The sequence below is a fragment of the Pelobates fuscus genome, chromosome 3 (assembly GCF_036172605.1).
Source record: "Pelobates fuscus isolate aPelFus1 chromosome 3, aPelFus1.pri, whole genome shotgun sequence".
Taxonomy (NCBI): Eukaryota; Metazoa; Chordata; class Amphibia; order Anura; family Pelobatidae; genus Pelobates; species Pelobates fuscus.
Window position 1 is genome coordinate 352,856,136 of NC_086319.1, and position 273,661 is coordinate 353,129,796.

At 43.3% G+C, this 273,661-nt stretch overlaps 2 protein-coding genes across 5 annotated transcripts; one reads left to right on the forward strand and one right to left on the reverse strand.

Moving 5' to 3' along the window:
- Positions 1–22,688: 22,688 nt before the first annotated feature.
- LOC134601259 (TRPM8 channel-associated factor homolog) lies at positions 22,689–117,793 on the forward strand. Of its 2 annotated transcripts, none has more exons than XM_063445725.1 (8): positions 22,689–22,721; positions 31,740–32,361; positions 42,963–43,924; positions 73,569–73,663; positions 87,651–87,864; positions 113,578–113,817; positions 114,721–115,058; positions 117,114–117,793. In XM_063445725.1, exons 2-8 carry the CDS (start codon positions 31,745–31,747, stop codon positions 117,369–117,371), a joined length of 2,724 nt encoding a protein of 907 aa, XP_063301795.1. In that variant the 5' UTR covers positions 22,689–22,721; positions 31,740–31,744; the 3' UTR covers positions 117,372–117,793. The 2 variants fall into 2 exon arrangements, with proteins under 2 accessions (XP_063301795.1, XP_063301796.1); XM_063445726.1 differs by lacking the exon at positions 22,689–22,721 and adding an exon at positions 29,237–29,275.
- A 35,848-nt stretch (positions 117,794–153,641) lies between these two features.
- LOC134601260 (lysozyme C-1-like) lies at positions 153,642–209,834 on the reverse strand. Of its 3 annotated transcripts, none has more exons than XM_063445727.1 (5): positions 209,759–209,834; positions 163,836–164,025; positions 154,644–154,802; positions 153,951–154,029; positions 153,642–153,773 (listed from the first exon to the last, which is right to left on the reverse strand). In XM_063445727.1, exons 2-5 carry the CDS (start codon positions 163,972–163,974, stop codon positions 153,713–153,715), a joined length of 438 nt encoding a protein of 145 aa, XP_063301797.1. In that variant the 5' UTR covers positions 163,975–164,025; positions 209,759–209,834; the 3' UTR covers positions 153,642–153,712. The 3 variants fall into 3 exon arrangements, with proteins under 3 accessions (XP_063301797.1, XP_063301800.1, XP_063301798.1); XM_063445730.1 differs by lacking the exon at positions 209,759–209,834 and adding an exon at positions 178,545–178,568; XM_063445728.1 differs by lacking the exon at positions 209,759–209,834 and adding an exon at positions 168,685–168,734.
- Positions 209,835–273,661: the final 63,827 nt, after the last annotated feature.

A 273,661-nucleotide genomic window follows, 5' to 3' on the forward strand; every position in this document is an offset into this window, starting at 1 on the left:
CTCTAATGTCTTACCAGTCTGCTGTGACTAATCCAAAGAATCATCCAATAGTCATTGATGAACTGAGATCTAACAAACATGAAAGGCTCATCAATGACTAATACTATTAGATGATTCTTTGGATTAGTCACAGCAGACTGGTAAGACATTAGAGCTGCAATGCTAATACAGCATTTATATAGAATTTAGTTCTCAAACTACCACGAGGCAAATATGTGGGACTACAGCCTTTAAGTTAAAATCTACTGCTTTTTAATTACCCTGCCCTTAATTAGTCTCAATACCGGAGACACTTTGATAAAACTTTTTATCAAGTTGGAATTACTATTGTAGGTCTTATTTAGTTTACCTTAATTCAATTTGTGAACATACTTTATATTAGGGCCCTTGCAAAATACATTGACTCAATCCAGTAAAAGCCTGACAATAGATCTTGAACAAACATATTATTTTGTATCAGCTCTACTTACTTACAACATTACTTTCATTTAACAACTGTAATTACTCCCTCTCCCTGTACTTTTGACATTCAATTATATCTAGCCTAACATGTATCCGATTCGCCTAAAGAGGCATATCATAACTCACTCAACTCAGTGAAAGACTGCATTTTCCATCCTGCAGTGAAACACCTACCACTCTCAGGCCTCACTCAACTCCGTGAAAGACTGCATTTTCCATCCTGCAGTGAAACACCTACCACTCTCAGGTACTGACTGAAGCTGGAAGATACTCCACCTCTATTACTGGATTGCTAACATTCTCATGTATTACTATAGATTTGTAACCATTTTACCTGTAGTTTGCCTGTAGTTTGTAATATGCTGTGCATGCAGTATGTACTATAGTCATTTAATGTTTCTGACCAATATTTCATGTAGACAGTTATTCATATTTTGGGTGATAGAATTTGGTTGCTAAACTTTTCAATAGTATAGAACACATTGATACTCTACCCCTCTCCCCTCCCCACCACTTCTTTTCTTCTCCCCCCCCCCACTTCTTTTCTCCTCTCCCCCACCCCCCCTCTTTTCTCTTCCCCAGTTGTAAATACCTCCATATAACTGTCCAATCCCATTCTCTGTTCTTCAGGCCTCACTCAACTCAGTGAAAGACTGCATTTTTTTTTCTCCCCCCACTTCCCACCCAGGCTCCCCCCACTTCCCACCCAGGCTCCCCCTAAATATATAGCATGCTCCTCCAGCTGTTTGAGATTCTCACCCAATTACCTCTTCATTCCCCTAACATCTTACCAATAGCTGCTTCTCTGTTAACTCGTTCAGCCGTCACCTCCAAACTTCCTCTGCTACCTCTTGTCTCAAATCCCCATGGTATCCTTTAGATTGTAAGCCCACGGGCCATCTAGCCAGGCACTGTGTATAAAAGAGCTCCAATGGCTAGATATCAGCTTACGGGCAGGGCTCTCTTACCTCTTGTATTTGTCTGTGTATATTGTACGTTTCTCTACTAATTGTACAGCACAGGAATCTGTTGGCGCTTTATCAATAGCAATAATAAATAATAAAAATAATAAAGCCTGATAAGATAGGGGAATTAGATCTGTGCTTATATTCTAATAGAGGCTTATCCTAAAAAGCTTTGGATTTTAAATCTGACCACAACCACAATTTGGTGAAGTGTCTGAATCCAAAGTATATACACTTTATTCTCTCCCCAGGTAACACCCACATACAGAGTTCCTTCTCTGGTGGGAGCTACAATTTTATTCTATGATCTAAATACTAGAACTGCTTCATTAAGCTAACGTTGTTTTGGTGACTATAGTGTTCCTTTAAGAAACCTTTTCTTAATTTTAACTCGTTAACCCTTTTTACTAGTTTTTTTTAAACCAGCATCAAAACACTTTTAAATTAATATACAAGCCAATTAAAGCAAGAAACTTTTGAAAAGTATGTCATAAACAAAAAGAGGACAAGAAATGAGCTTATTGAAATATAGCAAAAAAACACTCCTTCAAGGGGGTAACCCCGATGATTAGAATTAAATAAAGAAACATAGAAACATAGAATGTGACATCAAATAAGAACCATTCGGCCCATCTAGTCTGCCTAATATTTCAAAATACTTTTAATTAGTCCCTGGCCTTATCTTAAGTCTAGGATAACCTTATGCCTATCCCACGCATATTTAAACTCCCTCACTGTGTTAACCTCTGCCACTTCAGCTCAAAGGCTATTCCATGCATCCACTAACCTCTCAGTAAAGTAATACTTCCTGAAATTATTTTTAAACCTTTGCCCCTCTAATTTAAGACAATGTCCTCTTGTTGTGGTAGTTCTCCTTCTTTTAAATATAGTCTCCTCCTTTATTCTGTTGATTGCCTTTATGCATTTAAAGAAAAAGAGAGAGTGGAGTGTATTGAACACAGGATACAAGGAAGATAAAGTATTATTAGAATATTAAAACCTAATTTTAAAATATATTTAAACAATGCATATATACAAAAATACAAATAAAGAGGAGAAAGGAGATGAGCCTCTTGAACCGAATATCTAGAGAGCAGTAATGATCTGTATGGGAATATATTGGATAATAACCACAATTAATAGATATTAAAATATAATTCCTCTAAACTCCCAGCACTCTTATACAATCCCTATCTGTGCCTTCAAGGGCACCTAGAAAAAAAAGTGAAAAAAAGTGCTGAGACTCCCTTCCTCCTAAGAATCTAAAAATGCTAGCTGAAATAAACAAAAAAAAAAAGAAGAAAAATGATGATACCATCTGGCAAAGTCCGATAGTTCTGTTAGATATCTTTGCCTGGTCTCGTTAATAGATGGGTATCATAAGAGCCCCTGAGGCGCGCGTTTCGCCGACAGGCTCATCAGAGGGAAACCAGTCAAAGGTAGGAAACCAATATTTATAGGGAGAAAGTATTTCTGATTGGTGTAATTTAAATTTGCAAAGTCCAATCAGCTTCCTTGCATTTGACGTAATTCAATTATGGTTACTCGATAGAGATTAGCTTAACAGCTGATTTTCAGGGGATGATCGACTAAAATCCATTTTTGGAATACTACCAGATACACATTTACCAATATTTATACCATTTAACATGAAGAATATATCTAAAAATTAAACAGTGTTTGTTCATAAAGAACCCCTACTATCCATAGAAAGTCATGGACATTTGCAATAAGTCAAAAGTCAAAAGATTAATGATAATGATGGTGTAAGAAGTAAATGCAAAGAAAATAATATAATGCGCTGAATTGTGCATATTTCTCCCTCAAAACCTCTCGTATTACAATAATGTCTGGTTAGATGAGAGATAACATTTAAATCTGGTATATTGGACCAGATCTGTATTCATGTTACAAGTATCCCATTCTCGAGATACATAGAGTATAAAAATATTGCTGTTGCTGAGCGCTAGTTCCACATAGACTTTCTCCACTGGAATTCCAAGAGTTGCTCAGGAACAAGTAGTTAGCACAGGAAGAACAGCATCAGTAGCAAATAAAATAATCCACAAATATCCCATCACCTTTCCCAATAACTGGACGACACACAGTATCAGGAGCAGAACTGATGTTTAATACCACATACCCTGCTTTTATGCCCCTCTCCCATGCAAGGGAGACACCCACAGAAAATCATACATTAGCCAATCACAAACTGGTTACAGCCCACACATCCCCTCCCCTCAGCCTGAGAGATAACCCAATTAACAGTTCAGTTTAAACATAAATTTTTCCCCGTTTTCTGGATGTACCCCAAGACTATGACATATACCCCTAAATTACATATCCCCTGATAGCTCTGATCTGGGCGAGCAACATACTCAAAAATCACCAAGATCGGATCAGGGGTTCGGGAATTTCATGGAGGTCTTCCTTTTACCGACCGCACACGAGTTCCATGTATTTTGGCCTTGCGGTCGGTCTCCGTTCATGAGGTGGAAAACGCGAAAATAGTCAATATACTGGGTTCTGCCTGGGTTTGTATAAATCCCCTTGTTCGTGGGTATCTTTTTATCGAACGCCGGCCCATTTGTGTGTTTTCCCACAAATGGGTTGCAGTATGGAGCTTACTGCCGAATTCGCGTGGTCGAGTGCCCGATTTGGGTTCCAGACACTTGACAACCAAACATCGCTGGTGCGTTCGTATGGCAAGATGGCCGCCGCCATGTGTTCGCATGTCGAACAGCGCCCACCCAGGGAATACACATTGCGTTCACATGATTCTCAATCAATCTGGTGTGAAGAACAATGGGGAGGTAAATTAGAGCCACGTTCCTCTCCGGGGTGGTCTGGTTGTAGTAGTTTGTTCATCTGTTGAATGGAGATATTTAAGCCATTGTGTTCCTACCGAACCACCAAAGGAATGCTTCAGTGTTTCACTGATCACCTTTTGTCTTGAAAGTAACAAACCATAGGGAAAGGGACAAAATGTTGCAACAATAAACGTTATGGACAGCCAAAATTAAGAACAGTGGATAGTAGCCAAACGCAATCCGCTACAGTTGCATAACAACAAGATACATTGAATGTTGAAATGTAGCAAAGCAAAGATTTGTATAACTTCACTATTTATCTACATATAAATCTATCAAATTATAATGAAACATCTGATACGGCAAACTTCTGATTACCGTGGATATAAGATGGAAAGAACAAATTATGTTAACAACTATTCACATAAATTACATCTAACTAATTTCAACATATATCCTGTATATAATAGTAAGTAGTCTCAATGTAGATCAAAACATGAGACCCTATGCATCACCTGGATATAAATATAGCCACATAGGAACTAAATATACATATAGATAATAACGAAAAAATAAAGTATATACAAATATAAAAAGAAAGGGAAATAGATAGTGGAGAAATCCACCACCATTTCCCAAAAGGGTTACAGGAGGTATACGGGGCTTGACCCCAAATATAATAATCAAAAGAAGGAAGTGGAGTAGAGGATCCACTAGCATAAAGCAAGTGGGAACTCGAATCCACTGAGCTATACCTCCTAAAATAAACTTCACATAGATAGGGTAAATAAACCAAGAGCCTTGACAAAGGCGTTTGAACACGTCGAAACGCGTGTCGAGCTGCCAATAGCCGACGCTATGATTCTCTACTAAATCTACTCATTTTTTTCTCATTTAACTTGGGCTTTTATGACGCTATCCATGCGTCTTACTACTAAAGCTTGGAGGGATTTTGTTAGGCTGCCTTGAAGCAGCAGTCAGCAGTGGCTTCTCTAGATAGTTTAGGGCTGATTAGGTCCTGGTTTTGGAGGTTTATTTTCCTTATCATCTATATATACTCCATTTTGGTTCTAAATTTTATTTTTAAAGGGATTTTTTCACCCTCATTTATAGGGTTACTTTATTATTATTATGTATTTTGGTGTTTTTTACACTATAGGATAGCCTCCTTCTTGCCTGTTTAGGCTTATTAGGACCCAGTATACTTACTTATCCCTAATCTTCTTACCAAACTGTCTTTTTTCTACTTATGGTACCATAACTACTGCTAGACATTCATTATCCCGTTCATGCTTTTCTCCTAGAGACTCTACTATTTGGTTACTTCTATACCAATACTGTTTTTGTAGGGGCTCTCTACAGTGATTATCTCAAGTTTTATACTATATACTTTATACTATCACTTGCCCCCACCTTATACTTAGTTCAAGGTAATTTGTAGGTCTCACCCAAGTTTTTTACTTGGTGTTGGCTTTCACTTTTTCTACACAACATTTTGGTGTACACAATTCTCTATTACAATTTATAATAAAGGTTTATTTACCCTATCTATGTGACGTTTATTTTAGGAGGTATATACAAATATAACTAATACCACTATACCTCCAAGGTAAAGACAGGAAAAAGTCACTTCTAAATAGATAAAAGGATATGATATATAATACTGGAATAAGGCTTTATTAAGAAACAGGTTTCAACATAGGTATCAATCCCAATAGTGACCTCTATATCTGGTCTAACATTTACCAAGCCTCTGGATATAAACTTAAGGAGTACTGTGTCTCCAATCCCAACTGTCCAGGGTACATAAAAACCCAGAGTGGAACCCTCCAGATTCAGCTATCTAAGCAATAAAGGACCAGGTCCCTAAATACAAAGACAGTCTAGGGCTACTAGTAACCACAGCAAAGATACTTATAGATAGAATAGAGAGAGGGTAAATAGAATGAAAAAGTCAGTTTCAAATAAACTGGCAGTATAGTTTATAAAGCCTCTCACCCTGTAAAACTATCTAGACAGGTATAGTAGCAAAGAAAAAAATGAAAGAATATAATCAAAGCATATTTGAACTTAAGAGGGCTTAAATCAAAGAGTGCCCAGTGCCCATATTAAAAATAAAAGGAAACAATGCCTGATGCGCATTTCGGTGCTTGTATGCTGCACCTTCGTCAGGGGCCAACAGAATAATGATCAGGACTCACTTAAATACATTGGGTGCCACAAAAGGTTGGGTACCTGTAACCAATAGTGTCCGTGGGGAAATCGCCCCCAGGTGCGACTGCTGTCAACACTCACATGGTCTATTGCTGCAACACAGCTTACCCGTAGATACCCCACGTGGTCGCAACTAGAAAGTCTCTGATTGGCTCTATTCCAGAAATACACTGTGGGATACACCCCACAAGGGCGGGGCTATTCGTGTCCCAACATGAAACATGTTACGGCATCCAGCCCCCCTGGGCGTGATTAGACACTTGCTCCATATCGAACTAGGTCTATTCTCTTGTGGATTTAAACTCCCACAACTTCTAGGCATCCTATTAGCCATCAAGATGAATCCCTATTATGAACCAGGCTTAATTTTGTGTCTAGTAGTGTATATGAGGTGTGATCTTATGTATACACTCTATGTTGCATGATGATAGATCTAACATCCACAGAATGTGCAATCTAAATAGGAGCAATGTTTAACTAATATGCATCAACAGTATAACTAATTAAATTAATTATATACAAACACTCCAAATGGAAAGTGAGTCAAAATGAGAATTCAACATCTATCTATATGTTTCATAATTTGTTATATCAAATAGCCATACACCAATATGTATCCATATTCACTTAGAACTGTATAGAAGCAAAGGTAGTGTTCAAATGTGGACCATGTATCTTAAACTATATCATAGAGGTCATCTCTATAATATTACATATATAAGCTATCCGGACAATGCCGCGCATGCGCATTAGCGCTCGCCATAGGAAAGCATTGAAAAAGATTTTCAATGCTTTCCTATGGGGAAATGAGCGACGCTGGAGGTCCTCACACAGCGTGAGGACGTCCAGCGATGCTCTAGCAAAGAAAATCTTTGCTATAAATCAGGAAGTGACCTCTAGTGGCTGTCTAGTAGACAGCCACTAGATGGAGTTAACCCTGCAATGTAATTATAGCAGTTTATAAAAAATTGCAATAATTACACTTGTAGGGTTTGGAGTAGTGGGAGTTGGCACCCAGACGACTCCAATGGGCAGAAGTGGTCTGGGTGCCTGGAGTGTCCCTTTAATATAAGAACAGTCGTATATGTCATCATATGCCCTTGTGGTTTATTCTATGTGGGACGCACTATCCGTAACCTCAATGTACGTATACAGGAGCATATTAGAAATATTAAAAATGGATTTATAAAACACAGTTTATCAGCACATTTTCTGGAAAAACATAATAAAAATCCAAATAATATGAAATTCATGGGCATACACAAACTGGTACCCAACTGGAGAGGAGAGGATCTTATTAAACGTTTGGGGCAGTTAGAAATGAGGTGGATTTTTAATTTGAACACACTGACACCTCATGGTCTTAATAATGACTTCGAACTTTGTCATTTTTTATAATCTTTTTATGCACTTGTATCACTACCTCTACATGTGGTAGAGATTCCTTTCTACACATGTAGTTTTAATCTCTCTTTGCACTAAAAGTATGAGGGTGTCAGATTTTAATTGTTTTATTATCCACTCACTATGGTTTTAACTATTCTAATCGTTCTTAATAAATAGAATCTAGAACCCTTTATGCACTTTAAAAATACAGATGAAATACACCTGTCTAAGGATAAACATAAACATATATGTACCTGTATGTCTAAGAATAGAATGCACCTTTAAGATCGTCACAACATTTGGATACATTCAATATTTGTTAAATCTGTATCTAATAAGTTTTTATGTTGCCCTTATTCTCCTGCACTATATCCCTATGGGAGCATTACTTTCCTATTAGATCGCTGCCATCAAACAAAATGGCGCCAATGGACTTAACAGAAAATAGGACTTTACACTAGCGATACGTCACTTCCGGGCGACGAGACCAGCGTTACATCACTTCCGGTCGACGAAACCGGAATGAAAGGGAGATAATCACAGCAACAGCTGGTACGGAACCGGAGGGCGCGAAACCACCGACCAATGAAACCCACAGAAAGCATTTAAAAGAAGACAGGGAACCAAGAGAAAGACACCGATTGAAAAAGATGACCAGGCGAAACGCGTCTCGGATCATCTCAGAAGTTTGGACATTGTTTCTATATTTATACTATTTGTTGTTTTTCTAGTGCTATACGCATATTTTTTATCAATAAATATACTTTTATTATTTACTATCTGTCCACCTGAGATTTTGATTAGTCTACATCTACAGTTCCCGCTTCAACTAAAGAAGGGTATGTGTCCTCTTATAGACACATTTGCTGAATAACTTAGAGCCAAGTCTGAGGCTCTATGCAAGGTGAGCAGTTCCATTTATCTATCTGCACACACTGGTATCCGGAATTTATTGCACCAGATTTTGGTTTCTATCACATTTCACAGAGAGAAAACTTAGAGAACCATCCTTTAAAGGGTCCATGTCTCCTTAAGGACACGCCTGCTCGAGAGATCTGAGCCTGTCCTGTTTAGGCTCAGAACCACGTGAGTGAACCATTTTTTGGTTATTTCACTCAGATTGTATTAAACACTCTACACTATTGTATTCTATTCCCCCCTTAGGTTAACTGAGAGTCCCATGGGGGGTAAGTTATTATATAGCGCTCCACCTTACACTGGGTTTTGTCGTGTATAACACTCAGTAACTTCACAATATAAGAACAGTGACTGAGTCACACCACACAAAACTAAAGTTTTAGACTTTAGAAAAACAAACTTTTCTAAAATTAAAATATGTGTAAAGGGGTCATTATCAGACTGGAGTAATTTAAATGGAGTCCAAGAGAAATGGGATTATTTAAAAGTTGCACGGCTGAAGGCAACAGAAAATTGAATTAGGCTTGTCAGTAAAAGCAAAAAATTCAAGAAACCACTGTGGTATTCCACAGATGTGGCCAAAAATAGTAAAAAACAAAAAAGTTAGCATTTAGTAATTATAAAAAACCCCAGAGTGAGGAAGACCGAATGATCTATACGACTAGGCATAAAGAGGCTAAGCAAGTTATAAGAGCTTCCAAATCACACACAGAAGAAAAAATAGCACAGTCAGTAAAAAAGGGTACAGAACATTTTTTAGATACATAAATGAGAAAAAGAAAGTAAAACAAGGATTAGTTAGATTAAAAACAAAAGAAGGAAGATATGTAGAAGAGGATAAAGGTCTAGCTGACTGCCTCAATGAATATTTTTGTTCAGTATTTACAGATGAAAATTAAGGAAAGGGGCCTCAGTTAGGAAAAAGGACAAATGAGTCATTTGTGACATGTAAGTTTACAGAGGAAGAGGTTCTATCTCAACTGTCAAAAGTAAAGACAAATAAGTCAATGGGACCTGATAGAACACACCCAGAGTTATTAAGAGAGCTTAGTGGTGTACTAGCAAAACCATTAACAGATTTATTTAACCAATCATTGTTAATAGGACCCAGAAAACTGGAAGTAAGAAAATGGTGTTCCCATTCACAAGAAAGGTAGTAGGGAGGAGTCGGGCAACTATAGGTCAGTAAGCCTTACTTCAGTAGTGGGGATAGTAATGGAAACCATGTTAAAGGATAGGATTGTTGAACATTTAAAACACATGGATTTCAAGATCAGAAACAACATGGGTTTACTTCAGGGAGATCGTGCCAAACTAATCTTATTGATTTTTTTGATTGGGTAACTAAAATAATAGATCAGGGTGGTGCAGTAGACATTGCTTACCTAGATTTCAGTAAGGCTTTTGATACTGTTGCACATATAAGGCTTATCATTAAACTGCAATCTTTAAGTTTCGATTCTAATATTGTTGAATGGGTGAGGCAGTGGCTGAGTGACAGGCAACAGAGGGTTGTAGTCAATGGAGTATATTCAAAGCATGGGATTGTCACCAGTGGGGTACCTCAGGGATTTGTACTTGGACCCATTCTCTTATTTTTATTAGTGATATTGCAGAAGGTCTTGATGGTAAGGTATGTCTTTTTGCTGATGATACTAAGATATGTAACAGGGTTGATGGATAAGACAAATGGCAAATGATTTAGGTAAACTAGAAAAATGATCAGAGTTGTGGCAACTGACATTTAATGTGGATAAGTGCAATATAATGCATATTGGATGTAAAAACCCATGGGCAGAGTACAGAATATTTGATAGAGTCCTAACCTCAACATCTGAGGAAAAGGATTTAGGGGTGATTATTTCTGATGACTTAAAGGTAGGCAGACAATGTAATAGAGCAGCAGGAAATGCTAGCAGAATGCTTGGTTGTAAAGGGAGAGGTATTAGCAGTAGAAAGAGGGAAGTGCTCATGCCATTGTACAAAACACTGGCTAGACCTCACTTGGAGTATTGTACGCAGTACTGGAGACCGTATCTCCAGAAGGATATTGATACTTTAGAGAGATTTTAGAGAAGGGCTACTAAACTGGTTAATGGATTGCAGGATACAACTTACAAGGAAAGGTTAAAGAACTTAACATTGTTGTATAATCCTTCTCTCACCATCAATACTTCCAATTGGTATCCTTTTGAGAGAAATACACTCTGCATTGTGTTTTAATAGTGAATGTAATATCCCTGTGTCACCTCTTCCAAGAACTAACATATATCTTTATCCCCTTGTCCAGATAAATATATGACTAGCACTACTAAGGTATTCTACCCGATATTACAAATAAACAGCCAACACCATAGTTCTTACCAGAGAGAAATCTTTACTTAGAATCTGCCCAGTTAAATATTACAGAAGAAGAATGGTACAGAGTTATAGTTAAAATACATTCATAACACTCATACATTCCATCTATCTAATAATATTGGATACATAGTGTATGTGCTGTGAGATGTTATGTGCAGCATGTGTGTCTTACCAAACCTAATTTAATGTGATGTGTGTATATTCTATTTTTAAAGGAATTGGTTCCCATGTTGTAAATAGCTCCTCAGCTCAATTGATATGTAAAATGTGATTTACTTTCCCAAGGCCCAAAGTGTTGTCTATCCTGTTATTTTATTTAAGTGTTAACTCTCCCAGCCATCCCTTTGCCTCTAACCTAAGGTGTGATTTCCTAGATATAGACTCCTTTGAAGACCAGTTGATATGTAAATGTGATCGATGCCTTTCAGGTGCTGTATCTTTCCAACTATCTAAACAGAAACTCCCTTTGAAGATAATTTCTGACCTCCTATACACACAGACTTAATCAAGCACATATTAAACAGATCTATATAATCATAATATTTTCCCCAACAAATATGTATAGCTTGGAGGAAAGACGAGAGAGGGGGGATATGATAGAAAAATGTTAATACGTAAAGGGAATCAACACAGTAAAGGAGTAGACTATATTTAAAAGAAGAAAAACTACCACAACAAGAGGACATAGTCTTAAATTAGAGGGGCAAAGGTTTAAACATAATATCCAGAAGTATTACTTTACTGAGAGGGTAGTGGATGCATGGAATAGCCTTCCAGCTGAAGTGGTAGAGGTTAACACAGTAAAGTAGTTTAAGCATGCATGGGAGATGCATAAGGCTATCCTAACTATAAGATAAGGCCAGGGACTAATGAAAGTATTTTAAAAAATTGGGCAGACTAGATGGGCGAATGGTTCTTATCTGCCGTCACATTCTATGTTTTTATGTTTCTATTACTATAGTCATATAACCAGGAACTCGTCAGATTTATGCGGTTAATCTTTTATTGATGCTGTTATCATAATAAAGTATTTTGGGGACTTCATCAATGGATAAAAGGTGTAAAATTAAATTGTTCATTGAGTCCCCCAGGGAACTGATGGATCCATCTTGATTCTTTTTTTTAGTTATATTGTATTAAAGTGACCTTTTCTCGAGTTGAGTGTAATCAATTCTAACGCTTAGAAAGAGAGATGTGAGGGATTGCCATCATGAAAGTTTGTTATGTGATTGACCACAGGGGTAATGATATTATTATTATGAACATAATTGACATGCTGTAATACTCAACTGCGAAATTGTTGATAAGTCGTACCTACATATTGGAGTCTGCAGCTGCATGTAATTACATAAATGGAGATGAAATTTATAAAATTATTAATTTCAAATATTTTAGATGTCCTAGTGCCTTTTATTGTTTTGGAAGGTGTTATAAAACTGCAAGCTTTACAATGTCCACTCTTGAATACACCCTTAGTTCTAGTCAACCACATTTGGGAGCATGTCTTTGTTTTATCATGACTTTCAAAATGGTTATGTACCAAAACGTCTCTTAAATTCTTGGATCGTCTGGCTGTGATGTTAGGATAAGGCATACTATCTGGTTCGATGTCTATGTCATGTATAAGATGGGTCAATTACGAGAGAAATTCTCTTTTATAGATTGCCATTGTGGTTCCTATACATCATATCATTCGATTTGTGGATTTGGATTTTGTAGTTCGCAGACATGTTGCACTGTCTAGTGTCATAACTTTTTGAAATGCCCTCTTAAGAACTTTATTTGCATAGTCTTTGCACCTGAATCTGTTTCTCAGTGCTTTTACCTCCTTTAGAAAATATTCATCATTGGAGCAGTTCCTTCTAGCCTGTAGATATTGGCCATACAATATGGCAGCTTTCAGTCTAAATGGGTGATAGCTTTTCCAGTCCAGTAAGTTGGTCGAAGCTGTGGCTTTTCTAAATAATTCCATTTCCTCAGATCCATCCATTTCCAGCAGAATTTTTAGATTGAGAAATTCCAAGTTTTCAACATCAATTATATGGATAAATTGTAGTCCAATTGTGTTATCATTAAGATCTTTCACCATGTTTTCAAAAATCTTTAATACTAGGATGTCGTCAATGTATCTAAGCCACTTGTGAATAAAGCAATTATAATTGTTGTAAATTCTTTCTATTAATATGGTCTATTCCCACCAGCCCAGATATAGGTTGGCATGACTGGGGGCACAGGCTGTACCCATTGCTGTGGACCTCAGTTGAAGGAAGTATTTCTCATCAAACGCAAAAAAAAAAATGTGTGAGGATAAATTCCAACAACTGTGATATGAATTCTATCTGGGCTGGTATAAATCTTTTTTTATTTTTCCAGAAAATAAGAGGTGGCCTTCAGTCCTATATTGTGAGGAATGTTATTGTAAAGGGATACCACATACAAAATTGCCAACAAAGTGTATGGGGATACTGACAGATTTTCAAAAGTTAAAAGAGTTTCTTTTGTGTCCTGTAAATAAGAATCAAGATCCGTGACAAAAGGGTGCGATGTATTTTTTATGTATTTTACTAGCTTTTTCAGTAATGAAATTTTTACCCGAAATTATGGGTCTCTTGGGGGGGGGGGGGTCTCTTTTGCATTTGTGAACTTTAGGGAGGCAATAAAAAGTAGCTATAGTTGGTGTAGAGTCTGACATTATACATTTATATTCTTCTCTTGTTATTATCTCTCTCTATATTCCCATGTCCAAAAGTGTCTTAAGTTAATTGAAAAATGGTTTAGTGGGATCTCCTGGTAGTTATATTGAGTATTGTCATCCAAATGTTTCAAACACATTTTCCTATAGTTATCAGTGTCTAATATTACAATATTTCCTCCTTTGTTGGAAGACTTAATAACTAGGCCTTTGTTTTGACAAAGTTATCTTATAGCCCTTCTCTCTACTGATATCAAATTGTCATGAGGATTTTCTATAGGGGACAGTGATTCTAGTCTCTTCTAGTAACGACAGCATTGTTTTAAAATTACCTACATCTTTTTTGTGCTATGCCTAATTCTTTGGCCATTTTTATTTATTTTCTTTTGTGTACAGCACTCAGTGCCAGCTTGTGTCCAAATGAATTGGTATCTTTGATCCAATTTGTATCTTTGCAATGGAAAACTAGAGAGATTAATGATCTGATTGTTTTCAGAACTCTGATCATAAATTAACCCTTTAAGGACACATGATGGACATATTCCGTCATGATTCCCTTTTATTTCAGAAGTTGTGTGTGGCGAAACCAACCTCGCCACTGGGCCCTGGAGAAGCCTGTTTGCTAGCCTCCTACCTACTGACTATGACCCCTGGGTTATTTGGGGCATATTGTACTGTATATTGCTGCTACTGGCCCTTTTAACAGCATCTATGGACATATTGGGACTTTTGGGACTACTGTCCCTTTAAGATTGTGAAGCATATTCAAGTGTACTGCCTGTAATATTATATATGTATTTATAGATGTGTTAAGTTTATCCTGGGTGATTTGTATGCAGCATTCTGATTGTTCGGTAGAATCACTCCATTCAGTATATTGAGTGAAACTACCGAACAACCAGACCACCCAGGAATGAGTGTGCCTCCAATTACCGTTTGCAACAATGTTGCAAACAGGTAATTGGCAATCAGTGCAGTGTGGTCTTTGTCCTCTGGGTGGCCGCCATTCGGGAAACAAACACGTGGCGGCGGCCATCTTAAACTACCGAACAGCGGTGTTTTGCCGTCGAGTGTCTGGAACTAAAATCGGACACTTGACTAGGCAAACACCGCTGAGACCTCCATACTTCCAGAAATTCGTATGGAAACTACCGAATGACCCGCCGTTCGGTAGAAAGAGCCCCATAAACAAGGGAATTCATTCAAACCCTCTCCAGGCTCTATAACACAGGCAATTCGCCTGTTTTCATTCCCTTGTTTGTGACCGACCGCAGGGCCAAAATGCATGGAACTGTTTTCGGATACTTTACCCATGCGGTCGGTCAAATCTTTGGAACCCCATATCTCACGAACCATTCATCCGAATTACTTGAATTTTGAATATGTTGTCCCCCTGAATAAGGGCTATCCAGCGATGCTGGATTTAAAGGTGTACCCCCGGGTTTTGGGGTACATCCAGAACTTGGCTGAAAAAGTGTACCGGATAATTGAGTTTAATGTTATCTGAGGGGAGGGGATGTGTGGGCTGAACCATGTATGTGATTGGTTATTTTATGCCTCCCCCTGGGTGTGGCCTGTATGTGGATTATTGTAATAAAAGCCAGGCTGGATGAGCCAGTCCAGAGTTCCTGTTTTACCCTCAAAGTGATGTGTCGTCTCATTATTGGGGGGAAGGATTTATTGTATGCTGTTCCAGTTGACTGCTAGGAGTACAAGCCTATTCGTATGGTTCCTATTCAATGGTCTACAGCATTCATATGCTTGGGAGAATTTAAAGGTTTCTCGGATTCGGTGATTGTGGTGTCTGCCAGAGTGCTTGGAGTCCTCAGGAAGCACTAGGAGCATCCATTAACGGAGGTACCAAGTCGGGGTGCCAGGCGATCCGTTACATTGTGTCCTTAAGGGGTTAATCCCTGTAGTTTTCTTTTTGTGGTTTGTATCCCTACTTCTGTCTCTTAGGGGTAGCAGCCACTCCTGATCTAAAAAAAGGCTGGGGAACAGATTCAGATGTTTGTGCAGTATTGCTTACATTTAAAGTGGTCCCTAGGGTCCCTTGTTGTGTATTATATACAGGACGTGGGATATGAAGTGACTTTGAAGTGAGCCTGAGTCAGAATATAGCAACTCTGTTTCTTCTGATGTGGAATGTTGTAATTTTTATCATTAAAGTTTCTCTTTCTATATAATCTTCTCTGTCTAAAAATGATTCCCTCCTTGAAATCCCTCTGATCTCGTTGGAATTTTAGGTGCTTTTTTTTTTCCTTTATATGTTTCCTAAATTCTTCTCAGTTATTTTGCGATTTTGTTTCCATTTGATTGAAATTTGAATTAGATTGAAAATCTTTTATTTTTTTTTATCTTTTTAATTCTTTAATTTTTCAGTGAATGAGATGAAGACAAGCTTTTTATTTAGTCTGGCAACCCACTCAAAAGTGTTTAGTTACCCTTATAGCCTCCTGACCCAAGATACATTCTGTAATTTCATTGTCAGGCTGGAGGGGGGGGGGGTCACTATACTCTATTCTGGATTAAACAAGTTGTCGCTGGAGAGGGGAAACAAAGCTCTAATTTCTCGGTGGTACATACCGCCCTTTGGGAAAGTGACTGACTGTCTCCTGTCCCTGTAACACACACTGCTGCTGGTTGCCCCGGCTGCTGCTGGGGACGCAGACCATTGCCAGGCTGGAGGGGAGGCCCATAATACTCTATTCTGGAAGAAACAAGTTGTCGCTGGGCTGCTGCTGGGGACACAGACCAGCTGTCTCCACTACCAGTAAGTCCTTCCACTTGGGAGAGAGACCGACCATCTCCTCTCCCTGTAGCACACACCATCTCAGACAGACCGCCTATCTCCTCTCCCTGTAAAATACACTGCCACTGGGGAAGTTGGACAAAACTCTCCTCTCCCTGAGAAACATGCTCCCGCTGGAGAGAGAGACCAACCAGCTCCTCTTCTTTGTAACACACACTGCCGCTGGGAAAGGAGACCAGCTGTCCTTACTCCTGGTTGCTCCGGTTGGTGTTAGGGAGGGGGACCGGCTGTCCCTACTCCCGGTAACTCCTGCCACAGGTGAGAGAGATTGACACTGCCGCTGGGGAGGGGGACCGGCTGCCTCCACTCTCAGTAACTGTTGCCGCTGGGGAAGGAGACCAGCTGTCCCAACTCCCAGTTGCTATGGTTGGTGTTAGGGAGGAGGACCGGCTGTCCCTACTCCCGGTAACTCCTGCCACAGATGAGAGAGATTAACCGCACCCTCTCCCTGGAACACACACTGCCGCTGGGGAGGGGGCCGGCTGTCTCCATTCCCTGTAACTCATTCCACTTGGGAGGGAGGACGATACTCTCCTCTCCCTGGTATACATACTCCTGCTAAGGAGAGAAACCAACTGTCTGCTCTCCTGGTAACTTCTGCTGTTGGGGAGACCAACCTCTTGTTGTGGTAGATTATCTTCTTTTAAATATAATCTCTGTGAAAGAACACTCCGTCACTTATTAAACTTTCCATTTTGGTTATAACCCTGGTTGTTCGATTACTGAACAAAGACCTGTTTTTCCTTTTATACCTCCTGAACCCAGACCACCCACTGGCTCATTAACTTCAAAGAACCCATTAGCTTAAGTGCTCTTCTGGGTGGCCACCAGTCGTATGAATGAACGCATGTGTTATGTGGAACGGCTGCCATTGTGTTTCGCGAATGTAGGCAGTGGTAATCAGACGTTGAACGCATGGAAATGAAATCGGACACACTAACTAGTGAACACCGCTGAATTTGTACTGCTGCCTTCTTCCTCCCCAAAGAAGCAAGGAGAGCGCTTTTTGGAAAACTGACTTATACGAACATGAGCACCCTAGCGCCAGGGGTGAGCATTTGGTTCCCTGTAACTGAGAGATAGTTGAGTTACCGGTCTTTGATTCAATTATCTCCCAGACACAGGGACGCCTGGGAGGGGTTTGTATTTCAATGTATGAAGATCCCATGTTGGGGGTCTGTGTATAGATTGAGTGTACCTTGCCCTGAATAAACCAGTCTACTCCCAGCATTAAGTATCGGCTAATGTCTGGGGCAAACAGCTATATCAGTCTGTCCTGCTATAATCACTGAAGACAGCATTGATGGAGATCTTGGAAAGGAGAGAGGACATCCTTGGCGGCAAAACTCCTCCTTTACTGTTTTGATTCCCTTTATGTATTAAAATGTTTCTATCATATTCCCCCTGTCTCGTCTTTCTTCCAAGCTATACATGTTAAGATCCTTTAACATTTCCTAGTAAGTTTTATCCTGCAATCCATGAAATAGTTTAGTAGCCTTTCTCTAAATTCTCTCCAAAGTATCAATATCCTTCTGGAGTTACAGTCTCCAGTACTGCGTACAATACTTTAAGTGAGGTCTCACCAGTGTTCTGTACAAGGGCATGAGCAATTCCTTCTTGCTACTGCTAATTCATCTCCCTATATAACAAAGCATTCTGTATACATTCATACACCAACACATTATAAACACCCTACACCTAGAATGGGTACAGGGTGACTTATACATAGGAACAACTTAGGAATATTTGTCAAGTGTCCTTCTGCTCACAGTGACTGTGTTTAGTTAAATAAAGTTTTCACTATTTTTAAACTTCATCAAGTGTTGGCTAATGTTCAGGTGAGGGCTATAATCTCCAACTATTTTGCAGGATCAGGGAAAAGTTCTTAGTAGAGGCACTCGGCCAAAATACCGGAGCTCCACTACAGTATGACCATCTCATCTCGTATGCATGTGCTCTGAAGGGGAGAGCATAGGGAGTGTAAGTCTTAGGCCTTCAGGCTCTCTGTGTGACTTCTCTGGTCACACTTGCTTATCCATGTATAGTGTGTGCATAGGGGTGAATAGGGGCTTTAATAAAATTAATAATTATTAAAGAATCAAAAAATTAATTTGTAGTGGAGTTCTAATACTCCATGCGAGCATCTCCGCTGAAGTCCTCTCAGGTTGGAAGAAATGCTTCTGTAAGGATTATAGCCCACCTCCCCAAGCACTAGATGACACTTAGTGAAGGGGAGAGCAATAACCTTTATTAAAACAGAAAATCTATTTATACCCCCAACAGCCTCATTTACTTACAATAGGGTATCCAATGGCCGTATTAACTTTAGACAGAACCAATCACACTGCATATTCCAAGCCAACCAATAACAGTATGAATTTGGGACAGCAACCAATTACACTACAACACCTACAAACAGTGTGAATGGAGCCTTGAAATTACCAGAAAGGGTGGGGTCAGACGATAACAAGGGCTGAGGACCACATAATAGGTTTAAAGGAGTGACAGGGCAATCAGTTTGAACTGATCTATAAATGATGCTTGGAACAATGAGACAATGCCCTGCTGGTAGAACAATAAGACAGGAAAGGGGGAGAGGGAAAAAAACATACAACCTGGACAATCAATACATGCAATTTAGTACATAGGACCAAATCATATGGGGACACATTTAGTTCATTTAGTCACATTTAGTCACAACAACACAACATAAAACAGCAGACCATGGGTTACAGAGGTTACAGACAGTCACTCACACACACACACACACACACACACAGTTACAGTCACATACACACACACACACACACACACACACACAGAGGTAAACCGAGACAATCACTGCATAGACAGACAGTCACACACACACACACACACACTCACAGCCACACAGTCACAGACAGATAGTTACATACACACACAGTTAAAGGCAGACAGTCACATTCACAGGCAGACAGTCACATACATACACATACATAGACAGTCACACATACAGTTACACAGTCACGCACATAGTTACAAGGAGACAGTCACAGTTACAGACAGTCAAACACACAGATACAGTCGGACAGTCACACACAAAATCACAGGCAGTCACATACACACATACCTTTTTCAATTATAGGCACTCGCTGGAGGGGGAGGTGTGTAGGCAGTGCAGTTTTTCTGTTCTCTAGTAGTTAGGTAAGTAGGGACTCCTTCCTAATTCCCCCTCAGACTGCAGTAGTTACCATGGTCAGTGGGTTCAGGCTGCATTTAGCCGCTGACAATTTACCTTCCCCCGACACATGTTTAGCACCACCTCTGGCCAAATTGTAATATTCTGCACTGCCATTTGTGTGTGAGCTTTACTGACTGCCTATTGCTATGGTGCCCTGTATGGCCTAGGTCTTGTGCTATATACATAAACTTTGTTTGAAGTGTTTATTAGCATGGGTTGGGAGGGGGAACGGACATTTCCACTGGAATGTCCAGGGTTATTATGTTTTATAATAAGAACAAAGGACGGCTGGGGAAATAAGCTCAACCTAATCTCCATCCCAGTTCATATTCTCCTTGGTGTACCTAATTGCAAATACATTTACTCTGTGTACTGTGTTTTTTAAGAAATCTGGGGGCTTGAGAACAAAGTGTGATTCAAAAAGCTGCCAGCAAGAAGCGTGTCTTGTCTCTTTCTGAGGTCTTGGTTAGAATAGATGCAAGTGTAAGTCATGCTAAGGAATCATATCCATTCAAGTGTATTGCCAGTGGAAAAAGCTAGTTAGTATAATCTGTAACAGCCAGAACATACATCCACAGTATATCTTGGTTGCTGGTGAATCAGCTACCAAGAAAATGTAACCTTGGGGCTTAGTTGACCAGTCAGAGCTGCAGGTTACATGGACACTAGAACCACTGAACTGGTACACCTTTGAGCCAGAGATGCTAGGGCCCAGGGCCATATCGTCACAATAGTGAAATATGTAATTTAATAATGGAAATTGCCTATTGAGTTCATAGTCAAGCAACTTAAAAATGTATTTGACATTATCCCTAAATGTATCTAAATGGTTTTAAATCAACTGCTGTCACATACAATAAATAGTGTGGTTTGAATGAAATCAAGCTCCAATGTTATCTTGATATCAGGCAGCTGGAAAGTTCCTATTGAAAGCCATCAAGCATATATTTTCTTCATTAGCCATAGGGATGAAATTATTCACAAGCTTGTATATAGTAGAAATATTACATTAATTACAGCAGTGACCCTTGGAGTAACTCTTTAAAGTATCAATTACAGGATTATTATTATTGTGAGGGAGTTTCTGTACTCCGACCGAGTACCTCCGCCCAATCCGCTTCCTAGCCTTTGGGGGGAGAGCCTGGAACACTTAAACCCCAGTCACCAAGGGTTGCCTGGAGTCCCTGCGGAACTCTCCCCCCTGATCAGACTCTTCTTCCAGGCAGATATCATCTCCTCTGTAACTTTCCTTCCAGGCAGGTATGCACCTCTGGCAGTAATGTGATAGCTATTGCCTTTAAAAAGACACTTGCAGCTCTCAGATCTAGCTCTCTTGATTGCCTCTGTAGTCACAGGTATCAAGCATCCATCCAACAGGTCGAAAGACTCTGTTACTGGAATCCCTGAATGAACAAACACAGTACGCAGAGTTCCAACATGAACTAATTTATAAAATTTTACCTGGGACTAGCCCATATACTTATTACATCAACCTTGCTGTGGCAACTTAATAAAAATACAAATAACTCAAAACGTGTCGTAAAACATACAGGAACTTATAACAAAATAATATCATATTTAAAAAGGGGAGGAGAATACAATAACTAACACCAAATATCCCCCCTGCTTGCAGAATTCATAATATGCAAATCTACCTGAATATGCAAATTAACAAGCCTTGCCATTCAGGTAGTGCATATAGCTGTTTCAAGATCCTTTCAACCAACAGGTGGCAAGGTACAGGCTCCACAGCCAAATCCACCTAGTTGATTGCAAATATCAGCAGGACAGGATAGAACACAAACAATTAACCCCAAACAACCACATAACATCCATCCTGCACCGCAATGGGCAAAGAGTAACTTAAACATAGGAGTCATACTAAGACCTAATTGAATTGTCCATCTTAAGCTCCCGGTGATGGTGACTACCGTCACACTATATACAAATAAACATATAAGTTTACAGATCATGGTACCACACACAACCATTCTATTCAATAACTACATTTTCACACGAAGACGTTGCACATAAACATATTTCAATGTTGTTGTACATACAGGAATAGGAGGTAGTGAGGACAGTCATGGAGTTAATGGAGATTGGGGAATGTGGAGACTCATATTTGAACTTTTCCTACCCACTTATAAAATGTATAGGTGTCTCTGTCTGTTATGCTATATATAGATCTCATACAGCAGAGTTCTCTTGCTTGTTAAAACAGTTGCAAAATACATATACAAAGATTATTCCAATCAAACCACTATGAAAAAAATCTCCCTTTATACATGTTTATCTGTTTAATCTTAATGGCTTCTGATACCCAGCTATTTTAAAATAGTTATTTAAAAATAAATGCAACTAAGATGCAACGGTACTCCTAATACATGTATACACTGCTAATGCACACATACAAATAGGAATTTACTTTACTAGTCCAGATATAATTTCAAACTTTCACAAGGATGGGTTCACTAAACTCTGAATTGGGCTGAAAAGAAAATTTAATTGCCTAACTGAGACTAAGATAGCCAAACAGTGAGCTATCGTTGAGTTGGAGAATTTTTACAGATGAGCTATTCTTGACTCAATTTTGCTGCTTAGTTTTTTTTTTTTTTACAGTTTAGAGCTCAGTGAATACGCCCCACAGTGTCACAACTCCTGCTCTTTGCGACAATTCTACTCTGTATTTTGTCTGTCCCTTGTAAAAATGAACTATCTCTCAAATGCTCTCCTTCTCCAATTACAGTATCGGAATTTTCTTCTGGAGGCTAGCTGTCACACCCCTCTCACAAAATATAAATATGGCCCATCCAGCTGCATTTAGTATCTTTGCAGCTGCATCCTTCGCTCAGTCTTTATCGATCTGTGTGGACAACAGGTACGTTTCGTACACCATGTACTGCTCTGTCATCATTATATCTTTATCATAGGTTGTTTTTTTTTTGTTGCTAAATTCTAAAATGTGGCAAATTGTAGCTAACATAGCTGAGACTATAGCAGATTTCTAGAATTATTTCTCGTTAACTTGCCAAAATGATACCATTCATCTGTAGGATTTTATTTATTTTAAATGGTAAATAAGTATTTATTAATAAATGTACATAATGTCAATCAACAAACCAACTGTCTGGTAAAAACATTCCGATAGCAATCTCTGTGACTCCCTACATTATTGCTGAATGGTTATTACCATCTGTATTTAATTAGAGGTATCAGAGTTTAAAAAAAAAAAAAAAACATGTTGTAAGAGAGGATAACAATCTCTATGATTCCCTAAGATTAAAGGGACAATCTAAGCAAGCAACAGAACAGCTTTATCTTAAAGGAACATTACAGGCACCATAACCACTATAGCTCACTGCCCCCCTTTTATAATCATGAGGAGTTAAATTGTTCTTGAATGCCAGATACCACTCACTCTTCCAATATAATCTGCCTGAAGTTTCTCAACAGAAACCTACATTAGCTTTCGAGAGATAAGACTTGCTGCGCAGGGTTCTCAGGAGGGGAAGGAAGGATTCAAAAACAGTTTGACTCCTGAAAATGGGAAGAAATGAGGGGAATCCTGGAATCATAAACCCTACAGTAAGACGTAGTGGTTATGTTGCCTGGATGTTCAGTTAATGAAGCAGCTTTGATGCAAAGATCATGCCCTTGAAGTACGAGTTAAATCATTTTTGCTTCTATTTATGTAGCCCGATCAACACAGCCAGTAGCTGTAACTCACACAGGGTCCAGAAAAAAAAAATGTTTTTTTTTTTTGTTTCAATCAGATCTTACAGCACAGTAGGGGTGAAAATGAATTAAACATTTTAGGCCACAGTAGCCAAACTGAAAGTACAGCTGACTACGAGTGCAATGAGTATGGCCTCATTGTTTCAAAATGTGTTATTGAGCTAGACCAGTGATGGCGAACCTATGGCACGCGTGCCACAGGTGGCACGCCGGGCCCTCTCTGTGGGCACGCGGCCATAGGTTTGCCATCACTGCAGAGTAGGCGCCTGCCTGCCCGAAACGGCAGGCGCCTACTCTGCTTCCGTGTCGGCAGGACCGGAAGCAGGGGGGAGGGATCGAGGAAGCAGCTCTCCTGTCCTCCCTCGAGCTGTGTGGAGCGTTGCCGCGCGTTACCATGGCAACGCTCCACACAGCATCGCGCGGGAGGACAGGAGAGCTGCAGGACCTGTCCTGTCCTGCATAACACCACCGGACCACCAGGGATGACTGTGTTCCCCCCCTCCCCTTCACCAAAGGTAACAAGAAGGGAAGGGGGGGATACTGATTTAATTACCTACCCCCCTTACCTACAGCACCCCCTACTCCCCTTACCAACAGACCCCTACCATAGCACCCCTACTCCCACCACCCCTACCCCCAGCACCCCTACTCCCACTACCCACAGCACCCATACCCCCCTTACCCACAGCATCCCTACCCCCAGCACCCCTACTCCCACTACCCACAGCACCCTTACCCACAGCACCCTTACCCACAGCACCCTTACTCCCAGCACCCCTACTCCCAGCACCCCTACTCCCAGCACCCTTACTCCCAGCACCCCTACTCCCAGCACCCCTACTCCCAGCACCCCTACTCCCAGCACCCCTACTCCCAGCACCCCTACTCCCACCACCCACAGCACCCCTACCCCAGCACCCCTACTCCCACTACCCACAGCACCCATACCCCCCTTACCAAGAGCATCCCTACCCCCAGCACCCCTACTCCCACTACCCACAGCACCCCTACCTCCCTTACCCCCAGCACCCCTACCCCCTTACCCACAGCACCCCTACCCCCTTACCAACAGCACCCCTACTTCCACTACCCACAGCACCCATACCCCCCTTACCCACAGCATCCCTACCCCCAGCACCCCTACTTCCACTACCCACAGCACCCCTACCCCCAGCACCCCTACTCCCACTACCCCCAGCACCCCTATCCCCAGCACCCCTACCCCCAGCACCCCTACTCCCACTACCCCCAGCACCCCTACCCCCAGCACCCCTACCCCCAGCACCCCTACTCCCACTACCCACAGCACCCCTACTCCCACTACCCACACAGCACCCATACCCCCCTTACCCACAGCATCCCTACCCCCAGCACCCCTACTCCCACTACCCACAGCACCCCTACCTCCCTTACCCCCAGCACCCCTACTCCCCCTACACACAGCACCCCTACCCCCAGCACCCCTACCCCCCTTACCCACAGCACCCCTACCCCCAGCACCCCTACCCCCTTACCCACAGCACCACTACCCCCAGCACCCCTACTCCCACTACCCACAGCACCCCTACCCCTAGCACCCCTACCCCACTTACCCACAGCACCCCTACCCCCAGCACCCCTACCCCACTTACCCACAGCACCCCTACCCCCAGCACCCCTACCCCACTTGCCCACAGCAACCATACCCCCAGCACCCCTACCCCAGCACCCCTACCCCAGCACCCCTACCCCAGCACCCCTACCCCAGCACCCCTACCCACAGCACCCGTACCCCCGCACCCACAGCACCCCTATCCACAGCACCCCTACACACAGCACCCCTACCCACAGCACCCCCACCCCCTACACACAGCACCCCTACCCACAGCACCCCTACCGCCCCACAAACACAGCACCCCCCACACACACAGCACCCTTTCCTCCCCCCACACACAGCACCCTTTCCTCCCCCCACACACAGCACCCTTTCCTCCCCCCCCACACAGCACCCTTTCCCCCCCCCACACAGCACCCTTCCCCCCACACACACAGCACCCTTCCCCCCACACACACAGCACCCTTCCCCCCCACACAAAGCACCCTTTCCCCCCCACACAGCACCCTCCCCCCCCACACAGCACCCTCCCCCCCACACAGCACCCTCCCCCCCCACACAGCACCCTTTCCCCCCCACACAGCACCCTTTCCCCCCCACACAGCACCCTTTCCCCCCCACACAGCACCCTTTCCCCCCCCACACAGCACCCTTTCCCCCCCACACACAGCACCCTTCCCCCCCACACACAGCGCACCCTTTCCGCCCCCCCACACACAGAGCACCCTTTCCGCCCCCCCACACACAGCGCACCCTTTCCGCCCCCCCACACACAGCACCCTTTCCGCCCCCCCACACACAGCACCCTTTCCGCCCCCCCCCACACAGCACCCTTTCCGCCCCCCCACACACAGCACCCTTTCCGCCCCCCCACACACAGCACCCTTTCCGCCCCCCCACACACTGCACCCTTTCTCCCCCCCACACAGCACCTTTCCCCTCCCACACACACACCGCACCTTTCCCCCCCCCGACACACAGCACCTTTCCCCCGCCACACAGCACCCTTTCCCCCCCCACACAGCACCCTTTCCCCCCCCCACACACAGCACCCTTCCCCCCCCACACACAGCACCCTTCCCCCCCCACACACAGCACCCTTCCCCCCCCACACACAGCACCCTTCCCCCCCCACACACAGGACCCTTCCCCCCCCACACAAAGCACCCTTTCCCCCCCACACACAGCACCCTTTCCCCCCCACACACAGCACCTTTCCCCCCCCCCACACAGCACCCTTTCCCCCCCACACACAGCACCCTTCCCCCCACACACAGCACCCTTCCCCCCCCACACAAAGCACCCTTTCCCCCCACACACAGCACCCTTTCCCCCCCACACACAGCACCCTTTCCCCCCCACACACAGCACCCTTTCCCCCCCACACACAGCACCCTTTGCCCCCCCCACACACAGCACCCTTTCCCCCCCACACACACAGCACCCTTTGCCCCCCCACACACACAGCACCCTTTGCCCCCCCCACACACAGCACCCTTCCCCCCCCACACAGCACCCTTCCCCCCCCCACAGCACCCTTCCCCCCCCACAGCACCCTTCCCCCCCCCCCACAGCACCCTTCCCCCCCACACAGCACCCTTTCCCCCACCCTTTCCCCCACCCTTTCCCCCAAACACACACAGCACCCCAATCCCCCACACACAGCACCCCAACCCCCCCCACACAGCACCCCAACCCCCCACACACAGCACCCCAACCCCCCACACACAACATTACACACAGACACATACACTGCACCCCTCAATGCAGTATATGTGTGTGTTCAGCAGTCTTTATGTATTCAGCAGTGTGTGTGTGTGCGCACCTTTCCCCCCCACACACAGCACCTTTCCCCCCCCACACAGCACCCTTTCCCCCACCCTTTCCCCCAAACACACACAGCACCCCAATCCCCCACACACAGCACCCCAACCCCCCACACACAGCACCCCAACCCCCCACACACAGCACCCCAACCCCCCACACACAGCACCCCACCCCCCCACACACAGCACCCCACCCCCCACACACAACATTACACACAGACACATACACTGCACCCCTCAATGCAGTATATGTGTGTGTTCAGCAGTCTTTATGTATTCAGCAGTGTGTGTGTGTGTGTGTGTGTGTGTGTATTCAGCAGACTGCGTGCGTGTATTCAGCAGACTGCGTACTCAGCAGTGTGCGTGTATTTAGCGGACTGTGTGTGTATTTAGCAGTCTGTCTATGTCTCGGTGTGTGAATGTGTTCAGCAGTCTGTGTGTATGTATTGCATTTGTTGGAGATACTAATATAAGCTTAATTTATATCATTATTTAAAATTTGTATAATTTAACTCTATGTTGTGTTCTTCTTTTAAAACAAAAGTTGTTAACTGTACGAGTAGTTTTTTCTAAACGTAAACCTCAGTATTCAGGTTTAATTGTCGTGTTGGCACTTTGAGGGAAAAAAAGTTGGCATGTATTGCAGTTTGGGCACTCGGGCTCAAAAAGGTTCGCCATCACTGAGCTAGACTATATGGCAAAATGCCAAAAGTATGCAAACTTTGACATAGCAGTAATTAAAAACAAATGTCTCAATTATGTTCTCGATGTTACATTGCAAATTCATCCTGGTGAATTGTTATTGTTTATTTTATGGTGATGAGAGACACTTTGCAATGCCAGACTTATTGTAAACTAGACATATTTTAACCGCATAAGGACCAATTGCCATTACTACATCCAAAAGTAAAATAATAGGGGTCTAGGCACTCCTTGGTTCAAGACAGGCACTTTATTGAGAACCACAACAGCAACGTTTCGACCCCAAAAGGTCTTTGTCAAGCTGATACATACATCAATTTTACAATATATATAACAAACTTTAAACAATCACAATTATAAAATACACATGTGAATCAGTATCATAAGCAAGTAGTTTAACAGGGGGAAATAGTGTATCACTTATCAACAATACTTTGTTAATTATATTAATTAGAAAGACAGTCTAATAATTAATTGCCAATAATGAACAAGCTTTAAAAAAGAAACGTATACATTATTTTTATATGGATACTGACATAACATCCAAGTGTATATAGGACATAAAATACACATATACAACATAAATACAGTACAAAGATAAGACCAGAGTATACGAGTACAGAAATTTCCATTATCGATTAGAAATCCTTGATCAAAATCACAAAGTATTAATATTAAGTATCCTTACAACATAAAGCGCTTCAAGTTCAAAGAGTTTTCATATATAGAAGAAAGTGTGTATAAAGAGATGCCCTTAAGTAGGTTATTTCCATTATCAATTAAAGATCCTTGATCAAGATTACAGAGTATTAATATAAATTATCCTTAACACATAAAGCACATCAAATTCACAGAGTTTTTATATGTAAGGCAAAATGTATAAATAGACTAGAACGACTCATTTGGAGTCGAAGTGTATATAATATCTGCATAATCTAAAACTTTGAAAGAGACAAAGATTCGACTGTAATCACTGTAAGTGATAGAAAAGTGAAAAATGTATAGGATTCAAACCAGTGTTCAACTGTGTTTGAATTAGATAAATGGCTATATATGGCTTAATACATCCAAGACAATCTACTCGAAAGGTGCACTTTAGGTACTATAACCACTACACAGTGTCGGAGTTGCCACCGGTGCGGCTAGTGTAACTGCACCGGGGCCCGCTGGCTCAGGGAGACCATAGGGTGGCCACTGCACTTAGGGCCACCTGATGGATATTATTTTTTATTCCTGAGCAGGAGCACGGTTGGATGCCGAGGCCCTTTAACCCCTTAAGGATCAAACTTCTGGAATAAAAGGGAATCATGACATGTCACACATGTCATGTGTCCTTAAGGGGTTAAGAGCCTGATCGTGCCTGTGCAGTATCTGCCGGCTGGGAATAAGTGATAAACAGCCTGTCACTTCCTCCCAGCTTCGCACACAGAGACCACAGGAGGGAGAGAGGAGGAGGAGATAGCATAGGCAGCATGGGGTGAGAGGAGCAACAAGAGAGCTGCTCCACAAGTTCAACCCACTACCATCAAAATCAGGCAGTAGGACCACAAGCAACCACCCTCCTGGATATAAACGGTAAGCTAACAGGAGGGTGGCTGCAAATATTATAGTTATAACATGCATGTGTGTCAGATTGTGTGCGTGTGTGTGTGCATCTGTGTGTCAGGGTGTGTGCATGTGTCAGTGTGTGCATGTGCATTTGTCAGTCAGGGTGTGTGTGTGTGTGTGTATCTCTGTGTCAGGATGTGTGCATGTATCAGCATGTGTGTCTTTGTGTGTGCATCAATGTGTCAGGGTGGGCATCTGTGTGTGTGTGTGTGTGTGTTTATGTCAGTGTGTGTATCTCTGAATCAGGATTTGTGAGCGTGTGTGTGTTTGTGTCTTATGCATCTGTGTGTGCGTGTTTATGTCAATGTGTGTATCTGTGTGTCAGGATGTGTGCATGTGTCTGTTTATGTGTGTATTTGTCAGTGTGTGTCCGTGTATGTGTGTATGTGTATATGTGTGTCAGGGTATGCTTTTGTGTGTGTATCTGTGTGTCAGGCTGTGTATATATCAGTGTGTGTATCTCTGTGTCAGTGTTTGTGAAATGTGTCAGTGTGTGTATCTTTGTGTGTATGTGTCAGGGTGTATATGAATTTGTGTGTATATGTCAGTGTCTTTATATGTGTGTATCTGTGTGTTAATGTGTATGTGTATCTGTGTATGTATGTATGTATGTATGTATGTATGTATGTATGTATGTATGTATGTGGCAGTGTATGTGCATACATCAAAGCAATCACGAACCAACATATCATGAAAAAACACCCCTGCAATCAAAGAACATATATTACATACAAACGCACATTCACTACACACAATACAACCCAAATGTACATTCACATTTAAAAGCCACCATCACATCCAAACACACCCCTACAATCACACGCAAACGTTGCATACAAACACACCCCAGTATTAAAACACTAAAATTTAATACAAAGAGTCCCTTTACTCAAACAAAAACACTACACACAAAAGGACACCTGCATTTAAAAGCCAACACATCGTACAAACACACTTCTGCATTCACACAAGTACACCACTGAATTCCAATGGCAACAGTATATACAAATACACCCCTACATGCACACATGTACTCTATACAAAAACATCCTTACATTGAAATGCACAAACACTGCTCACAAATACAACCCTGCAAGAATAGGCAAATGGTAGATCCCCACCTGGTATAACATTGATGGAGTTGTATGACAGATAGGGATCTACCTATTGACCACTCTTGCAGAAGGGGGGAGGGGAGAAATCACTTTCTGCACTAGGATCCTCCCTGCATTAGTTCCACCACTGCCACTACATCCCATTTGAGTGGATATGGTACTATCCAATATTAGCATTATTCCTGGACCTGATTCAAATTATTTTTGAAAGGATTAACACAACAAAAGGGTGTCTCAGTGTCTGGTTCCTTGGTCATTATGTTGCTAATTTTGAAGTTACACTTGTATGTTAGTAGTGTCAATTTCGTCCAAATTTGGACAGTACTGATTGGCTGAATGGTTTTATAGGGGATGGCTCCAGTAGTCTGCTAGCACCATTACCACTACACTACTATTATTTGATGAAGAGTGTGTGGTAGTGTGTGTGTATATATGTGTGTGTGTGCAGGTATATGTGCCTCTGAATGCATTATGATAAGGAAAATTGTGAAGCTGTGTGTGTTTCTGGAATTGTGTATCAGTATGTGTGTGTGTGCTTGTATGGCATTGCTTATCTGTGTTTATGGAAGTGAATATCCTTGTGTGTATGTCTGTATGGCACTGTGTATGGCTGAGGGATTTTGTCCCAAATAGGGACTGTCTCTCCTAAATAGTAATACATGAGAGGTATGAAATTCAAATTACAGTACTGTTCACCTTTTAAAATTTGACAATTCATCTTACATGAATAAGCACCATAATCACTAAAGCTCACTGTAGTAGTTACAGTACCGGGAGTTCCCTGGCATCCCTTTCCGCATTGTAAGATGTAAAACCATTTTAGAATGGTTTGACTTCTTATCTGGGGTCCATTAGGTACAGCTACCCAATTCCGCTACCATCTAAGCCGGACCTTCTGTTATCTCTCTGGAGCTAAGCCCTAGCTAACATACTTAAAGAAGTAGTGGAGGCGGGAAGTGGTACTCGACAGAACAAACTATAGTTGTTATGGGACTTGGCGTGTACCTTTAATTTGTACACTGGAGCCATGATAAAGTGTGTTCATTATCCTAAACCAATGCTATTTTGTTTAATTCATTTATAAAAAATATTGTCCTACCTTTCTATGCATTTGAGTTTTGTTTTGTTTTCATGTAATTATTTTATGTGTATTGAAATAACCGTATACATTTACTTTTCACTCTTGATGGATAACTTAATACGTTTTTTTTTTTTTTTACTTTAAGCATTTACTTTGTATTGACGTTATCTCATATGTGCTATTTTTGTTGTTTCTATTTTCCTGTTCATCATATTATTCTGTTTTTCTAAAGCAGGCACAATGATGTTTAATGAAGATTACCAATCATTGGTTCGGGGTCTTTCTGAAGTAGATTTCACAGGAACTTCCATACCTTGCAAACTGATCCTTATTGGAGACTCTGCATTTCCTGTGCTGGTGTCCCCTGCAGGAGATGTACTCATTGCCGCATCTCACTATGGGAAGGGTCGAGTGGTAGTTATGGCCCATGAGAGTTACCTGAACAGCCCAAGCCTCTTGGGCTTCATGCAGAATGCAGTGTCATGGCTGAAAGCATCTGCAGAAGCTGTTATTGGAGTACACAGCAGTCTGGACCTTCTTACAAAAACACTCCAAGACTCTGGTTGCACAGTTAATAAAATCTCTGGACTTACCCAAGGTCTGGGTGTTATGTGCATTGATGGCTATGACGACAGCCAGGCTAAAGACATCATCTCCTTTCTGTATGAAGGTGGTGGTCTATTAATTGCAGCCCAGGCATGGTACTGGTCTTACAGCCATAAAAATGAGAATGTTCTGCTAGATTTTCCTGGAAACAAAATAATATCGGTTTCTGGCATTTACTTTCATGACACATATGGTGAAAGAGGGACATTTACCGTGAGTCCAGACATCCCTCACATCCCAATGTTCTCTGAGTGAGTATTTACAGACTATTCACATCAAAACTTACTTTTATGAAATGTAAACCAAAACATTTTGTACTACAAGTATACCTCACTTAAAGGGACTCTATAGTCACCATATAAAAGCAAGAAAGACAGGTCCCCCAGCCTTCCTTCTTGCTTTTATATGAACTTTCATTAATAAAAAAAAAAAAATCGGTGTTTTTATATTAAAAACTTACCTCCGTTCCAGCGCCGAGCTCCCCGCTAGGCCGCGCCCCCTTTTTCGTCAAAATGACGAAATCGCGGGGCCCAATGGGACGGCTTCGCGCTGGACCAATCGCGTTCTTCATAGAGCGGCATTGAATGCCGCCCTATGAAGAACCTGAGCGCTTTACCGCGCATGTGCGCGGAATGCGCGTTCGCGAGCTGAGCTGTCTGACTGACAGCTCAGCTCGCTTTCTAAAATTATCAATAAGGGGGGGGACCTACTGTCCCCCCCCAGCCCCCACCCCTGTGCGGCGGGTGGGGGCCCTAAAATGATCAATGAGGGGGGGGACCTACTGCCCCCCCCGGCCCCCACCCCTGAGCGGCGGGTGGGGGCCCTAAAATTATCAATAAGGGGGGGGACCTACTGTCCCCCCCCGGCCCCCACCCCTGTGCGGCGGGTGGGGGCCCTAAAATTATCAATGAGGGGGGGGGACCTACTGTCCCCCCCCGGCCCCCACCCCTGTGCGGCGGGTGGGGGCCCTACAATTATCAATAAGGGGGGGACCTACTGTCCCCCCCCGGCCCCCACCCCTGTGCGGCGGGTGGGGGCCCTAAAATTATCAATAAGGGGGGGACCTACTGTCCCCCCCCGGCCCCCACCCCTGTGCGGCGGGTGGGGGCCCTAAAATTATCAATAAGGGGGGGACCTATTGTCCCCCCCCCGGCCCCCACCCCTGAGCGGTGGGTGGGGGCCCTAAAATGATCAATAAGGGGGGGACCTACTGTCCCCCCCGGCCCCCACCCCTGAGCGGTGGGTGGGGGCCCTAAATACAAAGGGGGGGGACCCTAGTTAACCCTCCCCCCCCAAAAAAAAAATATCTCCCTACCTACCCCCCTCACCCTAAAAATAATGAGGGGGGACCATTAACTAAAAACCTGTAAAAAAGAAAAAATGAGATAAAATCAACTTACCATTCGATGTTTTCTTTCTTCTAAAATCTTCTTTCTTCAGCCCCAAAAAAGGCCAAATAAAAATCCATAATAACCGACGCAATTAAAAAAAACAAAAAAAAAACGAGCGCACATAAAAATAATCCATCTTCACCCATGGAGGGCTCCGCGCAGACTGAGCTCCGCAGGGTGGGGAAGGCTTATAAAGCCTTGCCCCGCCCTGCAATTAGGCTAAGAACACTCTGATTGGTGGGTTTGAGCCAATCAGAGTGCTCTTTGTCATTTTACAAGCGTGGGAAAGTTTTTTGGAATTTTCCCACGCTTGTAAAATGACACAGAGCACTGTGATTGGATGGATTTCAAGCCATCCAATAACAGTGCTCTGTGTCATTTTACAAGCGTGGGAAAATTCCAAAGAACTTTCCCACGCTTGTAAAATGACACAGAGCACTGTGATTGGATGGCTTGAAATCCATCCAATCACAGTGCTCTGTGTCATTTTACAAGCGTGGGAAAATTCCAAAGAACTTTCCCACGCTTGTAAAATGACAAAGAGCACTCTGATTGGTTTAAACCCACCAATCAGAGTGTTCTTAGCCTAATTGCAGGGCGGGGCAAGGCTTTATAAGCCTTGCCCACCCTGCGGAGCTCAGTCTGCGCGGAGCCCTCCATGGGTGAAGATGGATTATTTTTTTTGCGCTCGTTTTTTTTTTTTTTTTTTTTTAATTGCGTCGGTTATTATGGATTTTTATTTGGCCTTTTTTGGGCTGAAGAAAGAAGATTTTAGAAGAAAGAAAACATCGAATGGTAAGTTTTTTTTATCTCTTTTTATTTTTTTACAGGTTTTTAGTTAATGTTCCCCCCCTCATTATTTTTAGGGTGAGGGGGGTAGGTAGGGAGATAATTTTTTTTTGGGGGGGGGGGAGGGTTAACTAGGGTCCCCCCCCCCCTTTGTATTTAGGGCCCCCACCCACCGCTCAGGGGTGGGGGCCGGGGGGGACAGTAGGTCCCCCCCTTATTGATCATTTTAGGGCCCCCACCCACCGCTCAGGGGTGGGGGCCGGGGGGGACAATAGGTCCCCCCCTTATTGATAATTTTAGGGCCCCCACCCGCCGCACAGGGGTGGGGGCCGGGGGGGGACAGTAGGTCCCCCCCTTATTGATAATTTTAGGGCCCCCACCCGCCGCACAGGGGTAGGGGCCGGGGGGGACAGTAGGTCCCCCCCTTATTGATAATTTTAGGGCCCCCACCCGCCGCACAGGGGTGGGGGCCGGGGGGGACTGTAGGCCCCCCCCCTTATCGATAATTTTAGGGCCCCCACCCACCGCTCAGGGGTGGGGGCCGGGGGGGGACAATAGGTCCCCCCCTTATTGATAATTTTAATTTTAGGGCCCCCACCCGCCGCACAGGGGTGGGGGCCGGGGGGGGGGGGGACAGTAGGTCCCCCTTATTGATAATTTCAGGGCCCCCACCCGCCGCACAGGGGTGGGGGCCGGGGGGGGACAGTAGGTCCCCCCCTTATTGATAATTTTAATTTTAGGGCCCCCACCCGCCGCACAGGGGTGGGGGCCGGGGGGGGGGGACAGTAGGTCCCCCCCCTTATTGATAATTTTAGGGCCCCCACCCGCCGCACAGCGGTGGGGGCCGGGGGGGGGGAAGGAGAGTAGGTCTCCCCCCCCCCCCCCCTTCAACCACTATTGTGGACAGTCAGCTCCCTGTGGGTTCGGGCTTCAGCTGTCAGCTGAAGCTGAAGCTGAAGCTGTCAGCTGAAGCCACGCCCACAGCAGTGCTGACAGGCTGTCAGCACACAAAGCGCGTTCACAGTGCTTTGTGTGCTGATAGCCCGTCTGATGCAATCACCCAGAATGCATCGGACGAGAGGCCTTTTTAGGGCCTCTGAACTCGGAAGTCCCTCTGGTGGCCGTCTGATTGACTGCAACAAGAGGTGTTCCAAGCTTCCAATGTAAACACTGCATTTTCTCAGAAAATACAGTGCTTACAAGAAAAAGGCTCCGGGTAGCTGTAGCACTCACCTGAACAACCTCATTAAGCTGAAGTTGTTCAGGTGACTATAGTGTCCCTTTAAAGTAATACTCAAGTGAGTTATAGTGGCTCACAAACAGAAACTTGCAAGGACCAGCAAATATTAAATCTTTAGGTGGCAAAACATTTGACAGATGGGGATCTACCTTTTGGCCACCTTTGTGCTAGAGGGGGCCCAAACAATTTCTTGCACCAGGTCCCTCTCTACATTAGTCCTACCACTGCCCTAAACCCAATTAATAAATTCAATAATCCAATAATAAACCAACAATCCTAAACATCCCATACACTACAATTGTAACCGCCCTAAAGATTATAATTCTCTAACACTAAGCACTTTATGTAATCTAACTCTGACCCCCTTTACCCTACCTACTCAGTTTTAACATTATCTTTTACCTTGCATGCATTTACATAACTGCATGAACTCACTATACTCACTATACTCACAGCTTCAAAGACAATACATTACAAACAGAAATACATGCATATGCATTTCTCAGATACCAATATATGATTTTTTTTCATGCAATGTCCAGCTAATAAATTCATTAAACTCACTTATTTGCCATTTATTTGGGAGGTTGGGATGTTGGGAGGGGTGAGGAGTAGAAGGTACCTTAGTATTCTTTGGCTACAGACATTTAACATGTAAATCCTGCCCTCTTTTTAAATTATATATTAATATATAATTATAAAAAAATGTATTTTAGCAATATATGTATACAGGGCCCACCTTAGGCCATTAGGTGCCCTGTGTGAAAAGTCTTCACGGCACACCCCCACTAAGTTGCAGGTATACAGTCACACACACTGGCACAGGCTGTCACACAAACAGTTGCAAGCCGACAGTCAGACACGCTCAGTTACAGGCATTCAGACACTCACGCTGCTGATAGGCACACACTCAGTTAAAGGCAGATAGTACATACAGGCACTGGCACACACAACGGCACAGCTACAGCGACACACACAATTGGAGTCACACACAGTTACAGTCACACACAGGCAGAAAGTCACACACACACACACACAGGCAGAAAGTCACACACACACACAGGCAGACAGTCACACGCACACACACACACACACACACACACATAGCAGACAGTCACACACACAAACACACAGGGAGACAGTCACACACAGGCAGACAGTCACACAGACAGACAGTTACACACACACAGGCAAGCAGACAGTCACACAGACAGACAGTCACACACGTACACACAGGCAGGCAGTCACAGGCAGACAGTCATACACACACACACACACAGGCAGACAGTCACACACACAGGGAGGCAGTCACACAGACAGTCACACACACAGGCAGGCAGACAGTCACACAGACAGACAGTCACACACACACAGGGAGAAAGTCACACACAGGCAGACAGTCACACACGCACACACACACACACACAGGCAGACAGTCACACACACATGGAGACAGTCACACAGACAATCACACACACACCGGCAGGCAGACAGTCTCTCTCTCTCACACACACACACACACACACACACACACACACACACACACACACACAGGCAAACAGTCACACACAGGCAGTCAGACAGTCAGACACACACACAGGCAGCAGTCTCACACACACACACACACAGTCACACACAGGCACACAGGTCAAAAGTCACACACAGGCAGACAGTCACACAGACAGTCACACACAGGCAGGCAGGTAGGCAGACAGTCACACACACACACACACACCACAGGGGCAGGCAGTCACACAAACAGGCAAACAGTCACACACAGGCAGGCAGACAGTCACACACACACACACACAGAGGCAGGCAGTTACACAAACAGGCAAACACACACACACATACTTACCTCTTTCCATTATGGCTGGAAGTGGATGCAGTTGGTTGTTGGGGAAGCAGGGACTCCTTCCTTCTTCCCTCTTCCTGTGCAGCAATTACTAGGGGCTTCTGGTATTTATTAGCTCCGCCTCTGCTTTGCGATAAGCCCCGCCCTGCCGCTTGTTAAGCCGCGCCCCCACTGCCTCTATTTTTTTTTTTTTCATAGACCCGGGTGGAGAATAATTAATCCTCCACCCGGATACCTGTTTTAGCTCCCCTGACACCGGCCATGTGTGAGCTGTGTCGGCCACAGGGTGCCCCGTGCAGTGGCGTACTAATACCCCCGCCCCCGCCATATACACCCCTGCCTTGTCATAATATCCTCCCTGCTATAAACCCACTACCTGGTCATAATTCCCACCCTGGCATATACCCCTTTAACATGTCATATAATACCCACACTGCCATAATCCCCTCCCTGCTATATACCTCCACCGCATCATAATACAAACCCTGCCATACACCCTGGCCCTGCCTTGACATAATATCCTCTCTTCCATATAACACCCAATCCCATTGTTCCCACCCATGACATAAAACACCATATACTCACCACCTGACCTGCAGTCACCTCCTTCAATCCACTGTGTGCAATGGCACACACTGTCATAGTATCCACCACACTGTCCCACCCTGCCATATACCTTTCTCCTGATAGTAATACTCACCCACTTACATATACATCCACGTTGTCACATTCCCCCAGACAGATAGGACAGATATATACTGGAAGGCAGTGAGATTAAACATTTTTATGGACCATATAGGAGTTTGTGTACGCCCTGCAGTAAGCCGGCAGCCGGGGTATGACATCATCCTGGCATCGGCATCACTACTGGTCGTGCAAGTGAGCTGTGAAGGAAGAGCACAGAGATCCCAGCCCAGCAGCAACCGCTTGTCACTCCCAGAGTAAGGTAGGGAGGTTGGTTGGACCTCTTAATAACTAAATGCGTTTGTATATATGTGGTTGTGTATATGTTTAGTAGATAGCTCCCTAATTTGGTGTCCTTAAATATGTCAATCCCACATAAGGATAACAAATAAGTGAGTTATCTACTAAACAACCTAAAGATTAAAAGTAAGAAAAAGGCTTTTTAAATTTTGATCTTTTAGCTATTTAGTAGAGAATTCCCTAAATTGGTGCCCTTATGTGAGATTCCATATGTAAAGATACCAAATTAGGGTGCTGTTTAGCAGATAGCTCCCTTATTTGGTGTCCTTAAATATGGCAATCCCACATCTCAGCATCTTGCCAACACTACACACAAATACATCCCTGCATTCCAGTGCAAACACTACATACAAACACACCTCTGTATTAAAACATCACCATTATATATAACCACACCACTGCATCTCGCCAACACTACACACAAAAGCATGCCTACATTAAAATGCCAACACTACATACAAACACACGCATTCATTCACTCATACTTACTCCATACAAAAGCATGCTTACATTGAAACATGCAAGCACGGCTCAATGCTACATACATTAAATTTTTTTGGGGTGTTTTGTACATTTTAAAGTGCGGGGGAGGAGGGGGGGTGCCAAAACTAGGACCCGCCCCGGGTGCCATATGCTCTAGGTACGCCCCTGGCCCCGTGGTCCATGGCACCCTCTGCGGCCGCACAGCTCGCACACCCCTAAGGCCGGCCCTATATGATAGTTACAGTGCTGCAGTTACAGTTTTCTGCACCCTGTTGATATATACACTTGTTAAGATGAATATTTTTTTTTTTTTAGGGTTTTTGTCTTTCTGTCTTTGGATAGAAATGTAATGAATACATTGTGAAAAAGAGATAATACTTACACTGCCTGGTACAGTGCTATGGGATCTCCTTCAAAATAGGATTTGGCCATGGAGATAGACAAAAAGGCCGAAGACCAACAGATGAATACACAGACTTATGTGCTATGTTTTAACCCCTTCAGGACCGGCCTGTTTTTGCGATGTTTGTACGTTAAGGACCAGAGCAGTTTTAACACTTTTGTGGTGTTTGTGTTTAGCTGTAATTTTCCGCTCTCTCATTTACGGTTCCCATACAAGTTATATATTGTTTTTTTCACGACAAGAAGGGCTTTCTTTACATACCAGTATTTATATTATGTCATATATTGTATTTAAAAAAAATAATAAAATATGGTGAAAAAAAAAAAAAAAAAACATGTTTTGGGACTTTTACTTGAAAAATCTTTTACTTATCTACAAAAGCTAATGAAAAAAACTGCTAAATAGATTCAAAATTTTGTCCCGAGTTTAAAAACACCCAGTGTTTACATGCTTTATTGCTTTTTTTTGCAAGTTATAGGCCTATAAATACAAGTAGGAAATTGCTGTTTCAATATATATATATTTTAAATGTATCAATAGTGACATTGTTACACCGTTATCTGTTATAAATCCCCGAAACACACCTAACATGTACATATTTTTTAAAGTAGACAACCCAGGGTATTTAAAATGGGGTATGTCCAGTCTTTTTTAGTAGCCACCTAGTCACAAACACTGGCCAAAGTTAGCATTTATATTTGTTTGTGTGTTAAAAATGCAAAAAACGCTAACTTTGGCCGGTGTTTGTGACTAAGTGGCTACTAAAAAAGGCTGAACATACCCCATTTGCAATACCTTGGGTTGTCTTCTTTTGCAAATGGTATGCCATCATGGGGCTAATTCTCATTCCTTGGCTACCATACGCTCTCAAAGGCAACCTAACCAATCTGACAAATTTCAATAAAAAAAAAAAAAAGTAAAATCAAGCCTTATATTTGACCCTGTAACTTTCACAAACACTATAAAACCTCTACATGTGGGGTACTGTTATACTCAGGAGACTTCGCTGAACACAAATATTAGTGTATCAGAACAGTAAAATATATCACAGCAATAATATCCTCAGTGAAAGAGCTGTTTGTGTGTGAAAAATGCAAAAAACTTCACTTTCACTGACAATATCATCGCTGTGATATGTTTTACTGTTTTGAAACACTAATATTTGTGTTCAGCGAAGTCTCCCGAGTAAAACAGTACCCCCATGTACAGGATTTAGGGTGTCATAGAAAGTTACAGGGTTAAGCACAGTGCTAGCAAATTAAATTATCTGGACTTTTGGCCTGGGTTGGCAGGCAGGTCCCTCAAATTGCAATCATTAAAATGACTTAATTAGGTAAAAATATTACATAAATATGCACGTAGAAATTTAATATATATACATATTTATATATTTGACGTCTACGTGTATATTTATGAAATTATTAATGTAATTTTGTATGTGGACATATGTATATTTCGTATTATTTTTATTTATTTATTTATACATAGATATATATATCATTACATTCTAAGTGTATTTTGATATAAATATATATATATCAATATCAAAATACTGTTAGAATAAAATTGAATATATATATAATTTTTTTTTAATTATTAAAAATTATTTTTATTTTTTGTTATTTATTTTTATTAACATATTATTTGTATTTTATAATAATATATATATACCATATATATAGTTATTATATATATTGTATATATTCGTGTGTAATTTAAATATAAGTGTATTTTTATATTAATATACGTATATATAATATAAAAATACACTTAGTGTGACATTATATATATTATATATATACATATATTATATATAGGTATATATAGATATAATACATGTATATATATCATATATATATACACATATTTTTTTTTTTTACACTGATTTCTTTTTTTTACACTTTATTTTATGATTTTTTACTTGCAGGGAGACTGCCTGTCAGCACAGACAGTCCCCCTGCAGGCAGATACAAAGACCCCTATTGCGGTCATGTGATCGAGTGATCACATGGCCGTGGGGTCCTGATCTGCCTAGGGGGGACTGCCCGGGCAGACAGGCAGTCCCCCTGGACCGGGAGGAGAGCTGATCGCGATCAGGTAAGTAGCCCAAAACCGTTATGACGGTTCAGGACCGTCAGCGGTCCAAACGCACGTTTTACCGCTGACGGTCCTGAACCGTCAGCGGTCCTTAAGGGGTTAATTAAGAGCTGCATTTACCATGGATGTGTGCTCAAAATATTTTATTAGAAAATAATTTCTAGCATATCTTGCATGTTTTGTTAAACGGAACTTAACGATCTCCTGCAAATAGGTCAAGCATTTCCACCATGACCTCTTCAATGATTTGAAGTGGTCATGGCGTTAGGAGTCTGGATGTCAGTGTTTCTGCTTGAAATTATTTTTAATTGTGTCTGCAGAATTCATAAAATGCAAATCTACCAGAATATACAAATTAACAAGCCTTGTTATTTAGTTAGTGCATATAGCTGTTTCATGATCCCTGCAACCAACAGATGGTGTTGTACAGGCTCCACAGCCAAATCAACCTAGTTGGTTAAAAGATTCAGCAAGACAGGGGAGCACACAAAACATTTAACACAAAACAACCATATTAAACACAGCCTGCACCCAAAATGGGCACAGGGTGATTTAAACATAGGAGTAATCTAAGGACATAATCAAAGAGTCCAACTTATGCTTCCAGTGATGGTGGCTACTTTCACATCCCTTTAGCTCATTTCAGCTTAAAGGGAAACTCCAGTGCCAGAAAAACGATCCGTTTTTCTGGCACTGGAGGGTCCCTCGCCCTCCCACCCACCAATCCCCGGTTACTGAAGGGGTGAAAACCCCTTCAGTCACTTACCTGGGACAGCGGCGATGTCCCTCGCCGCTGTCTCCGCCTCCGCGACGCTCCTCCTAGTGATTACGTCGGCCGGTGGGCGAGACTAATCTCGCTCACCGGCCGAGGAGACCTAATGCGCATGCGCGGAAATTCCGCGCATGCGCATTACGTCTCCCCATAGGAAAGCATTGAAAAATCATTTCAATGCTTTCCTATGGGGTTTTGAGCGACGCTGGAGGTCCTCACACAGCGTGAGGACGTCCAGCGACGCTCTAGCACAGGAAACCTGTGCTAGAACCCAGGAAGTGACCTCTAGTGGCTGTCTAATAGACAGCCACTAGAGGTGGAGTTAACCCTGCAATGTAAATATTGCAGTTTATGAAAAACTGCAATAATTACACTTGCAGGGTTAAGGGTAGTGGGAGTTGGCACCCAGACCACTCCAATGAGCAGAAGTAGTCTGGGTGCCTGGAGTGTCCCTTTAAATATGTATGCAGATATAAACAAATCAGATTAGCTACCAAAGTCAAAACTTGAAGATAATTGAGGGTAGTCTGTTTTTTGAAGTAGCTTGAAGGACATGATAGGTGGACACATCTTTAGTAGAACTGGAACACAAGAGGGACATAGATGTTGCAGACTTGGTAAACAGCAAGTTGGTACTTAGGTTTTACTTGTTAATTGCTTCCCCTGATAACAATTCTTAAATGATTTTAAATGTATTTGTTGTCTTATTATTGATGTCTTATTATTTATGTCTTATCTGTCTTAATATTGTGTTTCTTCCATGCAAAAAATATATTCTCTTTAATACAAGCTTGAGTATTGCACTGAATTAACATAATTTAATGCCCTTTTATTACAGTATCAGCTTCTTGTTGGATCTGAATATTCTTCTAAAAGACGTAGCCCTTCTAGACATCAGTGGGTCAAGTACCCCTTCACAACTTCTTCTTCATGGCCCTCTAACATTTCCAGTTGGACTGAATGATGAAAAGAAATGCTTCCTTGCTGCTGCAATCTATGGACGAGGACGAATTGTTGTGGGAGCACATGAAACCCTGTTCACTAAACCAGAGCTCAAAACAGTTATACTAAATTCTATATTATGGCTTGGCTCAGGCAGAAAACAAAAAATTGGTGTTAATAAAGCAGTGGAAGGCTTCACTGAATTGTTGATGCAAGAAGGCTTTGATTCTAGCACATCAAGCCTAGAACCTGGGCTCAGTGTGTACTGCTGTGATTCCTATAGTGACAGTGAGGCAGAAAGTATCAAGCGGTTTGTGGCTGAAGGAGGTGGACTGCTTATTGCTGGACAATCATGGTACTGGTCCTATAAGAATCCAGAAAAACATGTGGTTTGCCAATACCCAGGAAATAAAATCCTGAACACGTTTGGGATTAGCATACTTGGTAAATCAATAACTAAGGGTGCGTATAAGCCTGCAGACCCTGCAGCAGTGACAAACTATTATCATTTTCCAAGAGCATTCTCAGAGCTTTTGAAGAACCTACAAGATGGAGTGGAGATTCAACCTCCTCTCAGTTCCTGGCTGACCAATATAAGAGAAGATGTCTCCAATTTTATGAGGCTGCCAGCCTCCCCACTTACTTATTCAATACAGCAAGAATGTGTGTGCTTAGTGAAGAGATGTGGGATTCCTAATGTCAGCCAGGATTGCCCAGTGAAAAACAACTCTAAAGATGCTTTAATCCTTAGTCTTGCACATGATGTCTGCTGTTTTAACCAAAACAGCCAGAGTATTAATAACTTTCCTTTTAAAGAAAAGCCTTCAGTGACTGTGGAGATTGATGGAACAAATCCAGGTACTGCCCATGCATATGGTTTAATTGCACTGGTAATCCTAGTAAAATTTATATATGGCAACAGGATATATTTTTAAAAATCTAATGCTTATAAAGAGCTAATGCAACTTTAAGTATAAACATTTTTGGTAATGCTTGTAGTGTAGTTTGAGATACAACCAGTAATTTATATTTCATTCAGTAATAGGCACAAAATCAGTTCAGACCATAAAATCAATCCAGACCAAGTAAATTAAATTCCTACCCAATAGACATGCAGTCGTAATTTTTCCCCTACTACTTTCCTTTTTCAGACACCAAAATCCCTTCTGTCCCTTTCCTGATGTCATGACCTCTTTCTCCCTCTCCAGCTATTACAAGTATTTCCTTCCCTCTTTTACAGTCTTGTTACTTGCTTACCTCTTCTTCACCTGTAGTTGTTGTCTCTTTAATTTTCTACATTGATGATTGTAACGGAGCTCCCTGAACCCCGGCTGGGTACCTCCACCAAAAGACCACTTCCTAGCTGCAACAGGGGACAAACCGAAGCACTTCTGCCCACAGTCGTCATGGCTTGACTGGGGTCCTGGATCGGCTCCCTGACCGCACACGAGGCTCCTGCCCAAAGCAGTTCCATAAAATCAGGGCTAGCGGTTGGTCTCGTTCGGTAGTTGGTCTCGTTTGGTCGTTCGGTAGTTTAAAACCGAACAAACTACCGAACATAGTCAATATTCTTACCCTGGAGCTTGTTCCCTTTGTTCGTGGGAACGTTTCCACTGAACAGTGTCTTCCCAAGTGTTATAAAACTGAACACAAGCGATCATGGAAGTCCAGCGGTTCGGGAGTTTCAGTATCCAAAAATAGTTCCTTGAACTCGATGACCAAACACCACTGTCTGTGTTCATGTGAACAAGATGGCCACCACCCAGATGAACAATTAGAACACTGCAGTGAAACTAGTAACAAGGTGTCAATTGGGCTTAACAAGTTTCCGGGTGGTCTCTGGTTCGTGCTGGTGTTCGGTTCCCGAACAACATAATTCTAAATCACACGAACAAAGTAGTTTGCAGGGTATTTTGTAGGGCCCATAATCCTGGGGCAGGAGGTTGGCAAGTAGGCTCCTCCAGGTGCTCATGGCAAACGACCAGACCCAAGTGCGTTTGTCACAATCATATTCTGTTAATTTCCTGGCAATGATGTCGCCCTACTCTCATGCTCCTCTCATAAAGTCAATTTTTTCCATACTCAACTATGATGCCCCTTTTAATTCTTCCCAACTTAGTATATTCTCTTTCTCTAGCTATTTTACTAGCCTTCATTTACCTCCTTCCCAACTATGATGTTTCATTCTACTTAATCACTTAACCCAATGTGCCATGCTGACTCTTTCCCTAGCCATGATGTCAGATTCTGTCATTTATTTTGCTTTAAACTACTGTAAAACATTGTGATTAAATGTTTATTTAGCTCTATTTTAGATGGGTCTAAATATTTATACAATTGCTGGTTCATTTACCAGATTGTGATTATATGAAATCTGTTGCCCTTTTTAATTTTTTGGGTAGGATAACCGGGTATATAAGAATAATCTTATATCAAATGGAGGAAAAAAAATCACACAACTACTTCTTGCTTCTGTGTCTTTATTTTAACTAACTCTCCTGCCTCCTGTTTCAGGAGGAAAAGGAGGAGTAACAACAAACTTTATTTACACTCCGTTTAACCATACAATGTATAACATAAGTTACAGCACTATGAGAGCACTTTTAATTTGTATATCTCAATACCCCCACTTGCTCTCGAGTGTGTAATATTTGTTTTTTGCATATTCATATATTACATGACTTATATTCCAAACATATAATTCAAAAACTTTTCTAACTTGGACTTTGTTGAAGGCTTAGTCATAAAGGCTTGTTGAAGGCTTAGTCATCTGCTACCATCTTGTCAGTTGGACAATAGTCAAAAAATATATTACTTGATATCAGTATGTTTGCATCTCTGATGGCAAACAGGATTCTTTGAAAGAGCTATTAAACCTTGATTGTCCCCAAAGATTTGTATTGGTTCACATCAGAGGCCCAGTCAGTATCACTATATGCCTCGAGTTTCAAGTTTTCACTACACTTTCTGTAGCACAACTCATAGTCAATAGTATGTTTTAAGTATCTCATCACATGCTTAGCTGTGGTTAAATGTCGTTCTGTTGGCTCGGACAAGCATTGTAACAGTTTACTGATCACCCAGCTTAAATCATGGTCCAGTTTTTGTTCACATGGTGTTTATCTGGGTTTACAATCTGTCTTTACAAACTTCTCCAGAATTTTTTATATGCATCTCTTTTTATTCATTTCTACCAAACCATCACTTTGTTCAAAATTAGTACCTAGGAAATGTTTGATCCTCCCAAGATCTTTTATCTTAAATTTTGCTGTAAGCATTTTCTTCACGTCATTGATTACTGTTTCTTCTCTGAGCCGATAATGAGATGATCAACCCATATTGACAGTATTACTCTCTCATTTCAAGATTGTTTAACATATTGGTCCACACAGTGGTCGGCTGGATTTTGTTCAAACCCATTGTCGCTTAAATGATCATGCAGCATCTTGTTCCAATTTCTACCTGATTGTTTTAGACCATACTATGACTTGTTCAATTTTAAAACTAGTTTCTCATTTTGCTTGGACTTTACCTTAAATCCATCTGGTTGTTCCACATAAACCTCACAATCAATTGGAGCATGTAAACAGGCTGTTTTCATATCCATCTGGTGAAGAAGTAAATCATAATGTCCTGTCATTTGCATAAAAATCCATACTGATGTAATGTTTGCAGTTGGTGAAAAAATGTCCTTGTAATCAATTCCCTTTACTTGACTATAACCTTTAGCAACATATCTGGCTTTGTACGTTTCTAGCCCATCAACATTGTTTTTCACTCCATACACACATCTACCCCCCTTCTGGTAAAGTAGTCAAAGTGAATGTGTCATTTTCCTTCAGCGAATCTATGCCCTCTCTCATAACATTAAGCAGATTTTGTGACTGAGGTGAACTTATAGCATCTTTAAATGTTTGTGGTACATCAAACACCTTGTCACATTATTTAATGTTTGTTAGTAACTGATCATCTCAAAATCTGAAACATAGTCCTCCAAGTAGTGAGGCGTTTTTCTGTCTCTTTTAGGGTAACGTGTACTATGGTCATTACCTGCCTGACCATTTGTCATGCCTTAATTATGATATCCTCTTACTTCCTGGTTCCACGGAGCTTAGCCACACCTCTTTATGACACGGTCTTCCTATTTAATCTGACCGCACCAGCTGATCGACGCTGGATTATTGAACTACGTTCCGTACTCACGAACCGGCTGCAACATCGTTGTGAAAGCCCTCTGTTACCGGACCGGACTGGAAGACTTCAAGTTCCCTTCACCTTCCCTCATCCACGACTAAAGCTGAACTCAGTCCATTCAGAATAAACTGCCTCTGAGGAAATCTCGGGAACCAGTGTTCTATGTGCCGGAAGCTAAGTAAAACCTCTGTGATAAGCGTTGCATCTCAAAGCTGTTATTTCCTGTCTCCAAAGTCCTTCGTTAAAACAAACCCGATACAGCTAACTTCAACTCATACTTTGTCTCAGTTAGCTGCATCTATCTTACTTCAGTTAAAGTCTATGGAACAGTTAACGTAACTTCTTATCACCTAATTAATTACTACTTCTAAAAGACTCTATCTGATTCAATTATCGTTTACTACTTAAAGCTACAGTGCCTATAATTGTGGACTTCAGTCATCGTTTATTACTTAAAGCTACAGTGCATATAATTGTGGACTTCAGTTATCGTTTACTACTTAAAGCTACAGTGCCTATAATTGTGGACTTCAGTTATCGTTTATTACTTAAGGCTACAGTACCTGTAAATTGGAATTAAAGTCAATACCTTTTACTTTTTATAATAAATATTCAAACTATAAGAAATCTGCAGTTGTGTTCCTTCATAACAAATGTTTAGACGTGACAGAATAATCCAGCCATTGTAATGGATCCAGCAGATTTCGATTCTACTATAACTACGCTGAATCAAAGAGTTGATACACTAGCCCAAGGTGTGCAAGACCTGCAAGTTACTAACGAAAGAATTCTCACTTATGTCAGAGATCTACAAACTCATACTCCTCATACTGTTCTGCACTCGGCTAGTGATCCTGCTGTATGTAACCCAGAAAAGTTCTCTGGAGATCGTTCAAAATACAGGGAGTTCCTCAACACCTGCAAACTATTAATTGCTTTGAAACCTCGATCTTATCCTACAGAAAGAACTAAAGTTTGTTCGGTTATTTCCTTTCTAAGAGATGAACCTATGTCATGGGCCCATTCCTTTCTGGAAAACGACGACCCCATCTTAGACTCACTGGATGAATTTTTTGAAGCCATGTCTCTTCTCTATGAAGATCCTAACAAACAAGCTACAGCTGATTTAACAATCAGAACACTACAGCAAAGAAATAGACCTGTTGAAGATTACATTGCTGAATTTAAAAGATGGGCTGTAGAAACGCAATGGAATGACATCACATTGCGCAACCAATTTCGAATTGGTTTATCTGAAGCTGTAAAAGATGAACTATCTAGAACAGAACTTCCTACTACTTTGAACGCTCTAATTCACTTATCAATCAGCATTGACAGAAGATTAAGAGAAAGAAAGGCAGAAAAAGCCCTTTTTCATTCTAAAGACCGAAGACCTTTTACTCCCTCAAAAGCTCCAGAAAAGACTTCCTTACCAAGTGAGCCTATGGAAATAGGGGTAATAAGAAGTCCTCTCACTCCTGCAGAAAAGAACCGAAGACGTCAATTAACCCTATGCATGTATTGTGCCTCTCAAGATCATCTGGTCTCTGATTGTCCCTTATTAAAACGGACAAAGGCCGGTAGACAAGCCTATACCTCTGCTATCTTCAGTGCACTCCCCTCAACATCGGCCACTCCGTTCACACCAATATCCCTTGTAATACAGTGGGATAAGGTGAGAATTGTTACTGAAGCTATCATCGATTCAGGTGCAAATGGAGTATTCATCGATTCAACCTTTGTAACAAAGAATAAAATTCCTTGTGTTCAAAAAAACATTTCTGTTCCTATTAAAGTGATTGACGGCTCCCTTATCTCCTCGGGACCGATTCTTCATGAAACCATCCCTCTAAAGGTAACCACCAATCATATTCATACTGAAATTCTAGTATTTGATGTTATTCCATCACCTCTCTATCCCGTTATATTAGGGATCAACTGGTTAAGGAACCACAACCCTCAAATGTCATGGTCTCCTTTCTCTATCACCTTTAACTCACATCATTGTAAAGAAACATGTTTACAGCAAATTCCTATTCTTCAGATCTCCAAAGAACCAACGATACCTTCTTTTTATTCAGACTTTTCAGATGTCTTCAGTAAAAAAGAAGCTGAAACGCTCCCACCTCATCGTTCCTACGATTGTCCTATAGACCTCATACCTGGTGCCCCTATGGATAATTCAAAAGTCGATTGTATCATCAACTGGCCTGTTCCCTCTACAGTAAAAGAATTACAGCGATTTCTAGGGTTCGCCAACTTCTACAGAAAATTTATTAAAAACTACTCTGAGATAGCTTACCCTCTCAATCAACTTAACAGTAAAAAACATCCCTTCAATTGGAACGAGAAGGCTCAAACTGCCTTCACTGAATTAAAGAGAAAGTTTACAACAGCTCCTATTCTTCAACTTCCAAATCCTTCATATCCTTATGTCCTTGAAACGGATGCTTCGGAAGTTGCAATTGGAGCTGTCCTCTCTCAACATAAAACTCCTCAAGAACCTCCTTCGCCTAAAGTCATTGGAATCTTATCTTCTCTTATTGATGACATTAAAGATCTCAGTGAAGATGCTCTCGAACTTCCTAAATCAATGAAATTATCCAAGAAAAACGGTCTCTACTATTTCAAAGACCGGATTTACGTATCTCCCTCTTTCAGAATTAAAGTACTCGAATTTATTCATGATTCTCCTCTGGCAGGTCATACAGGTATAAAAAAGACCCTTGAATTGTCTAAAAGATACTATTGGTGGCCTCATCAAGACCAAACTATTGAATCTTATATCAAATCTTGTTCTGAAGGCCAAAGATCCAATCATATGTCCTCTTTATTCAAGAATTTACATGAAAATCTGGAATTGGCCTCCTCCAATCACAAGAAGTTTTTTGATACAAAAAGACAACCTTCACCTTCTTATAAAATCGGTGATCTTGTCTGGCTTTCCTCAAAGAACATCTCTACAAATCGTCCATCAAAGAAGTTAAGTTCTCTTTTCCTTGGTCCTTTTCCAATCATATCGGTTATCAACCGTAATGTTGTTAAATTGAAACTTCCACCAACTTTAAAGCTACATCCTGTTTTTCATGTGTCCTTGTTGAAGCCTCATCATCCTGACCCTTTCCAAAGAAATGTCACTACTTCTCCTGATCCCATATTGGTCCAGGGTGAAGAAGAATACGAAATTCAAAGTATACTGGATTCAAGGATCCATCGTGGCTCCTTACAATACCTCATCAGATGGAAAGGATATGGAATTGATGAAGATACATGGGAAAACTCCTCTGTCGTTCATGCTGACAAATTAATTAACAAATTTCACAAACGTTACCCTTCTAAGACAAGTCAATAGCACCCAGAGGTTGCTCATTAAGGAGGGGATACTGTCATGCCTTAATTATGATATCCTCTTACTTCCTGGTTCCACGGAGCTTAGCCACACCTCTTTATGACACGGTCTTCCTATTTAATCTGACCGCACCAGCTGATCGACGCTGGATTATTGAACTACGTTCCGTACTCATGAACCGGCTGCAACATCGTTGTGAAAGCCCTCTGTTACCGGACCGGACTGGAAGACTTCAAGTTCCCTTCACCTTTCCTCATCCACGACTAAAGCTGAACTCAGTCCATTCAGGATAAACCGCCTCTGAGGAAATCTCGGGAACCAGTGTTCTATGTGCCGGAAGCTAAGTAAAACCTCTGTGATAAGCGTTGCATCTCAAAGCTGTTATTTCCTGTCTCCAAAGTCCTTTGTTAAAACAAACCCGATACAGCTAACTTCAACTCATACTTTGTCTCAGTTAGCTGCATCTATCTTACTTCAGTTAAAGTCTATGGAACAGCTAACGTAACTTCTTATCACCTAATTAATTACTACTTCTAAAAGACTCTATCTGATTCAATTATCGTTTACTACTTAAAGCTACAGTGCCTATAATTGTGGACTTCAGTCATCGTTTATTACTTAAAGCTACAGTGCATATAATTGTGGACTTCAGTCATCGTTTATTACTTAAAGCTACAGTGCATATAATTGTGGACTTCAGTTATCGTTTACTACTTAAAGCTACAGTGCCTATAATTGTGGACTTCAGTTATCGTTTATTACTTAAGGCTACAGTACCTGTAAATTGGAATTAAAGTCAATACCTTTTACTTTTTATAATAAATATTCAAACTATAAGAAATCTGCAGTTGTGTTCCTTCATAACAAATGTTTAGACGTGACACCATTGTTCTCATTTCCTAGTTTCTAGTTCAGAAATGTGGATCATCTCTGGACACTCAATTCCAGTCTCATTTGTTTTTGGTATGGGGGGGGGAGGGCATAGCTCTCTCTATAGCAATCCTCATCATCATCTAACAAATCAGTTTGAGTCTGTCTTTCAAAAACTCTAGGTAAGAAGGACTTTTCTTGTCATATCCAATAAAAATCCCTCTCTCACATTTTGAGTCTAGTTTCTTTCTGTTATTTCTGTCATACTTGTTTGCAAAACATTCTGACTCAAAAACTTTCATCTTAGAAAGAAAATGCTTTCTGCCTGTCAAAAGGTAATATGGAGTTTGTGCTAAACGGTTGTTAAAACACCTGTTTATGATATGAGCGGCAGTCATTACTGCATATGTCCACAATTCTTTTGGTAATTTACTCTCAATTAACAGACATCTGGCCATTCAAATAGTTTTCTCCAATTTCTCTCAGCAGTCCCATTCTGATGGGGTGAGTAAGGTGCTGAGGTTTCATGTCTTATGCCTCGCTTACTTAACAGTGACTTAAAATAGTTTGTCTGATCTTATACATTTTATGACTCCATATAGAGCTGTGTCAGCATTAAACCTTTTAGTGGCAAACACTGCATCACTCTTGTTTTTCAGAAAATATACAAATACTGCACCAGTAATAATCAGACTATTTCACACATTTAACTTCTTCGCCCTGCAGTTCCTCCTCCACCTACTAACTTGACCGCCTCAGACTTTGCAACTCACTTCACTGACAAGATCTCTACAATCAGAGAAGAGATCTCTTATCTTTCTTCTTCCCCTTACAATACTTCCCCTAACTATACTCCCTCTGCTGTTCTATGTTCATTCGCACCCGCTACATTGGAAGAGGTTTCTGCTCTGCTCCAGTCCTCCCGCCCCATAACCTGCTCCCTAGATCCAATTCCCTAGCATCTCATCCGTACTCTGTCTTCTTCTCTTCCTCCACCTCTCACTAAAATTCTCAATCTCTCTCTCTCCTCTGGTATATTTCCATTGTCCTTCAAACATGCAACTGTAACCCCATTTCTAAAGAAGCCCAAACTTGACCCTAACTCCCCATCCAACTATCGTCCAATCTCGCTACTGCCTTTTTCATCCAAGATCCTTGAAAGAATTGTGTATGCGAGATTGACAGACTTCCTCGAGTCCAACCCTCTGCTAGACCCGCTTCAGTCTGGTTTCCGCGCTAAGCACTCTGTGGAAACGGCACTGACCAGTATCCAATGATCTACTCGCTGCAAAATCTCGTGGTCACTACTCTATCCTAATTCTCCTTGACCTTTCTGCGACTTTTGACACTGTTGGTCATCAACAGCTTCTTCTCATCCTCCGCAATATCGGTCTACAAGATATTGCTCTCTCCTGGTGCTCCTCCTACCTCTCCCAGCGCTCTTTCAGTGTTTCTTTCTCTGGCTCTGCTTCTTCTCCCCAACTCCTCTCTGTTGGTGTCCCCCAAGGTTCAGTCCTAAACTCATTGCTCCTTTGGCTTCCAATATAATTTCTATGCAGATGACATGCAAATCTACCTGTCCTCTCCTGATCTCTCCCTGTCCCTCTTGACTAGTGTCTCTGACTGCCTCTCTGCTATTTCTAACTGGATGGCTGCCCACTTCCTTAAACTAAACTTGACCAAAACTGAAATTCTGGTCTTTCCTCCCTCAAGTGTTGTTACTCCTGTGTCTGTCTCCCTCCAAGTCAACGGTGCTACCATCAGCTCCACCACGCAGGCTCGCTGCCTAGGTGTTCTCTTTGACTCCGACCTCTCCTTCAAGCCTCATGTTCAGTCTATCGCCAAATCCTGTCATTTCCATCTCAAAAACATTGCGCGTATCCGCCCCTACTTAACGCCAGATGCGACTAAGGTGTTGGTCCATTTCACTGTCCTTTCTCGCCTTGACTACTGTAATCCGCTTCTCAGTGGTCTTAAGTGCTCCCAACTTGCGCCGTTACAGTCTATAATGAGTGCAGCAGCGAGGCTCATCTTCCTGTCCGCCCGCACCTCCCATGCCTCACCCTTCTGTCAGTCCCTACATTGACTTCCTATAAAATATAGAGCTCAGTTTAAAATTCTGGTTCTTGCTTTCAAATCGTTACATAATGCTGCTCCCACCTATCTATCCTCCCTTATACACAAGTATGTCCCGTCTAGGCCCTTACAATCTGCTGAAGACTTACGTCTATCTTCTGTCCGTACTTCCACCTCTGATGCTCGCCTTCAAGATTTCTCGAGGGCTGCACTGTTCCTGTGGAACTCGCTTCCCTCCTCTGTTAGATGCTCACCCAGTCTCCACTCCTTTAAAAAAGTCGTTAAAAACCCACTTCTTCTTAAAAGCGTATCAATTAAACTGTTAATAGCGCCTGACTGATTCCTCTTCTGCAACTGTCACTAGTCTAATACTATCCTTACCATTTTGTGTCATTTTACCCCACTCCCTCTAGCATGTAAGTTCATTGAGCAGGGCCCTCAACCCCTCTGTTCCTGTTGTCCAACTTGTCTGGTTACAACTACATGTCTGTTCGTCCACCCATTGTAAAGCGTTGCGGAATTCGATGGCGCTATATAAATAACATAATAATAATAATAATAATAATAATAATTATCAGTGAATGCTATTGTATATCTGAAACCCTCTTTAGCTTGTGGGTCTATAGGACCTTGCCATATCAGTGTGTACTAGCTCTAATCTAGCTGTGACTCTGGTATCAGGTTCTCTGTTCCAGACTGTTATTCAAAGGCGTTTGATAGCAGATCCTGTGGCACTTACGGTTGGCATTCTTTCAAGGTGATTAAAGTCTTCTCCTGCCCGAGTGCACAGGATCGGACCGCAGCATCTCACCGACGGAGTGGTAAAACAGCTTGACACCTCGTGCACTGTACTGCACTAATGCCTTATCGTGGTTCTTAGAGATAAATTCCACCATCATATTTTGTAAGAATTTCCACAAAGGGTTTTTAAAGGGGATATTAAAATATTTTACAGTGTTATGCTATGATCGTGTTCTCTCTGACTTAAGGTGGATACGTTGTTACACCTGGATTGGATTAATTTAAACTACAAGAGCATATAGAACACTGTATTCCTACTATATTTTATATATATTTTTTACAAACTAGTTGTATATATTTTAACTCTACTATTCTGGACTTATAATACAGAAAGAAACCCCCCCCCCCCATTTTCTGTTACATAGGGCAATGTCTGCTAAGCGCTGATACTAGTTTGTGTTTTTTTTCTTGTTTTCTATCTGAAACTTGGGAAGGTTTCTTGGTATCTAGCACCTTTACAAATGATTTATTCTATACTATTAACCCCTTAACGCCGTTACGGCGTTTTATGCCGTCGCGGCTTTGAAGGGCTTTAAAGCCGTTGCGGCGGCATAGAACGCCGTAACGGCTTGCAGCCCCTGGAGGAGAGATCTACTCACCTCCTCCCCGATCCTCTTCTGGAGGGCTGCCTGACAGCCCAGGCAGCCTCCCCCGGCAAATCAGGCCCCCAGGGGCCATGTGATCGCTCTCAAAGAGCGATCACATGGCCCCCTATAGCTGGCTGTGGATCTGACAGCAGGGGGACTGTCTAAAATATTAGACAGTCCCCCTGCTGGTAGGTAGTGTAAAAAAAAATATTAGACATGTGTAAAATTAAAATAAAAGTATTTTTATATATATAAAATATGTATATATATTATATATATATATAATATATATATACATATTATATATATGTAACGTCATCCGTAATGTATTTTAATATTTGTATTAGTATATATATTAGTATTAAAATACACTTAGAATGACGTTACATATATATAATATGTATATATTTATATATAATAGATATACACATATATTATATATATATATACGTATAATTACAATAATAAATAAATAAAATCATTAAATAAATAAAATATTGAAAGAAAATTTAAAATAAATTATATATTCATATGTAATTTCATTCTAACTGTATTTTGTTATTAATATATATATATTGGTAACAAAATACACTTAGAATGACATTCTATATATATCTATCTATATATAAAATACAAATAACCGAAAATATATATATATATAGATAAATACATATAATTACATAAAATATTACATTAGTATACACGTAGAATTTAAATACCTATAAATGCATTTATATTAAAATTCTACGTGTATATTTAAATATTTTTTAACATAATTATGTGATTTGATTCATTAAAATTTGATTGACATGCCTGACAACACAGGGAGAAAGTGCAGAGAATTTAATTCGCAAGCACTATATTTGACCCTGTAACTCTCCACCATAAAACCTGTACATAGGGGGTACTGTTTTACTCGGGAGACTTCGCTGAACTCAAATATTAGTGTTTAAAACTGGTAAATTGTATTACAACGATGATATTTTAAGTAAAAGTGACGTTTTTTGCATTTTTTACAAACAAACGGCACTTTTATGGACTATATTATTGATGTAATATGTTTTACTGTTTTAAAACACTAATATTTGTGTTTAGTGAAGTCTCCCGAGAATAACAGTACCCCCCATGTACAGGTTTTATGGTGTTTTGGAAAGTTAGAGAGTCACTTATAAGGCTTGCATTTCATTTTTTTGACATTGAAATTTGCCAGATTAGTTATGTTGCCTTTGAGACCGTATGGTAGCCCAGGAATAAGAATTATCCCCATGATGGCATACCATTTGCAAAAGTAGACAACCCAAGGTATTGCAAATGGGGTATGTCCAGTCATTTTTAGTAGCCACTTAGTCACAAACACTGGCCAAATATTAGTTTTTTGCTTTTTTCAAACAAAAACAAATATGAACGCTAAATTTGGCCAGTGTTTGTGACTAAGTGGCTACTAAAAAAGACTAAACATACCCCACGTTTAATACCTTGGGTTGTCTACTTTTTCAAATGGTATGCCATTATGGGGGTAATTCTCATTCCTTGGCTACCACACCGTCTCAAAGGTAACATTACTAATCTGGCAAATTTCAATTTGAAAATGGAACGTTCTATATTTGACCCTTTAACTTTCCAAACCACCATAAAACCTGTTAATGGGGGGTACTGTTGTACTCGTGAGACATCGCTGATTACAAATATTTGCATTTTATTTGCAGTAAAACCGTAAAAACAGTATTATGACATTTACAGCTAAAATGTGAGGCGGAACTACAATTTTTTTTAAAAAAAATTAAATTTCTCACAGTTTTTTTAATTTCATTCATAATAAATTATGTTTCATATATAAATATTTGATATGAAATGAAAGCCCTGTTTCTCCTGAACAAAATTATATATAATAAGTGTGGGTGCATTTAATATGAAAGAGGTGAATTACGGTTGAACAGACATATAGCGCAAATTCCAGTTTTTGTTTACATTTTGTTTTGATCAGAACGTGCACTATTGACCCCGTCCTGAAGGGGTTAAGTATTGATTTTCTCATTTACTCTGTTTGTTTTTGGGCTCTGTTATATTGACTATTCTTATCATCATAATTACAGTGACCTAGGATTTCATGGCACGTTTGAATATCATAACATCCATGACAACTGTCATTATTTCCAACAAAAGTATTCAGATAGTAAAGTCTATTGTACTTCTGAAGTGTGAATTTGGTACTGTTCTTATGTGTGAGTTCATCCCTTCCTTGCTGGAAGCTGACTGATGCTCCACTGATTGTTGCTTTATCTACAGAGAAGATTTCTTGAGGGTATGAAGGTATGTACAACATTCTTCAGTGTCATAATCACTCGGTTCCCATCGCTGTCTAGTAGACAAACCTCTGCATTGCCTCTTCTCAGTGCCACACCAGTTGTCTTTTTTTCATATGTAAGCTCCATGGAATGTTCCTCCATTTTAAAGGAGTCATCAAAGCTCCTAAACTTTCCAATGTCAGTAATTATATGGGATGTTGCACCTGTATCAACCATTAATCCTTTTGGTTTTAACTCATTTAGTTGGTCATCTCTAATTTTAAAGTAAATGAGTGTCCGTCGTCGGCATCATCTGTTACTTGTCTGACATTGTCTTTCTTTTAAGTCTGCAAATTGCATCTTTGTGTGTTGAGCTCTTGCAATAGCTACGCCAGGGGTTCCCAATTCATTTTTCCAGTCGAACCCTTTCACATAGTGTATCAACATCGTGAAATACCTTCCCCATTAACCCCCCCGAAAAAAAATTTGCGCCATTTTTTGTATGTGCCGGTGTTTGTCTGTGTGTCAAGGTGTGTGTATCTATGTTTGTATGTGACACACAGATACACACACACACACACACACACACACACTGGCACATACAAACACAGATACACACACCTTGACACAGTGTAAATCTGTGTGTGTGTGTGTGTGTATGTATCTGTGTGTCAAGGTGTGTGTATCTGTGTGTCAAAGTGTGTGTATCTGTATTTGTATGTGTCTGTGTATCAAGGTGGAACATAGTGGCATACAGATACACACAGTGACACAGATACACACACCTTGACACAAAGTGTGTATCTGTGTGTGTGTATGTATCTGTGTGTCAAGATGTGTGTATCTATGTGTCAAAGTGTGTGTATTTGTGTTTGTATGTGCCGTTGTGTTTCAAGGTGTGTATATCTGTGTTTGTATGTGCCAGTGTGTGTATCTCTGTGTCAGTGTGTATCTGTGTGTGTATCTGACACACAGATACACACACACTGGCACATAGTGGCACACAAATACACACTGACACACAGACACATCTTGAAACACACACAGTTACATATACTCTTTGCCACACACACTGACAAACACACATACTCTGTGACAGACACACATACACTCTCACCTACAAACACACATACTCTTTACAGACACACATACAAACACATATACACTATCACTGACAAGCACACATACATTCTCACTGACAAACACATACACACTCACACACTCAATGACAAGCACACATACACTCTCCCTGACAAACACACTTATACTCTTTGACAGACATACAAACACATACAAACTTCCTAACAGACACACATACAATTTTTTTTTTTTTTAATTTTACTCCACCCAGCCCCCTTAATTTGGGAGTGCTGGCATGTAGTCTCTATGTGGTCCAGTGGGGCTGCTGGGCTGAGCGTACGGTCCCTGGGGTCCAGTGGGACTGCTGGGCAGCTGGTGTGTGGTCCCAGGGGTCCAGTGGGGCTGCTGAGTGGCTGACGTGCCGGCGCACAAGGGAGCAGTGATCTCCCTGCTCAGCTCCCTCTTAGTAATGCCGGAGCGGGAGTGATGTCATATTCCGTTTCCGGCATCACTGCTGTGCGCACGAGCGAGCTGAGCAGGGAGATCACTGTCCACTGCTCCCTCGCCGCCCGCGGCCATTTTATTTTTATAATTTTTGGCTGAACCCCAATTGTGTTCCCACGGAACCCCAATTGTGTTCCCGCGGAACCCCAATTGTGTTCTCACGGAACACAAATTGGGAAACGCCGAGCTACATCACTTTAATTGACCTTTATTTTGAATGTTTGAACACGCTCTGGCCCTGTGTCCTTTTTGGCTGCAATTGTAACTAACAATATTAGAGTTGTCTCTCACTTTAAACCTTGGAGTCGTGTTACTCACTTTTAATACATTATCATCATTTGCACTAGTGGAGTATTTTTCAGTATCCTCAAAACTTCTCAGCTGTGTTTTAAACTGTGCAAAAGTAACTTTCCCATGTCCCTGTGTAATGTGGATGGCAAACCGTTTAAATGATTCAGGAAAATCTTTCAAAATTATTGCAATCAACATCGCTTAATGTTTCTCCAGCATTTCTCAGTGCTGTAATAGCTGTCTCTGTACGTATAATGTAGTCACACTCTCATTTACAGACTTCTGAAGAGATGTTAGTTCGGTGTATAAACTAATTATACAGGGCTTTCCTTTACCTGCGTAATAGTCTCTTGATATTTTAAGAGCTTTTCTTCCATCATCAGCTGCTTCTCTCATAATCAGAGACAAACTTTTATCATCTAAACATTTCATTAATTCAGCATATGCTTCTTCAGTCTTACCGTGATCTTCATCCTCACCTTCAGTGTCTGCAGACAAACTCAGGATGGTTTCTTTGAGTTTCAGCAACCTCAGATATCCCAATAATTTTGTCTCCCAAAGTTCATAATTCTTTTAATCTCCATCAAAGCATGCCTAGTCGGTTTCCTGTGTTCCTCCTGGGCCCATAACTGGTTGCCATTTTTATTATTTTGGGTAGGATAACTGGGTATATAAGAATTACCTTATATGAAATGGAGGGGAAAAAAATCACACAGGTACTTCTTGCTTCTGTGTCTTTATTTTAACTAACTCTGCTTCTGCTTCCTGTTTCAGGAGGAAAAGGAGTAACAACAAACTTTATTTACACTCCTTTTAACCATACAATGTATAACATAAGAGCATTTTTAGTTTATATATCTCAACAAAAACTAACTCTGACGCAAAGTTCTAAAAGTGCAGGAACTAACAGGGTTCTATTGGTTTTCATGGTGATTGCCCTATTTTTAGAATAAACGCCATAATTACTCTTGAAACATAACTCTATACATAACATGCTTTTATGAAAATAATTCCTGGCATAGATGTTGCTACATGGGATGTGGGAGGGCAATTGCCCCCCTAGATCATCCCCCTTGTCTGTCCCTGAAATTGTAACCTCTGCAGGGCCGAGGATGCCAGTTTCCTCGGGTCACACACAGGCTGCTGGTGTCTCTGGGATTGTCTGAGTGACTGGGCTGTCCAGGGAGACACAGTGAGGAAAGGTTAAACTGGCCAGAATGCTAGAATGCTCAGTGGTGCTGCCTGTCATAACATTCACAGGAAAACCATTTCCATGTGTATGCCCCTGTCCCTGGTTTGTACATGGGGACATTACAAGGAACAAATAAGGAAGTGGGGCCGCAATGATAGTGCAAAGCAGAGGACAGACATGCAGGAAGGGACAAGTGGGGCTGTGGAAGAGTGAACCATCACACCCAAACATAGGCTTCTTCCAGTGGTGACCCCAGGCATCATCTCCCAGCCACTGATACCGGAGAAACTGACGGAAGCGAAGCTCAGAGAGATGGACACAGGTTTCTTCAGGAAGGAAGAGATTCTTTATTGGATCACCGATCGGGACTCAGAGGGACTAACGTCACCAAAATACAGCAAGTTCTGAGCCCCGGACAATAGTGCAGGCTCCTTATATAGGCACATAACTCCTCCCATATTAAGCTCCACCCGCACATTCTCTTGACCAATCAATACAAATAAGAATTAACTTCCTGCTTGACCGCATGGCCTGTCCAGCACAATGGAGGAGGGGAATACTACATCCTGTATTCTTGCACATGCTCCGTACACTACTGATCGTATCTTGCCTCGTGCAACCAACTGATCGATACGTCAGCATATGCACGTACACATGCCACGTGGTAATCTCGGCCTACTAAATTTATTTTTACCGAGATTCCACCACATTCCCCCCTTTGATGCCTCTTGATATTTCACAATTACTTGAGGCATCACTTAACCTTAGTTTGCATACACCGCAAGTTACCTTGAACCAAACCAGACTTATCTTATGATGTGAATCTTCAACACTCATCTTCCTGCATTGGTTCTCCCTGATCTAGAGCCTTATATTTATAAATTGCCATTATCTGTGCAGCAGCCTTCCTCTCTGCTATATTTTCTATCAGACTTTGCACAGACCTAACTACTAAGGGTATTAGACACGGCAGGAGTAGACACAACATTAAAATCAGTAGGACTCCACCTACCACTGCCTTAAGCCCTCCAAACCACTCATACCAGCTACCAAACCAACTACTTGGATTATACCCTTTCCATACCTGAGTAGGTACATGCGCTAGTTTAACCATATGGCTAGTAAGCTCAGCTATTGCTTGCCCTTCGTCATCTATTTGAAGACAGCAATTGCTCAGGTTAAACTTCCCACATACACCTCCCTCTACTGCCAAAAGGTAATCCAAGGCTAATCTATTTTGGTAGACTGCTGTCCTCATCCTGGTATTATGCTTCGCTAGAAGATTGAGCGCTTGTGATGTCTCGTTAGTAATAATCTCAACCACCGCCTGTAATCTTATAATACGGTTGAGCATATAAATAGGGGTTCTATAACCAAAGGTACCATCTTCTGCCCACGTGGCTGGCCCATAATAATCTATAATACGCTGGGGAGGCCATTCATTATCTTCCCAGGCGCCTATCTCTATGGGTCCCCTTTTCTTCCTATGATTCACATCATATACTTTAACACCTAAAGTCTCACCTGTTTCAATAGGTAACAAGAAGAAGGATGGTTTGAGCATACCCAACACACATGCCCCTTCCCAGTCCTGTGGCAACTCCGAATAGGCTTTCTTACCACAGATCCAGTACAAATTTGCTGGGGCTCTCCAGGTAGATGTGATGGATAGATCAAACCACACATCCTTTAAATTGGCGTATCTAGCAAACGGGTTAGATGGTTCTGAGACATTTGAAGCCGACCACCAAGTTGTATTCTTTGTATCATCATCATAAGCTTTTTGCCCTAGACAAGTTAATTCTCCTACAGAAGTATTATACATCATTCCTTTCCTTGCTATGCAAACATAACCTATGATGGAGGTCTTTAATCTCCACTCAGATTTACCTCTAACACTCATATGATAATCGGCTTGTGTAGATATTAATTGGTCAACTGCCTCAGAACCGGACATTACCTCCTTTGCTTCCCAAGGCCATTGGTCTCCCATGTTAGTACCTCCACACACATAGCAGTTGGTAACATTAAGACTACCGGCAATACTTTCGGCTAAATCGATGAACAGGTTTTTAGCATTATGGGGGATCTTATTATCTATACTCATCTCTTCATAAAAGGAATGGTATACTTGATGAGTCTGGGAGGATACCGTATCAGTCTCTATCCCTATAAACAATACTGTCCCAGGATCTAAACCCGTCCCATATATTTGAAACCCAAATAAATTACCATACTTGTCTAAGAACTTGTCGGGGTTATTTATAAGTATATGGACTGGATTGCATTCCATAGACTTACAATATGGGCTGGTAGGCAACTTAGTCACTATCATGTCCTTGTCTACTGTCTGTCCCCAAGTTGCCCACCCCACACAAGACCAATATGGGCAAAAGTTATAATCTCTATTTGGGCATCTAGGACTCACATATTTATTTTTACTACTGGGACAAATATATTTATCGTTAGACCCATACGTCTTCTCCCATCTAAGATCCCCACATACATTCCACGGCTTTCTACCACTTGATATCGCCTTACATGCATCAAATAGCAGAACACCCGAAGAATATACGGATTCTAATACTGTCTTGTTAATTAGGGTCCCCTGAGGATCTCCATTCCTGAGAGTCAACCAAATTGTACGAGGTTGATACTCCGGACTGAAGCACTTAGGTTCTCCTACTCCTAAATGGCACACACTATATTCTATATTAAGGTATCTACATCTTGATACATCTCCTTTACACTCGTATTGTGAATGCCAAATTAGGGTTTGGGAAATATGGTTACCTGTTCTTGTAGTCTTAATGCATACCTCACAGCTAGGAGTGTCGGTACCTCTACCTTCCTGAATATAAAAATACACATAAATAAACATTATCAAGAACAAATCTTTCGCCGTCATCCTCAGTCTTCGTCCGTGCGACGGCACCTCAGCTTCCAGGATGTAAGGGCTGCAGGGAATGGAGTTCTGCTCGTCTTCACAGGAGTCCCTTCGAGACTTTCCCTGACTTATACACTATACGTCGGTGGGCGGACAGGCTTTATTATGGCCGTCTAAACACTCACTTCACCAAATCTCTGTAACAATAAAATTTTGTAATCCACAAAGTTCCTCGTTACTCCGACTGAGTCGTGCGTTTTAACCGGATCTTGCAGGGATTCTCTGGATCTGCTGTAACTTGCCAAGAATCGACTGCTGCTGGTTTAACCCTGGAGTGATGTATCCACGGAGTCACTTCGGCTACTTTTATCGCTGTAGGGGTAGACAAAAGAACAACATAAGGACCTCTCCACTTGGGCCCTAACGGTACATTATTCCACTCTTTAATCCACACTTGGTCTCCTGGATGGTAACTATGAACTGGGGGATAAATATTCACAGGTAATCTATCTTGTATCCATTTCTGTACCTCCTCCATAGTCTTACCCAACTCTACAACCTGCTGCCGGGTAATTCCTTCTCCCAACTGACTCAAGTCCCCCCTTAAGTTACCAAGTACGGGAGGTGGTCGCCCATACATGATTTCAAAAGGAGAGAGGCCCATCCTTCTGGTAGGGGTACTGCGGATTCGCAATAGAGCTATGGGTAAGAGAACGTTCCACTTAAGTTGGGTTTCCTGACACATTTTAGCCAACTGATTCTTAATAGTTCTATTCATTCTCTCTACCTTACCAGAACTCTGGGGTCTATATGCAGTATGAAGCCTCCACTTTATACCAAGCATATGAGTCAGTTGTTGTAGGCACTGATGAACAAAAGCTGGACCATTGTCCGATCCTATAGAGCAGGGTAGTCCATATCGGGGTATTATTTCTCGTAACAGGAATCTCACAACTTCTCCTGCTTTCTCTGTACGAGTAGGACATGCTTCTACCCAGCCTGAATAGGTACACACAATTACCAACAGGTAACGATGTCCACCCGATTTAGGCATCACTGTATAGTCAATTTGTAAATCGGACATGGGGAGTCCCCCCATAAACTGGACTCCTGGTGGCTTTACTGGTCCTTGCCTTGCATTATTTTTAGCACACGTTACACATCTTCGTACAATGGCCTGAGTCAAGTTGGACAATCTTGGTATGTAGAAATGTTTTCTGAGAGATTCTTCTGTGCTATCTCTCCCAGAATGTGTCCCGTTGTGATAGTTTTGGACAATTTCTACCGCTAGTGATGCTGGAATGACTATTCTTCCATCTTCTAACTGATACCATTTGTTCTCCAAATACTTTCCAGATTCAGTCTTTAACCACTCCTCTTCTTGAGCTGTATAAACTGGAGTCCATTGAGACAGTGGAGTTGGTATAAGGGCAGCTATATGCCCCACATATTCCTGTCTTCCCGATTCAGCGGCACGCTTAGCTGTACTGTCTGCCATCCGATTTCCTTTTGTTACATCACCATCTCCTCTCAGATGCGCTCGACAATGTATAATACCGACTTCTTTCGGTTCCCACACTGCTTCCAATAGTTGTAGGATTTCAGCTGCATATTTGATTTCTTTGCCTTCTGAATTCAATAGTCCTCTTTCTTTATACAAAGCTCCGTGGGCATGAGTGGTTAAAAACGCATACTTGGAGTCCGTGTAGATGTTCACTCTTAAACCTTCAGCCAATTGTAACGCTCGTGTCAGTGCTATCAATTCTGCCTTTTGTGCTGATGTTCCTTTCGCCAGTGGCCGAGCTTCTATCACCTTGTCTATTGTTGTTACTGCATATCCTGCATAGCGGATCCCTTCTTTCACATAACTACTGCCGTCGGTATAATATTGAACATCGGGGTTCTGGATGGGAAAATCACGAAGATCTGGTCTACTTGAAAATACTTCATCCATTACTTCCAAACAATCATGTTGACTTTCAGTAGGTTGTGGCAAAAGGGTAGCTGGATTTAAGGTGTTTACAGTCTCTAAATGCACTCTTGGGTTTTCACACAACATTGCTTGATACTTGGTCATACGGCTGTTACTAAACCAATGATTTCCTTTGTAATCCAACAACGTCTGTACTGCATGTGGGACTCGTACATAAAGTTCTTGACCCAGAGTGAGTTTATCAGCTTCAGCTACTAGCAGGGCGGCTGAAGCTACAGCTCTTAGACAAGGTGGAAGTCCGCTGGCCACTGCATCCAGTTGCATAGACATGTAGGCAACAGGTCTTTGCCATGATCCCAAGTACTGTGTCAATACTCCCACAGCCATTCTTCTTTGCTCATGTACATACAGGTAGAATGGTCGTGTGTGATCAGGTAGACCTAATGCTGGGGCACTCATCAAAGCCTTCTTCACATCTTCAAATGCCGTTTGCTGTTCTTGAGTCCATAAGAAGGGGTCGTGCTCTGTACCTTTGATAGCTGCATACAGAGGTTTTGCCAGTATCGCGTAACTGGGAATCCATATCCTACAGAAGCCTGCTGCCCCCAAGAATTCTCGCACTTGTCTTCTATTCTTGGGTATCGGTATTTGGCACACAGCTTCTTTTCTCTCTGGCCCCATAATTCTTTGACCTTCAGAGATATGGAATCCCAGATATTTGACAGTTGGCAAACACAACTGAGCCTTCTTTCTAGACACCTTGTATCCTGCCTTCCAGAGAATGTGTAGTAGATCGTGCGTTGCTTGCTGACATATTTCCTTTGTAACTGCTGCTATCAACAAGTCATCTACATACTGTAACAATACACACTCTCCTGGGATGGACTCGAAATCCAGTAGATCTTGACTTAGAGCTGAACCAAATAAGGTAGGTGAATTTTTAAACCCTTGGGGCAGTCTTGTCCAGGTCATTTGGCGTTTTGAGCCCGTTACAGCGTTCTCCCATTGGAAAGCGAAAATACATTGACTTTCTGCGGCAATTCGGAGGCAAAAGAAGGCATCTTTGAGGTCTAAGACTGTAAAGTAAGTAGCCCTGCCCGGAATTAAAGCAAGCAGGTTATATGGATTGGGTACAACTGGATGTATACTAACAACCGCATCATTGACTGCTCTCAAGTCCTGCACAGGTCGATACTCATCTGTACCGGGCTTTTGAACAGGCAGCAATGGGGTGTTCCAGGGGGAAGTACAGAATTTTAGGATACCATACCGTATGAACTTATCCAGATAAGATTGTATGTTCTTCTTAGCCTTCTGCGGGATGTGATATTGTCTTAGGCTCACTGGATAAACCCCAAGTTTTAGTTCAATTTTAATAGGTGGAATATTGCGGGCCAGTCCTGGTGGGTTGTTCTCTGCCCAAACTCCTGGTATGTTGAATAAAGACTCATCACTCCTAGGGTTTTGGCTAGTCAACGCTGTATAACATAAAGTTCTTGACCCAGAGTGAGTTTATCAGCTTCAGCTACTAGCAGGGCGGCTGAAGCTACAGCTCTTAGACAAGGTGGAAGTCCGCTGGCCACTGCATCCAGTTGCATAGACATGTAGGCAACAGGTCTTTGCCATGATCCCAAGTACTGTGTCAATACTCCCACAGCCATTCTTCTTTGCTCATGTACATACAGGTAGAATGGTCGTGTGTGATCAGGTAGACCTAATGCTGGGGCACTCATCAAAGCCTTCTTCACATCTTCAAATGCCGTTTGCTGTTCTTGAGTCCATAAGAAGGGGTCGTGCTCTGTACCTTTGATAGCTGCATACAGAGGTTTTGCCAGTATCGCGTAACTGGGAATCCATATCCTACAGAAGCCTGCTGCCCCCAAGAATTCTCGCATTCTCTTTCATGCCAGCAATTATAGCGTCTCTATAGGCTCTGAGTTGAACCATATCAGCACCATTTACATTCCAATCGGGATCGGTGTTAGGATAATGTGTTGCGGCCCATGCTGCTGGATTGGCTTGATTCAAAGCACGGGCCCTATCCTCTAGCGCTTTAATGGCCGCTTGATTAATTCTTGTCCTTTCCTCATTGTTAAACAAAGTCATTAATAACTGCTGGCAATCAGCCCATGTCGGGTTATGTGTCTGAACTATCGAGGTGAACAGATCAGTCATAGCTTGTGGTTTCTCAGTATACGAGGAATTGTGGGTCTTCCAATTCAGGAGATCGGTTGTCGTGAACGGGACATATACGAAGACTGGGTCAGCATGTGCCATTTGACCTGCGGCATCAATATAGGCTGACCCGGGATTCAGACGAAGAGGCATCTGATAATGTTTTAATTGTTGGGTACCGGTCAGTTGTCGGGTTTGTATGGGGCTACGTGGAGGGGCGTCAGTTATGGGTTCCAGTCGGGGAGAAATAGGGCATGAGGATGTGGGAGCTTGGTTTTGGGAAAAGGTAGTAAATAAAACACTTCGAGCCGAGCTAGAAGAAGCTTGACCGGAAGTCTGAAGTGGCGCCAAATCAGGATATTCAGATCTAATGGGGGTTGGCTCTGATTCCGGAAGGGGAGATTTAGTACGAGAGGGGGTGGATTCTGTACTGGAGGAGGAAGCGGAAGTGGATGAGGGCAATGAGGGAAGGGTTGCAGGACTTCCTGCATTTGCGTCACTTCCTCTTAAAGGAAAGTAAGGGGGCGGCAAAGGGATCTCGGACTCAGGGGGCGTGTCCAAAATGGGCCTAACACCAGTCCTAGTGGACAAACAAGTCCTAGCCACCATGAGGCGACATTGCTCCTCGTGGCACGTCTGGATCCATTTTGGCGAGTCATTTACGGCCTGTCTCCAACAATCAATATAAGGAAACTGCCCGTAAAGTTCAGGCCTACCTGATACAGCCACGTGTAAGCGCTGTACCAGAGTTGGATCCAAACTGCCACGTGGCGGCCATGCCGCAACCAAAGTAGGCCACTCCTTAGTACACAAAGTGACCAAACGTACAGGAGACATTTTAACCCCAAAATCACATGTTTTGAATCCCTTTTTAAAATTCTTCACCATACAACCTAAGGGATCCGGAATCGTTGACTGCGACGCGCCCATACTTATCAATGGAATGTCGTTGACAACGAATACTATGCACGCGTACTATTCAACAGTCACACCCGTTTCCTCTGGCAACAGCACCACGTGGTACGGTTACCAAGTGAAACGTACACTATAACACAATAAACACTCAGGGAATTCCCGTACACACACAGCTGTTACACCAGTCACTAGATAATCAATATTATGCCCTTTGGCGAAACTATACAGTCACCCACGCTATAATTCTCTATATACGAATTACCCGTCTATAACACACCCCAGTAACATCGTCTTTTACAAATAGCGGTTACAGTACGGTTAGCATAGGTCAAAGCACAATTTAAGGTCACAATACAATTATTAGTGGTTATGGTGTTAAACATGCAATGGACGACAATGATTAGTACTTATATACAGTGTCAGTAAATATACAGGGTTATGGTACCGTGCACTATAATACAGCAACACACTATTAACACTCTCGCTAGACGGCTGAGCTCGCGCTATCTAACAAGATATACACTTTACTAAACAATCTTTATCACATTTACAATTCCCAACTAAACTATTGGCCAGTACCTTGAATGGACTACCTAAAACTATGTACACCCGTTTTGGTTAGCCACACTGCCCAAGCACCACATATAGCGAGCTAGAGGACCGAATTTACACAGGCGCCTCTTAGTCGATTACTATCAAAAATCTAGTGGGTTCCAAATTTACACGCCTTCCCACTTAGCCAAGATAGGTTGAGAGCTAGCGAACCGAATTTACACAGGCGCCGCTTAGTCTCCCGGTCCCTCCGACCTAGCGAACGTAATATACACCCTAGAACGCTAGTCTAGACAAGACACCGATGTCCGGCTAGGGCTATTTACACAGGACCCCGCCTGACTAACCAAATCAAACGGTCTGACTAAAGAGCGTTCGATTGAGCGATGCGCCTTCGCTCCTTCCCTCCGACAGAGGGGGCAGATTCCATACACAAATAACCCCTTATGGGCCTACCGCACAATCGGTATACCCCTAGTGGGTCTGCCGTCTAAAACAGCAGTTGTCTTACCTCCTCGTTCCTGAACCTGAGTTCACACTCATCGACGGGGACACCCCAGCACTTCTTACGTAGAGGCCGATGATCTCCTGGACAACAGACCAGTGGCGCCGAGACGAAGGGAGGTCCACGCAGAAGTTCAGGGGTGCAGCCGTAGAGAACGTGGGCAAAGATAGACCGTCTCACGCCTCTGCCTCTCAGCTACCGTTGAACGATGAGCTTCCCGGCCAATGCACCAAATGATACCGGAGAAAGTGACGGAAGCGAAGCACAGAGAGATGGACACAGGTTTCTTCAGGAAGGAAGAGATTCTTTATTGGATCACCGATCGGGACTCAGAGGGACTAACGTCACCAAAATACAGCAAGTTCTGAGCCCCGGACAATAGTGCAGGCTCCTTATATAGGCACATAACTCCTCCCATATTAAGCTCCACCCGCACATTCTCTTGACCAATCAATACAAATAAGAATTAACTTCCTGCTTGACCGCATGGCCTGTCCAGCACAATGGAGGAGGGGAATACTACATCCTGTATTCTTGCACATGCTCCGTACACTACTGATCGTATCTTGCCTCGTGCAACCAACTGATCGATACGTCAGCATATGCACGTACACATGCCACGTGGTAATCTCGGCCTACTAAATTTATTTTTACCGAGATTCCACCACACCACCACCTGTGCACATGTTGAAGATGATAACCTGCTGTAAGAGAGCTGCAGCTGAAAAACTTTTTACATGAACTGTTCTTCATCACTGGATTATATTGTTGCCAAAAAAAAAAACATTAGCAGAGACACTTTGCAGAGATCTAGAGGTTTACTCACATCCACACCAAATTAACCACAAAAAAAATCCAGTGGTAAATCTATTTCACATAATCAAAAAGGTATCATGCGGCCTAACCACGGTAGCAGAAGGTCGCAGGATTACTGAGCTCCGGGCCAGACAACGGTGAAAAACCACAAAAAACCCTTACAAATCGGGCCAAACCCGACCCAAATAGCCTCAGCTACTCCTCTTAACGAGATGGGGCGTAAAACGAAGAAATTGAAGCCTGAAAAAACCAACCCGGGCACACACATTGGTGAGCTGTGGCGGAGGGCCCAAGAAGCCTCTACCGCCAACATGGCGTCCCTCCATGGGGGTTGTACGGACTTCTATAGCGACTCATCGGATGATGCGGAAGGGGAGCTTATACAGGCCGCCCTTAAGTCGCCACCGACCCGACAGCAACCTACAACTCCTGCCGCAGCCCTTACGCCGGTGAGCATGGAGGCCATCAGAGCCTTAATGGCGGACCACCATAAAAAAATATCGGAGGATGTGGCCTCGATTCGGGACGCCCTGACTGGCCTCAATGGACGACTCGGGGCTGTGGAGCACACCACGCAAACCCAAGACACACAACTCAAAGAATTACAGCAGGAGGTTCAGGAGCTGAGGAACCTATCTAAGCAGCATGAACTGCGGCTGGCTGAGATGGAGGACAAGCGTCGGCTGAAACACCTCAAGATCAGAGGCATTGCTGAAACTATAACGGACTCTGAACTACCTCACTTTGTGAGACGGCTCCTCACGGTAATGCTCCCTCCAAAGCATGCTAAAGCGGCGATGCTGGACGAAATGTTCCGCATCCCAAAACCAGCTAAGGCTCCAGAATCGGCCACCCGGGACGTCATCCTGCAATTTCAAGCCCAGAGAGATAGAACCGCAGTCCTGACAGCGGCCAGGGCCCAGCCGACATACTCCTTCGAGGGCATGACTCTAATATTCTATGCGGACCTTTCGGGGGCAACGTTGGCCTGGAGAAGATCCCTGCAACAGCTCACATCACTCCTAAGGGAGCAGCATATTGCATACCGCTGGGGCTCAGCTCACACCCTGTTGGTAACGAAGGGCAACGACACGCACAAACTGCACAGCATGCAGGAGGCACCGACGATTCTGGGGAAGCTCGGCCTTCCACAGACCATACTACCCCAGCCAGCACCCAAGGGGAGACGCCCGAACCCTCCAAGCTGGGAAAATGCTAGCAGCGTTGAATTTGTACCCAGACAACAAGCCGGCACATCCACCGTCCCTGCCACAACCTGAAGATCTACGTGAGTTTTTGGGGACTTTACCACACCATGAGGGTCTTCATTTACGGAGACTGTCACACGCTACCATATTGTACAGCGGACTAACCTAATGGCTTACACCCCCCCACTAAGTTTATGTTCGCAGAGTCGCAGGTGGGGATAGTGCGGCCTCACACCAACCAAGTCTATACAATGAGCCTGTCGATGTGATCGGCTCACACCCCCCTCGGATACTTGACGAACTCACTCACCCCAGGGCACCAGTGACGCCATCCCGCTGAACTGATATGATACACTCGGCCCTCGTAAGCCCCGTTACAGTTTATGTTCTTTCAGCGTCAGCAAATCTAACATTGTTTTAAGCACATTAGATCCGGCAGTCTGCATATTTTCTAGACTATAGTTTAAGTTTACGTTAACCTGTTAATTTTTATGTTGTCTACTTGGTAAATGTATGGGGTACGGACTGCCAAGACCTGCAATGTTCTACAAACTACTGGCGACTACTGTTCTGTACTGCCGTACATCGCACAGGCGACCTCTGCTTACATTAATTTGTGTCTTACTGTATCCTCTCTACTTCGTAGGGGGGGTCTCCATGCCCTACCTTGATCTTAGGCGAATCACCACCACCACATGGATAACTAAAATCCAGCCCAGTTCACCTAGTATCTACGATGCCGCATACATTAGGCACACCGCAGAGAGAGCAGACGCAGTACACTCCGGACCCCAGTGGCTACTCATGCACGGTCTGACTAGCTTGACACAGCATCTTACTTTACTACACAGCATCTTACCTACTACATCGAACACAATATGATGGTTACTCCATTAGTTGTTAAAGTTTTTATTAGTTCATGTTATTACAAGCCCCCCGGGGAACACTACACGCGAGCACAATACTCGCATACGTATACTCCCGTGGGTCAGCATACCTGCACAAGGAACACAATCCCACATGGCCCTCACTAGCCTATAGGTACGACGCTCTCCAAGAAAACTATAGATGCCTTCCACACACGCACCATCATCAGGTTGTTGGGTAGGACGACCCGGCTACTGGGGCAGAGCAGGTACACTGTCATTACATACACACCACAATGCAATGAATGGTAACATTTATTAAACTTTACGCATATCAGATACCTGTCAGTCTACGCAAAATGTCCATATATATATACCTTCAGAAAATCTGGAAAATTAACCTTGTTACTGTTTAGATATCGTGGCATCCTATAGCTCTAGCTAGCGACTACCAAGCATACGAACGCCCTACTGTATGTAAAGCTGTATAGTATTCATCATATTCTCTAAAAATGTGCATTGATATACCTGCCATGTTGTAAAAACTAATGACAAATGTGAACGAGAGCTGTTGTGGCTCAGTCGACATCGTTGTTAACCATCCGCACGCAAAAATAAAGAATTCAAAAAAAAAAAAAAAAAAAAAAAAGGTATCATGCTCCTGTTACCTACCCTGTTATAAGGATTTGACTTTAAAATATTTTATAGACATTTAGCTTGTAGCTTCTCTAATCCAATATACATACACAAATCACAAGTTATTCCATAACATTGAGATTATATTGTGGGTATAAACTTTAGGCAATGTGGCATGTATTGTGGGCAATGTGACATGGATGTGGGCATAATAAAATGGAAGTAAACTAAAATACATGGAGGCATCATGGCACGTGGGCAATCTGGAAAGTAGACATAATAAAATGGAGGCAAATTGAAATATATGCAGGCACTGTGGCATGTGGGCATAATAAAATGGAAGTAAACTGAAATATATGTAAGCAGTGTGGCATGAGGGCAATGTGTCATGGTGTGGGCATAATTTAATGCACCTTTGGCAAACACTGGCACTTTTTGAACACCCCCATAATACAATTTTTACTCTGATTTGTAAACTATAGATATGGCATTTGCCACCCCTGTCTGTGTTTGTGTGTATATTTATGGAATTTTTTAATATTTTACCAGTGGTATGATATAATAGTGAAAATAATTAGTGCTCCCACCTGAGTTTTGACTGTGATATCTTATGTGCCCTCTCCATATATTGTTTCTAGAGTCACCACTGATTACTGACAAAATAATTGTATAATATTTATAAGATTATGAACATGTTAACGCTCAGATTATGACCAAAGATGTTCAAGGCCCACTGTTACCATAGCTGACTCACACATGTTAAATTGTATTCTGTCCCAGGTGAAGATGCATGGAGAAGCACTGGGCTTTACCTGCCTCCTGGAAAAACAGCAGCACTTGTTTTTCCAGAGTCTGTCGTTGGGAAACATCTGCAGGTAACAATCCAAAATGTCTACAAATGCATGCTTCTAATACTCGTGTTTTTTTTATTTTTTTATTTATATATTTTTTTAATTCTTTCTTTTTGTTGTGCATAGGAGATTACAACATTGCTTGTATAGCCACAACAGCTCTAACAAGCGCGGTGTTCATAGAGTGATAAACATATTTGTGGCATAAAAATTACTTGCAAATTTTTTGGTTAATTAGACGTTTCATAGTATTGCTAACAAGTTTAGCGTGAGAATAGTGAAAGTAGAGAAACATAAGCTTAATATCGAGCAGAATTTTAGCAAGTATGTGCCATGAGGAACAGTGCACTTTTTGCGTAATTTTTACATACATCAGTGAAGGTAAATATGTGCATCAAGGATAATATGTAGCTTTACAGTTTCATGGTATAGCGTATTATTTAAATACATAGCAGAAAATAACATAAGCCTACAGCACACAGTTTAGTCAAATTATGTCACCATGTATGTCAGTCTCAAAACGTTATATTAATTGAAGTCTGAATATCACAACAGTGTCAAGACATTACACTGATTTGATAGCCATTTATGTCAGGTGGTTCTAGTTGTGATGAATAGTGATGTACCGAACTGTCCGCCGGCGGACAGTTCCCGGCGAAATTAGCTTGTTCGCGTTCGCCGCGGCGGGCGGACACATGCGCAGTTCGATCCGCCCCCTATTCGTCATCATTGGGCAAACTTTGACCCTGTGCCTCTCGGTCAGCAGACACATTACAGCCAATCAGCAGCACTCCCTCCCTTCCACACCCTCCAACCTCCCTCCCAGCATCCATTTTCGATTCATTCGGAAGATGCATGCTTAGTGAGAGGAGGGAAAGTTTAGATGCTGCTGATTACATAGGGAAATTGATAGCTAGGCTAGGGTATTCAGTGTCCACTACAATCCTGAAGGACTCATCTGATCTCTGCTGTAAGGACAGCACCCCAAAAAGCCCTTTTTAGGGCTATAACATCAGGCTGCTTTTTTTTTTTTCCTGTGTAATGTAATTGCAGGTGCCTGCCTGCCAGCCTGTGTGTCAGGCTCACAGCATATACTGTGCCCACTTGCCCAGTGCCACCACTCATATCTGTTTTAACAATCGGTTAAGCTTTAGATTTAAAAGAAATATTTTTTTTTCACTGTAATAGAAGAGCAGTTGCCTGCCTGCCAGCTTCTGTGTGAGGTTGGATGCCTTGCCCATTTGCACAGTCAGTGCCACCACTCATATCTGTTTTAACAATCGGTTAAGCTTTCGATTTAAAAGAAATATATTTTTTTCACTGTAATAGAAGAGCAGTTGCCTGCCTGCCAGCTTCTGTGTGAGGTTGGATGCCTTGCCCATTTGCACAGTCAGTGCCACCACTCATATCTGTTTTAACAATTGGTTAAGCTTTCGATTTAACAGAAATATTTTTTTTCACTGTAATAGAAGAGCAGTTGCCTGCCTGCCAGCTTCTGTGTGAGGTTGGATGCCTTGCCCATTTGCACAGTCAGTGCCACCACTCATATCTGTTTTAACAATTGGTTAAGCTTTCGATTTAAAATAAATAATTTTTTTTCACTGTAATAGAAGAGCAGTTAGTTGTCTGCAAGCGTCTGTGTTTCAGGCCTACTTCAGCGTGTGCTCTGCAGACCTGTGCCAGCGTGCTTTGACAGTTGCCAATCATATCTGGTGTCTCTTTAGCGTGCTTTTACAACCAAAATTTTGTTTCCACTGTAATAGAAGAGCAGTTGCCTGCCTGCCAGCTTCTGTGTGAGGTTCACATTGGATACTGTGCCTATTAGCCCAGTGCCACCACTCATATCTGTTTTAACAATTGGTTAAGCTTTAGATTTAAAATAAATAATTTTTTTTCACTGTAATAGAAGAGCAGTTGCCTGCCTGCCAGCTTCTGTGTGAGGTTGGATGCCTTGCCCATTTGCACAGTCAGTGCCACCACTCATATCTGTTTTAACAATTGGTTAAGCTTTCGATTTAAAAGAAATAATTTTTTTTCACTGTAATAGAAGAGCAGTTGCCTGCCTGCCAGCTTCTGTGTGAGGTTCACATTGGATACTGTGCCTATTAGCCCAGTGCCACCACTCATATCTGTTTTAACAATTGGTTAAGCTTTCGATTTAAAATAAATATTTTTTTTTCACTGTAATAGAAGAGCAGTTAGTTGTCTGCAAGCGTCTGTGTTTCAGGCCTACTTCAGCGTGTGCTCTGCAGACCTGTGCCAGCGTGCTTTGACAGTTGCCAATCATATCTGGTGTCTCTTTAGCGTGCTTTTACAACCAAAATTTTGTTTCCACTGTAATAGAAGAGCAGTTGCCTGCCTGCCAGCTTCTGTGTGAGGTTCACATTGGATACTGTGCCTATTAGCCCAGTGCCACCACTCATATCTGTTTTAACAATTGGTTAAGCTTTAGATTTAAAATAAAAAAATTTTTTCACTGTAATAGAAGAGCAGTTGCCTGCCTGCCAGCTTCTGTGTGAGGTTGGATGCCTTGCCCATTTGCACAGTCAGTGCCACCACTCATATCTGTTTTAACAATCGGTTAAGCTTTAGATTTAAAAGAAATAATTTTTTTTCACTGTAATAGAAGAGCAGTTGCCTGCCTGCCAGCTTCTGTGTGAGGTTGGATGCCTTGCCCATTTGCACAGTCAGTGCCACCACTCATATCTGTTTTAACAATTGGTTAAGCTTTCGATTTAAAAGAAATATTTTTTTTTCACTGTAATAGAAGAGCAGTTGCCTGCCTGCCAGCTTCTGTGTGAGGTTCACATTGGATACTGTGCCTATTAGCCCAGTGCCACCACTCATATCTGTTTTAACAATTGGTTAAGCTTTAGATTTAAAATAAAAAAAATTTTTCACTGTAATAGAAGAGCAGTTGCCTGCCTGCCAGCTTCTGTGTGAGGTTGGATGCCTTGCCCATTTGCAGAGTCAGTGCCACCACTCATATCTGTTTTAACAATCGGTTAAGCTTTAGATTTAAAAGAAATATTTTTTTTTCACTGTAATAGAAGAGCAGTTGCCTGCCTGCCAGCTTCTGTGTGAGGTTGGATGCCTTGCCCATTTGCACAGTCAGTGCCACCACTCATATCTGTTTTAACAATTGGTTAAGCTTTCGATTTAAAATAAATAATTTTTTTTCACTGTAATAGAAGAGCAGTTAGTTGTCTGCAAGCGTCTGTGTTTCAGGCCTACTTCAGCGTGTGCTCTGCAGACCTGTGCCAGCGTGCTTTGACAGTTGCCAATCATATCTGGTGTCTCTTTAGCGTGCTTTTACAACCAAAATTTTGTTTCCACTGTAATAGAAGAGCAGTTGCCTTCCTGCCAGCTTCTGTGTGAGGTTCACATTGGATACTGTGCCTATTAGCCCAGTGCCACCACTCATATCTGTTTTAACAATCGGTTAAGCTTTAGATTTAAAAGAAATAATTTTTTTTCACTGTAATAGAAGAGCAGTTGCCTGCCTGCCAGCTTCTGTGTGAGGTTGGATGCCTTGCCCATTTGCACAGTCAGTGCCACCACTCATATCTGTTTTAACAATTGGTTAAGCTTTCGATTTAAAAGAAATAATTTTGTGTTTCAGGCCTACTTCAGCGTGTGCTCTGCAGACCTGTGCCAGTGTGCTTTGACAGTTGCCACTCATATCTTGTGTCTCTATAGCGTGCTTTTACAACCAAAATTTGTTTTTCACTGTTATAGATTGAATAGCAGTTACTTGTCTTCAAGCGGGTGTCTCAGGCCTACTTCAGCGTGTGCTCTGCAGACCTGTGCCAGTGTGCTTTGACAGTTGCCACTCATATCTCGTGTCTCTATAGCGTGCTTTTACAACCAAAATGTGTTTTTCACTGTTATAGATTGAATAGCAGTTACTTGTCTTCAAGCGGGTGTCTCAGGCCTACAGTGTGTGCTCTGCAGCACTGTTCCAGTGCACATTGCCAATCATCAATGGTCTCACAGTAGCTTGCACGCATAGTACCACAAATCCCCCAAAAAATGACAGGCAGAGGCAGGCCACCCCGCAGGGGCCGTCGTGGTCGTGGCGCTGTGATTCCCTTTTGCCCTAGAATAATGCCCAGTTTTCAGAAGCCACGTACCCTGAACTTGAAAAGTTCTGAGGACTTAGTTGACTGGCTAGCACAGGACACCCAATCTTGTACATGTACAGCCTCCGCTCGGAACCTTGACGCACCATCCTCCTCCAGCTTAGCTTCAGGCACCTCTCAAGATAGCACTCACCCGCCTGCCGCCACCACCAAAACTAGCACCACAGCCGCTTTACTTGGTATGTCAGAGGAGTTATTCACACACCCGTTTGAAGAAATGAGTGATGCGCAACCATAATTGCTAGAGGATGTAGATAACAGGGATATGTCTCAGGCAGGCAGCATTAAACACATGGAGGTACGGTGTGATGATGATGATGTTGTACCCGCTGCTGCTTCCTTTTCTGAGTTGTCAGATACAAGCGAAGCGGTTGATGATGACGATGCATCCATGGATGTCACGTGGGTGCCCGCTAGAAGAGAAGAAGAACAGGGCGAAAGTTCAGATGGGGAGACAGAGAGGAGGAGGAGGAGACCAGTTGGAAGCAGGGGGGGGTCGTCGCAAGGAGCTAGTGGCACAGTCAGACAGCATGCATCGGCACCCGGGGTCAGCCCGACAGCACGCCAATCAACGCATGCTGTGTCCACCACCAGAATGCCGTCATTGCAGAGCTCAGCAGTGTGGCATTTTTTTTGTGTGTCTGCCTCTGACAACAGCGATGCCATTTGCAACCTGTGCCAAAGGAAACTGAGTCGTGGGAGGTCCAACACCCACCTAGGTACAACTGCTTTGCGTAGGCACATGATCTCACATCACAAACGCCTATGGGATCAACACATGAGTACAAGCAGCACGCCTACTCTAAGCCGCCATCCTCCTCCTGGTCCAGCATCTTCAGCCACGTCAACCACTGCTGTCCTTCTTGCCCCCTCTCAACCATCCGCCACTCCGTCTCCCGCCTTGAGCAGTTCCCGCTCATCTGCCCACAGTCATGTGTCTGTCAAGGACATGTTTGAGCGTAAGAAGCCAATGTCACCAAGTCACCCCCTTGCCCAGCGTCTGACAGCTGGCTTGTCCGAACTATTAGCCCGCCAGCTTTTACCATACAATCTGGTTGAGTCTGAGGCGTTCAAAAAATTTGTAGCTATTGGGACACCGCAGTGGAAGGTACCCGGCCGGAATTTCTTTTCACAAAAGGCAATCCCCAACTTGTACTCGATTGTGCAAAAGGAAGTCATGGCATGTCTGGCACACAGTGTTGGGGCAAGGGTCCATCTGACCACTGATACCTGGTCTGCAAAGCATGGTCAGGGCAGGTATATCACCTACACTGTGCATTGGGTAAACCTGCTGACGGCTGACAAGCAAGGAATGTGTGGCATTGCAGAGGAGTTGGTGACACCGCCACGAATTGCAGGCAGTCCTGCTGCCACCTCCTCTACTCCTCCTACTCCATCCTCTTCCATAACCTCCTCGGCTGAGTCCTCTTGTGCCGCTGCGTCTTGCTCCACATCAACGGCACCCCCCCAGCTCCCCAGGTACTATTCCACATCCCGGATACGGCAGTGTCACGCCGTCTTGGGTTTGACTTGCTTGAAAGCAGAGAGTCACACCGGACAAGCACTCCTGTCCGCCCTGAACGCACAGGTGGAAAAGTGGCTGACTCCGCAGCAACTGGATATCGGCAAAGTGGTGTGTGACAACGGAAAAAATTTGATAGCGGCATTGAAGTTGGGCAAGTTGACACATGTGCCGTGCATGGCACATGTGTGTAATCTGATCGTACAACGCTTTGTGCATAAGTACACAGGCTTACAGGACGTCCTGAAGCAGGCCAGGAAGGTGTGTGGCCATTTCAGGTGTTCCTACACGGCCATGGCTCACTTTGCCGATATCCAGCGGCGAAACAACGTGCCAGTGAGGCGCTTGATTTGCGACAGCCCTACACGTTGGAATTCAACACTCCTAATGTTCGACCGCCTGCTCCAACAAGAAAAAGCTGTTAATGAATATTTGTATGACCAGGGTGCTAGGACAGCCTCTGGGGAGCTGGGAATTTTTTTGCCACGTTACTGGACGCTCATGCGCAATGCCTGTAGGCTCATGCGTCCTTTTGAGGAGGTGACAAACCTAGTCAGTCGCAACGAAGGCACCATCAGCGACATCATACCATTTGTTTTCTTCATGGAGCGTGCCCTGCGAAGAGTGCTGGATCAGGCTGTAGATGAGCGTGAAGAGGAAGAGGAAGAATTGTGGTCACCATCACCACCAGAAACAGCCTTATCAGCATCGCTTGCTGGACCTGCGGCAACGCTGGAAGAGGATTGTGAGGAAGAGGAGTCAGAGGAGGATTGTAGCTTTGAGGAGGAGGAGGAGCAAGACCAAACACAACAGGCATCCCAGGGTGCTTGTTGTTACCTATCTGGTACCCGTGGTGTTGTACGTGGCTGGGGGGAAGAACATACCTTCAATGACATCAGTGAGGAGGAGGAACGGGAAATGAGTAGCTCGGCATCCAACCTTGTGCAAATGGGGTCTTTCATGCTGTCCTGCCTGTTGAGGGACCCTCGTATAAAAAGGCTGAAGGAGAACGACCTGTACTGGGTGTCCACGCTACTAGACCCCCGGTATAAGTAGAAAGTGGCGGAAATGTTACCCAATTACAACAAGTCGGAAAGGATGCAGCATTTGCAAAATAAATTAAAAAGTATGCTTTACACAGCGTATAAGGGTGATGTAACAGCACAACGGGAATCTAACAGGGGGAGAGGTGGAAGTCATCCTCCTCCTCCCACGACCACGTTGGCAAGGACAGGACGCTTTAAAGACGTGTTGTTGATGGAGGACATGCGGACCTTTTTAAGTCCTATGCATCGCCACAGCCCTTCGGGATCCACCCTCAGAGAGCGACTCGACCGACAGGTAGCAGACTACCTCGCCTTAACTGCAGATATCGACACTCTGAGGAGCGATGAACCCCTTGACTACTGGGTGTGCAGGCTTGACCTGTGGCCTGAGCTATCCCAATTTGCGATAGAACTTCTGGCCTGCCCCGCTTCAAGTGTCCTGTCAGAAAGGACCTTCAGTGCAGCAGGAGGTATTGTCACTGAGAAGAGAAGTCGCCTAGGTCAAAAAAGTCTAGATTACCTCACCTTTATTAAAATGAATGAGGGATGGATCCCGAAGGGACTGACACTGGGCGATACATTTGATTAAAAAAGGCCTGATGAGATGAGCTGCCTTGGGCTAAAAATGGTCCACACGCTGCTGTATTTTAGCTCTGAATGACGTTTGACTTGCGTGACTTATCCGCCACCAACTAGGGTTCAAGCCGCCATGTTTTAGGGCACTTTCTGCCTGTGAAACAAACATCAATTTTTCTGGACGCTGCTACAGCAGCGGCTGCAACAATACCAAATTTTTCAGGCATGTGTACATGCCTAATTTTTAGGCCCACTGGTGCAAGTGGACTGATTACAATTACAGGGCCTCTAAAGAGTCCTGTATTGTTATTTGTCGTCACTACCTTCCCGCGTCGGGAGTGGGTCATTTGCGCCCCTGCTGCCTTCCTTGCATGTGGTAGCTGTTTGTCAGGGATTTGTCAATCCATATCTGCCAAGTGACCCTATGTAGGGGTAACAGTCCCTATTCTGCTGTGTGTCAGTGTGTATCATGGTCTCTGTGGACAAGGAACAGTCTCTATTCTGCTCTGTGTCAGTGTGTATCAGGGGTTTTGAGGACAGGTGTCAATCCATATCTGCCAAGTGACCCTATGTATATCTGCTGTCAGTACACAGGAAAAGTTTAAATATTTCTTGTTCTACGTTCTCTGCAACTCCACGCACCGACTCATCCAATACGTGAAGATCTGGGGTTTCTCTGACTCTCCTCAGTAGTGTATCAAACAGAGTCTGCACTGTGGTAACACGGACATCTTCAGGACATAACTCAACTATTTGCAGATAGGCAGTCTGCAGCTTCTCTTTTTCACCTGTTCTCTTCTTTCTCTTATGCGTATTCTTGTCTATATGCAGGTGGTCTCTTGCCTTTCTTTTAACCAATTCGTTCCTTCAAAAGATCTCTGGCATCATTACTTTCAACGCAAATAACGTCATCATAGTTAGTCTCCTCATTATTCACCGGGAAGAGAGTGTTTGCACTGACTACCCACAGCATGCTCTTGCTATTGCCTACTCCACCTTCAACGACAGGGTGCAAGTCCCAAGGAGAAGGATCATTCACTTTATTATCTGTCTTTATTTCACAAGTAGTGCCTGGAACATCCTCATGGGTCACAAGATGTAAATCTGGACTAATGTCAACCCCAGGGTCTGGAAAATCTAAAGAGTCCTGTATTGTTATTTGTCGTCACTACCTTCCCGCGTCGGGAAGATTTCTTGCACAGGGCGCCCAAAGGCCTAAGGCTGGCCCTGCGCATGGGTCAGTGGCTCTGCACCAGACTTCCCTCCAATTGATCAAAGTTAAAGGATTTCAAGTGGACTGATTACAATCACAGGGCCTCTAAAGAGTCCTGTATTGTTATTTGTCGTCACTACCTTCCCGCGTCGGGAAGATTTCTTGCACAGGGCGCCCAAAGGCCTAAGGCTGGCCCTGCGCATGGGTCAGTGGCTCTGCACCAGACTTCCCTCCAATTGATCAAAGTTAAAGGATTTCAAGTGGACTGATTACAATCACAGGGCCTCTAAAGAGTCCTGTATTGTTATTTGTCGTCACTACCTTCCCGCGTCGGGAAGATTTCTTGCACAGGGCGCCCAAAGGCCTAAGGCTGGCCCTGCGCATGGGTCAGTGGCTCTGCACCAGACTTCCCTCCAATTGATCAAAGTTAAAGGATTTTAAGTGGACTGATTACAATCACAGGGCCTCTAAAGAGTCCTGTATTGTTATTTGTCGTCACTACCTTCCCGCGTCGGGAAGATTTCTTGCACAGGGCGCCCAAAGGCCTAAGGCTGGCCCTGCGCATGGGTCAGTGGCTCTGCACCAGACTTCCCTCCAATTGATCAAAGTTAAAGGATTTCAAGTGGACTGATTACAATCACAGGGCCTCTAAAGAGTCCTGTATTGTTATTTGTCGTCACTACCTTCCCGCGTCGGGAAGATTTCTTGCACAGGGCGCCCAAAGGCCTAAGGCTGGCCCTGCGCATGGGTCAGTGGCTCTGCACCAGACTTCCCTCCAATTGATCAAAGTTAAAGGATTTCAAGTGGACTGATTACAATTACAGGGCCTCTAAAGAGTCCTGTATTGTTATTTGTCGTCACTACCTACCCGCGTCGGGAGTGGGTCATTTGCGCCCCTGCTGCCTTCCTTGCATGTGGTAGCTGTTTGTCAGGGATTTGTCAATCCATATCTGCCAAGTGACCCTATGTAGCGGTAACAGTCCCTATTCTGCTCTGTGTCAGTGTGTATCATGGTCTCTGTGGACAGGGAACAGTCTCTATTCTGCTCTGTCAGTGTGTATCAGGGATCATTAGGATAGGTGTCAATCCATATCTGCCAAGTGACCCTATGTAGGGGGAACAGTCCCTATTCTGCTCTGTGTCAGTGTGTATCAGGGGTTTTGAGGACAGGTGTCAATCCATATCTGCCAAGTGACCCTATGTAGGGGGAATAGTCTCTATTCTGCTCTGTGTCAGTGTGTATCAGGGCTGGGCTTTGAGGACAGGTGTCAATGTTAGGTGATTTCTGCCCTTTATGGATTAAAAGCAGACTCTGCATCAACTGTGAAATTTTCCATGGGAGTTTTGCCATGGATCCCCCTCCGGCATGCCACAGTCCAGGTGTTAGTCCCCTTGAAACAACTTTTCCATCACTTTTGTGGCCAGAAAGAGTCCCTGTTGGTTTTAAAATTCGCCTGCCCATTGAAGTCAATGGCGGTTCGCGCGGTTCGCCGGTTCGGGGTTCGCGACAACACTAGTGATGAAGTTATAAGTTCCGTCACACTCTGTCACTTTAGGTCAAAGTTTAATTATGGTGCGAGGCGATAATTGTTTCTAATGATAAGACAGTACGAGATTTGTTTTGAATATTTTTATTGGTTGCGCAAAAGAACATGAGCAGGCACAATTTAAAGCGATAAATGTAGTATGTGGTTGCCTGCGCAGAGGCATATAAATCAGAATGAACAAGCATTTCTGAGAATTTAATACAACGTGCAGTACGGTAATCATATATAAAAACAGTATTATAAAAGGCAGGCGTCTCAATGTAATGTATAATCCTATCTATAAGCATTATGGCAGCGGCCAGTTAAACGCAAAATAACCATGTCGCAGATTGAGTGCAATATCATCAGAGCTGTTAGTTTACAAATATATGCCGCAATGAGCATAGTTATATCTATAATTAGGATGAGGCGTAATGGTTTACGTTGTACATTGCAATTGTCTGGCCATTTTAATAAGCGACCATAGATGACGTATGCATACTGGGGCTAATGCGGAGAGTCACTCAAGTATGTCAATGTAGCAGTGACGTATAAGGCTGAGTGACTAAACTGTTAACAGTATAATTTAGCCCCTGTAAGGGCATTTTAGCCATTCTAAGCCATACAAATATGCAATTATTGCCGGTTACTAAGCAGCTTAAACTGTGTCTAAATGACCGAGTGAGAAAATGTTCGCATCAATCGTGAATTTAAAAAAGCGTAAAGACTAAAAACCTTAATATGCATCAAGAACTTATAGTAGGTGCGTTGGTCGCGCATTGCGCGTCTCAACTCTAGGTTTACTATATTAAGGAATGCATAAACAAATAACTATAAGAATAACAACAATATTAAGGCAGAGCTGTCCATAATGTCAGTCCGATGAGGGCCTCCCATGGCTTGGCCGTGGTGCGTCCCCCGTGACGCCGAGTCCCCGACGGTCCCCCCCGGGACGGTCCCAGCCCAGCACCTGAGTCCTCCGCGGCACTGTGGGCACTCGGGAGCAGGGACGGCCCGCTGGGCCCCCACACCTACAGTCCGCGGGCCGCCCGCGCCCTGCACCTCCCCAACACCACCCCAGTCCCAGTGAAGGTTGTGTCCCAGTGTCTCTCCCGGTGCCGGCCTCATACTTGGGACCGGTGCGCGCAGCCCCCGGCCACCGGTTCGCCGGAAAGGCCTCGCAGACCCACCCCACAGGGCTCTCAGCATCAGGGACATGGCTCTCCAGGGACCTCCCAGACCCGGAGGCCCGGACACTCACTTCTCCTGCGGGTCGGCAGGCATCGCGGGGGGTCCATCAGGGACCCGGCAGCGCCGGGGTCCGCCCAGGCCGTCAAGGTCGTTGCCCCAAAATGGGTTGTCTCCTTTGGTGTCTCTGCACTCCTATTTCAATAATGCCTTTACAGAGAGGCCATGTTAGTAATATGGCGCGGTTGCGTCGGATCACCGGCCTCCTGGGCTTCTGTGTCAACGTATATCACCTCTGTTCCTGCCAGGTTACGTTCCCAGTTTAATATATTGCTCCTCAGTGTTAATGTCCATTACATCTGGCTGGCTATCTCTTTGCCATTGCCAGTTTAGGTGGTCGGCACAGTGTCCACGCGGGGGCTCCCGCCGTAGTACATGTCGCCACCATATGGTCGGGATTTCCCCCGCCGGCCGGGGGGGGGAAACGGGGCCGTGCCCCGGGCCAAAGGTCTCTCCACGCCAGGAATACTTATGTTACAGCGGGTTGGCTCTGTGTTGCGCCATTTCACGGCGCCATGCTGCATGCAATGGCGGCCGATGCCCAGAAGCCGCGTGCAGGCCAGACCCAGTCTTCTCTGCCCGCTTGCCACTCGGTCGACTTCTTGCAGGTATGAGGTGGGTGCCGGAGCTTTCCCCCTCTTAAATGCAGCATGCTTTGCTTTTTTAAGCGGTTTTGGGCCATGTTTGGTGCTATTTCAGGCGATTTGCCGCTGGAGCCCATCCAGATGGCATCCAGTCGGCCCGGCGGCCCGGCCCGGCCCCCCCCAGTACGAGATTTGATGCATCAAGGGCATTTGGCAAGCATATTAACTCATTGTGTAGGCTGTTTAGTCATCTGAGTAATACCTATGTCTAACTGCTCTTTCAGCATGTGTAGCTTTATACGTAGTTAAAAGAAAAACAAGCAGTGAGGTAAAGTAAATGTACATAAACGTTGCGGGATATGTTATATCATGGATGTTTACCGAGCATAAGAACGCATCGTGCAGGCTGTATACTCATCTGAGCAATACCTAAGCTTATGAGACTCATATTGCATAAGAGTTATGTCGGCCTGGTAGCATGGGTCAATTCACGAAATCTAGCGTGGGTGCAGTGCAACAGTGCCTCATTAATTCTAGGCTGATGCGTCAGTAGAATATTATGGATAACAAATGGCTTAACTATAACATAAAAAAACAGACCAACACTAGTGCAGCATGTGTAGGAAAATAAACGCAGTATCATATGAGGCTAGTGTCTTGGGGAAGTGTTGGATCATAACTATTTTGTAACGGCACCTAGAAAATTATGGCGCTGGAATGCAATTATATATTAAGAAATGCGGAAAGGATAAGAACCAGTACTAAAAATATCAACAATATATGAGCATGGCAGATAGTAACTTGTGTGGCGGGTGTGTGGCAGTCTAGTGGAGGCCTCACATGTCTCCGCTGCGGTACAGTCCTCGGGTCTCCGAGCCATCGCCCGTTCTCTCCACACCATCCCCCGCCCATCGGCTGGGTCCTCCGCGGTGCCGTGGGCACTCAGGGGCAGAGATTGTCCACTAGACCCCACCACAAAGTCCGTGGTCCTCCCGCCCCTTGCACCTCCCCAGCATCACTTTGTGCCCTATGGAGCGAGCACCCCCATGTCTCTCCCCCTGCCGGCCTCACTCTTAAAGCTGGTACACAGTCCCAACGGCCACCGGTCCGCCGGTAGGTCCGCGCACTCCCGCCTCACAGGGCTCACGGCAGCGGGGACATTGGTCTCCGGTGACCCCCTACCCAGAGATCGGGGTACTCACTGCTCCGGTCGGCATGTGGGCAGTGTGGTTTTTGTTTTTTTTATCATAATTTTTAACTAAGTTGTTGTATTTATTATATAGACTGATACCAACATTATTAGGCATCTGAGGGAAACTCTGAACTCTTCTGAAAAACATGAACCACATACTTCTTGGGTGTAATTAAAACTTATAAGGAGATGAAGTATGCATTTTATAGATGTCCCTAATTCATATGTGGATCTGGCAATTCTACAATTCCATTATCTAACAAGAGTATGCAGTATCTTAAAATAGGTCATTCATACAATGGAAATAATTTGATGAGACTACTCCTTTTAGAATTCTGCAGTTGAACAGCTGTCAATAATTAGCTTGCAGAGGAAGAATAAAAGGGGTAAATTGTCTGCTTGTTTGGTCAAGTATCATATGGTGGTTATGGTTGATTATATATTTCATACATGTTCTGTGTTAAATTTTGTATATATTATGTATTAATATTGGGTTTGTATTTTATTGTACCCTAATGTATGAATGCAATGTTTTGTGGACCCAGGACATACTTGAAAACAAGAGAAATCTCAATGTATCTTTCCTGGTAAAATATTTTATAAATAAATAAATAATATTTATAAGCATTTTTTTTTTCAAACAAGTACCACTAATAACCCATATTGTAGGTCATCTACACCTAATATCATCTGTTATCCATTAAATGTATCCACATGGCTTCTGGAATTGCAATTAAACGTGTCCTGGTTTACCCCTTGTTCTGTTTAAGGGCGCCATACAGAGTACATGTGTAAGTACAGATACCTTGGAGTCCCAGTATATACCTTGGGGTCCCATTTTATAAGAAATGTCAGAATTCATGTCATGGATTCCTTTCATTGGTAGCTATGTAGGGTAATGTTAAACACAAATCATTCAGGTTAATACAGACTTGTAATAATCATATGAATGTGTATCACAGGTTCAAGTTGGCTGTCAGTCAGATGACCTATCATCTGTAGAGTCATTGTGTCGAGCCCCAGTTGTTGTAAACCAAACCTCTGTTCATGGTGAGAAGGTGTTAATATCCTATGTTTGGGGTGGACTCATTTACATCATTGTGCCGAAAAACAGCCACTTAGGAACCATCTCAGTTATGATTTATGGGGCAGAACCAGCGCCAATCTACATAAAAGGTAGGTTGTTTTTTAGTATTTTAACGTAATTTTCCCCTGCTTATAACCTTTCCGATATGTCATCCAACCAGCTCTACAATACAAAAAAATAAAATGAAAAAAATAGTTTAACATGGTTGTATGGTTGGTGTTTTGTTTATGTAAACCTTAAACAAGTTGTCAGATATAGTCTACCTAAATACAGGTTCTTGCCCTTCCAATTAGAAGTCACTGGGTACCAGGATATTGTATGCCTATACCTATTTGAAAAAGATATAGCGGTAAAAATGTGCTATCACCTCAGAGATAAGTGTGAATAGTGTGTTAAGTATAATATATACTTATCTAATTGTAAACAGGACAGCCTCCCACTGATCACCTCCCAGATGGTGATCTTACATCAAATAGGAATAGAAACAACAAAACATGGGAAATGGCTGTATAATCTAAAAGGAATTGTTGCGGTCACCGGCCTGCCGAGCCTCACGGTCGTGCCCGACCGGCACGACCGCTCCGACTACACGAGCTTACCTGCTCGTCGGCGAGCCGGGAACCGCGCGTGTAGTTCTTCCGGGCATCACGCCCGAATCCAATATGGCGCCGACCACGTGGTCGCGTCTATGGATAGCCCCGCCCCCGAGAATTATACTAACGTGTGCGTGACGTCACGACGTCAACGCACACGCACGTTCTGGGGTCAGAGGTCGCCCTCTGACCAATCATAGCCTAGAGAGGGGTATTTAAACCCCTAATTCACCCTAGTACTTTGCCATGTCGTGGTTTCAGTTTCCTGGTTTCCTGAAAGTGCTAGTTTCGTGTTTCTGATTTCCTGGTATCCTGATCCTTGGCGTTTCCCTGGTTATTCTGATCTCTGGTTTCCCTGACTTGGCTTGTTTTATCGGTATTGAGTATTTTCTGGCTTCCTTGACCTCGGCTTTCCCTTTGACCATTCTCTGTCTCTAGCGTATTAGTCCGGCCATTCTAAGGTCCGGTTTACGCTCTGTCCTGTTATTTTTCCTTTTCTGACTTATGTATATGTTTACATAGTTTCTGCGTGCTGGACCACATTACTAGTCGTGACATTACGACATGGCCATGGATCCTGCAGAACTATGCAAACATATGATCGCCTGTGAGAATAGGGTGGAGGATATGGACCACAGGTTAGACCAATTTGCTCAGGCATTTCAGACCTTGCTCCAGAGGACGCCTATTTAGAGGTCTCTCCTGTACCACCTGTGGTTCCGCCACCTGTAGTGGTTCCCGTACCACATAAACCACCGTCCATAACTTTGTCACCGCCCCCTCGTTATGGAGGTGATTCTAAGGAATTTAGAGGTTTTTTAAACCAAATAGAATACCACTTTGAGGCCTCCCCAGGTTCATTCCCAACAGATAGATCTAAAATAGGCTATCTGATGAACCAATTAACTGGAAAAGCCTTGACTTGGGCTAACCCCTTATGGGAAAGTGGTGACGCAATAGCCCGTGATTACAGTACCTTTCTTACGGCCTTTAAGGCTACATTTGAACCTAAAGGCAGGGAGAAGAACGCTGCCAAAGCCCTTATGAGAATCAGGCAAGGCAGTCGTTCTGTAGCCGATTATGCAATAGAGTTCAGGACATTAGCGTCTGAGGTTGATTGGACCAATAGCGGTCTGGTGGCTGCTTTCTCTGAAGGTTTAGCTGAGAATATACAAGATGAAACTGCAGCTAGAGACCTTCCGGTTAGTCTTAATGAGTTTATTGCCTACATGATAAACATTGATAACCGGCTCAGAGAGAGAGAGAAAAACAAACAACGTAACAGACGTTCTGTGGTGGAATCTCGGTAAAAATAAATTTAGTAGGCCGAGATTACCACGTGGCATGTGTACGTGCATATGCTGACGTATCGATCAGTTGGTTGCACGAGGCAAGATACGATCAGTAGTGTACGGAGCATGTGCAAGAATACAGGATGTAGTATTCCCCCTCCTCCATTGTGCTGGACAAGCCATGCGGTCAAACAGGAAGTTAATTCTTATTTGTGTTGATTGGTTAAGAGAATGTGCGGGTGGAGCTTAATATGGGAGGAGTTATGTGCCTATATAAGGAGCTTGCACTATTGTCCGGGGCTCAGAATTTGCTGTATTTTGGTGACGTTAGTCCCTCTGAGTCCCGATCGGTGATCCAATAAAGAATCTCTTCCTTCCTGAAGAAACCTGTGTCCATCTCTCTGTGCTTCGCTTCCGTCAGTTTCTCCGGTATCATTTGGTGCATTGGCCGGGAAGCTCATCGTTCAACGGTAGCTGAGAGGCAGAGGCGTGAGACGGTCTATCTTTGCCCACGTTCTCTACGGCTGCACCCCTGAACTTCTGCGTGGACCTCCCTTCGTCTCGGCGCCACTGGTCTGTTGTCCAGGAGATCATCGGCCTCTACGTGAGAAGTGCTGGGGTGTCCCCGTCGATGAGTGTGAACTCAGGTTCAGGAACGAGGAGGTAAGACAACTGCTGTTTTAGACGGCAGGACCCACTAGGGGTATACCGATTGTGCGGTAGGCCCAAAGGGGTTTGAATCTGTGTATCTGCCCCCTCTGTCGGAGGGAAGGAGCGAAGGCGCACCGCTCGATCGAACGCTCTTTAGTCAGACCGTTTGATTTTGTTAGTCAGGCGGGGTCCTGGTGTAAATAGCCCTAGCCGGACACCGGTGTCTTGTCTAGACTAGCGTTCTAGGGTGTATATTACGTTCGCTAGGTCGGAGGGACCGGGAGACTAAGCGGCGCCTGTGTAAATTCGGTTCGCTAGCTCTCAACCTATCTGGGCTAAGTGGGAAGGCGTGTAAATTTGGAACCCACTAGACTTTTGATAGTGCGACTAAGAGGCGCCTGTGTAAATTCGGTTCTCTAGCTCGCTATATGTGGTGATTGGGCAGTGTGGCTAACCAAAACGGGTGTATATAGTTTTAGGTAGTCCATTCAAGGTACTGGCCAATAGTTTAGTTGGGAATTGTAAATGTGTTAACGATTGTTTAGTAAAGTGTATATCTTGTTAGATAGCGCGAGCTCAGCCGTCTAGCGAGAGTGTTAATAGTGTGTTGCTGTATTATAGTGCACGGTACCATAACCCTGTATATTTACTGACACTGTATATAAGTACTAATCATTGTCGTCCATTGCATGTTTAACACCATAACCACTAATAATTGTATTGTGACCTTAACTTGTGCTTTGACCTATGCTAACCGTACTGTAACCGCTATTTGTAAAAGACGATGTTACTGGGGTGTGTTATAGACGGGTAATTCGTATATAGAGAATTATAGCGTGGGTGACTGTATAGTTACGCCAAAGGGCATAATATTGATTATCTAGTGACTGGTGTAACAGCTGTGTGTGTACGGGAATTCCTTGAGTGTTTATTGTGTTATTGTGTACGTTTCACTTGGTAACTGTACCACGTGGTGCTGTTGCCAGAGGAAACGGGTGTGACTGTTGAATAGTACGCGTGTATAGTATTCGTTGTCGACGACGTTCCATTGTTAAGTATGGGTGCGTCGCAGTCAACGATTCCGGATCCCTTAGGTTGTATGGTGAAGAATTTTAAAAAGGGATTCAAAACTTGTGATTTTGGGGTTAAAATGTCTCCTGTACGTTTGGTCACTTTGTGTACTAGGGAGTGGCCTACTTTGGTTGCGGCATGGCCGCCACGTGGCAGTTTGGATCCAACTCTGGTACAGCGCTTACACGTGGCTGTATCAGGTAGGCCTGAACTTTACGGCCAGTTTCCTTATATTGATTGTTGGAGACAGGCCATAAATGACTCGCCAAAATGGCTCCGGACATGCCACGAGGAGCAATGTCGCCTCATGGTAGCTAGGACTTGTTCGTCCACTAGGACTGGTGTTAGGCCCATTTTGGACACGCCCCCTGAGTCCGAGATCCCTTTGCCGCCCCCTTACTTTCCGTTAAGAGGAAGTGACGCAAATGCAGGAAGTCCTGCAGCCCTCCCCTCATTACCCCCATCCACTTCCGCTTCCTCCTCCAGTACAGGATCCACCCCCCCTCGTACTAAATCTCCCCTTCCGGAATCAGAACCAACCCCCATTAAAAACGAATATCCTGATTTGGCGCCACTTCAGACTTCCGGTCAAGCTTCATCTAGCTCGGCTCGAAGTGTTTTATTTACAACCTTTTCCCAAAACCAAGCTCCCATATCCCCATACCCTATTTCTCCCCGACTGGAACCTATGACTGACGCCCCTCCACGTAGCCCCATACAGACCCGACAGTTGACCGGTGCCCAACAATTAAAACACTATCAGATGCCTCTTCGTCTGAATCCTGGGTCAGCCTATATCGATGCCGCAGGCCAAATGGCACATGCTGACCCAGTTTTTGTATATGTCCCATTCACGACAACCGATCTTTTAAATTGGAAGACCCACAATTCCTCGTATACTGAGAAACCACAAGCTATGACTGATCTGTTCACCTCAATAGTACAGACACATAACCCGACATGGGCTGATTGCCAGCAGTTATTAATGACTTTGTTTAACAATGAGGAAAGGACAAGAATAAATCAAGCAGCCATTAAGGCACTAGAGGATAAAGCCCGTACTTTAAACCAAGCTAATCCAGCAGCATGGGCCGCAACACACTATCCCAACACCGATCCCGATTGGAACGTAAACGGTGCTGATATGGTCCAACTCAGAGCCTATAGAGACGCTATAATTGCTGGCATGAAAGCCGGAGGAAAGAAAGCTATTAACATGTCCAAGACAGTTGAGGTGATTCAGAAAAGCGATGAAGCGCCCAGTGTCTTTTATGACCGATTATTGGAGGCATACCGCTTGTATACCCCCTTTAATCCGGAAGACGCAGATAATTCCCGAATGGTGAACTCCGCCTTTGTCAGCCAAGCTTACGGAGATATTAAGCGCAAGCTACAAAAGTTAGAAGGGTTTGCAGGTATGTCAATCACCCAACTAATGGAGGTAGCAAATAAGGTTTATAGGGAAACAGAAAGCAAGAAAGAGGAAGAGCGCAAGATGCGTAAAAAGGCTGATATGCTAGCGGTAGCGATCGCAGGCGTAGATAGACGGGGTCCAGATAGAGGCGATAGTAGATGGAGTAGGGAGCCTTTGAGTAGGAATCAGTGCGCGTATTGCAAGGAAGAAGGGCATTGGAGGAACGAATGTCCACAAAGAGAGCAGTACGAGAGAGACCTACCCAGGGCAGGCTACGGAAACTTTAGAGGCAGAGCGAGAGGTAGAGGAGGCCCCGGAGGGAGTAATGGTAATAGAGGGAGCAATGGGAACAGAGGAAGTGTTAGGGAAGACAGGTATATTCCAGCAGCGCAAAGGTCCCGCGATAGAGAAGGCAGGGACTTTGTAGGATTGGCTGACACGGTCATGGAAGACTATTGATACCGACCGGGCTCCATCCCCCTTGGTCGAGCGGAGCCTATGGTCGAGGTATCAATAGGGGGAAAAAGGAGTGCGTTCATGATCGACACTGGTGCTGAACATTCAGTGGTGACTAATCTAGTTGCTCCTCCATCTGGAAGGACTATTACTGTGATAGGAGCAACTGGAAGAAGTGCTGAAAAACCGGTTCTTAAAAGTCGACTCTGTACATTGGGAGGCCACGTAATAAAACATCAATTCCTTTATATGCCTGAATGTCCAGTCCAATTGCTGGGACGTGATATGCTATCAAAATTACAAGCGCAGATTACGTTCCTACCAAATGGAACAACATCTTTAAAGTTTAATGGACCTTCAGGTATCATGACATTATCCGTACCAAAGGAAGAAGAGTGGCGACTTTATACAGTGTTGACTAGCCAAAACCCTAGGAGTGATGAGACATTATTTAACATACCAGGAGTTTGGGCAGAGAACAACCCACCAGGACTGGCCCGCAATATTCCACCTATAAAAATTGAACTAAAACTTGGGGTTTATCCAGTGAGCCTAAGACAATACCACATCCCGCAGAAGGCTAAGAAGAACATCCAATCCTATCTGGATAAGTTCATACGGTATGGTATCCTAAAATTCTGTACTTCCCCCTGGAACACCCCATTGCTGCCTGTTCAAAAGCCCGGTACAGATGAGTATCGACCTGTGCAGGACTTGAGAGCAGTCAATGATGCGGTTGTTAGTATACATCCAGTTGTACCCAATCCATATAACCTGCTTGCTTTAATTCCGGGCGGGGCTACTTACTTCACAGTCTTAGATCTCAAAGATGCCTTCTTTTGCCTCCGAATTGCCGCAGAAAGTCAATGTATTTTCGCTTTCCAATGGGAGAACGCTGTAACGGGCTCAAAACGCCAGATGACTTGGACAAGACTGCCCCAAGGGTTTAAAAATTCACCTACCCTATTTGGTTCAGCCCTAAGTCAAGATCTACTGGATTTCGAGTCCATCCCAGGAGAGTGTGTATTGTTACAATATGTAGATGACTTGTTGATAGCAGCAGTTACAAAAGAAATCTGTCAGCAAGCAACGCACGATCTACTACACATTCTCTGGAAGGCAGGATACAAGGTGTCTAGAAAGAAGGCTCAGTGTCACGGTAATATACCCCAACACGCAGGAATAGTTCACAGTCAAGAGACAAGAAACGGTGTTCGTCTTACCGGACCTTAGAATGGCCGGACTAGGACGAGAGAAAGACAGAGTCAGAACAAGCCGAGGTCAAGGGAACTGAGAGACAGCGTAACGTAGAACAAGCCGAGGACTGGTACACAGAGGACAAAACAGCGGATAAGCAAGCAAGGATAAGGAGAGAGCGGAGTCAGGAACAAAGCCAAGGTCAAGCACCAAAAAACCAACTGAACGATACAAGCACTAAAGGGAACTGGACAGAAACCACGATAGGGCAAGGAGCAAGGGGAAACAGGTGAGTATAAAAACCCTAAGGTTCACTTTGATTGGCTCCTGTCATATCCACGCCCCCAAAACGTGAGTGAATGGGGAATGTGGCCTGACAGGGGCCAATGGGAGACTGATTCTAATTTAGTCTCCCACTGTCCCTTTAAGAGCGCGCCCGAGACGCGCGGCGCGCTCTTAGTGTCGGGCGGGACATGTGACCGCTTCTCGCGGTCACTGCCCGCCTGACTGATCCCATCGTTGGCTGAGCCGCGCGCGGCTCGTGCGGGAGCAGGACCGCGCGCGGCGAGAAGGGAGGACCCCGGCCGGCCCCTGGAGAGGGTAAGTACCGCTACAATACCCCCCCCTGAAGACACGCCCACCGGGCGGGGAGGAGCAGGCCTGGCAGGAAAACGAGCGTGGAAAGAACGCACAAGGCGAGGAGCGTGAACAGCGTCAGCGGAAATCCAACTGCGTTCCTCAGGCCCATAGCCCTTCCAATGTACCAGATATTGGAGGCGACCCCGAAGCAAGCGAGAGTCAATTACAGCCGCCACTTCAAACTCCTCATGGCCCTCCACCGAAACCGGAGGAGGAGGAGGGACATGCCGAGTAAAACGGTTGCACAGGAGGGGTTTTAACAAGGAGGTATGAAACACGTTAGGAATGCGTAGATTTTTTGGAAGATCCAATGCATACGAGACAGGATTAACCACATGCAAGATACGAAAAGGACCAATAAAACGAGGGGCCAACTTCATAGAAGGCACACGAAGACGAATATTGCGAGTAGAAAGCCAAACCCGGTCTCCCACCGCATAGGATGGAGCCGCCCTGCGATGCTTGTCAGCGTGAACCTTCTGGCGAGCAGCTGAGGCCACCAAAGAACACTGAACCTGCTCCCAAGTATTACGTAGACTAGCCAAATGTTCGTCCAGAGCTGGCATGCCCTGTAAGGAGAATGCAGCTGGAAGAACCACGGGATGCCGGCCATAAACAACGTAAAAAGGGCTGTTACCGGAGGATTCATGAGCAGCATTATTACGAGCAAACTCAGCCCAAGGAAGCAGGTCAGCCCAATTGTTCTGATGGTGGGACACGAAACAGCGAAGATACTGCTCCAGAGATTGGTTGGCACGTTCAGCAGCTCCATTAGACTGGGGGTGGTAGGCTGAAGAAAACGAGAGGGAGATACCCATCTCTGCACAAAACGCTCTCCAGAATCTGGAAATAAACTGGCTACCCCTATCGGACACGATCGAAGTGGGAATACCATGCAACCGAAACACCTCCCCGGCAAAGATAGAGGCTAGTTCCTTGGATGATGGCAATTTGACAAGAGACACAAAATGAGCCATCTTAGAAAAACGATCCACAATCATCAGGATGACAGTTTTACCATTAGAGGGAGGTAATTCAACAATAAAATCCATGGATATATTGGACCATGGCCTCTCGGGTATGGGCAACGGATGCAACAACCCACAAGGAACTCTGTGGGAGGACTTCATACTGGCACAAGTGCTACAGGCATTAACGTAATCGGTGACGTCCTTGCGCAAGGAAGCCCACCAGAAATATCTAGAAACTGCTGAGACTGTCTTAGAAATACCAGGGTGTCCAGCAGTTCTAGTGTCATGATATAATGACAAGATGTCTCGTCTCTCTGGTATATCAACGAATAGCTTATCAGCAGGCCTCTCCTCAGGAGCCAAGTTTTGTTTGGCCTGAATAGTCTGTAAGAGAGAAGACGAAATAGAAAGAACAGTAGTCGCTATTATTCTGTCAGGCGGAATGACAGGGGTAACATCGACCTCGAGTTTGTCAGTAGTCTCGAATTGTCTGGACAGAGCGTCAGCTTTAGTATTACGATCACCCGGTCTGTAAGTGATTATGTAATTAAAACGAGACAAAAACAGAGACCACCTGGCCTGCCTAGAAGACAATCTTTTTGCTTCACTAAGGTATGAGAGGTTTTTGTGATCCGTTAAAATGAGGATAGGATCCCTGGTACCCTCTAGCAGATGTCTCCATTCCTTGAGCGCCAAAATGATAGCAAGGAGTTCACGATTGCCTACATCATAATTCCTCTCTGCTTTGGACATCTGTCTGGAAAAGAAGCCACAAGGGTGTAACGGCTTTTCAGGTGAATCTCTTTGAGACAAGATAGCACCTACCCCTATCTCAGAAGCATCAACCTCAAGAATAAAGGGCAGTGAAGGGACAGGATGCTGTAAAACAGGAGCAGAGGCAAATGTAGCTTTCAAGAATTCAAAGGCCTCGAGTGCTTCTGGTTTCCAGACATGAGTATTACCATCCTTCTTGGTCATTCTGGTTATAGGCGCTACAATGGCAGAAAACCCTTTAATAAAACGCCTATAATAATTAGAGAACCCCAGAAAACGCTGAATGGCTTTCAAACCCTGGGGCAGAGGCCATTCCATAATGGCAGACAGTTTCTTGGGATCCATACGAAAACCCTTGGCAGAGATTATATAACCCAAGAATTGGACTTCAGATTGATCAAATGAACATTTTTCAAGTTTGCAATAGAGACCGTTAACCAGAAGAGTTCTCAACACTAATTTAACATGCATGTGATGAGTCTGTAAATCATTAGAATAAATTAATATGTCCTCCAAGTATACTATAACGAATGTATGTATAAATTGACGTAGGACATCATTAATAAATTCTTGAAAAACTGCTGGGGCGTTACAAAGACCAAAGGGCATCACAGTGTACTCGTAGTGGCCACTCCTGGTATTGAAAGCAGTCTTCCACTCGTGATCCTTTTTGATACGTATGAGGTTGTAAGCACCCCTAAGGTCCAATTTAGTAAAAACTGTGGCCTGTTTAAGCCTATCAAAAAGTTCTGTGATCAAAGGTATGGGGTACGCATTTTTGACGGTGATTTTATTAAGGCCCCTATAGTCAATACAAGGCCTTAATTCGCCATCTTTCTTAGACACAAAGAAGAACCCAGCCCCTGCCGGGGAAGAGGATCTTCTTATAAATCCCTTCTCTAGAGATTCCTTGATATATTCCTCCATAACCAGATTCTCCTGAGGAGATAAAGGATATATTCTCCCTTTGGGAGGCATCGTACCAGGTAATAAATTAATTGCACAATCGTAAGGCCTGTGAGGTGGCAATCTTTCAGCCTCCCTTTTATCAAAAACAGATTTAAGAGACAGGTACTGAGAGGGTATGACCGTAGGCACGGGAGGAATATGAGTAGAATTCAAAGGGGTGACTTTAACAACACAAGACTCTTGGCAAGAATCACTCCAAGAAACTATTTGTCCTGACTCCCAATCAATGGTGGGATTATGAGTACGTAACCAAGGATACCCTAACACGAGGTGAGAGGAAGGAGAAGTAATGATCTGAAACCGAATGGTCTCAGAGTGTAACACCCCTGTAGACATATGTAGGGGAACAGTCTCATGTGTGATAATAGGAGAGCATAATGGTCTACCATCTATGGCCTCAACGGCCAAGGGTGTCTCCTTCTCTCTGGTGGGTATGTTATTCTCCTTGACAAAACTGGAATCAATAAAGTTTTCGGCCGCTCCGGAATCAACCAGGGCTAGTATATTCCCTGCTATGCAGTTACTATCAAGGTGCAGGGAAACAGGAAGAAGTAACTTATTAAGAGGCGAATGTGAGGACTGTGATGTCACACCCAAGGCCAGTCCTCTATACGGTCTTAGGTGCGATAGTTTCCCGGACGCACGGGACATTCTTGTCTCATATGACCCCTCCTACCACAATAAAGACAAAGTCCCTCCTTTCTCCTATAAAGCTTTTCAGCGTCGGTAAGTTTAGCAACCCCTAACTGCATAGGTTCCTCCTCAGAACCTTTAGATCCCTCGGGAGTCTCAGCTCTAGGGGAGTTAAAGGGAACAAAATGTCTATTTCTGGACCTGGTATATAACCTGTCACGGATCCTGTTATCTATATCGATAAGATAGTCAATCAGGTCCTCCAGGGGTACAGGGAGGTCCTTAGCTGCTACCTCATCTAAGATAGTATCAGACAGACCTTCCATAAAGGCAGTAGTAAGGCCATTATTAGTCCAATCTACCTGTGAGGCAAGGGTCCGGAACTGAATAGCATAATCGGCTACCGATTTAGATCCTTGCTTTATTCTCATTAATGCCCTGGCGGCGTTTTTTGACCTTTTGGTCGTGTCAAATGTTCTACGGAACGCTGTGAGGAAGCTATTGAAGTCGTGTACCATAGGCCCATTAGCCTCCCAAATAGTATTTGCCCATTCTAGTGCCTTATCCGTAAGCTGGTGCATAAGAAAACCCACCTTAGATCTGTCAGTGGGAAATGAACGTGGGTACATTTCGAAGTGGAATTCCACTTGATTAAGGAATCCCCTACATGTCTTAGCGTCCCCTCCATACCTAGGTGGCGGGGTTAGATGTGCAGAAGCATTAGACATATTAGCTGTGTCCGGTATAGGGTTTACAGGAGGCGTAGGTACAGGTACCGGAACAGATCTGGATAACAGTGTCTGGATGGCTTGAGCCATTTGATCCATACGGTGATCCTGTTCTGCGAATCTAGCCTCATGAGTGGCCATCTGTTGACCTAAACCTGCGGGGTCCATGGCCCTATCGTAATGTCACGGTAATATACAACAACACGCAGGAATAGTTCACAGTCAAGAGACAAGAAACGGTGTTCGTCTTACCGGACCTTAGAATGGCCGGACTAGGACGAGAGAAAGACAGAGTCAGAACAAGCCGAGGTCAAGGGAACTGAGAGACAGCGTAACGTAGAACAAGCCGAGGACTGGTACACAGAGGACAAAACAGCGGATAAGCAAGCAAGGATAAGGAGAGAGCGGAGTCAGGAACAAAGCCAAGGTCAAGCACCAAAAAACCAACTGAACGATACAAGCACTAAAGGGAACTGGACAGAAACCACGATAGGGCAAGGAGCAAGGGGAAACAGGTGAGTATAAAAACCCTAAGGTTCACTTTGATTGGCTCCTGTCATATCCACGCCCCCAAAACGTGAGTGAATGGGGAATGTGGCCTGACAGGGGCCAATGGGAGACTGATTCTAATTTAGTCTCCCACTGTCCCTTTAAGAGCGCGCCCGAGACGCGCGGCGCGCTCTTAGTGTCGGGCGGGACATGTGACCGCTTCTCGCGGTCACTGCCCGCCTGACTGATCCCATCGTTGGCTGAGCCGCGCGCGGCTCGTGCGGGAGCAGGACCGCGCGCGGCGAGAAGGGAGGACCCCGGCCGGCCCCTGGAGAGGGTAAGTACCGCTACACTCAGTTGTGTTTGCCAACTGTCAAATATCTGGGATTCCATATCTCTGAAGGTCAAAGAATTATGGGGCCAGAGAGAAAAGAAGCTGTCTGCCAAATACCAATACCCAAGAATAGAAGACAAGTGCGAGAATTCTTGGGGGCAGCAGGCTTCTGTAGGATATGGATTCCCAGCTATGCGATACTGACAAAACCTCTGTACGCAGCTATCAAAGGTATAGAGCACGACCCCTTCTTATGGACCCAAGAACAGCAAACGGCATTTGAAGATGTGAAGAAGGCTTTGATGAGTGCCCCAGCATTAGGTCTACCTGATCACACACGACCATTCTACCTGTATGTACACGAGCAAAGAAGAATGGCTGTGGGAGTATTGACACAGTACTTGGGATCATGGCAAAGACCTGTTGCCTACATGTCTAAGCAATTGGATGCAGTGGCCAGCTGACTTCCACCTTGTCTAAGAGCAGTAGCTGCAGCCGCCCTGCTAGTAGCTGAAGCCGATAAACTCACTCTGGGTCAAGAACTTTATGTACGAGTCCCACATGCAGTACAGACGTTGTTGGATTACAAAGGAAATCATTGGTTTAGTAACAGCCGTATGACCAAGTATCAAGCAATGTTGTGTGAAAACCCAAGAGTACATTTAGAGACTGTAAACACCTTAAATCCAGCTACCCTTTTGCCACAACCTACTGAAAGTCAACATGATTGTTTGGAAGTAATGGATGAAGTATTCTCAAGTAGACCAGATCTTCGTGATTTTCCCATCCAGAACCCCGATGTTCAATATTATACCGACGGCAGTAGTTATGTGAAAGAAGGGATCCGCTATGCAGGATATGCAGTAACAACAATAGACAAGGTGATAGAAGCTCGGCCACTGGCGAAAGGAACATCAGCACAAAAGGCAGAATTAATAGCACTAACACGAGCGTTACAATTGGCTGAAGGTTTAAGAGTGAATATCTATACGGACTCTAAGTATGCGTTTTTAACCACTCATGCCCATGGAGCTTTGTATAAAGAAAGAGGACTACTGAATTCAGAAGGCAAAGAAATCAAATACGCAGCTGAAATCCTACAACTATTGGAAGCAGTGTGGGAGCCAAAAGAAGTCGGTATCATACATTGTCGAGCGCATCTGAGAGGAGATGGTGATGTAACCAAGGGAAATCGGATGGCAGATAGTGCAGCTAAGCATGCTGCTGAATCAGGAAGACAGGAATATGTGGGGCATATAGCTGCTCTTATACCAACTCCACTGTCCCAATGGACTCCAGTTTATACAGCTCAAGAAGAGGAGTGGTTAAAGACTGAACCGGGAAAGTATTTGGAGAACAAGTGGTATTAGCTAGAAGATGGAAGAATAGTCATACCAGCATCACTAGCGGTAGAAATTGTCCAAAATTATCATAACGGGACACATTCTGGGAGAGACAGTACAGAAGAATCTCTCAGGAAACATTTCTACATACCAAGATTGTCCAACTTGACTCAGGCCATTGTACGCAGATGTGTAACGTGTGCTAAAAATAATGCAAGACAAGGACCAGTAAAGCCACCAGGAGTCCAGTTTATGGGGGGACTCCCCATGTCCGATCTACAAATAGACTTTACAGTGATGCCTAAATCGGGTGGACATCGTTACCTGTTGGTAATTGTGTGCACCTATTCAGGCTGGGTAGAAGCATGTCCTACTCGTACAGAGAAAGCAGGAGAAGTTGTGAGATTCCTGCTACGAGAAATAATACCCCGATATGGACTACCCTGTTCTATAGGATCGGACAATGGTCCAGCTTTTGTTCATCAGTGCCTACAACAACTGACTCATATGCTTGGTATAAAGTGGAGGCTTCATACTGCATATAGACCCCAGAGTTCTGGTAAGGTAGAGAGAATGAATAGAACTATTAAGAACCAGTTGGCTAAAATGTGTCAGGAAACCCAACTTAAGTGGAACGTTCTCTTACCCATAGCTTTATTGCGAATCCGCAGTACCCCTACCAGAAGGATGGGCCTCTCTCCTTTTGAAATTATGTATGGGCGACCACCTCCCGTACTTGGTAACTTAAGGGGGGATTTGAGTCAGTTGGGAGAAGGAATTACCCAGCAGCAGGTTGTAGAGTTGGGTAAGACTATGGAGGAGGTACAGAAATGGGTACAAGATAGATTACCTGTGAATATTTATCCCCCTGTTCATAGTTATCATCCAGGAGATCAAGTGTGGATTAAAGAGTGGAATAATGTACCGTTAGGGCCCAAGTGGAGAGGTCCTTATGTTGTTCTTTTGTCTACCCCTACAGCGATAAAAGTAGCCGAAGTGACTCCGTGGATACATCACTCCAGGGTTAAACCAGCAGCAGTCGATTCCTGGCAAGTTACAGCAGATCCAGAGAATCCCTGCAAGATCCGGTTAAAACGCACTACTCAGTCGGAGTAACGAGGAACTATTGTGGATTACAAATTTTAATATTTTTGGGATTTGGTGCGTGAGTGAGAAGGCCATAATAAAGCCTGTCCGCTTACCAACACATAGTATATAAGCCAGGGAAAGTCTCGAAGGGACTCCTGTGAAGACGAGCAGAACTCCATTCCCTGCAGCCCTCACATCCTGGAAGCTGAGGTGCCTTCGCACGGACGAAGACTGAGGATGACGGCGAAAGATGTGCTTTTGATAGTGTTTATTTATATGTGTTTTTATATTCAGGAAGGTAGAGGTACCGACACTCCTAGCTGTGAGGTATGCATTAAGACTACAAGAACAGGTAACCATATTTCCCAAGCCCTAATTTGGCATTCACAATACGAGTGTAAAGGAGATGTATCGAGATGTAGATACTTAAATATAGACTATAGTGTGTGCCATTTAGGAGTAGGAGAACCTAAGTGCTTCAGTCCGGAGTATCAACCTCGTACAATTTGGTTGACTCTCAGGAATGGAGATCCTCAGGGGACCCTAATTAATAAGACGGTGTTAGAATCCGTACATTCTTCGGGTGTTCTGCTATTTGATGCGTGTAAAGCGATATCGAGTGGTAGAAAGCCGTGGAATGTATGTGGGGATCTTAGATGGGAGAGGACGTATGGGTCTAATGATAAATATATTTGTCCCAGTAGTAAAAATAAATATGTGAGTCCTAGATGCCCAAATAAAGACTATAACTTTTGCCCATATTGGTCTTGTGTGGGGTGGGCGACTTGGGGACAGACAGTAGATAAAGACATGATAGTGACTAAGTTGGCGACTAGCCCATATTGTAAGTCTATGGAATGTAATCCCATCCATATACTTATAAATAACCCCGATAAGTTCTTAGACAAATATGGCAATTTATTTGGGTTTCAGATATACGGGACGGGTTTAGATCCTGGGACATTATTGTTTATAGGGATAGAGACTGATACGGTATCCTCCCAAACTCATCAAGTATACCATTCCTTTTATGAAGAGATGAGTATAGATAATAAGATCCCCCATAATGCTAAAAACCTGTTCATCGATTTAGCCGAAAGTATTGCCGGTAGTCTTAATGTTACCAACTGCTATGTGTGTGGAGGTACTAACATGGGAGACCAATGGCCTTGGGAAGCAAAGGAGGTAATGTCCGGTTCTGAGGCAGTTGACCAACTAATATCTACACAAGCCGATTATCATATGAGTGTTAGAGGTAAATCTGAGTGGAGATTAAAGACCTCCATCATAGGTTATGTTTGCATAGCAAGGAAAGGAATAATGTATAATACTTCTGTAGGAGAATTAACTTGTCTAGGGCAAAAAGCTTATGATGATGATACAAAGAATACAACTTGGTGGTCGGCTTCAAATGTCTCAGAACCATCTAACCCGTTTGCTAGATACGCCAATTTAAAGGATGTGTGGTTTGATCTATCCATCACATCTACCTGGAGAGCCCCAGCAAATTTGTACTGGATCTGTGGTAAGAAAGCCTATTCGGAGTTGCCACAGGACTGGGAAGGGGCATGTGTGTTGGGTATGCTCAAACCATCCTTCTTCTTGTTACCAATTGAAACAGGTGAGACTTTAGGTGTTAAAGTGTATGATGTGAATCATAGGAAGAAAAGGGGACCCATAGAGATAGGCACCTGGGAAGATAATGAATGGCCTCCCCAGCGTATTATAGATTATTATGGGCCAGCCACGTGGGCTGAGGATGGTACCTTTGGTTACAGAACCCCTATTTATATGCTCAACCGTATTGTAAGATTACAGGCGGTGGTTGAGATTATTACTAACGAAACATCACAAGCGCTCAATCTTCTAGCGAAGCATAATACCAGGATGAGGACGGCAGTCTACCAAAATAGATTAGCCTTGGATTACCTTTTGGCAGTAGAGGGAGGTGTATGTGGGAAGTTTAACTTGAGCAATTGCTGTCTTCAAATAGATGACGAAGGGCAAGCAATAGCTGAGCTTACTAGCCATATGGTTAAACTAGCGCATGTGCCTACTCAGGTATGGAAAGGGTATAATCCAAGTGGTTGGTTCGGTAGCTGGTGTGAGTGGTTTGGAGGGCTTAAGGCAGTGGTAGGTGGAGTCCTACTAATTTTAATGTTGTGTCTACTCCTGCCGTGTCTTATACCCTTAGTAGTTAGGTCTGTGCAAAGCCTGATAGGAAATATAGCAGAGAGGAAGGCTGCTGCACAGATAATGGCGATTTATAAGTATAAGGCTCTAGATCAGGGAGAACCAATGCAGGAAGATGAGTGTTAAAAGATTCACATCATAAGATAAGTCTGGTCTGGTTCAAGGTAACTTGCGGTGTAAGCAAACCAAGGTTAAGTGATGCCTCAAGTAATTGTGAAATATCAAGAGGCATCAAAGGGGGGAATGTGGTGGAATCTCGGTAAAAATAAATTTAGTAGGCCGAGATTACCACGTGGCATGTGTACGTGCATATGCTGACGTATCGATCAGTTGGTTGCACGAGGCAAGATACGATCAGTAGTGTACGGAGCATGTGCAAGAATACAGGATGTAGTATTCCCCCTCCTCCATTGTGCTGGACAAGCCATGCGGTCAAACAGGAAGTTAATTCTTATTTGTGTTGATTGGTTAAGAGAATGTGCGGGTGGAGCTTAATATGGGAGGAGTTATGTGCCTATATAAGGAGCTTGCACTATTGTCCGGGGCTCAGAATTTGCTGTATTTTGGTGACGTTAGTCCCTCTGAGTCCCGATCGGTGATCCAATAAAGAATCTCTTCCTTCCTGAAGAAACCTGTGTCCATCTCTCTGTGCTTCGCTTCCGTCAGTTTCTCCGGTATCAGTTCTAATTTGTCCATAGCTCCTCGTTTCTCTAACCCAGTGGTGAGTAGCCAAACGCCTCTTCCAGAACCTGAACCCATGCAATTGGGTAGTGCTAAACTCACTGAGGCAGAGAGACAACATAGACGTAACGAGGGGTTATTTATGTATTGTGGCAAGAAGGGACATCTAAGATCGTCATGCCCGGTTCGGCCGGAAAACTTGCACACCTAAGGCACGTACGGGGACCGACCTTAGGTGTGATGTATATGTCCCCTAAATTGACTAAGAACCGTTTCCTGGTCAAAGTATCCTTATCTTTCGAGAACACTACTGTTCAGTGTGAGGCTATGATTGACTCTGGGGCAGCGGAGAATTTCCTAGACAAAGAGTTCTCTGCTAAACATCTCCTGCCCTTAAGACATAAAGAGAAACCTATAGCAGTCGAGGCCATTGATGGAAGGCCTCTTACCCAGCCTTTCATCACACACGAAACTCTGCCAATCACTGTTTCAGTGGGTATTCTCCACTCTGAAGAAATTACCTTTCAAATCATATCTTCACCTACAGTTCCGATAATACTCGGTTTCCCTTGGCTCCTGAATCACAATCCACGTTTGGATTGGATTGAAGGAGAGATTGTGAGTTGGGGTGAGAGATGCAAAGGTGTTTGCTTTAAGCAAATCCCACAACCTATTGGCACCATTAATGTTCCTGTTACACCTCCCTTGACCACACAAATTCCACAGCGGTATATGGATTTGAAAGAGGTATTTAACAAGGTCCAGTCAGAAGGGTTACCTCCTCATAGACCTTATGACTGTACTATAAACTTATTATCAGGGACTATGCCTCCCAAGGGAGGAGTCTATGCCTTGTCCCCCCAGGAAAATCTTTGTTTGGAGGAATATATTAAGGATGCTCTCAGAAAGGGTCATATCCGTAGGTCCTCCTCACCAGCCGGGGCTGGATTCTTCTTTGTCTCTAAAAAAGAAGGAGACCTACGCCCTTGTATTGATTATAGGGGTTTGAATAGGATTACCATAAAAAACGCCTACCCTATTCCCCTTATATCAGAGCTATTCGACAGATTAAAGGGAGCTCGAGTCTTTACCAAGCTCGATCTCCGAAGTGCCTACAATCTAGTCAGAATTAAGGACGGTCACGAATGGAAGACCGCATTTAACACCAGAATGGGACATTACGAATACCTGGTTATGCCGTTTGGATTATGTAACGCTCCAGCGGTATTCCAGGATTTTATCAACGATGTCCTAAGAGAGTACCTTCACATGTTCGTTCTAGTGTATTTGGACGACATTCTCATCTATTCCCCAGACCTAGAGACACATCACGAACATGTGAGAATTGTACTGAAAACCCTGTTACAGAACGGCCTTTACTGTAAACTGGAGAAATGCCAGTTTGACCAAACGGAGATACAATTCCTTGGATACGTTATATCTCCGTCTGGTTTCCAGATGGATCCTCGTAAACTGGAGGCAGTCTTACAGTGGCCACTACCCAAGGGCCTTAAAGCTACTCAACGCTTTATAGGTTTTGCGAATTACTACCGCAAATTCATAAGGGGATTTTCCTCCGTGATTTCCCCTATAACCAATTTAACAAAAAAAGGAGCAAATTGTATATCTTGGCCCAAAGAAGCAAGAGAGGCATTTGAACGATTAAAATCTTTATTTTCCTCAGCACCTGTCCTGACCCATCCTGATCCATCCAAACCATTTATCCTAGAGGTGGATGCATCAGAGACAGGAGTTGGAGCCATTCTGTCTCAAAGAGAGAGTCCTGATACGCCTTTACATCCCTGTGGATTTTACTCTCGCAAACTCACACCTGCAGAGAGGAATTACGACATAGGGAATAGGGAACTTTTGCCCATTGTACTTGCCCTTAAAGAATGGAGGCATCTCTTGGAAGGTTCCAAAGAGCCACTTTTGATCTTTACTGATCATAAGAATTTGGCTTATATTGGGGACGCTAAGAGACTGTCCTCTCGTCAGGCTAGGTGGTCATTGTTCCTCTCCCGATTCAATTTCGTAATTACATACAGACCTGGTACTAAAAACACCAAGGCAGATGCACTTTCTCGGCAGTTTGAGACAGATGAAGTTCCGGAACAGGTGATATATCCTATTGTACCTCCTGAATGCCTCATTGCCACTACAGTTTCCGAAGTGTCTTCTCCACTCTTCTGTGCCATAATAGCAGATCAAACTCAGGCACCTGTGGGAAAACCTCCGGACAAATTGTATGTGTCACCTCAGTTTCAAAAGAAGGTACTAGATTTGTTCCATGACAGCCTCACAGCGGGCCATCCTGGAGTCCATAAAACTCTCTCTGCCATCTCCAGGAGATTTTGGTGGCCTGCTCTTAGAAACGTTGTCAAAGATTATGTTGGGGCATGTCAAATATGTGCTGTTTCTAAAGTTCCTCCCAGGTCACCTCCTGGACTATTACAACCACTGCCCATACCTAGTGCTCCATGGACCCACTTGGCCATGGATTTCATTGTGGATCTACCCAGTTCAAACGGGTTTAATACAGTCCTTATGGTCATTGATAGATTCACGAAGATGGCACATTTCGTCCCACTTAAAAAATTACCATCTGCTCAAGATCTAGTTCAAATATTCTTGAGAGAGATCTTTCGGTTGCACGGTGTACCCAAAAGCATAGTATCTGACAGAGGTACCCAGTTTGTTTCTAGGTTTTGGCGTTCCTTTTGCAAACAATTGGGCGTCGAACTCTCCTTTTCGTCAGCATATCACCCTCAAACAAATGGAGCAGCAGAGAGGGCGAATCAGTCTTTAGAAGCCTATTTACGTTGCTTTATAAATGCCAATCAATCGAACTGGTACGAGCTCTTACCCATGGCTGAGTTCGCCAGAAACAACGCCACTCATGAATCTTCTAATCACAGTCCATTCTTTGTTAATCAGGGTTATCACCCCACTGTTTTTCCTTCTGCATTCTCAGACACAGAAATCCCCGCTTTGAACACCCGTTTAGATTCGATTCATGATACTTGGGATTCCGTCCATTCAGCTCTGCAAAAAGCCTCATTACGAGCGAAGGTCCAAGCTGACAAGAAACGGGGCGCTAATCCTGTCTATATTCCAGGTGACAGGGTGTGGCTCTCCACAAGACATATCAAGCTTAAGGTCCCGTCCATGAAATTTGCCCCTCGGTACATTGGTCCCTTTCGAGTTACCCAACGTATTAATCCAGTGACCTATACTTTGGCACTACCGGCTCATATGAGAATAGCTAATACTTTCCATGTGTCTCTGCTCAAGCCCCTTACTTGCAATCGCTACACAAGGGTATCCACTCCTCCTCCGCCCTTGGTAGTGGGTGATCAAGAGGAATACGAAGTCCGTTCTATCATGGACTCCAAATTATCCAGAGGTGTCTTGTCCTATCTCGTTGACTGGAAGGGTTATGGTCCCGAGGAACGTTGTTGGGTTCCTGCTGACCGGGTCCATGCGCCCCGTCTTATCCGGTCATTTCACAACCGCTTTCCTCTTAAGCCGGGTCCTTCCCGCTCGGTGCGCGGTCTTCGAGTGGGGGGTACTGTTGCGGTCACCGGCCCGCCGAGCCTCACGGTCGTGCCCGACCGGCACGACCGCTCCGACTACACGAGCTTACCTGCTCGTCGGCGAGCCGGGAACCGCGCGTGTAGTTCTTCCGGGCATCACGCCCGAATCCAATATGGCGCCGACCACGTGGTCGCGTCTATGGATAGCCCCGCCCCCGAGAATTATACTAACGTGTGCGTGACGTCACGACGTCAACGCACACGCACGTTCTGGGGTCAGAGGTCGCCCTCTGACCAATCATAGCCTAGAGAGGGGTATTTAAACCCCTAATTCACCCTAGTACTTTGCCATGTCGTGGTTTCAGTTTCCTGGTTTCCTGAAAGTGCTAGTTTCGTGTTTCTGATTTCCTGGTATCCTGATCCTTGGCGTTTCCCTGGTTATTCTGATCTCTGGTTTCCCTGACTTGGCTTGTTTTATCGGTATTGAGTATTTTCTGGCTTCCTTGACCTCGGCTTTCCCTTTGACCATTCTCTGTCTCTAGCGTATTAGTCCGGCCATTCTAAGGTCCGGTTTACGCTCTGTCCTGTTATTTTTCCTTTTCTGACTTATGTATATGTTTACATAGTTTCTGCGTGCTGGACCAAATTACTAGTCGTGACAGGAATACACTATGTTTTGTTTTTGTGTTCTCTTTTAGATTATACAGCCATTTCTAATGTTTTGTTGTTTCTATTCCTGAAAAAGATATAGAACAGACCACTTTCAGTGTTTAATCTTAGACCAAGCATTGTTTAATAATGTAGACCACCAAGGTATGACATATACTGGCACATTGTTTCTTTAAGTGCCATGATATACTTAAGGGAGCATGCAATGGGAAATCCATAGGCTTCTTCTATGTCACAAGCTAGGTATACCAAAAGGGAGAATTATTTGTCAAATGTGCTTGCCAAACAGTATTTCGACCTTCACATGAAGACAAATAATAATAATAATAGGCATAATTTAGCAACATTTGTCTCTAAATTACGCTAAACATTCTAGATATTAACCACTAAATTACATTAAGTGATATAATATAGCATATAGAGTCTGCCATAAGCATAGGAACCCTCACGATAACTGGGTCAAAAACAGCTTTAAAAAAAAATCTGGTCCTTCTTTTGTACACCTCTTGAATACATATAACTAAACAATTATTCACGAAAATCAAAACTGTAACAGTTATTTTTTTCAAAAGGTAAAAAAAATGCTGACTATATTAGTATATATATATATTACTTCATACATTGTACTCTAATTCCATTGTCACAAATCATCTTAGTACCCATGAGTGTGTATGTATGTGTGTATATATACATATACCTGTGCGTAGGTAGAGGATATTGTGTATGGGCATACCAAAATGGAAACACCTTACTGTTCCCCCCCATTCTCCCCCATCACTTTACTTCCTGAAATAACCAAACCACAAACTTACTTGGTGAAAATAGGCCACAGCTTTATTATAGATTATATATATCTTTTTTCAACATCAACTTTATAACCTATTAACATAATAGCAAAACTAAACGTCGCTGAGAAACCACATTGCCAACCAAACACAATCACTTGGGCAACTGCCCTCCCCCTTTGTCCCAACCAGTATCAAAGCCTTTCTTGAGCCTTTCATTATCGTAAGGCTAACCACTAACCGATCATTGACTCAGTGGGCACGTTTGTTATCCATACCTGTACCCGAAGTTAGGGGAGGGATCAGTCCCGACCATGCATCTTTCCACGGACCGCTGGTCCAATCCCCGGTTGGCAAGGGCCATTTAACGCAACACTGTGACAATCAAACAAGAACAAATGACCAACAAACACAGGGGAGGGAGGGCAAGACGCTGTTACCAATCTGGGTAATTAAGATGGCTGCTTGGCATGCAAAATGCCCTCCAATTTATACTGGAAACACCACTTTGCCCTAAACCTACACCCACCATTCTAAGACCTCCTTAATATTTCTTACTATTGCCTCCCCTCACTCTCACATGTCCCAGTTCTGTCTAGGCCTTGCCTGACTCCTCAGGGTCTTAAATACAATTATATATATGTGGCACCACTGGGGGGGGGGGGGGGTACGTCACCTTCATATGTAAGGGGTCCGAGCTATACACAATACAGTTACTTGCTTCTCTTTCTGGATCTGATCTTAGCCCTGTCATTCTCAACTACCCTTTGTGGCATCTCCCATCTGTCCCCTATGAATCCAACTTGTTAATTTTTTATCAAATAGGGCAGCAAAGGGAAGTTCTAACTGCCATACTTTTTCCATAGATCTTATAGTCTGTATTTAAAGGAAACAAATTCTCTGGTTTTGGCAGTGCAACAATGTGCGCTACCAACATCTCCTTTGGAATTTTTCTCATAGACATACATGAGTTAAAAAGCGTTAAAAAGTTAGATTTTAAACTCTTAAAATGTTGTTCATAATATAAAGCTCTAAACCCATCTGGTCCGGTGATTTTCCCTGTGGCATAGTTTTAATAGCTTGTAACTGCTCTTCTTCTGTTATAGGCTCTTGTAAAGCTTAAGCCTAACTTTTATCAATACTAGGAATTTGGATATTAGAAAGATAATTAGAAATTCCCTTAGAAGTTGATTGGTATGTTTCAGGACAGCATTTTATATTGTACATAGAATAATAGCATTGTGAACATAATTTGACATAGTTTGAGGATCATACATTTTTTCACCATGTTCATTTATCAAAAAGGGTATAGAAGTGGCAGCGTGTTTTTCTTTAATTTATTTGCTGAGAGGCAACTAGTTTTGTTTTCATTTGTATAGAATTGTGACTTTAGGTGTCTCATATACTATTCTTTTTTTTCAGATCTTGTTGATCTATCTTTGTTTTTATTGATTGTATTTTTAATATTAGGCTTTCAAAATGTATAATTTTATGAGCTCTTTCAAGTTCTACTAATATAATTTTTAAATCTATCAACTATTTCCTTTTTTGTATAGCTACATATGGTGCATTAGATATGAATTTACCTCTAATTACTGCTTTGTGAGTTAATCACAGGCACTCCGAACTAATATCAGGAGTATCATTCATAGTAAAATAGTCATTCAATACAGAATCTATAAAATCTTTAGTCTCTGACCATTGAAGTATTCTATAAGTCATATTCCAACTTACAACGTGTCTTAATGTCAATGATAATTTTAGCAAAATTTTGCTGTGGTCAGACCACGTTATTGGTCCTATTGCTATACTTTTCAAATTATAAAGTAAGAGTTGATTAACAAACAAATAATCTTTGTGGTGGTAAATAAACATTAACTATTATTAAATCTCCTCCATTATTAGTACCGGTATATGAAACAATATTAAAGTGAGCAGAAGGGTCTTCAAAATGAGATAAAATCTGAGAATCTAAATTGTTTTTAAAGATCATTGTTGTGCTACATTTTTGGACCCATTTAATGAGTAAAAATGTTTAATTTTTAAAATAAGGGCCTTCCCCTTTTTGCGAATTGGGTCTCTTGTATACAGATTGTGATATTCCTCTGCTGTTTCCCATAGTAGTCTACGTTTATGCGGAGTGTTAAGTCCACGTGCATTAATAGATAATATATTTAAAGTAATTAATTATGTATTATCTCTTTTTGGGTTTCTTACATCATAAAAAGTTATAATTAATGTTGTAGCTTTCTGCATTACCTCCCTAAGATTACATTGTACCATCGTCCTTAATTTATATACTCTTACACCAATATTATAGTTATTGCCAAAAGGTATTAATTTATAACGGGATGCAAAACAGAAAGAAAAGAATAAACAAATATAATAAAAATAAAACTAATAAGCACACAAAAAAATATGTAAATCTGTACTCTAGTATCATTTGTGAGTACACACAATTCCCACTGTTGTAAACTTTGGTAATACCATCTGTTTCCTTGAGGCAATTGGGGAAACATAATATAATCTTCCCCTATAAATTAAATCTGTCTTATTTTGTTTTAGCCAGCCTAGTGTTATTATTATATATTTTTCTCATCTATTGCCAACCAGTTATATTCTCTGGGTTTATTATATGTAGACAAAGCTAACTCCCATTCACAATGCTAGAATAACCCTTAAAATTTACATGAACTTAAAGGGGAAAGGATCCATTTATTTCTCCTTTTTGTTTTCCTTTCCTTTCTTTTATTTTAATTCTTTTTTTTTTCCTTTTTCATCTTTTTTCTTCCCTCTCCCTTTACCTTTCTTCTTTCCCTTTTTGTTTTTTTCTTCTCCCTTTTTTCTTCTGTTTTCCCTTCCCTTTTTATTTTTCCTCTTTTTCCATTTTCCTTTTCTTTTTATCCTTTCCTTCCCCCTTTCCCCTTACCTTTCTTTTCTCTTCATTCCTTTCCTCTTCCCTTTTTTTCTTATTTTTCTCTTTCCCTTCCTTTGGCTTTTCCCCTTTTCTTCTTTGTTCTCTCTTTTTCTTATTCTTTTTTCCCCTTTTCCCTCTCCCCATCAATAAACATTACAACAAAAAAACCAATTTATTTTATGTGCAGAGCTGAAAAAAACTGCTAATCGCAGCAGATCACATTGGATCTTTGGTGCAATTAATTAAAAGGACAGCATACACTGTATTTAACATTACTCATTAACTCCTTAAAGGGACAACAATTATACAACATGTTTGAAAACAGAATGATAATAAAATATTCAGTTTACTCCATCTGTTTATTTTTATTTTATTTAGGGAAGACCAGTGTCTCATCCTGGGTGGAAAACCTCCGTACTCTTCCAGCTCCATGGGCAGAGCTAGTTACAGAGAACATCATACTGACTGTGCCCTCAAGTGCAATTCGCTCCCTCGATGACCCAGAAGAGTTACTGACTCTGTGGGACACATTCATGGAGGCAGTTGCCGAGCTAGCAGCAATTCCAAAGAAATTTCTAAGGCCAGAGAGGATCGTTACAGATGTACAAATTTCAGCTGGTTTGTAGATCTGCTTGAGAAATGTTGTGCTATCCCTAAAATAAACCTAAAATAAAAAAACATTTAAAATTCTACTATGCAATAACAGCTAATGTTGAGATTATTTTCAAGTACTTCTGACATATTAAACTATACAGTTCATGATGACTGCACAATCATAATGTATGTCAATATAATTAATTCCAAAACCCCACAGTATTTCCTCCACTCTCCATGTACTCAGAAATAGGTTAAAAAATGTAACTTTAATATAGTTACGCTATTATGATAAACTGTGAACAAAATCTGCATTGTAAATTTAAATTGGACAATAACATTAATAAAAATAAATGCACCAACATACTAAAATATTTCCAACCTCTGTTTTTGATTACCGGTACTAAATTATTAATACTGCAAAAACATATTTAAAAAAAATGAATAATTTTTGAAATTCCAGATCTATTTTGCATTTAGTACTTCCATACTTCCCTTTGTCTTTGGATTTACAAGCATATTGGACTAAGGCCTCATATTTCAAGCAACAATTTGTAAATTGTATTTATAACAAAATATTCTCATATCAACTTTCAAAGAGTCTCCATGAAACTTACAGCACCGTGTGCTTACTTTAGAAGTTATGGTCTCCTGATCTGCCAATTGGACTTTAATCACACACAGGAGGCCACTGCAGGCCTTAACAGGCTAATGAAAGAGCATGAGATAACAAATTCTAGATTAAACACACTGGAAGTGATTAACTCCTAAATGGCAGATAACTAAGCAGTAAGACTGCAGGGGTATTTCTTCACACCAAAACCACTCCATTAAGCTAAAGCTGTTTTTGGGCTTAGAGGGTCCCTTTAAAACAAGATCGTTGTCATTGGAATGTTTGACAGGTTCATCTCTCTCTTCTTTTTTTAGGTTGGATGCATGCTGGATACCCAATTATGTGCCACTTTGCATCAACACCAGATCTGGTAGACATTCAGCATATAAAGAAAATTGGTTTTTGGGGACCCATACATGAGCTTGGTCACAATCAACAGAAATGGTATTGGGAGTTCCCCTCACATACCACAGAGGCCACTTGCAACTTATGGAGTGTGTATGTTCATGAAAACGTTTTGAAAATTCCACGTAACATAGCTCATGGATCATTACAGCCAGAAACCAGGAAGAGTGCAATCGAAACATATTTAAAAAGTGAAGCCAAACTAGAGAATTGGAGTGTATGGACAGCATTGGAGACTTATTTACAGGTAATAGAAAGACGTATGAACACAAGTCATTTTAATTAATTTGGCTGAAGTTCAATATATTATTGGCCATAATATAGAAACAAAAAAAAAAAGAGAAATTGTCAACATTTTGATGGTGATAGTTCTGTTTTACCACACAGTATTTATATGTGTATACCATCATGTGAAAAAGAATATACACCCTCTTTTAATTCAATGGTTTTACATAACAGGACATAATAACAATCTTCTGGTCCTTATAAGATCTTAAAATTAGGCAAATACAACCTCAGATGAACAACAACACATGGCATATTACACTGTGACATAATGTATTTAACAAAAATAAAGCCAAAACGGAGAAGTCATGTATGAAATATTAACACAACCTTGCTGCGAGTCAAAGTCAGGACCTCAACCCGATTGCAATGCTGTGGTGGGACCTTAAGAGAACTGTGTATTAATAAATGCAATTAAACCTCGATTAACTGAGGCAACGTTGTAAAGAAGAGTGGGACAAAATTCCACCACAATGACGTGAGAGACTGATAAAGTCATGTAGAAGATTATTACTTCAAGTCATGCTAAAGTTGGTTGTAGCGGAGCTCCAATAAACCGCCGAGTATCTCTGCTAAAGTATCCCTCTGGCTGGAAGAAAGGTCGCTCAAGTCTTTGTAGCCCACCTCCCCAAGCACTAGATGACACTTAGTGTAGGGGAGAATAACATCCTGTTTTGTCACGAAGGCAGGTTTATATAGGCACAACAACAAGAACAATGGGTTACCATTCTGGAGTCTCTGAGTCTGGAAGATAAATTAATTACTGAGTGTTAATTGTATTAAGTCCTCAGGCTCGAGGCCACCAGAATAATACAATAATATAAATAATATAAAATGAAACACAAGCCTTATATTTGACGCTGTAATTTTTGAAAACACCATAAAACCTGTACATGAGGGGTACTGTTGTACTCGGGAGACTTTGCTGAACACAAATATTAGTGTTTCAAAACAGTAAAATGCATTACAACAATGATATCGCCAGTAAAAGTGACGTTTTTTGCATTTTTCACGCACAAACAGCACTTACACGGACGATATTATTGCTGCAATACTTTTTACTGTTTTGAAACACAAATATTTGTGTTCAGCGAAGTCTCCCGAGTACAACAGTACCCCTCATGTACAGGTTTTATGGTGTTTTCAAAAATTACAGCGTCAAATATAAGGCTTGTGTTTCATTTTTTTCACATTAAAATTCGCCAGATTGCTTATGTTGCCTTTATGACCCTATGGTAGCCCAAGAATGAAAATTACCCCTATGATGGCATACTATTTGCAATAGTAGACAACCCAAGGTATTGCTAATGGGGTATGTCCAGTATTTTTTGTAGCCACTTAGTCACAAACACTGGCCAAAATTGGCGTTTTTTGCATTTTTCACACACAAACAAATACTAACGCTAACTTTGGCCAGTGTTTGTGACCAAGTGGCTACTAAAAAAGACTGGACATACCCCATTTGCAATACCTTGGGTCGTCTGCTATTGCAAATGGTATGCCATTATGGGTGTAAATTTATTTCCTGGGCTACTATACAGTCTCAAAGGCAACGTAACCAATCTGTCGAATTTCAATTTCAAATGTAACACGCTATATTTGACCCTGTAACTTCCCAAAACACCATAAAACCTGTACATAGGGGGTACTATTTTACACGTGAGACTTTGCTGAATACAAATATGTGTATTTTATTGCAGTAAACGCAAACAGTATTATGACATTGACAGTTAAAATGTCATGTAGAACTAAAAAAATAAAATAAAATCTTATTTTCTCCCATTTTTTTCATATTAAATTATGTTCCATAGCTAAATATTTGATATTAAATGAAAGCCCTGTTTCCCCTGAATACAATGATATATAATAAGGGGGTGCATTTAATATGAAAGAGGTGAATTACGGTTGGACAGACATATAGCTCAAATGCCAGGTTTTGTTTACATTTTGTTTTGTTCACAACTTGTACATTTGGCTCAGTCCTTAAGGGGTTAATATGTATTTTGTTTACTTTCAGCTGCAAGAAGGCTTTGGCTGGGAACCTTTCAAACGTTTATTTGCGGAGTACCAGACTATGTCAGGTATTAGTAACAATAACAAGGACAAGATGAATCTGTGGGCGGTGAAGTTCTCCGAAGCTGTAAATAGAAACTTAGTTCCATTCTTCAAGGCATGGGGATGGCCTATTGATGACAACACCAACACCGCATTATCTGGCTTACCTGAATGGGAGGAGAATCCAATGATAGCACATCTCAAAGAGATTAAAGCATAATCAGATAAACATACCTATACTGTGTTAGCATAAACTGAATCTTTGTAGTTCTCTGAATTCCTGTTGAAACGACTTTGTACAGTAATGCTAGTACTTAGTGTTCTAAAACCTATAATTAAACAAGTCATTAGAGTATGACATCATATCCTGCACTTTTAGAGCTTTTAAAAATATATATTTTCTTTAATTGTTACCGACAAGCCACTAATCATTAAAATGACTATTGCTTATGTTAGTGACTAGCCACAGTTTTGAAAGTAGAACATCTTACCAATTGCTACTGGTATTTCCTGACTGATAAAAGCTCTCAAAGAAAAGTGTAATTGTTGTAATTTCAACATGACACATTTTGCAAAGTTTTACCTTTAAAAACTTAATTCACTCCTTGCAATATTTTTTGTTTGACTTCTAAAATATAATTAGAATTATAGACATATTGGACATTTTAAAAACTTGAATCTATTTTGAGTTTGTTTTCTTTATTTATGCATGGCGTGTAGAAATAATTGTAAAACTGAGAAAAACATTTTTTTTCATTTTATTTCAATTGTTTTATATTTTATTCCTATTTAGTATTGTGTTATGTATACACATAGGGTATCAAAAGAAAGCCCAATTTCTCCTTTTAACAAATTACATATAATAAGTATCGGTGCACTTAAACAAAAAGGGTGAAATTGGGGTAGAATTAACAAAGTGCCAAAAAGGCCTTGGTCACAAATGTGTTGCATTTGAAAATAGTTTGGGTCCTTAAGAGGTTAAAGCTTTCAAATAATTGTTTTCATGAAGATGGCTATCATGAGGCAGCATTGATGGTGGCATTGTTGATCACATCGGCGGTGGCATTACAGGTTGCTGTGGGTGAGGGAGGTTGCCACATTCTAAGGTTCTAAATACAATGGTCCATGGAGGAGGATGAAGGCACAATAATGCCTGTAACTCAGTTTGGTGTATTTGTGATAGGCTCTTCACCCAGCAAGTTGAGGAAGAATTAAGTGTAGCACTTTAGTTCATCCTCGTTGGCTGCAAGGATCTCCTGATCCTCCTGGGCTGTTTTATATAATCAAATTTTTTTAGAAAAACTATCTGGGTGATAAGACCCCACACATGATTTCCCAGGTATGAGTGCAGTGCTAAAAAACAAATAACTCACTACTCATGTTTAGTTTAGGAGTTAAAATTGGACATAGAAGATATAAAAATATAGAAATAAAAAAAAAAAGGAAAAAACAATAGTCTAATATTAAAACCATTTGGCCCATCTAGTCTGCCCAATTTTCAAAATACTTTAATTAGTCCCTGGCCTTTTCTAAGTCTAGGACAGCCTTATGTCTATCCCACGCATGTTTAAACTCCCTCACTGTGTTAACCTCTACCACTTCAGCTGGAAGGCTATTCCATGCATCCACTACCCTCTCAGTAAAGTAATACTTCCTGATATTATTTTTAAACCTTTGCCCCTCTAATTTGCGGTAGTATTTCTTCTTTTAAATATAGTCTCCTCCTTTACTGTGTTGATTCCCTTTATGTATTTAAATGTTTCTATCATATCCCTCCTGTCTCGTCTTTCCCCTAAGCTATGCATGTTAAGATCCTTGAAAGTTTTATCCTGCAATCCATGAACCAGTTTAGTAGCCCTTCTCTAAACTCTTTATAAAGTATCAATATCCTTCTGAAGATACGGTCTCCAGTACTGCGTACAATATTCCAAGTGAGGTCTCAACAGTGTTCTGTACAATGGCATGAGCACTTCCCTCTTTCTACTGCTAATACCTCTCCCTATACAACCAAGCATGCTGCTAGCATTTCCTGCTGCTCTATTACATTGTCTGCCTACCTTTAAGTCCTCAGAAATAATCACCCCTAAATCCCTTTCCTCAGATGTTGAGGTTAGGACTCTATCAAATTATTCTATACTCTTCCCTTGAGTTTTTACGTCCAAGATGCATTATCTTGCACTTATCCACATTAAATGTCAGTTGCCACAGCTCTGACCATTTTTCTAATTTCCATTCACATGCTTTATTAATGAAAATAAAAGAAAGAAAACAGTATAGACATTAGGACTTACAGTTCCTCACTAACAATGTTCCTTAGTAAACGAGTAATTTTGTTAAATTCAGGAGGTAAGTGCTCTAAGGAAATCACAACTTGTTTATTGGTTTAATCATCTCAATAGAAATCTATATATAGGACACCTCTGGTTACTATAACTGACCTGTAGGTATACAGCTCAGTGAGCATTTAGCAACCTTACCCTTAGGTGAAGCTATTTGGATACATATATTCATAGACCTAAATCTCCTGCCAGTTAATATTGTTAAATATTCTCTTTGCATTAGTTACAGTTGACAGTGTGAGCATACTGCACCATTTCTCGTTATAAGTGACTACAAGTCACTATGAATACGTTCTATAGCATTCCAGAATGATCTCCTCTCGGTAAAATAGAAGACACACCAGTCACTTTATTGCCTAACAAGGTTTGTAAAAGGCTAATATAGCCCTGCACTATCGCTTGCCTAGTGTTTAATTTAGTTTAATAATAATCATACACTTAATGAATTATGCTTGTATTAGTTTTATTTACGTTTCACCCGCTTACAAGGGGTTCATTTTTTGTTTCTACACGTCACTTTCCCTTCCCTCCAATCAGGCTGGTGGTAATTGTACCCAATCAGCATGGAGGGCGGGATATTTAAACTGCCACTTTATCTAGACCCGGTTCCCTTGGAAGAGCCGATATTCGGCGAAACGCGCGTCAGGACTTCAGTAGCAGAGGGAGGCAGGGAGACAGGGGATCTAGCTGCAGCCTTAACTTCCTTCCCAGATTAGCCACCCTACTTAATTATTTTAAGAGAAGATTATTGTAGCAAATAGGTAGTTCTAGCTACATAGTTCATGAGGGGGAGAAGGAGATTATGCTATCATGTTGGCACTGGGTGATGGGAGTTGGCGGGATACATTACCACTATTGAGTTTCTTGGAAGATTAAACCTACGATTTTCATATTATCTATTTATTCTAAATCCCTGTGCCACAGGTGCTATTACTAGATAAGGGTAGCACCTTTTAAGCATATATTTTCTTTTGTTTTTTGTTTTCTCTTCTCCCCCACCCCCCTGTTTACTTGTATTGTTAAATGATATGTAGGGATATATATATATGTATTTTAATTTAAGCTAATTAAAAGTTATATTTGATCAGCCTTTACAACTTATATGGGGTTGCTCTAACAATCAAAAGCTCTAAGCGGAACAGTTTAGACCTATCTCTTCCTTTCCTAGCCTTTTTTCTCTCTTCTTTTGTTTATGTACTATTTAGGGGTTACCCCCCATTAAAGAATAGCAACCTGACACATTCTCTCTACTCAGTCTCTAACTTCACAAAAATTTTGTATGACCAGCAAAAAAAAACATACATTACCATCAAGACCTTCTGAAATATCACTAATAAAAATATTAAAGCGAATGGGTCCAAGTACAGATCTCTGAGGTACCCCACTGGTAACTAGACCTTGCTTCGACTATACTTCATTGACTACAACCCTTTGTTGCCTGTCACTCAGCCACTGCCGAACCCATTCAACAATATTGGAATCCAAACTTAAAGGATCACTATAGTGTCAGTAAAACCAAATGGTTTTCCTGACACTATAGTGCCCTGAGGGTGCTGAAGGGTTTAAAACCCCTTCAGCAGCTTACCTTATACAGCACCGGGCTCCCTCGGCGCTGGTGACCTCTCCTCCCCCGCTGACATCAGCTCCGGACTGGACTACGGATTGGACTTCGATAACATCGGAAGGACGAATCAGGAAGGTAGCCAGCATTTAAAAGAAAGGAGGTAGCAAAGAGAGGATCACTTCGATTGAAAAAGCCCCATATAGCGGCGAAACACGTCTCTAAGATCATCCCAGCGGAGAGGACTTTAAGTTATTTTGTTATTTTGTAATTGATATGTTTGATTACTTTTTAATACTTTTAAATTGATCAACTGAATCGTCAATACAGTCCAGAGTCTGCTGCTGTCTACCTCCTAAAGAAGGTGAACCCATTTATGTGGGTTACAGTTATCCAAACCAGAGCCAGGTACATCATATTGGCTCTAAATAAGGTGAGCAAAATACCACCTGATATCTATGCATATGTGTCCAAATTTATATTCATACATACTACACTAGATAGAGATTTTTTCCTGTCTCTGCATATCTTCCAAACGAGAATCTAAGGAAGAGGCTAAAGAAGAAAGGTGTCTCCTGATGTACACCAAAGTGAACAAGATGTGAGCCAGTCTCTTTTTGGCTCTCCACTTGTGAGTTGATCCTTATATATTTTTCATCAACTAGATTTTAGATTTGATATACTCCACCATTGGATTATTTTCTCTCTCGCCCCTCCCTTTCTGTTTTTTTCCCTGCATATGTTGAGTCCCAACACGCGATACCCCTATAGCTAGGGGTAAGTAAATACAGGGAGTGAAGAATTATTAGGCAAATGAGTATTTTGACCACATCATCCTCTTTATGCATGTTGTCTTACTCCAAACTGTATAGGCTTGAAAGCCTACTACCAATTAAGCATATTAGGTGATGTGCATCTCTGTAATGAGAAGGGGTGTGGTCTAATGACATCAACACCCTATATCAGGTGTGCATAATTATTAGGCAACTTCCTTTCCTTTGGCAAAATGGGTCAAAAGAAGGACTTGACAGGCTCAGAAAAGTCAAAAATAGTGAGATATCTTGCAGAGGGATGCAGCACACTTAAAATTGCAAAGCTTCTGAAGCGTGATCATCGAACAATCAAGCGTTTCATTCAAAATAGTCAACAGGGTCGCAAGAAGCGTGTGGAAAAACCAAGGCGCAAAATAACTGCCCATGAACTGAGAAAAGTCAAGCGTGCAGCTGCCAAGATGCCACTTGCCATCAGTTTGGCAATATTTCAGAGCTGCAACATCACTGGAGTGCCCAAAAGCACAAGGTGTGCAATACTCAGAGACATGGCCAAGGTAAGAAAGGCTGAAAGACGACCACCACTGAACAAGACACACAAGCTGAAACGTCAAGACTGGGCCAAGAAATATCGCAAGACTCAAGACTGATTTTTCTAAGGTTTTATGGACTGATGAAATGAGAGTGAGTCTTGATGGGCCAGATGGATGGGCCCGTGGCTGGATTGGTAAAGGGCAGAGAGCTCCAGTCCGACTCAGACGCCAGCAAGGTGGAGGTGGAGTACTGGTTTGGGCTGGTATCATCAAAGATGAGCTTGTGGGGCCTTTTCGGGTTGAGGATGGAGTCAAGTTTAACTCCCAGTCCTACTGCCAGTTTCTGGAAGACACCTTCTTCAAGCAGTGGTACAGGAAGAAGTCTGCATCCTTCAAGCGTCCAAGTACTCCACAGCGTGGCTGGCAAGAAATGGTATAAAAGAAGAAAATCTAATGGCATGGCCTCCTTGTTCACCTGATCTGAACCCCATTGAGAACCTAGGGGATGTGAGATTTACAAGGAGGGAAAACAGTACACCTCTCTGAACAGTGTCTGGGAGGCTGTGGTTGCTTCTGCACGCAATGTTGATGGGGAACAGATCAAAACACTGATAGAATCCATGGATGGCAGGCTTTTGAGTGTCCTTGCAAAGAAAGGTGGCTATATTGGTCACTGATTTGTTTTTGTTTTGTTTTTGAATGTCAGAAATGTATATTTGTGAATGTTGAGATGTTATATTGGTTTCACTGGTAAAAATAAATAATTGAAATGGGTATATATTTGTTTTTTGTTAAGTTGCCTAATAATTATGCACAGTAATAGTCACCTGCACACACAGATATCCCCCTAAAATAGCTAAAACTAAAAACAAACTAAAAACTACTTCCAAAAATATTCAGCTTTGATATTAATCAAAGTTTTTTGGGTTCATTGAGAACATGGTTGTTGTTCAATAATAAAATTAATCCTCAAAAATACAACTTGCCTGGGGGCGTGGCCTAACTGCTCGAGGAGATGGACGTGTGAGCGATCGGCTCCGAGAGGAAATCCCCTAAAACAGCGATTATAGCAGCATTGACCGGGAGACTACCCGTTAACGAGAACAAATATTGATACCTGAGAGACACCCCGTCAACATGTCTCAGCGTTCCACGAAAAAACAGAAGCTAAAAGAAGCATCGTCCCTGCAAATCTCGGCTCTGTCATCTCCGCCGCGTCGTGCGCAAGATGGCGCCGACAGGCCTACTTCACCGGCCTCGAGTTCGGACAGAAGCGACGTCACCTATATCTCAAATAGGGAGCTGCCGGCCACAGACTCCTCAATCCAGAGAATGCTAAACGGCTTACAATCATCGATACAAGCGGACTTTGCTAAACTTGCAAAAGAGATCAGAGCCGACGTTAAAGCATTGGGAGACCGCACCGACTACCTCGAAAACAAAACAGAGGAGATCATTGCGGCACATAACAACGTGGTTGCGGCCTATGACAAGGTAGAAACAAAAATGGCCTCTATCATTGCTAAGCTTGCCGACCATGAAGATCGGGATCGGCGGAACAATGTCCGTTTACGCGGCATACCAGAAGAAATCAGCATCACCAACTTAGGCGAGTATGTCCGGACCCTGTTCCACCTACTGGTCCCAGATCTCCCAGACGCAGCACTGTTACTAGACAGAACCCACAGGCTGCCTAGGCCTAGACACCTCCCGCCATCTACCCCGAGGGATACCATAACGAGAATCCACTACTATACCACCAAGGAAGCTATAATGACGGCTTCAAGGAGACGACCAGTACTGCCTGAATCCTATAATAAGATCCAACTGTACACAGACTTATCAGCAACCACACTTGCTGCCAGGAAAAGCTTCATGCCTATAACCAAAGCATTACGTGCGGCGGACATACCCTATAAATGGGGGTTCCCAGCACGTATTATTATCAAACGGAATGGCATTGAAAAACACCTCCTAAACGTGGAAGATGGGAAGAAAGTCTTATTAGAATGGAAAGTACCCCTAGTCGAAGACACATCAGAACCTCCCCTCGCACAAGCTGCAATCAAATCGCCACAGAAACTTACCCATGACTGGGAAAGACAGGACACAGCTAAGTGACTCTCTCTACCCTCTAAGCCCTGTGTAAACTAAGTCTGATCAATGGACATTTTGGTATTTTACATGCTGTTATGAATTACCTATTAGACAAGAATGCTTCCACAATCACCCCTAGCAATAGATGTTTAGGTTTAAAAAGCCATCACTTGCTTCTAATATCCTTGCATAAGATGTGTAATGCCCCCACATGTCCGGGTAGCCATGCTAGGGTAACAGATGCTAACACACAAGCAATCTGAATAGTTGCATCATTGATAGTACGATACCCGCAATAGGTATCCCCTCAGATACAAAATATTAAGGAAAAAAAAAAAAAAAAAAAAAAGAAAAAAAGAAAAAAAAAAAGAAAAATTATACATGTTAAAACACCCAACACAAAGTTCTGCAGGACAGCAGCTACACCTACTATAGAAACATCAAGACGGTCTAAAAATAGACCTCTATACATGCACAGCTTAATGTTTATAATCCACTGACACCGTCAAACAATGCCGGACCTCACACGGGGTCTAGGTGATATAGAGAAGAATCTCATACCCAGACCGCGTAGATTAGCCAGATTACACTATCCTCCCAATGTCCTGGCTTCCCAACATTTAGATTTATGGGTTACACCACACTCTCTTTTAACAGGAGTCTGCTCAAAGGTCTTTACCTTAAATATGGGAGCAGTACAAGAGGCGAATCCAATAACAGCACTAAAGATTTTGGTATAACGCTTAATGTATTATACGTGATGATGGCTACTGTTCTATTCACCACAAGTGATGTAATTAGAAATTGTGTAATAACATACAAACACACAATGATTTATATTGTAATTAGTCAGACATGAAAGTTGGAATGACTCCAATCAGGGATCTTAGCTAGAAGCCCTGGCTAACGGCAACACTTCTGCACCACAAATACATTAACAAATGCTCTCCCCCTGGTCACAGGGGATTTCCTGCCCCCACGAGGGCTTTAGTGCCCAATGAGCACTAAGATATTTAGGTCTCATTTCGGAGACCCTTCATTTGTATATAGTTGGTTATATGCTTTATGTTACCCCCCTCCTTTTGACACCTTCCCTTACTGGGCGACAACAGACCGACACGACATGGCACTACTCCACCCACAAAAGTATCTTGTAGAGTCAGACAAGAAGGCAACCTTAACTCAACATGACACACTAATATTTCAACACGATATAGTGTGTTGGCCATCCACTGAGAGGCAGGGTACTACCTCTATCTCTAGATGGACCCAGTCTACCAAAGTAGCCCTGGAGATACATATCCCCCATATAATATCTTCTCATGGCACTTAATATTATCTCATTAAACACTAAAGGACTTAATTCACCTCATAAGCGCCGCATGGCCCTACTGGAAGCAAAACAACACAAGGCGCACATAGCGTTCTACCAAGAAACCCACTTCCAAACGAATCACCAACCTAAATTCTCCTCCAAACACTTCCCACTAGGCTATCACAGCACATATAAGAAAAAAAAAAGAGGGGTCACGATATTAATCAGCAATGAAGTATCCTTCCAATTTATAAAAAAAATAAGCGACAAAACAGGCCGATACCTCCTTTTGCAATGCATAATCAACAACACTCAATACACACTGGTTAACATTTACGGCCCACATAGTAACCACCACATCTTCTTGGACCACGTTCTCACTCTAACGGAAGCCCATAAATTTGGAGAGGTCATTGTTGGAGGTGATACTAACTTTATTGTCGATCCGGGCTCAGATATCACTTCTTCAACCAAGATATCACACCAGACAACGAAACAAAGGGCGCGCACAACCTCACTCATAGAACACACCCTAACCATGCATGGCTACATCGATATCTGGAGGGCCATTTACCCCTTAGGAAGAGACTATATCTACCATTCTCTAGTACACAACACTTACTCCCGAATCGACCGCTTTTTAATCCCTTCATCGCAGTTCTCCACAATTGCTAAAACTCAGATAGGTATTATTTCATGGTCCGACCATGCGCCGATCACAATCTCAATCAACACACAATATCCCACGAATGGGAACCGCACTTGGCGATTAAACGATTCGCTGCTTACTGATCATACACTAGTATCACAAATATCCAAAGAGTTGGAAACATACTTTTCCATAAACAACACAAAAGATATAGGGGTAGAGTCTTTGTGGCAAGCCCATAAAGCAGTCCTTCGAGGACAATTTATTAAACATGCTAGCTACAACAGAAAACAACGCATGAAAACACACATAGACACACTTACTGAGCTAACCGCACTTTCCAGTACAAACAAAAAAACACCATCGCATGATACCACAAAACGAATCCTCCAACTCCAGTCCAAATTGAGAGATATGGAGTTGGCCAAAACCACATACTTGCTTACTAAGATGAAACACAGATTTTTTAAAGAGGGAAATAGGGCGGGGAAAGTATTAGCAGCCCAACTTAAAACACGAGCTCTGTCCTCCAAAATAGCATTTGTTCATACCAAAGAGGGGGAAAAACTCACCAACCCGCAAGAAATAACTGAAGAGTTCGGCAAATACTATAGTGAGCTATACAATCTAACAAAATCGAATGACTGCCATACACCCAGACAAGAGGAGATAGATGCCTTCCTGACAGACATTCACCTACCTACCCTCAATCCAGAAGAATGCCAGAAACTAACACAACCATTCACACCTCGGGAAATTGTAGATACTATCAAACAACTACCGAAACACAAGTCGCCTGGACCCGATGGGTTCACAAACCTGTACTACTATACCTATAAAGACATCCTGGCACCACACATGTCTACAATGTTTAATCACTGCTTTAGCACCGGGACTATGCCAGCTGCAATGCTTCAAGCCCACATAACAACCCTGCCGAAACCCGGGAAACCCCCGACCCATTGCCCTAATTTTCGCCCAATATCCCTCTTGAATTGCGACACCAAAATTTATGCCAAACTATTGGCGAATAGAATAAACCCCATTTTAACCCGCATTGTACAATATGACCAATCAGGATTCGTTAAGGGAAGACAAGGTTCTGATAATACTAGAAAACTTCTCAATATACTATCCCATATCACATCGGAAAAGACTGAGAGCCTCATGCTGGCTCTTGATGCAGAAAAAGCCTTCGATCGGCTTAATTGGGCATATATGACATCAGTCCTAAGTAAATATGGCTTCCCGCAAGAGGTGATTCGAGGAATAATGACACTTTATAATAACCCCACAGCCCAAGTGTACCAATCAGGATTCATTTCGTCCCCTATTAGCCTTACCAATGGCACTAGACAGGGCTGCCCTCTCTCTCCGCTCCTCTTTATACTTGCCCTAGAACCCCTAGCCCACAAGATTAGACACGATCCACTTATCACAGGAATACCTATAGGAAATACCGACTATCGATTATCGATGTTTGCCGATGATATTCTAATCACCATTAGCAATCCAGAGACGTCCCTACCACGCATCATAAGCCTTCTACAAGATTATGGTAAAATCTCACACTATAAGCTTAACAAATCTAAAACACAAGCACTTCCACTACACTTAACCACACAGCGAGTTAATACTCTCCGCCAAACCTACCTATTCGACTGGAGACAGACATACATTACGTACTTGGGAGTAAAACTAGCGCTTCATACTCACAAAACAGTAGCCCTCAATTACGGCCCACTGCAACATCTATGTACATCCCACTTTCAGACCTGGAAACGTGTCCACCTATCGTGGCTAGGCCGCATCCATTCCATCAAAATGACACTACTACCCAAAATTTTATACATTTTCCGAATGTTGCCAATACATATTGAACCCCGGCTCCTCAAAAACCTCCAATCTGCCTTAACCAGATTTATCTGGAACAAAGCACGACCACGGTTGCCCATCTCCCTACTCCAACAAACGCAACAATCAGGGGGTCTAGGGGTCCCAAAACTAGCCGCCTACTATGAAGCCGCCAACCTTGAAGCTGCCATTCGCCTACATGCCCCCAGACACACACTCCAATGGGTGGACATGGAATGTGACAAAACACACCCACACTCCATGCTTCATATAATGTGGTCCCCGAAACTGTACAGACCTCCCAAGATGACGTTATATCCCACCACCATGTTAACGCTTAAATTTTGGGACAGACTACTTGCCAACATAGCTGAGAAAGGAAAATTTAGCACACAAGCCCCAATAGAGGCGCTAGAAAGGCTTACACCATGGTTATCCCTAAAAGCTTGGCCTGCACATAGTATTCACCGCATCAAAGACTTATGCCAACAAAAAGAAATCATAGCATTCCCAGACCTACAGGCAAAATATAAATTACCTAACTCTCTTATCTTTCATTACCTACAATTGAAAAGCATTATTCAAACTAAGGTGACAACACAACCCAAACTCGCACCGCGACAGGCGACCCATATACTAAATATTATCTCCCGCTGCCACTCGGCACCGACTAGACCCAAATCGCTATCACTCTGCTATAAAACGACAATGGGGGAAATACCACCCCATTCTTTCAAATATGTAACACAATGGGAAAAAGAGGGACTACCCAATCTCACAGCAGAACAATGGCTTCTAGCGCTCAATGCCCTCCAAGGCCTCACGCCCTGCTCTTCCCATTCGGAAGCCCACAAAAAGGTAATTTATAGATGGTACCTTACTCCACAGAGACTCCATCAAATATACCCCACCGTGACCCCGGAGTGCTGGAGGTGCGGGGCGAGAGATGGCACCATGACTCATATATGGTGGAGCTGTGATGAGATTAAACCTTTATGGTCACTGGTTCAACAATTTCTAAAAAAAACACTTGATTACACAACGCCTCTGACCCCCTCACTAACCCTCCTGCTGCTATTCCCGGCACACTGGAAGAAGGAAGCGAAAAAAATTGCCTCCCTTACCATACTAGCTGCAAGGCACCTGGTGGCCAAAAATTGGAAAAGCACTAAATGCCCAACACGCAAAGAACTGATGAGCAACATACACCAATTTTATAAACACGAGGTATTCGCCTCAGAATCTTATACACAAAAAACACAGACGGAACTGATATGGAAACCCTGGCTCCCCATACTAGATGACTAGACCCCTTTACAGTGTGAGATGTGAGCTCAACAAAGTATCGCATACGAACATTGTCAGGTTATACCGCATAACGCTTGATAACGGGATTTAACATGAGAATCAAGGTTCACGGGAGCTTCATACTAATGTGGTGTGATGTTTAACACATGTTTAACACCTGTTAACTGACCATATAAGATGTCATGTACAAAATAGTTTAATACGCACGAGGAGGAAAATAACTTGTCAAATCGCCCCTATTCCTCCCCCCCCCCTCCACTTCGTTTTGAATTTTGTAACCCTCTCTGTTACCCTTCCCTTTTTGAAAATGTAAAAAAAATGTGCCTAAAGAATATATGTCACAATATGTATTGAAAATGGACATCATATATACCTTGTTACGCTGTTGTGGCGAACCAAGGCTGTTTGTTATCTTATGTGCACAAGAAAAATAAAGAATTTAAAAAAAAAAAAAAAAAAATACAACTTGCCTAATAATTCTGCACTCCCTGTACTACTTTAGTACTCCACTTTAGGGATTTTTTTCAGGTAGTTTATATTTTTACTAACCTTCTCTAAAACTCCCAACCTTGACCACTTGACCGTTATGTTGCCTACAAGGCCTGCCCTTAAGCCTGATGCCTACAAGGCCCACCCATGAGGTCGCTCACAGAGAGTGGAGTTTATGTTTGTAGGGAATGTGTTCTGTGGTTTTGTAGAGGATGTAATGTGTGTGTGTTCTTATGGAATATAATGTATTGGGTGTGTGTATAAAGGATGCATTGTGTGAATCTGTGTTTGTATTATGTAATGTAATGCAGTGTGTGTGCCTGTAATGGGTGCATTGAGTGTGGGGAAGAGATGCATTAAGAGAAGCATTGTATATGTATGTATATGTGTGTGTGTGTGTGTGTGTATGTATGTGTGTGTTTGTAAGGATGCATTGTGTGCTTCTGTGTATGTGTGCAAAGGCTGCATTGTGTGTGTGTGTGTTTTTGAGATATGCATTGTGTGTGTGTAATGGATGCATTGTGTGTTTCTTTTTGTGCAAGGGAAGAATGGCGTGTTTCTGTGTGAGTATAGGATGCATTGTATGTTTTAGTGTGTGTGTGTGTGTGTGTGTGTGTGTTTGAGTAGGGATACATTATGTGCATGTGTGTTTCTGTGTATGTGTAAGGATGCATTGTGTATGGGTTTAGTGTGAAATAGGGGATTTGTGGGGTAGGATAGGGGCTGAGAGGGGAGCAGCTCTTTATTTTTATTATTGTATTTATTTTGTTAATATAATTTTTGTATATTTTCTTTAAGTTTTGTATCTTACACTCCCCTTTAGTGTATTTCTTACAAACCACTTGTGTGTCTCTTATCCCCCCTCTTTGTATGTCTCCTACACCCTCCCAACACCTTTGTGTGTCTTACTCCCCTAAGCCCCTTTGTGTCTTACTATTCTCAGCTCCTTGGTGTGTCTCTTTTCACCCCAGGCATCCGTGTGTCTCTCTCACAAGTGACTCTGTGTGTCTCTCTCCTGAGCCCTTCTGTGTGTCTCTGTCTACCATACTTTCTGTGCTTCTCTTTCACCCCTTCCTCAGCCTTTCTGTGTGTCTTACACTCCCCCTGTTACTTAATGATCTCTTCCACTTCCCCTGTCCCTTAGCGGTCTCAACTCAACTTCTCCCCCTGTCCCTTAGTGTTCTCCCCTCCCCTCCTGTCCCTTATTGTTGTCCCCTTCCCTCCTGTCCCTTAGTGCTCTCCCCTCCTGTCCCTTAGTGTTGTCCCCTTCCCTCCTGTCCCTTAGTGCTCTCTCTTCCCCCCGTGCCTTAGTGCTCTACCCTGCCCCCTACCCCCTGCACCCCCCCTTTGCATAGTGCTCTCCCTCCCTTCCCCCATCTTTCCCTTAGTGGTCTACCCCCCCCCACATCTTTCCCTTAGTGGTCTCTCTCCTACCACCCCAGTGTCCCTAAGTTGCCTCTGCTCCCCACCCCAGTGTCCATTAGTGGTCTCTCCTCCACCCCCCATTGTCCCTTAGTGATCTCTCCTCCCCATCTTTCCCTTAGTTCCCCCCTCGCACCCTTAGTAGTCTCCCCTTCCCACCAGTGTCCCTTAGTGTTCCTTAGTGGTCTGTCCTCCCCCCAGTGTCCCTTAGTGGTCTCTCCTCCTCTCCCTCCCCTCCAGTGTCCTTAGTGGTCTCTCCTCCCCACCAGTGTCCCTTAGTGGTCTCTCCTCCTCTCCCTCCCCCCAGGTCCCGTAGTGGTCTGCCCTCCCCCCCCCAGTGTCCCTTAGTGGTCTGTACTCCTCCCCCCAGTATCCCTTAGTGCAATCTCCCACCCCTTCACTGTTGTGCCTCCTACCTCTGTGTAGCGTGGCCAGGCGGTGCAGACCATGATACAGGAGCTTTTGTTTCCTATACCCGGCCGGACTGACAGGAAGTGCTCACTGAAACTTGCACCCCACGGGCCGGTCCACCCTAGGTGACTACCTAAGTCGCCAATAGGACGTGCAGGCCCTTGGTCTGGGGGGGACTGCCTGACAGCCCAGACAGTGCCCCCTCGGCAAATTAGGCCCCCACGGGCCATACGATCACTCTGAAAGAGCGATCACATGGCCTGCAGTAGGCGTCCATAGTGCTGCCTGCAGGGGGACTGCCTGAAAAAAAAAAAAAAAAAATATATATATATATATATATATATATATAATTTTTATTCTATCTGTATTTTGATAATATATATATATATATATATATATATATAATCACAATACACTTAGAATTAATATATATATATATATATATATATATAAATAAAATGATATAAATATATATATATATATATATATATATATATATATATATATATATATATATATATATATCCAAATACATAATTACATAAATTATTTCATAAATATACATGTAGACTTCAAATATATAAATATGTATATATATATAAATAGAAAAGAAAAATATACTGGCGCTTTTGACAGAACCTTGATATATCTAGTAGCCGCTGTATCACCAAATGTACCTTCCCATATACACAAATTACAAATACCAAAAAAGAAAGGTGAAGCGCTACATACAATACTCAATTTAGTCCACACTTTTAGGAGTATTCCCTTCCCAAAAGGTCGTAGGGTAGATGAAAATTGACACCCAAATGTTCTGAAAAACAAATTAAATCTTCATAGTGCAACTCTGTGATTCAGCATATAGATTGTAAACTTGTATATAGAACCACTCACATTTAGTTGAGCTTATAGCCAAGCTCAGGAGTACACGCTTTCAGGTCCGTAAAGGCGACCTTTACCCTTCTTCAGTCCTTTTTTTCGGATGTGGCTAGAGCTCAAGCGAGAAAATATATAGTACAATATCGTCTATAATCAGTATTCAGTATAAAATGAATATAGGGATTATACTCACAAGTCGAGAGCCAACTTTTAGGCTCAATTGCTGCACAATGTGTAGTTAAGGACTACACTCCTTTAAGAGCAGGAACCAGTAGCCCAGATGGTTTTAAAAAATATATTTATTATGTAGTATTAAGATTTAAAATTGTAATGGCCAATTACAATGTATAAGAACCAATATACTTAAACAGGTAAATAACATAAAATAACTGTGTATACAAATACACTGGGCATAAAGGTGATACTATTTTGCAATTTCCCAGGACGCGTTTCGCCAACACAATGTCGGCTTCCTCAGCTAGGTGCAAAAGTTTTCCAAACCTTTTGGAAAACTTTTGCACCTAGCTGAGGAAGCCGACATTGTGTTGGCGAAACGCGTCCTGGGAAATTGCAAAATAGTATCACCTTTATGCCCAGTGTATTTGTATACACAGTTATTTTATGTTATTTACCTGTTTAAGTATATTGGTTCTTATACATTGTAATTGGCCATTACAATTTTAAATCTTAATACTACATAATAAATATATTTTTTAAAACCATCTGGGCTACTGGTTCCTGCTCTTAAAGGAGTGTAGTCCTTAACTACACATTGTGCAGCAATTGAGCCTAAAAGTTGGCTCTCGACTTGTGAGTATAATCCCTATATTCATTTTATACTGAATACTGATTATAGACGATATTGTACTATATATTTTCTCGCTTGAGCTCTAGCCACATCCGAAAAAAAGGACTGAAGAAGGGTAAAGGTCGCCTTTACGGACCTGAAAGCGTGTACTCCTGAGCTTGGCTATAAGCTCAACTAAATGTGAGTGGTTCTATATACAAGTTTACAATCTATATGCTGAATCACAGAGTTGCACTATGAAGATTTAATTTGTTTTTCAGAACATTTGGGTGTCAATTTTCATCTACCCTACGACCTTTTGGGAAGGGAATACTCCTAAAAGTGTGGACTAAATTGAGTATTGTATGTAGCGCTTCACCTTTCTTTTTTGGTATATGTATATATATATATATTTAAATTCTACGTGCATATGTATGTAATATTTTTACATAATTAAGTAATTTTATTGATGGCAACTTGAGGGACCCGCCTGACAACCCAGATCGAAAGTCCAGAGGATTTAATTTGCTAGCACTATATTTAACCCTGTAACTTTCCATGACATGGGGTTACGGTTTTACTCACTGAGACTTCACTGAACACAAATATTAGTGTTTCAATACAGTAAAACATAGCATATTGATGATATTGTCAGTGAAAGTGACTTTTTTTCAATTTTTCACACACAAACAGCACTTTTACTGATGATATCATCGGTGTGATACATTTTACGGTTTTGAAACACTAATAGTTGTGAAGTTTCCCCAGTATAACAGTACCCCCATGTACAGGTTTTATAGTGTTTTTGAAAGTTGCAGGGCCAAATATAAGGCTTGATTTTCCGTTTCTTCACATTGAAATTTGCCAAATTGGTTATGTTGCCTTTGAGAGCGTATGGTAGCCCCGGAATGAGAACTACCCCGATGATGGCATACTATTTGCAAAAGAAGACCACCCAAGGTATTGCAAATGGGGTATGTTCAGTCTTTTTTAGTAGCCACTTAGTCACAAACACTGGCCAAAGTTAGTGTTTATAAATGTTTTTTGCATTTTAAACACACAAACAAATATAAATGCTAACTTTGGCCAGTGTTTGTGACTAAGTGGCTACTAAAAAAGACTGGACATACCCTGGGTTGTCTACATTAAAAAATATGTACATGTCAGGTGTGATTCAGAGATTTATGACAGATAGCAGTGTTACAATGTCACTATTGATACATTTTAAAAATATATATTTTTAAACTGCAATGTCCTACTTGTACTTATAGCCCTTTAGCTTGCAAAATAAGCTAAGAACATGTTAACATTGGGTATTTCTAAGTTCAGGATAACATTTAGAAACTATTTAGGATGAGTGTTGTTTGGCAGTTGTAGATGCATAACAGATTTTGGGGGACGAAGTTAGAAAAGGCATGTTTTTTAAAAAATGTTCAACTTATTTTGTAATTTTTTTATAGTAAATGATATGATGAAAATAATGGTATCTTCAGAAAGACCATTTGGTGAGTAAAAACTGTATAGAATACGTGTGGGTACAATAAATGAGTAAGAGGAAAATTAATGCTCAACAAAAACACAGCAGAAATGTAAAAACAGCCCTGGTCCTTAACGGTAAGAAAATTTAAAAACTGTCTGGTTTAGGGGTTAAAGAATCTACAATTTCCTCTTCTTGTGACTTCTCCCCAGGAGATTCAGATGAGAACGAGGGTCCATCACAGTAGCTCACCAGAGCTACCTTTATTTCACAACAAGCTTCAGAAACAGCAAGAAAAGTCTCCAACCTTCTCAAACCCATCTTCGAAACCCAATTCAAGGATATCAAAGAGTCCATCGATAGCACTCTCAATCTTCTTCAAACCGATTCTTCTCAACTCATGTTACTGAAAAAAGGACAGTGTAGGGGCCTTCACGGGACATATTGTGTTAGGGAGGATAGGAAACTTGGAGCAGCATTATGAATATGTAGGAACTTCTAAGCAAACACTAGAATCTTACATTGGGACAAGGTGGTGTTTTATACACAGACCCCCAGCAGGGTGTCTCCATTGTTCACATAAGTAGTCACTCCCTGGCGTCTCTGTGTCTGGAAGATCTAAATCAATTATCTCCCGAATACAGAACATTTAAAAAAAAAAAAAAACCATTAATAAAACAGCCCCGAAGAAAAATACCATTGGAAAGGTCTGATCTGAGCGCCCATTCTGGAAAAAGAGTGCTCAGTTCCACATGGAATTGTGAAAATGCCACAGGTTAAAGTTCTGCCTGGCCATTCATTAATCATGGCTGAGCAGGAGTTCCAGGAGATTTGTACCTTTGTCTCACTGAAGTCTTAATGGCTCCCCCGACTCTCTGGAACGGTTGAGGGTAGGATGAGGGTGAGCACTCTCAGTATAAATCCAGAAAGGAAGGTAGTGAAAGCCAGGGAACAATATTTCCATGCAACTCTTTTAATATAAACCTAGTTTAGTTGATATGTTTGCTAGTTCTAGTAGATTGTCATAAGCATTTGCTACTTCCTATCACATTATTATTTCATTTGTAAATGTTGTTTTGCAGCTCAAATGCATCAGAACTTTTTTGGGATTTGGTCTGAGTTTGTTTAGTGTGGCTACTCTGACTCGCCGTTAAATAATGAACCTGCTAGCTAGATAATGTTATATATTTCCACTGGTCGGGGCTTTGGAAAAATGGTCTGTGCACACGCAACACTGCTGAGCGATCTCCTCCAGCTCCAAGTCAGCACCAAGTCTGTACTAAGCCACGCTCTGCATCTGATGATAATCCATTTGTGGAATATATTTCTAGATAGGCTACACACAATATCTCTATGATCATCCATATTTATGAGGTAGATGGATCATTACTGGATAATTAGAGGAGAATTTACTAAGCTATCTTTAAAGGGAAAGATCAGATATGAAAGATTCACAGGCAGATCCATTATTAGCCCGGCTAAGTAGTAATTATATGAAAAGCTTGTTCTGCAAAATAGATTGCAATCAGTTTTGTGTTGCAAATGATGCAACAGATAGCAGTGTCTTGGTGACTTTGTATGTTTAATTCAAAGAGAAGAAACAGTTTTGCTCAAAAAAATAAATAAATTATAGAAACATAGAAACATAGAATGTGACGGCAGATAAGAACCATTCGGCCCATCTAGTCTGCCCAGTTTTCTAAATACTTTCATTAGTCCCTGGCATTATCTTATAGTTAGGATAGCCTTATGCCTATCCCACGCATGCTTAAACTCCTTTACTGTGTTAACCTCTACCACTTCAGCTGGAAGGCTATTCCATGCATCCACTACCCTCTCAGTAAAGTAATACTTCCTGATATTATTTTTAAACCTTTGTCCCTCTAATTTAAGACTATGTCCTCTGGTTGTGGTAGTTTTTCTTCTTTTAAATATAGTCTCCTCCTTTACTGTGTTGATTCCCTTTATGTATTTAAATGTTTCTATCATATCCCCCCTGTCTCGTCTTTCCTCCAAGCTATACATGTTAAGATCCTTTAACCTTTCCTGGTAAGTTTTATCCTGCAATCCATGAACCAGTTTAGTAGCCCTTCTTTGAACTCTCTCTAAGGTATCAATATCCTTCTGAAGATATGGTCTCCAGTACTGTGTACAGTACTCCAAGTGAGGTCTCACCAGTGTTCTGTACAATGGCATGAGCACTTCCCTCTTTCAACTGCTAATACCTCTCCCTATACAACCAAACATTCTGCTAGCATTTCCTGCTGCTCTATTACATTGTCTGCCTACCTTTAAGTCCTCAGAAATAATCACCCCTAAATCCCTTTCCTCAGATGTTGAGGTTAGGACTCTATCAAATATTCTGTACTCTGCCCTTGGGTTTTTACGTCCAAGATGCATTATCTTGCACTTATCCACATTAAATGTCAGTTGCCACAACTCTGACCATTTTTCTAGTTTACCTAAATCATTTGCCATTTGGCTTATCCCTCCTGGAACATCAACCCTGTTACATATCTTAGCATCATCCGCAAAAAGACACACCTTACCATCAAGACCTTCTGCAATATCACTAATAAAAATATTAAAGAGAATGGGTCCAAGTACAGATCCCTGAGGTACCCCACTGGTGACAAGCCCAAGCTTCGAATATACTCCATTGACTACAACCCTCTGTTGCCTGTCACTCAGCCACTGCCTTACCCATTCAACAATATTGGAATCCAAACTCAAAGATTGCAGTTTATTGATAAGCCTTCTATGTGCAACAGTGTCAAAAGCCTTACTGAAATCTAGGTAAGCAATGTCTACTGCACCACCCTGATCTATAATTTTAGTTACAAATTAATACATTTAATATAAATATATATATATATATCTAAAGAAAATATGCATGCAACTGGTCTGCATTAGAGATGTCCCGAACAGTTCGCCCGGAACTGTACGCCGGCAAACATAGCTTGTTCGCGGTCGCCGCGGCGGGCGAACATATGCGATGTTCGGTCCGCCCCTATTCGTCATCATTGAGTAAACTTTGACCCTGTGCCTCACAGTCAGCAGACACATTCCAGCCAATAAGCAGCAGACCCTCCCTCCCAGACCCTCCCACCTCCATGACGAATAGGGGGCGGACCGAACATCGCATATGTTCGCCCGCCGTGGCGACCGCGAACAAGCTATGTTCGCCGGCGAACTGTTCGGGACATCTCTAGTCTGCATGTTTCTTTGGATATTATGTAATCTTGTCTTTTTTTTATTTTTTTATTCTTTATTTTAATTGTGCACAAGCGAACAACTTTTCCTGCATCGTCACAATAACGAGTGCAAGAACATGCAAATATTACAATGAAACAGGTTACGTAAGGCATGAATCTGCTAGAGTTAATATTTTGCTTCATTTTGCTAAGTCAGCACATTTTTATATTAAAGGAAAATACAAGAAGCTTCCACACATTTCTTTAGTGAGACAGTCAGTGCTCTAATGTAACATGTATGTTTAGGCGTGTGAGTGTAGCGCTGACTATGAGTCGCTCAGATGTGTGTGGTGACATGAATACTTTGCTGTGGTACATGCTTATTAGACAGGATTATACTTTCAGATTGAGATTATGCTAGACTAGTAAACGTCTGGGTTGAAAGGAACATGAAAATAACATGGGATGTGAAGACAAATCTAGCTAAAGCATATAAAACTTTTTAAATGCAATGTTTCAACCACTGGGCATCAGATAATAGTGGGGAGACTACCCCTATATGTAATCTTGTTTTACATTACCTGCAGCTGTTATTTCAAGTCCTCTCCCTCTTCGCCACAGATTTTCTGTGGCTGTTCAATCACAGACTTTTCATTGAGAAGCACATTGAGATATTTTTGCAAGGCAGATGCTGTGAGCCATTCTACATTTTGAGTTGTGCTCTGTGGCGGCCACTCGGTTAGGGACTCAAGTCTTGCCACCAAAGTCATCCTTTCCTCTTTCCAGTATCTCCGTCAGCTGTGAATGAGTCTCTCATTTGTGCTAGATACTTTACTGCCATTAAAAATGGTGTTACAATTTGCTGAATTTTCAAAAGGTTTATGTTTAGAGAATGAAATGCAACATGTGAAAGTTATGTCCTTATCGAATGACCAAACATATATACCCCTATTGCTTGCATCTTCATGTGTGTTTCATTCTTTTAAATATGTTAGTAGCGCAACCTTGAACTTTGAGCAAGATACAATTACTAAAGAAAAACGCAGTTACCTGCGCTCTCTCCTTAATCCCTATGTATTTTTAAACAAATTGAGTTTTTTTAGTTACCTCCAATGGCCATGAGAGGATGAGCCCACCTGCCAACGTCAAGGCAGACCCCCTTAGGTGGGTCCTAACTCTAACCATTCACCTTGCTTCCTTGAGCCTCTGGCAAAAATCTCTAATGAGACAGAAAGGGGTATTTTTTATAAACACCCCTATACATTATTAACCCTTAATAGGGAACACATGGGATGGGCGGCTGCATTGTAACAAGGTTGAGCAATACAAAAAATTGATACAAATGCAGAAAGAAAAGTCCTGCGCTCACTCCCATCACTGGGCGGCTGCAATGACTACAGTACACATCAGCCCCAATATATAGTAAAAACCAAAGAAAAACAAGTTACCTGCGCTCTCTCCTTAATCCCTATGTATTTTTAAACAAATGGAGGTCTTTTAGTTACCTTCAATGGCCATGAGAGGATGAGCCCACCTGACAACGTCAAGGCAGACCCCCCTAGGTAGGTCCTAACTCTAACCATTCACCTTGCTTCCTTGAGCCTCTGGCAAAAATCTCTAATGAGACAGAAAGGGGTATTTTTTATATACACCACTATACATTATTAACCCTTAATAGGGAACACATGGGATGGGTGGCTGCATTGTAACAAGGCTGAGTAATACAAAAAATGGATACAAATGCAGAAAGAAAAGTCCTGCGCTCACTCCCATCACTGGGCGGCTGCAATGACTACAGTACACATCAGCCCCAATATATAGTAAAAACCAAAGAAAAACAAGTTACCTCCGCTCTCTCCTTAATCCATATGTATTTTTAAACAAATGGAGATTTTTTAGTTACCTCCAATGGCCATGAGAGGATGAGCCCACCTGCCAACGTCAAGGCAGACCCCTCATGGTGGGTTTTTTTGGTCTGCACCATTTGTGGTCCTTTCTGATTTTATTTTGTAGGTTGTTTATTTCTCTTTGTATATGAATCAGATGACAACTCGGGCTACAGTTTGCCCAGTCAAACAGTCCACATCAGCCATTACATATCTCAAGAGGGTCACTGCAGGATATTTAACTCTGACTATACAATGTTGCTGAACCTTATTAAGGGTACTAATGATACAGATTGAAAAACTGTAACCAAGAATTGATTAGATCCCAGTCAGGAAGGCTCACATAAGGACCATATACCAAGTAGTATGGACCTTGAGGACAAGTGGAAGGCCTTGCAAGATTTTTTTTTTAGTGGAGAAAAGGGTGATAAGCAAAGCATGGCACCAGCCCTGGCTTGCAAACAAAAGCCAGGTAAGTGTCCCAGCACTTTTGCCAGAAGGTTTCGGAAGTGCTTGAGAGAGGGATGTTTCCTCCCAGTCTCTGATGGCATTAGAGGAATGTGTTCTTCAATTTGCTACTAGATAGTCTTATCCCAGATGCCTCACAGACCTGTTAGGGGGCCCATCCCAAATGGTATGGTCTCAGTGTTAAGGAGCTGGTTGATAGCATCATTGAATTTAATGCTGCAGAAGGGTTTGATCCCCCCCCCCCCCCCTCCCAAGGTATTTAAAGCTGTCTCAGTGCCCAATAAACCTGTGCCTAATGGCGCAGCCCCAAGGGTATGTTGGTACTGTAATAATATAGGGAATTGGAAACAACAGTGTCCACAATTAAGGGGACAAAGTCACTCATAGCTGGACACAGTAGAGAAACACCAATTTGCTACAGTTGTGGCAAGTTTGGTCATGTAATCTGCCATTTTCAGGCCCCAAGAGAGCCTAGGTCAACCACACCCGATACTGGCTTTAACAGGGTCTCTGTACCCTGGAAATCCCAGATATCATGAGGAGGCCTGAGGTTGGATTCCCTTTCTTGTGCATTGTTGCGGGCTAAACTTTTGAATTCTTATGCGATACTGGATGATTGCTGAGATTTTTATTCCTTGTGACCACAACTGTACACTCAATGTGCATTGGCTCTGAGGTTTTGGTCTCAGGAGCTTAATTGGATCAGAAAATCACGGACAGCGGTCAAATCTGCATTTGTATGGCCCTTGGACATACAACCTGACCATTTAACTCAAAGGTTCGCCATACATAAAAAAAAATGGCACTAGTGTAAAAAAAGTATTAAATGTCTAAGAGTCCAGAAGAATGCATATGACACCAGTTCTGTGTAATCTGGTCCAACTATTTTTTTCATATGTATATTGTTAGGATTGGCTAATTATAACATCATTGGAACAATCTAAATGTATGGCCAAAAGTGCAGATTCCTTTAACATATCAAGCTTGACTAGTGTAAGAAAAAAACTAAAATGATTATTTTTGACAGATTATGCATGACCAGAGTGGCTTGCATTTATATAAAAAATGAGATATCACATGAAATTGTACACCTTATAAGTCGCTATCCATGTTTTCTTTGTGTAACGGTGACAGTGTTAATGTGTGTGGTTTGGATACCCATTATGAAGTGTGCAGCCTAACTGGCAAATAGAGCATTTGATATTGAATATTCCTGTTACTGTTCTGTTTTTAAAACATATTTGAATTAAGTTATCTCAAATCTATAGTTATTATTATTATTATTATTATTATTATTTTATTATTTATATAGCGCCAACAAATTCCGTAGCGCTGTACAATGGGTGGACTAACAGACACATAATGGAGATCAGACCACTGGACGTACAGGAACAGAGGGGGTTGAGGGCCCTGCTCAAGGGAGTCGGTTAGAAATCTCAGCCTAATAACTTGCTCAGAGCAATGGTAGTTGAAGTCATTCTTACATCTCTGTGGTCCAATTTACAGAAGGCAGCAGATGTTGTCGTTTATTTGCACATGCATGAATGTGGTGTTTTGCCATCTCTACTGGGTATCCTTTCTATGTATCTACTACATCTTTTGTTTTGTGGGATGACAACAAGAGTTATATATATACATATATATGTTGCACACCTAAATATTTGAAAGTTTTTTATTACAAAACATGCTCTTATCTGGAGCATGTTTTGTAATGAAACTTTGAAATATTAATGTGTGCAACATATATATATGTATATATTGTGTTATGAATTGTGTATTTTAGGCACTTTTTTCTGTCCTTGTATCAGTGCCATCCCTATTTCATAATCATATAACACATGCGTCGGGTGAAACGCATGTATTGATTGAAATGCACTTTAAAAAAACTTTGTGCCGCAAGGACATTTTCCGGATACACCCCTTTCCATCCGAGTAATAATGACGTCAAAGGAAAACGACGGAGAAACCAAAGGGAGGATTGGACAGCTGACGCGTGCACGGATCCGGATGCACCCAATTACGCCAATAAGGCGTGAAAAATCGTTTCTGCTGGAGGAATTTAAAACCAAGACGGCAACAGAGTTTATTTCATGCACTTGAGATAGACATTCGTTAAAACGCGTTGTGCTTTTATTTCCTGTGTATATTTCTATTTTATGGCTGTGACCCAATAAATAGTTTTTTCTGCTTACCAGAAATCATCTCCTGCCTGTTTCCTGAGATTGATGACCAGACTATCTGACGGGACACCAGCTATTTTATCTACATGCTGCAAAAGCCAGAGTCTGCTATATGAGGCTCAGATTCATGTGAGTGGTTCCATTGAAGATTACACTCATTTGATACATATTTCTTACAATATTGCCCTATGTATGTCTTTTTATTGTATTTTATATACAGATATACACAGAATCATTGAATCTACGCTATAATAAATATTTATTGTTATTACCTATATTGCACTCTCCTGGTATTTCTTGTGATTTACAGTTATACTGTTATACTGTTCTCTTTTTTGGTGCTCCAGCGGGTGATCGGTGGCACTGGGTATTGTTGTTTCTAAATCATTGGAACTCTTGAAAAAGGCGGATAGCCGAAACGCGTCAAGTTTTATTTACTTATGTCCAGAGGACTTTCTTTATAAAAGTGTATACTTTTATTTTACTTGCTTTTAATTGTAATTTGGCACCCATTTTGTGTCCAATAAAAGTTTTTCGTTTGCAATATATTTTGTATCCTGAGTATATTGGAACGAAGAGAACCTTAAGGACTACAGAGAGGAGACAATTCCAAGCACTACATCCAGATATTGATGTTACATGCTGTTAGTCTGAGCCAGCTTGTATAAGTGGCTCAAGACCATGTGAGTTGAACCAGTCACAGACTGCACACTTTTTATCTGTTGCGTTATTACCCTATATGCGCTTTATTCTTGGTTTCAGATTTACAAGAATGCTGTGCTCTCACCTTTCACTGTGTTTTGATATACTGGGTATTGTTGCATATACTTTGAAGCGCCAAGTCATACCTCATTGACACCTGTATTTACTTATTGGAAGATATTTCAGCAAAATAACCCAAAAGAGGATAGCTAGATCAAAATTAAAGGGGGGAGTGTATTGTTTTGGTAATCTCTTCTTAGCAATGTTTATCACTGTGGACTAAGGCCAGATTGTTTTGGCCAAAGAAACTGAGATTTTTATTTACGAGGACATGCACACAAGTACCTGGAAAGTGTCAAGATCGGGACAGGGATCCAACACGCAGAGTACAAACAGTAGCCAGATACGTATACCGGACCTTAGAATGGCCGGACTAACGTAAGTAGTACAGTATAGAATGGTCAAAGACAAGCCGAGGTCGAGGGTAACAGAAGACAGGTAAGCGAGAGACAAGCCGAATCAAGGGTAACAGAGATAAGCAGAGTAAGGTAAACAAGCCGGGTCAAAACCAAAAGGGATAATAGAATACACAAGCACTGAGTGACTAGAACAAGCTAGAACCACGACAGGGCAATGAGCTAATGAAAGAAGCTCTGTTAAATACCCTGTTCAGAGCAGTAACCACGCCTCCGAGGCGTCTTGATTGGTCCTGCAGCAATTGACTGACAGGTCGTTCCGGGGGAGTGTCCTGATGACTACTTCCTGCCTAGATGCTGTAAAAGGCAGTCACTCCCTCGCGGCTGGCCTAGCATGACCGGATAGACCGCGGGGAAGGGAGCCATCAGACCGTCTGGATGGAGGAACAGCTAAGTCTCTACCTCTTTCGGAGGTAGAGACCACAGGTACCCTGACAGTACCCCCCCTCTCAGATACGCCCACCGGGCGGAATGAACCGGGACGAGATGGGAAGCGAGAGTGATACGCCCTGCGGAGACGGGGAGCATGAACATCCTCCTGAGGTACCCAACTCCTCTCCTCAGGACCATATCCCTTCCAATCAACCAGATATTGTACTCTCCCCCGGGAGATTCGAGAATCAATAATAGAGTTAACCTCATACTCCTCCTGACCCTCCACCTGAACGGAGCGAGGAGGGGCTATTGTGGAGGAAAATCTGTTACATATGAGTGGTTTCAGCAATGAAACGTGAAACGAGTTCGGGATGCGTAAGGTATTAGGAAGAGCTAAACGATACGCAACTGGATTGATACGGGTCAGCACCCTGTAGGGTCCAATATAACGAGGAGCGATCTTCATGGATGGCACTTTTAAACTGATGTTCCTCGTGCTCAGCCATACCCTATCACCTGGAACAAAGACCGGAGCCGCCCTTCTACGTTTATCAACGTGTTTCTTAACCAACATAGAGTTGTGCACAAGGATTTGTCGAGTTTGATCCCACAACTTCCTCAAATTGGCAACATGAACATCAACCGACGGCACCCCCTGGGAAGGAGAATCCGAAGGAAGAATAGACGGATGAAAACCATAATTCATGAAGAAGGGGCTTGAATGAGTAGAATCGCAAACGAGATTGTTGTGTGCAAACTCCGCCCAAGGAATCAAACTGACCCAATCGTCCTGGTGTTCTGAAACGAAACAACGTAGATATTGTTCAACTTTTTGGTTAGTGCGTTCAGCAGCTCCATTGGACTGAGGATGATAGGCAGAGGAGAAATTCAATTTGATGCCTAGTTGGGAGCAGAATGATCTCCAAAAACGGGAAACAAATTGGGAGCCTCTGTCAGAGACAATTTGGGAAGGTATCCAATGCAACCGGAAAATCTCCCTGGCGAATATCTCCGCTAATTCGGGCGAAGATGGGAGTTTAGGTAAGGGAATGAAGTGAGCCATTTTAGTAAATCTGTCTACCACAGTGAGGATGACAGTCTGCTTTTTAGAGATAGGCAAATCAACAATGAAGTCCATTGCCAGACAGGACCAAGGCTTTTCAGGAACCTCTAAAGGGTGCAGAAATCCGCATGGAAGCGAATGGGGTAGCTTGGTCTTGGTACAAGCTTCACATGCCCCGATGAATTCTTTAATATCCTTGCGTAAGTCAGGCCACCAAAAATCTTTAGAGACCAGCGCATAAGTCTTGCGGATACCAGGATGCCCAGCCACCTTGCTGTTATGGAGACAGCGTAGCACCTCCAGTTGGAGAGCGGCAGGAACGAAGTGTCGATCCCCAGGAGTCTGTTTGGGTGCCAAATGCTGAAACGTCATGATCTCAGAAAGCAATGGAGAGTGAATCCTGAGATTCGTGTTCGCGATGATATTCCCCTTAGGAACTGTGGAGGACAGAAGTGGTTCAGTTATAGTGGATGGTTCATATTGACGAGACAAAGCATCGGCTTTAGAATTCTTACAACCAGGTCTATACGTAAGTACATAATTAAAGTGAGTGAGGAACAAAGCCCAGCGAGCCTGCCTGGCGGACAAGCGCTTAGCCTCCCCAATATAAGACAAGTTCTTATGATCCGTTAGGATAGTAACAGGGTGTAGTGTCCCTTCCAGTAAATGTCTCCACTCCTTTAAAGCCTTAATGACCGCTAACAGTTCCCTCTCCCCGATGTCATATCTGCTCTCAGGCCCAGAATTTTTTTTAGAGAAGAAACCACAAGGGTGTAACGGTTTATCCACCCCTAACCTTTGAGACAGAACAGCCCCAACTCCTGTCTCAGAAGCATCGACCTCGAGCAGGAAAGGCAGAGTCGTATCAGGATGAACTAGAATGGGAGCTGAGGCAAAAAGTTCCTTGAGAGTCTTAAAAGCACCAAGAGCTTCCTCAGACCAGAACTTAGTATCAGCCCCTTGTTTCGTCATATTGGTAATAGGCGCAATGATAGAGGAGTAACCCTTAATGAAGCGCCTATAGTAGTTGGAAAAACCAATAAACCTTTGGATAGCCTTGAGTCCTTTGGGCAAAGGCCAGTCTAAAATAGATTGGAGTTTACCAGGATCCATTTTAAAACCTTCCCCAGAAATCACGTACCCAAGAAAGTCTACCTGAGACTGATCAAAACTGCACTTCTCCAATTTGCAGTATAGACCATGTTGCAGAAGTTTGTGTAACACCTTTCTGACCTGTCTATGGTGAGTCTGAATCTCCTTAGAGTGTATTAGTATGTCGTCCAGGTAAACAATAACACAATCATGCTGAAACTCCCTAAGTACCTCATTAATCAACTCTTGAAATACTGCAGGAGCATTGCATAGTCCAAATGGCATAACAGTGTACTCGTAATGGCCATACCGGGTATTGAATTTCGTCATCCACTCGTGACCTTGCTGGATTCTCACCAAATTGTAAGCCCCTCTGAGATCTAACTTGGTGAAGATTTTGGAGCCCTTAAGACGATCAAATAACTCGGTAATCAGTGGGATGGGATAGGCATTTCTGACAGTTATTTTATTTAAGCCTCGGTAATCGATACAAGGTCTCAGCGTGCCATCTTTCTTTTTAATGAAAAAGAACCCCGCCCCGGCCGGAGAAGAAGACCTCCTGATGAATCCCTTTTCTAAATTCTCCTGAATATACTCCTCTAGAACCGAGTTCTCCTGAACAGACAAAGGATATACATGGCCCCTCGGAGGCATAGTCCCGGGTAGAAGCTTAATTTTACAGTCAAATGACCTGTGTGGCGGCAAAGAATCGGCATTCTTCTTGTCAAACACTGCCCTTAAGTCTAGGTAAAGGTCTGGTATTTGTCTTTCTGTGGACTGAGTAGGATTCTCCTGTATGTTAATATTAGCTAATGGAGAAACCTTGCACAAACACCGATCCTGGCAGCCCTGGCCCCACAAGAGTATCTCCCCTAACTCCCAATCAATAATAGGGTTATGTTCTTTCAACCATGGGTACCCCAGAACTATGGGAACGGAAGGAGACGAAATGAGCAGAAGAGATAAATTCTCCACGTGTAGGATGCCAACATTTAACTCAATGGGTATGGTTTCACGAAAGATAACAGGGTCTAGTAGTGGTCTACCATCTATGGCCTCAACGGCCAAGGGTGTCTCCCTTAGCTGGGATGGGAAATTGTTTTTACTGGCAAAGGCTTGGTCGATAAAATTCTCAGCAGCACCGGAATCTATCAAAGCCATAGCCTTTACTACTTCCCTCCCGCAAGTTAAGGAAACTGGTAGCAGAAGCCTGTGATCTTTATAATTAGGAGTAGAGGACAAAATAGAAACACCCAAGGCCTGTCCTCTAGAGAGACTTAGGTGCGAGCGTTTCCCGGGCGGTTAGAACAGTTTGAGAGTAAATGACCCTTAGCTCCACAATACATACACAAACCCTCTCTTCTCCTGTACTGTCTTTCCTCCTCAGAGAGGCGGGTATACCCTATCTGCATAGGTTCAGGAAGCAAAGATACCGTGGAGTCAGGATTTGGAAAAGCGGGGGCTAACCTAAAAGAAGGTCTCCGGTTCTTCTCTCGAGTGTTCTGTCTCTCTCTTAAACGTTCATCTATATGAGAGATGAACGAAATTAAATCCTCTAAATTCTCAGGGAGTTCTCTGGTAGCAACCTCATCAAGGATTACTTCAGATAAGCCATTCAAAAATACATCCATATACGCCTGCTCATTCCACTTGACCTCTGACGCCAGAGACCTGAACTCTAGTGCATAATCCACCAGTGTTCGGTTCTCCTGTTTCAGACGCAACAGTAATCTGGCTGCATTAACCTTTCTACCTGGAGGGTCAAATGTTCTTCTAAAAGCAACTACAAAGGCGTTATAGTTATAAACTAATGGGTTATCGTTCTCCCATAATGGGTTGGCCCATCTCAGAGCTTTCTCAATAAGTAGGGTGATAATAAATCCTACCTTTGCCCTATCTGTAGGGTAAGAGCGAGGTTGCAATTCAAAATGGATACTAATTTGGTTTAAGAAACCACGACACTTCTCAGGAGCCCCACCATAGCGTACTGGGGGGGTAATGCGAGAAGAAGCACCCACTGTGGCTACCTCTAGACCTGATCCGACAGGAGAAACAGGGGTATTATGTATCTCCTCTGGTGGGTTATTGGCACGAGATAATAGAGCCTGTAGCGCAAGCGCCATCTGATCCATTCTGTGATCCATGGCTTCAAACCTAGGATCAGGAGAGGCAAGCTGACTGTTTGTACTCGCAGGATCCATTGGCCCTGTCGTAATGTCAGGATCGGGACAGGGATCCAACACGCAGAGTACAAACAGTAGCCAGATACGTATACCGGACCTTAGAATGGCCGGACTAATGTAAGTAGTACAGTATAGAATGGTCAAAGACAAGCCGAGGTCGAGGGTAACAGAAGACAGGTAAGCGAGACACAACCCGAATCAAGGGTAACAGAGATAAGCAGAGTAAGGTAAACAAGCCGGGTCAAAACCAAAAGGGATAATAGAATACACAAGCACTGAGTGACTAGAACAAGCTAGAACCACGACAGGGCAATGAGCTAATGAAAGAAGCTCTGTTAAATACCCTGTTCAGAGCAGTAACCACGCCTCCGAGGCGTCTTGATTGGTCCTGCAGCAATTGACTGACAGGTCGTTCCGGGGGAGTGTCCTGATGACTACTTCCTGCCTAGATGCTGTAAAAGGCAGTCACTCCCTCGCGGCTGGCCTAGCATGACCGGATAGACCGCAGGGAAGGGAGCCATCAGACCGTCTGGATGGAGGAACAGCTAAGTCTCTACCTCTTTCGGAGGTAGAGACCACAGGTACCCTGACAGAAAGTCCTGAAAGTGAAGTATTGTCTAATGCTGTAAGTTTTCAAATAGCCCTCTCGACAATTGGGGTGGTGAAGGAGCATTGTGGCCAAAATCCAGCAACACATACAAGTACTAATAACTATATGAAACTAGTACATTCACTTTGAATTCACTATGAATTCTTACTAGTGATGTCGCGAACCCGAAATTTTCGGTTCGCGAACGGCGAACGGGAACTTCCGCAAACGTTTGTGAACCGGCGAACCGGGCGAACCGCCATTGACTTCAATGGGCAGGCAAATTTTAAAACCCACAGGGACTCTTTCTGGCCACAAAAGTGATGGAAAAGTTGTTTCAAGTGGACTAACACCTTGACTGTGGCATGCCGGAGGGGGATCCATGGCAAAACTCCCATGGAAAATTACACAGTTGATGCAGAGTCTGGTTTTAATCCATAAAGGGCAGAAATCACCTAACATTCCTAAATCGCAATGAATATGGATTGACACCTGACATAAGACATATTGACACCTTGACATATGGATTGACACCTGTCCTCAGAGCCCCTGATGCACACGGACACAGAGCAGAATAGGGACTGTACCCCTTACATAGGGTCACTTGGCAGGTATGGATTGACACCGGTCCTCAAAGCCCCTGATACACACTGACACAGAGCAGAATAGAGACTGTTCCCCGTCCTCAGAGACCATGATACACACTGACAAAGAGCAGAATAGAGACCGGGGGTCTAGTAGCGTGGACACCCAGCACAGGTCGTTCTCCTTCAGCCTTTTTATACGAGGGTCCCTCAACAGGCACGACAGCATGAAAGACCACATTTGCACAAGGTTGGATGCCGAGCTACTCATTTCCCGTTCCTCCTCCTCACACAGAGCAGAATAGAGACTGTTCCCCGTCCTCAAAGCCCCTGATACACACTGACAAAGAGCGGAATAGAGACTGTTCCCCGTCCTCAAAGCCCCTGATACACACTGACAAAGAGCGGAATAGAGACTGTTCCCCCTAATAGGGTCACTTGGCAGGTATGGATTGACACCGGTCCTCAAAGCCCCTAATACACACTGACACAGAGCAGAATAGAGACTGTTCCCCGTCCTCAGAGACCATGATACACACTGACACAGAGCCGAATAGAGACTGTTCCCCGTCCTCAAAGCCCCTGATACACACTGACAAAGAGCGGAATAGAGACTGTTCCCCCTACATAGGGTCACTTGACAGGTATGGATTGACACCGTTCCTCAAAGCCCCTGATACATTCTGACACAGAGCAGAATAGAGACTGTTCCCCGTCCTCAGAGACCATGATACACACTGACACAGAGCAGAATAGAGACTGTTCCGCATCCTCAAAGCCCCTGATACACACTGACAAAGAGCAGAATAGAGACTGTTCCCCCTACATAGGGTCACTTGGCAGATATGGATTGACACCTGTCCTCAAATCCCCTGATACACACTGACACAGAGCAGAATAGAGACTGTTCCCCGTCCTCAAAGCCCCTGATACACACTTACACAGAGCAGAATAGAGACTGTTCCCTGTCCTCAGAGACCATGATACACACTGACAAAGAGCAGAATAGAGACTGATCCCCATCCTCAAAGCCCCTGATACACACTGACAAAGAGCGTAATAGAGACTGTTCCCCGTCCTCAGAGACCATGATACACACTGACAAAGAGCAGAATAGAGACTGATCCCCATCCTCAAAGCCCCTGATACACACTGACAAAGAGCGTAATAGAGACTGTTCCCCGTCCTCAGAGACCATGATACACACTGACAAAGAGCAGAATAGAGACTGTTCCCCGTCCTCAAAGCCCCTGATACACACTGACACAGAGCAGAATAGAGACTGTTCCCCGTCCTCAAAGCCCCTGATACACACTGACACAGAGCAGAATAGGGACTGTTCCCCCTACATAGGGTCACTTGGCAGATCTGGATTGACACCTGTCCTCAGAGACCCTGATACACACTGACACAGAGCAGAATGGGGAATATTCACTAAATGCCAAACATTGTTATACAGGGGAATATTCAGTAAATAAGGATAAGGTGGGGGACCTACTGTTCTTCCCCCCGGCCCCCACCCCTGCGCGGTGGGTGGGGGGCATAAATCACAATGGGGGGACCTACTGTCCTCCTCCCTTCCCCCACCCGAGAGCGGTGGGTGGGGGCCATAAAAATAATGAGGGGGGACCTACTGTATGATGTTGTATCGATCAGGTAGTGTAAGGGTTACGCCCGCTTCACAGTGACAGACCAAACTCCCCGTTTAACGCACCGCAAACAACCGCAAACAGTCCATTTGCACAAGGTTGGATACCAAGCTAGCCATGTCCCGTTCCTTGTTCTCACTGATGTCATTGAAGGTCTCTTCCTCCACCCAGCCACATACAACACCAAGGGTCCCCGAAAGATGACAACAAGCCCCCTGGGACGCCTGCTGTGTTTGGTCTTCCACCTCCTCAAAGCCACCTTCCTCATCTGACTCCTCTTCTTCAGACTCCTCTCTCTGCGTTGCCTCTCTCTGCGTTATTATAAGGTGTGTTAACTTAGTAGTACTATTCTTATCAGTTTAATACCTGTTGCGTCTCCTATCAGTGGACGTGTATATGGCAGCGATTTTTGGAACAGGGAGATGGAAGAAGATGCTTGGTCGGTCCTCCTACTTCAAATTTGGGGCACTGCGCGTGCAATCTAATATGCCACCAGATATGAGTGGCAACTGTCAAAGTACGCTAGCAGGGTTCTGCAGGGCACACACTGAAGGCCTGAAACACCCGCTTTAAGGACACTGACTGCTATTAGCTTACACTGGGGACCTTTTTTTCTTTGTAAAAGCACGCTACAGAGACACCAGATATCAGTGGCAACTGTCAAAGTACGCTGGCAGGGTTCTCCAGGGCACACGCTGAAGGCCTGAAACACCCGCTTTAAGGACACTGACTGCTATTAGCTTACACTGGAAACCTTTTTTTCTTTGTAAAAGCACACTACAGAGACACCAGATATGAGTGGCAACTGTCAAAGTACGCTGACAGGGTTCTGCAGGGCACACGCTGAAGGAAGGCCTGACACACCCGCTTTAAGGACACTGACTGCTATTAGCTTACACTGGAAAACTGTTTTTCTTTGTAAAAGCACGCTACAGAGACACCAGATATGAGTGGTGGCACTGGGCAAATGGGCACAGTATCCACTGAGCCTGACACAGAAGCTGGCAGACAACTAACTGCTCTTCTTCAATCTATTACAGTGAAAAACTTTTTTTGGTTTTAAATGCAAGCTTCAGCTATTGTGACACCAGCAGTGAGTGAGTGGTGGCACTGGGCAAATGGGCACACTATGCACTGTGAGCCTGACACAGAAGCTGGCAGGCAGGCAACTGCAATTACATTACACAGAAGAAAAAAAAAAGCAGACTGATGTTCTAGCCCTAAAAAGGGCTTTTTGGGGTGCTGTCCTTACAGCAGAGATCAGATGAGTCCTTCAGGACTGTAGTGGACACTGAATAACCTAGCCTAGCTATCAATTTCCCTATCTAATGAACAGCAGCTACACGTTCCCTCCTCTCACTAAGCATGCAGCTTCAGAATGAATCTAAAATGGATGCTGGGAGGGAGGTGGGAGGGTGTGGAAGGGAGGGTCTGCTGCTGATTTGCTGGAATGTGTCTGCTGACCGTGAGGCACAGGGTCAAAGTTTGCTCAATGATGACAAATAGGGGGCGGATCGAACCGCCCATGTGTTCGCCCGCGGCGGCGAACGCGAACACGCTATGTTCGCCGGGAACTATTCGCCAGCGAACAGTTCGGTACATCACTAATTCTTACATTATTAAATAACGTTGTAAATGTAGGGTTTAATTAAAAAGAATTAGGTAGCACAACACCTATAAAACTCTTTATGTAATAGACACTCTTGTAGCACTGATATAACAGGAATTATTTTGTTGCCAGTCCTTGAAAAAATATATAAATAAAATGACAAGATAAAGTGTAATAAAGCTTGATTTTATTTTTAGCAAAAAGAGAGAGAGAGTATGATCAAGTAGGCAATTTTTTTCCCAGAAACAATCTAGCTGAGGAAGGGAGCAGCACCCAATGTAGGTAAGAACTCAAACAGTTCTAAAACAGTTTAACAACTTACAATGATGGATTCCAGGGCACTGTAGTGATTATGGTGTTTGACTTAATCGTTTAAGAAACAGTTGTATGACATAAGCAAAGTTTGTACCCCCTCTTTCCCCCCACCACCTTTTTTCTGAGTTTCTATGGCTAAATTTTTGTATTTATTAATAAATGCTGAACTTTGCTAGCACCCATTAATTGAAGCTCTTTGTGTGGCTTTCCAGTCATTCTGGACAAACTACAAGGTGAATGATAATAAGCATGAGTAAATTATAAGCAGATTATATGCTCTTTTGAACTTCTTGACAGTCTTGACTTTAGCATCCAGCAGTAAATTGACTCAAATCTTTTCCCTTGCAGTGATTTCTCCAAGCAACCCTAAAAATTAAAAGAATCACAATTTGGATCAAAGTATTTCCTTTTACGAATAGTCCTCCCAATATCATATACACAAAGAGGGACACAAATTTTAGTGGTAATAGAGGTAACTATTTTTTTTTTCTTGAAAACACTTTTTTATTGAAAATAAAGAACAAGAATAAAACAAGGTCTTACCAAGCTGATATGCCATTGGGATCTCTCACAACTCTCTTAGCACATTCAATGTCATCAGAGATGTCATCATCCAAAAATTCTAGTTGATAGAACAAAATATTTGATTGTTTTAAAAACAAAAATAAAGAATTAAAATAAATCTTTCATTACTGTAAGAAAATAAAATAGAGTTTGCAGACCTTAATCTCATTAAGTGATTTATTAACAGAACACTGAATCTGCTGGGCCAGTGGGCCAAAGACACATTTGTAACAAACTGCTCCTCCAATCCTACCATGCAGGAATGCCTCCATTCCTGAAGCTCGAGGAGTGACCTTTCCCAGAGCTCCAGGAATGGAGGCGATATCAGCCCCCTTACAACTCCCCTGCCCAGCAAGATAACGTTTTTTTTTGTTTACCTAGTAGATTAACATAATAAGAGAGCGTATATACAAATATGTTAATCAATTTTAGTAAGAAAATAGTGAGACTATTTTAGTAAGAAAAGTGAAAGTAATCCAAGACTGCAAATTCCTCTTAAAAACAACATAAAAAGCTTCTAAACATACATGTGTGTATAATAATATGGTTAATAGAGGGAGACATAGTAAACATATTACTGTAATCCAAATGTAAAAAAAATACTGCTCATTGAAATTAATCGTATTCTCAATTCAAAATTAAATATGGTATATAAGATATCAGAATACCCACTTTTACAACTTATACGACATGCGTTTTTGCTCCCTGACGTCTTGCCATCGTTACACCACCATTTGCTGTTGATCTGAAAGATTCCATAATCACGACTTGGGCCATTGTTGTTTATTGCTTTAGTATTGTAGCCACTTTCATACTTGGCAAGGCATAGCCCTGATTGGAAAAAACAAACCTCACAGTCAAGAAAATATATTTTAAAATAAACACAAAGACAATAAGTTCCACAAGGAATTATCATTCTTTAACCCCTTAAGACCGCAGCCAAATGTACAAGTTGTGAACCAAAAAAAATGTAAACAAACCACAGATTTTGACTATATGTCTGTTCAACAATAATTTACCTCTTTCGTATTAAATGCACCCACACTTATTATATATCATTTTGTTCATGGGAAACAGGGCTTTCATTTAACATCAAATATTTAGGTATGGAACATAACGTAATATGAATAAAATATAAAAAAATGAGAGAAAATATGATTTTTTTAAATTTTCTTAGTTCTATGTGACATTCTAACTGTGAATGTCATAATACTGTTTGCTTTTACTGCAATAAAATACACATATTTGTATTCAGCGATGTCTCACGTGTAAAACAGTACCTCCTATGTACAGGTTTTATGGTGTTTTGGGAAGTTACAGGGTCAAATATAGCATGTTACACTTTTCAGTTTTTTCACATTGAAATTTGCCAGTTTGGTTACGTTGCCTTTGAGACTGTATGGTAGCCCAGGAATGAAAATTACCCCCATGATGGCATACCATTTGCAAAAGTAGACAACCCAAGCTATTGCAAATGGGGTATGTCCAGTCTTTTTTAGTAGCCACTTGGTCACAAACACTAGCCAAAGTTAACGTTAATATTTGTTTGTGTGTGAAAAATGCAAAAAACTAATTTGAAAGCCAATTTTGGCCAGTGTTTGTGACTAAGTGGCTACTAAAAAAGACTGAACATACCCCATTTGCAATACCTTGGGTTGTCTACTTTTGCAAATGGTATGCCATTATGGAGGTAATTCTTATTTCTGGGCTACTATACGGTCTCAAAGCCAACGTAACCAATCTGGCGAATTTCATTGTGAAAAAACTGAAATGCAAGCCTTATATTTGACTCTGTAACTTTTGAAAACACCATAAAACGTGTACATGAGGGGTACTGTTATACTCGGGAGACTTTGCTGAACACAAATATTTGTGTTTCAAAACAGTAAAAAGTATGACAGCAAAAATATCGTCAGTGTAAGTGCCGTTTGTGTGCGAAAAATGCAATAAATTTCACTTTCCCTGACGATATCATTGTTGTAATAAATTTTACGGTTTTGAAACACAAATATTTGTATTCAGCGATGTCTCCCGAGTAAAACAGTACCCCCCATGTACAGGTTTTATAGTGTCTTGGAAAGTTATAGGGTTAAATATAGTGCTAGCAAATTAAATTCTCTATACTTTCGGCCTGGGTTGTTAGGCAGGTCCTGCAAATTGTAATTAATAAAAGGACCTAATTATGTAAAATTATTACATAAATATATATGTAAAATTATTATATATACACGTGTGTGTATATATATATATATGTATATATATGTATATAATTTTTTTACTATTATTTTTATTTATATATAGGTATACATATAGTGATGTATACGTATATACTTGGGTATATACATATATATATTATTTCGTTCTACGTGTATTTTGATATCTATATCTATATGTATATATATATATATATATATATATATATATATATATTATCAAAATACAGTTAGAACGAAATTACACACATATATATATTTAATTATTTATTTTTTTATTTTAATTTTTTTTATGTATTTACATATTTTTTTATTATAATATATATATTATATATATCCAGCCCCTCCATGTGTCTCATTTTCCTTCAGCAGACTAATGCTGTCACGGCCAATGGCCAATGGTTCCAGCAAGATGGTGCCTCAGATTCCCACTATATAACTGCTCTGGAGAAATGGGCAAAGGATAGGATCAATGATCTCTCTAGCTCACAGACCTAACTCAAAATAAGAGTCCATAGAAAGATTCTTTGTCAGATTACATCTGGGATGGAAGAACCTGGGATATAGTGACAACACCTGCTCTTTAATTGCTTTATGGAGGAATTGCTGCCCTTCCTAGCTGCAGGTCTAAAATCAGCACAACCCCAATGACGTAGTCACCTTTATGGAGATTTGGTAAAGGTGGCAAAGGGAGTTGAAGCTAACCACCCTCAGAAAGAAAGGAACACCCATATAATGACCTTCCAGGGGAGGAGATGAACCAGTAGAGGTAGGGGAAGAGATGGCTATCAGACAGGTGCCCAATAATCGGGACCCACCTGCTTCAATCGCAGCAGGATGGGTCATACTGAGAAGGCTTGCAGATGCCCACCACAACAGCAGACTAACTGAACCCCAACTGCCCTCCCCCTCCCCCGGCAAATGAGACCCCTCTAGAATAGGAAGTTAGCAGCCCGGTAACTGTGCACAACCTTAAAGTACCTGATTATATGGGTCCATCACAACTATTATGGTTACTCTACCTAGCAACAGGACTAAGTCATTTCTGATAGATACTGAGGCAGCCAGATCTGTTGTGCATGACAAATATGTGTTTACCGTTAAAAAAATCCAATTAAATGTTTACTTGTGTGGGTGTAGATGGGTCCCCCGTGAATGTCCCACTCTCCCACGAGATAAAATTAAGGTTTCATGACTCCAAAGAATTGGTTGCCCGATTGTGAATTAGTCACACTGCCCCAGATAACCTTTTAGGCAATGATGTATTGTCAACAATCAACGCTAACCTGGTTTAAACCCAGATGGTACAATCTCCTTGACTTCTGCATTTAAACTGTTTGTTTCAGCTTTCCGGGGCATTGGCAAATACCTCCCTTAATGTTTTAACTCCTGCTCTAGATGAAGTTTCATCCACATTATGGGCAACAGGTAAAACAGATACAGGTAGGTTATCTGTTTCCCCAGTGCAATTAAAACTAATACCATATGCATCACCTCCTTGCTTGGAGCAATACACCCTGAGCCTGGTACATGAAGACGCCATAAGCCAAACCTTCAATAAGTTCCTACAAGCAAGTATAGTGGTCCCTACAATTTCTACATGTAACACACTACTGTACCCCATTAAAAAGAAGCAGGAACAGGGGATGCCTGTTGCATATTGCATGGTACATGATCGCATGGAAGTTAATGCTGTTACCAAACTCATAGCCCCAAATGTTCCTAACCCCCACACCCTGCTCTCACAGATACCTCCCTCTTCCAAAATGTTCACAGTAATTGACTTGGCCAATGCCTTCTTTTCTGTCTGATTACACCCAGACAGCCATTATTTGTTTGCCTTTACACACAAACATAAGCAGTATACATGGACAGTTTTATCCCAATGGGCCCAGAACTCACCCACCATGTATAGCATGGCCATGGTACAGATTTAAGAGTCTTAGCCATGGGCCGACAATGTTGTATTTCTGCAATATGTTGATAACTTGCTTCTCTGTTGCCCTTATGAACACTCCTGCAGGCAAAACGTTTCTGGCTCAGGCAGGATGTGAAGCTATAAAAGCTAAATTACAGTTTTGCCAACCTAGTGTTATTTTCCTAGGTCACTGCACCTCCTAAAGTACTAGACATCTCACCAAAGATAGAAAGTCTGCTGTGCATCAGATACCACTTCCCTGGAGCCTCGCCCAACTATGTACCTTTTTGGGTCTTGTTTCATGCTGCAGGCCATGGGTCTGCTCTGCTGCCATCTATATGCAGCCTCTGTATGACTGTTTAAGCTCTGACCCATTTCAGTTAACCCCTGAAGCTGAAGAAGCATTTTACACTTTAAAGTTGTTGGTTACATCTGCTCCAGCTTTAGGTGTTTCTGACTATAATAAAACTTTGTCCATGTTCTGCACAGAATAGTCAGGATATGCCACTGCTTTGGTCACACAAGACCAAGGCCAGAAACAAAGACCTGTCGCTTAATACTTGGTTCGGCTGGAACCCGTAGCAAGAGGGGCGCCCTTATGTGTTAGGGCAGTGGCGGCTGTCACTGCCCTCTTAGATAAAGCAACTGATATTGTATTGGACAAACCTATCATAATCTATACCACTCATGAAATTAACAGCATATTGAAAAAAGTAAAGCCAAAACATATCCACACTGCTAGACATTTCAGGATGCAATGTGCTTTGCTAATGCCCTCTGTCAACTTAAAGAGGTGTACTGTTTTAAATCCATCTACATTACTTCCGCTAGATTTAAAAGATGGAAGTGGTAATACAGACTTATTTAAGAACTCAAAAACTAATTTGGTACAGCTCCCTCTGGTATACTGGAAAAGAAGGGGGTAACCCTTGGTGGAATAAACAAGAGAGAAGAATGGGTAGTATACCAATATTGGGGTATTGGAAACGTATAGGAGGTATTATGAATTATAATACCAATGGAGGCTAGAGGTACCAATCAAGAATAATAATCAGAAAATAAAAAATAATTTATTGAAAAATTATATATATATATGTTAAAAATTGCCATACAACTTGGCAATCACCCAGAGTGTCACACACTAACTAAATATAGTGGGGAAAAAAGTAAAATAAATTGAGTAGAGTAAATAAAATGAAAATGAAAAAAGGCATGATAACCCGAGATTCTAAAGTTGCACTCCAATTTATTGTCTGTGGAGCACACGTCTGTGCTTCAAACAAATAATGAGAAACATAAAGTATTGGGGGGGAGGATAAGATGCCTTGAAAAGTGTGGAAAATGTAAAAAAAAAACTGTGTATATACTGTAAGGGAAATAGCCTGAGTAGGCAGAGAGCCTTGATACAAAGTCTGCAAACAGCAGGCTCAATAAGTTGTCATACGTGTTAATATGTAACAATTCATCAGTAAATGTTACCAATATTTAGCACTGTCTGTTCGCTGTATGTGTAGGCTGGCAGTAAATCTCAGTAAAACACCAAGCACTATAAGGCTATCGCAATTCCCAATAAGGTTAGATATACATAGAGACAATTCATCAATACGTGTTGACAATTATGCTGTCCGTTCGTTATATGTATAGACTAGCAATAGGTTTATACAGAGCAATAAAAGGCTGTCACATTACCTCATACGATTAGAATGATACTGGATAGTGTTACTCACTGCTCTGCACAAGAAGCTGAGTAGAAGGCTCTCATTGAAGCTTGTAAATTGGCCTCAGGTAAGACCACTAATGTTTATTCCAATTCCCACAACACCTATGGCATTGCCCAAGATTTTGGGCCCATTTGGAGGGCCAGAGACTCTCTCACTTCGCAGGTACACCTATCAGGAATTCAGAAGCCATGAGTGCCCTAATGGACTCTATCCTGTTACCTAAACAAGTGGGAATTATCAAAGTGGCAGCTCACGTGAAAATAACGGACAATGTTTCCCATGGAAACCACAGAGCTGTTGAAGCATCTACACATGCAGCTAAACAGGTAAAATTCCTTTACAAACTCTGACTGTGACACAACCTGTATCATATGCCATACTGCAAAGTCTCCAGATGCAGGCCAGCAAGGAAGAACAGGAACAATAGAAGACGTTGGGAGTAGTGTATAAGGCAGCGCTGTATCTACAGCAAGGTTAACAAGGCCATTGCCTTGGGCGGCACTTTCCAACCATCCCCAAATAACTGTTCAGACAGCCCTGAAACTGTAATAAATGGCTTGTTAGCCTCATGTTATGGGTGGCCTAAGAGCTGGCCACCTTAAGGCGCCCCAAGGAATGGAGGCAACGGCAAGCGAGCTGTAATCTTCCTTCTCTTCTTGCTCTGCTCCCTCACGCACCATGCTGTGATGCCAGGAGTCAGTCTGGGATCATAGGAGCTCCACTGTACCCCAGGAAAAGGATCCATTTCAGACCCCCTAGAGGTAGAGAGGCTGGATGTGCTTAAATTAAAATAAAGAATTATAATAATAACTTGTAAAGTGTATGATAAAATGTGTGTGAGTATCAGTATTAGTGTGTGTGTGTGTGTGTGTGTCTGTCAGTGAGTGTGTCTGCAAATGTGTGTCAAATTAGTGAGAGTGTATGTCTGTCAGTGGCAGTATGTGTATTTAAGAGTGTGTGCCTTTCAGTGAAAGTGTGTGTTGAATAAACGGTGTGTGTGCCATTGACTGTGTGTCTGTTAGTGAGTGTATATCAGTGTATGTGTAACAGTGAGCGCGTGTGTATGTCAGCCAAAATGTGTGTTGGTCTTAAATAGGAAGGGGTGTGGCCTTGACAGGAAAGGGTGGGGCAAATTTAGATTAGTGGGTGCCAGAATTCAGTCATGCCTAGGGCAGCACAAAACCAAAGTACACCACTGGGCATACCACCACACAATTTACATTATTTTACATACTAAAGCAAATTTCATGGATTTGCATCATGCTATTTTATTAGCTATGCTGTGAAGAGAGAAATTCTCTTTAGACTGTGTTCTCATTAAACTCAGAAAATCATTACTATTCATAAAGAAAAACAACTATGTTGTGTAGCACTATGTGCATTATGGATACGCTTTGATTTTTGGGTGTTGGACTGGAACAATGGATGTCTGCAAGTATTAAAATTTGGCTGGGCATTAAACTGTCCCTTAACTTATATTCAAAATTTTCTGTCTATCCATCATGAACCACCACATTATGACATCACAGGGTTGTAATAGCTTTAGCCAATGTTTTTACTTTTTTAATAGCTTTGCTGGGCAATTCTTGAATGAAAGTTAAACCTCAATCCCTGCCTCCCGACCTCTGTCTCTCCCCCCCCCATGTGCAAGCTTACTGGTTATCCAGATCTCCAGCATAATCTATATGCAGCAACTCCTCTTTTGATGAGAAGCCTTAGGGCAGTGTTTCCCAACCCAGTCCTCAAGGCACACCTACCAGTCCAGGATTTAAGGATTACCCAGTTTTGTCTAAGGTGTTTTTAGAAAAAAAAAGAAAAAACACCTTAGACAAAACTGGGTAATCCTTAAATCCTGGACTGGTAGGTGTGCCTTGAGGACTGGGTTGGGAAACACTGCCTTAGGGACCTACTGGGCATGCATGACATTAACTGTGTTCAGGCAACTGCATGCTTCTCATAGAGAAACTTTGAATATAATGCTTCTCTATGAGAAGTATTCCAAAAGATTGTAACTTGTTGAAAGTCACCACATAGAAGTACCTCTAGTGATTATCTGATTGACAACAACTAGAGGCATCCTTAGTGACAAATGTAAAAATTGCCATTTCTCACAAAAAGCTATGCTTACATGTATCAAAATGCTAGTTTGAGGGGTTTGCACCAGAACCACAACATTAGGTAGTAGTAATAGAGTCGCCTTTTAACGTGATTAAATTCAAGCATATAGCAATATGGAAGAAATGTTGCCTGTTTTTTTTCCCTACAGATACTGACACAACCAGGGGAGTGTCTGGAATATGTATTTATTTATAATATATTTTACCAGGAAGGATTACATTAAGATTTCTCTTACTATGTCCTGGGTGATCACTGGAGGATGTCATCAGCATAGACATAAAAGTGCTACATAGCCTAATGTTTATTTTTTTATTTTTTTTATTTTTTTCTCTTCTCTACTTATCTGAGGTGAGGAAGTGTAATTAGCACTTTTTAAAAACTGACAGTTTCATTTTAAATTTACAATTTGTTTTGTGCTGTGGAAAATGTAGACGTTATTTAATTATTATTATTATTACATTAATAATAATAATAATAATAATAACAATTTGAATTTACTTATATAAAGGTGAATGCTGTAAAAAATGAATTTCTTTACTTGTATCATAAAATTCCTTGTAATAAGTTTATGTCTTACCAATAGACATTTTAAACACCTGGCTTTAGCTGTCAAATTTGGGTTAAATTCTAAAACGATGTCAAACTGCAACAGTATATATTCAGTGAATTCTCTATTTCTCATGTTCACCAAATAACTGTCAAACTCTCCTAAATTAATCTCAAAGAGACATAATAAGATTTTTTTTTTTTTTTTTTTTACAGAAGAAGGAACTCAACAGCAGTCTGGAAATTGCCAGCTATTGCTGAGCTCTAGTAGATAATAAAAGTTCCTATTATTGATAACCTAATAGAATAATATCAGATGAGAAACTGTGCATGGACCCTTTGTGAGCTAACCCAATCCCCTAAATGTTTTGTTTGGCATTAACAATTTTTAGCATAAAGTTAATGGTCAAAATGGAATTTAATAGCATTCATATTTAATCAGAAAACTCTCAGTAAGAACTTTAAAATTCCTATTGAGTAACATAGAATAAGAAAGGGAAATTATATATATTTATCAGATAGGCCTAAAAATCCTAGGTCTGACCTAGGCAGACATAGGGCTGACATGTCTCGATACCTGTCCCTCATTTTTTTTATAAGCCAGCCACTACTGGCTTGCTAAGGTATCTTTCACTACTTTTAGCAAGTAGTGATAGGTAGTTTAGCAAGCAGCTGCTGGCTAATAAACAGTTTTACACCTATCAAAGTAGCAACACAAGCAGCGTGCACTAGCAAATTGAGCTGTGTGTGTTATTCTTTATGAGCTGGAAAGACATTTTATTTAGAATACATACAATCACCCCCGACCTGTTTCTCTCTCCCTCCCCCCCCCTCCCCCCCCCATAGGGGGACAGACAGAGACCGACTAGGGACAATATAGTTGCGCAGTTGCGCCTGTTCAGGGCATCTCCAATTAGGGTTTCAGTAGGGTGACAGTTCCAACATTGACCTAAGTGATTAGTCAACCAAGCTAACATACACCTGGGCTTAAGTTTGAAATTATGTAACAAAGCTGAGTTGGGTGGCATATAAGACCTATCAGGCAATCTCCGTGTTATAAGCACGACCCCCTAAGCAGAAAAAGGTCCTATGTATCCCACCTGACTCTGGGTGACTAAGCTGAGCCTCCCCTTTACAAGACGGGGCTGAAAATCCCTGGTTGAGACTCCTGTTCCCTCAATGTAGAGGAGAACACCCAACCCGCTTTGTTCACCTATGTCGATATACTACTCCCACTATGTATGTTTACTCATTTTCCCTTATAACTGCTTATATGTTTGTTATGTTATAATGTCTTGATAAAATCTAAATAAACACTCAGATTGTCAAAAAAAAAAAGAATACATACAATCACCAGCACTGTGTCCATAGTAACCAATCAACCCGGAATTTTTCATCTTTTTCAATAGTTCACATTTTTTGTATACTTTTCCTTGTGCCAATCCAATAAGGCAAATAAGGAGACCCACGAACACAGTCAGCTTCATGATTCAGTTCTTGAAAGAACAATGTTCAGAATCCAAATGATTTACAAAAATCTATTTATCAAGAGAAAAAAAAGAAAGAAAGTAATTTTCTTTTTTTATATATATATATATATATATATATATCACAAAATAACAAGTGTATTGCAGTATAAAGTGGTTAGATTTTATTGGACTAACAATATATATTAAATGAGCAGATAAATTAGCAGATTCTTCTTCAGGTTATAAGCATTAGTGATCAATATAATTGAATTTAACATTTGTTCAGAGCAGGGCCGGATTAAGAGCACAGTGGGCCTGGTGCTGACAATTATGATGGGCCTAATTACGGAATCTTATCGACCAAAAACACTAAAACAGTCATACCTCCCAAGCGTCATGTATCTGATGAAGATGGTGCTGGAGGGGAACTCATAGGATGCAGCTATAAGAAAACACATACTCTATTCTAATCTATCTCTAATTTATGCTTTCATCTTTCAAGTAAATCCATAACCCCTAACAGCAGTGTCCAGTGAAGCAGGAAGTCAATGGGCGGGGTAAAAGGGTGTGCCACTGGCGCGAATCACGTGACCAGACCTGCCAAAAGAGGAGAATATGCCCAAAAAGGGGTCATGTCTGTCCAAAGAATTGGAAGGTCAGCCTGGCATGAATGCATGTCAGGCGGCCTGACAATCCTGCAGGCTGTCTGTCAGGGCTTACCTGAGTTGGGAGTCCGGCAGACAGAGATATATGCTCACCCTTGCAAGTAAACACAGGCTGAGGTGGTCAGGTAAGAATTCACCTGACCTGTGAGTCGGTGCACGGGGGCTGTGCAGGATAATTCTCCAAGTCGCAGTACAGGAATGGATAAAGCAGGAGAATCGTCGTGGGTAAGCCAGAGGTCAGAGGGTGCCAGAAATCAGGATTAATGAGAAGAAAGCCGAGGTCAGAGGATGCCAGAAGTCAGGATATATGGAATAACAAGCCAAGGTCAGGAATCAACAGGAGCACACTGGAACACAAACAGCAATACGGAACTAGAGTCAAGGAACTGACCATATGAAGTCCGCAGAGATGTGCTCACCCCTGTCCCAGCAAGTGTCCAGCCTGGCTCAGATTGTTTCGGAGCTGCAGCGAGAAATTTTATTTCTTAAAGGCACAGTACACCCAGCCCCGGAACCTGCTTATCCAGAACCCTATGTTATACTGCCTGACAGGTTCGACGGTTCCCATTACACTTTCTCGATCTTCAAGATGGACTGTGAACTCCTGTTTGCCTTGAAAACCAGAACCTACGTCACCGACTTTATCAAGGTCCGTTCTGCTATCAATGTACTTTCTGGACATATTAAAGCGTGGGCATATCAGAAGCTGCAAGAGAATAGTACTGTCTTGGACACTTGGGAGTCATTTATGTCTGCAATTAACTCACAGTGCTTGGCTTCTAAGAAGGAAACTCCCAAAACTGGCTCAAAGTACCCGCAGATCTCGGAATCCTAAAGAAGACTTTGTATAAACTTATCAAGTTCCCATATCGTTCCAGCATGAACCCACTCCCAGGAACGTGTCCTGTTACCCTGATTGTATTCCAGCTAACAATAGAACCTCAGTGGACAGGGAAGAATCGATGGAGATTGGATTTAGCAGGACTAGGTTGCCTCTAAAGGAGAAAGACCGTAGGAGAGTCCATGGCCTGTGTCTATACTGTGGAGAAAGAGGGCATTTCATCTCTCTCTGCCCAATTCGTCCACCTAGGCAAAGACCTCTTCTATTGGGTGCCCTACGGACTTATCCAGTCATCTCAGAAACTCAGTCTAGAAGCTGCCAAGGTTGCTGCCAGCCATGTCCCCATTCTGTAATACTGAAGGGTACTCAGACTGTAATGAATAACCTACTCAGTACCCCTGAGAGATCTGAACCTCCGCCAGAAAATATTCATGTTAGAGTTAGTACCATCACCACTTCCTGTCAACCTAAAGAGGAGGTACCTACGGACTGTACCTATGCCTCCAATGGTACTATGGTTCGCAAAACAGATTTGGTGATGTTTGAAAAGGCTTTGAAAGCCACAAACTCTGCTCCTGGTAATGTACCTAAGGAAAAAGGTTCAGAGAATAAGACTCCTGGGATCGAGGTACTTGCCGCTTGCACCAAATCCATTGCCAACCCTAAACTCTCTCCAGTAGTACCTGAAAATGCAAATTGTTCTGTGAAGAAAGATCCACAGGCCAGGTGAATTCTTACCTGACCACCTTGGCCTGTGGCTATTTGCAAGGGTGAGCAACATATCTGCGCTACAGACTCCCAACTCAGACCCTGACACTGTCCAACTAAGGGCATACTATGCAGGCAGCACCCTGAGCTTGACATAAATGCGTCTAATGATGCGCTCACTCCATGCTTTCTAAGGTCTGTCCCCTAGCACTCGCTGGTCCACTTGTCTCCTTACCTTCTTACTAGTATGCAAAAGTTCCTGGTATTTAGTCTGAGACAGAAAAAAGGTGTATGTAGTGAGTGTAGAAGAAAGGGGACATGCCACAGTGTTAGAGAGACCAATGTCTGCATTACATAAACTAATTTTATTGTCAGCCAGTCCTCACAAGTTGTGTTCCCATATATCCTTCTTAAGCTTCCAAACTTAAAGGGACACTATAGCCACCAGAACAACTACAGCTTATTGTATTTGTTCTGGTAAGTAGAATCATTAAATTCAGGCTTTTTGCAGTAATCACTGTCTTTTCAGAGAAAATAACTCCACTGGCCGCTCCTTAGATGGCTGCTAGAGGTGCTTCCTAGAGCAGTACTGCCTAGTGTGCAGCACTGCCATTCAGTGTCTCCACCCTCTGCATGCAGACACTGAACTTTCCTCATAGAGATGCATTGATTCAATTTATCTTTATGAGGAGATGCTGATTGGCCAGGGCTATGTTGGACTTGTGCTGGCTCTGCCCCTGATCTGCCTAGTTGACAGTCTCAGCCAATCCCATGGGGAAGTAATGTAATTTGCTCAGACCACCACTTCTGATGATGTCAGCAGACAGTCAGTTCAGAGGCAGAGCCAGCAGCTGCAGACTTGAATACAAGTGATATTTTACTATATTTAGCGAGGCAAGAAGGGGCCCGGGTGGTGGTTTTAACATAATAGGGTCAGAAACACATGATTGTGGTCCTGACCCTATAGTGCTTCTTTAAGCAAGAGGATGTGAAGAGTAGTTAAGGTTGCCACCTTTCTTGGAAAAAAATACCAGCCTTAATCATTTGTATAATTAATTAGTAATGCGTGACATCACATGATGTAAATCACAAGGAGTAACATCAGAGAAAATTCTGTAAAATCACCAACAATCTACTCACAGTTTGATTCTGCTGTATAGATGGATTGCTCTCAGTGTCTCCCTCTCAGTGTCTCCCTGTCTCCCAGTGTCTCAGTCTCGCAAGTCACCCCGTGTCTTAGTGTCCCTATGTACCACAGTGTCAGTGTCCCCATGTCGCCCAGTCCCCTAGTCTCCCAGTGTCTCAGTTTCCCCATTTCTCCCAGTGTCCCAATGTCTCAGTGTGTCCCCATGTCACTAGGATACTGGGGACACTGAGAGACCCGGGGACACTGAGAGACATGGGGACACTGAGAAACATGGGAACACTGAGAGATCCAGGGACACAGAGACATGGGGACACTGGGAGACATGAGGACACTGAGCCATGTAAGGAAACTGGGAGAAATGGGGACACTGAGACACTAGGGACACAGACACTGGGAGACATGGGGACACTAAACATTTGGGGACATTAAGACACTAGGGACACAGAGACATGGGAACACTGGGACACTAGGGACACTAGGGAACACTGGGAGACTAGGGGACACTGTGAGACTAGGGGACACTGGGGAATGGCTGGGAGACAGACACTTGGGGACAATGGAAGACATGGGGACAGTTGTGAACATAGACATGGGGACACTGGGACATATAGGGACACTGGGAGACATGGGGACACTAGGCACACTGAAACACTAGGAACACAGACACTGGGGACACTGAAACATTTGGGGACACTAAGACACTAGGGACACAGAGACATGGGAACACAGACACTGGGAGACTAGGGGTCACTGGGAGACTAGGGGACACTGGCTGGGAGACAGACACTTGGGGACACTGGGAGACATGGGGACAGTTGTGGACATATACATGGGGACACTGGGACATATAGGGACACTGGGACACGTGGGGACACTAGGCACACTGAGAGGCATGGGACACAGACACTGGGAGACTTTGGGACACTGACTGGGGGACATGGGGACACTGGGAGACATGGAGACCTAGTGTCTCCGTGTCCCAATGTCTCAGTGTCTCCCAATGTCCCTATGTCTCACAGCATCCCCATGTGTCTCAGCATCCCCATGTTTCCCAGTGTCCCCTAGTGTCTCAGTGTCCCCATGTTTTCCAGTGTCCCCAAGTGTCTCCATGTTCTCAGGTCTCCCAGTGTCTGTGTCCCCATGTGTCCTAGTGTCCCCTAGTGTCTGTGTCCCCATGTGTCCCCTAGTGTCTGTGTCCCCCAGTGTCTCAGTGTCCCCATATGTCCCCTAGTGTCTCAGTGTCCCCTAGTGTCCCCATATGTCCCCTAGTGTCTCAGTGTCCCCTAGTGTCGCAGTGTCCCCATGTGTCCCCTAGTGTCTCAGTGTCCCATGTGTCACTGCTGCCTTTCCCCCCATCCCTCACTTACCTGAGCTGTAGAGCTGCTGTCTGGACTCTGTGCTGTGTTGCTGCTCCCCCACAGATCAGTGAGTAGTAGAGAGAGGCAGGGATATGCTGTAACTTCCTATCCCTGCCTCTCTCCACACACAGTGACCCCTACTGGCCGGTGCTGGTATTGCAGAGTAATCTCCATTTATTCTGAGAAAAATACCTGCATTTGTATTGCCGGTATTACTGCAATACCGGCACAGCCAGGCAGCCTCAAATACCGGCTGTGCCAGTAAAATACCAGTCAGGTGGCAAACCTAAGAGTAGTTGGTCTATTCCATGGGCCTGGAGCTGCAGCTCCATCAGCCCCTATGTTAATCTGGCCCTGGTTCAGAGAGAGGGGAGTAGGAGATATTGAGGGTTTATTAGAAAAGCCAGGCTTTTCTAATAACTGGAGGAGATTAAGCACGCAGAATAAAATCAGCAACTCAGTTTTAAGTACACATCTCATAGCAAATCTATATAATTTAGACTTGTGCATCGTAAGAGAATATGTGATATGGTCGAATCCTCTTTCCAGAAAACTGAGTTTTTGGAGGGACACCCGAATTATGGCCGAATGTCGGCTCAGATCAGCAGAATTTCAATACCAGTAAATCTATTTGGGAATTGATTCAGACAAACCAAAGGAACGTGAAAATTTTCTTCCAAAATGTCTTGCCTCAAAGGGACTCTTGTGTCAAAGGGACTAAGTGAGCTGGTAGTGCTGCAAGTGGTTGCTGCCAGCTGACCATTTGCTTAAGTATTATCTTGGTCACCACTCTCTAAAAAGGGGGTTGGTGGAGTGACATCGGGGACAGAAGACGGCCTTAGCATTAGCCAATTCCAAGACCTCTATCCTATTATTAATAGCATTAATCGAATTAGATATAGTAACCATCATGGTATGTAAGTCAACCAGACTGCGATGGACTTTCCCCTTGTCATTGGGACTAGGTGTGGCCACGTCAGAATGAGACCTCATCAATTTAAAAAACTCAGCCTTCCTTGCTGTGGCAGGGTAAACTATGTTCTCCTGTCTTAACTCAGTCATAATCTTCGGGATAGTCCAAGATCCTATAGGACATGGACTCGCAGAGTCTCCCTGTCTGTTGGGTAAATCATTCATGGGCGGTGTGCTAGGCAATGAACCTTGAATAGATTTGTTGGACATTTTAGGTAGCAGAAATAGTGAAAGAAGCATAAGCCATATGAGGTAAATTATAACTCTTTGAACTGGCAGATACCAGTGCAGAATGGCAAAATTTCATTATCCGATGGTGATAGGCGAGACCTAACTAAATGCCAAGTGACGAGAGAGGATCTAACTATCGATGTTCTTGGAACATGGGTGTGAAAGCCACTGTCATAGAGGCAGGGAGGTGGCCTCTCGGTGACAAGTAATGAGATACAAGACAGAGCAGGCATGACTGGTGAGGCCCCAACTATACCAAAAGCTAGGTGCTACCTATGCGTTGGGTCGATGGGTGAAAGAACCTCCATGTATGAAGAAGGGAGTTGACCTCACATGATTACTATGTAAGGCAGAAAAGTCAAACAAATTATTAGTCTTAATGGGTTCTGATTGATACGATCAGAGCACTATTTGGATTAATTGAGCGCTCCACCGAGAGCTATCCAGGGATATACGACTTGTGAGAGTTCATAACTGTTTTGGTGTTTTTTATGTATTCACCTCTCTGTATTCAAGAGATAATTACCAAGCTTTGACTTAATTATCTCCCAGACACAGAGATGCCTAAGCATAATCTATGGGTAAAAGAATGGAGACTCCATGCTGGGCACCTGGACATAAAAGGCTGTATTCTGAGCAATAAAGACAGATCACTCCCAGAACTATGTGTAGTCCGGTAACTGGAGGAAAAGAGCTATATTCACCAACGGTTACAGTCTAGCTGAGATGAGAGTTTAGCGGAGGTAGCGAGTGGGGTTAGTGTATAATATAATATACACTACATATCAAAATAGCTTTACTGTAATTTAGTGTACTTTATTCTCCCCTGGCATAGTGTGTGTGTGAAGGAAAAAACAAACAAATAAAATTGGTGATTTTGCTTGTGCATACTAATGTATTCTCAATTCAGTAAACAGACAGATAGCATGACAAAATAATAACATGGAACAATAAACAAATAATTATACATTCTTGCAATGTAACAAATAGATGTAGCAACTTTAATTAGAAAGAAATGCATTTATAGATGAGGCCACTGGGTGGAACTCATGTGCCATTCATAATGGCAGTACAAATAGTCTGCAGTAAGCAAGCCTGATTTCAAAACTATCAAGCCCCAATACTGCTGTAAGAAAGTCAGCGCTCCATCAGCTGATCATCTGCAATGAGCACAGCCTGATCTCAGAACTATCAAGCTCCAATACTGCTGTAAGAAAGTCTGTGCTCCATCAGCCGATCGTCTGCAATGAGCACAGCCTGATCTCAGAACTATCAAGCTCCAATACTGCTGTAAGAAAGTCAGAGCTCCATCAGCCAATCGTCTGCAATAAGCAAAGGTAGCCTTCTGAAAGATCACAATAAGACTCTATCCTGCACAGCATCATTTATATTTAATTTAACCACCCTGTACATTCATTTTATTTTATATATCCTGTGTGCATTGTACGTTTTCTTGCCTTTATATATTGTCTGTCATGCTAAAGTGTAGTTTTGCTAGCCCTATATGTAATTGTTTTATTCACCTATATGCATTCCTCTATTTCCCCTCTGATTTCTGACTGACCTCTGACCCCTCCCTTCTTTTATTGATATGTTTGTTTTTATATGAATAACCATCCCTTCATCTCTGTGCCTAGATACATATCCCCTCCTTCAGATTTATTGCAAGCCTATCTGACCCTTACATGTCTTTATTCAACAGCCTGATTTCAAAACTATCAAGCCCCAATACTACTGTAAGAAAGTCTGATACCCGCCCTCCTCACCCCACGCTTATTATTTTATTTATAGATTGTCCTTTCCTCTTGCTTCTAGCAGCTGGTGATGTCTTTCCCAATCTAGGGCCCTTCACCTTCTCTATACACACTAAGACAACCAGAAACCCCACAAACCTCATCACAATACCCTGCCCTTTAATTATAGATTGTCCTTTCCTCTTGCTTCTAGCAGCACCCGCTCCATCTGCAGTAATTTAAAATCAACAGCCATGCACGACTTTTTTTTTTTTTTATCTCAAACTCACTCACACTACTCACACTTAGAGTGACCTGGCTGTCCCCCTCTGATAGCGCTACTCCTGCTTCTTTATGTTTTGAGGGGGCTACAATTCTCTCACACTCCCAGACTCAACTGTAGAGGAGATGGTGTAGGCATCCTTCTCTCCCCTCAACCAATCATAACTGCCCCTGCCCTATCCTTTTCTTCTTTTGAAGTTCACCCTGTCCACCTATTTAAACCCACTCCCTTAAGAATTGCTATTATGTACTGCCCCCCCCCCCCCCCCCCCGGTCATCCTAGGTAATTCATTGAGCACTTTTCTTCCTGGCTTCCCCACTTTCTCTCATCTAGCACTCCTTCCCTTATACTTGGGGATTTCAATATCCCAACCAACAGCACCAACTGCACTGATGTCTCTTATCTGCTCTCTGTAACCTCCTCCTTTGGCCTCACGCAATGGTCCAATTTAGCAACCAATACAGCGGGAAACACTCTTGATCTCGCCTTCACCAATCTCACTCCCTCTGCTGTTCATTCGCACCTGCTACAGCGGAAGAAGTTTCTGCTCTGCTCCAATCCTCCCACCCCACCACATTCTCCCTAGATCCAATTCCCTCACATCTCATCCATACTCTGTCTTCTTCTCTTTCTCTACCTCTCACTAAAATTCTCAATCTCTTTCTCTCCTCTGGCATATTTTCATCACCCTGTAGCCCCAATTATGAAGAAGGCCAACCTTGACCCTACCCCTGGGTGTTCTCTTTGACTCCGATCTCTCCTTCACGACCTCATGTTCAGTCTATCGCCAAATCCTGCCGCTTCCATCTCAAAAACATTGCCCGCATCTGACCCTACTTAACACCAGATGCGACTAAGGGGCTTGTCCATTTCACTGTCTTTTCTCGCCTTGACTACTGTAATCCACTTCTCAGTGGTTTTACGTGCTCCCAACTTGCGCCGTTGCAGTCCATAATGAATGTGGCGGCGAGGTTCATCTTCCTGTCCGCCCGCACCTCCCATGCCTCACACTTCTGTCAGTCCCTACATTAGTTTGCTGTTAGATATAGGGCTCAATTTAAAATTCTGGTTCTTGCTTTCAAATCTCTACATAATGCTGCTCCCACCTATCTATCCTCCCTAATACACAAGTATGTCCCGTCTAGGCCCTTACGCTCTGCTGAAGACTTACGTCTATCTTCTGTCTGTACTCCCACCTCTGATGCTAACCTTCAAGACTTCTCGAGGGCTGCACCATTCCTTTGAAACTCACTTCCCTACTCCATTAGATGCTCATCCAGTCTCCACTCCTTCAAAAAAATCATTAAAAACCCACTTAAAAGCGTATCAATTAAACTGTTAATAGCTCCCGACTGATTCCTCTCTTGCAACTGTCATTAGTCTAGTACTTTTAGTCCTTACTTTTTGTGTCACTTTACCTCACTCCTTCTAGCATGTAAGCTCATTGAGCTGGGCCCTCAACCCCTCTGTTCCTGTGTGTCCAACCTGTTACAACTACATGTTTGTTCGTCCACCCACTGTAAAGCGCTGCGGAATTTGTTGACGCTATATAAATAATAACATAATAATAAATGATTGTAGGGAGAATTTCGGATGACTGAACAGGCGAGTATATTAACAGATGCTATGTAAGAACTGAGATAGCCCAAGTAAGCCAAAAAAGTAGATGATCAAAAAACGTAAAAGGCCTCCTTTTTTTCAGTAGCCAGTGCAGAGAATACACATAACCGAGGGCTATGCAACTATAAGCACTACCTATCTAAATTCGTCAGGATTGATGAAGACCATGAGAATTTAAATTAATTATACAGGTGAAATAGTGATTTATACGACTAGTGAACAGACCCAACGTGGTCAAAATAATATTTAGCCCCATATGTATGTGCCAATGCAATCCAAAGAACAAGAGAGATGTCGAGCTACAGCTTAGAAACCCGATAACGTTGCCATACATAGTATAGCCTGAAATGACAACAATATGAATGTAAAAAGTAGCATGCTGGAGGCCAGGCGGACTGTCACGATTCGGGGAACCCAACACGCTAACACACACACACACAGAAAAGGTGCAGTACCGGACCTTAGAGTGACCGGGCTAAGCACACACTGAATAGTCAGGAGACAAGCCGAGTAAGGGGAACCAGAAGACAGAATAACGAGAAACAAGCCGAGGTCAAAGGATAGGAGAAAGTCACAAAGTCAGATTAACAAGCCAGGGAGTACGTAACCAGAAACACAAGTTCAGTTGCAAAGCTAGAAAGCAAAGACCACAATAGGGCAGGGAGGAACAGGAAAGGTAAGTATTTAAACCATAAGGTTAATTCTGATTGGATAATTTCCAATCAGAATTAACAATCACACGTGGGAGGTATCTAGACCTCCCACTGTGACTGAGGCACTGTGCCTTTAACGCCGGGTCAGGTGGCTGACCCCGGCGTGTAATAAATTGTGCGGTCTCCCAGCGTGCAGCGTCATGCATGCTGCCGCTGGAGGACGTGGAGGAAGACGCGGGCGGCATCCGTGGCTGGGAGGATGCCGCCCGCCGAGCGCATGGCAGGAGGGGGACCGTGGACGGCTGGAGGGTGAGTGCCGCGAGCGGACTGCAGCCTCCCCTCGCAGCCGCCCGCGGGACCCTGACACAGACTGCCTATCTTACTCTGTTGGGAGGGAGTCAGAACGTAACCTGATTATTCGTACAGCGTGGGGGTACACCGAAGTTTTGGCAGTATTAACCTGCCACTTGTCTGTAATTGAGGACTTTGCTTAGTTGAATCAATATGAAAGACCAAGAGAACCTGGCCTTGGTGTCGTAGTGGAGTGATGGGAGATAAGTGATGCTGCCAAATTGAAATGGAAACTGGATACCTTCTCCAACACTGAAGCATCGACTGCAGGTAAGGGCAGGGGAATCCGGCGTTATAAAGGCCGCATAACCCCTCCAACAACTACAAGCTTATGTCTTTATATATATATATGATATGTAGTTTTTTGTTTTTACTGCTTTTTCTTTTTACCCTCTCTTGCTCACTTCTCTCCTGATATGTGAATAAAATCAACATTTAATGACTGTCCCCTAGCCACAAGTCATGTTTTTTTTTTGCCATCAGTCAACTATTTTTAGCTCCATGAGCAGAATTCAGAAACATGAAATTAAACAGACATACTTTGCCATTATGCATTTCAGTTAGTTTTAACTTTCGGGCACATATCAACTAAGATTTAGAGAATTCGACCGATCACTTGATCAGCCCAAATTTGAACAAACTGCAGTTTGGACCAAAACAAATCTAAGTCTAATATAATTCAACATTCAATCCTGTTCTCCACCTTGGCACTTAAAGGTTTTTGTTCCATTGCTAGTCTAGTGTCTCATTAAATTTGGTCTCTCTACGCATAGGCATATACAGTATCTCACAAAAGCAAGTACACCCCTCACATTTTTGTAAATATTTTAGTAATATCTTTTCATGTGACAACACTGAATAAATGACACTCTGTTACAATGTAAAGTAGTAAGTGTATGGCCTGTATAACAGTGTACATTTGCTGTACCCTCAAAAAAAACTCAACACACAGCCATTAATGTCTAAACCGTTGGCAACAAAAGTGAATACATCCCTAAGTGGAAATGTCCAAATTAGGCCCAATTAGTCATTTTCCCTAAACGGTGTCATGTGACTTGTTAGTGTTACAAGGTCTCAGGTGTGAATGGGGAGCAGGTGTGTTAAATTTGGTGTTATCGCTCTCACACTTTCTCATACCAGTCACTGGAAGTTCAACATGGCACCTCATGGCAAAGAACTCTCTGAGGATTTGAAAAAAAAAATTGCTGTTCTAAGTAAAAATGGCCTAGGCTATAAAAAGATTGCCAAGACCCTGAAACTAAGCTGCAGCACGGTGGGGAAGACCATGCAGCGGTTTCACATGACAGGTTTCACTAAGAACAGGCCTCGCCATGGTCGACCAAAAAAGTTGAGTGCATGTGTTCGGCATCATATCCAGAGGTTGTCTTTGAGAAATAGATGTATGAGTGCTGCCATCATTGCTACAAAGGTTGAAGGGGTGGGGGACCAGCCTGTCAGTGCTCAGACCATATGCCGCACACTGCATCAAATTGGTCTGCATGGCTGTTGTCCCAGAAGGAAGCCTCTTCTAAAGATGATGCACAAGAAATCCTGCAAACAGTTTGCTGAAGACAAGCAGACTAAGGACATGGATAACTGGAACCATGTCCTGTGGTCCGATGGGTCCAAGATAAACTTATTTGGTTCAGATGGTGCAAGCGTGTGTTTTTGTGTGGCAACCAGGTGAGGAGTACAAAGACAAGTGTGTCTTGCCTACAGTCAAGCATGGTGGTGGGAGTGTCATGGTCTGGGCCTGCATGAGTGCTGACAGCACTGAGGAGCTACAGTTCATTGAAGGAACCATGAATGCCAACATGTACTGTGACATACTGAAGCAGAGCATCCCCTCCCATCAGAGACTGGGCCGCAGTGCAGTATTCTAACATGATAACGATCCCAAACACACCTACAAGACGACCACTGCCTTGCTAAAGAAGCTGAAGGTAAAGGTGATGGACTAGCCAAGCATGTCTCCATACCTAAACCCTATTGAGCATCTGTGGGGCATCCTAAAATAGAAGGTGGGGGAGCGCAAGGTCTCTAACATCCACCAGCTCCGTGATGTCATCGTGGAGGAGTGAAAGAGGACTCCAGTGGCAACCTGTGAACCTCATGAGGGTTAAGGCAGTGCTGGAAAATAATGGTGGCTATACAAAATATTGACAGATTTGGCCAGGTTTGGACATTTCCACTTAGAGGTGTACTCACTTTTGTTGCCAACTGTTTAGACATTAATGGCTGTCTGTTGAGTTATTTTGAGGGGACGTCAAATTTACACTGTTTTACAGGCTGTACACTTACTACTTTACATTGTAGCAGATTGTCATTTGTTCAGTGTTGTCACATGAAAATATATAATAAAATATTTACAAAAATGTGAGGGGTGTACTCACTTTTGTGAGATACTGTATGTGCCAAAAAATGCTATTTTAAGCATGTAAACTTTGACTCTGTTTAGTAAATTTGCAAACTTTATAAAAATTTGTGTTGCAGCAAAGTTATGCCAGTTAGCAAATAACTATTTGGGGAAAAAACTAACTTTTTGCTCTAGTGAATTCACAAGATAATATCAAAATGTGAGTCTAAATCTCTATACTATAACTATGTTTCAATTGCAACACCATGAAATAATACATGTTCTGGGCATGACTCCCAATATTTTTATTTTTTTAATATTTCTTATTAATCCCTTAAGGACACATGATGGAAATATTCCGTCATGATTACCTTTTATTCCAGAAGTTGTGTCCTTAAGGGGTTAATATATAGCCAGTAAAGAACTATTAGATAGCTATGAAATATTCTACCGCGCTGTACAAAAGATAAACAATACATACTAACAAACAGTACTTTGTAAAGTACAATTAAGATTTGTGGAGATATTTTCTTGCAAAAATCTTTAAAATCTTTTAAGCTGCTTACTCTTTAAAGGGATACTGTAGTGCCAGGAATACAAAGCTGTATTCCTGGTACTACCGATCCCTCTGCCTCCCCCCTCCCTTGCACCTTCCCTCCCCGGTAAATGAAGGGTTAAAAACCATTTATTTACTTACCTCTTCCCAGCGCCAATGTCCCTTGGTGCTGGGTTGAAGCTCCACCCCTTCTCCATCCCGCGACAAGCGGGGTCTAATGCGCATGCGCTGCAAATGGTGCACCTGCATTAGACCTCCTTATAGGAAAGCATTGAACCAATGTTTTCTTATGTCGAAAAATCTGATGCTGGAGGCCCTCATGCAGAGCGCGAGGACGTCCAGCGTCAGATAATGGACCAAAAGTCTGTTAAGATTCCGGAAGCCCTCTAGTGGCTGTCTGATAGATATCCACTGAGGGCAGACTTAGAGCTGCAATGTAAACAGTGCATTTTTCTGGAACTGCAATGTTTAACATTGCAGCACTAGGTTCAAACGGGACATAGCATCCAGACCACTTCAATTGGTTGAAGTGGTCTGGGTGCCTACAGTGTCCCTTTATTAAAAAGATAACAATAAAAAAAAAAACATTTTTATCACTTATGCGAGATTGGATTTAAAATGTAATTGGTGAGTTATAACACGTATTTCTTTAAATTATCTATTTTTATCACTTCTTCAAACATATGTCCAAACCTATGTCCCAACCTACCAGGAGAAAATAGTATTTACAGATCTGAGACTCAATTGGAATCTGGTAAAATTTTATGTTGGGATTCTACTATGCACCTTCTGTTTCCATAAATCTTTACTCATGAATTGGAATATGAATCTGTAGAAAAACCATGTTGGCTGATATTCACGTTCATAAGTAAAGGTACTGAGACATGTACTTGTGAGGTAAAACGTTCTATGTCACATGTACATTGTGTTATACAGAGTTAAGCCACAAGATATTGCTAAAGAGTAACTTTTAATTGCCTATAAATCAGTACAATAGGTTATACTGAAGAAGGTTTGTAAAATGTCTTGCTTAGTAGCTCTGCAACTGTAAATTATATTATTGTGAAGTGGAAGATACAGCATTGCCACAGGGTTGTAGAACATGTATACTCACAGATCAGATGCACTGAGTGCTGGAGTGTGTAACAATCGCCTGTCACCAGTTGCGTCACTCAATACAGTTCTAGACTAGCTTTGGCAGCAACGTCAGCAAAAATCGGGAACTCCATAACATGTGTTTACATGGCTGAGCATCTGTATACCAATCTCATATCAACTTGCATAATGCCAAGCATTAAGTAGAGTGCCGTAAAGCATGCTGCCTTCGAACTCTGAATGAATGGAAAAGATTTCTCTGAAGGGATGAATCACACTTCGTTATAATGCAGTCTGATGGAAGAATCTGGGTTTGGTGGATGCCAAGAGAACATCGCCAACTTGGAAAGAAAGGGCAAGTGGTCAGTGAGCTATGTGGCTATAATGAAAATTAATTCACAAGTATGCTACCAGAATTACTGGCATTATAGCACCTCTGCCCAAATGGACCCTGTGATCTTGAGTTGATAAGCTAGTTTATAGTGATTATCAGAGGGAAATTCAAGGACAAGCAAAAAAAAAATAACAGTTTTACAACAACCACAAATTTGGAGGGGACCATACGCAAGTGCTTAGGAGGAGATGTGTGGAGATCGTGTCTTTGGAACTTCTTACCAGTAGCAGGAGGTGTACCAGGGAACCAGTGTAGGCAGCACCCCTTCCCTGAGAACGAATAAGTTCCAGGGAGAAGCTGCAGCTTTCACTCCTTCCCATTGGTTTGGGGCTTGGATTTTGGAACTGATGCAGGAGGCACCACTTCCTAAAGTTATAATAATGTACAATATGATGGCGGGGTTGTCACCTCTTTCCAGCAGCAGTGTGTTAAGGAGGTAGCCAGTGCCCAGTGCCAGACTGTCTTTTGGAGTGGGTGTAAATGGCACTCCTTCTGAGTGGCTGAATGATAGCCAAGGTGAGGGAGCAGTTGGCATGTACCCTTAGTGGCAGAGTGTAATTACAAGAACCAGTATGGATAGTACCTCACACCTGCAGCTGGACATGGTTCTGGGAAACAACATAGTTGGTGCTTCTCCCCAACAGAAGATGGAGATAACACCCCACACAAACAGTAGGTCTCAATAGCCTTTGAGTATATGGGGTTAAATGGAGCAAAGTCACATTCCAGAGTTTACCATTCCACCATCTATAAACTTTACCCGTTGTCAATGTGTATATGTGTGTGTGTAATTATATATGAAAAATTATCTTTACAATTCTGGTGGATCCTATTTTTATAAGAAAATAACAAAAAGGTACCACTAGGGAACCAAATAACCATACCTAGTATGCTGCAAGTGTGGGTAACCCACAACAATTCAATTGGATTACAAAATAGATATATAGATCAAAAAATGGTATATGAGTAAAAATATGTGACAATTAGAAAATTTAGAGTAAGAGACAATGCATATGCACATTAGAAAGTCATGAGGTTGTGGTGTATGATGGGGTTAAACACTGTGGGTTTAGATTTAAGAACTAGGCATATCACAAAAGGAGCAATTTACCAAGGTCTTAGACAAGGATAAGCCCTGATCTTTACCCTAAGGGAGTAAAGTCTCTTTTCCTTAAGAAGCTTCAGGATATGACCCTGTGCAAAGGTGTCCCCTTTTAGTGTTTGAGGGCAACTTGCTGTGACCCTAGAGGTAGCAAGTAATATATACACTGGGACTACACCCTCCTGCCTGGATATATATAGAGCTTCCTGGTGATCTAGTGGTGCCTGGAATCCATTATGCACTCTGACTGTATTTGGACTAGAGTGTTCACCTCCCATCTCCTTCATTCACAATTTTTAAATTGTAATTTTGAAATTTCTTCATGATTCATGGTTAGTTTTCTATCCAGATTCAGGACAAAAAGGTCATTGAATTTGCACTAAATTAACCCAAAATCATTGCTACTGGATGTTCAGAGTTAAGGTCTATCCGTTAACCGCTTTTTGTAACCTCCAAACATTTGCACTAAATTTCAGCATTCAGTCCATGCTTCTGCTCACGTGTGGACCGAACGAGGGACACATGATGTATAACGCATACGTAAAAGTTCTGGTTCAGCCAAAGATTGGCTGTCAATGTGGCTATAGCAGAGAACATCATGAGTCTTCTGGGTCAATGTCTTCCCCCACAGGGCTGACAGGATGGGCTCAGTGGAGGATGAGGCCTTTGCAGGAGAATTTCATGAAACAATTCAAGTCAGGCAGCCTTCTCCAACCTATCAGGAATCCTTCCAAAGTTCATAATTCCTTCCTATGGTGGCTGATCAGCATGAACATTTACAGGGGATTTCCTTTAGGAGAAGTCCTTTGGATCATACTCATTACAGATGCCAGTCACTTGCGATAGGCAGCTTATCTACAAGACCAGATATCCCAAGGACAGTGGAAAACTTCAGCCCAAACTTTCCATCAAACGTACTCAAGTTGCTAGCAGTATTTATAGGGCCCAATGTATTTTATCATTCCCTGTACCAAAGATGGGTGAAAGTTTGGTTAGACAACGGTTATGATTCTAACCCCCATAAACCATCAAGAAGGAACCAAGAGCCACAGCTTGATAAGAATTCTGGAATCTACGATGCCCTGGCTTCAAAAATTTCTCCACATCCAGACAAATCTGTAGCCGAAATCCTGATCAGAGTAAAGATAGATCTAGGGGAATGGTCTCTGTTGAACAAGCTTTTCTAAGACATATTGAACAGATGGGCCTATCTCAAGTGTATTTAATGGGAAATTGCAATAACATCAAAGTATGGAAATACTTTGACCCACAAGCCATCGGAACGGACACCCTATCCAGCGAATGAAACTTTGTTCTGGGATATGCCTTTACTCCATTTCATCCTCTAGCCCCATCTCTAATGACATTTTGCCATCAAACTAATATATAGTGACCAGGAGTCATGTGACCAAGCTCATTTATGCCTTTCTTACAAGGGGATAAGCTTTACCCTTTGATATGGTAATTAGGTAATTCCATACATTGACAAGTCAGGACAGAGATAACCACATCCCCCTATCTCCATTCCTCCCCGTTTCTTCTTGGCTGTGCTACTGAGCAGACATGTGCTCAGACGTGGGATAATGTTTTATCATGGTTGTAACGGAACGCAGTATATTAGTCCACGATATCCGTTGGTATCCTCAGGAAATCCACAGTCAAGACAGAAAGCACGGCAATATTCCCCATCCTCCCAATAACCGGACGAAACACAGTTTGGGAGTCAACTAATTCGCTTTATTCACAGACTTCCGTATTTATGCAGTTCCCCGTGCAAGGGGTTTCCTTACAGTTATTACAGGGGATTTCTCCCATCAGGCATTGCAATTATCCCAACAGGCATTGCTGCACGAGGGGGATACTCCCACTAAAATGGACGATTAAGTGGATTATCCCCTCGTGGAGCAAAACCGACAATTTATACAGAAATCTGTAGTTTATCCATTACAGCTCGCTTTTAGATGAATGACCGTTCGGTAGATAGCTGGGGTCGGTGGGCACATTTAGTGAGAATACCGCTCCGATCCCAGCTAAACTAACCGAACGCCGCACAAAATACATCCAAACAGGGAATTCGGTCTAAAAGTACCGAATATGTATGGGGCACATAATGTACTAAACGCGGTACTCCACACCGCTCTGGAAGTCCAGCGGTGTTCGAATCATTGAGTAGCCGTTTTCGGTTCCAGGCTCTCGACGACCGAACACCGCTGCAGAGACAAAGGATCCAAGATGGCCGACCGCCGCATGGTCGGTAGCCGATCGGCGGCCACCAAGGAGAGCCTTTAAATACCGATTGCACCCGGAGTGCAATCGGTTACTTGGTGCCACACGACTGGTGAAGGTGTGGTCTACTTGGGGAGCCCATATTCGTACGGCGAACGGCTGTACATAGCATTATCACAGGTAACAACTTGCAGTATACATTCAGCCTATGGACAACATACGATACATATAAGTCAGAAGTGGCTGGGTTTGCCACAATGCTCCCCCAGAACCAAGCCGGCATACACAGTCTGATCCCAACGGATAGGCTTGGGGATGTCCGGGGGAGTACTCACAGATCATTTTTCTAATTCTGTTTGTCTGGATAACCCGTCGGCGTTACCGTTTTGTTTTCCTGGTCGGTAGTGGATGGTAAAGTCAAAGGGCTGCAGCGCCAAACTCCAGCGCAGCAGCCTGGCATTGTCTCCAGATACACGGTTTAGCCATACCAACGGGTTATGATCTGTGAGTAAGGAAAAAGGTTGTCCATACAAATACGGCTGTAACTTTTTAAGGGCCCACACCACGGCCAGGCATTCTTTCTCAATGGCGGCGTAGCTTACTTCGCGGGGTAATAACTTGCGGCTTAAGTAGGCTACGGGATGTTCTCCGCCATCGGCTCCCACTTGGCTCAGCACTGCCCCCAATCCAAACATTGAAGCGTCTGTGTGGACAAGAAATCTTTTAGTTGGATCAGGAGCCATTAACACAGGAGCATTAGTTAGTGCGGTCTTGAGCTGTTGGAATGCCTGCTCACACTCTGGGGCCCAGACAACCAGTCGGGGAAGGTTCTTTTTGGTCAGGTCCGTCAGGGGTTTGGCCAGGGTAATGTAGTCGGGTACAAATTTCCTATAATACCCTGCAGTCCCTAGAAACGCTAGCACCTGGGTTTTGGTCCTGGGGGTAGGCCACTTGGCCACGGCCTCAATTTTGGCTGGCTCGGGTCTCTGCTGCCCACACCCTACTCGGTGTCCTAGGTACTGCACCTCGGCCATCCCTATGTGGCACTTACTCGGTTTCAGCGTTAACCCCGCTCCCCCAATACGATCTAGGATCGCCCCTATATGTTGGAGGTGATCTTCCCAAGTCTGGCTGAAGATGGCTATGTCGTCCAGGTAGGCACAGGCATAGTCCTGGAAGCCGTCCAGTAGTCGATCTACCATCCGCTGAAAAGTAGCCGGAGCGTTTTTCATCCCGAAGGGCATGACCTTGAACTGGTACAGGCCAAACGGGGTGACAAACGCCGACTTGGGGATGGCATCATCGGCTAAAGGAATCTGCCAGTATCCCTTACATAAGTCAATTGTAGTGAGATACTGGCCCCGTGCCATTTTATCTAGCAGTTCGTCTATACGGGGCATCGGGTAGGCGTCAGACACGGTCTTGTCATTCAGCCTCCGGTAGTCAACGCAGAATCGGGTCGTGCCGTCCTTTTTAGGTACCAGGACTACCGGCGATGCCCAGGGGCTATCGGAGGGCTCGATAACCCCTAACTGCAGCATCTCATCCAGCTCGGCCTTCATATGAGTCCGGACCGATTCCGGGACCCTATATGGGGCCTGCCGCATAGGTAGCTGTCCCGGGGTTTCAACCCGGTGGGTGGCCAGCGGAGTGTACCCAGGTACATTAGAGAACGTAGCCCCTTTAGCTACGATCAGCGCCTGTATCTGGGCACGCTCACGAGGGCTTAGCCGCTCCCCCAGTTGAACCCCCCGGGAGGGCTCTACCGGCTCTTCCTGTTCTAGCAGATCAGGTAATGGTAAGTTCTCCTGATCTTCCATGGCTGAGGCACAGATTGCCGTCACATCCTCTATCCGCTCGTGGTAGGGTTTGAGCAGGTTGACGTGAAGCATGCGTCTCTTCCCTACCCCGGAGCAGGGGCCAATCACATAGGTAGTGTCGCATCGCTGCTCCACTACCTGGTATGGGCCTTGCCAGATGGCCTGCAGCTTATCGGCGCGGACAGGTTTTAAAATTAAAACCTTCTGCCCCACTTGAAAGCTGCGGTCTCTGGCTCCCCTATCGTACCATCGCCGCTGACGTTGTTGGGCCGCCTGGAGGTTGGTGTGTACGGCCTGGGTTAGCGCCTCCAGTCGGTCTCGGAACTCCAGTACGTACGATACTATAGGGGTTTCGCTAGCGATACTCTCCCCCTCCCAGTGCTCCCTAATTAAGTTTAAAGGTCCCCGTACTCTCCTCCCGAACAGTAGTTCGAATGGGGAGAACCCGGTCGATTCTTGGGGAACCTCTCTATACGCAAAGAGCAGGTGAGGTAGAAACCTCTCCCAGTCTTTGTGGGTCTCCCCGAACGTCCGAAGCATCTGCTTCAGCGTCCCATTGAAGCGTTCACATAGTCCATTGGACTGGGGGTGGTAGGCTGAATTGACTATGGGCTTAATGCCACACACTTTCCACATCTGTTGGGTAACCTCAGCAGTAAATTGGGTGCCCCGGTCAGATATTATCTCCTGGGGGAACCCTACTCGGGAAAATACTTTTATGAGAGCTTCCGCCACGGTTTCAGCGTGAATGTTAGAGAGGGCTACCGCTTCGGGATATCGGGTGGCGTAGTCCACCACAGTTAAAATATATTTCTTCCCCGAAGGACTGGGTTTTGGCAGGGGCCCTATTATATCGACTGCGACCCTGCTGAAGGGTTCGGCGATAATGGGAAGGGGACATAACTTGGCCTTGTGGCGATCCCCTCGTTTTCCTACTCTCTGGCAGACGTCGCAGGACGTGCAATATTGTCGCACATCCTGTGAGATTCCGGGCCAGAAAAACGCGTGCGTTAGGCGGTACCGGGTACGGGTCATCCCTAGGTGCCCTGATAAGGGGATATCATGAGCAATTCTGAGCAGCTCCTGCCTATACTTCCGAGGTACCACTAGTTGTTTGTTCGTTAAGGTGACGGACCCCCCCACGTCTTTGGCCGTGACACGGTACAGTAACTCTTTTTCCCACGTGAAATGCTCCCCCTCTAGCCCGGCCTGGACAGCTTGTGCCCGGTCCCTATAGACTTGTAGAGTGGGATCGGTCTGTACTTCGGTGATAAAGGTAGTCGGGGTATCCCAGGATATGTAAGTCGGGTGAGGGTCGTGGTCTCTTACCTGAGCCTCAGAGTGTATCGGTGTAGCCGTGGTGCGTGCCTGTTGCCGTGTGGTTACCGGATGGGCTTCCTGGTAGGGTGCCTGAGGAACAAAGGCAGAGGTCATCTGACCCAAATCATTCCCTAACACAACATCTGCTGGTAAGTTCTGCATTAGTCCCACTTCTATTGTCCCCTCTCCCGCACCCCAGTTCAAATGTACTTTCGCCGTGGGTAGCCGGTATACAGCTCCCCCGGCTACCCGAACGGCCACTGATCCGCCGGTATGCGTGCCCTCCGAAACCAAATGGGGGGCTACCAGGGTTAAGGTAGCTCCCGAATCTCGCAGACCCTGCACTTCGGTTCCCTCCAGAGTTACTAGTTGTCGGTGATGTTGCCGGTTATCAGTGGCTCGGACCGACATGACCTCGTGCAATATGCCCAGAGGTTCCTCCGCCTGCACACTCCATACATCCTGAGTGGCGGGGTCCCTCTGGTAATGGTGAGCAGCCGCCCTGGGTGCGGGGTTTGGACGGCCCTGATTCCAGGCGGGCCGGCTGCGATTCTGGTTGCACTCTCGGGCCATATGCCCCCATTGTTTGCAGGAATGGCATTGGATGTTTGCCCGCCCGTTGTATCTGGACGGTGGCGGTATCTGTCCTTGGGAGGGACGGAACGGGGCAGCGGTGGGTGCTAGGGGTGTTGTAGCGCTAGGTAGTCCTGGGGGTCGGGAGTAGCTTTTGGCTACGGGTCCCTGGGGTCTCCGGGCATCGAAATGTTGATCGGCCAATCTAGCCGCTTCCGTTAGGGTAAGGGGTTTCCTATCCCGTACCCATTCTTGCGTCTCCGGGGATAGTCCATTAAAAAATTGTTCCAGCAACATCAGCTGGCGCAATTCCTCCATGGTGGTGGCGTTGCTGGCCTGGATCCACCCTTGGGAGGCTTGATCTAATTTGTGTGCCCATTCGGCGTGCGAATCTCGCTCTGGTTTGCGTAAGTGTCGGAACTTGCGCCGGTATGCCTCCGGGGTAATGGCATACCTCTCCAAGATTGCACGCTTTACTTTGGCATAATCTTTGCTGTCCTCACTGGGTACAGCACGGTACGCTTCGGCTGCCCGACCTGCTAGTTTGCTTGCTAGCAGTTGCACCCATACGGACCGTTCTAGCTCATGCAGATCACACAGTCTTTCAAAGTCCTGCAAGTACCCGTCTATCTCGTCCTTTTCCTCGCAAAAAGCCCTGAAGGCCTGGTACGGGATCTTGGGCTTTACTGGGTTGTAGAGTGACCCTGGGTTTGACTCGGTTCGAGCCAGGGTGTGTTGCGGGCTGTGTGCCATAACGTATTCCTGCACATTTGCCATTACCATATTTAACATGGCATCTGATACCGGTTGCGGCAAAAACGCTAGCCTGGTCCTCATCTCTCTTTCATAGAGTGTTTCCTCCATAACTACCGGGGGGGTAGCGCTGCGGGCTTGGTCTCCCTCCATCAGCTCGGCAATGATCGTCGCCTTGTTTTTGCTGCTGGCTACTTTCCCTCTGGCTTCCAGTAGTTCCTTTAACGTCTGTCGCTTTAGTATGGTATAGTCAATCTCCATACGAATTGCCTTTGCTTTCCTCGTTCGGTAGTTCCAGTTACACGAACTCTGTTTTTCGGCTGTAAGGTTCGGATCCCGTCGCTTGCCACCAATTGTAACGGAACGCAGTATATTAGTCCACGATATCCGTTGGTATCCTCAGGAAATCCACAGTCAAGACAGAAAGCACGGCAATATTCCCCATCCTCCCAATAACCGGACGAAACACAGTTTGGGAGTCAACTAACTCGCTTTATTCACAGACTTCCGTATTTATGCAGTTCCCCGTGCAAGGGGTTTCCTTACAGTTATTACAGGGGATTTCTCCCATCAGGCATTGCAATTATCCCAACAGGCATTGCTGCACGAGGGGGATACTCCCACTAAAATGGACGATTAAGTGGATTATCCCCTCGTGGAGCAAAACCGACAATGTATACAGAAATCTGTAGTTTATCCATTACAGCTCGCTTTTAGATGAATGACCGTTCGGTAGATAGCTGGGGTCGGTGGGCACATTTAGTGAGAATACCGCTCCGATCCCAGCTAAACTAACCGAACGCCGCACAAAATACATCCAAACAGGGAATTCGGTCTAAAAGTACCGAATATGTATGGGGCACATAATGTACTAAACGCGGTACTCCACACCGCTCTGGAAGTCCAGCGGTGTTCGAATCATTGAGTAGCCGTTTTCGGTTCCAGGCTCTCGACGACCGAACACCGCTGCAGAGACAAAGGATCCAAGATGGCCGACCGCCGCATGGTCGGTAGCCGATCGGCGGCCACCAAGGAGAGCCTTTAAATACCGATTGCACCCGGAGTGCAATCGGTTACTTGGTGCCACACGACTGGTGAAGGTGTGGTCTACTTGGGGAGCCCATATTCGTACGGCGAACGGCTGTACATAGCATTATCACAGGTAACAACTTGCAGTATACATTCAGCCTATGGACAACATACGATACATATAAGTCAGAAGTGGCTGGGTTTGCCACAATGGTGAACTGTGAGTGGGATCTGATGACTTTATAAGCGTAAGTTGTTATTGTTAGTTAATTTGTGGTTGTTATTATATTAGTAAGTTAGATTGTGTTTCATTAGTTGTATGTTGTTGTTGTGTTGTCTCGGAATAAATATTTGCTAAAGTAGATGGAAAATAGTTTAGATTAGTTCTTTCACTCTAAGCCTTGTTAATTTATGATGTTCCCTATTTATCACTTTTACCTATCTGATCTCTGCCATTTACTCATATCCTTAAATTTAAATTCCCTTTCATCTGCCTTTTCCTTGATTTTGTTTTTAACATCTCAATGCTTGCCCACCCACAATCTGTCTTATCTTAACCTAGATTATCTCTTATAGCATTGAAACAGCTACACCCAGAACTCACAGCACCTAACCCTGCAGGATTTGCCCTATGCAGAGGTAGCATTTCTGGATGATAATCAGACCCACCCACCCTTCCCAGAGTTCTCATTACATTTATAGATAGCTCAAATTACCTGGCTTTCCTGACAAACCAATCATGCCCTCCACACCTAAAATAGCTGAATTCACACAATGAATACCTTTTTTAACTCTTAACCCTCCTAAACTCAACTATGATTTTCACAGCTCAATTATCCATATATTAAAAACACAGCCCATATTCTCCTAATGTTCTCCCTTCTATTTTTCACTTTCTCCCTCACTTCCCTCATTATTAAAATCTCTCTATCCTTTTATTTACCTGTTCCTGTGACACCATTTTCAACAACCCCCAGTGTCTGTAAAATCACTTGTGTGAGGGAGAGGGTGACAGGTGGAAGAGTGTGGGAGGTGGTGACAGAGTGAGGGAGGGAGGGGGTGACTAGTGACAGAGTAAGGGAGGGAGGGGTGACTAGGGACAGAGGGAGGGAGGGGGTGACTAGTGATAGAGGGAGGGATGGGGTGACTAGTGACAGAGGGAGGGGTGGCTAGTGACAGAGGGAGGCAGGGGGTGACTGTCACTAGTCACACCCTCCTTCTGTCCCTAGTCACCCCATCCCTCCCTCTGCCACTAGTCAACCCAATGCCTCCCTCTGTCACTGTATCACCCCTCCCTCCCTCACTCTGTCACCAGTCATCCCCTCCCTCGATCACTAGTCACACCCTTCCTCTCTCTGTCACTAGTCATCCCCTCCCTCACTCTGTCACTAGAGGGAGGGGGTGACTAGTGACAGAGTGAGGGAGGGGGTGACTAGTGACAGAGTAAGGGAGGGGGGTGACCAGTGGCGGATCCAGAGCCTGATCTCGGGAGGGGCACTTGTAGATTATTTAAAGAAATAATCCAGACACAATAACCACTACAGCTCAGTGTAGTGGTTATGGTGTCTATAGTGCCGGGACCCCCTCCCAGAGTAAGTAGTCAAACCGTTTAAGAACAGTTTGACAACTTACCTGAAGTCTGCTGGGAAATGGGGCTGTAGTAGTGCATTGGAGCAGTAGTGTGTGTGAGTGGTGCAATGTGTAAGGGGTGCAGTGTGTGTGAGGGGGACAGTGTGTGAGTGTGTGTGAGAGCGGCAGTGTATGTCAGGGATGCAGTGTATGTGTGGGACAGTATGTGTGTGTAACAGTTGCAGTGTGTGTGTGTGAGTATTGCAGTGTATGTGTGAGTGTGGGCAATGTGTGTATATGGGGCGGCAGTGTGTGTGTATGAGGGGGCAGTATGGGGGGCAGTACAGGTCTATGGGGGTCAGTGTGTGTGTATGAGGGGGCAGTATGGGGGCAGTACAGGTCTATGGGGGTCAGTGTGTGTGTATGGGGGCCAGTGTGTGTGTATGGGGGCAGTATGGGGGGCAGTGTGTGTGTATGGGGGGCAGTATGGGTGTAGGGGGGCAGTATGGGTGTATGGGGGCAGTGTGGGTGTATGGGGGCAGTGTGGGTGTATGGGGGGCAGTGTGGGTGTATGGGGGCAGTGTGGGTGTATGGGGGCAGTGTGGGTGTATGGGGGCAGTATGGGGGGCAGTGTGTGTGTGTATGGGGGGCAGTATGGGTGTATGGGGGGCAGTATGGGTGTATGGGGGCAGTGTGGGTGTATGGGGGCAGTGTGGGTGTACGGGGGGCAGTGTGGGTGTATGGGGGGCAGTGTGGGTGTATGGGGGCAGTATGGGGGGCAGTGTGTGTGTATGGGGGGCAGTGTGTGTGTATGGGGGCAGTGTGGGTGTATGGGGGGCAGTATGGGTGTATGGGGGCAGTATGGGGGTCAGTGTGTGTGTATGTGGGTCAGTGTGTGTGTATGGGGGGCAGTGTGTGTGTATGGGGGGCAGTATGGGTGTAGGGGGGGGCAGTATGGGTGTATGGGGGCAGTGTGGGTGTATGGGGGCAGTATGGGGGTCAGTGTGTGTGTATGTGGGTCAGTGTGTGTGTATGGGGGGCAGTGTGTGTGTATGGGGGGCAGTATGGGTGTAGGGGGGGGGCAGTATGGGTGTATGGGGGCAGTGTGGGTGTATGGGGGCAGTGTGGGTGTATGGGGGCAGTGTAGGTGTATGGGGGGCAGTGTGGGTGTATGGGGGGCAGTGTGGGTGTATGGGGGCAGTGTGGGTGTATGGGGGCAGTATGGGGGGCAGTGTGTGTGTATGGGGGTCAGTATGGGGGTCAGTGTGTGTGTATGGGGGGCAGTGTGTGTGTATGGGGGCAGTGTGGGTGTATGGGGGCAGTGTGGGTGTATGGGGGCAGTGTGGGTGTATGGGGGCAGTGTGGGTGTATGGGGGCAGTGTGGGTGTATGGGGGCAGTATGGGGGGCAGTGTGTGTGTATGGGGGTCAGTATGGGGGTCAGCGTGTGTGTATGGGGGGCAGTGTGTGTGTATGGGGGCAGTGTGGGTGTATGGGGGCAGTATGGGTGTATGGGGGCAGTATGGGGGGCAGTGTGTGTGTATGGGGGACAGTGTGTGTGTATGGGGGGCAGTATGGGGGGCAGTACAGGTCTATGGGGGTCAGTGTGTGTGTATGAGGGGGCAGTATGGGGGCAGTACAGGTCTATGGGGGTCAGTGTGTGTGTATGAGGGGGCAGTATGGGGGCAGTACAGGTCTATGGGGGTCAGTGTGTGTGTATGGGGGCCAGTGTGTGTGTATGGGGGCAGTATGGGGGGCAGTGTGTGTGTATGGGGGGCAGTATGGGTGTAGGGGGGCAGTATGGGTGTATGGGGGCAGTGTGGGTGTATGGGGGCAGTGTGGGTGTATGGGGGGCAGTGTGGGTGTATGGGGGCAGTGTGGGTGTATGGGGGCAGTATGGGGGGCAGTGTGTGTGTGTATGGGGGGCAGTATGGGTGTATGGGGGGCAGTATGGGTGTATGGGGGCAGTGTGGGTGTATGGGGGCAGTGTGGGTGTACGGGGGGCAGTGTGGGTGTATGGGGGGCAGTGTGGGTGTATGGGGGCAGTATGGGGGGCAGTGTGTGTGTATGGGGGGCAGTGTGTGTGTATGGGGGCAGTGTGGGTGTATGGGGGGCAGTATGGGTGTATGGGGGCAGTATGGGGGTCAGTGTGTGTGTATGTGGGTCAGTGTGTGTGTATGGGGGGCAGTGTGTGTGTATGGGGGGCAGTATGGGTGTAGGGGGGGGCAGTATGGGTGTATGGGGGCAGTGTGGGTGTATGGGGGCAGTATGGGGGTCAGTGTGTGTGTATGTGGGTCAGTGTGTGTGTATGGGGGGCAGTGTGTGTGTATGGGGGGCAGTATGGGTGTAGGGGGGGGGCAGTATGGGTGTATGGGGGCAGTGTGGGTGTATGGGGGCAGTGTGGGTGTATGGGGGCAGTGTAGGTGTATGGGGGGCAGTGTGGGTGTATGGGGGGCAGTGTGGGTGTATGGGGGCAGTGTGGGTGTATGGGGGCAGTATGGGGGGCAGTGTGTGTGTATGGGGGTCAGTATGGGGGTCAGTGTGTGTGTATGGGGGGCAGTGTGTGTGTATGGGGGCAGTGTGGGTGTATGGGGGCAGTGTGGGTGTATGGGGGCAGTGTGGGTGTATGGGGGCAGTGTGGGTGTATGGGGGCAGTGTGGGTGTATGGGGGCAGTATGGGGGGCAGTGTGTGTGTATGGGGGTCAGTATGGGGGTCAGCGTGTGTGTATGGGGGGCAGTGTGTGTGTATGGGGGCAGTGTGGGTGTATGGGGGCAGTATGGGTGTATGGGGGCAGTATGGGGGGCAGTGTGTGTGTATGGGGGACAGTGTGTGTGTATGGGGGGCAGTATGGGGGGCAGTACAGGTCTATGGGGGTCAGTGTGTGTGTATGAGGGGGCAGTATGGGGGCAGTACAGGTCTATGGGGGTCAGTGTGTGTGTATGGGGGCCAGTGTGTGTGTATGGGGGCAGTATGGGGGGCAGTGTGTGTGTATGGGGGGCAGTATGGGTGTAGGGGGGCAGTATGGGTGTATGGGGGCAGTGTGGGTGTATGGGGGCAGTGTGGGTGTATGGGGGGCAGTGTGGGTGTATGGGGGCAGTGTGGGTGTATGGGGGCAGTATGGGGGGCAGTGTGTGTGTGTATGGGGGGCAGTATGGGTGTATGGGGGGCAGTATGGGTGTATGGGGGCAGTGTGGGTGTATGGGGGCAGTGTGGGTGTATGGGGGCAGTGTGGGTGTACGGGGGGCAGTGTGGGTGTATGGGGGGCAGTGTGGGTGTATGGGGGCAGTATGGGGGGCAGTGTGTGTGTATGGGGGGCAGTGTGTGTGTATGGGGGCAGTGTGGGTGTATGGGGGGCAGTATGGGTGTATGGGGGCAGTATGGGGGTCAGTGTGTGTGTATGTGGGTCAGTGTGTGTGTATGGGGGGCAGTGTGTGTGTATGGGGGGCAGTATGGGTGTAGGGCAGGGCCGGACTGGCCTACCGGGATACCGGGAAATTTCCCGGTAGGCCGCCAGCCCTGGGGCCGCTTTGACATGTGGCTGCACTTTTTTTTCTGTTTGCTTATGCGGCCGTGCGGCCGCAGCCACAACCGCACGGCCGCAGCCACACCTGCGCCGGCCGCTGCTTGCTCTGCGAGGGCACAGCTACTTCCTGTCAGCCGCCGGATGTGAGCGTCAAATGACGACATGACGTCACATCCGGCGGCTGCGCGGCGGCGGCTCTACAGAGACTGCATCGCGGCCTCTCTTCCCTGAACTGTTGTTGAAGGTAAGAATAAGGGGGCTTGGGGGACCTATTGTATTGTGTATTGGGGAGGGGAGGTCAGTAATGTGTATTGGGGAGGGGAGGTCAGTAATGTGTATTGGGGAGGGGAGGTCAGTAATGTGTATTGGGGAGGGGAGGTCAGTAATGTGTATTGGGGAGGGGGGACAGTAATGTGTATTGGGGAGGGGGGACAGTAATGTGTATTGGGGAGGGGGGACAGTAATGTGTATTGGGAGGGGGGACAGTAATGTGTATTGGGAAGGGGGGACAGTAATGTGTATTGGGAAGGGGGGACAGTAATTTGTATTGGGGAGGGGGGACAGTAATGTGTATTGGGGAGGGGGGACAGTAATGTGTATTGGGGAGGGGGGGGCAGTAATGTGTATTGGGGAGGGGGGGCAGTAATGTGTATTGGGGAGGGGGGGCAGTAATGTGTATTGGGGAGGGGGGGCAGTAATGTATTTGGGAAGGGGGGGCAGTAATGTATTTGGGGAGGGGGGCAGTAATGTGTATTGGGGAGGGGGGACAGTAATGTGTATTGGGGAGGGGGGACAGTAATGTGTATTGGGGAGGGGGGACAGTAATGTGTATTGGGGAGGGGGGACAGTAATGTGTATTGGGGAGGGGGGACAGTAATGTGTATTGGGGAGGGGGACAGTAATGTATTTGGGAAGGGGGGGCAGTAATGTGTATTGGGGAGGGGGGACAGTAATGTGTATTTGGGAAGGGGGCAGTAATGTGTATTGGGGAGGGTGGGCAGTAATGTGTATTTGGGGAGGGGGGTCAGTAATGTATTTGGGGAGGGGGCGGCAGTAATGTATTTGGGGAGGGGGGTCAGTAATGTATTTGGGGAGGGGGGTCAGTAATGTGTATTGGGGAGGGTGGGCAGTAATGTGTATTTGGGGAGGGGGGCAGTAATGTATTTGGGGAGGGGGGTCAGTAATGTGTATTGGGGAGGGTGGGCAGTAATGTGTATTGGGGAGGGTGGGCAGTAATGTGTATTTGGGGAGGGGGGTCAGTAATGTGTATTTGGGGAGGGGGGTCAGTAATGTGTATTTGGGGAGGGGGGGTCAGTAATGTGTATTTGGGGAGGGGGGTCAGTTATGTATTTGGGGAGGGGAAGAAGGGGGGCAGCAATGTATTGGGGAGGGGAAGAAGGGGGGCAGTAATGTATTGGGGAGGGGGGGTCAGCAGTATATTAGAGGAGGGGAGTGACAGCAGTATATTAGGGGGGGTCAGCAGTGTATTGGGGGAGGGGGGGACGGGAAAGATCCGACTTGGGAATTTGAGATGAGGCAATGATTATTTTTTTTTACATTTATATTTGTGGCCCAATTAATATATTTTTTTATATATATATGTATATGTATGTATATATATATATATATATATATATATATATATATATATATATATATGTATATATGTGTGTGTGTGTAGAAGGAAATGTAAATAGAGGGGGCTACAGGGGTGAATTATATTTGTAATATATTTATTAGGAACTGTGGAGGGAAGGGGGTTGGATGAGAGCATTAAATATTATAGCATTAAATATTATATTTATGGGGTAGGAACTGTATTATATATTTTTGGTTTAGTGCAGGGGTAGGTAACCTTCGACACTCCCTTTGTTTTTTGACTACATCTCCATTAAGGCTTGCAAAGCATCATGGGAGGTGTAGTCCACAACATCTGGAGTGGCAAAGGATGTCTACTCCTGGTTTAGAGCATAGGTGTATAACCATTCGGCTTCCCCAGGCCAAAATAACCCCTTAAACTCTTAAAGGATCACTATAGTGTCAGAAAAACAAAGCGATTTTCCTGACACTTTAGTGCCCTGAGGGTGCCCACACCCTCAGGGTCCCCCTCCCGTGGTGCTGAAGGGGTTAAAATCCCTTCAGTTACTTACCTTAATCCAGCACCAGGCTCCCTCTGCGCTGGTGACCTCTCCTCCCTGTCTGACGTCAGCTCCCCCGTCCGACGTCACTGGAGCTGAATGCGCATGGCCGCGCGCGCATTCAAAGTGTCCATAGGAAAGCATTTCTCAATGCTTTCCTATGGACACTCTGCGCGATGGAGGCGAAATGTGCCTCCAACGTCGCAGATGCGCCTCTAGTGTCTGTCCGGAAGACAGCCACTAGAGGCTGGATTAACCGCAAATGTAAACATAGCAGTTTCTCTGAAACTGCTATGTTTACATGTGAAGGGTTAAAACTGAGGGACATTGCACCCAGGCCACTTCATTGAGCTTAAGTGGTCTGGGTGACTATAGTGTCCCTTTAACGCTGTTACGGCGTTATATGCCGTCCGCATTTTAATGGGCTGTTAAGCTGAATTCTGATGACTCCGCAATGCTATGGGGCTGGTATGTAATTTTTTCCAGGGCTGGTTTTCATACCCAGTCCGGCCCTGGTGTAGGGGGGGGCAGTATGGGTGTATGGGGGCAGTGTGGGTGTATGGGGGCAGTATGGGGGTCAGTGTGTGTGTATGTGGGTCAGTGTGTGTGTATGGGGGGCAGTGTGTGTGTATGGGGGGCAGTATGGGTGTAGGGGGGGGCAGTATGGGTGTATGGGGGCAGTGTGGGTGTATGGGGGCAGTGTGGGTGTATGGGGGCAGTGTAGGTGTATGGGGGGCAGTGTGGGTGTATGGGGGGCAGTGTGGGTGTATGGGGGCAGTGTGGGTGTATGGGGGCAGTATGGGGGGCAGTGTGTGTGTATGGGGGTCAGTATGGGGGTCAGTGTGTGTGTATGGGGGGCAGTGTGTGTGTATGGGGGCAGTGTGGGTGTATGGGGGCAGTGTGGGTGTATGGGGGCAGTGTGGGTGTATGGGGGCAGTATGGGGGGCAGTGTGTGTGTATGGGGGTCAGTATGGGGGTCAGCGTGTGTGTATGGGGGGCAGTGTGTGTGTATGGGGGCAGTGTGGGTGTATGGGGGCAGTATGGGTGTATGGGGGTCAGTATGGGGGTCAGTGTGTGTGTATGGGGGACAGTGTGTGTGTATGGGGGGCAGTGTGGGTGTATGGGGGGCAGTGTGGGTGTATGGTGGGCAGTGTGTGTGTATGGGGGTCAGTATGGGGGTCAGTGTGTGTGTATGGGGGGCAGTGTGTGTGTATGGGGGGCAGTGTGTTTGTATGGGGGGCAGTGTGGGTGTATGGGGGCAGTATGGGGGTCAGTGTGTGTGTATGTGGGTCAGTGTGTGTGTGTATGTGGGTCAGTGTGTGTGTATGTGGGTCAGTGTGTGTGTATGGGGGGCAGTGTGTGTGTATGGGGGGCAGTGTGTGTGTATGGGGGGCAGTGTGGGTGTATGGGGGGCAGTATGTGTGTAATGGGGGGCAGTGTGTGTGTAATGGGGGGCAGTGTGTGTGATATAAGGGTATGGGGTCTTTTTTTTTATATATATATATTTATTTTTTATTTAAATAAATATTCTATGTCCCCCCTCCCTTCTTACCTTTACTGGGGGAGGGGGGACATTTCCCTGGTGGTCCGGTGGGCGATTCATTGGTGGTCCCAGTGGGGAGAGTGAACTCTAGCCCACGCTCCCGGGCTAGAGTTCACTCTCGCGAGATTTGGAGCGTTGCCGTGGTAACCGCGGCAACGCTCCAAATCTCGCGAGAGGAGGACCCGGAGGAGCTGCAGCCTGACCTCCGGGTCCTCCCTCTAACTCCCTCCCTCCCCCGCCGGCCGCCAGCACAGTGCCTGCGGACCGGGGAGGGAGATCTGTGATCTCCCCTCCGGTCCGCACGCACATTTAAGGGCTGGCAGGGGAGGGAGAGGGAGACCGTCGGTATTCTCGGGGGGGGCAATTGCCCCGTTGCCCCCCCCCTGGATCCGCCACTGGGGGTGACACAGTGACGGAGGGATGGGGTGACTAGTGACAGATGGATGGGGTGACTTGTGATGGAGGGAGGGGTGACTAAGGAAAGAGTGAGGGAAGGAAGGGGTAACTAGTGACAGAGGGAGGGAGGGCTGACTAATGACAGAGTGAGGGAGGGAAGGGGTGACTAGTGACAGAGGGAGGGAGGGGTGACTAATGACAGAGGGAGGGTGACTAATGACAGAGGGAGGGAGGGGGTGATACAGTGACGGAGGGAGGGGGGTGACACAGGGAGGGGGTGACTAGTGACACAGGGAGAGATGACTAGTGACACAGTGACAGAGGGAGGGTGGGGTGACACAGGGAGGGAGGGGTGATTAGTGACAGTGACGGGTTGACTAGTGACAGAGGGAGAGGTGACTAGTGGCAGTGAGGGAGGGGTTGACACAGTGACAGAGGGAGGAGTGAGTGATGGAGGTAGGGGGTGACTAGTGACATAGGGAGGGAGGGGTGACAGAGGGAGGGAGGGGTGACAGTGATGGAGGTAGGGGGTGACTAGTGATGGAGGGAGGGGGTAACTAGTGACAGAGGGAGGGAGGGGTGACTAGTGACAGAGGGAGGGAGGGGTGACTAGTGACCAAGGGAGGGGGTGACTAGTGACAGAGGGAGGGGTGACAGAGAGAGGGGGTGACTAGTGACAGAGGGAGGGAGGGGGTGACACATTGACAGAGGGAGGGAGGGGTGACACATTGACAGAGAGAGGAGGGTGACTAGTGACAGAGGGAGGGGGGTGACTAGTGACAGAGGGAGGGGGTGACACAGTGACAGAGGGAGGGAGGGGTGACACATTGACAGAGGGAGGGAGGGGTGACAGAGAGGGTGACTAGTGACAGAAGGAGGGTGGGGATGACACAGTGATGGAGGGAGGGGGTGACTAGTGACACAGGGATGGGGTGACTAGTGACACAGGGAGGGAGTGACTAGGGACACAGTGACAGAGGGAGGGTGGGGGTGACACAGTGACACAGGGAGGGAGGGGGTGATTAGTGACACAGTAATGGAGGGAGGGGTTGACTAGTGACAGAGGGAGGGGTGACTAGTGGCAGTGAGAGAGGGGGTGACACAGTGACAGCGGGAGGAGTGACTAGTGACAGAGGGAGGGAGGGGTGACAGTGACAGAGGAAGGGGGGGTGACACATTGACAGAGGGAAGGGGGTGACACATTGACAGAGAGAGGGTGGGGGTGATACAGTGACGGAGGGAGGGGGTGACTAGTGACAGAGGGAGGGAGGGGGGTGACAGTGACAGAGGAAGGGGTGACACAGTGACAGATGGGGGGGTGACACATTGACAGAGAGAGGGAGGGTGAGTAGTGACAGAGGGAGGGGGTGATACAGTGACAGAAGGAGGGAGGGGTGACTAGTCACAGAGGGAGGGAGGGAGGGGTGACAGTGACAGAGAGAGGGTGACTAGTGACAGAGGGAGGGTGGGGACGACACAGTGACGGAGGGTGGGGATGACACATTGACGGAGGGAGGGGGTGACTAGTAACACAGGGAGGCAGTGACTAGTGACACAGGGAGGGGTGACTAGTGACACAGTGACAGAGGGAGGGTGGGGGTGACACAGTGACACAGGGAGGGAGTGGGTGATTAGTGACACAGTGACGGAGGGAGGGGTTGACTAGTAACAGAGGGAGGGGTGACTAGTGGCAGTGAGGGAGGGGGTGACACAGTGACAGAGGGAGGAGTGACTAGTGACAGAGGGAGGGAGGGGTGACTAGTGACAGAGGGAGGGAGGGGTGACTAGTGACAGAGGGAGGGAGTGACTAGTGACATAGGGAGGGGTAACAGTGACAGAGGGGGGGTGACACATTGGCAGAGGGGGGTGACACATTGACAGAGAGAGGGTGGGGGTGACACAGTGATGGAGGGAGGGGGTAACTAGTGACAGAGGGAGGGAGGGGGGTGTCAGTGACAGAGGGAGGGAGGAGTGACACAGTGACAGAGGGAGGGGGTGACACATTGACAGAGAGAGGGTGGGGTTGACAGTCACGGAGGGAGGGAGTGACTAGTGACAGAGGGAGGGAGGGGGTGACTAGTGATGGAGGGCGGGGTGACACACTGACAGAGGGAGGGGGTTGACACATTGACACAGAGAGGGTGGGGGTGACACAGTGATGGAGGGAAAGGGTGACTAGTGACAGAGGGAGAGAGGGGTAACAGTGACAGAGGAAATGGGTGACAGAGGGAGGGAGGGGTGACAGTGACAGAGGGAGGGAGGGGTGACAGTGACAGAGGGAGGGGGTGACAGTGACAGAGGGAGGGGGTGACACAGTGACAGAGGGAGGGGTTGACACATTGACAGAGAGAGGGTGGGGGTGAAACAGTGACGGAGGGAGGGGGTGACTAGTGACAGAGGGAGGGGTGACAGTGACAGAGGGAAGGGGGGTGACACATTGACAGAGAGAGGGAGGGTGAGTAGTGACACAGTGGGGGGGTGAGTAGTGCCTACCTGTCTCTCTGCTCTCTCTGGTCTCTCCCAGGCTGCTGCTCCTTCCCCTGCTGGCTGTGATCGGGCTCTGTGTGAGAGGAGAGTACAGGAAGTGATGTCACTGCCTGGCCCCGCCTCTTCACCACACAGAGCCGCGTGGGACAGGAAGCAGGAGACCTGGCAGAGAGAAGGTGAAGCTGCCAGGTCTCATTAAGTGGGAGGGAGGAGGGGGGTAATATGCTGAGCGGTAGGTTGCTGGGGCCCTGCGCTCTATCAGGGACCACAGCAACCTAATAAAGGAAAATATATTTTTTATTTATTTTTTGCTGTTCCAGTTGGAGAGATCTCTGATCTCTCCAGCTGTAGCATGGCTGTGCGCCCGTGCCCCTCGCTGTCTCGGGCCCTCGGTCCATGACCGATGTGCCTGAGTGGTCAGTCCGCCCCTGGGAGTCACTTGATATTGGGAAGTATGTTGCAAAAGGGTGAAAACAGAACAGCGTTGTTTTGTCAATTTGGAAAAGTGTTGTCCATATTTGTTGGTATGAAGCAGATGGTTAGCTTATATAGTAGTAAATCATGTAGGAGGAAGTATACCTGGAGAAAGAGTCCTCCATAAGGAGTGATTGTGTTGAAATTACAATGAGTTTTGGAGTAAGGAACTCCATGGCTGCCAGATCAGTGTGTATGTTGCATAGTTTTTGAAAATGGGAAAAATTATTTCCTCTATTGTGCTGATGCTCTCTACCCTTTGAATCCACTCCCTAATAGTGGTAGGTTTTGCTATCTTCCAGAATGCTGGAATAAGCTGACGGCTGCTGTCAGGAGTTATGTGGTTAGGATTTGTATGTGCCTAGAGAGGTGGTTCATGGGATAAAAATGTCTTTGGAGTAGCTGAAATTTACATTTTCATGATTATTTGTAGTATCAAGGAGATTCTATTATGGGAGCACATTATCACCAAATATGTGATTAGTGTGCCCCTGGTTGGTGACACCTTCAACAAGTGTATAGTGTCTTTGGATATAGTTTGTGGAGTTGGAATAGAGTGTAATGCCAGTGTGTGAGGCATTTATAGTTGCTTTCCTGGGTGCTTAGGTTAAGAGATGTTTTGTGCATTTTATGGAATTTCTTTTTCCAGTCACCAGGGGGTCACTCATCCGAGTCTTGGGTTGTAGCACAAGTCTAATTACAGGGTGCCTTGTCTCGAGTCAAAAAGGGTGAAGCATTCAAGAGACTATTAACTGTGATGGGCTTTAAGGTAAAATCTCAGGTCACTTTGAGAGGAGGGAGAGTCCGGCCAAAGTTCCTTTATGAGCAACCCGTTTTGATTGGAAGGAGGGTTTGAGAGTTCCTTTCTTCTTTCCTTAGGAGGTGTCTGTCATTCATGGCATTGTGGGATTTGTAGAGGAGACTCCTGTCGATGAGGTGAGTACCAGGCCTTGACTTGAGTGTCTGAAAGGTCCATTGCTTGAAGGGACAAAGTAAAAAAAAGCTAGGCTTAAGAGCCATAATTACCTTTATAAAGGTAGTCATATTGCAGGCAGAGGTGGGGATACCTGCCTGGAAAGAGAGCTGCAGAGGAATAGGCAGAGGGGACGATACCTCTGAAAGGAAGAAACAGAGTTTGTAGATCCTTTATGTGATACAATCAATGCTAAAGGGAAGTCCCAACAGTATTTGATGAGGTTGTGATTTCTTAGGTGATCAGTAATTAGTCTAGCCTGAAGTGTAAGCCAGGATAAGTCTGGGTATATTTGTATTGGGGTACCGTGAAATAACAGCTGAGGAGAGGTTGACCGCAGCTAGCCCAGTATGGATGCCTTTACAGTGAAATAATTAACATGGCAAATTACATCCAGTGGAGAGTCTGGAGGGGAACCACTTGGGCCAGAGGGAGTGGTGTGCTCTGTCTGGGAGTAGTGTTGAGTCTCTGTTGAGTCAAGATAAGATTGAAAAGATCTGATAGTATCTTCCCCAATGGGTTAGACACTGATTCTAAGGTTGTTTCAGTGACCTCTATTATCTAGGTCATCAATTGTAGGTTGTAGTGCTGATATATAAGGGGAGTGTGTTTCCAATGTGGAGGCAAGGTGTTGTATTTGACAATGAAATATATCCCTGCCATCCTCCAGATCTGTCACTCTGTGGCCCATGTGCCTGATGTCTGTACTAAGACTGCCTAATTTTGTTTAGAAGGAAGATTCCAGTTTACCTAGCATAGTGGCCAGGTCAGATCTTGATGGGAGATTTCTCAATAACGCCAGAGGCTCTGTCTTAGCAGAGAGCAAACAGGACTGGTGGGATGCGACCTGGCAGTAACTTTGGAACAATGTCCTCGAGGAGGTTTGATTTGTCCTGAGAAAAAAAACTCCCAACCATTATGCAGCAATTTTGGCATCAAGGGGGTGTGCAAATGCTATTCTTGGGAGAGCTGCCCCTAGTGGAATGAGTGTTTAAATTAGAGGATTTGGTCCAGAGAGATATGTGGCTGGACCAGGCCTTAAGGTAGCATGTGGTTCAGCAGTAGCCAGTGATAGCGGATAATGACCATCCAGAGCCTGTCTTATTGTGAGAGGCCTTTAATTATAATGTTGAATTCGGAGGTCCTGAGAAGTTTCAACTCTGGGACATTCTGGAAAATAAGGAACACCTACTGGATCTCTTAGAGGCAACCTGGAACCTGATTTGACCCACCTGATCACCATGGAGTGGGAGCTTTAACTTGATTACAGGCAATTGCTTGACTTTGTACAGCAGCAGGTACCAGAGACTGGGGATTTAATTGAGTGCTTTAGCCAGGTAGATGTGGAGGGAACCATATTCTCCACATCTGAATCAAAAGGATTCTGGGCAGTCTGCCAAGATCCTAAACCATCTGGCATGGAGACCCTGGTCACCCCGTTATCTTTCCATTAGCAGATGATGGGCCTGAGAGAGGAGGTTGTTGACCACCATCCCCAGTCGTTGTTCCCAACAAAGGGAGCAGAGGTAGTTGGCCTTCCTCCCCAATGGCAGAGTGCGACTCAAGCGGAAGAGGTGGCAGCGAGTCAGAGTGCTACTCAACTCTGTCTACAACTATTGGTGAAACAGGATGCTCAAGTTTAGGCCACTGAAGTTGCAGCTGCCACTCCAGCAAGACAGCTGGCATCAGGGCAGCTCAAGCACCTGAGAAGGTGTCGCTCGGAAGGTGTGGATGCAACCATGGCCTCCACTCCTGGATCACAGGAATGCTGGACAGTCGGCCAAGATCCCCAACCCCCTGGCATGGGACACCCAGCCACTCTGACATCATCTCAGCAGGAGAATGTGGAGTTCACTGCACCCCCAGCTGAAGCGCTGGCATTATGACAGAGTGGCGCTAATCTCTGCACCCAACTACTAAAAGAGATAAATATTTGTCCTGTACTGGTGGTGGGGACTACAGTCTTCACCAGTGTAATCCCAACATGCCAGGCAGTTGACCCATATCCCCATCCCTCTGTCATGGGGGTCCCAGACACTTTCACGTCTTCCCAGCAGCAGAGTGAGTGTTCAGCCCGACCCATATCCCTAGCAGCAGAAAGAGCTCCGGGGAGGGGAGGTCAACATCCTCACTCCCCAGTGGCCAAGTATAGTATGCACCAGAAAGAGGCTGAATGGTCTCTCTACATAAGAGAACCACAAAGTTTCACAACCAGGACCTGAAAGGGTTACCTGTAATCCTGGAGGGGAGGCAATTCTTTGATTGATGTAGGTAAGGAAGAGATGAGGTGGGTCCATAGACTTAATACATTAGAACCCTATGGACTCAATGTAGATTTTGACCTTTATAATTTTATTTTGTAGAATTTTTGGAGATCTTTTAATTATTTTTTAATATCCATATGGTGCTTTATTACCATAGCACTTATATTGTTGTTAACAATATCACACTATATATTCTCGTTTTTTCTCTTGTGTGTTCTTCTCATTTTAACACAAGATTGAGAAATAAGATAAAGATGGTATCATGTAAGTTGCAATAGAGTATTGCCTATAAAACGTGCCTATAAAACTATCCTGCATGTACTTGAATGTTCATTATTTGCACTTTTTGCACGTTTTTTTTTAGTGCTATTGAAGTTTGTTTGCACTTTAATAAGGCAATTTACACTCGTTGCACAATAATTTTCTTTTGAATATTGAGTCTTAAAGACATAGTGCATCTTTATTTTGGGTTTGTGTGTTTGTGGAAGTATTTTTGTTTGGGTTGGCACTTTTAAAGGTGCAGCTTTTTATAATAGTAATTATTTTAGGATAAACGGTAAAGCTGCATTTTTTACTTGTTATTGTTTTTGAATGGGTTCTCTAGCATCAGAATGAGGAGCTCACCACACCTCCAGCTGAAGCACTGGCATCTGGTCAGATATCCACTGGCCTTTGTCCCCATCTACTAAGGGGACTATGGTCTCCACCAGTGTAATCACAAGATGCTAGGCAGTTTGCCCAGATCCTCAGCATCTTTTCTTAGAGACACCTGCCAATTTGTATTATCTCCAGTGGCTGATAGGGAGACTTAAGGGAGAAGGTGTAGTTGACACTTCTCCTCATCAGCAGCTACATAGTATGGGAGATAACGAGATTGGCCAGGTATATGACTCTGTGTGCTAACTGTATTGTATCCTGAACATTCCTTTGGTATAAATAAAATGAAAGTAGTAACTAACCTGAGAGTAAACCCGTTGAGATTCTTCCCCCCAGGTTTGCCTCTACTGGAATGGGGATGTTTTGTGTTGGGCTTCTCTGTGCCTGGGAGATAATTATTGTGGATGTCACAATCCTCTCCCAGAAACAGAGATGCTAGGGAGGGATCAGCTATACTTTGAATGGAGACCCATGCTGCATTCTTTCAATAAAGGTTGTTATTCTCCCCAGCATTATGTGTCGTCTAAAGTCTGTGGATAGTGGCTGTAAACACTGAAAGGCTCTACTTCATGCTAAGAGGGAATTCCAGAAGAGATATCCATTCAGGATATAGGAGCACAAGTACAATCTGCCTGTTGGTTCCACTGGTTTCCATGGTGATTGTCCCACTTTAGTAATCTACACCATTATTTAGAAAAGAATACGTTGATACATCTTTCCCAATATGTATTACAAGTCACAACGCACAATATAATGCTAGAGCAATAATACTTAAAGAAACAATCCAGGCACCATACCCACTACAGCTTGCTGTAATGATCAGCATTGTCAGGTTCCTGTTGAGGACTTCTGACTTTGAGTTCACGGGTGCCACTTCTTGCCTCCACTATCATCTCCCAAGAGCCAGATCTTCCTCAGCAGGAACTTCAGTTACCACTCCTGAGCTAAGCACTGAATTGCAGGACTTGGATCACTGCTTGAGACCATCAGCTGAAAACAGTTTGACTCCATACAAGCGCAAAGGCACTAGAGCAAGCTGTAGTGGTCATTGAGCTTAAAATGTTAGTCTAATCTCATGGCCTACCAACCTACCCTAAATTATTGTTAGTTATACTCCCAGACAGCATCTGTTTTCTAACGAAAATAATTAATAACACTCTTTACCTTAAGACCTTTTTTGCTTAATTATGATGTCTCCAGAACCCTTCTATCTTATCAGTTTACCTGTAATATCTGCATCCTTATTATGCATCTTACTGTCTGGCAACAAGAACAGTCTGCATGCAATGTGCTCAGGCTCCCAGAGGTAGAAAAACATTTAATGGGTTTGATTTCCACTTTATTCTAAGCTATGCAAAAACCCAATTAGAAAGATTATTAAATGCATATATACAGAAAGCCTAAATTATGTATTTAATTTTTTTAAATGGTTTGAAGAGCAGCAGGGCTGCCATCAGAAATTTTGGGGCCCCTGACAAAGCACAAGGTCTGGGCCCCCCCCCCCCCCCCTCCCTCCCGGGCCCGCCCACACCCTACCTAGTCCGTTGACAATGATGCAGGACTGAATGTGGTGTGTATGGTGGAAGTAAATTAGAATGTGTGTAATGGATGTAGTGTTTGTGTGTATTAGATACTGTTTGTGCAGTGAATGCAGAGTGTGTGTTTGTGTAGCGGATGCAGTGTGTATAGTGAACATAGAGTGTGTTTGAGCAGTGCATGTAGTGTGTGTTTGTGTAGTGGATGTAGTGTTTGTATGTACTATATGAAATGTGTTTAGTGGATGCAGTGTCTGTAGTGGATGTAGTGTGTGTATTAGACGCAGTGTCTGTGTATAGTGAATGCAGAGTGTTTCAATTTATGGTGGATGTAGTGTGTGTACTGTGAATACAGGATGTTTGTGTAGTGGATGCTGTGTGTACAGTTAATGCAGAGTGTATGTTAGTGTAGTGAATGCAGAGTGTGTGTCAGTATAGTGAATCCAGAGTGTGTGCATAGTTTAGTGAATGCAGAGTGTGTGTTAGTGTGTAATAAATGCAGAGTGTGTGTTAGGGTGTAATAAATGCAGAGTGTGTGTTAGTGTGTAATAAATGCAGAGTGTATGTTAGTGTGTAATAAATGCAGAGTGTGTGTTAGGGTGTAATAAATGCAGAGTGTGTTAGTGTGTAATAAATGCAGAGTGTATGTTAGTGTGTAATAAATGCAGAGTGTGTGTTAGGGTGTAATAAATGCAGAGTGTGTGTTAGGGTGTAATAAATGCAGAGTGTGTGTTAGGGTGTAGTGAATGCAGAGTGTGTCAGTGTAATGAATGTAGTGTGTGTAAATTTGTAGTGAATGCAGAGTGTGTGTTAATGTGTAGCGGATGCAGAGTGTGTGTTAATGTGTAGCGGATGCAGAGTGTGTGTTAGTGTAGTGAATGCAGAGTGTGTGTCAGTATAGTGGATGCAGTGAGTGTGTTAGTGTGTAGTGTATGCAGAGTGCATGTTGTATTAGTGAATGCAGTGTGTGTATTGTATTAGTGTATGCAGTGTGTGTGTGTTAGTGTATGCAGTGTGTGTGTGTTAGTGTATGCAGTGTGTGTGTGTTAGTGTATGCAGTGTGTGTGTGTTGTATTCGTGTATGCAGTGTGTGTTGTGTCAGTGTATGCAGAGTGTGTGTTGTGTCAGTGTATGCAGTGTGTGTGTTGTGTTAGTGTATGCAGTGTGTGTGTTGTGTCAGTGTATGCAGTGTGTGTGTGCAGGGCCGTCTTTAATAACGACTGCACCCTGGGCAAGCGCTTGCTTGGGCCCCCTGGACCCTGCCGCCATCGCCCCTCACTCCCTGGTATGCAATCACGGCATCCATCCCAATGCAGTGACGGCATTAAATAGAATGAATTTTATTGGGACACCCAATTGCAAGATTGGACTAAAGGTAGAACCCCATCTGTCGTGCAACTCCAACAATGCTTTGACAGGTGAGGCTCTACCAATTTCCCATGCTTGCAGGGTTGTATTTAGCACTGTTTTGTGTGTTTGAATGTAAGCATGTGTTTGTATGAAGTATGTTTGTGTTAATGTGTTTGTATGTGGTACTGGAGTTTGAATGCAAGTGTGCATTTATGTGTAGTGTTTGTTTTTAAATGTAGGAGTGTGCTTGTATGTAGTGTTGAAGTTTGAATGGAGGGGTGTATTTGTATATAAAGCTGCGGCTCAGATGCACAGGTACATACTCTGACACACAAGCAGATACACAGATACATACACTGACTACATACAGATAAGCAGGCACATACACTGACAGACATACTGACACACAGGTACATATATATTGACACACACAGACACATACACTGGTAGACGTACTGACAGACACACACAGGCTCATATACAGACATACTGACACACACACTGATCAACATACTGACACACATACACTGACAGAAATACTGACACCCACACACAGGCACATACACTGACCGAGATACTGACACACACACACACACACTGACAGACACACTGACACCCATATACACTGAGAAATACTGACACACATCCAGGCACATATACTGACACACACAGACACATACAGAGACTGACACATGCATGCACATGCACTGACAGACATACTGACACACACACAAATATTTTGACACACAGATAGACCTACTGACACACAGATATATTGACACACAGACACACAGACAAACAGACATACTGACACACAGACAAACAGACATATACAGACACACAGACAGATATATTGACACACAGACAAACAGACATACTGACACACAGACATACTGACACACAGACATACTGACACACATGTAAAATGTAAATTTTTAAACCCACCCTCCAGTTTCCTACCTTTTGCTGGAGGGTGGATTCCCTGGGGTCCAGTGTGGTGCCTGAGGATGATGGGAGTGAGGATCCCCCATCCTCACTCCCTCCCAGCCGGCTGCCGGAAAGCAAGGGGCCCGGTCGTGGGGGGAAAGAGCGCCCGACCGGGCCCCTGCTGATACAAGCCCTCCGGGTGGCCCTAAGTGCATGGGCCACCCGGTGGGACTCGGAGGAAGGGGGAAAATTTTTTACATATTTTTATTAAATGGTTTCTCCCCCCTCCCTGCTTACCTTGCCCAGGGAGGGGGGAGATTCCATGATCCCTGGTGGTCCGGTGAGGGGCCCCCCGGCTCCCCTTTACCGCAGAGGGGGCCCAGGCAGCACACAGCCTCTCTTCTCTCCTCTGTTCCAATAACTCTCGCGAGACCCGCGGAGCGTTGCCATGGCAACCGGGTCTCGCGAGAGTTATTACAAGAGAGAAGAAGCTGTGTGCTGCCTGGGCCCCCTCTGCGGTAACAGGGAGCCGGGGGCCCGCGGCTGCACACATAGATAGCGATATTCGCTATCTATGTGTGCAGGGAGGGAAAGTGGGGCCCAGGACTGCCAGAGCAGTCCGGGCCCCCCAGGGCCGCCGGGCCCGTGACAACCGTCATGGTTGTCACCCCCTGATGGCGGCCCTGAAGAGCAGAGGTTATCTGATATATGATGTATTTAGATCGCAATGGACTTGCCACTGGTCATATTGCTCCTTGGAGGTTCAATACTTTTACAACTAAGTTCTGGGTATGAATAACTAGAAGCTGCACAGTATTATGATCAGATAATTTAAGGATTCTTTTGTGCCTAGCAAATTATAAAGACTGTCACACATCAGAACTGGGGGTGCAAGCACTTTGCAGCTCTCACATAGTTACTAACCCCTCACCAAATCAAACAATCTAAAATAAAAGACTACTAGTTGTGCCTCTAAAGATTGCTAAAAAAAATAGAACCACTGCTCAGTTTTCTGGGAAAATAAAAATGTTACTATGTATCTTATTATTATTATTTCATTATTTATATAGTGCCAGCAAATTTTGTAGCACTATACAATAGATATGTATATATAAACTAATATGTATATATAAATATATATACGCATATTAGTAATTCTTAGTTTTCTTATTTTCTTTTTGGATGTTAGAATTGATTGTACATCTGGTATTTAAACCATCTTTATTTCCTGCTATCCTTAGACTAGATTCTGTAACCATTTACAGACAGTGCATGTACCAGTACAGACAGAGTACAATGCTAGTTTAAAGGATCACTACAGTGTCAGGAAAACAAAGTGGTTTTCCTGACACTATAGTGCCCTGAAGGTGTTTCACCCTCTGGGTCCCCCTCACGTAGCGCTGGGTTAAAACCCCTTCAGCAGCTTACCTTATTCCAGCGCCGGCTCCCTCGGCGCTGGTGATCTCTCCTCCCCCGCCAATGTCAGCTACCTATGCCGACGTCAGCGGAGCCGAATGCGCATGCGCAGCAAGTGCCACGTGCGCATTCAAGCTGTCAATAGGAAAGCATTTTTCAATGCTTTCCTATGGACGCTCTGCGTGATGGAGGCATTATATGCCTCCAGCGTCGCAGATGCGCCTCTAGTGGCTGTCCGGAAGACAGCCACTAGAGACTGGCTTAACCCTGCAATGTAAACATAGCAGTTTTTCTGAAACTGCTATGTTTGCATCTGCAGGGTTAAAACCTGAGGGACCTGGCACCCAGACCACTTCATTGAGCTGAAGTGATCTGGGTGACTATAGTGTCCCTTTAATGAGTTGTATGCTTATCTCAAATATGAGAATCCAACCATGATTTTGTGTTTTTTTTTCTATATATCACTCATATTGCAAATGATGTTCCATTCAACGGTTGTTTTATCGGAAGCATTAAACAGAAAACAATTATCATTACTGTGACATGCATTAAGGGCTAAATTATAAAAGAGAAGCACTATTCTAAATGAAATGCAATGTCCCATATATGTCATTAGAACTCAATTACCTGAGTTGTCTGTAGCTCCTATCCAGCCGGAAGCCTCTTTGTAGTTGAAAAGTTAATGCAATTTATATTTTCTTGAACTTTAAAAAAAGGCAAATATAAAAGATGTTTAAGGAATATATGTAGCCCAAAGCTCCTTACCTTTTCCAACTTGTTGAGGCTGAAAGAAGAAGAGAAGTTCCTCTTGTTTTATACCTGTGGAAGAATCCGAATAAGCCTAGCAGGAGGTGGAGCTTATAGTGCCATGACACACATAAAACAAACAAAATATGTTTTTGGGCATACCCTAACTGCTTCCCTGATATGTCCTTCTAGGTCTTTTGTAAATATAATGAATTGTTACAAATATTTACAGTCCCCAAACCCCCCAAAAAAACAAAACAATATTGGATGACTAACATTATTAATCATGTATTTCTCCTAAATTGTGTATGTGAATGAATGCGTGGAACACTATGAAACAAGCTGCAAAAATAATTGTACCTGGAACAATGTTCAAAAAATGCATCCATTCAAAAAACTATGCTCATTTCAATAATATTTTACATAATACTGTAAATGTAAACATTTTTAATGAAGGTTTCGAATACAAAATTGTAGACAGTGAAAAACCATTGCAACAATTACTTGTATGTTGTTTTACAAATCTTACTCCCAAACAGGAGCAAACAGAATGAGGTCACTGAAAAAATGTAAATCTTCAGTTCAGTTAAAAATCTAATTTTCTGAACGGTTACAATTGAACAAAGACATAAACCAAAAAAGAAAGCATTCAAGAAACTCTAATTTGAAACAGGGTGTAGGCTAGGTGGAACTTGTTGACAGATTGGTGATATTGCTCAATGAAAATGTCCCTCTGTTACGCCATTAAGGTTAAGCAATAGGAAGGAAAAAGTAGATCACATAATTATTATGCTTACATTTAAACAAGGAAGTGTCTAAAGTTAAGAAAAAGTGAGTAAAATTAGGTCAAGTAATAAATGTTTACTCTACATTCCCTTTTAGTTAATTCACTCCTTTCGAGCTGCAAACCAAATGTGGTCTTTTGTAGATCCCTAATTGATATTTACCCTAATGTTTTAGTCTATTGGTTCATTAAAATGACAATATCACTAGATTGTTTTCTTTAAAAAAGAAAATACCTGCAAGGAAATAAAGATATCATTCACTTGTTCTATTTAGACAACAAAATGCCTAAATAAAAAGTTAAGTAATGTTTATGCTACATACCCCTATTGTGTAAATGTAGCTCTCCTTCGGCACGATTACAGCTAAATATATAATTGTTATTTGCTTCACTTGGATACAAGTTATTAAAGATGTTAGTGTTACACTGTAGCACATACGATGCAACTATAACCCCCCGTTCCAGTTAGCTCAATGTGACGATACCTAGTGACCCAACACACAGTAAATATGATAATAGATTAGGTAACGTTTACCGCTCCTTAGAATGGCCAGGTTATACATTATAGATTAGAGAATGGTCAAGAACAAGCCAGAAATCAGGGAAGCGAAAAACCAGTAACCGAGTCAGGGAGGACAGAGCAGAAAATAGTCAGGAGGAAGCCGAGATCAAAAATATCAAAGTAGACACAGAAATACAACACACTCTTGGGAACTGTAAACAGAAACCACAAGAGGGCAATGATCCATTCCCTGAATGTCCTTTTTATATGTTACACCTATAATTGATAGCTACGCCCCCAAACTTTCAAATTTTAACCTTTTGACGGACCGTGACGTCATTGGCGTCATGACGTCGGCACCTATGTGCTGCTTCATAAAAAGTGGCGGAGTTACAGCGGCCGGCGTCTGAATCATTGGAGACATGAGAGGGGCCGTAAGAAGGGTACCTCTCCCCTGTTTAACAGTCAGGGCAACGCAAGGTACCGTGACATTCAATTAGACAGTATGTCAGCTTAAATCTCAGTAGAATATAGAGAGAGGAATTCATTTCAACGTAAATAAGCCTAGAAAATATGTAGCCCAAAGCTCCTTACCTTTTCCAACTTGTTGAGGCTGAAAGAAGAAGAGAAGTTTCCCTTGTTTTATACCTGTGGAAGAATCCGAATAAGCCTAGCAGCGGGTGGAGACAGGAAAACTTATTTTTTATATTCTGTAACTAAAATTTTAAGGACATTTCATACCATGTTTAGCATAAATAAAATCCAATACATTATGTTTTAATATTCACATAATTAAATTCTAAGATTATATGTGTAATAGTCCTATTATCTAGCTATCCCAAGATCCAAAAGCAAGTTATAAGAGCTTCCAAATCACACACACAAGAGAAAATAGCACAGTCAGTAAAAAAAGGGGACAAAACATTTTTTAGATACATAAATGAGAAAAGGAAAGTAAAACAGGGATTAGTTAGATTAAAAACAAAATGATATAGGAATGTAGAAGAGGATGAAGGTCTAGCTGACTGCCTCAATTAATATCTTTGTTCAGTATTTACAGATGAAAATGAAGGAAAGGGGCCTCAGTTATGAAAAAGGACAAATTAGTCATTTGTTACATGTGAGTTTACAGAGGAAGAGGTTTTATTTCAACTGTCAAAAGTAAAGACAAATAAGCCAGTGGGACCTGATGGAATACACTCAAAGTTAAAAGATTTTAGTGGTGTAGTAGCAAAACCATTAACAGATTTATTTAACCAATCATTGTTAACAGGAGTAGTCCCAGAAGATTGGCAGTTAGCGAATGTTGTGGCCATTCACAAGAAAGGTAGTAGGGAGGAGTCAGGCAAGTATAGACCAGTAAGCCTTACTTCAGTAGAGGGGAAAATAATGGAAACCATGTTAAAGGATAGGATTGTTGAACCTATAAAATGAATTTCAATATCAGAGACAACATGGGTTTACTTCAGGGAGATCATGCCAAACTAATCATATAGATTTTTTTGATTGGGTAACTAAAATAATAGATCAGGGTGGTGCTTACCTAGATTTCAGTAAGGCTTTTGACACTGTTGCACATGGAAGGCTTATCAATAAACTGCAATCTTTAAATTTGGATTCCAATATTGTTTAATGGGTAAGACAGTGGCTGAGTGACTGGCAACAGAGGGTTGTAGTCAATGGAGCATATTTGAAGTATGGTCTTGTCACCAGTGGGGTACCTTAGGGATCTGGACCCATTCTCTTTGATATTTTATTAGTGATATTGCAGAAGGTCTTGATGGTAAGGTATGTATTTTTCTGACGATACTAAGATATGTAACAGGGTTGATGTTCCAGGAGGGATAAGCCAAATGGCTAATGCTTTAGGTAAACTAGAAAAATTGTGAGAGTTGTGGCAACTGACATTTAATGTGGATAAATGCAGGATAATGCATAGTGGACATAAAAACCCAAGGGCAGAGTACAGAATATTTGATAGAGTCCTTACCTCAACATCTGAGGAAAGGGATTTAGTGGTGATTATTTCTGATTACTTAAAGGTAGGCAGACAATGTAATAGAGCAGCAGGAAATGCTAGCAGAATGCTTGGTTGTATAGGGAGAGGTATTAGCAGTAGAAAGAGGGAAGTGCTCATGCCATTGTACAGAACACTGGTGAGACCTCACTTAGAGTATTGTAAGCAGTACTGGAGACGGTATCTCCAGAAGGATATTGATACTTTAGAGAGCGTTCAGAGAAGGGCTACTAAACTGGTTCATGGATTGCAGGATAAAACTTACAAGGAAAGGTTAAAGGAACTTAACATGTATAGCTTGGAGGAAAGATGAGACAGGGGGGATATGATAGAAACATTAAAATACATAAAGGGAAACAACACAGTAAAGGAGGAGACTATATTTAAAAGAAGAAAAACTACCACAACAAGAGGATATAGTCTTAAATTAGAGGGCCAAAGGTTTAAAAATAATATCAGAAAGCATTACTTTATTGAGAGGGTAGTGGATGCATGGAATAGCCTTCCAGCTGAAGTGGTAGAGATTAACACAGTACAGGAGTTTAAGCGTGCATGGGATAGACATAAGGCTATCCTAACTAGGCCAGGGACTAATGAAAGTATTTAGAAAATTGGGCAGACTAGGTGGGCCGAATGGTTGTTGTCTGCCATCACATTCTATGTTTCTATGTTTCAATCTAATCTTCACCATTCACAGTATGCCTTCTAGCTATGTCCCCCCCCCCCCCCCCACCTCTGCTCCAGTCTAATAGCCAGGTTGCACCAGCTGCCTATACATTATACACATAACGTCCAAACCACTCAGTGCCCAAACATGAAATAAAATCAAATAAATATAGCAAAATACCCAATGATCATTTAGGAACTTAACTGGGCAACTTCATTGGGGACTAAAACAAACTAATCTTCAGTTTTTCATTTATAAAGGGATACTAAGAAACCTCCCATATTCTGATAAGGAATTCACTTCTATCATGAGTCTTAACGAGAAGGGGGAAGGGTTGAAATTGAGACTGTCATGAGCCTTGAGGCATGCAGACCAGTATTGGGCCTGGTCCCGAGAGCCCCTAAAAGTGATATTGTCACTTGCTGTGCTTCTTAGCTGGACTTGAAGACCTCTGGGGATCACCAGGACTTACTTTATACCTTGAGAACACCCTGGGACTGTTCCTAGGATCGAAAATGTGCCACAGTCCAGTCAATCTTCAAATGGATATTGCTTGGTCTCCTGACCTCCAAAAGTGCTGTGACAGAGACCAATAATTAGGCTGAGTACCTTCTTCTATAGCCTCTTAAAACTGGAGAAATTCACTCTTCAGTGGTTATAGCCCTTGCTAAACACTAGATGACACCTATTATTTGTTTACAATTCCGCCGCAATTGCTTATTGAACTCGGTGGTAAACTGGTTTCCTTGATTTGAGACAATATCTTGAAGAAACCCTAGCTGGGAAAAGACTCTGATCAGGACATCCGCCACTGACTTGGCATGTATATTTGATAGGGCTACTGCTTTCGGGGTACAAGGTGGCATAATCCACCACAGTCAAAATATACCTCTTGCTTGAGCTTAGTTCCTTTCCTTAGGGCAGTCCCAGTGCACATGCCTATATTGTCTGCAGTTGTGGCACGGTGGACCCAGTCTGGGCATTGGGCAAGGAACGGTAGTTCCAGGGGAGCTGTGGTGCATTGGGGCACTGACGGCCTCTGATTGATGTTGGCCTGGTGGTACAGGATTTTTAGTGCTGTCTTTTGGTGCTTCCGTGCATCCTGATACTCATCAGCTAATTGGAAGGCCTTCAGCATGGTAAATGGTCACTGGTCCCGTACTCATACTTGTACTTCGAGGTGCCGCATAGTTGTTAAATTGTTCTGGGAGGATTAACTGCACTGCCTCATCTAGAGTAGTTATTTTGGATCCAATGTTTTGGATGTGTGGTGCATCCTGCAGTATAAGAGTCTCTGTCTTTGTGCTTCAGGTCCCAAAAGTGCCTGTGAAACGCCTCTGGTGTAATATGGTGTAATAGCATATCGAGTCAAGAACACTTCCTTGAACCAATCGTAGTTTCATATCAGGGACATCTCAGTAAGCCACAGCAGCATGTCCTGATAGTTATAAAACACAAAAAAGTATGGTGTGCGTTACATGTGATATCTAATCAATAACACCATATAGGTGTCAACGTGAGAGAACACATCAAGCTTACATTAATAAGCAATCATGAGAGATTTGGTTGTCATAAATAACAGAAGAAATAGGTCATAAATCTTCCACAAATGTAATCACTTGTTAAAAACAAATAAACAAAACCCTACACAATGAGTATATGCAGTGGCGTACTAAAGGGGGGGGGGGGCAGGGGCGGTCCGCCCCGGGTGCCACTCAATAGGGGGGTGTCCAGGGCAGACTGTGTCGGGTCCTGGGTCACTGACCGAGGACCCGACACCATGAGGGCGCCCGGCGGCTTGCTCGATATGCTGCAGTGTGGAGAGCTGCAGACCATGTGTCTCGCGAGATCTGATCAATCAGAGCATTGCCGTGGGTTACCACGGCAATGCTCTGACTGGATCTCACGAGATTCATGGTCTGCACCTCTGCACACTGCGGAGCTGCAGACCGGTTATCACCACCGGACCACCAGGGAGACCAGCCTGGACCACCAGGGAATTAAATAAGTTATTTAGTCCTCCTTCCCTCACATGATCACCCCCTTCCCTCACACCATCACCCCCCTCCCTCACACCATCACCCACTTCCTTCTCATCATCACCCCCCTCCCTCTCACCATCACCCCCCCTTCCTCTCATCATTACTCCCACTCCCTCACACCATCACCCCCCTTCCTCTCATCATCACCCCCTCCCTCTCACCATCAGCCCCCTCCCTCACACCATCACAACCTTCATCACAGTATTACTCTCCCCTCCCTCACACCATGACCCCCCTCTCACCTCCCCCTCCCTCAAACCATCACCCCTCCCTCACAGTATACCCCCACTCCCTCTCACCATCACCCCCCACACCATCACCCTCTCCATCTCACCATCACCCCCTCCCTCACACCATTATCTGGTATACAAGCACACACACTGCATCCACTACACAAACACACTTCATTCACTATACAAACACTCAATGCATTCACTATACAAACACTACATATACTATACAAACACACACTGCATTCACTATACAAACACACTACATATACTATACAAACACACACAGACACACACTTATACATGTGTGTCTGTGTATCTGTATGTCTGTGTATCTGTATGTTTGCTGGTATATGTGTATCTGTATGTGTCAGTGTGTGTCTGTGTATCTGTGTGTCTGTGTTTGTATCAGTGTATCTGTGTGTCTGTGTTTGTATCAGTGTGTCTGTATGTGTGTGTCTCTATTTGTATGTGGGCTTGTGCCTGTGTGTCTCTCTCTGTGTGTCTGTATGCGTGCGTGTTTGTATCTATATGTGTGTTTGTATCTGTGTGTGTATCTGTATGTGTGTCAGTGTTTGTCTGTATCTGTTGTGAGCGAAAAAGTGGAATAGTGCTTGATGACAGATATATCAGGCCTGATTTTGTTAAACAGCATCCTGAGAATCTTTAGTTAAATGCCCCAGGGAGAGAGGTTAAAGTTTGCAATATACATTGCACGTCTGCATTCAAATGCCAATACATGCAAACACACCCGTACATTCACTCACACATACTCCATACAAAAACATGTTTACATTCAACCACACAAACACTGCTCAGTGCTGAATACCTAAAATGATACAAAAACTCATCAGTGCTAAATACATGTAAAAAATGTGTGGGTGTTTTTTTTTTATTTTTAAGCTGGGGGGAGGGGGGGGGGTGTGCCAAATATAGGATCCACCCCAGGTGCCAAATGCTCCAGGTACGCCCCTGAGTATATGAAATAAAATGCTCAAAACACTCACAAACATATAGACATCAAAGTGGCTAAAAAGGCACATAAAATAGGTTTCAAAGATCAATAGGATGGCATGGGTAGTGTCACATAAAATAGGTTCCCAAGACCAATAGGATGGTTTGGGTAGTGTTACATAAATAGGTCCCCAAGGGGGGAAGGAGCTAAAAGCGGAACTGTATGGATGCATACTAGCACAGCTCCGATGGCCTGAGACACAAATCCGCTAACATCAGCCTACCACAAGCGACCCTAAACGCTCACAATCTACTCAGCAATCATCCAGCGAGACACCCGCTAGAAATTTAGGCAAATTAATTAAATATTTCTTCGATAATGCGGTCCAATACATAGGCTCGATGGGCAACAATATGATGCCAGAATCTCCATGCTCCAGCACACCGCCATTAGGCCATAGAGATCACAAGGTTCAAACCCTCCCTCGAACATAGATATGAGGGAAATCCTAAAAACTTACCTTGAAAACAGGACCTAACAAACATGCTAGGGAGACTGGAAGCTTCCTTCTAAGCTAAGCTCGATGTTATCAGAGCTGATATCCGCTATGTTGGGGAAAGAGTGAGCTCTCTGGAGGATGACAAGGACACGATGCACATGCAGCTGCAAGCTTTTTAAGACTCTGTCAAAGCTCATACAACCCACCTGTCAAAGGTCGATGGACGACCTGGTGAACAGAGAAAGACAAAATAAGCTTCGGGTTAAGGGACTCCCAGAAAATGAACAAGAAAACCTACCCACTGTTCTGCAGGAATTGTTCAACCTCATTCTACACAAGCCTCCTGATACACCTATTATGCTTGATAGAGCACACAGAGCGCTTTGCCCAAAGTGATCTCCTGCAGATAAACCCAATTATGTCATCTGTAGGGTTCACTTCTACGCCTGCAAATAAGACATCCTGACAACCCAACGTCAAACCTCGCAGTCATTACTGTTCCCCAACACCCCGATTGCCATCTACCTGGATCAACAGATCAAGTCTGCACCAAGAACTTGAGGTACAGATGGGGGTTCCCTTCGCTTTAAGTGTCACATACAAAGGGTCACTCCACATGATCCATATACCCCAGTACTTACCACTATTTCAACAGGCACTGAAGCTCCCAGCAATCCACATACCGGATTGGAACGGCCCACCACAGATAACCACCATGCCACAATTACCCTAGAAAAAAGTTGCCAACAAGCTCCCAAGAAGCGGAGGACGCATTCCACCTAGCACCCCTCCACCACAGGGCAACTCTTCAGACATTTAGATTTTGGTGATCTACCTTGTGACTTTTGGCGACCCTTTCCGAACTCTACAACAGCTTCTCAAATAATAGGATCTTTATTTTTATTTTAAAAATATTAAACAATCCTTTGACTCTAATATTTCCAAAGAATTATGCCTTCATGTAATTAAAACTCTACTGACAGGCAAAAGTCCAGGCCCAGATGCATCATTGCTAAATACTACAATATATTCCAACACATGCTCTCCAACTGTATAAAGTGAAATGAAAATACTATGGTCAACATGGAGCTTATAGTGCCATGACACACATAAAACAAAATATTTTTTTGGGTCTACCATAACTGCTTTCATGATATGTCCCTCTGGGTCTATTGTAAATATAATGAATTGTTAAAAATAGTTACAGTCCACGAATAAAAAAAAAACAAGAGCAATATTAAATTACTAATTAATCATGTATTTCTCCTAAATTGTGTATGTGAATTAATGCAGGGAACACCATGAGACAGATTTTAATACAAGCTGCATGAATAATTGTACCTGGAACAATGTTCAAAAAATGAATCCATTCAAAAAACTAAGCTCATTACAATAATATTTTACATAATATTGTAAATATGATTTTATTTTATTTTTTAATAATTTAATCTTTATTAAACATTTTCAAAGTATTATAATACAACAGTCAATAACAGTATAGTAGTACATTTTAAATATGAATATCTGTCAGTTTCTTTATATACAATCAATGGCATACTGTTATCCAACATCATTCACTCACACTAACATACAAACATACGGACCATCCTTAATGTAGATCATAAGACTTTGTATTAGAGACTTAGGGCACTAACATATACAGCACATTTTTTGTAATTTTTTTTATTAATTTTTCTTTTCTTCACCCATCAATTTTTTTTATTTTCCATCCTTTTTCTTTCACTTTTTCCTTCCTTTTTTCTCATCCATTGTTTCCTTTTTCTTCTCTTTCCACTTTTTTTTATCTTTTACAAACAATCCAACTTGTTTATAATGTCCAAATATAGGGCATGAATATTTTCCATGTCAATATTATAGTTAATGCCTTTTTCCATCTCTAGTTTATAAGAAAATTAGTTTTTAAAATGTACATGGAGAGGGGTCAAACTCTTTTTCCAGTATCTGGCAATCATCCCTTTTTCTGCCGTTAAGCAGTGTATGGAGACAGTCGTTGTTTTTTGACTCACGTTACCCTAATTTAAATAGAGCAAGGCTACTTCCGGTTTGGTTGGTAAGATAATACCGCCTACAAACGTAATGATATTATATATATTCTTCCAGAATCTAATCAAGGGGCAACTCCACCAAATATGTATCAAAGAGCCCACCGCTTTCCCACAGCGCCAACATAATGGGGAATTTATTGAAGAGATATTTGCTAGTCTCTTAGGGACCATGTACCATCTTTGCAGGGATTAAAGGGATTGTTATGTTTAAGTTATTCTCACGTTTGTTAGCGCTGGGGGATAAAATGAGTGGTATCTAGAAGCCAAAAGAGCCTTTCCATATGATTTTTTTACTGGCTTGCCATTGAAAATGTTTTTCATAAATCCTTCCTTAACATTACTAAGTTTTAACAGATGGCCTTTTAGAAAACTTTAAATTCGTAAATAGGCAAAAACATCTTGGTTAGAGATATCCAATTTGGTAGATTACTTGCTAAAAGATAAATTTTAATTATTGGTGCTTAAGTCATTAATAACTAGGTTGTGAGTTCTAGGCCAATTAGATAAAATAGGGTCAGGAATTACTTTCTCTAAGAGTAATAGTTGCTCCCCTGTCTACTTTACTAGTGAATCTCAATTATTTTTTGATAATTTTCCATTGGCTTAAGATCTGTTGTAGGGTAATTGAGGTGTCCTCAGGGAGGCTAATAGGTTTATCCCTAATATCTTGCCAAAGTAAGGTGTCAAGATTCTTGACTCTAGATGTACAATATTCTATTTTGTACCATAGTACTTGCTTAGAATTATGGAGAATTGTGTAGTTGTAATTTATATACATGGGCGAGCATGTTTGCTAAATACACCTCTCTTATCAGGGGATAACCTGCTCCGCCCTACTGTCCAGACTTTGACAATGTAATGGTGTTAAGCCTAGGTTTTTTCCCGTGCCAAATAAAATTTGAAAAGCTTGTCTGTAATAAATCCAGCCAGCTTTTATGAATGTATAGAAGTATCATAAGGAAGAGGTACACCCATTTTGGTACTAAATATGCTTTAGTGGTGTTAATTTTGCCCCACCAAGAGATTTCATGGGGTCTCCATTCTGTATTAGTATATTTTACGAATTTCCAGAAATGTACCTCCATAATAGTTTTATGTTAGCAGTTATAGTGACCCCCAAATACTAAAATTCTTGTTTTGTCCAGAAAAATTTAAATTTTCTTTTTAATTCTTGTAAAGCCTCTTCCTTTATATTTTTGGACATAACAGTTCTTTTACTAATATTTAATTTATAGTTGGAGACCAAACAATAATTATTAAATTCCTCCATAAGGACAGGTAAAGATGCAATATGGTTAGTAATCATAATAAGCACATCGTCTGCATAGAGACATCATTTAATTTTATCCGAATTAATCAAAATACCATTTATTAAGTTATTATTTCTTATGTTAATTGCTAGGGGCTCGATCAAAAAGATATATAACAGAGGTGAAAGAGGACAACCTTGTCGTGTACCATTGAATAGTCAAAACTAGTCTGTACAGAAGTCATATCCTATTATCCTGGCTGTAGGAACTGTATATAAGGCCTTCACTGCATCTAAAATCCAGCCTTTGAAGCCAAAGGAAATTAAGGTATTTTCTAGATATTCCCATCCCACCCTGTCAAAAGCCTTCTCGGCACCAATCGACAGAGTTAGGAGGGGAAAGCCCTGCTTCTCAGCCAGCTCTAAAATGTCTATCATTCTTCTGGAATTATTACATGAAGTTCTCCCCGGTATGAACCCAATCTGATCATAGTGTATCAGGATGGTCATCACTTGGTTCAATCTATTTTCCAAAATCGATGCGTTCAATTTAATATCTACATTCATCAAAGATATTAGACGATAATTAACAATTTCAGTGGGGCCTTTACCCTGCTTAAAAATTAGTATGATATTAACTTCTAAAAGCTCCTTATAGGCTTTTCTATTGGATGCTATTTTGTTAAAAGCTAATGTCAGGTTTGGTGCCACATCTTTTTTAAACATTTAATAAAAAATATTGGGATAGCCATCAGGGCCAGGCGCTTTATATTTGTCCAAGTTGCCAATGGCCTTTTCTACTTCTAAAATATTTATCTCTTTGTTTAATAGGTCTCGTTGTTCCTCTGAGAGTTTAGGACTATTACTGAGTTTTATATATTCTTCTATCATAGCTGTTGAAGAGTTAGATGATAGATTGTACGGATCTTTGTAATACTCTCTGAAGGAGTTCCCAATCATATCTGGTGTTAAAATTGATTTGCCTGCTACTAAAAGTTTACATATTTTTTATCTGCATTGATCTTTTTCTGTTTTTCAGTAAGGTGTTGACTAACTTTATTATTTCTGTAATAGTATATGATCCACATTTTGCAAAGTTTTAACGATTGATTAATTTGTTCTTGCTGATTTTTAACCCTTACTAAGAATTCTGGAGAAGGATCAAGCTTAGCTCTGGCTGATAAGTCATAAAACCTAAAATATATACGGGGGCGGGGCCTGACTCTCAAGCAGGCCAGACATGTTTGCTTGGAGCTCCTGCAAAGAAAAGCGTGAAATAACTATAAAACCCTGCAAAAAGCTCGAAACCAAGCACAGACTACTGGCAACCAAGAGGAGACATTAAGCAGCCCAAATATCTCCGCAGGAACCAGCATAGTCGCTAATCTGACTTACCTACCAGGGCAGCAGGCCTCCGGCCTAGGAGAGGCGGCCGATCTCCAGCCGGGTACCGAACACCCTGAATAGACCTCCTTGGCGCCCTGTCACCCCCCCCTTTGGACCGGTGGGGGACATCCCGGTCCCCGCTGTGATCACTACTGCAACACCAGTGGTCCCTCGACATTATACAGGGGCTCAGCTACCCGATACGCGGCTCACACGGATGCACCAAGCCACTGTAAAGCAGCCTAAGATGGCCGCCCAGCAAGGGCCTAAGAAGCGGAGCACACACGCCCAATCACCCACAGACCCCTTGAGGGACTTCGATAGGCTCTGTGCGGGCCTATGGACTATACTGCAAGACCGCGGGATAGCCTTCTACCATGCGGTGAAAATAGTGGCCACGTGGATTCGCCCAGCAAGCAGACGCCGCTACTACAGGCACCCACCACAGACGTCTAGAAAAGTAACTGGGCCGCACACACATCAGCGATCCCACAAGCGGGCTAGGAAGCCCTGTAGCCCGGACACCGGTGCTTGCCCCCACAATCCTGAGAACGGGACCGCTAACCTAACCACACATGAAATAGCCTCACCTGGATTGGGAGCTGGCGCTCGATACGCAGCATCCAAGCCTCGACACACTCCAGCCACAGTCCAGGGAGGTGTGCGGCAGAGCACCGGGACCCCTCTTCAAGCGGCACTCACCAGCTCCAGAACCTCCACTCGGGGTGACAAGACCGACCGGAGCGGTGTCGACCACACACGAGCCCCCGACGGGATCCGGCGGAACAAGCTACCGCAGATCTTCACCTCTGCAGCACCAGCAATGGAGGACAAGTGGCACCTGCACCTCTACGGCCTCCCTATGCAAGGCATCGGCTGAGCAACCCACTGGACTGCTCACACCACGCAAGGGACAATGGCGATTACCACACCATACGACAGACAGTCAGGGGCAAATTAGAGGAGAATCTACCGTGCAAGCGATCTGCATCCTCTGACTGTAATTAATGTTTTTGCATTATCCTTTGTTCCGATATCACTGGTACACCTGCCATTATCCTAAATCATATGCTGAGCCTTTATAACTTGTGGTTCAGACGTATGTTTGCTTACTTATTCGACTGACGTGTTATTTCTCTTATTTTAAAAATATGTGCAAAAGTTCTAGCATGTTCCTTTAAAGCGATAACCTACTTATATGTTTATTAAGCCTGATAACTAAAAATTGTGCCAGTAAGCAATTAGAATCTGTAACTTTTGCACGCAGCTAATCGCATACTGATTTAGCGTGTTCTTACTCTTTAAGTTAAATCCATATAACAGGGAAATATTGAACTTGCACATTTGTCTTACGCGTAGCTTAAGCACTTAATCCCATACAACTAGTCTATGTTAAGCGACTGAAACTACATATTGACCAAATCTGATTGCAAGAGCAAAGTTAAACCATAATATAAAAATAAAAAAGAGGTACGAGTACCATGGAAATGTTAGATACCATTGTTATTGAACCCCTTACTGTATACTAAATGCGCATTTCCCTCTTTCTATTCTGTATCCCATCTACTATGCCTCAATAAAATACAGATTGACAAAAAAAAAACTAAAATATAAATTTAGATATTTTGAAAGAGTTCTGTTTTTGTTCCTGGCTGGCAAGTTTTATCCAATAGCTTCTAATCGCTGATTTAAATGTACACCAAAGGGTATCTTTTGACATGTCCTCTGTAGAATTTTCTTTAAAAAATAGTTTAGACATTTTTGTAATGTAGTCTCTATTATCTTTTGAGTATACAAGGTTCTAACTTAATTTCCAAGGAGAAGGAATTTTGTAATTCTGTACCTTTAAATCTAAAATGAAAATGTCGTGGTCAGACCAAGTGTTGCCTCTGATGTAAATATCTTTTAAAGCCCCAACCAATTTTAAATCTCTTATACACATATTTAATCTAACTGAGGAACTGTATACTTTTTGGAAGTATGGGTAAAATCTTTATCATTTTGGATGGAATAAACGCCAGCAATCACACAAATCATTACGTTTGCATAGTTTATTTAAAGGAGCCGATTGTTTGATGTCTCTTTTTTCTATGGCCAGATGGGCTGGTAGCCTTTTATCCATTTTAGGGTATGATATCCAATTAAAATTGCCTGCTTGTATTAAGGTGCCTTTTTCTTATAGGGTCAACTTGAGTTAATATATTAGTGAGGCACCTAACAGGGGATATGTTAGGTAAATACATATTTAATAGAGTGTAAATTGACCATTGATTTAACAGACCAAGATTTAAAATCACCTGCAGTATCTGTTATCTGATGTATAAGTTTAAAATCGAGTGTATTAAAGACTGTGACAGACTGCTTGGCACTCCGACTGGGTGCCCCTGCCAATTGCTGCTGCCTTAGTGCTTACAGAGTACCACAAGCACCGCACCAGACACCATCAGTACTGTAGTCCCCACTTCCAGCGTTACAGCTTGGTCTCGCTGTCCTCCACCCACCCTGGACCAAAAACCAGGATCCAGCTTCTATTGGGTAGACCTCTCCACCAAGAGATTGCAGCGATATGCTCTTAAAAGAGCAAGTGATTATAATCCCAGGGGAGTATAGTGATATAGCAATCCCCAAAGTGATACAGCCATTCCCCCTCACACATTCAATGATACTCTATGTTGAGGGTAAGCAGGAATTTGTTTATTACCAGCCACAACTGGACCTGAGAGTAGACTACAGTAAAAAATACACACAATTACATTGGCTCTCAGGTCCAGGACACTCCAACATAAAACAAGATAATCCCTCCTCTGTGCTTGGGAGATAATTGAGTCAGGAACTGTAATAAACTCAATTATCTCCAGGCACAGAAAACATACATTTTTACAAAACCCCAAAATTACATTTAAACACACAAACCCCCCACAAAAGTTGCATCCCCTGATAGCCCCAATCTGGGTGACCAACATGTCCAAAAATCACCTAGATCGGTTTAGGGGTTCAGAGATTTCCTGGAAGTCCTAATTTGACTGACCGCACACATGGTCCAATGCCCAAAACAGTTCCAGAGAATCAGGGCCTACGAACCAAGTCTGTTCACATAGTTTTTAAAGGGCCCATAGTCTTTTGGTGAGAGGCTGGCAAACAGGCCCCACCAAGAACACGTGCAGAGGCATTTCTGCCACAGAGACTATGATTGCAACTCCCCTTTTCTTTCCATCTTTATAAACCAGTGGGTCTTTCCTATAATTACATAACTGTTCATTATCCTTCAACAAGTACAATGTCAGCATTTTTAGGATGGTCCAATCAATCATACATACATACAACAACATAAAACAAAATACAGTTAGATCAAATAAACCTAAATGATTCAGCAATATATGCAAAAACAATAAGTTAATACTAGTGATGTCGCGAACATAAAATTTTCGGTTCGCGAACGGAGAACGCGAACTTCCGCAAATGTTCGCGAACGGGCGAACCTGGCGAACCGCCATAGACTTCAATAGGCAGGCGAATTTTAAAACCAACAGGGACTCTTTCTGGCCACAATAGTGATGGAAAAGTTGTTTAAAAGGGATTAACACCTGGACTGTGGCATGCCGGAGGGGGATCCATGGCAAAACTCCCATGGAAAATTACATAGTTGATGCAGAGTCTGGTTTTAATCCATAAAGGGCATAAATCACCTAACATTCCTAAATTGTTTGGAATAACGTGCTTTAAAACATCAGGTATGATGTTGTATCGATCAGGTAGTGTAAGGGTTACGCCCGCTTCACAGTGACAGACCAAACTCCCCGTTTAACGCACCGCAAACAACCGCAAACAGTCCATTTGCACAACCGCAAACTCTCCATTTGCACAAGCTAGCCATGTCCCGTTCCTTGTCCTCACTGATGTCATTGAAGGTCTCATCCTCCACCCAGCCACGTACAACACCCGAAAGGTGACAACAAGCCACCTGTATTTTTTTTTAAATGTACACTACTGCTACACCAGATATGAGTTGCACTGGTGTGACACTGTGCCCTGGCAGGCCCTGAAACACACACGTGTGAAGGAAACTGACTGCTAATATTTTACAGTAAAATTTCTAGTTTTTTTCTTTAATGTACACTACTGTTACACCAGATATGAGTTGCACTGGTGTGACACTGTGCCCTGGCAGGCCCTGAAATGCACACGTGTGAAGGAAACTGACTGCTATTATATTACAGTCAAAAAAGTTTTTTTCTTTTTTTTTTTAAATGCAAGCTATTGTGCCCCCAAAACGTTCGTGTGTGGGGGTGCTGGAATGACGTGGGCCAATGGGAGCCTGAATCAACTTTTTGCTCCCACTGCCCCTTTAAGAGTCGTGCTCCTAGTTTAGACCGATTACTGCGGTCAGTGCACGCGGCTAAGTCAGAAGAGGAGATCAAGCCGCGTGGAGGCAGGAGGCAGGAGTGATCCAGCCACGCGTGGCTCAAGCTTAGGAGCCAGGTCGGTCCCAGGATAAGGTAAATACAGCCACAACCACTTATCCCAATCACACACATTTCCTAACGTCCTATCCCATTAAAAGCATATTACCGCGTATTTACCGCGTATTTAATAAAACAGATAGACCCTCTACTTCATCCAGGTTACCGATCGATGGGTTCAATATTCTGAGCCCTCTCTGGTTTACTGTACATGACTATTCGATATTGCCACAAATTTTATATAGCATTTTATGTTTGTTTGAGACCACCTTAAAAATATTGGATATCGCTAAAAATCATGATCACTATATACTTTCTCTTCAAACCTCTAAAACAAACCAAACTACTCATCCATCCGCTATACCACTTTATCCCACCTAGAACTAGTGCCCAGTTAAAATACTTGACTCTTACTTACCCACACTCAGTCATGCCACACACATTTAACCACTACTCTCACTGAATCCCTCTGACTACGGCTAAATTCATCTTCTACATCAGAACACTACTCCTAAGATTGGGTTGTATCCATGTCTCGGGTCTTTCATTTAGAATAGGGGCAGCTTGGTCTCCTTCAACACTAACACTCCAGTGCATATTATTAAAAGATTGGGCAGATGGAAATCCTCAGTCTACAGCCGATATATTCCTCATCCCACAGCCGATATATTCCTCATCCCGAGAAAGAAATGAGGAAAGCTTTTAAAAGTTTGGCTTTGTAAAGTTGATGCAATAAGTGTGTTTTTCTTTAATACCTTTTCACCCTCTTTGCATGAACCTGATTTACATATATTACTAATATGTTTCTGAACATATATATTATATTATTCACTCACTCACTCTCTGGGCCGGCCTAAGACATCATGCTGCCTAGGTCCAACGATAAATGACTATGGGGGATAATGTATAATAAACACAGGTTACTGGCTTTGGGGGGGGGGGGGGATAATGTATAATAAACACAGGTTACTGGCTATGGGAGGGATAATGTATAATAAACACAGGTTACTGGCTATGGGAGGATAATCCATAATAAACACAGGTTACTGGCTATGGGAGGATAATGTATAATAAACACAGGTTACTGGTTATGGGAGGGATAATGTATAATAAACACAGGTTACTGGCTATAGGGGGATAATGTATAATAAACACAGGTTACTGGCTATGGGAGGGATAATATATAATAAACACGGGTTACGGGCTATGGGAGGGATAATGTATAATAAACACAGGTTACTGGCTATGAGGGGATAATGTATAATAAACACAGGTTACTGGCTATGGAAGGGATAATGTATAATAAACACAGGTTACTGGCTATGGGGTGATAATGTATAATAAACACAGGTTACTGGCTATGGGGGGATAATGTATAATAAACACGGGTTACGGGCTATGGGAGGGATAATGTATAATAAACACAGGTTACTGGCTATGAGGGGATAATGTATAATAAACACAGGTTACTGGCTATGGAAGGGATAATGTATAATAAACACAGGTTACTGGCTATGGGGTGATAATGTATAATAAACACAGGTTACTGGCTATGGGGGGATAATGTATAATAAACACAGGTTACTGGCTATGGAGGGATAATGTATAATAAACACAGGTTACTGGCTATGGGAGGATAATGTATAATAAACACAGGTTACTGGCTATGGGGGGGATAGTGTATAATAAACACAGGTTACTGGCTATGGGGAATAATGTATAATAAACACAGGTTACTGGCTATGGGGGGATACTGTATAATAAACACAGGTTACTGGCTATGGGGGGTAATGTATAATAAACACAGGTTACTGGCTATGGGGGGATAATGTATAATAAACACAAACACAAAAAAAAAAAAGGAATGCAGCATTAGAATTAATCTAAATTGTATGCTGTCTAGGAGGAGGGAGGGTCTGGGAGGGAGGGTCTGCTGCTGATTGGCTGGAATGTGTCTGCTGACTGTGAGGTACAGGGTCAAAGTTTACTCAATGATGACGAATAGGGGGCGGACCGAACATCGCATATGTTCGCCGTCCGTGGCGAACCCGAACATGCTATGTTCGCCAGGAACTATTCGCCAGCGAACCGTTCGGGACATCACTAGTTAATACCTATATTTATTAGGATCATTGAAGAGCCCAATATCTCAGTACCGTTTGGTTCTCATAGGGAGGAGACAGTCATCTTAGAAAAAAATTTTGAATCAGACAAATAAAACCTATCACTAATATCCTAATACTTTACTCATCCCTAGACATCAAAGCCTTTAATTATACTGCGTCTAGCCTAGAGTGTGCCTATTAATTAAACCAGAAATGAGGTAATACGTATGTCATTTAAACCCTTTAACTTCATCTTCTTCTCTGCGTAAATGTAGATCATGTAATATATGACTATTGTAACTAGTCAGATATAATTGACCTTCTAAGTTGGATTTTACAAATATAAATTCTTCAACCTTAGAGAGTGAGAAGGGAAGAGAAAAATAAAATAAAATAAATAAACAAACAAAACAAAACCAAATACATAAAAAATAAATATATAAGTTGTCCCTTTGATTCTAATAAAGCAATCTTGTTATTCCATATAAATGAAGCAATTGTGTTCTTTCTTTAATTATTAGCTCCATTCTCTTTTTTTTTCCTGTTTATTGTAATTTCCCTATTCTCTTTAATTCTTTTATTACACCTCTGGTATCTTCTTCTTTTACCTTTCTGTCTTACTAATCAAAATAAGTCATAAGTGTTCATATCCCTTTATACTAATGGGATTATTCTTTATATTGAGATTCTATTAACTATACCTTACAGAAGATGACAAAAAAAGGGTAGTGTGGTAGTAAGTGTAACTTTAACATATTAAATAGTGCTGTTGTATATCTTGGTAACGTGAGCCGTTTTGTGTAGATATTGAGATATTCGCTTTTTTTTCCTGTTTACTGTAATTTCCCTATTCTCTTAAATTCATTTATTATACCTCTGGTATCTTCTTCTTTTAACTCTCTGTCTTACTAATCAAAATAAGTCATACTTGTTCATATCCCTTTATACTAATGTGATCATTCTTTATACTGAGTTTCTATTAACTATACCTTACAGAAGATGACAAAAAAAGGGTGGTGTGGTAGTAAGTGTAACTTTAACTTTAACATATTAAATAGTGCTGTTGTATATCTTGGTAACGTGAGCCGTTTTGTGTAGATATTGAGGACCCAAGAATCAACCTGTGCAATTCCCATTAAGCATAGGATTAAGTGGGTGCCCTATATCTAAGAGAGAGAAAAAAAAAAAAAAAAAAACCTGTGTACTTTGATTCTGAGAGAAACAGTCCTATTATACCTTATACACTGCTCAAAAAAATAAAGGGAACACAAAAATAACACATCCTAGATCTGAATGAATTAAATATTCTTCTGAAATACTTTGTTCTTTACATAGTTGAATGTGCTGACAACAAAATCACACAAAAATTAAAAAATGGAAATCACATTTTTCAACCCATGGAGGTCTTGATTTGGAGTCACACTCAAAATTAAAGTGGAAAAACACACTACAGGCTGATCCAACTTTGATGTAATGTCCTTAAAACAAGTCAAAATGAGGTTCAGTAGTGTGTGTGGCCTCCACGTGCCTGTATGACCTCTCTACAATGCCTGTGCATGCTCTTGATGAGGTGGCAGATTGTCTCCTGAGGGATCTCCTCCCAGACCTGGACTAAAGCATCTGCCAACTCCAGGACAGTCTGTGGTGCAACGTGACATTGGTGGATGGAGCGAGACATGATGTCCCAGATGGATTCAATTGGATTCAGGTCTGGGGAATGGGCGAGCCAGTCCATAGCATCAATGCCTTCGTCTTGCAGGAACTGCTGACACACTCCATCCACATGAAGTCTAGCATTGTCTTGCATAAGGAGAAACCCAGGGCCAACCACACCAGCATATGGTCTCACAAGGGGTCTGAGGATCTCATCTCATCTCCTAATGGCAGTCAGGCTACCTCTGGTGAGCACATGGAGGGCTGTGCAGCCCCCCAAAGAAATGCCACCCCACACCATTACTGGCCCACTGCAAAACCGGTCATGCTGGAGGATGTTGCAGGCAGCAGAACTCCATGGCATCTCCAGACTCTGTCGCGTCTGTCACATGTGCTCAGTGTGAACCTTCTTTCATCTGTGAAGAGCACAGGGTGCCAGTGGCGAATTTGTCAATCTTGGTGTTCTCTGGCAAATGCCAAACGTCCTGCACGGTGTTGGGCTGTAAGCACAACCCCCACCTGTGGACGTCGGGCCCTCATACCACCCTCATGTTTCTGATCGTTTGAGCAGACACATGTACATTTGTGGCCTGCTTGAGGTCATTTTGCAGGGCTCTGGCAGTGCTCCTACTGTTCCTCCTTGCACAAAGGTGGAGGTAGCGGTCCTGCTGCTGGGTTGTTGCCCTCCTACGGCCTCCTCCACGTCTCCTGATGTAGTGGCCTGTCTCCTGGTAGCGCCTCCATGCTCTGGACACTACGCTGACAGACACAGCAAACCTTCTTGCCACAGCTCGCATTGATGTGCCATCCTGGATGAGCTGCACTACCTGAGCCACTTTTGTGGGTTGTAGACTCCGTCTCATGCTACCACTAGAGTGAAAGCACCACCAGCATTCAAAAGTGACCAAAACATCAGCCAGGAAGCATAGGAATTGAGAAGTGGTCTGTGGTCATGACCTGCAGAACCACTCCTTTATTGGGGGTGTCTTGCTAATTGCCTATAATTTCCACCTGTTGTCTATCCCATTTGCACAACAGCATGTGAAATTGATTGTCACTCAGTGTTGCTTCCTAAGTGGGCAATTTGATTGCACAGAAATGTGATTGACTTGGAGTTACTTTGTGTTGTTTAAGTGTTCCCTTTATTTTTTTTGAGCAGTGTATAAATAAAGCATTGTGTTACTTAGCTAAATTAATTCCCTTATCCATTTTTCTTATTTATCTTCCTCAACCTTTTGTTTATTCTAATGCATCTCAAACATCTTCGTATTTTTTCCTTTCAGTCTTTCCGTTAGAAGTGGATCAAAAGTGATCATGTCTCTTTAAACTAATGTGATCATGGTTTATACAATATTAACTGAACCTTAAAAAAAATATTAACGTGAATTAGGCCTGCAAAAGTAGTAAAACGTTGTGATAGTGAAGTGATAAATATAACTTTACCATATTAAATAGTGCAATTGAGTGTCGCGGTTAGGGCCGGACTGGGAAAAAAATTTGGCCCGTGGATTTTTCAATCAAAGCAACTCCCTGACATAGTGTGCGTAGGGGTTGTAGAGAGTTTGTGTTTAGAGAATGTAGTATGTGTTTGCTTATAAGGAATGTAGTGTGTGCAAATCGGATCCAGAGTTTGTATGTCAGGAATTTAGTGTGTGTAGGTGGTGCAGTGTGTGTGTGTAAGGCTTCTTGTGTGTGAAGGACCCAGAGTGTGTATGGGAGATCTAGTGTTTTTTTTTGTGTGATTGTGTGTGTGTGTGTGTGTGTGTGTGTAGAGGATTCAGATTGTATATAGGGATCTAGTGTGAGTATATATGTGTGTGTGTGTAGATTAGATGATCCAGAGTTGGGTAAGGGATCTAGCATGTATCTGGAATGTAATGTGTGTAGTGGTGCAGTGTGTGTTTGTGAGGGATGCCGTGTATATATATATATATATATATATATATATATATATATATATATATATGTTTGGAAGTATTGTATGTGTGTGAGGGGCGCAGTGTGTTAGGAGTGCTTTGTGTATGAGTGAAGCGTGCACCATGTGTGTTTGTGTGTGTGAGGGTGTTGTGTGTGTGTGAGGGTGCTGTGAGTGTGCTGTGTACGTGAGTGTTGTGGGTCTAAAGGGGCTGTTTGTGTGAGGGTGCTGTGGTGATGTGTGTGGGTGCTCTGTGTGTGAGGGTGATGTGTGTGTGAGGGTGCTGTCAGTGTGTGTGTGAGGGTGCTGTGGGTGTGTGAGGGTGCTGTGTGTGTGTGTGTGCGGGTGCTGTTGGTTTGTGAAGGTGCTGTGTGCCAGGGTGCTGTGTGTGAGGGTGTGTGTATGTGTGTAAGAGTGCTGTGGGTGTGTGAGGGTGCTGTGAGTGTAAGGGTGCTGTGGGTGTGTGAGTGTGCTGTGTGTGAGGGTGTGTGTGAGAGTGCTGTGAGTGTGATGTGTGTGCGTGTGCTGTGTGTGTGAGGGTGCTGTGAGGGTGCTTAGTGTGAGTGTGAGGGTGGTGTGTGTGAGTGTGCTGTGAGTGTCAGGGTGCATGAGTGTGCTATGTGTTAGGGTGCTGTGAGTGTGTGAGGGTGCTGTGTGTGTGTGAGTGCTGTGAGTATAAAGGGGGCTGTGTGTGTGAGGGTGCTGTGTGTGTGTGAGGGTGCTGTGAGTGTGAGGGTGCTGTGAGGGTGCTTTGTGTGAGTGTGCTTTGTGTGTGAGGGTAATGTGTGTGAGTGTGAGGGTGATGTGTGTGTGTGCGAGTGTGCTGTGTGTGAGGGTGCTGTTAGGGTGCTGTGTGTGTGAGGGTGTTGTGAGTGTGTGAGTGTGTGAGTGTGCTGTGTAAATATGTTTGGAGGGATTGTATGTGTGGGGGGTGACAGATTAATTTAAATATATTAAACATGTATTTTTTTATAATAAAAATACAACTTTATATCCCCTCCTTTCTTACCTTTGCCTGGGAGGGAGGGACATACTGCAATCCCTGGTGGTCCTAGTGGTGAATGAACTCTAGTTTGCGGGGCTAGAGTTCACTGTCGCAAGATTGGAGCGTTGTCATGGTAACCACGGCAATGCTCTGATCTCATGAGAGGAACCCGGCGGAGCTGCTGACTAGAGCTCCCTCGGGTCCTTTCTCCCAACCTCCCTCCCCCGCCGGCGGCCACATGTCAGTGCCTGTGGGCTGGTGAGGGAGATCTTTGATCTCCCCACCAGACCATGAAGGCACACAGCAGGGCCGGCAGTGATCTCCTCTCCCCTGCCGGCCTCGGCACATGGCCATCGCAGCCCACCGGGCATTTGCCCGTTATGCCCAATGGCCAGTCCGGGCCTGGTCACGGTATCGTGAGCCATATTGTGAAATTGTTGGATAACTGAGAATCCACCAATTATAATTCTCATGGAAATGTTGTATGAGTGAATACCATGTATCTAAGAACTTATCTAAGGAGTGAGGAAGAGGGCGAGAAAAGAAAGACAGACAGAAAGACAGAAAAATTAAAACAAGTATTAGAAATCCATAAGGTAGTAATTCCAGCAGGCAAAATAATCCAACAATATCCCAACATCAATCCCAATGACTGGACAACACACAGCATCAGGAGCAGAACTGAACTTTTAATCACACAGATTCCTTATAAAGGCTTCTCCCATGCAAGGGAGGGATTTACAATAATTGGTACAGTAGCTAATAGTACAATAGTCACCTCCCATACCTCTCCTCCCCTCAGTGTGACACACAATCCACTTATACATGCTACAGTTTTACCCGGTTGTTCCCTAAAACAGTCAGGTACAATTATCTAAGTGGCACCCCTTGGTAGCCCTGATCTGGGTGACCAACATACTCAAAATTCACCCAGATCAGACCAGGGGTTCGGGAGTTAGGTGGAAGAGACAATTTGACCGACCGCACATGAGGTGGTAGCCGAAAAGGGTTCCATGTGTTTTGGCCCTGCGGTCGGTCTCCGTTCGGGAGATAAAATACACATAAATCCTTGCCATCCACTATTAAATTGGTATTCGTCTGAATACCCTTGTTCGGTACTTTGAATTCACCGAACGAGGGGCTGGTTGGACCCTCCGTTCGGGAGTTACGGAGCTCTGGAGGTCTCAGCGGTGTTCGGGTAATTGAGTGTCCGATTTGAGTTCCAGACACTCGACGACCAAACACCGCTGAGGTTTCGTGTGTAAGATGGCCGCCGCCACGTGTTCGTATGCCGAACGGCGGCCACCCAGATACATCTATAAAGTACTGATTGCATCAATTAACTTGCGGTTAGAGAAGTGTGAAAGCCTAATAAGGTACACACTTCTCTCTGGGGTGGTCTACTGGTTCGGTAGTTTTTATTCGTATGGAATATGGATGAAAACTACCGAACAAACATACAAATGCTACATACAATTTCAGTTATACATAAAAATAAACACACAAACTGCATTTTTAACATAACCCTTGAGGACAGTCCAATGCCATCTGCTACAAGCATGGACGGAATAGCCGTCCATAGCAGTGCCAGCAGGGGGAGTGCCTGGAATGACAGGGAGTACGTAAGGGTTCTGTTTTACATGTGAGACATTGCTGAATACAAATATGTGAATTTTATTGCAGTAAAAGCTAACAGTATTATGACATTCACAGTTAGAATGTCATGTAGAACTAAAAAAATAAAATTTCTTAATTTCTCACGTATTTTTATATTTTATTCATATTAAATTATGTTTCATAGCTAAATATTTGATGTCAAATGAGTCAGTCCTTAGGGTGTTGAAAAGCCGGGGGGTGATCAAGTTTGTGGATGTTTCTACGGTCTATGTTAGTCTAGGGATGTTGGAAAGACATCTCAGAAAAGGACCTGTCATCACCTTTTTCCTGTTTTTGATTTTTCTTTTCAATTTTGGAAGTATTTTTTCGTGTCTCGTATCCGTTTGGACACAAAGACATCTTATTAAGAAGAGATGAGGTTATGACTAGTTCAGAAACAAAAAGAAATAGGGACAGGCCAGTAGGCAGGTATGCTCCAAATTTAGAATTAGCCTTTGCAGATGTTTATCGGTTTACAATAATGTAATTTGTATCTTATATCTTGTTATTTGTGCAGAAAGATTGATTTGTTAAAGTAATGGTTCTGAAATATATAGTGCAAGGTTCAGAATATACTAGATTTATGGATTAGGCTGAACATACCTGGGAGTTGTGCTGCAGTGATCTGTGTAATTTGGTATAATAGGCACTGATTAGCCAGGGACCCTGGACTTTTTAGAAATGATCCAATAGATATATATTTTCATTAACTAAATTAAACAGTGCAAGTGGTGTCTACGATTTAAACCCTTGATAAAATACCATGTATGACTGGTATAAACTTTGGTGCAGTGCCAGGTAGCCATGCTGTTAGATTGCTTATCAGCCCACCCTAGGGTTTAAGAAATCCAGACCTCCCCCTAGCTAAGAAAAAGAAAAATCACAGCAAAAAGAAACAAGATTATAACAAAAAGAAGAAGAAAAAAAAAAGTCCAAACTCAATCGGTCTTATCAGACTAATCAAGATGAAATCCCTTAACCCCTGAAGGACACATGACATGTGTGACATGTCATGATTCCCTTTTATTCCAGAAGTTTGGTCCTTAAGGGGTTAAAGGCCCGTGGCCAAAAAATATAGGTGAATACCAATTTGTTGGTCACTCACGGACCGTCAGAGCCTGCTCAGTATTTCCAACTGAGGTACACCTTGGCAAAGGAGGCAGGTAAAGGAGACAGCTTTGAGGAACACACATTTTGAAATTTGAGCTGTAACTGGCATAGAGTAGCTTGCTGACTGCCATCTCTCACCCAGACATATTCCTCAGTTAGTGCAGCGTTTCTCCCCTTTCACTGCTTGAGCAACTTTGTTGTAACTTTTTTTTTATCTATATTCTTTGCCTAGCAGTTGACTCACCAAATCAAATTGTATGGCTGTGCTTAAATCCTTGTAGGTCATTAAGTCCAGACCGTGGAAGCGGCTTTGGCGTTCATACTAGACGAGTCTTCCAATTTAGCGATGCAGACGGTCTTCTCCCCTCCTGGAGGGTACGTGCATGTTCACAGCATAACGCGCCCTCTGCTTGCCTGATTAGCCAAATGTGAAATTCTTTAATGAAGGTTTTGATTACAAAATTGTAGACAGTGATAAACCATTGCAACAATTACTTGTATGTCTTTTTAAAAATGTTACTCCCAAACAGGAGCAAACAGAATGAAAAATGTAAATCTTTAGTTCAGTTAAAAATCTAATTTTCTGAATGGTTACAATTGAACAAAGACATAAACTAAAAAAAGAAAGCATACAATAAACTCTAATTTTAATCAGGGTGTAGGCTAGGTGGAACTTGTTGACAGTTTGCTAATATTGCTCAATGTAAACTTCCCTGTGTAGAAGTACAATTGTTATATTTAAATTTAAACAAATTTGTGTCTAAGGTTAAGCAATGGGAAGGAAACATTACATCACATAATTAATGTTTAGGCTGCCTGACCTTGTATTTCATTTACATCTACATACAACAGGCTACAAACTATATATAAAGTCCTTTGTACAAGTGAAGAGTCACATGCTGCACAACAAACGATGAACCAAATAGTTTTATTGTGACATACAGAACAAAACAAGGATACATCATTTAGGCCATGATGCTTTAATCAAGTATAATTATTATGTTTACATTTAAACAAGGAAGTGTCCAAAGTCCAAAAAAGGGAGGAAAATTAGGTAAAATAATCAATCTTTACTCTACTTGCCCTTTTAGTTAATTCACTCTTTTGTAGATCCCCAATTGATATTTACCCTAATGTTTTAGTCTACTGGTTCCTTAAAATAACAATATCACTAGATTGTTCTATTTAAAAAAAGAAAATACCTGCACTGAAATAAAAATCGCATTCACTTGTTCTATTTAGACAAAAAAATGCCTAAATAATATAGGTGTCAAAGTGAGAGAACACATTAAGCTTACATCAATAAGCAATCACAAGAGAGATGGTCATCCAATAATGTTGCCATAAATAGCAGCAGAAATAGTTCATAAATCTTCCACAAGTTTAATCACTTGTTAAAACCAAAGAAACCTTGTAAGACCCTACACAATGGGTATATGAAAAAAATGCTCAAAATACTCACAAACATAAAGCCATCAAAGTGGCTAAAAAGGCACATAATATAGGTTTCCACGACCAATAGGATGGCATGGGTAGTGTCACATAAAATAGGTCCCCAAGACCAATAGCATTCCAATTTTGAGTTCACTTTTAACACACGTTTTAACTCTAAATCTTTTGATGTTCAACAAATTATTAAGAAACATTGGGGGATACTTTTAGAAGATGATTTTTTTAAATATCGATTAACCCTCAATCCCAAAGTCATTTTTAGAAAAGGGACCAGTTTAAAGGACATCCTAGTGTAGTAGATTCTTTTCTGCAAACCAATAAGTTTGAATGACTATCTGTTCCTGTCCAAATTAAAGATAACAAAGTTGCGTGCACGCAGAAGTAAATTCACACTGAGACACAGGGTTCAGGTTAATGAAAGAACTTCGGAATGATTTTAATGGCATCGCTTGAAAAATGGGTGCGCAGACCCTTATGAAGGCATTATTACATCACTAAAGAATTCAAGATAAAAACAAGTAAACATTATTAATTGGTTTAGGTGTTAAGTGGTTAGTTAAATGCCCTCCCATCAAGAGGTGGTGACATCCTTGACACGGGAGTGGACACAAGATGTAGGTGTCATCCTGTTAGCACGAGGTGTCCACTTGATGGGAGGGGTGCTTTGGCAGCAATTTTGAGTAGTTGGCATTATTAGTTTCAAAGTTAGTTTTCAAGGTTCTTTTAGTAAATACACATTTTATGATTCAGCTGACACATATTTTATTAAGACCAAAATGTAGCTCAGTTGGTACAATGTTTCATTAAACAGAAACTCATTGTTCCGCTGACGCACATTTCCTCCTGACACAGCATTCTCTTAAGATAATTTCATGAGTTCTATAATTCTACAACACTAGCACCTAACACTTTTTGTTCCACTAAACCACAAGCTAAAAATATGACAGAGGGATTTTACACCTGTGGTAACTGCAAAAGTTGCAACCACAGGTACAATGTTGTTAAAAAGTTTAAGAGCAATCAAACCCTTGAGCAATTTAAAAATAAAAAATCGAATCACCTGTTCATCCACCCATCTTGTCTACCTGCTAACGTGTGGTTGCTGTATGCAGTATGTTGGGAGGACAGGGAGGAAAGTTAAAATTAGATTTTTAGAACATAAAAACAATATTAAGAAAAAATTACAAACACATTCAGTCCCTGTACACTGTATGAAATGCCCTGTTTTTAATAACAATAATGTATGTTGTATTGCTATTGAACAAGTCTCTTTATATCACAGAGGTGCAGATTTGGTGACTAAACTGAGACAGAGAGAATGATTTTGGATCCATAGGCCGCAAGCCTTGCATCCAAAAGGTCTTAACGTTGATTTCGACCTGTGTTTTTTATAATTTATTTTTGCTTTTTATATATTTTATATTTGTTTATTTTCATTTAAATTTTTATATTTATTTCTACTATTACTATATATATATATATATATATATATATATATATATTTATTTATATATAATATTTTTTTTTTCAAAGACAACAGCAAATAAGGACACATTTTTTTTGGTTTGACAGCATTAACCCATTGCTACCAGAAAATAACCAACAATTCATCTTAAAGTGCCCCGCGCTCAACAACTGGCATAACACTATATACTTAATAAGTATACAGAATTACATCTTACAATTATATGATAAAAAAACAAAAAATAATTTTACATAAATTAAATACAACACATACATATACAAGGCCACATTTTTGCAGCCAACAGTAAGTGTAGTATTAGAGGAGTATCAAAACCAAACCACTGCTCTACCTTCATATGGAGCAAGAAAATATCTGGGGTAAAACAGCCAGCCTTATTAGTCTTAGCTACTTATTTTTAATCATGTTCCAAAAGTTGCAGATTGGTGGACAATACCACCACATGTGTCGGTAGTCCCCTTTGCGATCCCTGCATCTCGAGCAAATATTAGTGCTGTCTGGAAAAAAAGTTTGACAACCTGGATTAAACTAAATACCAGCAATTCGAACGTTTATATTTACATTCAACAGAAACAAAAAAGCAAAAATTCCAACAGATTGAGACAATGAATATTCTTATAGGTTTCGTTCAGTGCCCTTCTCCAGTCGTCCCCCTCAATAATACTATTTAAGTTTAAAGCCTATTTCTCAAAAATAAGTGGTTGTGGGTCTCTGGAAGCCAGTTCCATGCAACCAGCCAACATCCTCTTTAAAGATGTTCTTTCCATCAGTTGTCCCAGAGCCTTCACCCTATCTGAGCTCAGAGCTAGATATTTGATCAAACACCCTTTAATTCTTAAATATTTAAAAACCTCAATATGGTCCAGGCTATATTCCATGTTCAAAGTATGGAAATCTTTAATATTGTTATTTTATAGATACCCTTCTCATTCCAATTTTGTAAGGCTATATCATCTACATTAACCTCAAGATACTTAAGAGAAAGACATAGAATCAGCCTATTCAGAATGTTATGTTTTTTCTTAATTTTTTTCCAATGCTTCCATATATCTTGCAAGATTTTACTTTGAGTTCTCACAAAGGGTGAACCTCTCTGGTCTCTTTTAACTTATTATTGTGATTCAAAAATAGAGTCATAGAGAGTTCAATTTTATGCTACGCTTGTTGTTTATCATTTTCTGATTGTGTGATATGGGCGTGTGACAGGTTAGCAGCTTGCTGGTAATCTTTTAATAGGAGTAGTCCCAATCCTCCCAACTTGACTTTAAGTGCCACTCTTTTTTGATAAATTCAAGGCAGTTTGCCCTGCCATATAAACTTCTTAATAAGAGATTGTACAGCCAGCTGTCTGGACATGCTAAAGGAACCATACGAAGCAGGTAGAACCGGTTAGGAAGGATGTAATATTTGTGGAGAGCAAAAAAATGGGTCGCAAGAGAATACTGAGAACGAGCAGCAGCAGCTGAAATAGCCTGCCCTTCGGTGGGTCCCTACTCAGTTCTCAAGCTGTTTTTTGCTCATCTTGTGCCATTACAGAGAGAACATCTCTGAAACATATCAGACTGGTCCCACCCATACGGGCAGTCCAGATCCAAAATGCCAGCAAGTTCCCTCTGCACGAGAGATACAGCAACCCCAGACGATCGTTTCAGCCTTGTTAGGCATCATCAGTGAGGCATAGCTGAAATCTCCCTAGGCACCATGAACAAGGGGTCCACGTCTGGATTACCTTTTAAACTTGTGGAGAGCAAAAAAATGGGTCGCAAGAGAATACTGAGAACGAGCAGCAGCTGAAATAGCGTGCCCTTCGGTGGGTCCCCGCTTTCTGGCATTTTGGATCTGGACTGCCCGTATGGGTGGGACCAGTCTGATATGTTTCAGAGATGTTCTCTCTGTAATGGCACAAGATGAGCAAAAACCAGCTTGAGAACTGAGCAGGGACCCACCGAAGGGCAGGCTATTTCAGCTGCTGCTGCTCGTTCACAGTATTCTCTTGCGACCCATTTCTTTGCTCTCCAGCTTGAGAACTGAGCGGGGACCCACCGAAGGGCAGGCTATTTCAGCTGCTGCTCGTTCTCAGTATTCTCTTGTGACCCATTTTTTTGCTCAGGATGTAATATTTTACTGTATTTATCCTGCCCCACCAGGAGATCTCCACGTTTTTCCATTTCCTTAGCTTTCTACCCGTTTCTTTAACTTGTGATAAAAATTAAGTTCCACTTAAATGAATTACAAATAACAAAACCAAAATCCTTTTTTTAACCCGTCCACTGCTTTCTGTGTTAAGTTGAATGGTACTGCAACTGTTTTTTCCAAATTCAATTTGTAACCTGAAATTTCTGAAAACTCCATTATAAGAGTAATACGTTTTCTCAACGAATTGACTGGGTCTCTAAGGGTGAGTACTATATCATCTGCATACATCGTTCGCTTAATGCTGTCCTCCAAAATACACAGACCTTTAATTTGTTCAGTTGCTCTAATCGCTATTGCAAGTGGTTCTATAGTGATAACATACAGAAGGGGAGATATTGGAAAGCCCTGTCTAGTGCTGTTTTTTATTTGGATCCACTCTGAAGAAAACCCACCTCCAACCACCCTAGCCATCGGGAAAGAATAAAGTGCCATGATAGAGCGTGTAATATCTCCCGTAAGGCCAAATTACATTAGTTCTGCATCAAGGAAGTCCCATCTGACTCTGTCAAAAGCCTCCTCGGCATCCCGTGACAATGCCAGGAGAGAGATTCCTTCTCTAGAAACCAAATACATAACATCAATCATTCTTCTAATATTATAAGCTAAAGACCTGGTTGCTACAAACCCCAACTGATCACCATGTGTAATTGAAGGGATAATATTATTTAATCTAAAAGCTATTACTGTAGAATATAGTTTTATATCAGTATTCAAAAGGGAAATAGGTCTGTAGTTAGCAATTATTTCTGAGTTTTTGTTGTGTTTGGGAATAGGTACAATATAGGCTTTTAAAAGTTCTTGGGGGGGTGTTACCCGTCTCTCTAAAGCTGTTAAACATACTGGTAAGGATACTTGCTACGTTGCCACTCATAGTTTTATAAAATTGGTTACTAAAGCCATCTGGGACGGGGTGTCGCAGTACTTACCCTCTCCAGGGGCCGGCCGGGGTCCTCTCTTCTCGCCGCGCGCGGTCCTGCTCCTGCACGAGCCGCGCGCGGCTCATCCAACGTCGAGATCAGGAAGGCGGGCAGTGACCGCGAGAAGCGGGCAGTGACCGCGAGAAGCGGTCACGTGTCCTGCCTGACACTAAGAGCGCGCCGCGCATCTCGGTTGCGCTCTTAAAGGGACAGTGGGAGACAAAATTAGAATCAGTCTCCCATTGGCCCCTGTCATGCCACGTTCCCCATACACTCACGTTTTGGGGGCGTGGATATGACTTTAGGGTATTTATACTCACCTGTTTCCTTTGCACTTTGCCCTATCGTGGTTTCTGTTCAGTTCTGTAACAGAACATTATCATCTCCTGAACTCTGTGGAATAATACAGTGAATTGCCTTATAAATAATTTGTTCGGTAGTTTGGACTCATTCCTTATCAATATATTTCTTCCAAACACCGGACCCCCTTGATGTGTTATTAAAGCATACTTTTCACTGGCACTTCGAATACAGTCGAAGTGCCGAAGCCGTCGAAGTGCCGAAGCCGCCATTACAGCCGAACACGTGGCGGCGGCCATTTTAATGCAGCCGAACGCGGTCAGCGGTGACCTGTACCTTCCCGTCCTTCGACACCACGGCTGGAGACTAAGTCCCGTTCGAACGTTCGAACACCCATTCGAATGGGACTTTGTCATCTTTTCATGGGAAGTGGATCGCCGCTCGACTGGCGACCACCGCGGAAATTTTAACCGCATTGTACCTTGACACTTCGACAAAAGTCGAAGTGCGTTCGACTATTCGAACACCGCCTTCGGATGGGACTTTACCGTTTTTCAGGACAGAAATAGACCGACCACACAGCCTGAATCTGTGGAACTGTTTTTGGGTATACAAACAGGCGTGCGGTCGGTCCAAAGAGACCTTTTTTAATATCTCTAGAACCACTGGACGGATTCTCACGAATTTTGAACATGTTGTTCCACAATTTATGTTGTTCATAAAAATGTAAGTTTTATTCCTGTACTATGTAAAATGGGAAAGTTATAAAAATTCATAAAAATGTGTAAGTTTTAGCTTGGAGATAATTGAGTAGATATAGTAGGAAACTCAATTATCTCCCAAGCAGAGGGGAGGGAACCTGTGGGCTGTACTATTGTGTTATTGGTCGTTTTATACCTCCCCCTGGGTGTGGTCTGTTTGTACCTGATGGTAATAAAAACCAGGCTGGGTGTGCCAGCCCCTCAGTTCTTCTTGACCCTTCAAAACGTAGCCTCGTCTCGTTCTTGGAAGGGGATTATTTGGGAATATTACTCTGCTCCTGTTTACAGCTGAACCTGTCTCTCTCTGGATATCGTGGATGGGATTATACCAGCTCTACTTCTCCACAGCAGCTTGCAGGGAAAAGGACGTCTCCAACGGCAGATACCCTCTCTCTACCTGGGTAGCCGTTACAAGTTCCCTTTAGTGCTTGTGTCGTTCAGTTGTTTTTTTTGGTGCTTGACCTTGGCTTTGTTCCTGACTCCGTTCTCTCTTTATCCTTGCTTGTTTATCCGCCGGTTTGTCTTCCTGTGTACCAGTCCCCGTCTTGTTCTACTTTACGCTGTCTCTCCGTCCCCTTGACCTCGGCTTGTTCTAGACTCTGTCTTTTCTTAAGTCCGGCCATTCTTAGGTCCGGTAAGACAAATCCTGTTTTCTTGTCTCTTGACTATCTGGACTATTCCTGCGTGTTGGGGTATATTACCGTGACACGGGGGACTTGGCCGTCTTGAGTTTCCCAATTGCTGAAAGCACTTTATCTAGTGAAAAAGGTTGGTTCGGTTGGTTTAAATGGCCCTGAGACACCTTAGGAGTCTGATATTTATTCAAGAATTTGAATACATTTATCGGGGCGTGTCTTTCTTGCAGATTATATAAATTAGAATAGAGTTCTTGAAAAGCCTGTCCTATCTTAGAGGGGACAAGAATGGTTTCATTACCCCGTATAATTTTAGAGACTGTTTTCTTTGCTTTTTAATTTTTTAATCTACTAGTTAAAAGCTTACCATGGCAAAGTTAACCACGGCAATGCTCTGATCTCATGAGAGGAACCCGGCGGAGCTGCTGACTAGAGCTCCCTCGGGTCCTTTCTCCCACCCTCCCTCCCCCGCCGGCGGCCACATGTCAGTGCCTGTGGGCTGGTGAGGGAGATCTTTGATCTCCCCACCAGACCATGAAGGCACACAGCAGGGCCGGCAGTGATCTCCTCTCCCCTGCCGGCCTCGGCACATGGCCATCGCAGCCCACCGGGCATTTGCCCGGTATGCCCAATGGCCAGTCCGGGCCTGGTCACGGTATCGTGAGCCATATTGTGAAATTGTTGGATAACTGAGTATAATTTTAGAGACTGTTTTCTTTGCTTTTTAATTTTTTAATCTACTAGTTAAAAACGTATCAGCCTTAGTTCCCTTGTAGTACCAGTTACTTTTCAGTTTCTCCAAGGAAAAATGTGCCTTTTGTATCAGAACATCATTAATTTCTTCTTTAACCTTTATCAATTTTTGACCAATATCAATAGAAGGGTTAGTTTTATTTATTTTCTCCAGTTTATCAAATTCTACATATAGATCTGCAAGATTCCTAAAATTATTATTTTTTTCCTGGTGACCTAATTTAATTAAGTGACCTCTTATTGTGCATTTATATGCACACCACATCGTATCTATAGGAATTTCATCACTTAAATTTTCTTTAACCCCTTAAGGACACATGACATGTCTGACACGTCATGATTCCCTTTTATTCCAGAAGTTTGGTCCTTAAGGGGTTAAAAAAAAGCTCTTTTACTTTTTTTTTATAAAGGGGCACTCCAGTGCCAGGAAAACAGTTTCCAGGTACCCTCTCCCTCCCACCACCCATCCCATGTTGCTGAAGGGGTAAAAACCATTTCAGTGACTTACCTGAGACCCCCGCCGATCTCCCTCAGCGGGGGTTTTGGGTCCGCCCACGCTCTTCCCCCACAGACGTCGTCCGGCAGGGAAATCGATCGCGCATCCACGGCCGCCAGGCGGGGGAGACCTAATGTGCATGCTCGGCAATGACGCGCGCGCATTAGACTTCTCCATAAGAAAGCATTGAAAATGCTTTCAATGCTTTCCTATGGGGAATTGAGCAATGCTGGAGGTCCTCACACAGCGTGTGCTATGAATCAGGAAGTGCCCTCTAGTGACTGTCTGGTAGACAGTCACTAGAGGAGGAGTTAACTCTGCAAGGTAATTATTGCAGTTTATAAAAACTACAATAATTACACTTGCAGGGTTAAGGGTAGTGGGAGTTGGCACCCAGACCACTCCAATGGGCAGAAGTGGTCTGGGTGCCTGGAGTGTCCCTTTAAGGCTATGTTTTGTTCCTTATGAAGGAGCTTATCATTAAGTCTCCAACTTTATCTATCTCTGTTATACTCATCCTTTATCAAAGCATTGTGATCAGACCAGGGTATATTAATAATAAAAATCTTTTTGATTCTCTTTGCTGTATCTGCAATAAAATAATTAATACTTGAATAATCTTGATGCGTACTAGAAAAGCAAGCAAAATCTCTTTCATGAGGGTGCCAGAATCTCCAGAGATCACACTACAATTTTTCCTAAGAATCTCACCAAAGTTCCTTGATTACAACCACCATGTGTGAATCCTTTTCATTTCAAGCTGTTCCTATCTATAGCTGGGTCTACCAGTGTAATAAAATCTCCTAGATATATAATCCGACCCTGCCTAATTCTCTCAACTTTATTAAATAATTTTTGAAGGTATCTATTAGGGGATTGGTTAGGCGCATAAACATAAACATTAACAATCATGTATATTTGGTTATTGATTTCCCCAATAAGAATTCTTTATCTATGTCTTGATAAATCAACCTGAAAGCAACTTTAGCAGATATAATAGTCAGTACTCCTCTTTTTTTTTTTTTGTTAACCTTAGAAGAAAAAAATATATGTTGGGTAAGCTTTAGGTTTAAATTTTTTATTTTTTTTCACCTGATCTCCAGTGGGTTTCTTGCACTCCGCATAAATCTATATTTTATTTTTTTTAGAAAATTCAAAATATTACTCTCTTTGGAGGTGAGTTCAATCCTCTCACATTTAGAGATGCGAATTTCAACATATTAAATTACAGAATTGCCTGCTCCCTCTCCCGGGTCCCCCCAAATATAACTCTCTTCGTCCTCTCCATTATACGAGACACATGGCCACTGACATAAAACACGCATACAAACAACAAAAAACAATCCCATTACGCTGTACCTAGAGAGCCAATCCAGACCCTCAAGTGCTGTACCCTCTTTGTTGTGGGGTACAGCTGGTACAAAAAGAAAAGCCACTCTGCGTGGCTTTCACTAAGCGCCGAACAAAAAGAGGAAGGAGGGAAAGGGAGGAGGCAATGAGAAAAAAAAGATATAAGGTTCCTCGAGTTCTTAAAGGCGATGATTAGGACTGTCCCAAAAATACTCCCTACATCCGTATCCCCACTCAACACATGCCAATGCTTTCTTATAATTTGTGCAACATGGCAGGACTTAGTGGAATAGGTGTGCACAAAGGTAAACCGTTTAGGTTTCTCGTCAGCAACATTCCTTGGTTCTTCCTGATTCCTGAATCCCAACATCCTTTCCTTGACTGTCCTTAATAATTCCAAAAGATATCCCCGGTCACCAAATCTCCCCATCATTCCATCCGCCCTTACTTTGTCTTTTTTGTACTAGTTCTTACTTGTTTTTTTTTATATATTTTTTAGTGATCAGCAATATCTGGAACAATAGGGAGCCTTTCAAGCTCAGTCCATAAAGAAACAGACAAATCCACAGTGGACACGACAATTTATATATTTTTTTCTATTCTGCATATTTTTTCTTTTCGTGTATTAACCCTTTTGATGTACCCACTCCATAAACTGGGAACTAATTGTCTCTGTTGTAAGTTCATGGATTGGTTTACATCAAAGATGTATTTTTTTATTTTTTATTATTTCTTATTTCTTCTTATTTCTTATTTTTTATTAGCATTATTCTTTTTTCTGTCTTTAGGGTGGCGATGCACACATCCATGGATTCCGGGGATTATTTCCCCTGAACCCAGGGGTCTGGCATCCCACACTCTTTCCTGCTTATGTTTTTTTTTTAAATAAATATATGTTGTTTTTTATATACGCATATATATATATATATATATATATTCTTCATTTAAATTTTTTATTATTTTTTGTTCTTTTTTCTTTTTGTTCCTTATTTATATTTATTATTTTTTTATTCTTCATTTTATGTGTTATTCATATGGGGCCCCATATGTTTATTGTATATAATATGCTAAGTATTTATATATGATTATATGTATATTTTGTTTACTTTATTGTTTCTGATATGTTATTGGAACATGTATGTGCATTATATTGCTTGTTATATACTATATTGACTTTAATGTTATATACTATATTGACTTGCACTGTGCATTATGGATGTGTTACAATGCGGGGTATTATGAATAATAGCATTTGCCTGCTATCTGGGGTTATCTGTTTTAGATTGCATAAATTTAATGTATTATTATTTAACATAGTCACTATACCTATAGTGTGCTCCAGTTATTAGGAGATGTGCTATCTGTTTGTTAAAATTCCTAATTAGCCGTTATGCATTGAAAGGATTTTCACATTTGACATACAACATTTTTGGCCATTTCACTCTGTGGTAGTTTCCCTGTACTACCAGAATATGCGGCCACGCTTATATGTAATAACGTCATCAAACCCGGAAGTAACTCCAGATTTAATGTGGATGTTTTCATAATGTGTTTCAGACTGCATATATTTATGTATAACTATTATGTACATCTATGTTACCACTAGTTGGCTACATTGATCATGGGATGTGCCATTTGTTTGTTAAATTCTAAATTAGCCGTTATGCATTAGAAAGACTTTAACATTTGACATGTTATAATTGTGGCCATTTCACTCTGCTGTAGTTTCCCTGTATTACCAGAACATTTTGCTTGTGCTAGGAGGCGACCTGAATCTATCCTTAGATACACGCATGGACACCACCGCGGAAGGCACAACATACCACACCTAAACATGCAGCAGGTTCAACCAGCTGCTAGATCACACTCAACTGTGCGATAGTTGGCGAATACTAAACCCCCATGCCAGAGACTACTCGTACAACTCCCCTTCGAAGAAAACATGCTCGAGAATTGACCCGATCTTTATCCCTCATAGGTTCATCCACTTGGTGGAAGACTGCAGATATGGTCCTATTACAGGGGTAGGAAACCTTTTAGCAGCACTGTGCCGATATAGGATTGTGATGTCCCGTAGCATGCGGTCCTATTTTTTTTTTTAATTGAGGTGTGTCTGCTGCCGTATTCTGCTTGTGTGATTTTTACTGTAATTGCTTGGTATCATTGTATATGTGCGTAAATGCAGGGCCATCTTTAATATTGACTGGACCCTGGGCAAAGCATTTGCTTGGGGCCCCCTGGACCCTGCCCCCCCTCCCCAGGCGTGCAATCACGTCCTCCACCCCAATGCTGATACACACAGACATGCTGACACACACACAGATATACTGACACAGACAGACAGACACACACACAGACAGACATGCTGACACACACACAAAATTTACACTTTAAAACCCACCCTCCAGTTTTCTACCTTTCCTGCTGGTGGCTGAAGGTGTTGGGAGTTGGGGTCTGGCTCTCTCGGCCAACCCCCCTCCACTCTGCCTACTCTTCTTTATTGTGCACTCCTCTCTTTGTGGGAGGAAGTGATGCGCGGCCATCCGTTCCTCCCAGCCTGCTGCCGAAAAGCAAGGGGCCCGCTCACGCTGTTAAAGCGCATCAGCGCGCGACCAGACCCCTGCTGACAGAAGCCCACCGGGTGGCCCTTTGTGCATGGACATGCTATCAGCCTTCTAAACATTTTACTCCAACTTATACAACCTTAGACAGAAGCCCCCCAACAGAGAAGACATTGAGCTTTTCCTCAGCCCTAGAATCACCCAAAACAACATGCAAAACGCTCTAGACTCGCCTATCTCGTCAACGGAGTTCGAGGCGGTGGTTAGGAACTTGCCATTGAGAAAAAGCCCAGGCCCAGATGGCTTCATGGCCAAATACTACAAACTCTTCTCTAATATCCTTGCCAAGCTATTTACAGAGGCCTACAACTCTTTCTCTCTAAACCCCACACTTCCACACACAGCGCTGCTGGCACACATTACACTCATCTCCAAGCCAGGTAAAGATCCATTATGCTGCAGCAGCTATAGACCAATTTCAGTAATTAATGCGGACCTGAAATCTTGGCAAACCGTTTGCGACCACTCCTCCAAAGTCTAATTCATCCTGATCAATTGGGCTTTGTACCGGGTAGAGAGGCCGAGAATAATACCACGAAAATGATAAACCTTATCCACCTTGCCAAAATGCAACCACAACAAAGCCTACTCGTCTCAGTAGATGTGGAAAAGGCCTTTGACAGGGTGGATTGGTCACTCCTACTAACGACTCTCCGAGCTCAGGGCTCTCCAAGCTCATGGATGCACTGGATGGCAGCTTTATACTCCATCCCTAGTGCCAAAATAAGAATCAATGGTCAGCTATCAGAGGTGGTCAAGGTTAGAAATGGCACGAGACAGGGGTGCCCCCTCTCACCACTCTTATTCTTTCTCACACTGGAGCCCTTACTACAGGGAATTAGGGACAATCTCCAAATACGCTGAGTGGAGGTGGGAGGTCAGGACTTCAAAATAGTGTCGTTTGACAATGATTTACTATTCTCGGTCTCAGAGCCAGCCTTATCGATGCGGGAGCTCGACCTTTATAAGGAAATCTCCAACTTTCAAGTTAATTACACGAAAAGCGAGATTTTACCATTTAAGGTACACCCAAACTTGAGGCTAACTAAATAGGAAAATTTTCACTTTTCATGGGCAGACACAGCCGTCAAGTATTTAGGGGTCAACCTACCACACGATCTGTCCAAACTCTAAGAATTGAACCCTCCCCTCCCCCCCCTCATCCCCTACTCAAGGCCGTAAATGCCTGTTTGACAAGGTGAAACAAACCATTATTTGGATGGCTTAGTCACACAAACATAGCTAAAATGAACACCTTACCAAAGATCTTATTTCTCTTAAAAAACCCTACCCATCAATATCCCCAAAACGTTTTTCAAAACGATAAAGAGTATGCTCAGCATCTTCATTTGGGCTCGCAAACACCCCAGACTGCTGTACAACCTCTTAACCAGGCACAAACTTAGAGGAGGGTTAGGCCTCCCAGATATAGAACAATACCACAGAGCAACGGTGCTCACGAGGATATCGGAAAGGGCCAAACCGTAAAATCAGATGCAGTGGGTACAAATTGAAGCCAGTTGCTTCCAAGTACCACTGCACTCGATACCATGGCATGACAAGGGGAAATACTTCTTATACTCCCACACGTAACTCATCCTACAATCACGCCAACTTTAAAGCTCTGGCGACACATACGGACACTTCCTCAAATATCTCCACATCCCTCCCCCCTCTACCCTCTGACCAATAACCCTCTGCTCCAACCAGGCATGACAATCTCTGCCTTCCAAGCATTAGAAGATACCCAGTACCTCCAGTTGGGCAATATACTTTCCTCTACGGGAGTAAAAACAGCGGAGGATTTGCTACCAGACACAACAGTGTTAGCAATCCAACGCTTTAGGATAACCCAACTCATACACTACATATCCTCAACCCCAGCTATTCTACAAGCTTGCAGGGATAAAACAATATTTGAGACCCATTATGAAACACAAGCTCTTAAAACAAAAAAAACTGTCCGCATTTTACAAAATCCTACAAACAAACACAGGTCCCCCCAAACCTAAATATATAGACAATTGGGAAGAGGAACTACAGATATTGATAACTGCAGAGGAACAAAAGAGATTGTTCAGAAATGTATTCCACACTTCCATTAGCAATGCCACACACGAACACAACTACAAAAGAATTTCGAGGTGGCACTATACTCCCTCACACATTCACTGTTTATTCCCCAGGTCTACCGACCAATGTTGGAGATGCCAAAAACATACAGGCACACCGGGACATATATGGTGGCTCTACAATAGTGAAAAGCAAACAAATATACAGTGACAGAGTCTGTGCGGTAAAAGAAATGGCTACAAACTACCTGAGTGGAAACCCCTTACACCACTCCAAAAATACTTAAAATACGTACAATAGGTGGGACACACGTCTGATGGTTTCTATAAAACAAAGCAAAATAACATAGTACAGTTGTCAAATGTATATATATATATGGTAACATGGTGAATGTGAAGTACTCACAAGCCTAGAAACATTGAAACATAGAAACATAGAATGTGACGGCAGATAAGAACAATTCGGCCCATCTAGTCTGCCCAATTTTCTAAATACTTTCATTAGTCCCTGGCCTTATCTTATAGTTAGGATAGCCTTATGCCTATCCCACGCAATAATCCCATTTCTCTTGGACTCCATTTAAATTGCTCCAGTCTGATAATGACTCCTTTACACATATTCTAATTTTAGAAAAGTCTGTTTTTCTAAAGTCTAAATCTTTTGTTTTTGTGGGGTGTGACTCAGTCACTGTTCATCATATTAAACCACACTGACTGATGATCACTGGAACCTAAACTTTCACCTACAGTAATATCGGATACCAAATCTCCATTTGTTAACACTAAATCTAGTATGGCCTCTTTACGAGTTGGCTCCTCAACGACTTGTTTTAGAGACAATCCCAGTAGGGAGTTTAGAATATGTGTGCTCCCGGCACAAGCAGCTATTTTTGTTTTCCAGTTTACATCCGGAAGATTAAAGTCACCCATGATGATAACTTCCCCCTTCATTGTCATTTTAGCTATTTTCTCAACTAGTAGATTATCTAACTCTTCAATTTGTCCTGGGGGCCTATAAATCACACCTACACGAGTTACTGTGTGATTACCAAATTCTAACGTAACCCAAACGGACTCTATGTTCGCCTCACTAACTTTTATTAAACTAGATTTTATGCTATCCTTTACATACAGGGCCACCCCTCCCCCTTTCTTGCCTTCCCTGTCTTTTCTATATAAAGAGTACCCTGGTATTGCTATGTCCCAGTCATTTTTCTCATTATACCATGTCTCAGTAACAGCGACTAAATCTACACTATCAGTTGCCATTATTGCCACAAGTTCATGAATCGTATTCCCTAAACTGCGAGCATTTGTAGACATGACTCTAAGCTTATCATTTTTTAACACACTTGCTACAGGCACCTTCTGTCCTTGTTTTGGGGGACAATTGAATTGATGTTTTATCACCCTTTTGCCCCCTCCTAGTTTAAATACATCCTAGCAAAACCTCTGAACTGCTCACTGAGAAAATTTGTTCCCTTTTGAGAAAGATGCAAACCATCTTTTTTGTACAGTTTATTTCCATTCCAAACAGAGCTACCATGAGAAATAAAGCCAAATCCTTGCTCCCGACACCATTCACCAAGCCACAAGTTAAAGTCCCTAATACGCATCTGTTACAAAGCTGTTATTTAACCTGGATTATATTGATTATTTTATGATACTTTGGCTTCGGTACGTGAATGCTGCATCTTTTTCCCGAATGGACTATAAATACCCCGGTTCGTCATATGAACAACCGACCACCCGGCTCCTGGCGTGTGCTGCCACTTAACCCCAGTCACCTCTCCAACTACCCAACGGTCGACCACCCGGCTGAGAGCGTGTGCCATCAATTGATCACCCAGGGAGTTGCGGTTTGCAGTTAACCGCAGGATAATTGACGTCCCCAGTATATATCCGTTCGTGCCTTATCTACCGATGGGTAAACTACCGAAAGAGGCACGAACGGGGACCACCTTCAATCTGGCGTGTGGCAGCAATTAGAACATAGAAAGTTGCGGTTAACCGCAGGCTAAGTGGCCCTTCACGGAGGGCTAACTTTGGATACCGAACAGCGATGACATCCAGGCAGAGAGCGGGGATTCGGGCACAACTCTGGACGGTATTAGTTCCACGAGTTGACGCCGAGGTCCCGCTGCCTATTGTTGCACATAAAAACATGGCCGCCATTTTCAGCCTGCGACCCAAATACACGAAAATACTTTCTTTTGACGGAATACAGCTACGGGTTCGTGGGTTTGAGTCGCTATTCAGTGGATTAGTGCATACGGACCATAGCTATAAAATGAGGGGTGAAAGTGCCGAAATATCTATGAAACTGTTAGAGTTATGTATTTTAATGTGTTTTCTGTGTGGAAAATAAACGTGGGTTTTGGGCGCTTGGAGATAATTGTATTACTGTAACCATTGGATTCATTATTTCCAAGCTGGGCGGTATCAAATCCAAATGATGCATTGTATTCTCATTGGTTGATGCCTTGTGTTATCCCGGCTGTCCCTGGACCTGAGAGTTTGCATAAATACCAATCCCTGTGTGCCATTAAAATCAGTTCTTGTTTGACCTTCAAATCGCAGCCTCGACTCGTTTTGTGGGGAAAGAGTATCCTAGCTGTAAAATAGCTAGTGGGATTGTTCCACAGGATCCTTCTGGATATCGAGACAAAGCGGCTTCTCTCTCTCTCTAAACTGGGATCCAGACTTTCCAAGCAGTCCAGCTTCCAGCTAGCCTGGGAGTAACCGTAACAGCATCCGCCTGTCGTTCTGAGTGTTATGCACAGGCAGAACTTCAGAGAATGACAGTGTGGAAGCAACCTGCCGTATATCATTGGCAAAAACACTAAAAACGTCCTTAACCTCTGAAACCTCATTGCAAGCTAAGTCATTTGTCCCTAGATGGACAAGTACATCCAATTCACCTTCCTGCTTTGCTCGCTTAACAATATTACAGATACGTCTCCTGTCTCTGTGAGCAGTAGCTCCGGGAAGACACCTCACAAGACCACCATTGTCCATCTCCACACCTCTTATGATGGAATCCCCTAATAGCAACTGCTTTCTATTAGGCCTCACCATAGTCTCCAAGCCTCTTTCCACAACACCACTAGCCTCAGTGCCTCTCTCCAAAACACCACTAGCCTCAATGCCTCTCTCCACAACACCACTAGCCTCAGTGCCTCTCTCCACAACACCACTAGCCTCAATGCCTCTCTCCACAACACCACTAGCCTCAATGCCTTTCTCCACAACACCACTAGCCTCAGTGCCTCTCTCCATATCACCATTACACTCTGAAAGTGAAGAAAATGAATTATGTAGAGCAACAGACTGTGCAATATGCCTTTTATCCACAACTCTAAGTCTACCAGATCCTACAGTGATCCATCTGCCATTCCTAGTATGTCTCTGCGGCAGTGGCTTTGCAGCAGTTCCAGCCTGGGTTTGTTTACCAGATAATTTACAAATCTCAGTCTTCAAAAATACAATCCCCTGCCTCAAGATGGAGAACTGTCTACAGATTAGACAACAACCAAACCTCCAAAAAGTGGAACGTGAAACAAATGCATAGCAACTATTACATTGAACTAAGTCTGCCATTCCAATGAGGTGAATAATTTAAATCAAACTAATCTTAACTTTTTATTTATCCTCCTGAATACCTCAGATTACCTCCAGTTTATCTCCAGAATATCTCCAACCACACTTAGAACAACACTCTCCAGAATATCTCCAACCACACTTAGAACAACACTCTCCAGAATATCTCCAACTACAGTTAGAAGCAACGCTCTCCAGAATATCTCCAACCACACTTAGAACAACACTCTCCAGAATATCTGCAACCACACTTAGAACAACACTCTCCAGAATATCTCCAACTACAGTTAGAAGCAACGCTCTCCAGAATATCTCCAACCACACTTAGAAGCAACACTTAGATGAAGCAACCAAGCTATATTAGCCAAGCTAATGACAACAACCCTTATATAACTCCTAAAATCACCACCCACTAGGAATGTTTAACACCGGGGTAGGCCTCTGCTTATTTGCACACAATAGCTAATTAAACAGCAATCAAGTAGCTAACTAATCAAATCAAATTAACATATGGCTCTCATGGATAGCGCAGATAGATTCTTAATAGGATGTCCCCATCCTTCTTCTTGTTGATCTTTAGGTGGCCTTAGTAGTATTTGGATTAAAGGTAAGATGTGCAAGCTTTTTTTTCAAAAAAGCTTTACTTAAACATCAATAAAGTGCACTATGTTTCTAAAAATACAGCCAGTAGTGGAATGCACCTTGAGTTCCAAATGCGCACACGTGACCAGCCGAACCTGGAAATACAAAGAAGAGACTTAAAAGACACCGAGGAGTCCATCTGAAAAAAACAACTGAGGAAGCTCCCACCATAGGGCGAAACGCATTTTGGATACTGACTGGCTACTGGGTAGTATCTACAAAGGACTGATAAGTTAGACTTGGCCCTCCTAATGAATGCCACACAGACATACCCCAGCTTATCAAAGTAGACACAGGGAATACACCTGCCCCACAACCCAACAAAATATTAACTAGGCCTTCCCTGTGACGGACGGGGAGGAAAGCCCATGAATAGGCGGGACATATTAGAGCTTAAGTGCAGGTACTACAGAGATACAGTAACAGGTGTCACACTAGACAGGGTATGACTGCCCGACTCATTAGAGACGAACGCCCCATGGAACCACGTCCACCAGTTACCACAAACAGAGTCCATACACCATGGTTAATTCTATGTCAGACTATAAAATAAAGGCTGTTCCAAGTCAACACCGAATTTGCTAATATCCAGTGGGTATACAATGTCATGTAACATGTCAATTGTTGTCCCAATGTTTTGATGCCATGTCAATGGTAACACGAAAACATTATCTGCCAAAATGTAACAGTGTTGTTTGAAATTACTTTATATTCTGTATTGAAATGTTACTTTTTTAATTGAAAAAAAAATTATATATATTAAATAAAAAAATAAAAAAATTGATTCCTTCACCCAAGAGATTAGAATATTCGAAACTGCACACAAACAGGGATCCACCAACACATTTATAAAACTCTAGTATCAAAATGCTCAGAACTGAAACAACTAATAAATACTCAAATCAAACGAAAACTAATGCTTACCAAACACACATTTTATTCACAAGGGGGTAAATGTGGATGCCTACTGGCAAAGCCCTCAAACAGAAAAACACCACTTTTATCGCCAAAATTAAACAACTTTTGGGAAAATTGTCACATAAACCAGCAGACATCACAGAAGTCTTTCAGGACTTTTACACAAAGAGACCCACCGCCACCTACAGCAGAACTCGAACAATTCTTATCCTCTAGAATCAAAACCGCCATTCTCTCCAAAATTAAACAATCCTTTGACTCTCCCATTTCCAAAGAAGAATTCCTCCACGTAATTTAAACTCTGCTGACAGGCAAAAGTCCAGGCCCAAATTCCAACACACACTCTCTGACCCATTTATTAGAGCCTTCAACTCCCTCACACACAGGGCATCCCTAACAAACTCATCATTAGAAGGACATATCACTTTATTTCTCAAACCAGGAAAAGATCCCACCAATTGCGGCAGCTACCGCCCTATATCGCTGAGGGTAGTGGTGTTGTGGAGACAGGCTCAGGCACCAAGTGTAGTGGTATTGTGGAGACAGGCTTGGAGACTTTGGTGAGGCCTAATAGAAAGCAGTTGTTGTTGGTGGACAATGGTGGTGTTGTGACATGTCTTCCAAGAGCTACTGCTCACGGAGACAGGAGACGCATTTGTAATATTGTTAAGCGAGCAAAGCAGGAAGGGGAATTGGATGTACTTGTCCATCTAGGGACAAATGACTTGGCTTGCAATGAGGTTTCAGAGGTAAAGGAAGTTTTTAGTGTTTTTGTCAATGATATACGACAGGTTGCTTCCACACTGTCAAGTTCTGCCTGTGCATAACACTCAGAACGACAGGCAGATGCGTATTAGGAACTTTAACTTGAGGCTTGGTGAATGGTGTCAGGAGCAAGGATTTGGCTTTATTTCTCATGGTAGCTCTGTTTGGAATGGAAATAAACTATACAAAAAAGATGGTTTGCATCTTTTTCAAAAAGGAACAAATGTTCTCAGTGAGCAGTTCAGAGGTTTTGCTAGTATGTATTTAAACTAGGAGGGGGGGGGGGCAAAAGGGTGATTAAACATCAATTCAATTGCCCCCCAAAATAAGGACAGATGCCTGTAGCAAGTGTGTTAAAAAATGATAAGCTTAGAGTCATGTCTACAAATGCTCGTAGTTTAGGGAATAAGATCCATGAACTTGTGGCAATAATGGCAACTGATAATGTAGATTTAGTCGCTGTTACTGAGACATGGTATAATGAGAAAAATGACTAGGACATAGCAATACCAGGGTACTCCTTATATAGAAAAGACAGGGAAGGCAAGAAAGGTGGAGATGTGACCCTGTATGTAAAGGATAGCATAAAATCTAGCTTAATAAAAGTTAGTGAGGCGAACAAATAGTCCGTTTGGGTTCTGTTAGAATTTGGTAATCACACAATAACTGATGTAGGTTTGATTTATAGGCCCCCAGGACAAATAGAAGAGTTAGATAATCTACTAGTTGAGGAAATAGCTAAAATGACAATGAAGGGGGAAGTTAGCATCATGGGTGACTTTAATCTTCCTGATGTGAATTGGAAAACCAAAATAGCTGCTTGTGCCAGGAGCACACATATTCTAAACTCCCTACTGGGATTGTCTCTAGAACAAGTCGTTGAGGAGCCAACTCATAAGGAGGCCATACTAGATTTAGTGTTACCAAATTAAGATTTGGTATCAGATATTACTGTAGGTGAAAGTTTAGGATCCAGTGATCATCAGTCAGTGTGGTTTAATATAAGAACAGTGACTGAGTCACACCACACAAAAACAAAAGATTTAGACTTTAGAAAAACAAACTTTTCTAAAATTAGAATATGTGTAAAGGAGTCATTATCAGACTGGAGCAATTTAAATGGAGTCCAAGAGAAATGGGATTATTTAAAAGTTGCACTGCTGAAGGCAACAGAATATTGCATTAGGCTTGTCAGTAAAAGCAAAAAATTTAAGAAACCACTGTGGTACTCCGCAAATGTGGCCAAAATAGTAAACAAAAAGTTAGCATTTAGTAATTGTAAAAATACACAGATTAGACAGAATGATCTATAAGATTAGGCAGAAAGAGGCTAAGCAAGTTATGAGAGCTTCCAAATCACACACAGAAGAGATAATGGCACAGTCAGTAAAAAAAAAAAAGGTGACAAAACCTTTTTTAGATACATAAATGAGAAAAGAAAAGTAAAACAAGGATTAGTTAGATTAAAAACAAAAGAAGGAAGGTATGTAAAAGAGGATAAAGGTCTAGTTGACTGCCTCAATGAATGTTTTTATTCAGTATTTACAGATGAAAATGAAGAAAGGGACCTCAGTTAGGAAAAAGGACAAATTAATAATTTGTTACATGTGCGTTTAATGAGGAAGAGGTTCTATTTCAACTGTCAAAAGTAAAGACAAATAAGTCAATGGGACCTAATGGAATACACCCAAAGTTATTAAAAGAGCTTAGTGCTGTACTAGCAAAACCATTAACAGATTTATTTAACCAATCATTGTTAACAGGAGTAGTCCCAGATGATTGAAAATTAGCGAATTTTGTGCCCATTCACAAGAAAGGTAGTAGGGAGGAGTCGGGCAACTATAGGCCAGTAAGCCTTACTTCAGTAGTGGGGAAAGTAATGGAAACCATGTTATTATATACCATTATATATATTCTGTATCTAAAATTTTAAGGACATTTCATACCATGTTTAGAATAAATAAAATTCAATACATTATAAATTCTAAGATTATATATGTTATAGTCCTATTATCTAGCTACCCCAAGATCCAAAAGCAAGTTATAAGAGCTTCCAATTCACACACAGAAGAGAAAATAGCACAGTCAGTAAAAAAGGGGACAAAACATTTTTTAGTTACATAAATGAGAAAAGGAAAGTAAAACAAGGATTAGTTGGATTAAAAACAAAAGAAGGAAGGTATGTAGAAGAGGATAAAGGTCTAGCTGACTGCCTTAATTAATATCTTTGTTCAGTATTTACAGATGAAAATGAATGAAAGGGGCCTCAGTTAGGAAAAAGGACAAATAAGTCATTTGTTACATGTGAGTTTACAGAGGAAGAGGTTTTATTTCAACTTTCAAAAGTAAAGACAAATAAGTCAATGGGACCTGATGGAATACACCCAAAGTTAAAAGAGCTTAGAGGTGTAGTAGCAAAACCATTAACAGATTAATTTAACCAATCATTGTTAACAGGAGTAGTCCCAGAAGATTGGAAGTTAGAGAATGTTGTGCCCATTCACAAGAAAGGTAGTAGGGAGGAGTCGGGCAAGTATAGACCAGTAAGCCTTACTTCAGTAGTGGGGAAAGTAATGGAGACCATGTTGAAGGATAGGATTGTTGAACCTCTAAAATCACATGAATTTCAATATCAGAGACAACATGGGTTTACTTCAGGGAGATCATGCCAAACTAATCATATTGATTTTTCTGATGGAGTATATTCGAAGCATGGGCTTGTCACCAATCGGGTACCTTAGGGATCTGTACTTGGACCCATTTTTTTAGGGATATTGCTGAAGGTCTTAATGGTAAGGTATGTCTTTTTGCTGATGATACTAAGATATGCAACAAAGTTGATGTTCCAGGAGGGATAAGTCAAATGGCAAATGATTTAGGTAAACTAGAAAAATGGTCAGAGTTGTGGCAACTTACATTTAATGTGGGTAAGTGCAAGATAATGCATCTTGGACGTAAAAACACAAGGGCAGAGTACAGAATATTTGATAGTCCTATCTGCAACATCTGAGGAAAGGGATTTAGGGGTGATTATTTCTGATGACTTAAACGTAGGCAGACAATGTAATAGAGCAGCAGGAAATGCTAGCAGAATGCTTGGTTGTATAGGGAGAGGTATTCGCAGTAGAAAGAGGGAAGTGTTCATGCCATTCTACAGAACACTGGTGAGACCTCACTTGGAGTATTGTACGCAGTACTGGAGAGCGTATCTCCAGAAGGATATTGATACTTTAGAGAAAGTTCAGAGAAGGGCTACTAAACTGGTTCATGGATTGCAGGATAAAACTTACCAGGAGAGGTTAAAGGATCTTAACATATATAGCTTGGAGGAAAGACGATAGATTTGGGCTAATATATATCCCTTATTTGTATTAGTGATTTTCAATAGTTCGGCATCTCTTTCCTTTTTTGCCAATACTATTACATTTGGTGTTGTCTCCATCTAGTGGCAACAACCAGTATTTCTCTGTATATATTTATACATATATTTTTTATTTTTTATTAGTCTGTCTTGTAAATATTAAAAGTTGTTTTATTCATTCTTTACCCCCTTAGCTTAGAGCTGTTCTTCTCCGTCTCCTGATACCTTACTAATTTGGGTTCACGCCCTGCTTGCCCGCATACCTACCTTACTCTGTACCTACTCTATAGGCGTGCCTAGCCTATTGTATAAGGGTGTGCACCCTAAAGCACAAACACACACACCGCGTGTGTATGTATATATATATATATATATATATATGTATATATACATATATATATATATATATACACACACACACACATATACCGCTGTGTGTGTGTGTGGGCGCTGTGTGTGTGTGTGTGTGCGTGCTGTGTGTGTGTGAAGGTGCTGTGTGTGTGAAGGTGCTGTTTGTGTGTGTGTGTGTGTGTGTGTGTGAAGGCGCTGTATGTGTGTGAAGGCGCTGTATGTGTGTGAAGGCGCTGTATGTGTGTGAAGGCGCTGTTTGTGTGTGAAGGTGCTGTGTGTGTGTGCAGGCGCTGTGTGTGTGCGGGCACTGTGTGTGTGTGAGGGCGCTGTGTGTGAGGGCGCTGTGTGTGTAAGGGTGCTGTGTGTGTGAGGGTGCTGTTAGTGTGAGTGCTGTATGTGTGAGGGTGCTGTTAGTGTGAGTGCTGTGTGTGTAAGGGTGCTGTTAGTGTGAGTGCTGTATGTTTGTGTGTAATGTGTGGTGTAGGGGCCGTTTAGTTAATATCCCCCTCTCTTCTTAACTTTTGTAGGGAGGGGGGACCATGCTGCCTTCCATCCCTGGTGGTTCAGTGGTGAGTGAACTCTAGCCTCGCATCCTAGATAGTGATGTCCCGAACTGTTCCCTGGCGAATAGTTCCCGGCGAACATAGCGTGTTCACGTTCGCCACGGCAGGCGAACACATGCGCGGTTTAATCGGCCCCCTATTCATCATAATTGAGCAAACTTTGACCCTGTGCCTCACGGTCAGCAGACACATTCCAGCAAATTAGCAGCAGACCCTCCCTTCCAGACCCTCCCACCTCCCTCCCAGCATCCATTTTAGATTCATTCTGAAGCTGCATTCTTAGTGAGAGGAGGAAAAGTGTAGCTGCTGCTCATTAGATAGGGAAATTGATAGCTAGAGTAGGGTATTCAGTGTCCACTACAGTCCTGAAGATCTCATCTGATCTCTGCTGTAAGAACAGCACCCCAAAAAGCCCTTTTTTAGGGCTAGAACATCAGTCTGCTTTTTTTTTCTGTGTAATGTAATTGCAGTTGCCTGCAAACCAGCTTCTGTGTCAGGCTCACAGTGGATACTGTGCCCACTTGCCCAGTGCCACCACTCATATCTGGTGTCACAATAGCTTAAGCTTGACATTTAAAAATATTTTTTTTTCCACTCTAATAGATTGAATAGCAGTTAGTTGTCTGCCAGCTTCTGTGTCAGGCTCACAGTTGATACTGTGCCCACTTGCCCTGTGCCACCACTCATATCTGGTGTCACAATAGCTTAAGCTTGACATTTAAAAACAAAAAACTTTTTTCACTGTTATAGATTGAATAGCAGTTAGTTGTCTGCAAGCGTCTGGGTGTCAGGCCTTCAGCGTGTACTCTGCCAACCTCAGCAAGTGCATTTGCCACTCATATCTGGTGTGACTATAGCGTGCCTTTAAAAACTAAAAAAATTTCACTGTAAGCTAATAGCAGTTAGTTGTCTGCAAGCGTCTGGGTGTCAGGCCTTCAGCGTGTGCTCACCAACCTCAGCAAGTGCATTTGCCACTCATATCTGGTGTGACTATAGTGTGCCTTTAAAAACAAAAAAAGTTTTTCACTGTAAGCTAATAGCAGTTAGTTTTCTGCAAGCGTCTGGGTGTCAGGCCTTCAGCGTGTACTCTGCCAACCTCAGCAAGTGCATTTGCCACTCATATCTGGTGTGACTATAGTGTACCTTTAAAAACAAAAAAAGTTTTTCACTGTAAGCTAATAGCAGTTAGTTGTCTGCAAGCGTCTGGGTGTCAGGCCTTCAGCGTGTACTCTGCCAACCTCAGCAAGTGCATTTGCCACTCAAATCTGGTGTGACTATAGCGTGCCTTTAAAAACAAAAATAGTTTTTCACTGTAAGCTAATAGCAGTTAGTCGTCTACAAGCATCTGGGTGTCAGACCTTCAGCGTGTACTCTGCCAACCTCAGCAAGTGCATTTGCCACTCATATCTGGTGTGACTATAGCGTGCCTTTAAAAACAAAAAAAGTTTTTCACTGTAAGCTAATAGCAGTTAGTTGTCTGCAAGCGTCTGGGTGTCAGGCCTTCAGCGTGTACTCTGCCAACCTCAGCAAGTGCATTTGCCACTCATATCTGGTGTGACTATAGCGTGCCTTTAAAAACAAAAAAAGTGTTTCACTGTAAGCTAATAGCAGTTAGTTGTCTGCAAGCGTCTGGGTGTCAGGCCTTCAGCGTGTACTCTGCCAACCTCAGCAAGTGCATTTGCCACTCATATCTGGTGTGACTATAGCGTGCCTTTAAAAACAAAAAAAGTTTTTCACTGTAAGCTAATAGCATTTATGTCAGGATCGGGACAGGGATCCAACACGCAGAGTACAAACAGTAGCCAGATACGTATACCGGACCTTAGAATGGCCGGACTAACGTAAGTAGTACAGTAGAAAATGGTCAAATACAAGCCGAGGTCGAGGGTAACAGAAGACAGGTAAGCGAGAGACAAGCCGAATCAAGGGTAACAGAGATAAGCAGAGTAGAGCAAACAAGCCGGGTCAAAACCAAAAGGGATAACTAGAATACACGAGCACTGAGTGACTAGAACAAGCTAGAACCACGACAGGGCAATGAGCTAATGAAAGAAGCACTGTTAAATGCCCTGTTCAGATAAGTAAACACGCCTCCGAGGCGTCCTGATTGGTCCTGAAGCAATTGAGTGACAGGTCGTTCCGGGTTGGCGTCCTGACGTCGACTTCCGGACGTCATGCTATAAAAGGGAGTCACTCCCTCGCGGCCGGCTTTGCATGACCGGATAGACCGCGAGGAAGGGGGAAATCAGACCGTCCGGATGGATGAATGGCTAAGTCTCTACCTCTTTCGGAGGTAGAGACCTCAGGTACCCTGACAATTTAGTTGTCTGCAAGCGTCTTGGTGTCAGGCCTTCAGCGTGTACTCTGCCAACCTCAGCAAGTGCATTTGCCACTCATATCTGGTGTGACTATAGCGTGCCTTTAAAAACAAGAAAAGTTTTTCACTGTAAGCTAATAGCAGTTAGTTGTCTGCATGCGTCTGGGTGTCGGGTCTTCAGCATGTACTCTGCCAACCTCAGCAAGTGCATTTGCCACTCATATCTGGTGTGACTATAGCGTACCTTTAAAAACAAATACGTTTTTCACTGTAAGCTAATAGCAGTTAGTTGTCTTCAAGCGGGTGTCAGGCCTTCAGCGTGTACTCTGCCAACCTCAGCAAGTGCACTTTGCCACTCATATCTGGTGTCTCTATAGCGTGCCTTCACAAAGAAAAAAACGTTTTTCACTGTAAGCTAATAGCAGTCAGTGTCCTTAAAGCGGGTGTCAGGCCTTCAGCGTGTGCTCTGCCAACCACTGCAAGTGTACTTTGCCACTCATATCTGGTGTCTCTATAGCCACTCATATCTGGTGTCTCTATTCACTGTTGTAGATTGAATAGCAGTTAGTTGTCTTCAAGCGGGTGTGTCAGGCCTACAGCGTGTACTCTGCCAACTGCACAGTGCCACTCATATCTGGTCTCACAGTAGCTTGCACGCATAGTACCACTAATCCCCAAAATAATGACAGGCAGAGGCAGGCTACTCCGCAGTGGCCATCGAGGTCGTGGTGCTGTGATTCCCTTTGGCCCTAGAATAATGCCCAGTTTTCAGAGGCCACGTACCCTGAACTTGAAAAGTTCTGAGGACATAGTTGACTGGCTAACACGGGACACCCAATCTTCTACAGCTTCCGCTCAGAACCTTGACGCACCATCCTCCTCCAGCTTAGCTTCAGGCACCTCTCAAGATACCACTCACCCGCCTGCCGCCACCACCAAAACTAGCACCACAGCCGCTTTACTTGGTATGTCAGAGGAGTTATTCACACATCCGTTTGAAGAAATGAGTGATGCGCAACCATTATTGCCAGAGGATGTAGATAACAGGGATATGTCTCAGGCAGGCAGCATTACACACATGGACGTACGGTGTGATGATGATGATGTTGTACCCACTGCTGCTTCCTTTGCTGAGTTGTCAGATACAAGTGAAGCGGTTGATGATGACGATGCGTCCATGGATGTCACGTGGGTGCCCGCTCGGCAAGAAGAAGAACAGGATGAAAGTTCAGATGGGGAGACAGAGAGGAGGAGGAGACGAGTTGGAAGCAGGGGGAGGTCGTCGCAAGGAGCTAGTGGCACAGTCAGACAGCATGCATCGGCACCCGGGGTCAGCCCGACAGGACGCCAATCAATGCATGCTGTTTCCACCACCAGAATGCCGTGATTGCAGAGCTCAGCACTGAGGAATTTGTTTTGTGTGTCTGCCTCTGACAACAGCGATGCCATTTGCAACCTGTGCCAAAAGAAACTGAGTCGTGGGAAGTCCAACACCCACCTAGGTACAACTGCTTTGCGTAGGCACATGATCGCACATCACAAACGCCTATGGGATCAACACATGAGTACAAGCAGCACGCAAACTCAAAGCCACCATCCTCCTCCTGGTCCAGCATCTTTAGCCACGTCAACCCCTGCTGTCCTCCTTGCCCCCTCTCAACCATCTGCCACTCCATCTCCCGCCTTGAGCAGTTCCCGCTCATCTGCCCACAGTCAGGTGTGACCCTATGTAGGGGGAACAGTCCCTATTCTGCACTGTGTCAGTGTATATCAGGGATCATTAGGATAGGTGTCAATCCATATCTGACAAGTGACCCTAAGTAGGGGGAACAGTCTCTATTCTGCTCTGTGTCAGTGTGTATCAGGGATCATTAGGATAGGTGTCAATCCATTTCTGCCAAGTTACCCTATGTAGGGGGAACAGTCTCTATTCTGTTCTGTGGCAGTGTGTATCATGGTCTCTGAGGACAGGTGTCAATCCATACCTGCCAAGTGACCCTATGTAGGAGGAACAGTCCCTATTATGTTCTGTGTCATGTTTGAGCGTAAGAAGACAATGTCAGAAAGTCACCCCCTTGCCCAGCGTCTGACAGCTGGCTTGTCCGAACTATTAGCCCGCCAGCTTTTACCATACAAGCTGGTGGAGTCTGAGGTGTTCAAAAAATGTGTAGCTATTGGGACACCGCAGTGGAAGGTACCCGGCCGAAATTTCTTTTCACAAAAGGCAATCCCCAACTTGTACTCGATTGTGCAAAAGGAAGTAATGGCATGTCTGGCACACAGTGTCCATCTGACTACTGATACCTGGTCTGCAAAGCATGCTCAGGGCAGGTATATCACCTACACTGCACATTGGGTAAACCTGCTGACGGCTGCCAAGCAATGAATGCGTGGCTCTGCAGAGGAGTTATAGACACCGCCACGACTTGCAGGCAGGCCTGCTGCCACCTCCTCTACTCCTCCTACTCCATCCTCTTCCATAACCTCCTCGGCTGAGTCCTCTTCTGCTGCTGCATCTTGCTCCACATCAACGGCACCCCCCAGCTCCCCAGGTACTATTCCACATCCCGGATACGGCAGTGTCACGCCATCTTGGGTTTGACTTGCTTGAAAGTCACACCGGAGAATCACACCGAACAAGCACTCCTGTCCGTCCTGAACGCACAGGTGGAAAAAGGGCTGACTCCGCAGCAACTGGATATCGGCAAAGTGGTTTGTGACAACGGAACAAATTTGTTGGCGGCATTGAAGTTGGGCAAGTTGTCACATATGCCGTGCATGGCACATGTGTGTAATCTGATCGTACAACGCTTTGTGCATAAGTACACAGGCTTACAGGACGTCCTGAAGCAGGCCAGGAAGGTGTGTGGCCATTTCAGGCGTTCCTACATGGCCATGGCGCACTTTGCCGATATCCAGTGGCGAAACAACATGCCAGTGAGGCGCTTGATTTGCGACAGCCCGACACGTTGGAATTCAACACTCCTAATGTTCGACCGCCTGCTCCAACAAGAAAAAGCCGTTAATGAATATTTGTATGACCGGGGTGCTAGGACAGCCTCTGGGGAGCTGGGAATTTTTTTGCCACGTTACTGGACGCTCATGCGCAATACCTGTAGGCTCATGCCTCCTTTTGAGGAGGTGACAAACCTAGTCAGTCGCACCGAAGGCACCATCAGCAACATCATACCATTTGTTTTCTTCCTGGAGCGTGCCTTGCGAAGAGTGCTGGATCAGGCCGTAGATGAGCGTGAAGAGGAAGAGGAAGAGTTGTGGTCACCATCACCACCAGAAACAGCTTTATCAGCATCGCTTGCTGGACCTGCGGCAACGCTGGAAGAGGATTGTGAGGAAGAGGAGTCAGAGGAGGAATGTGGCTTTGAGGAGGAGGAGGAAGACCAACCACAACAGGCATCCCAGGGTGCTCGTTGCCACCTATCTGGTACCCGTGGTGTTGTACGTGGCTGGGGGGGTAGAACATACCTTCATTGACATCACTGAGGAGGAGGAACGGGAAATGAGTAGCTCGGCATCCAACCTTGTGCAAATGGGGTCATTCATGCTGTCGTGCCTGTTGAAGGACCCTCATATAAAAAGGCTGAAGGAGAACGACCTGTACTGGGTGTCCACTCTACTAGACCCCTGGTATAAGCAGAAAGTGGTGGAAATTTTACCGAATTACAACAAGTCGGAAAGGATGCAGCATTTGCAAAATAAATTAAAAAGTATGCTTTACACAGCATATAAGGGTGATGTCACAGCATAACGGGAATCTAACAGGGGAAGAGGTGTAAGTCATCCTCCTCCTCCCACGACCACGCCGGCAAGGACAGGACGCTTTAAAGACGTGTTGTTGATGGAGGCCATGCTGACCTTTTTAAGTCCTACGCATCGCCACAGCCCTTCGGGATCCACCCTCAGAGAACGACTCGACCGACAGGTAGCAGACTACCTCGCCTTAACTGCAGATATCGACACTCTTAGGAGCGATGAACCCCTTGACTACTGGGTGTGCAGGCTTGACCTGTGGCCTGAGCTATCCCAATTTGCGCTAGAACTTCTGGCCTGCTCCGCTTCAAGTGTCCTGTCAGAAAGGACCTTCAGTGCAGCAGGAGGTATTGTCACTGAGAAGAGAAGTCGCCTAGGTCAAAAAAGTCTAGATTACCTGACCTTTACTAAGATGAATGAGGGATGGATCCCGAAGGGACTGACACTGGGCGATACATTTGACTAAAAAAGGCCTGATGAGATGAGCTGCCTTGGGCTATAAATGGTCCACACGCTACTGTATTTTAGCTCTGAATGCCGGCTGACTTGCGTGACTTATCCGCCACCAACTAGGGTTCAAGCCGCAATGTTTTAGGGCACTTTCTGCCTGGGAAACAAACATCAATTTTTATGGCCGCTGCTACAGCAGCGGCTGCAACAATACCTAATTTTTCAAGCATGTGTACCTGCCTAATTTTTCGGCCCTCTGGTGCTGCACTGTGGCTTCAAAAACCAAACCAAAAAAAAGGCACATAGTGACCCTATGTAGGGGGAACAGTCCCTATTCTGCTCTGTGTCAGTGTGTATCAGGGATCATTAGGATAGGTGTCAATCCATATCTGCCAAGTTACCCTATGTAGGGGGAACAGTCTCTAATCTGCTCTGTGGCAGTGTGTATCATGGTCTCTGAGGACAGGTGTCAATCCATACATGCCAAGTGACCTTATGTAGGGGGAACAGTCCCTATTCTGCTCTGTGTCAGTGTGTATCAGGGATCCTTAGGATAGGTGTCAATCCATATCTGCCAAGTGACCCTATGTAGGGGGAACAGCCTCTATTCTGCTCTGTGTCTGTGTGTATCAGGGATCCTTAGGATAGGTGTCAATCCATATCTGCCAAGTGACCCTATGTAGGAGGAACAGTCCCTATTCTGCTCAGTGTCAGTGTGTATCATGATCCCTTAGGATAGGTGTCAATCCATATCTGCCAAGTGACCATATGTAGGAGGAACAGTCCCTATTCTGCTCTGTGTCAGTGAGTATCAGGGTCCCTGAGGACAGGTGTCAATCCATATCTGCCAAGTGACCCTATGTAGGGGGAACAGTCTCTATTCTGCTCTGTGTCAGTGTGTATCAGGGATCCTTAGGATAGGTGTCAATCCATATCTGCCAAGTGACCCTATGTAGGAGTAACAGTCACTATTCTGCTCTGTGTCAGAGTGTATCAGGGATCCTTAGGATAGGTGTTAATCCATATCTGCAAAGTGACCCTATGTAGGAGGAACAGTCCCTATTCTGCTCTTTGTCAGCGTGTATCAGGGATCCTTAGGAAAGGTGTCAATACATATCTGCCAAGTGACCCTATGTAGGGGGAACAGTCTCTATTTTGCTCTGAGTCAGTGTGTATCAGGGATCATTAGGATAGGTGTCAATCCATATCTGCCAAGTTACCCTATGTAGGGGGAACAGTCTCTATTCTGCTCTGTGGCAGTGTGTATCATGGTCTCTGAGGACAGGTGTCAATCAATACCTGCCAAGTGGCCCTATGTAGGGGGAACAGTCCCTATTCTGCTCTGTGTCAGTGTGTATCAGGGATCCTTAGGATAGGTGTCAATCCATATCTGCCAAGTGACCCTATGTAGGGGGAACAGCCTCTATTCTGCTCTGTGTCAGTGTGTATCAGGGATCCTTAGGATAGGTGTCAATCCATATCTGCCAAGTGACCCTATGTAGGAGGAACAGTCCCTATTCTGCTCAGTGTCAGTGTGTATCATGGTCCCTTAGGATAGGTGTCAATCCATATCTGCCAAGTGACCATATGTAAGAGGAACAGTCCCTATTCTACTCTGTGTCAGTGTGTATCAGGGTCCCTGAGGACAGGTGTCAATCCATATATGCCAAGTGACCCTATGTAGGGGGAACAGTCTCTATTCTGCTCTGTGTCAGTGTGTATCAGGGATCCTTAGGAAAGGTGTCAATACATATCTGCCAAGTGACCCTATGTAGGGGGAACAGTCTCTATTCTGCTCTGAGTCAGTGTGTATCAGGGATCATTAGGATAGGTGTCAATCCATATCTGCCAAGTGACCCTATGTAGGGGGAACAGTCCCTATTCTGCTCTGTGTCAGTGTGTATCAGGGATCCTTAGGAAAGGTGTCAATACATATCTGCCAAGTGACCCTATGTAGGAGGAACAGTCCCTATTCTGCTCTGTGTCAGTGTGTATCAGGGTCCCTGAGGACAGGTGTCAATCCATATCTGCCAAGTGACCCTATGTAGGGGGAACAGCCTCTATTCTGCTCTGTGTAAGTGTGTATCAGGGATCCTTAGGATAGGTGTCAATCCATATCTGCCAAGTGACCCTAAATAGGAGGAACAGTCCCTATTCTTCTCTGTGTCAGTGTGTATCAGGGATCCTTAGGAAAGGTGTCAATACATATCTGCCAAGTGACCCTATGTAGGGGGAACAGTCTCTATTTTGCTCTGAGTCAGTGTGTATCAGGGATCATTAGGATAGGTGTCAATCCATATCTGCCAAGTTACCCTATGTAGGGGGAACAGTCTCTATTCTGCTCTGTGGCAGTGTGTATCATGGTCTCTGAGGACAGGTGTCAATCAATACCTGCCAAGTGGCCCTATGTAGGGGGAACAGTCCCTATTCTGCTCTGTGTCAGTGTGTATCAGGGATCCTTAGGATAGGTGTCAATCCATACCTGCCAAGTGACCCTATGTAGGGGGAACAGCCTCTATTCTGCTCTGTGTCAGTGTGTATCAGGAATCCTTAGGATAGGTGTCAATCCATATCTGCCAAGTGACCCTATGTAGGAGGAACAGTCCCTATTCTGCTCTGTGTCAGTGTGTATCAGGGTCCCTGAGAACAGGTGTCAATCCATATCTGCCAAGTGACCCTATGTACGGGGAACAGTCTCTATTCTGCTCTGTGTCAGTGTGTATCAGGGATCCTTAGGATAGGTGTCAATCCATATCTGCCAAGTGACCCTATGTAGGAGTAACAGTCACTATTCTGCTCTGTGTCAGAGTGTATCAGGGATCCTTAGGATAGGTGTCAATCCATATCTGCCAAGTGACCCTATGTAGGGGGAACAGTCCCTATTCTGCTCTGTGTCAGTGTGTATCAGGGATCCTTAGGAAAGGTGTCAATACATATCTGCCAAGTGACCCTATGTAGGAGGAACAGTCCCTATTCTGCTCTGTGTCAGTGTGTATCAGGGATCCTTAGGATAGGTGTCAATCCATATCTGCCAAGTGACCCTATGTAGGGGGAACAGTCCCTATTCTGCTCTGTGTCAGTGTGTATCAGGGATCCTTAGGAAAGGTGTCAATACATATCTGCCAAGTGACCCTATGTAGGAGGAACAGTCCCTATTCTGCTCTGTGTCAGAGTGTATCAGGGATCCTTAGGATAGGTGTCAATCCATATCTGCCAAGTGACCCTATGTAGGGGGAACAGTCCCTATTCTGCTCTGTGTCAGTGTGTATCAGGGTCCCTTAGGACAGGTGTCAATCCATATCTGCCAAGTGACCCTATGTAGGGGGAACAGCCTCTATTCTGCTCTGTGTCAGTGTGTATCAGGGATCCTTAGGATAGGTGTCAATCCATATCTGCCAAGTGACCCTATGTAGGGGTAACAGTCTCTATTCTGCTCTGTGTGAGGAGGAGGAACGGGAAATGAGTAGCTCGGCATCCAACCTTGTGCAAATGGGGTCTTTCATGCTGTCGTGCCTCTTGAGAGACCCTCGTATAAAAAGGCTGAAGGAGAACGACCTGTACTGGGTGTCCACGCTACTAGACCCCCGGTATAAGCAGAAAGTGGCGGAAATGTTACCGAATTACAAGTCGGAAAGGACGCAGCATTTGCAAAATAAATTAAATAGTATGCTTTACACAGCGTATAAGGGTGATGTCACAGCACATCGGGAATCTAACAGGGGAAGAGGTGAAAGTCATCTTCCTCCTCCCACGACCACGCCATATCTGCCAAGTGACCCTATGTATGGGGAACAGTCTCTATTCTGCTCTGTGTCAGTGTGTATCAGGGATCCTTAGGATAGGTGTCAATCCATATCTGCCAAGTGACCCTATGTAGGGGGAACAGTCCCTATTCTGCTCTGTGTCAGTGTGTATCAGGGATCCTTAGGATAGGTGTCAATCCATATCTGCCAAGTGACCCTATGTAGGAGGAAGAGTCCCTATTCTGCTCTGTGTCAGTGTGCATCAGGGATCCTTAGGATAGGTGTCAATTCATATCTGCCAAGTGACCCTATGTAGGGGGAACAGTCTCTATTCTGCTCTGTATCAGTGTGTATCAGGGATCCTTAGGATAGGTGTCAATCCATATCTGCCAAGTGACCCTATGTAGGAGGAACAGTCCCTATTCTGCTCTGTGTCAGTGTGTATCAGGGTCCCTGAGGACAGGTGTCAATCCATATCTGCCAAGTGACCCTATGTAGTGGGAACAGTCCCTATTCTGCTCTGTGTGAGGAGGAGGAACGGGAAATGAGTAGCTCGGCATCCAACCTTGTGCAAATGGTGTCTTTCATGCTGTCGTTCCTGTTGAGGGACCCTCGTATAAAAAGGCTGTAGGAGAACAACCTGTACTGGGTGTCCACGCTACTAGACCCCCGGTATAAGCAGACAGTGGCGGAAATGTTACCGAATTACAAGTCGGAAAGGATGCAGCATTTGCAAAATAAATTAAATAGTATGCTTTACACAGCGTATAAGGGTGATGTCACAGCACAACGGGAATCTAACAGGGGAAGAGGTGAAAGTCATCCTCCTCCTCCCAAGACCACGCCATATCTGCCAAGTGACCCTATGTAGGGGGAACAGTCTCTATTCTGCTCTGTGTCAGTGAATATCAGGGATCCTTAGGATAGGTGTCAATCCATACCTGCCAAGTGACCCTATGAAGGAGGAACAGTCCCTATTCTGCTCTGTGTCAGTTTGTATCAGGGTCCCTGATGACAGGTGTCAATCCATATCTGCCAAGTGACCCTATGTAGGGGGAACAGTCTCTATTCTGCTCTGTGTCAGTGTGTATCATGGTCTCTGATGACCGTTGTCAATCCATATCTGCCAATTGACCCTATGTAGGGGGAACAGTCTCTATTCTGCTCTGTGGCAGTGTGTATTATGGTCTCTGAGGACAGGTGTCAATCCATACCTGCCAAGTGACCCTATGTAGGGGGAATTGTCCCTATTCTGCTCTGTGTCAGTGTGTATCAGGGATCCTTAGGAAAGGTGTCAATAGATATCTGCCAAGTGACCCTATGTAGGGGGAACAGTCCCTATTCTGCTCTGTGTCAGTGTCTATCATGGTCTCTGAGGACAGGTGTCAATCCATATCTGCCAAGTGACCCTATGTAGGGGGAACAGTCCCTATTCGGCTCTGTGTCAGTGTGTATCATGGATCCTTAGGATAGGTGTCAATCTATAACTGCCAAGTGACCCTATGTAGGGGGAACAGTCCCTATTCTGCTCTGTGTGAGGAGGAGGAACGGGAAATGAGTAGCTCGGTATCCAACCTTGTGCAAATGGGTTCTTTCATGCTGTCGTGCCTGTTGAGGGACCCTCGTTTAAAAAGGCTGAAGGAGAACGACCTGTACTGGGTGTCCACGCTACTAGACCACCGGTATAAGCAGACAGTGGCGGAAATGTTACCGAATTACAAGTCGGAAAGGATGCAGCATTTGCAAAATAAATTAAATAGTATGCTTTACACAGCGTATAAGGATGATGTCACAGCACAATGGGAATCTAACAGGGGAAGAGGTTAAAGTCATCCTCCTCCTCGCACGACCACGCCATATCTGCCAAGTGACCCTATGTTGGGGGAAAAGTCCCTATTCTGCTCTGTTTCAGTGTGTATCAGGGATCCTTAGGATAGGTGTCAATCCATATCTGCCAAGTGACCCTATGTAGGGGGAACAGTCCCTATTCTGCTCTGTGTCAGTGTGTATCAGGGTTCCTTAGGATAGGTGTCAATCCATATCTGCCAAGTGACCCTATGTAGGTGAAACAGTCTCTATTCTGCTCTGTGTCAGTGTGTATCAGGGATCCTTAGGATAGGTGTCAA

Excerpts from the sequence above, each read along its gene's own strand:
- LOC134601260 (XM_063445727.1), bottom strand. The coding sequence starts at position 163,974 with ATGAAGCTGACTGTGTTCGTGGGTCTCCTTATTTGCCTTATTGGATTG. Across the intron at positions 154,803-163,835 it reads TGGACACAGTGCTGGTGATT|GGCTATGCCTTGCCAAGTAT; the intron begins GTATGTATTCTT and ends TTTTCCAATCAG. Across the intron at positions 154,030-154,643 it reads ATGTCGTATAAGTTGTAAAA|AATTTTTGGATGATGACATC; the intron begins GTGGGTATTCTG and ends TCTATCAACTAG.
- LOC134601259 (XM_063445725.1), top strand. The coding sequence starts at position 31,745 with ATGATGTTTAATGAAGATTACCAATCATTGGTTCGGGGTCTTTCTGAA. Across the intron at positions 73,664-87,650 it reads TCGTTGGGAAACATCTGCAG|GTTCAAGTTGGCTGTCAGTC; the intron begins GTAACAATCCAA and ends TGTGTATCACAG. Across the intron at positions 115,059-117,113 it reads CATTGGAGACTTATTTACAG|CTGCAAGAAGGCTTTGGCTG; the intron begins GTAATAGAAAGA and ends GTTTACTTTCAG.